Source organism: Calonectris borealis, chromosome 18, assembly GCF_964195595.1.
Source record: "Calonectris borealis chromosome 18, bCalBor7.hap1.2, whole genome shotgun sequence".
NCBI lineage: Eukaryota > Metazoa > Chordata > Aves > Procellariiformes > Procellariidae > Calonectris > Calonectris borealis.
The window spans coordinates 2442232-2730589 of record NC_134329.1 but is presented as its reverse complement, the minus strand read 5'-3'; the positions used below and the strand labels follow the sequence as shown (position 1 = coordinate 2730589).

Genomic DNA, 288358 nt, shown 5'->3' with positions numbered 1-288358 from the left:
AGTCCAGACTATTTTTCTCAAATCATTTGTAGCTGTCCTGTATCTGCTGGTTTCATTTGGGAACTGTAGGATGAAATGGAACTAAAAACCAGAAAATGGTATCTCTAAATTGACCAAGAGCCAGATATGCTGGACATCTCATTAAAATAATGTGTCACATATGATGTTCCAGAAAACGTTCTCAATCAAACATGTCTAGAGAAATACTCAAAACCATTCAAGTAGAATAGAGAAAAGGGTGAAGAGAGGGATGGATGCAGGTTTTTAAAGAAGTTTGGAGATGCTGAACAGAATAAATCTCCAGTGGGCAACAGAAAAAAAAAAAAAAGATCCAGGTTATTGTTTTTGCCTGCAGCACTAAATATTGCAGAAATACCCTGCTTTGGCTGATAATAGGAAAAGACAGGGAAACAGATTTTTGAATACTCAGCCATAAGGGTCATCTCTGCTCTCTTTTTAGGTTGTCCAGGCAATGGAGTGATTTGAAACCTCATCTGCTCTCTGATACAGCTGTATTCAGTCATATAGCCATGTATAGGCAACCTTTGGTCTACCTGCCAGGACATCCAGAGTGTAAGAGTGAGTAGTATAGGCTCATGTCACCTACCAGTCCTGTCTGTGTGTACAACAGGCACTGCAGGGTCATTTCTAGCGGAATGCCATCTTGTTTTCCCTGTTTAGGTACTCTGCAGTGTTACTGTAAAATTGTTTCAAGTGGTCATCCAATACTAGTAAGTGTTTTTCACAACATCGATCGATTCTAATGGAGCCTAGAGGGGAACCCATATTTTCTAGTGTTCGTTATGGCACTTCAGGAATGAAAACAGCTCTAGCCAGACTAAAAAAGGCTAAATTAAATGAACAAATATCCCTTCTATAGGACAAGTGTAATAACTTCTAGTTATAGGGCAGTGGAGGAGCTGACAGCATCGTTTCTTTTGGATGCAATGATGTCACAGTGCACAGCTTTGGTCTGTTGACTGAAGGACATTTTTTATTCCCATGTATCTTATCGTCAGCACTTTCAAATCAATTTTATCCTTTTGAGGAAGGGAAGTGAGAGTTGGAGGTTGGGTTTTTATTAGACACAGCTGGTCCGAGGGACGTCATTTGTTCCTAAAGCTAGGGCTGTCTTTCATATGAAACCATTAGCAATGGGGGTGGACGGCGGGCAGGGGGAATCACTTCAAGTAGTTTCAACAGCTGAGGGTCAAATTATAGAGAAAAGTGGAGAGAAGTGAAATTTATAATCTATAATTTGAAACCAAAATAAGAATGAGACAAGCTTATTTGAAGGACTGGAAGGAAAAGGATGTGATATATGGCCTGATACAGCCAAGCAAAATGAACACTGCCATTGCACTATTACTTTGCGGACAATCCAAAAAACCAAAAGGGCCTATTAAGGCTGTCTCTGTGGAAATCTAATTAGGTCATACAAACAATCCCTGTTGTTAATAGGACCCTTTAACCATACATGGACGCCCTTAAGAAGTCTGTGGCAGATATAGGAAAGATTCTGATCCATGAAGGGAATAAGAAGTGAACGAGAGAGGAGGAGTAACAGATGAAGAATAGGCATAGGGGAAATCTATAAAGAGAAGAATTAAAGAAATAGGAGAGAAACACATAAAAGCCAAATTCTTCCCGAGAGATGTTATCCTATTATGTGAGACGTAATCCGCTTTGTTTGCTTGAAGTTAAGGGAATGGAGAAGAGCAATTGGTAGGAAAAAATGCATTGGGGGGGTGGGGGGGGAAGAGGAGAGCTTCCAAAGGAAAGTGTGTGAAAGACCACATTAAGAGAATGTGCTTGCTTAGAGCAAGTGGCTGATACCAGTGACTGCCTGTAACATCCTAGTGAAAGAGAAATAAAGGAAAGATCGGTGTAAATTAAAATAGTATTATAAAAAGACCAGTGGGACCGCTTCTGGCTTCTGACTGACATCATGCAAGAAAGGCATCAAAAGTATGTGGGTCCCTACCCACACAGTGGAGACTGTGCTTGTTGAGACAACACTACCACAAAGTGACCTACTCACCCTTACTCTGAAAGTATGGTTCCTCTTTACACTTGTGATCTTCTTTCCTTCCCAAGCTCCCAGGTAGCAAATAACTATTTCACACCTATTGCTCCCATTATGTCCCAATAATATTCAGACCACCTCGCTAGCATTGAACCCCACTCCTGTACTTATTATAACTAAGTGTTGAGTAATATTTCTATGAACATATCCTAGAATTTTGAAAGAATTATGGACTTAATCATAGCGGGATACTCTGTAGGAAAGTGAATATTCAAGTTATATAGCACTATACCTACAGAGGGAGAATTTAATATCTGAATATTTGCAGAAAGCACACACTGAATGGTACAGTTGTTCATAACATACTTGGAATGTGCTGTTTGGTAACCAGTGAGGGTACGGTATTCACATCACGTGAGTCCTATAACTAACCCACTTTGGGTGAATTTGCAGATGGGATATTCACAGCAGGCTAGTTATGAGCTATTTGCAATGAGGAATATTGCACACCAACATTTACAAGTAATAATGCATAATTTGATATTTCAGGATGTCACAATCCACTTACTTACAAATAGCTCAGTACTATAAAGGACCTAATTCAGTACTCAGACAGAATCTTCCTATAGACTTTTAAGTGCCACTGAATCAGATGCCAAAAAAGTCAAACCATGAGGAAAAAATACTTCAGGCACCTTCAGTAATCATATGCATTTTAATCCAGCAATGCAAAGGTCCTACAGCATTTTACCAGCAGTATTTAAGTTACTCAATACCCATACGAGAGACAGAGGAATTATACTGCTTTGGTAATGCTGTGCTGAATAATTTCCTGAAGATTGTATAGGGAACCTGTAGTTCAGCCTGTAAAAACCACCCCACCCCACCCCAATCCTTGACTCCCCATCAAGAAAGACTGTAAGTATAGCTATCCTGGGGAAGGAGATGGATTAGATGACCTGTTAGGATTCCCTTCTGCCCCGTTTTCTATGATTCTATGCTGTGTTCCACAAAATAAGTCTGAGACTCTCCACTGTTTGGATGTTTAGCCTTCCCAGCAGCAAATTGTAACTAGACAAACCATAGTGAAGTGATTGTCTCTACTTGTTACCTTAGTTTTTACCAGTATATGTTGCCTCAGAACCAAGAGCAAAGTTTGAATACTGCTGGTCTCAGGAGGAAGCCATGAATTTTAGAAACAGCTCTGAAAAAGGCCTCAATAACGCTAGCTACCTGAAGCAGAATTTCTTCACACTCAACTACATCTGAATAGGAGTCTATTGAAAAATTTCCTCATTATAGATCACTTACTTTATTCACAAATCTGTCATTTGTTATTGTATATGCAAAGGAAGCAGTCAAAGAGCTGGCTGGGAGTTCAGCTTGCCATGACTGAGCTGCATTTCCACTTTAGATTGAGATGGAACTTGCTTATGATAGATCTTTGCCTATTGCAAATAAAACTGCAGAAGTTTACTAACAGGGGTTTAAAGAAGGCCAAAAATAAGAGGACAAAAGCTAATTTTAAGTATTTATAAAAATTAAGCAGTATGTATACCAATTATATTCAGGCACCCTGTATATCAGCAGCTGCCACCACATATAGGAAACTGCAGGCAGTGATTTGGTAGCAAACTAACTGAGTTGATACGGTATTTTGCTAGCTTCTATGACGTCATCATTGCTGGATGAGTCTTTGGAATAAATAACCTCTTCCACATGCCCCTAAGCACACACCTCCCGAAATAAATTTCAATTGCTCTAAGGCTCAAGGACATCCTAAATCACCTTGGGTTAACAAGCAGCAGAAATAGAGGAGGAGGGGGATCCAGGATTTGTTTTCATTATTCCACCAGAAATATTTCAGATGAAATAATTGTTAAATGCATTAGATACAATGCAGGGCAATCAGGAAATAAAAACATGAAAGCAGGAGAGATGTTTCTATCAGATTTACATACTGAAAACCTGGCAGGACACAGTGGTGTAATTTGTTTATTGCCAGGCTATACTTGAAATCATAGCAGCATTCAAGATAGGTTGAGATTCCGTAACCATTTAAAGAGCAGTGTCTTTGTCAGGCGTCTTTGCAGAGGTCTGTGTTAAGAGAAATTTTTCAGAATAGAGAGGAAGTTGAATGTGAAACTTCCCTGAGGAAAAAAAGCCATAGTAATGTTTGAAAAACATGACAGCACTTGCATTCTCACTCACAAACAATAAAATTAATTCCCGTGTAGATGATCAGTGCAGGACATGCAAATGTAACTCCCACTTAAACCTAATCTGTAATTCTGTATAAATGGTGCCTTTATCTCTTGCTGTCCCTCTGAACAGGGAAAATCTAAGAAGACCTGAATAGATGTGCTATGGCTGAGTAATAGAGAAATGCCAGTTTAATTAGGAGTGTCCAGAGTAGTTACTTGTTCTTCCAGGAACTAACAAGTGAAAATGAGTCCTTAGACCGTTTATGCTGGATCTCTTCTAAAAGAAGTTGGAATTAATTATTCCAGTGTTGTCTTTGCTTACCAGTGTGTAATACAGGGGAAGTTGTCTCTAGAGATTAACTTGTGAGTGGCACATTTGTATTTAGCATGACCTATCTCTGCAAAAAAAGGTAGGCTCTATCCTAGATACTCAGCTTGTGTTTCACTGAATTTTTGAGAGTTTTGGATGCAGCTTCTAGCCTTACACACCTATGTGATGCACCATAGAGAAAAGCAGGGTTGCATTCCCTGAGATTTTGTGAAGCTTGAATTATAATATGAATATTGGTTGGGTTCCAGTCTCTAAAGACATCCGAAGTCTCTTACTACTCTTCATAGCAGCACAAAATAGATCCCTGCCCCCTTAAATCCAGAACTTTTGGACAATAAATTACCTTAGTGGAAAAGGTAGAGTCTCCAGAAGAGTCTCTTATTGCTCACAGTTTCACCTGCACTTAAGGTACTGCTTTTGAATTGCAGAGTTGAATTGCAGTTTTCCTAAATGAGTTAAAGCCTTCTTGCTATACAAGGAGGGATGGAAAAGCATTTTTTTTATATTCAGACTCGCATATCCTTGTTGTATTTTAAATGTGATCACATACTACTGCAACGAAGGGCATGAAATAAAAACTGTTGGGTGGATACATGGCTGAATAGATGTTTCATTAACACTTAATGCATATGCTCCCATGTCATCCCGTAGGGTTTGAAGTCAGGCAGAACTCTCCAGAAGAGTTGGGAGTTCTGCAGAACATTCATGTGTTTCGTGTATCTCTCTGCTACCTTTCTAACAGATGATGATTTCCCTCTCTGTGTTGACCTCACACAGACATTCCACTTGATTTAGTATCATAAGCTTCCTGAATGCTACCCCGTCATCTGCAAAAGGAGTATCTTTGCATAAAGGCCATCTTGCCCTTTCCTCACTGTCTTTGAATCCAGATAGTGGAAGTCATAATGACCTCGGCCTGTCAGGCAGGTGATAACTGGACAGAAGCAAAGATTCACAAACCACTTGGCCAGTAAGAAGAAAAGGGGCCAGCATAAGTACACCCATTATGTTTCTTCTCCTTAGAATGGATAATAACAAAGTATAAAACACAAGAACCTGGCCTGAGTAGTGTTTTCCTTTCAAAACCCATAGGGAGACCATTTACAAGGAATTGCTACCTCTGTACAAAACAAAAAGAAAAAGAAAAGCTGAACTTGGAGCAATCTGTCTGCTTTCCCTGAGAAAAAAGAGGCTCAGCTTGCAAATGCAATGGGAGAAGTGACCAGTGTCCAGACACAGATTCTCCCTTCCTTTTTTATACGTTGCACACAGCAGTCCCTCATGCTGAGCTGAAACCAAGTTCTCCCTAAAAGTAATACATGTAATACTGCAAAACCCAAAATCCCCCAGAGAATGAAGTTCCAAGTCCTTTGTCTGGCTCCTAATAATACACTAAAGAGCACAACACCATTTTGGTTCATGATAGAAGATTAAAAAGGAAAAAAAAAAACACTTGCTAACCTAAATGTTGGGTGGTTCTTTGGTTGGTATCATTTGGCATGTCAGATGGTGTGCAGCTGAACTGGACTTAGAAGCTGTGACGTGCAATCTCTCAATCAGAGAAATGCAAGATTTGAAAGTCCCATTGCGCCGCTCATCTCTGCCATTGCTGAATTTTTCCCCACAGTACAGTATGTTCTCTTGTCCTTTGTTCAGCGCCGTCTTAAACAGTTCGAACATCATGGTTTCACAAATTCCTTGCAGAGTCCATTCCATCATGTCGTTTTCCATCCCATCACTACTCATTATACCCCCCCAGAGAAGCTGAGGCAATACCTTCCACTGCGTGGTGTTTGTATGCTGGTGTATTCACCCTACCCACCACAGCCAGGGCAGCTGTCAAAGGTGGAGGTGATCAGAAAGCAATGAATGAGAGACCAGAGGGTCTCTGGCACCATGAGGTCACACTAGTAAGAGCTGGTTTAAAATTTCTGTCAATGATAGGCAGTTGAGAGACACTTGACAGTTTTATCACAGGATAGTGGAGCATACTGTAATTTCACTGTTTACGTGGTGGCATGTGCTTGCATTTTACTGGTGTTTATCCATCTCCCCACTTATCTGCCACACTTATCTGAACGCGATGACTTGATTCACAAAGTTGCTTTGCACTCATTCTCTCTCAGCCCTATACCACATTACACTGGAAATCCAGTAGGGAAGAATTCCATTTATTTATCCCATCTCCCAGAAAATACTGGCAGAGACTGGATGTTTTAAAAACTGTGAACAGCACAGGAGTTTGAGGAATGTTGCACTGAGTCATCATCTCAGATAAAAATCTTTCTTTTAGGGATTGCCTTGGGTGAGCATTTCACCAAGTATTTGCTGTGTGGAAATGGTTCTCCCTGTCCCAACTCCTTCCCCATCTCCTCTCTCCTCCATCCCCTGCACCACCCTCCATATTTATAGAGCACGTCAAAATCACATTATGCTGTTGTTATGCCTATCATAAAGTAGATGCACCTAAATAGCAGCCTTTCAGGATTCTAGCTACCTCTTGCAGAAACAGCATTGCCTGAGAAAACTACAACTGCCATTTTTTCTAGCTACATATATTCACCTCAGATACCTTAAGGACTATGGAATGGGACAACCAGTGGCATGGTGGTGTTTTGGAGTTCCTCATCAGGACTAGCCAGATGTTTCATCTTCACATTCTAAAAGCTCTCAGTTTAGTTAGATCTATATTATAAAGACCCCAAGCCACATCATACTATCATACCATGCTTGAAGTCACGCATGTAGCAAGCCAAACCTTCACATTAAATCTGTTGAGGCAGAGACCTTGACAACCATTTCACAGAAGCAGAAGTACTGAAGATGCCTGCATTAAGCCAGATTTTTGTAAGCCTTAACTTGTTCCACAGTCCTTTCACAAACAGCGAGAGCCTTGTGTGGCAAATTCTAAGTATGCCATTCGAGATTGGTGTCAAGATGATTAGCATGTGAAAAAAAACTAAATGCTTTTCCATAACAGCATGGCGCAGTGCCTGGTACATTGAAGCAACTGAGTTGGTGGATGGCCGGTGTGTGCTCTCTGACCTCCCAAGAAGAGAACCCAAGTAGTCTTTGACAAGCCTCGTCCTTCACACCCTGAGACCTTGCTATAAGCACTATTCCTCCAGACCAGTCAGGGCAGCAAGAGGAGGGCTGGGACAGAGGACAGCAAGCCCAGGGAAGTTTAGTTTAGCAGGCTATAAATCCCCCTTCCCCTCCTCCCCTCTTTATTGCCTGTCTTTGGAAAACACAATCCGATATAAACCAGAGAGAGTGGAAGCAGGGCAATAAAACTGTACGGCAGGAGCGCCGAGTGTCGCAGGGGTGTTATATTACTGGCATTCCAAGTGGCTGATGTCAGGCAGTGAGCAGTAGGGCCCACAACCCACCAGGGCAAAGAAATTTCCCAACTGTCCCTTGCGGCCCTGTGACATCCCTTCTGCTCAGATCCATTGTCGGCTGTTATGCCATTCATCTCTTCTGCCCTTTGCTACTCCCAAGTCCTTGAACTATGACTTGAAGGGCTCTGCTTTCAAGTTGAGCACTCAGGCCTTTTGGCTGCAATATTTTGAGTCAAGAAGTTCTTGAGATGCAGAGTGTGTTGTCCGATCTGTCTGGTCAGCAGCGCCACACAGATAAAGATTGTTTCTTAATATTGGTGTGAATTAAAAAATATATATGTATAAACTTATTATTAAAAAAAATAATTTACGTGAATGTAACTCCTTTTAGATAGGGCCAAGAGTTTCAAAACTGATTAGCAGTTTTGAGTGCCCTACATGAGCGATGGTTTTCATAGGATGGGCTCCCAGCACTTTCAGAAAACCAGGCCCCTTTAAGGTACTATAAATTGGTCACTTAAAAGACAGTTTCCAACTGTTTTTGCCAATGCTTGCTGTGAAAAATTGAAGACAGACACTTAACCACAAGGAATGAGGTATAAATATTGCTCAGAAAGTGAGACCTACTTCCATTCATAGGGCCTTGCACAAGTATGATTTCTTGGGGCTAGGTTTCCTTCTCTTCAATTGTCTTAAGTTAGGTGTTGCTATAAACTAACTTGCAGAGCTCGTATAATTGGTAGAGTGAAAGAAATACCTCTGGAAAACAATTCATCCTGCTTTTTTAGGATATGGTTGCACAATCAAAATTAAGCCTGCCTAAGTCATGCAGTGACTCTTCTGTAACTAATCTTTTTCTCTCTCTTGTTGTTGTTGTTATTGTTCAGAGTTGGTTTTAGTTGGATCAGTTTCCCGACTCAATTTGTTACGCGGCTGTATGAATGCTTGCTGGCACAAGAGAGATGGCGAAACATGCCGCTAGGGACAAGAGAATATGAGGTGAACTTTTTTGGGGACAGCCTCCTCTTATGTTGACTTAAAGCAACCATATAACAGCAACCTCAGAGATGCGTCCCAGGATGTCTTTGTCATCTTCGAGGGTTGCATATCTTTCTGTTGAATTAGTATATGCAACAAACTTAGACTAGAGACCTATCTTTAGATAACCGAAGTTTGATGAAGTGAATCTCACCATTATTCATCATTGTGAGTATATTCCAGTTCTGAGGAGTACAAAGCAGTACCAGTAGGCTCACTGAAGTGGTAAATTCTGAATGTATATTTACAGAGCCCTGTGCTCTAAATTCTGCGCCATTTTATAAATTTGACACATGTACTTAGTGGTAGTTTCTGAGCATGTCAGGAAAAAATATCCAAATTAACTTTTGAAGTGGACCAATTAAAGCATAGTAAATCCCTGTGTAGACACTCTTCCTGAGTATCGAAGAGGCCTTAATGCAGGTCAACCTAATTTATTTCATACTGAAGTAAAACAAATCAAATAAAGGTCCCTTTAATCCTAGATGAGAGTGCCTGTGCAGGCGGGTGGAAGGGGCTTAACGCTATTCAGAATTTAATAGTATTTGATAGCAATTACTTAGAATAATCTCCTTTATGAGGTTTTTGGACACTCCTCTTGAATTCAGTAGTACTGTATAACCGTTTGTTAAATTATATGGAGTAGTTAAAGATGACACAGAAGAGTTAACATTGGAAATTGAATTCCAAAGGGTTTTCTGTATGTGAAACGTAGAGATTTTGAATGACCAAGGAAGCAGGGAAAGGACATTTGATTATCCCGCCATTATAGATACGCATTGCTCTCCATATCATTTATTTCTACAAATTTCTGCAAGTCTGCATAGCGCTTATTTTTAGAGCTAACTTTTTGGTTCAATTGAACACAGCACTTTCAAGAGAAGGCTTTGAGATGAATGATTGAGTTTCCTGGTGTACATGTGAAAGGAGGTTCTCTTCCATTCTTTTCTCCATCTGTATGGATATTTAGTGAACTGAATATCATACTATTTTGCATGAATATATAACACTTTCAATCCTGTGATCCTAAAGTGCCTTTTAAATGTCAATGAACAAAGCCTCCCCACGGCCCCCGAGAAAATTAGGTAAGTGCCATTATCCCAATTTTACAGATAGGAAAGACATGATCCCAAGAAGTGAATTGTCTTGCCTAAAGTCACACGCAAGGAGAGGATAACTGCATGGAATAAAACAAATTCTTGTAAATCCCCGTCTTGTGACTCAGTCACAAGACTGCCCTTCTCTATTGTTTTATAACAAGCCTTTATTCCACTATCTCCCTTTCCAGAAATTCTGCTGTCAATACAGGCCTTTCTGTGGTAGCCGCATTGTCTGGCACTATCTATTAAGAAAGATGGAGAAGTTACTGATCATATGGTTAGGGCTGCTGTGGCTCTTCAATATGGTGGGCTCTTTCTGCTCCTAATCCATTGTATTAGCTTCTGGCAATTCAGGCACCGTCTACTGAATTGCTAGGGGTGAAAGGTCAATGCATTAAGCATAGCAGATTAATACACTGCAGTAAATCCCAGAACCAGCACTTTAAGGAGCCAGTAATATTTCACACGTGATTGTTCTACCAATTGATTGCACCATCTTGTGAGTGCGTGTGTGTATGTGTGTTTCTTTTACTCCATTTACGAGCTTTCCCAAGCTCCCCTGTTTAGTGGAGATTGCTGTGTCCCACACTGGTTGCACTTTGATCAGGGAAATTCAATACCTGAGGTCTGGGCTTTATAGGAAAGCAAGGTCCAGATTAAGGGAATTAGCCACAGTATATCACAACTAATAAAAGAGTGATTGAGCCCCACCACAGTGCTGCCCCAGGGGACAGGAGGAAAAAGCGGGGGGGGGCAGTTAGCAGAGGAGGGGGAGGAAGACTTGCAGATAAAGCCATGTCCATAATTAGAAATGAATAAACCTGCTGTCACATCATGCCTCTTATGGTTCTAGTAACCAAAGCGAGATCTTTTAACAAAATGTTTCAGCTACGGCCTTTTCTTTCTTTTTTTTTCCTTATAGATGTAAAATTCTTTCCCGTTTCTTCTTTCTGTTAACCTTGTCCATCCCCAGGTTTTCAGTGCAACTAAATTACAAGTCCTTTTTAGGAATTCTGTGGAGAAATAAATCACATATTCTGCTGATTCTTATGTCCACCTCACACAGTGATTAAATAACTTCCAACAGTAGGAGCTGCAGTTTCAGACACTTGACAAAAGCAGGACTAGGAGCTATCAACACTGCCGTTGTATGGATGTTAGGGTTTCTCTCAAGATAAGCCTGAATAAAAAGTTTTGTGAAGACCTGCCTGTCTGTGATGAACCAAATCAAAATCATCAACCTTTCTTTCTCCATACTTTTTCAAAAATCAAACCAGATCTGCGTACGTAGTTTGCTCTTGAACTGTTGCTAGACTAATTTTGTCTGAAGGTTTTCCCAGTAATATGCCAAGACATAGTATAACATCTACATATCTAAACCAGGAGATAGTAGTATTTATTATTTTATAGACAGTGATTGAGGAAAGAGTAAAGATCATGCTATCAAAGAGAATCAGACTGCTGCATTATCACAATTATTCAGTTACAAAAATATTTTGTATAAATTATCTTAGGCTATGAGCTTCATTTTCTTCAAATTCCCATTTCCTGGCCTGCCTTTTTTTCTGAGTTCTTAATCCAGACCAAATTTGCCTTGGGTTTTTTCTTCATTTTTTAAGAGATTTGCTTGAACCAGGAGTGGCAAAAACAGTAGGAAAAAACAGCACACAATCCTTTGTCATAAATACGTCTGTGGCTGAGTACACTGTTATAGGTGCAGTTATACATGGGCAACCTTGATTTATTTCCCAAAGTCTGAGTACTTGACTTTTCAGTTTTGATGTTCTTCGTCCATGATATTTGTTTGGAAAACAAATAAAGAAAAATAACTAATTTTATGGTATCAGTTAGCATTTAGACATCTGTTTACGTAATAGATTTTGATGTTTTTTAATTTAAACCTGCCCCTGTACAGAAAAAGCATTTAAGCATACACCTAATTTGACTATAGCGTGCTTTAGGATCTTGCCTGGATTCAAATACAGGGTTAAGTGCTTCAGTGAATCAGATCCACAGTAATTTAAACTATACCCATAATGAAAGAAGGAATGTATTAATTATACTTAGTGCCTTGCAGATCTTTAGGATTTCTGCATGCTGAATAAATATCAACATCCTCTCCAGTGACAAATTCCTCTATCTTTATTACTAAAACTCGTAATTTCAATACTCTTTGCAACATGAACAATGATGAATACTGAAGCCAATGGAAAGAATATGTTGAACTAAATGCATATTTGATCAGGTTCCTAGAATCCATTTTCACATATTATTTACTATTACCATTTATTATTATAGTATAAAGCATATGGATACATAAATAGGTAGTCTGTCTAATTAAGCTAGTCTGCCCAAAATCCTTATTCATTTGCCAGATAATGCATTTTTCACTCAAATGGCACAACAGTATTGATTAATCACAGTAACGCTTTACAGTGTTTTTTAGAACTTCTGACCATGCACAGTATTTTGAAAGTATAAGCAAATATTTTTTGTCCCCTCATGCCTGACAGCTAATTCAAGTTGTCCCAAGTTTTCAGAAGTACCTAAATAAAGTATTTTTTCCAGGATCAGCATTTCCTGCTTTCTAACACTTTTGCTTTCTTTAAGAGCAGGAATCTTTGTGCCAAAGCAGACATTTGTGCTTGTCACATTTTCTCTTATGCAAACTAGGTTCCCAGCCGTCTCAGCTTTGATATAATTCCAAGAGGTGATAGAAGAAATGAAGAGGAAAGAGTGTTAAATTCAAGTTAGAATATGTTGTGAAAAGCTATCAATAATTCATGGACAAACGGTTGGTTGATGTGAGCAGAAAATTTTAGTTAAATATCCGCTCCTAGAAAGATTCTTTCCTGACACAATTGAGCCATCTCCTTGAACTGTCTGTCAAAAGTGGGCTAAACTTAAGAACAAAATATTATAAATGTTAGTTGAGAGAGAGAGAGATGGTAACAGCATGAAAATGTATTAAGCTTACCTGAGTACGAGCAAACCCACTTTACTGTGATACTTAAGTTAAAGCACACACAAGAATATTATTTTATTTAAAATGAAATTGGAAATAAGATAGATAAATTCTCAGTTTTGTGATCACTTGCTTTTAAGAACTTTAACCTAAATTTCATGTTGGGAAAATCTTATTAGGTGATTTTCTCTTATGTAGACTGTTACCTCGCAGTAACTAGAGACCAGTTCAAGCGACAGACACTGGCAACACAGCTATTCTACCTTATCTTACTGAAGATGGTCATTTTAGTAATAATGCTGAGCAGTTTTTCCCACACTAATCCCCCAGTATCACCTATTCTGTCATTAGTTATAGTATGTGCTGGTTTAGATTACCTGCTTTCATGATTTCGTTATTCACCTGCCAAATAACACAAAAAAAAAAAACACCAACCACCTTTCTTTAAAAAAGACAAAAGCCATAGTTGTCATATCAGATGATGCCTTTAAACACAATGTCCTATGCATGAATGGATCACAGATCTGGGTATCAGTGAGAGAAAGTTGTCAAGGGAAATCATGTCAATACACAAACATGGAAACTTGTTTAAGAAACCCATTTTAAATCATAAAAATTAGAGCGATCAACATACCTAATGCACTTGGACTTTTCTTAACATCCCTAGTCAAGTCCCTGGTTACTCTCCAAGCTACAACTAGCATAAGTTTACTTCACAGTTCTGAGACTTTAAAATTTTAATTAGGCAAAATTTTGCCCCCCGTTTTTGATAACCTAAACTCTAGGTTCAAAAATGTCTAGGCAAGAGGCAAATATTGAAAATCTTTATGTACATATTAATCTTTTTTCATACAATACTACCATAGAACTCAGAAATTTATCTCTTTCAGAATAAAACAAGAAAGCAGCACCCACTATTTCTTAGTTAAATGTTATTTGAAATTACTTAAATGCAGAATGCATGACATTCATTCAGTACAGGATTATGACGACAGCAGTTTTCCAACTGCTCTGATTTTTTTTTCCAATCCATGAACAATTTACACGCTGAGGGCTGAACTGCCACTTCATTAGGCTTTTATTCCTGCTTCTATTCAAGTGATTGGTAAAATTTTGATAGATTTGAACAATGTAGGATCAAGTCTGGAAGACCCGATATAATGTCTGCTGAAGATTCCCATCAATCCCCATAGAATTTGCAGCAGGATCCCAGATGAGTGTAAACTTGAAGCAGCTCAGTGGGATTATTTAGAAAAACCCAAAACAAGTCTGTGACTGTAACTTAACTCTGTTTTATAAAGTGGCAGGAAATGAAGACACTGTTGATGGGCAGAACTCAGGAAATTGATTAAAACCCTCAAAATCTCTCTTCCGAGATCCATCCCCACAAGCAGTGGATGAATGCTACAAGTGGTGATAAAATGCCAGTGAGCAGGGCCAGCCCACATCAACTGTTTAATAACTGCTTGCCAGATGAACAGATTGGTTGTCAGAGCAGCAGGATAGAAATACTTTGATTGCCAATAACCGTAAGTTGAAATTCTGGCAAGGTCAGTTCCTCCCTCAGATCCTAGGGCTCGGATATTGACTTGTGATCCCTGCTGAGAATGTGATACAATGCATATAAATTAAAACTGTTTTTAAAGTAGTTAGGTTAGTAGCTAGATGTTAAAATAGCTATGTAAAGATATCCTAAACTGTACTGAACAGTATGCATGTTGTTGTATAAAAGCCATCCAGGTAGGACATTAAAATTATGATGCTGTCATCTCCGCATAGTCATAAAAGATACTTTTATGAGACTTCCACATTCAACTCAGCAGATATTCCCACTTCTACCTAGACTGTACATTCCAGTAATGCTTTGTTAAGTCCAATCTCAGCTATCCAGTAACATTCATCTTTCATTTTAACACTTTTTATCCATTTATGTCAATATACGTCTTATAAAGGAAGCCCATTTGTCCTTATCATTTCATAGATAGGGACAAAGTGATTTACTCACAGTCTCAAAACACTTTAGTGGCAGAGCCAGCAATAAATGCAATCGGTTTCCTGACTCAGTGCCCTTCTGCTGAACCACACTCCACTAGTCTAATTTTCCCTAACATCTGCAATCACATACAGTAGTCTAGTTATCAAAACCCTAGTTATCTATTATTATATGCAAACCAGTAATGTAGTGCTTATAAAGTGTGTTCAGCTCTTCTGAGGAAAGAGACACTAACAAATATTAGATATAATTAATACCTACTTTTCTGATTTTGCTTACTGTTTACCTGACTGGATAGTATTGTAGTTACCATCTTCCCATCCCTCTGTTCCTACTAATCATGCATTATTAAACCATTTTGCTAAAGAAAAACTTCATTTTACTAAGGGGGCAGGGGAGATTTTGACGACCCATGCAGTGCTAATATTATTCTTCCCTTTTTATTTCAAAAAGGTCCCGTATTGAAGTGGGAGCATCTTCTCTTTCAGTCCTTTTCTCTATAGCAAATTGTCAGTCTGGGCTATATGTTCCTCTTACATGGACTCCAGGTATTTCTCTTTTCTGTATTTACAGAACACTATAAACAGTTGTCACTGTGAAACTCAGTGGAGACCTTTTATCCATATAAGTGATTTTGTTCATTCTGTACTTGAGCTGGTATCACTTATCCTCCTACAGTCAACATCTACCACAGCACAGGGGATACTAATCACGAGCTTGCTCTATATTAACAACTTATGACTAAGCCATTAGGCCTCCTGTTTTTCCTAGGGAAGGAGAGTAGAACATTCAGGTCTGTGGTTAATAGAAGGCAAGCAAAATGCTTCCCAGGTCAGCTTGAAATCAAATGTAACTGAGGAATATTTTCTATGAATTTGCTCTCACAAGATATTAAAAATGTTTTCAGTGCTTCCTTATATATTATATAATGATGACAGTGTGCAAGGAGCTTCCTTGGCAATCATGGAAAGGAAATCTTTGGTTTGGGAAGCTGACAGATCTTATACCATAGAGATGACTATCATTTTATTCTGGCAGCTTCTTGTTCTAGGCTGCCACATTTGGCATGGCTTCTGATCACCATTATGCACTGATAGACACTATGCATAACATTTTTTAGTCAGGCTGCTATGATGAAAAGCCTTCTACATACTGATTCTGGCTGATCTCCTTTTGCCCAGGGGTAATCCTAACAAATGAAGTGCTGCAGTCAGGAGCAAGTGTCGGTATACACACATTCAGAAGGGGTAAGTTTATTACTAAAGATAACATGGAAATAATACAGTAAAGTCAGTATCTAAGTACAGTGATGCCTCCAGTATGGACTCCTTCTGTAACTGCAAAAAGTTACATACCTAAAGCCTGCTCTAACCTTGTTTTAATTAGGTATTTTGTTTCCATCTGGTTTTGTAGCCAGTGTGCCAATAAGAATGCATATGAATAGCCACAGATAGGTTTAAGATTTCTTGTTTTTTCTACGATTCTGATGCCAGGCAGGGTAGTGGAGTTTAAGAGATCACAGAAGAGACATCACAAAGGGATGAAGGTTGTTCGTCCTGAGTATCTTTGGTCTTGTGGAAGGGAGGCTGGTTTGGACTGGAAACTAAGGTGCCAGTGACTATAAAAGGGCATTAGTAGGGGATAAAAAAAAGATCTGCTGCATGGGCTCCATGTACCTAGATTTGCCATGGTGCTATGTAATCAACTGGAGAAATCCAGACTTCTGTTGCACTGCATAAATGAAGACAGATTTTTCTGGGGAAATCTGGCCTGCCCTTCTGTAGGCATGGAATACCTTGAAGCAGCAGTAGAAGGACAATAGAAAAGTCCAGTGAATTAAATAAAAAGAACAGATGAGACGCCTAGCACCACATGAATTGTGTCTGTGATTGCACATGGGACATCATAGGATTTGGGCAAGCTTCAAAACTTGGCAAATTTGGGACAACTTGTATCTTGCCATTCTGTCCTCACAAGTGGCTGTGTCCTCCATGCTTACTCTGCTGTTGAGCTATGGCAGTCCCACACAGCATCTCCATGCCAAGTTGATTGCCTAAGAGGAAGATTCTTTCCGTGAGCCCTCAAGGCCTAGCTGAGATAAACTGAATGCTAACCCCTTTACTATGATTCTCTTGTCAAATTTTCCAGCAGGCACTCTAAAAAATACTCTCACCGCCCTAGAGGCAGGTTCTTAATTTACTTCCTGCCCTGCACGATGTCTCACTCTTGCTTGTGTTTTTCTCTTTATTTTGAGGGTAGGGGACTGGGTTTTTATGGTGACCATGTTAATCATATCCCTGGTGGTCACAAAGGAGTTTAATAAAAGGGGTGGGTGGCTGGTTTAATTATTTTTTCCATCTGTCTTAGGAGAAGAGTGTTTTAAATAAATACAGCTCTGTTGGAGCAGAGGGGTTGCAAGGGTAACGTTTTTTGTTTCCCTTCCTTTGTCACCCCACCACCCTCCTTCCCCACCCCCTAGTTTATTTCCTGCTGTGGAGACAAGTGACTTAATAAACTATTATTTATTTGTTAAAGATGTCTCTTTCCAGCACTAACTTTCCTGCTGGGGAGATGAGTGTTTATAAAATATTTCCAAAGGTACCTCCTTTAAAGGTTTAGTGGGTTTCCTGATATCGCACTCCAAGTCCTGCTGCTGTAAAAGTTGGTGGCTGTTTATTTTTCAACATGTGTAAGAGCCTGTGCGATGGAGCTAGAGGAAAGTTTTGTTCTTGACAATTTTTTTTTACCTGCTTCTACTTTGAGTCTCAGTTCTGTACAGCATGAGCAAACTTCCAAGCCAGCACTGAGCCTTATTTTGTTTAACAAGGCTCTGGTTTAGCTCAACTTTATACCATGGAGATTTGCTAAGCAGGATCAAGACCTTCATTTTAAACAACTTTGTGGAACAGTTGCTGAGCAGGGAGTCTTAAAGGTCAGCACTGGGCTTGAAGGCATTGGGCTACAGTTCTAAATATCAGATGGGCCAACTCAGGTTTTTAATGTTTCAAGGCAAGTTACCATTTTTTTACTACACTAACATCTTTGGAGGAGACTGTAAATAAAATAGGTTCCTGCTGCTCGGCATGGACTTTTTTCACCACTGACACATTGATTCATTTTTTTAAGAGCAGGCATTCATTTCCATTTTTTGCTCAAAATTCACTCTGCCATGCTAAGTGCTGAATCCAGCACCTTTCTGCTTTCCTCATAGAAGTTGATACAGTTTACTGGATAAATACTGCATACTAATAGTATATATCATTACAAATAGTATACGTTTTTTCCTTCTCCAATACTGTAGAATTAGGAATTACTGCTGTAGTAATAATTCAATGTATGTAACGCAACCTTCATTAAGAGAATACATGCATTACAGCCTGGTGGCCCAGACAAGCTTAACATTCCAACTTCAGAGCAAGGCATCTGTCCAGCATCATGCCATTTGCTTTTTATAACCTCACTGTATTGCATCAATCCCAAAGCCATATACAGCTACAGGTGAAACCTCACCTTTGGGTCCAATTCTTCCTTGGGAGAAACGATCAAGACTGATAGATTGGAGTTAAGAGGTTTAAACAGATTCAGAATTTGGTGTTTACATAGAAAAGTTGTTTATGGAGGAAGTGCACATAAACTCATAAGTTTATCAGTCTTCCCAAAGGTGATGCCAGTCCCAGTTGTTCTCAGGACAACGCAAACCAACACAGTGCCTCTTTTAGATGAGAACTCCTGCTCATAGCAGGTTTTAGGCCAAGTTCTGGTTGTTCAATGCTGGTGTTGGACCTGGCACAACTGTTAAGCCTGGAGTCCAATTATGCATATTTAGGAGCTAACTTCCTGCCTGAAGCAGAAGAGTACTCAGGAACCTTCCAAAAGTAAGGAGCTCTTTGTGGTTCTGTGCTTCCCCCAGGTGGAGGTATCTGTGCTAGCAATTGGCTCCTAAGACTGGCATGCCATTTGCAGAGGGCAGATAGGGCTAGAGTAAGGCTAGGGGCAGGGGCAGTTTTACAGAAACAGTGTTAGCTATGCTGCTGAGAGGTTTCCTTGGCAAAGAGGAGAATAAATCACTAGGGAGTCCCTGAAACGAATTGGAAGGAGTTAGCTCCTGAACAGAAGACAAGACTAGTGGTAGACACAAGGAAGAAGGAATTCCTAGGTTGGGCACTATGTAGAATAAGATTGGGATGACTGAGGTATGTGACCGACCACTAGCTGTCCGCTATTCTGGATGAGCTGTACTTGAGACTCTGCTTGAAGTCTTCATTGACCAAAAATACTATCTTCTCATCATAGGGTGAGCTCAGTATTCACTCAATGTATATACATTACTTCTGAAAGTGTTTTAAGAATACTTGTGTTCACCACTTAGATGAACTAAGAGGGAATAAGCTATCCAGGGAGGAGATAGAGGGAAGCACTAAGAGGATTTGTGGGAAGAGTTGAAACATCAGGAGAAAGAGGCAGACCCTGAGTTTAGGTGATCAGCTCTTTTCTTCTTTTGCATTTTTAAAGTTGGTTTAGTTCTTTAAGGCTGGCTTTACAGTGTTTGAGACAACAAGTAGGACTCCCATATTATCTCACATTGTAAGACAAGCCAACTGGATTGCCTTGGGCCACAGGCACTCATGTCCACACCAGGCAGGTCACTCAATGTAGCTGCTTGGGTGATGAATTCTTGCCAATTTGTGAAAAGATGGAGAGGTGTTGCTTCAGGAAAGAGCCTGGAGTCGGGGTAGAAGATACTTCAGAAGTGTAACTCTGAAAAGTTTCGGTGGTATCTGCTGGGGAGGTGCAGAGCATAGTCCCATATGACGATGCATTGGCCTTGTGATGAACAGAAAGAATGCAGAGAAAATAGAGAAGGCTTGGGAAATGGTTCTTTTTTGACAACTCGATTGTCTAATCACAGGAGGCCACTGAACAGAGATGAATTAATGCATGATAAGAAATCAAGAGAGCGAATGTTGGAACCAGATTGTTAGCCAGCAGCAACTGGCAGCGTATAAAAATCTGGAGATAGGTAATTGTATTCAGGATTCAGTCTCACCGAGAGAATTAGTTACGTGACTACAAATCAGAGAACAGGTAACCGAATGGAAAAGAAATTAAATACTTCATTTCTATGTAAGACTTTAAAAAGCTAGGAAAATATATGAAGAGACATCCTATGTACTGTAAATGAAATAATTTATTATATTACTTGAAACTTTCAAATTAAGCTGCTGACATAATTCAACATTATAGCTCTGTATTATAGTAAGACCAACGGACAATCCCAGTTTTGTCAATCTGCTTTAAAAAAAGTTGAATCACGTGAGCTAACTGACTTCAGACTAGCTGACGCAGGAGAACTTAAAACAGTAGTCCAAGAAACTATTAGTTCTTACTCATACACCATATTTCTCAAAAAAATCTACCTGATGAACTTTGTTCATTTTGACAGAAATGTTGAAGTTACGCCAAGACTGAATTTAAGAGATACTACAGCAACTGTCTTAATACTGGTGATCAAACTACATTGGAACTGGCATATTCAAAGTAGTTGAATTAATTCCAGTCCTGGCTTCCCTGTAGCTAAGGTGTGATGCTGTTGGTTAAGGACACCAGCTTATTGATAGATAGTAAATAGTGCTGCATGCTGTGACTTGGAAATCTAGATAAATATCTTGAACATACAGTTTATCAGTAGAGCTAGGGAGAAATTATCAGTCATTAGATGAAAAGTTACTCAGTCCACTTCAGACTGTTGCTTGTCGTAGAAGTTAGAAGTCAAGAAAAAATTGATAAGGCACCCACTGCCCTGAGTTCAGACACAGAATCTAAAAAGACCTTGGCTGTAAAATGAGCCACAAAATGACTTCCAGCATCCTCTCAGAATGGCCTTATCTACAAGGGTACCTTAGGGTTTCTGGTTTTATCATTGTCCCAGATTTCGGGTTTTTTGGTTACATAGAACTGTAAAATCAAATCCTGGGTCACAAATACACCAGTGTGAAATCAGAGTATTCTGAAACATCCATGGATTTAGAACAGTGGACTCTGAAATCAGCATCTTCCCTTAGCTTCAACCTTTCTTTCTCATTGAGGCCCTCATTGACTTCAAGGACAGTCTTGCATGTGTAATAAAGTAAACACTTTAAGATTTGGCCCATAGCAGTAGTCATAAATTATTTCTTTGTTTGATTTTGAAGAGCCTGATCCTTCATCCACTAATGTTAATAGAGGAATTCTTATTTGACGTCATTTGGGAGGAACAGATCCCAAGGCGGTTGTTCTCAGGCATATCAAAGCAACTATTTTGTATTGAAAGTAAATTAAAATGCAGTATTCTTGCATTTGCCAGGAGTGTAAATCTCAGCACCACAAATCAAATCTTAATTGTGCATCTATGTTAAATATTTCAAATGAAACCTGTGACAGTCAGACAAGTTGTTGGATAACTGATCTTTTTAAAACTTTTCGTCAGAAGCAAGATTATTCAGTCAAAGGATTACTTAAAATTGCTTTTTAGTGGCTGAAGCACAAAGTGATCTAGATTTAAAGCTTAGGTATATCGATGTTAATTTGGAGTTTCTCTGTATTTTCTCAAGGATGCTTGAGGACAGAATGTTGTCTGAATGAGCTACTCCCTACACTAACCAGAAGGTGACTGGACAATTTACATCAGCATCCTTATTGACGGGGAGGCTGAAGGATCATTTTTGTTGGGAGTCTTGCAGCAATGTTATTATGGGGAAAAACAAGCTCTTTAAGAAGAGAGAGAGAGAAGTATAAAAAAGAACAATCTTAAATTGTCTCTGATCATATGCAACTTCACAATAATGCCAGGATATTCAGAATAATTCTTACCGCACCACTTTTAGATCATTCCCTTTCTAGTTTAGCAGCGCATACTCCACCTCACTTTTGTTCTATTTAAAGTACAGAACATTTCCGACCCTATAAATTCAGTATGTAGTGCTTTACATCCTTATTTTAAGAAGGAATAATTCTTTTGCTTGTCATGCCAGTAGGTAATTTGGCTGTCTTAAAGTGGTTTACATATTTTACTTGTGGAAATCTTAGGGTGTATGTGTGTGTGTTTATATATACACATACTCTACATATACATGTAAGAGAAACAAGTTTCTTTTCTGTTTTTCTCCAAAGTTTCTTTCCAGGGAAGGCAACTATTTCTAGGTTTTTATAAGCTGATGGAACAGGCTTGTCAAATAGTCTTTATGAGAGAAGAAACAGGAAGATGGCTTGGTTTGCAGACAGAGGGTTATTGGGCAATTATGTTTTTTATAGAGCTGTTGTAGGACAAATCACGGGCCTGCTTTTGCCTTTGATGCTATGAGGCAGACGGCCCAATAAAGATCAGAACAAGGGAGGGCAAAGGGGGTCAGGGACAGAGCCTTCCCTTGGGGTCCCGCTTCTGCCTCTTGGCTCAGAAACCAGACACCCCTTCCAGATGCACCGTAGCCACTCATCATGAGGCTTCGTTGTGACCCTCCTGATGCGCTGTGCTATGAAAACTGGGGAGTGCTTCAGAAAGTTTTCACCCTGTACAGCTATTTAGAGGTTTACATGGATGTTGGTGAGAATGCAGCTCTCTATGGTGTCCTCTCAGAACCACGCATATTGTTCATTCCCATGTGTGTAAAAAGACATCATATAAACTCTGAAGAAACTTAGTCTGTGTGAAAAAAATTTAGCTTTATGCATAGTTGTATAACCAGCAAAACTCTCCCTGCATGCGACCTTTTTTTGATACCTATTTCCTTCTGTACTGTCTGAACTCATCTCTCAGCCATTCTCTAACTTTTCACAATGAGGAAGAATTCTTATTGGCAAGTTGTCCTATCAGTTTTTGTTTTATTTCACCTTCATCTGTAGCATTTGGTATTGGTCCCTGTAAGAGACAGAATCTTGGCTTACATAAACTACAAGTTTGTTTGTCTATGCCAATTCTTTTATATAAACAATGTTCAGTAGAATGGTATGTTTATTTTCATGATGGGGATTCATCATATGCCTACATGGGGGACACTGGGGAAATTGCGTCTCTGAAGATAATATTTCACACAGCGTTCCTAATCCACAAACTTTTCTGTTGGCATTTAGAGATAATTCAGTTGGGCAGTTCATTCTCAATATAGAATAGATAAATAAATTTGAAAAAAAGGAAGTGGTTGCACATTTAACATCATCCTTTCCTCACTATTCGTAGCAGCACATGGTATGAACCTGAGCTGCTTCTGGTTCTACTTTATTTTCCTTTGAGACACCTTGATGGCATTAGTGAGGTAGAGATCATGTGCACATAAATGTTATGACTAGCATACTAGAGTTATCTTTGAGAATATCCTGCTTTCCTGTCAGATAGGTGGTGATTGGGATAAGTGTCAGAGCCCAGAACTGCAAGGGAAGGAGGCCTGTATCTTTGACACTTGACTGGCCAAAGCAATAAAATAAATACATACACAACAACACAGGTATACCTAGGAAATGCTTTGGACAATAGATCTGTTAGAACAGAATTGTTTTGTAGCGTTAAAACTGTGGCTCAATTATTTAAGAGACAATTCCTGTACTGATACTTGGTGTAGGTTTCTAAATTAATCTATTTTGATCATTTTCACCACTTTTTTCCTCACAAGGAAAGTGTGTTTTATCATTGAGGTTGAAGAGACCAGGAAGAGGAGACTAAGGGTAGGACAACTAGAATCACACAAGTATATGCAGTGTATATTATGTCTGGGAAGATGGAAATACTCAGAGAGTGTGAGTAGTGCATTTTGACCCTTGACTTTCTCTGCAGAGTATTGACCTCCTTTCATCACTCACGCTATCACAAAATTATCTGTTTAGAATGAACTGGACTTAGCTTTCACACTGTCAGTCAATTTTGTATTTAATAAATCCTTTTCTTTACCTTCCTCCCCTCCCAAACAGTGTGCCACTGACCTACTTGAATACCAATGGAAGGGTGAGGAAAATGCATTATTTAATGAAGCTCACTGGCATTTGCTGTATAGTTTATTTGCTAAATGCTTGACCAATTACAGAGAAAGTAGAACACAGTCAAATTATTATTGGAATACCAGCGAGATTAGCTAGGGAATACATAAGCAGTGTATTGATTGATCAGTTCTACTTACTATACTTCTTGCTTTTAGTGTAACTAGTTTTCCTGCTTGATAAACCTATAACCTTTCTTTTTTGTCTACTATTGGTCATGGTTAGGCTTTTCCTGAGATGTCTGCTGCTTCTTTTTGAGGAGTCCTTCATATGATTGTTGGTCTGTGGCTGTTTCTAAGTTTCTACTATAAAAAAGGAACGCAACTAGCTGGTGTTCATTACTGGTATTCACAACTCAACACCAAAAATTAAGTCTCATTCTGCATTCTGACAGCTTAAGAGAGCTCTGAACTGCAGCACTGGAATTACCATCAGATTCAGAGCCTTGTATCAGGGCTCTGTAGAGGATATACAGGATTCATGTTTCCATGCTTATAAGATTCCCAACTACTTCAAAATACAAGACTTTATGGAAAAGTAAGTAAAGTTTCATGTATAAGAAAGTAAAGGTTTTGGGCTCATAAGACCCTATTTAACATGAATATTGTAAGTCTGAAAGTCCTGAAGATGGCTCAATACAGGGCTTAAATCTTCACCTCCTAGAGCCGAGAAATCCACATGTAGCTTGTTGGCTGAGCAGCAGGTCCCTGACAATCTGAAGAATTCCAAGAACTGTCCCTTAGGCCTCTTCCAGTACAGTTATGGGTGAGAGCCAGACAGAAGCACTGAGTACCATGCCTGAGATATCTTGAAGACTTAAAGAAATTATAACTGCATAGTCCCTGCCCTCCTCTCTGCCTCTGCCCCCAAGTCATGTTTGACTCTGTAATTCACCTACCTTTGGAAATCTGCAAAATTTCACCTGTGACAGCTCTGCTGACAAACAGGGAGATCAGAGCCTTGCATCTGGGTGATGAACTGCCAGCCTGTCAGAATGGTGGAGTATCTGTACTGTGCTGAGACAGGTCAGAGCTGCCGCAGGGGGTCTGCATTCAGACCTCAGAAAGGTTTGAAGAGGACTTTCAGCTCTACCTGTTCTTAACTCTCAGGGTCTACAGGATAGTAAGTGTATGTGTTGTTGTAAGAGACAGACGCATACTAATGTACAAAAAAGATACATCCCTGAGTGCATATATGGATTGAAGAATTTTAGAGAGATTGGGCTCCCCCACTGCCTACAATCGTACTTAATTTCTCAAATGAGGGCCTCCCACACTGGATGATTAATTGGCAGGTAGGTTCTAGAAACTGATAGTGAGGTAATTACATGTAAAATTAGGTCTTTTCTTTTGAATATCTGAGTACAAAGCCTAGAGAATGGCATTATTTACCCACAGTTGTTTTACTGCACAATTTGATCCACCTCTATTTCTATATGTTTTAAAAAGGATCAACAGTAGGAGCTTATGTTCTGCAGCCTGGAAGTTGTGCCTAAATTCCATTTTTCTAGGTGCAATACAGTGTTATTAAAACAAAAATCTCTTTTAGGTACTGACTCAGGATGAGGGGAAGTAAAAAAAAAGTTCTTGGCTTTTTCTTTCAAATAATGTAGTCTTTCTGCTTTCCTCTGCACTTGTCCTCACTGCAGTGACCAGGATGGCCATGCACTCAGTTCCAGATTGCAACCTGTTGATCTTTAACCATTTATTTGGGGCAAGCAGGAGATGGAGGAGGAAGAAAACATCATCAGTGTTAGAGGACAGAGTAGGAGCATGACATTGTGTTCTGTCATTGGATCATTACAGCATTTAATTTTTGATTGCATTGTGTTTTCAGTATTATAGTAACACTTCATTTGGTCCTTTACTCTGTCTAGATTTGGGCGGGGAGGAAGGTCATAGTCTGTCTTTAGCTCCATTCTTCTATTAAGCAGAGACATATTCTAGTTCAGAGTAAATTGTTAATGTTCAGAAGCTGAAGGTAGAATATAGAATAAGAAATTCCTAGACCAGATTTAGAAATGTAGAAGGTGCCTAGTACTCAGATTTGTTGACAAGGGCCTAATAAGACTTTCAGAAGCACCTCCCATTTGCAGTTTGAAGCATCTAGATATATTTAAAAATAACGTGGCTGAAGTTGGCTTTTTCTGAGTACCTTCAACCAAAAGGACATAATTTCCCTTGTTTTAAGCTTCCATTCCTTTGTAGTATGGTTGTACAGTTTGCAAAACAAAAGGACATGGTTGTAGCCTGCTGGAAATATGTACATATATTAAATACTGTACCCTTGATTATCAGAGGTCAAGAATTAACATTATAAAACTTTTTGTCATTATACATGGCTCCAACTATTTACTCAGCACCTTCTAAAGAAGGAGAAAACCAAACTTATTGGCCCAAAATTCTTTCAGTCAAAACAGAAGGAAGAGATTAGCTTTAATGAATGCAGCGATTCAGGATGGTCACATTACCTTTAAGCAAGCTACCTCTAAGAGTGAGGGTCTCTGGAATATGAACTCTGAAATACTGTTCTATATGACACCATATACATGAGAGCATCATGAAAATACTTAAGGAATTTCTCAATTCCAGCTTCACTGGATCTGATCTTTGAAAAGAGAAGGATCTGATCTGGACATTTCGCTATCTACTCATGAAAATGCATTCTGGACTGGGTTTTCTGCATGCTTGTGACCACTTGGATCAGTCCACTGAATAGCTCATTGCTGAGTATTAGAATAGAGAAACATGAACATGTTAACCACTCATCACTCTTAGTTGGAAACAGCTAAACTAGGAACTGAGAGATGTCCATGCCCTTCAGCTCCTGTTAGAAAATACAGTTTCTCCCACAAGTAAGCCTCTCAGTAATTAATTTAAGGGCGGGGGGAGGGTGTCTGACAGCCAAATCAAGACATAAAAAATCCAGGTTCAGATTACACTAAATTATTCATTTTGCTACCAAAATGAGGCAAGAAAGTTCTATATAGTATTAAAAAAGAAACATTCCAATGCAAAACAAAACAGACCTAGCCGTTTCTTGGAGGAAGAAGAGAGTGGGCATTTATAAGAAAAACAAAAAACCCCGGTGGTTATGTTCATAAAAGTACTTGCCATTGCTCCTTTACTTGTTAACGTCTTATTGAAAGCATCCACCAAAGGATGTAGAAGGCCCAGTTTCAGTACCCCTTTCTATCCGAAGTAATCTGAGCCCACATCTGTCTCTCTGAGTGGCCTGAACAGTGTACTACACTTAGTCTTCCTTGTGCCTAGGCTTAATATTTTATTTAAAAAATTAAAATAGAACTAAACCTGAGTGATCAAGAGCATCTCTCTATCCCCAAATATCCAACAGCCTTCTGTCAGTTCTTCCTTATGGAAGATGCAAGATACAGGCTTAAGTCAAGAAGTAAATGAGTGCTTTTAAGCCAGGTTATTAGTTATGAGGATGAAGACTTTGTCAAGCCCTCAACTTTGTTTAACCCCTTCCTTCAGTTGAAGTTCTTTTGTCATCTCAACATTAATTTTTGTCAACATGTGGGAATTCTGTTGAGAAAGTTTTGTATCTCAACTCATTACAGACACATTTTTCTGCATACATCTTGACTGTAAGGTTGCAGTTTCAAAGTAGAGATGGAGGAGGTAGGGCAGGTGGCTTTCATTCAGGTGAAAGCATGTTATGAGAGCATTAGTCATCTATTTGTAACATCCCTAATTCCTGGGGGGACTGAGTTGGTACAAGATTACTTTATACTTGCCTTGTTTCTTATAAGCTTTCCATTTGCATCCACTAATGATCATTGTAACAGACAGGATGCTGGGATAGATTTAGCCGTGATTAATCTAATTTGACTCCACTTGTGTGATTTGATAGTGGCTCCAAGACCCTGTTTCTCTAGTGAGAAGATTTACAAGGTTTACCCAATTTTAAATAGTCGTGATCAGTGAAATTATGGAACTGTGTTGCATGTAAGCGCTTGACAGAAGGACAGTGACTTTGTTCATCTAAAGTGGAACTGAGAGGCCTCTTGAGGCAAGTGCCTCAATGAAGAGCAAGTGCTATCATTGTTCTTTTCTCTCTCCCTAAATTTAAGACACTGAACTGTTAAGATCAGTTGCCTCAGGTTAGAATGTTTCTCAGTGATATAACAGGATATTCTTCTCCTGGGGAAAGTACCGTGTCTAACTAGTTAGTACCTCCTTGCTGTTGGTGATTTATTTATAATGGCAGAAGCCGGAATTCCCCTTTCAAGCTTTCCATAGTAGACAAGGAAGACAGTAGACTCTAGCTGTTTGGGTTTTTTTTTGTTGTTGTTTTGTTTGTTTTTTTTAATACTCTGTTTAATACTTTCTAAATGTATTTTTGCTCATTCTTAGCACAGTCTAGTGCTTCAGCACTTATATATGTTTTCTCCTTCCACATTCCCTTGTATACCAAGGAGGTTCAAAAGTAAATTGCATCTTAACATGTGAATGCCAAGTTAGCTAGACCAGTAGTAAAATGCAAAAAACAGGACACAGCAAGATGTTCTGGGCAAGTGTTAATCACAGAGAAACCTGCTATGACCAATGGAAGGTAAACCTCAAACAAAGAGGGGAGACAACCTCAGCATTGTTGTTTTCTACCTTTAGATATCACAGAATAACCTCAATGAGAAATGCATAACTGCTTAAAATTTCAGAAATACAATCTTCAATGCATTTTGAGCCTCTCTGCTGCTCTGTTGGCATAAAATACCCTTGCAGGACTGGCAGAAACAGCCCTGGGGCAAACTACTGCATGGGAAGGCTTTTTCTCATCACCTAGTCCTTATATATAGCTCACTGAAACATAAGAGGGATGGAACATAAGAGGAACACTGGAAAATAAGAGGAATATGAAAGAGTTGGGGTGGTTCTACACTAATGCTATGGAGCAGCCCCTGGAAAGCAGGTGTAGTTAAAATGGAATAGTGTGAAGGTTAGTATCTAGTATCAAGGGCAAAGTGTAGTCTTCCATATCTGTCCCTTCCGTTAGCAAAGGAACAAAAAATCTGCCTCAGCTTTTCTTTAACCTTTCCTTGTTATCTTCCTTTCTAATCACCTCTTTAATTCAGGTCTTTCAGATATCTCCCACAAACTCTGCAGAATAGTGAAATATTATACCTGCACGGTTTGAGGAATCGAGAGAAAAGTGCTTAAACTCTTCCATTAGCTGCATTTGCTCCGATCTCCCTCCTTCTTACCTCTAGGAGATGTAAATTACATCACGTTAAACTCCCTTTTGCTATGGGAGCTAAACTAAAGTGCATAAGGGTGAGAGTGGGAGGGAAAAAGGAAGGGAAAGAATGTGATAGTCACGCCACTATAAAGTAAGCAGGTTAAAAGAAGTGCCAGTTTTACAAGAAATGCACAATGTTATAGGTCACTCATATCCTGCTAGCTCGTACCAAATGCATGAAGGGCAATCTCTGAACATACTCGTTGTTGTATTTGACTGAGCTCACTTATCTTGCTCAAGTCTGACCAGCTCCTATGTACTTCATTTTCTTTCTCCAGGGCTTTTTAACGAGCATCCAGCTGTGTGATTTGCAAATACCTTCCACAGCCATACTTTGCTGCCATCAAACAAGTGGTGCTTGCTCAAGTTTGTTTCACAAAACTGGTAGATCTGCCTTGCTGCCCTGTCATTGAGGGTTCTGTCACTAGACCCAGGAGCTGATGGGAAGTAGACAAGGCATAGGTGGAATAATCTTAATCTTAAGGCAGCCCTCTTTTTGCCCAAAAAAAAGCATCACAGAGGGGCTTTCCTATACTCTTTGTAGAAAGAAAGAACTGAAATCCCATTTCACCCTCCTGTTCAGGACTGCCTGCCTGTACCTGCTCCTCCTGCCTCTGCTGGTCTGGTGTGTGTGTTTGGAATGAAAGATTTTCCCTGCAAGCCACCCTGAACCTCTTCCCTGGCCTGTCAGACTCTCTTTTATCAGCACAGGTTTCTTAGTGGGCCACAGTGATTTACTGTCCAAATAGTGCTGTTCTTTGTCAGAGATTGTGATCGAAAAGCCTTACTTTGCAGCTAATAAGAATCTCTTCCCTTTCCCTCATGTTCTTTTTTACCTTTCATCAAATATTGTTTTACGAGCCCATTGCTTGCTATCTGCCTGACACCGAAGCTGCACCTCAGGGCATCATTTTCTCACCTCTAAGCCAGAGGGTTGCTTCTTTGATGCTTGGTTTGAAGAGCTTGGAACAACTCCACGTAGGGTATCTACCCTGTCTCCCCAGGGCAATCTACTCAGGTGAGGAAAGTGTCCTGCATGGTTCAAATTGGCATTCTGAGAGTTGCTTTTTTGTTTTGTTTTTTCCCCGGAGACAAAAGGAGGAACAACTCTTATCTATCTGAACCGGGACATGAGCCTTTCAGTCTGGGATCAATACATAAGAATATTCAGGACCTACTCAAAGGAAGTCAATTTTTCTGGAAAGAGTAGACAAAATCCTGATTTTTTGAATGCAAAACAAAGGCAGTTGAGAATCTGCAGGATCCTTTAAAGTCAGAAAAGAGGTGTCTCTAAAAAGAGAGTTGTGATTCTGTATTTAAATTAAAAATGATAGCTGAAGTCATGCAACCAGAATTCCCATTTATGTGAAAGTCTAATATACACCTGAAGTACATCTCTGAAGGCTTGTTTCATTTTGGCTCTAGTTCAAGTTGAGTACCATCAGTACATTCAAATCCTTAACTGAATGTGACACTTATTTAACTTTTCTGATGGACTCAGTAACTCTCTGCAGCATGCATGTCATTAGGCTCTATATCCTTCTCATTGAAACTCAGCTAACTGGAAGATCCTACCACAAACTGCTCAGGTTATCTTGTTAACTAAGAAAGCCTGAAAAGTAAAGAATCAGTACAGGAAGTTTCCCTAGATTTTTCAGTACATCTCCAACAGTCTCAGAGTTCAATTATCTAGTTCTTTAAAGGGCTGGCACTCTATATTTGGTCTCCCATGCTATTTTTGGGAAATGTTCTGAATGCTTTTGTTGGGCACATAAAGATTAAAGAATGAAATAAGAACTGAACATCAAAACATTTTATAAAGGGAGAGGACTTAACATCTATCAGATGCTTGAAAATGGCAACATTAACAGGAATGGGAAAATGCCTATTATTCACTATATGTATCTAAGGTTAAACTCCAAATGCCTGGGCACTTTGTTCTTAAGAGGTCAACATAGCAATCAGGGAAGGGGATTCTGGACTGCGGTATACTTTCAAAAAAATAGAGAGAGACAACTATGCTTTCACTACCCCACAACTTGAATTACTACTTGTCAAGGTCCTACACAAATAAGAAAGGTGATGTTTTGGCATTGATCTCAAGCAAACCAGACATCCTACTGCTTCTTTTTTATTAACAGTTTCCCATTAATTGTGCTATTTTCAAAAAGATCCCATCCTGTTTCTGCCTAAAAGTTTGCATACTGAAACTGTAGCCATAACCTTTAAACAAAGTCCTGTCTTGAGATGCCTTCATCCTTGTGGAAAGGTTTTGATGTCAGCCGATAAACGGACACTGCAAATGCTTTATAACTTTAATTCAAGCACAAATACAGAAGATCAGACACATTCAGCTGATGATATTTCAAGCACAAGGCAATGGAGATGTCTAGACTACTCATAATTCCACTTTAAATGGATTTTTTTTTCTTTTTTTCTCTTACTTTACATTGAGGCACGCAAGTGTATATTTCACTATTTATCTTCATACTGTAAAAATGTGTATTTTATCTTATAATTTTTCTCAAATGCATGTTATTATCTTGGTGTACACCTGAATGGTGATTTGACAGCCTATCATTTTCACATGTTAGAACACATTTTAAAATGTCTATTAAAAGAGCCTGTTCTTAACACCAGCTACATCACCCTTCAACAGGGCTGCTTATTAATCATCATTCACATAAAAAGCTGTTTCCTTTGACAGTGCAACAAACACAAGAAAAAGAAAAGGGCAAAAAGGTAGAGATGCATAGATTCTTCGAGATTTAGTTAAGTGCAGTTGTAGCTTGCATGCCATCTCAAGATGCGATCTTGTCAAATTCTATACATTTTCAACAGAATTACAGAGCAATCAACAATAAGAACTCCCAAGTAAATGCAGCATTGCAGTTAGTGACGTAGATCATGTAATTCATTGGGTGGCATGGTTACTAAACATCCTGCGGCACTCTTTGCAAGTATAGAGGTGCTAATCCTGACATCCCATCCAAATTCCAACTGTAATTATATTCTCTCTGTTAATGTCTCATTGAATTTTCAATGGATACATGATTCTTTGCTTTCTGCCCTGAACTATTGTATAACATTATTCCATCATGTTAAATAGCTGCCAATTTCTGCCCCGAAGGTGGCTGCAATTAAGTGGTGGATTAATGCTACTTCTTGTTTGACCAAAAACAAGCTTGGGTCCTTGCTGAAGCAGAAACCTGCTACAACTATTCTATTGCATTGCTTGGCTCTTGGAAGGAAAAACAAACGTAGACTTCAGCTGATACAGATTGTGCTGGTACCAACAAAGTCAAGAGTACCTCTGTATTGTGTTTGCTGTTTGACCGAGGGTCCAGAGACTTCATGTAATCTGAAATGGGCAAATACATTACTGATATGCTGCGAAATGTAACAAAACAGATCAGATAAATAGCTCTCCATTTATTTTCTTTCTAAAGCCAGGAAACCTGATCCTGAAGTAATAGGAATGATGATAAAAACTCTTATACTGAACATTCTTTCAAAGTAATTTTGAAGCCTGTAAGATGCTTTTCAGTGGACTTCAGTGAACTTTGGCTTGTGCCACTTAACATCCAGCACAAATTTGTTTTTTCCTCATTTAGTTATGTCTTCAAGCTTTAGGATTGTTATGTGGTTGAAGTAGGAATGAACTTGAGAAACATACTATTGCTGTGTATAAGCAGAACAACCAGATACCTGCCAGTATGTAGGAATAAAATGCTACCTAAAATGCTTATAATATCTAAAATGCTATCAGCTATGACTTGGATGAGTGACTCTGTTTCCTGAGATTTGAGGGCAGGAATGAAGATGCTTTTTTTGAAGCACCTTGAAATGTGCAGGTGAATAATGTTAGGTAAATGTTACTATCAACCAAGCACAGGGAGGCCGGTGTAATAAACTCACATTCAAACTGAAGATTTAAACTTTTATGTAAGAGCTGGTGATATTCAAAAGGCAAGACTAACAGGGATTTTTCTGTATGACATTTGGGTAAGGTGCCTTGCTCATTAGGAAAAGTTTGTTTGATTTATGCTATAAATCACTCAGAAAAATACAGTTCTTGATTTAGTATCTGCAGCAAGGGAAATTTGATAAATCCTGAAATACCATGAAGCAGGATTAACCTTGCCGGATGTAGCAACAGTGGCACTGAATGATAGGTTTGGAGGACTACAAAGAGCACAATACTGTGACCATAAACAACAGTTTTCTTGTGTTCATCATATTGATTGACTCCTCCAGACACCAGTTTCCATCTTTTAAGGAAATGAACATTGGGAAAGAGATGGCTAGTCTAAGAATAAAAAAAAAGTGCACAATAGCAAAGGAAACTGCATTGGGCAAGTCTGAGCAGGAATGTTCTGTCCTATGTCTAGCAACCTGACTACCCTCTACATGTGTTTATTATGTAAAATTTATAAAAGTAGACTTAAAAGCAAGTTAGTTTGACTTCTTGCTTTGTGATTAATTCCTGCACAGAACTGCTCAGAACAAGATAAGCAGGACATTTTTTGGATTACATTTTCCCATTGGAGTTTAATGTTATAATGAACCCCAGCAGTAATACAGACAAATATTAAAAAAAAAAAACAAAACCAAGAATTGGACTTCATGTTCAACCACCTGCTTCAGCCACATGAGAAACATGGTTAATGAATATTCCAGGGGAAAAAACCCTAAAACCCAGCCATTAAAATATACAGGAGAGCAACAGTTAGTCAAATACCCAACTCCAACTGCTAAAACTGTAGAGTTTGAAGGTGCTCAGTGACAAGTAGATATCTGGGTTGTCATAGCAGGATGGGATTGAGCTTCTGAAGTTGTCCCTTTGTATTGAAAACTGCATACGGAGATAGAGGCAACACATTTTTCTTGATAAGATGGCTGAATAAGGAAAACTACTTCACTGTAGGAATTGCTGCCTTTTAATTGGTGACAATGCCAAGTCCTACTTTTTAAGAGTTTCTTAAAAACATCAACTAGCCAAGCCTTAGACAGGCCATGTGCATCTGCTAGAATGAACCTAGCAAAGGGCTTCTCCAGTATAGCATTTCAGTATTGGGTTGAACATCAGACTGAGGAAAAGAAAAGCTGAATACCACACAAAGTTTGCAGTCTTCTCCTCCTCTAATGCAAAGTCACTTTGCTACAAGTGTCTTGGAAAGAGACAGCTCTGATGTATGGAAGTCTTTTCAACTTTCATTAGATATATCTACACCCATGTGAGGGGTGACAATTTCAGCACTTATGTTTGCAGACTCACTCTCAGGCATCTGGACTATCAGTGAGAGGGTAGAACTTGTGATTTCTCCCGAACTTTTTTTGAGAAGAATCAGTACATTTTAGTTCTGTAGGAACAGTCTGCCACTTTCCTTCCCCAACACTGCACACCCATTTGAGAGCAGGGATCCTTCAAAAGGGTGCTGGAAGAGTATTTAATATATGAAGAGCTGGTTCTTATATTCTTCATGTAGCTTCTCAATTGAAGCAAGAACTTTTATTGTCAGTAGAGGTTTGTTTTTCCAAGTCAGATTTGAATTTGTTCTGTGTATGCCAGGTTTTTGTGTGATCTGCCTAGAAGTGTTCAGCATTAGTGATTTTCATTGTGAGATAGTACTGTTTTCATGGCCCTCATATGTAGCATTTCTCACCCTTTGCTGAATCTGAGCAGCATTTGAGAATGAAGACTTTAATTAACAATGGCATCTCAGCCAGCTGCTGGTGGCTGCCGTCTTGGTTCAAAGCAGCATCTCTGGTCACACTTGACAGCAGAGGGGAAAGAGAAAAAGAGAAAGAGGAGACCCATGTGTACAAAATTGCAAACCTAGGCTCCTTTTTTAAGATTGTGTTTTAGCAGTTAGAAGAACTGAACTGTTTAGGCTTTAGGACTGTGTCATTTTAGGCTCTTAATTGTTGAACCAGCAGTTCAGGGTTTCAGTCTCCTCTGCAGTTTTCACGTTGCTCGTGTCAGAAAGGATGTCACTGATCAGCCAAGTGCCCACTGGCACAGGCACTGAAAACATCCAAAATGCCAACTGTAATTAGGCATTTCTGTAACGAAGTCCCACAGTTTGTGCATGGTGAGAACAACTTCCCTCACTGTGCGAGCCTACCAATCTCAGCAGTAAGAAAAACAGGTGTCTTTCCCTCTGTTTCCAAGGAGGGTTTTGGTTTCAGGTATTCACACTATCAACAAATGGAGGCACACAATACAGAGTTTCAGCATGTCGATTTAAACAATATATGACCCTTTTGTGCGTCCATCCACCGCTTACAGAGATTATAGACAGAAATAACCTCATTTAGAGATTTCTCTCTAAAATAATGATCTACTATGCAAGAGAAGTTTATTTGACAGCTTTGCTCCCCCTCTGTTACCAGTCATATTCAACTTCAGGGACAGAATTTTTAATTTATTTTAAAAAACGATGATCACCCAGCAGAGCAAGTACAGTCAAGAAAAATAGTGCACTGGATCTTAGCGTCTCTTGCTAATGTCACAGAGCTGACATAGGTCTTTTGTCCATCACTATTGTACACAGATAATCTGCAACTGGTGTAGTTTAGCACAAGGTTTGGCCTATAAACTCTAAACTGGTAAGGGATTGAGGCAACTGGCCCTCCCATTTAAGCGTAAACTACTGCTCATATGCATTTATCTTGAGTTTGCAGAGCCAGCAGTTAAAGTTGTGATCATTTTTACTTGCAAAGTAAGCACATGTGATCTGAAGTCTTTGTAACGCAATACAAAACAATGCTTCTTTCACAGTTGCTTTTGCTGTAGAATGGCCCAAGAGGCCCTTGCTCTAGTCCTCGGGGTTTATAGGGGACTCAGAGTTACCACCTCAGGTGGCTTAACTTATCTGGTTGTGACATTCAGCTAACACAGTACTTCATCCTACGCAAACAGAAGGTTTTTCCCCTTGCTGCCAAGCAAACAGGTTTAGATACTGCAGATTTGCTTCCTTCGGGGATGAAGGAGACAGAAGGCTGGAGCAATAAAATCCATTATATATATCTTTTTGTATCTCCTTGTCATGAACTTCTAAGAAAAGGAACTAAGAGGATCACTACTGAGAAGAGCACTATAATTGTAGCTCCTGAGCACCGCATGTAGAAGATTGCCAAGGCAACCAATCATTCCACAGCAAGGGCAGAGGTAGTTGAGTTAAGATGAGGTTTTTACAAAGCCCTGCTGTGCATAATCATATAGTAAGCAACATTTTTAAAAGGCTCTTATAAAAAATAGGACAGAGGGAAAAGGAACGAGAGAAATTAATTTCCTCTATTTTTCTGCTTGCTCATTGATTGAGGTACAAGAGCAAATTATATGCATGTCCTGCACCTGAGGACAGTGGGGGCTGGCAGGGAAAAGCTAGCTGCTTTCTTCACAAATATAAAGCAGATCCAATGGCAGGCAGGGCAATGGGCTAGTGTTATCTGGAAAAGATAGAGCTTAGTTCGTAATGTGTTTTTAAATATGAAGTCTGTGGACAAAAGTGCTCTTCTAATGCAGAAGCTTAAGTCTTTGCTGTTTTTGTTACAAATTGCGTTATTGGGGGATTGTTTGAAGTCAACAAGATCTTTTTGTGAGTAGGATTTACTCATGAAGTATGAGATTTGCAGATTAAATCCCTAAAAATTAAAAGTGTATGTCCACGAGATCCTTCCATCAGCAGCAGACTCTTCTGAAGTAGTTCTTTCCCTAGCTTCCCCCATCCCATTACTCCTAACTACTTATCTGAGCTGCTAGAAATTGGCTGTTACAGCAGTACAATGATTCATAGGGCTGGATACTCAGCTGAAGCGGATAAATTTTTCTCTTTCAAAGTAACCTTTACAGGCAGCTATTTCAGTCTATACTGCTGCCCCACAGTTAACCAGCATAACTGAAAGCAGCACCCAAGGCCATGACTAGGTACTCCCCTAAGTCAGATTCACTGCCAAAAAAATCTGCCATAGTACTTCACTGAACAGAACTTGTCACTTTTCAAATTCTAGACACTGCTTTCCTCCAGTGATCTTCCACTTAAACAAGGAATAATTATTGCTTCAGAAATGGCTGTTTCCATTGGGTTTGCTTCTTTCCTGTTTTGCATCATGTTCAGTTGCTGGCTCCTTTGCTAAATTGTTTGCAAACCGGACTGGTAGCATTCTAGACTCACTTGTGCAGATTCCAACTTCTACAAGTTTAAATGACCCCTATTTTCTGTAGCTAGATCTGCATCCATCAGATTTTCCACTCTCAGCAAGAAAGAAATCGCCACCCAAACAAATTTCAACTCCTACTGATGCAACACACAAGTTATTCAGTGGTACTTATTGCTTATTTCCTCTACATAGGACATAAAGCATCAGCACCACAGCTTAATATGAAAGACACTGTACTCAGCAGCACCGAAGGGAGGAGGATCAGAGTGGAATTGTGTTTCTCATCCTGGCAGCGACGTGTGATACATTGGACAAATCAATTTTCCATCCATTTCCCTGCCCATCTCTTGCTTACTCGGTGGTGTCTAAACAGTGACTTTATTGGGGGAGGGGTCACATGCACAGATAACCTCCCACCAGCCCCACAAGAATGCTCCCATATTAAGGGGTTTGGCATGTACGGAAAAGTCCTTTTCCTTTACATTTCCAGAAAGTGGAATTGCCACGTGCATTCCCTTACCACTAGACAACTGTATTTTGCACACATGTCCTTCTCACACAACCCATTTCCTTGGTGTACAGCCCCGCCTGTTAAAGTCAAGACAAAATTATCCCCATGAAACCAAACACATGTGAGCATCGCAGGCATCAGAAGCAAGATTCACCTATGATTATCCTACAGTGGTGGTGTTTGTGTTGCATAATTCAGCAGCAGCCATAGCAGTGACTGATTTAAAGAAAAACCTAAACATTCTCCAGGGATGGCATTTTCAGACTAATACACCTCGCCATCATATATGACCAGAAAGTTTGCTCATGGCATCTCATCAAGTGTTCTCGCCTGTCACCTGAAGCATGTATGTTAGTATTATTTTAACTGAACATGGGAATGTACTAAAATCTTCAAAGACAGTGAGAGTTTGATATGCACTCAAGATCCTGAAAGTTTCTTTCCCTGTTTTGTTAAGGGATAGTGTCAATCTTTCTGCCACTGCATGAAGTTTTCCTGATGGCTTTTCAGTCCACCGAGTTACAGCAAGAAGGAAAGAATCCAATTATGATACAGCATGCAACACTGCATTAAGCACGCTTATTTCAGGCATTTCTCCCCTGGGCCTCTGCCAACATCTATGGCATGGCATTTGACAAATGCTTAATCAGACAAAAATAATAGTTTTGTAATCTGCAACTTTTATCCCACTTAAATGTAACAGACAGGTCTAGTATTTCCTCCAAAACAGATCAACAACCTTGATTTTTAAATAGTCCTTGGGAAACCTCAGTTTATACAGGATAGTCAGCCTCTCAGGGCCTTTGGTGTTGCCCTTTTCTGTGGGCTTAACTCCATCTCTTTGCAGAGAAACAGGGGGGACTTTCTGCTGCTTCTAAAAGGTCTTCCCTGTGATGTTAAGATTATTGTTCTTTCTTCAGCATTAAGGTTCCTCCTTGATGCTGTAGTAAAGCTAAGCAGGGTATAGGACAGTAGCTTACTTTGTTGGAACACCAGTCAAGTTTTCTTCTAGACAAAATATGCTGAGAAGAGCCAAAACAAGAGAAAAATCTTACTTGATGCTACTGTGTTGAAAGGGACAAAAGGCTATGAAACAGATCAGACTATGGCTCATTTAAGTAGATGTACAGACTAGTACAAAGCACAGAGAGGTATAGCTATTTTTGAACTCATTATCCCACTATATATCTTTATTTGTATAACCTGAAACGAAACAAGTACAATTAGTATACTCTGAAAATTGAACATAAAATCTTGTGGAGGAACAGATGCTAGCTGAAAAACCACACTTGGTAGAAAAACTGAAGCACTCAGCCTATGACTTTTCTGAAATTTTGCCTTAGAATAGTCTTGAAATGTCACATGTAATAAATGTGATACAAATCTTTGCTTTATTGGTAATTAGCAGAGCTGATTAGTATTCATATAGGTATCTAGTGTCAGGCTAACGGCAAAGCTTTCCTGCATTGTTGTCTGATTTAGTGAAATTCCAGCTAAACGCTGTGTCCACTTGGCTGGACATTTCTTTTATTAAAATTAGACTTCAGCTCATTCTTAAACTTGTAAGTTTCAACTATCTGTATGTTTGCCCTTCCATAGCCCCCCAAATGAAAACTGTCATTCAAGGAACTGAAAAACAAGTTCTTTAGTTAGTTACAGGGCCCTTGTGGAAATTGCTTCTTCCATACATGTGAGATGACCAAAGATATGGAGAGTTCTCTTATGCGCTATTCTGAACCTATGGAAGGATGTTTGGTTGTCCTGCGGTTCAAGTTCCACTTTAATATAGATATTTTAAGCCCCCCCTGCCTTTTATGATCCTTAAAGTAAACTGCCTGTCTTTTCATTGACATATTCTATTCAGCTTTTCTTTTCCCTACCTTCATTTTAGTAGACAAATGGATCCCAGTTTCACTGTTATCCCACTCTTCCTTTTAAAATATCTTTCCTGTTTTATACATCCCCTTTAGCCTGCAATACCACATCTTTTCCATAAAGAATTTAGGTGTGGGTTTTGTTTGGTTTTGGTGAGGAAGGATGCTTTTATGTTGAGGCAGACAACTGCAGTTCAGGGTATTTAGGTTCTGCCCACAGGGCTTTTCACAAAGTTAGCAGTATATGTAACAAGTCAGTACTTGACTTCTGTGGCATTGCTAAAAAAGATAGGGATAATACTTCACTATTTCAAGGCGTTGCAAAACTAGAGTAGTGCTTTTGAAATCGTGCTGAAACAGCCTCTTTTCCCTCAAATAGAAATGGAGGCAGTGGTTTGTTATTGTTATCTATTTACCCAATCTCATCTGGATTTTACATGTTTTTGCCCTGTGGTTGTTTATGTTGAATAGGTAGGAATACTAGAAATATGATTATATGCTGTGAAGTAAATTGCTCTTATTTGCTGGTTTGTCCATAAAAGCTTCCTGGAGGAGCTCAAAGGTAATTTTAGCTATATAAGAGAGGGTTTTACGCACCAATGAAGATTTTATCCTCTTTGCTGTCCTCATTGCTACCCCAAAGTGACATGTGTGTCCACCTCTTCTTCTCAACCAGGTTAGTGAGGAGGCCATCTGGGGTGACATGGCTAACTCATCTAGTTATGGCTAGTTTTGTTTATGAGTTGCACTTCCAAATTCATCTGTGCAAGCATAAGCTCAGAGCTTGGCAAGATCCGTCTTTGAGACAGGATGGTTCTCCCTTCACTTGAAGCTGACTGCAGCCAAGTTCCCTTCTGGTATGACTTGGAGACAGGACACAGAATTACTGTGTTTGACAGGGCTTTTTCCCAGAACAGAAATAATATAAACAGTATTTGTGTAACAGCTCTATGCCCACCTTATCTTTTCTGGGACCACAAGAAAAGAATGGCACAGCACTAAGGTCATCCAGTTGGTGCTGTTTGGGCTCTTCTGAATCTTAGCCATAGATCAGTTGACTGCTTTCTGGCAGACTTTTGCCTTTAAAAAAAAAAGGGTAGGCCACCTCTACTTTATTCACTATGCTTTACTCAAATTTCAACACAAATTGTGCCTAAGTATGCAGGAGAAGTGAGAACTGTCTTCAACAAAGCTATAAAAGTCTTGCCTAGTTTTACAGGCTTTACAATCCCAATCATGCACACATGCTTCTGTAAGCCTGTAGTGCATACTAATGGCTTGGACTAAGAGGACAAGACTCTTCTGAACATCTGGTATTACGGCTTTGATTTGGCTCAGAGAAGTCAGGAGCAGTCCTCCTCCTGAGGCTGAATACAGCATTCCCAGTCCAGGGAGCAAGGAGTGGGAGACAAACTAAGGTGTTCTACACATCGGCACAATGCACTTTATCCAGCTTATTCCAGAGGGAGAGTCTTATGTTTATGCCAGTGAAATTTCACCATGAAATGAGAACCTATTTCCCTTCCCTTAAATTTGAAACAATGCAGATGGGGCTTCATCTTATCAGGCCCAAGATGTTACAAACCTGTCTCTTATTTCTCACCTGAAAGCTGTGCATTCTAATGTCTCTAAGGTCAACCTTTATCTCCCCAAGTATGTTGTAGGAGCAAAAAAAGTTATTAAACTCCAGGGAGAAACTCGTTCCTTTTCTGAGAGATTTTGTTCCTTTCCCATTCCCTATGAATGTCATTGTATCTGCTGTTTGCTGAGCAGGAAATGCATTATTAAAGCAGTTTCTCCTCCATAAACTGCTTTGCATCTGACTGTTTCATTGTAAATCCGTAGCCACAAAGTCAGGCCACCTTGGGATAACCCAACGTGAAATCTGACCTGATGAAAATGGTTCATGCCTCCCGGCCTGCATTGCAACCTGTGAGAAGGGCTTTTATTATTTATTCAAAACCTGTTTAAATCCCCCTTTTTCTGAAACAACCATTTTAAAAATATTAAAACGCCACAGCTAAGCTGGGAGATTAAACAAGTTTAAACCTTATCATCGCAGGTGGGATATTAGTTCCAATAAAATGAGGAGAGATGGCAGGCTGCATGGTAACTGGAGCCCCTTCTACTCAGTAACTAATCACTGAGAAAGCATTTGGTGAAGGAGGGGGAGAGCGGATGAGGGAGTGAGACAAACAATGCATCCAAGCTCCTGGCAACCCTAACTGTTTACCATGGTGATACACAAAAGGAAGAATGCCATGCAGAGTAGCAGACCTGGATCTGTCCCCATAACACTTGCCCTAGATTCAAGTGCTCTGGGAAGCTGAAAATATGACCTTCAGATATTTTTTCTGTTGGGTGATGCTGCAGCTGGACAACACTGTTCCAAAGCTGCCAGAAGGCTGCAGAATATTTACCTACATGTCTTCCATTACACATTTTTCTTTTAAGTGTTTAACTATCAACACCCCTCTACCAGATCTCCACTCTTGTACTTACACTTTTTAAAGGGAGCCACAGTCTTTCTGTGGGTCTTATTAACCCGGAATTATAGCTTCATTAAAAATAATTGAATTAAAAACCATCAAGCTCCAAAGTTTGCAGGGGGAGGGATGACTTTTTAAAATATTTTTTTCCTCTCTCATGGGAGTAAGATTTGCTAATGGGCCATTGCTGTTCTAAGGCACCATACCTTCAGTTTTCGAGTCAGGAATAGCCTATGAGAACAACTTCAATGTCCCACAGCTGGATCAACCCTTACTTTCTTTCCCCAGGGTTCCCCACAGACACAGGCTCCTACCTAGTCCTATGATGCAGGAGGACCACATGTAGAACTACAGAAGACAGCATGGTGAGCCCCAGCAAGCAGATTGGGCACTTTTAAGTCTGAGGTACATACATACTTGTGCTGGTTTTGGCTGGGATAGAGTTAATGTTCTTCACAGTAGCTAGTATGGGGCTGTGGTTTGGGTTTGGGCTGGAGACAGTGGTGATAACACAGGGATGTTTTAGTTCTGCTGAGCAGGGCTGACACACAGTCAAGGCCTTTTCTGCTCCTCATCTCACCGCACCAGCGAGGAGGCTGGGGGTGCACAAGGAGTTGGGAGGGGACACGGCTGGGACAGCTGACCCCAACTGACCAAAGGGATATCCCACACCATATGACATCACGCTCAGCACATAAAGCTGGGGGAAGAAGGAGGAAGAGGGGGGACATTCGGAGTGATGGCGTTTGTCTTCCCAAGTCACCATTATGCGTGATGGAGCCCTGCTTTCCTAGAGATGGCTGAACACCTGCCTGCCGGTGGAAAGCAGTGAATGAATTCCCTGTTTTGCTTTGCTTCTGTGTGCGGCTTTTGCTTTACCTATTAAACTGTCTTTATCTCAACCCATGAGTTTTCTCACTTTTACCCTTCTAATTCTCTCTCCCCCATCCCACCAGGGGGGAGTGAGCAAGCGGCTGTGTGATGCTTAGTTGCCGACTGGGGTTAAACCACAACAATGCTAAAGAGAAGAATCCTGCAATGCCTAACAATATAGTAAAAACAGAGGCTTTTATCGTACAGGTACTTGACCATCTGAGTGGCAAGAGAATCATTTAATGCCAAGAGAAATTACATTGGTTGCTTGCAAATATTAACCTCCTTTTGTCACCAGCATTGAAACCTATATACTTGGTCAATTTCTAGGGCATCTTCCCCCCCACACACTTATAATGGAGAGGATACAATATAAAAAAAAAGTGCAAGCAAGGTTTTGAAGGGCGACGTAACTGTCCTGAGTAAGGGGCAGTAATCAGTACTATTTCAGGAATTCAATTACTCCAGTCATGAGAAGCTTTAGTAGGAAAATTCTAATATGTAAAAAAACCCACTATGATCTAAAGTAGCTGAAAACAAAAGAGCTTGGAACCACAACACTACTCCTGTCCCTCACTGTTGATTCTGGAAAAAAAAAAGTTAAACCAGAAACTAACACCCTCCACACTCCACCCCCCCATCCCCCACACACTCTGTCTGGACAATTGTCCAAAGGAGAAGGAAAGTTTTGACAGTTGGGAACTGGCTGGACAGCTTTCATCTGGCCATCGTTGAGGAAAGTTCTTGGTCTACATTAGTTTGTTTAAACACAAACCTGTTTCTAACAGAAGAATCTGTGCTTTTACCATGTATCACAGGTACTTAGTTCCTTAGGCAGGCAGGCAGTGTGATTTGTATAAACTCAAATCACTAAATAGCCCTTGGCCACTGCTTAAAGTGAGGCAAGTACCTGCCTGAGCTATGTACTTAAATTCTTCAAGGAGGAAACAAGGGGGGCAAAGTTAATAGAAATCTCAGAAAGCTAAAATGCAAGTTCTCCTAGGAGGAGAACTCCTGAATGTTGCATCCAGAAATACTTAGGAGAACAAATCTGAAAACAGTAAACAAGGTGCTTTGATGTCTCAGTGAGGCCACCAGTGGGTGTCCAGGACTGAAATGCATTGTTAGAGATCGATGGGAAATACCATATATAACCTTGCTGGGTTGCTTGAGACAAGAACAAGGGAGAGAATAGCATAACAGTGCTGTAGATCAGGAATGGGCATGGTGCAGGAACAGCTATCAGGGTATATATATGAGCATACCTCTTGTATAGCTGCTGCCCATGTTGCCCAGCCCTTGATGATGCCATCTGCCTCTCCTTTTCATTAACATGCATTTTTTGTGGGAATTGTTAAGAAACCTTTGGTCCCGATTGAAGGAACACTCCACCAAGCAGTGGGAGAAGGTTGATTTCATTGAATTAGAGATTACCATGAGATTCTAATGAGTAGTGCATAAGTGAATACACAGGGAGGATCCACGTGGGCCACAAAGCATCCCCATCTGTTTTCTCTTGGAGGATGGACTTTCTACTCACGTGTGTTTCCAATTATCAGCTCCAAAGGATTAGAGTGATTGCCCCATGTTTTAGTTTTTTGGTGGGTTTTTGGATTGTGGTATGGTTGTGTTTTTTTTTTTTTAAATCTCCCTTCCTCCAAATATAGTCTTTGCAGTCTGGGATGTTTCCTTTTTCTGAAAGTGACACAGGCAGTTCATCCACATTCAGTATTCCTATATACAGTTTACTTTATGCAGGGGATGATCATCACTTCCTATCTCAGCTACATTTGTCTCTTCCTGCATACCGGCAGTATATAATTACTGTTTGGGATGTAAAACATGTTTAAAGCTTGATGCTAAAATATTCATTGTCTGCTTCACCATTGTGATGCCTGCATCAGAGGCGTACAGAAAACCTCTCGATCTGAAGTGCACAGTTGTAAATCACCACCCTAGATTATCCACTGTTACCCAGTTTGTACTTTGAAAATGCCACAAGACCAGCCAGTCCTGAGAATCTGTTTTACTGGGTGCTGTATTTTTGAGTACAACAAAATGATAGCATTGATAGCAACAAATAAAAGTGCTAGATAAATTTTTTATTAAAGTCTAATGGCACTCATGACACCTGAAAATTAAGGAGTTACTGACATAGTCCACAAGATGCCCAATACTGCCTTCCACTCTCATGATGCGGTCCCATGATTCCAAGACAACTATGTCCTCAGTGAAAGCATTCTCTAATTTTGTGTCTGCTTTAATACGAATAAAATAGATCTTTATCAGAGCTCTTCCATATGCAAAATTCCAATCTTTTGTCAGACTGAGTCCAAAAATCCCTCTGTATTTGATCATTTATTACGCTTTAATATGAAGGATGCCACACAGAAGGCATCCCATCTGGCACCAGGTTCAGCTGTCGGCAGGCAGAGACCCACACCTTCAGCCCCGGCCTACAGGCTTGCAGGTAAAATCCTGCGTGCACATCGGAAGCGCTAAGAACTTTGAACATGCACATGAAAGATTTGCACGGGGAACTTCAACCTGCTGCTGTCAGAGAGCATCATAGAGGAGGCGCCGCCGTAGTCTAGCTCTAGCATTTGAAATTCAGTCGTCCCGTAGGCCGCTTTTTGGAAGCTAGTTTCTCCAGCGTGGGCCAAAGACTCCCGCCGGGGTGGGTGCAGAGGCCCGTGTCGCGGCGCGGCTGGCCGGCCCTCGGCTCCCCGCGCTCGCCAGCCTTGGGCTGCGGCGACACCTCCCGGGGGCTGCCGGGAGCGACCCCAGGCCAGCGGCTGTCGCAGGGCTGCTGTGCCTGAGGGGTGGCACAAGCTTCCCTTTCTCTGTTGCAACTGTCTTTGCCCGATACTCAAATATCCTTTTGATTTTAGATATTAATATGGGCTCCAGGGACTTTGTTCCTACTTGACATTTGGTTTATTCAGCCTTCAGAGAAGCAGACTAGGCAATCCTTTGTTTTGCTATCAGGAAAACTTTCTGATCTTGCATACAACACCAATATTAATTTTGTAGGAGACAAGATTGTAAGCTCTTTTCTGTACAAGACAGCTGGAATCTAACTGCTAAGATAGTGGGCAAAGATGCTTGAACAGTGGTAATGAAGAGCCCTATTGCTTCTTGCCCAGTGCAGAATTGTCAAAGGCCCCAAATATATGCCTGTATAGATGAATGCAGGCAGTTCCTGCGAGTTGATCATAGGTATAAATGAGTACATGCACACACTAGGAAAGTTGTTAAGTCCCAGTTCAGCCCAAAGACTTTCCCAAATTATGCTAAGTCTTTGTTCTGGTTATGACCTTTGAAAGGTGATGTATGAGAATGTAAGATGCTGTTGGGGGATCCTTGAAAATTCTCTTTTGGTGTGACTGGGTAAGTCATTTCCATATCAGCCCCTGTGTACACATTCCCATTACTGGTATCTGTTACACTAATGGGGACCGAGAACTTAAGATCCCTGTCAAAGGCAGAACCTTCCAAAGTCTGAGCAGCGAGGAAGAGCACAGTGTCCTTATCTTCCTAGTGATGACTTGGCTTCACTTGCCTTCCAGAGCTCCCCTGAGTCACATACCATCAATGGACTAGAATTCTCTATACAAGTCCACCAGGTGGAATAGCCTGGTGACTACAGTGGCTCAGAAGCCTCACAGTCCTAGCTGACTCTTTGGGGGAACTTCAGTATTTGTACACCAGTATAGGTCTAAGGATGCACAAGTATCCTGTTAAGCTTCCTCTGTAAACAAGACCTGGGATTTCATGCAGGCTTCAACTCTCAAGTGGGGAAACTGAATGCTGACAACAGGAAACAAAATCGACTTCTTCATGCCACTGCAGAGACCCCTCCTGTAAGCTCAGTCATATCCTCTCACATCTCCTCAGCACCACATTTCATCCAGGAGTAGTTCTTGCTACTCTTCAGAAACAAACATGTAGCAGTATCGTTACCTTCAGACATACAAAAAGCAGGCTAAAGCTTCTTAATTCAAGCTGAAGTGGGATTCTAAAGTGTTTTGTTAAATTGGGCACATGCTGTCACATGCTGTTGCTACATAGCGAACAGCACAGGAACACTGACTGCAGGACAGCATTTAGCTACTCTTGTTACCTTTTTCCCCAGAAATGAGTGTTAGAGTTGTAACTGCAAGAGTGTTCCTAGATGCTTGGTTTTTAGTCCCAGCCCTTCTCTATAAGGGTTTTTTTCCCCCTCCTTAACAGAATGGTGCAGATGACTTAACAGAAGAACAATATTACAGTTTCTCTGAGGCCTCTTTGCAATTCTACAGGCTTTTGACACATTCCTGAGGAAGCACAAGGCCTCATCTAGTGGATTATTCAGATAAATATCAGCCTGGCAGCTAAAGATGGAGCAAGAGTTGAATATAGAATTGGCTCGAGCTTTCTGGAACCTCTTCGCAGTCTTCAGCCTCCTCCCCTGGTTCCCATCTTCTTTGGAAAATAAACAGCTCTGATTGTTGTGCACTTGAGATTATGAAAACATCAAGTCCATTAGTATTTGGCAAAGTGCTCTCTCATTTCCTTCTGATGTAATAATTGAGAGAGAGGGAGCGGAGACTGCAAAGATAGCACAAGGCACGAGTTAATGACCTTCTCGCATGTATGTGTGGGCTCTTTTATAGGGAGCCTTTTCCAATCCCCATCTCGCCTCCACTCATACTGTTTCAGCTGAAACACTGCTTCAATGTGGCTTTTATTATTTGATCTGATGTCCCTTGGCCAGCCTTCAGAGGCAGCTAAATGGCAGGCAGGTGTGGGGGGTCTAAGACAAAAAGCAAATGGAGCTAATGCTTCAACAGGCCTACTGCACACAGTCATTCAAGCTTCAGTCTCAACAGGCAAGCACCACTGTTGCCAAATTCTTGTTGCCTGCTTTGGTTTCTGTTACACGTTTAAGTTAAGGGGGGAATGTGTCCTATTTCCCTTTTTTGGGGGAGATTCTTTGGAAGACTGAAGGCCTCATAAGATCAAGACATGGGTGGAATGACTAAGTGTAGAAAGGGATCAAATGTTGAAAGAAAATTAACTGAGGTCAGTGGTTGCTACTCTATAAAGTATTGGACTGGCCACCCACTTATTTGGTTGCCAAATTTGTGGCTTTACTTTTGGTACCTAAAGCCAGATTAAAGTGGGAAAAATTTCACAGAAGGGTATAGTGTTCCCTACTGGCTTTCTAGAGGCTTTACTTTTGTCTTTTGAATTGCTTCTGGAAGCCTCTAGAGATGTGTAGCTTTCCACATTAGCTTAACTGGAACCTAAGCCAAAACCATCATCATTTAAGAAAAAAAAAAGAAAAAACCTTAATTTGACAGCTCAAGTTTTGGGAGAACAAAATTCACATTAGTCAGCACCCTGGAAAGAGGACGCATGTGTGGGATCACAAGTAGATTTCAGTGAGGTACCTCCCTCCTGTAGGTAAGGGATTCTATCAAGATTGACAGTAGTGCTAGAAGGAAAGTTACATATTCCTTGGTGCCTAGAGGAGTCCTTCCCCTTTCCACCAAGTAAGGGTGTGCATACACCTCTTCCATTTGTATCTGACAGTGTTTTGGTATGAGAGTTAGGCACATCAGTTTGATTATTCCAAGTCTCAGCAGGGTTTGGAGTGTTCCTTTTTTGCCAACAAGGCGCTTTGGGCTTACATAGAATCATAGAATTATTAAGGTTGGAAAAGACCTCTAAGATCATCGAGTCCAACCATCAACCCAACACCACCATACCCATGTTCCAGGGCAAACCACATATCCTCTGTGCAGCAGCATTAGAAGACTGGCAGCGGGGGATCAGTTTTACCCTCTTTTCACCTCCAATTCCTAAAAGGAGCTGACAAATGGATTACAGGATTGATCTGTCCCAGAAGACACATGAATTTTGAAAGGCCCTTTAGAAGGGCCCCCAACTGATTTCAGGGCTGTGTAACAGTACTTTCTTGCCAATCTAATATACCCTTATATTTAATAATGAAAGAATTCATATCATGGAATAATGATCTTTTTCCAGACCTAGCTGCATGTATAGCTGTTTTCTTCTTCCCTGCACATTTTCTCCTCCCTTATTTTATACATGCAGAGGCACATACATTCTTACTCCTTTTTGCCATACTTATGTGGCTTCAGTTTTGATTTCATTGATTGCACTCACCAGTGTCTGCAAAGCTGCCTTAGGTAAGTTGAATCAGTTGGGAATTCAAGGTGATTACATTCTTCTCCTTCAGATACATTGTTTTAGTTAAAAGCCACTCTGGCTGCTCCATAACAAAACCAGACACAGTGGGCCCCATTGTCCGACTCTTGGCCAAGGTAGCATGTGTGGATTAAGTGATGAATTGCAAAAAGGGCCTAAAAGCCAAGTTGTAACTTCACAAAAAGGCCATTAAAGGTGAGCACTGTCAGTAAAGTGCCCATTTAGAATGGCTTTTATGACCCTTGGTCTTCTAAAGAAGTACATGAGCCACAAATTGTTCAGTCTCCCACTCTTGCTGCCCAAGAGACAGGAGAGGCCTTTTGCAAAGTGACAGATTCTCATCTGAACATGGCAGGGAGAGCTGCTTGCTGCAGGGATGGTGGTTGTAACACTATGAGTATCTACTCCCAGCTGGTGAGGAAAAGCAAAACCTTGGTTCTGGTCAGAAACAAGTCATGAGTCTAACACCACTGAAACTTTAAGATGGAAAAATTGGGAAAAAAGAAGAAAATGAAAGCACACACTTTTCCAGCTTTTTTCCCCCCCTAACCCTCATGCCCATCAATTCTGCATAAGATTTATTTATGTCTCCTTTTATACATCCCTTTATATGGTTTTCAGTGCATCTATAAAGCATTTCAGAATGCCAAGTGCTTCACAGATTTCTGGTTATTAGAGGGGAGGTACTTGGCACTTGAAAACAAGTTAGGACTACAGAATAGATGTCAAATAGGACAGAAGGCTTTCTGTCATGGAACTTATGGTTGGCCTCTCTCACTCCTGTCTCCCTGCCATCCAGGTAGCACTGCTGTCATTAAGAGCATCACCAGTTCTTTAGCAAGTACTTCTTGGCAGCAAGTTTTTTATTGGACTGAAATTTCAATCCATGGAAGATGAAGAATAAATATTTATCCCCAGAGCCGATTTTCTTACAGTTGAAGGTAAGAAAAAGAAAAGGCGGGGAAGGGTATAGGCCTGTGAATCAAAGTTTAGGTCACCACTACAGATTGGGCTTTCCAGACTTCCTAGGCAACTTTTGACAACTCAGTTCCATTTTCTGTGCCTCAGTTTCTCTTTTAGAGAGAGATTAAGATTATTGCTATATTAGAGAATGATGACCATGCACTTCAGTTCTGATCTTAGATTGCTTTCAGGACCCTGACTAGAAGAGGCTATAAAGGACTGTGAAATGCTTGTCATTTAGAGGGTAGATGCCCATTATATGATCCAAGACATTTCCCATTCTTAAGGAGTCCAATCAGGGGACCTGATTATTTTTCCATATGGAAATTAGAGTAATATCTGCTGTTGATTGTAAGAGCAGAGTATAGGCAATATAGAATATTTTTCAAGTTCCTTCTGGAAGAATATAAGCAGCTACTACAGCCTGTTATAAAAATCCAGCTTGAAACCTGACCACATTTGCAGTCAAATTCAAACCTAACCTATATAGTCAAAGAATTGCAACCCAGCTAGAACAAGTGTGTGTCCTAGAAACAGGCCACACGAGGCAAAAAAACATTGGCTTGCCAGGAGACAGCCCAAACATTCTTCTTTGGGTAGTTCCGGTGACCAGCTTCCACCAGCCCTTGTTTTCCACCTGAGGTGGAAAAGCAGAAAGAGCTTGCAAGTGTAAGCTTGCACTCACCATGAGCTGTGGCATAGCCTGTACATTCTGCCTACTGTTCCTGTAACCTTTCCTTTTGTACTTTGGACAAACATGTAGGAGCAACAATCACAATCCCAGGCAGAAAGCCTGAAAAAACTTTTAAGTAATAGCATTGAAGTACAAGGGTAGGCAGCTAGTAAACGTAAGGGCTTTTTGTCAGTTTGAGGAAGGAGAAGCAGGGCATTTATGGCAGCTAAGCAGAAGATAGGGGGATTCACTGCTAATAGAGAGAAAATACACAGGAAGAGCAAAGCATGTCAAGGATATGCAAGATGTCTCTTAGGCAGGGATCTAGACAAAAAGACCAGTCAGCAAATCAGATTACTTAGTATAGGGTAATATAGTGCTCTAGCTTAGGTTTTATTCTCAATTCTTCCATCAGAATTCAGGGAGAGATTTCCAAGACTATTCTATTTATCAACCCATGAGATTCTCATAACACCTTTGTAGGCAAAGTAATATGGAGGGCACAGGAACTGTTTACTTCCACACATTCATGAGCAAAGACTATTTCTATAAGCCCACAGGAGCTTAAGGCTTGCCCTTCAGACATGGTTTTACATCAGAAAAAGAGTCTTAGGCTGAGAAGTACACCGTAGTGATCCAAACCAAACCAGTCTCCTAACCAGGAAACAAGCAGCTATTAGCAACCAGGTATAGTTTTGCAATTCGTATACAGCTCCCTGTGAGAAAGCAAGACTGCCTCATCCTTGTCTGGCACATGTCCTTCCAAATAATAATAAAAAAAACCCAACAAACAAAAAACCCCCACAAAACCCAAAAACCAAATCACCATGTAGAACAGCAGAAAAAATACCAACATAGCAACACATACATGAAAAGTTTATCAGCACAAGAGAATTCTTCTTACCTTGCAGGCTACTGTAGCTAGAAACTTACTCCAGAGATTAGTAATATCTCCTTAAACATCGACTGCTTAGAAACCCCAAACAGCTTTTTGAAAAACAAACGAAGATACCCCACAGTCCAAACATGAAGGCCTCATATAAGGCTTATATAGCTGGGGGAGGCTGGGGGCAGCTGTATGCATATATATCTATCTATGTATACCTGAAAGGCTGAACGGGATTGGTCAGCAAGAGAGACAGATGGTAATTTAGGATTGGCTGACAGCAGAGACAGGTGAAAATAGTGAATGAATCAAGTCCTCTAACAAGAAGATAATTGAAGTGGGTTGAGCCTTGCCCGGATAGGGATGTTTTACTATAGCAACATATCTACATGTTGTCAACAGTACAGTATTTCTTGGGAAAGCCCAGACTGGATGCTGTTTGTGCTCCAGTAGGCATGCTGGATATTTCCAGATTTTGTTGCTGGGAGGGAGGCTGTTCCAAGAAGTATAATCACTTAATTCAAAGGCATTTCATCTCTACCTGCTGCTTCTGCCCATTTGAGGGTAATGGGTCTTTCTACAGCTGTCTGTTATAGATGATAAAGGGTTCAGGATGCAGCTGTTTTTATTCTTCCATATAAGTTTATTTTCTAATTGCTAGAAGGGAAACTCAGTTTACGCTGCAGTCTTCGTACTTGAGTCATTCCTGGCTGCATGTATCTCATCTAGGGTTTGGTGATTACATTTGCATAGTGATAGATATTTCTCTGAAATTCCATGGCTTTTTCAGTTTAGGATGTTTCACTAAAATTTTATTCTGCAATAAAATTGGAGTTATGGGAAGACTTCTAAGAGCACCAAAAATACCTTTTTGCTTGTCAGTATAAATGCAAAATTCTTAAAAGCTGATACTAAAACATTTTGAATATCCCAAAACAATACGGGACTTCTAAGTTTCCTTCGCTGAAAGTTTCCAAATAGACCGGAGGAGGAAGCAAGTTTGTTCCTATTCAGAACAATCCCGGAGCTTTGAAAGCCTCTTACATAATGGCACTTCTACCTCTTGTATGGCTTTATATGTAGCCCAACATAATTTAAATTATGGACACCTTTAGGCATCTCTTAGAATTTTGTATAGAGTGGGGGGGTCTACATAGTTTATGTGAAAGATAAAGAATAGCTTAAAGTGTTGTTTCAAAACAGCCTTCTCTTTCGTGTCTCCATTTTGCCTCTGCCTCAAGTAGTCAAATTTGATTATCCATTCTTCATCTTGAGCAGCAGAAGAGATCACGTTTACTGTAATACTACACTGTACCACTAGTCCAAGCCCTTCTTTTTCTCTTCTGTGGAAAATTAAAGGTTTTGCTTTCAATAATCAAAGCACCTTCCAAGAATATATTCCATCTGCAGCAATCTGAAACTGCAGTACTTGATATGGCATGCAAATAAGGGCTGGTCTGTATTATTGTCCATGTTTGGTATTATGTAGATATACTGAGCTATCTTCAGCTAGATAGCACAGATTCTAAAAGATGTCATGGCAGTGATGTAGGCTGTAGATACAGCGTGATTACCTGGAATTGAAGACAAGCTTGTACAATGCACACAAAAGGCTGAGCTGGCAATATACAGTTAGCTTGAGTAGGTTTTTCTCGATCTGTAAACTCACCTTTGGACTGCAATGTACATGTACTTTAATGGCTTAGACTTTCTAGAGGCTAAATTGTGCCTGAGTTTCCTTACATGCTGGATTAAAAACTATAGAAAGATGAAGGACCTAAACCTAATCCTGACTGTTTCTATCAAGCTTTAAAAAAACAGTTCATAGAGCAGCAGATTCATTATACGCATCTTTTTTCTTCATAGGGGAACTGAAAGGAGCAGTTTGTTGACTTCTCTATGATGCTTTGAAATCTGTGATTTGGTGGACTTGTGAAATGTTAGATGATGGTGGTCTGAAATATAGAGGGTTCTGAAACCCAAAGCAAGTAAGTCTACCCAGAGACTGGAGCATTAGATACCTCATATAGCTTAAGTGAACAGTCATTTCTCACTTTGGGATCAGTAGCTGAGAAGTATTTCTTGGGCAGCTGCATTTTAGCTTGAACTATATGCCCTGCTTTCTCCAGCTGTTGGCTGAATTTATTGGTGCAGACATCAAGGAAGACAACAGTTCTGAGGGCATTTCTTTCTCCACAGCACCAGATCCTCTTCTAGCACTGCCTTTCTGCCCCAGCTGGCTTTGCTGAGATCCCCTTATTTTGACCTGCATTGACCCTTAAAATTTAAATTCCTGCTTTGCTCAAGGTGTAATTCTGAGCTGTAGATAAACCTCTCTCATTTCACTTTTGACTGAGAAGAATAGCCAAGGCTGTGTGCTGTAACCGGCTAGGGGAAATCCTATGAATTTGATTGCAGTTACTTGCTCTGATGCAGTTGTTTCTACATAAGCAACTCGCTCCCCACCACCCACCCGGACATACATGCTCTCCTCAGCCCTAACGAAACCAGTTCTTTTGGCACAGTGCCTGTGTTTGGGGCTTCACTTTGACATGTCATAGCCTCACACATTGCTATGAAGGTGTTGGAAAGGCACCGCAGCCTCTCTTAGAGCGGTGCTCTTTAAACTTTCCACTGATTAGGGGCCTTTTAGCACTCAGCTGGCTTTTCCTAATGGATTTTTCCTTTTCATTGAGACTATTTTTTTTTTTGCAGACGTTGCCAAAGTAAACAGTCGTGGATGGCTATTTGGAAAGCAGGGGAGAGAAGAAAGGGGCAGAGAATCAGAACTGGTCCAAATGTGTCCAGACAGCACTTTACATCAATTGATATGTGTTGAGGGCCAAGTACTGCCAGAGTGAAAATCTCTGGGAAAAAGAGGCCATTTGTTGAGGGACAGGCACAACACAGACAACTACAAGGTCTTCTTTTGGACCAAAGATGCCATGCCTGCATCCTTGAGCCTTTAAGGGGAGCAGGGTGTGAGCTTGGCATTAGTCAGCCCCCTTCTGATTTATTTCCAAAGTCTTGAAGTCAGAGGAGGCGTTTGAGTAATTCAAACCTTACAGAGTTCAAGCACATCAGTCCTTCACTGCTCTGAAGCAGATAATTTAAACTTCAGCCAGCTTGCTGTGTGGGAACCTATCAGGCGCTATCTCAAAAGAAACTCCCTTCCTCTGCTGCTCTGGTCAGTGGAAACCCCACATCTGTCTTTGGAGATGTTCAGAATTTGGTCCAGGCCAATAAGGAAAACTGTGCACAGTGGCTATGTTCCCAGCTGGATGAGTGTTCACTTTTGTGTAGGCCGTGAATGCACTGCAGATGTCTATTATGAATGTAATACATTTATGGCCTGAATTTTTTTCTATCAGTCAAGCAGGGCATGGGGCTCTGAAAAAAATTGTCGTAGATTTTACTGTTCCTTCTCTGATTCCTTGACACGAAGTATGAGAGGAACAAAGCAGACCTTTGGTATATGAAGATCTTCTTTCCTTGTCCCATCTCTGTACTGATTTGGTCCTTAGTTTGGTCAGCTGCTGAATGCCTGCTCTTCTGCTCAGATTAATTGCAAGAGATCAGACTTTTCCTTTTCAGCTGGTACTTGCTCCTTGCTGGAAGCTTCAGGTTTGTGTCATCATGCAAAGCAGTGAGGGTTCACCTGGCTCATTCTTGTCAAAGATGAGCAAGCAACACGATATTCTTCTCTACGTCCCCTCTGCCAGCCAGAGCATAATTCATGGGCAGAGAGTTTGGGCTACTGGCAGCTAGACCTGATCAGAAGTCTCAAATGCTCAGGACTACCACAGGCCTCCTCTCCCCGCAGCAGGGTCTCCCAAACCTGGGTACAGGTTCTCGTGTGACTTTGATCCATGCCCAGGGATGGATTCCAGATGGACACTTCTCCAGTGTTGGCCTACAAGCATGTTTCACACAGCGTTGATGGGGTGTTAATGATGCTAAAATTTCAGCCAAGCTTCTTAGACATGCTGGGTAGGGAATGGGGAGAGTAGTTCTTTAATAAAAACCTGATGTAAAACAAGCATTTTTACCTGCAGCGCAGCCAGAGGAGTTATCAGTACACCTGAAAGAAGAAAGTGAAGGTGCAGTACCTGCCCGTTAACAACCTGCTGAAGCAACAGTGGATCTCTGTATTTCACTAGACTCTAGCTTGAATCAGGGCCCAGGATGAAGCCATTTTTGGCAGGAAAGGGCCCACCGTCTCAAATGGCTGAGCTTCCCATTCGTCATGCTGCCCTGCACGGCGGAGGAGCCGTGCCGAACCAGGCCGCACCCCACGTGACTCCCCCAACGGCCGCCTCGCACCTCCAACAGCCGCAGCATGCGCCCTGATCGTGCTGGGCCACGGAGCTCTCCAGGGTGCGGTGAGGCGGCGCTGCGTGGCCTGGGCCAGGCGGTGTGCGAGCGGTGGCTTGTTCCCGTGGGTTCTGGAGGGGATTTGTCATCAGGAGCTGCGAAGCGGTCCAGAGCAGAGGGGAGCTGAGGGAAAGGATGCAGACGGATCCCCACCAGAGGCGTGGCTGGCTGCATTCCTGCCGCCACCTCCTCCAGCGAGGCCTGAGGCGCTTTGGGACGCACACCTCTTCAGGTCAATCCTGCATGTGAAGGGGTGTCAGAGTCCGCTTTGCCCTGCCCTGAAGGCCTGCCTGTTTCCTGGTGTGTGATGCCATGCTACAAGCAGAATGGAGCAGAGCCATTGGGCTAAGCTTGTGGTGGTTGAGTTGCATCACCAGCACTTCTGCTGTGGTCATTTTTGGCTGGGGCAATCTAGTGCAAGGGACTGATCGGTCTTGGCTCTGTTTCAGGTTAGGGGAGAAACCCAGTTTAGGAGAGTGATATATCCTTGGTGGGTGTACTCAGCTGTTCTGGCCTGTTGTTGTGGTTTAACCCCAGCCGGCAACTAAGCACCACACAGATGCTCGTTCACTCCCTTCCGGGGGGAGGAAGGAGAGAACCAGAAGCTTCTTCGTCCCTTACTAACGAGTGGACTTCCACTTCCATTGTTTCTTTTTAGTTATAGGGGTGACTGATATAGGTTTTGGTTTAGCCAGTATGTTTTCCCTCTCTTCTCCTTAGCCATAGTGTCTGTTGGTATGTTTTCCCTCTCTTCTCCTTGAGGTGCTGCATAATATTGAGCAGTGTTTGTAGGTGCTGGCCAGGGCCCAGCACAGTGTGGTAAGTTGTGCCTCTTTGGAAGAGCCACGGCATTTTTTTTATTCCAAACATTCTATCACTTCATCAGAATCCTGCAGTTGTTCGGGAATGAAGTTCCAGACCATTGGTGCAGGACTCTTAGGTGTTGCTATAACGCAAATGCTGATGCGTTTTGATAGCACCAGAGTATCACAACTACCTTTCTCCTGCCTGAAGAATCCCAGGCCAGTCCCAATCTGCAGGGGCAGCAGAGTTCAGCCAACATAAGGCAGGAGCCTTGGCATCCTGATGCTGACAAACACGCAAGCAAAGCCCCCTGCAATAAGTGGTAAATGAGAGAAGGGGATGGCACAGATTCAAATTATTATGATCCAGTGTAGCTTATAAGGCAGTTCTGGGGCTTGAGAAACCAACTGTGAAGGGCTCTGGCCTGAAGTCAGGAATGTAGGGCTGGAAAGCACCATTTGGATGAGAGGCACCAATCCACTGGCAGTTCTGAGTAGCCGAAAAAGGGATATTTTGGACTATCCGTCCAGTTCAGAGGCCACCTAGTCTGCAAACACATCCCAACCCTCTCTACAAGATCAAGGTACATAAGTCATAAACCAAATGTAAATCCCACTTTGAAAGCCACAGTGGCCCTGCCTCGTGCCGTGCTGTGTTTCTCCTACGTAACACCCAGAAACCAAGGTGTAATCGCATCGTTTTGGGTACAAAGGTTAGGAAGACCATCTTCTCCAGCTGAAGTTTCCTCTAGTGGGAAGATGCATCCAGGGAACAGCGCTGGGATGGGCAGTTGTAGCTCTTGGATGGAGATGATGTATTCTAGGGCTGGAGCAGCGTGGATCTGATCCATCCCTAGGACTGCCAAAATTGCAATAGGTTCTTGCTGTTCCCTGTCTGGCCAGGACTGGGAGAGGCTGAGCACCGAGCCTGTAAGCAGTGCCCTGCGCAAAGCACTCGGGGTTTGGGATGGATTGGTAGCTGCTGTGATTTAAGATGTCGTGTGGCTTCACACATACACTTGGTAAAGCTCCCTTTCATTTTCCCAAATGTGAATCACATCCAGGGCTCTATTGCTGTCCACCTGAGAAATCAGCAACGCATCCTTCCACTAATGAAGTGCAATGGTGGCAGCATCTTCATAGCGCTCACCCTCTTTGCCCTCCGCCCTACTTGATCCATCACAGGTCAAACCCAGTGCTGCCTGGATGAAATACATGGCCTGCTCCTGCTGGAGATAAGGGTCCAAGGATGATGCTGTGAACAACTCGCATCCTTGGTAGATGAGGTGTGAAACGGCTCCCTGAACAGATGACGTAGCTTTAGCGCTGGGAAAGCATCGCACCATGTCCGTGCAGTGGCTTGGCCAGGTAGGGCCAACAGCGTGGAAAGACTTTTCCTCTCTGCAGGCCGTGCTGCGGGAAGCCCTGCGAGGAGCTGGGTACAGGATCGCTCTGGCTCCATCCCCCCGCAGCGGTTTTACAGGTCCCGGCAGGACCCGTATTCAGTGTAAGCATGTGAATTTAGGGGAAGGGGCAGAGAGAGAATAACTCCCTGCGAGTGGCCAAAGGTAATAAACACGGTCACTAACCACTTTTCAGAATACACACATAATAATATGTGGTATTTATATTTTTACCACCCTAGTGGGACTTGGGCAAGTAAATCGGATTTTCCCGCCCTGACCCAAATAAATGTTCAGGAGTGGAAATAACAGATTGCCTTTGCCTGAAATAACCATGTGCTCATTCCAGGGGGATGTCAGCTGAGAGATCCTCGCTTCTCTGGACCAGTCAGACTTTGCAAAGTTTCCCCCTCTTCTCCCCGAGCTCTGTAAGGACCCATGCGCATTGGGCCCGACCCAAATTCCACCAAACTCGGTGGAAAGTCTCCATCTGGCTCACGGAGATTTTTAACAATCCCTTGGCCATTAAAACGCCAAAATGGATGGGTGGGTAGAGTCCGAACAATTCTGGCCCTCCTCAGAAAAGTCTTTGCCCACGTTTCAGACCCGATCCCTGAAACGTCCCTCCGTTAGGAACGGACACAGGGGAGCGACCTGCAGGAAAGGGGCCCTCCGCCCCCCCGACCCTCCTCTTCCTCCACAGTAGGGTACCTTTAAGGCCACAGGCCCCCCAACTGCCAGAATAGCCATATATGGTTATTTGCATAGCCATCACAGCGGCCTCCTGATGTCACGAGCTACCTCACCGCGTTCCGTTCCGGACCCTATAAATAGCGGGCCCCCAGCAGTTGCCCCCCATTCGCTGAGCTTCCGGGCCCTCGAGCGCCACAATGGCTGGCAGAAAGAGGACCCACAGCAGCGAAGCGAGCAGGTGCCCACTTCTGCGTGGGCAACCAGAAAAGAGATTGCGGAAGGCGCGGAGGAAGAGGCGGCGTCGGCGGGGAGGCACCGTCCGCTACACGAGAGCGACGGCCATCGCTCGTGTCGCTGGCGGTGTGCAGCCCATGGAGGTGGATCCGCCCGAAGAGGAGGAGGAGCCGATGGAGGTGGATCCACCTCCAGGATGGCTCCCCTGGCACCACTACATCGTGCCAGGGCCCCCCTCCGCAACACCATCGACGCGGTGCCGCAGGAGCGCCTGGCCAGCGCCCTACCGTCGGCCCGGCCGCCGCAGCTGGCACTAGCTGGGCGGCCTGCCCTCCGCGCCTGGCCAGCCCGCAGGCTCACGTCTTCCCTCTCCCCGGCACCAACAAGCGTTTTGTTGGTGGCCGCGGGTCTTGTGAGCCCTCCCCTCCCTCCCCACCCTCTCCCCTACCCCCACCCCTCCGAAGGGGTGCCATCTCCTCTGCTCTGAGCCCCAAGAGAGGGGGACGAGACAACTTGGCTTCCGCCGGGCTGCTGCGCCGGGAGAAGTCCCTCAGAGGGCCACCGAGGTCCCTGGGGCCTGGAGCTGGGGTTTCTTCGGCCTGAGGACGAGGAGGTGCCCGACGGGAGGTTGGAGATGAAGCCGGAGCCTGCGCGGCGGCGCACGAAGAACAGCCACAGATCAAGAGGAGACGTTAGCGAGACAGCCGTTCCTCCAGAGAAGCAGAAGACCGCAGGTCTGCCAGGAAGCAGTGCTGCCCTTCAGCATCAAGGCCCTTCTCGCTGCTGCGTTCGCTCTTTTCAAGACCGGGCGTTAAAAAAACCCCACAATAAACCAAGAAAGTAACAGTAAAAATGCTTTCCTCCCTCTTATTTGGTACTTTGGCAGCTGCGTCTGGACTCCCCTGTCCCCTCCCGGCCCCCCCAGCCCAGGAACGGCACTGGTGGGGCGCGGGCCCAGCCCGGGGCCTGCGGGGCGGCGAGGGGCCGGCAGACGCGGGCAGGCCGAGGGACCTGCCCCTGCTCCGGGGGGTTGTGGATGCCCCGTCCCCGCAGGTGCTCAAGGCTGGCGTGGCCGGGGCTTTGAGCACCCGGACCTATGAAAGGTGTCCCTGCCCACGGCAGGGCGGTGGGCTGGGTGATCTCGGAACGTGCCTTCCAACCCCAGCCATGCCACGCATCTGTGGTCCTGAGGCCATCTTCTCCAGAGGGCCTGAAAAAGTCACCGGGGGAACTGTGCTTCCTTCCTCCCCTTCCTTTCTTTTAAAATACCGAAACCAAACCACTCTGCTCCCTCAGCCCTTCATACAGAGCAAAGGTTGAGAATTAAAGCAACATTAGGATCTTTATACACCCAAGGATATAAGGATCTATTTGCTTTAGGGGTAAAGGGATCTATTTGCTTTAGGTTAAAAGGATCTGTTAGGATTTTTAGATACCAAACCGCTCTACTCCTCCCTCAGCTGCTTCATATACGTCATGGTTTAGCCCCAGTCGGCAACTGAGCCCCACGCAGCCGCTTGCTCACTCCCCCCTGGTGGGATGAGGGAGAGAATCAGAAGGTAAAAGTGAGAAAACTCGTGGATTGAGATAAAGACAGTTTAATAGGAAAAACAAAAGCCGCACACGCAAAGCAAACCAAGGAATTCATTCACTCCTTCCCACCGGCAGGCAGGTGTTCAGCCATCTCCAGGAAAGCAGGGCTCCATCACGCGTAACGGTGACTTGGGAAGACAAACGCCATCACTCCCAATGTCCCCCCTTCCTCCTTCCCCCAGCTTTATGTGCTGAGCATGACGTCATATGGTGTGGGACATCCCTTGGGTGAGTTGGGGTCAGCTGTCCCAGCCGCGTCCCCTCCCAACTCCTTGTGCCCCCCCAGCCTCCTCGCTGGTGCGGTGGGGTGAGGAGGAGAAAAGGCCTTGACTGTGTGTCAGCCCTGCTCAGCAGGAACGGAAACATCCCTGGGTTATCACCACTGTCTCCAGCCCAAACCCAAACCACAGCCCCATGCCAGCTACTGGGGGGAAAATTAACTCTACCCCAGCCAAAACCGGCACACCTGTGCAGATTTTAGAGGATGTCTTCTACGTCTCATGTGGTGAGAACAATCCATTCCCTGTTGGTGTCTGCTTAACCTCAGACATCCCTCTTCTTTTTTACTGAAGTGAATGATCCTGGTCTGTTTAGTCTTTTTTTTTTATTATGGCATTCTGTGTCTTTGATCATATTTGAAATCCTTCTCTGTACCTTTGCAGCTCTATTATATCCTTTCTGTGACTGGATGGCCCCAGGGATGTGCAGAGTTGAAGGCATAGGCAAGCTGTGTATATACAGTGGCTTAACTGCGATTTCTGTACTACTCTCTTTCTCTCACTTCAAGTCCTAACAGTTCATTTGATTTTTTAAAGGCATTGTGCTACTTTTATTCATGGAAATACCTACAGTGACTATGAGATCTTTTGAATGTTACATCCTAATTTGTCTTATATCCTAAGGTTGTATCCTAGTTTAGAGGCAATTCTGCATCCATGTGTTTGGCATTATTTTTTTGAAATTTTTTTGTGTCTTACTATGAATTCCTTCTGACATTTTATGTTGCTCAACATTCTGGGATCTTTCTGTAAGTCTTTGCAGGAAGTTTTAGTTTCCATTGTCCTGCATAATTTTATATCATCTTACTATATTGACTAAAGTTTGCAGACTAATGGTCTGCGTTCTTCTCTCTGAAGGTCTTTCACTTATAATGAACCAGAGATCCAGACAGGCGTATCGGTATCATTATGATTGTTATGCAGGCAAGGAGTAACAACGCCAACAATTTTCCCAGTATCACAGTCAATTTTGGCAGGTTTAGAATTAGAGCTTAGATCTTTCCTCTCCGCCCAATCCTTTTAGCACGCCTCCCGTATTTGCTTATTAAATCTAGAGCTGTTCTTCTGTATGACTGTAGACTTAATAACTGGAAATACATTGTTTAGGAGGCTGAGCTGGTGGATAGGAGTTGCACAGAAGCTTGGAACAGCAGTTCCATTCCATAACTGCTTGGCCTCAGGCATACTGAGATTATGCATTAATGCTTAGTGCCAGTGCCCCTCACCTCCATAGGTACCGTGGGCGGCCGTCTGCTTGCCCTGTAAGCTGATTTGGTGGTAACGCCTAAGAAACTGAGACGCATAATTCTCCCCTGCTGTTTGCTAAATGTCAACGTGAAGGAGGGAGGCGGGAGCGGGCAGAGGTCTAACTGGGACGGCAGGGCAGGAGGCAAGGTGTCTCCTGCAGAACCGTGAGGGGAGGGAAGGGTGGAAGCGTAGCCTGGTGCTCTGTGCAGGGCTTTGCCTGATAGCTGCGGAGAACGGGGTGCGACTTGGCTTGGCAACTTGGCTGCTTGTGGGCATTTGTGCACAGCTGTTGGGTTCAGCAGAGGCAACAAGACCATCTGTCCAGCCCTCTGCCTGCATGGGTACACGTGTGTACTGTGACGGGTGTGCAGGTTCCTGTATGATCCCCAGTCTGAACTGAACCACTGCATTTTCAAGCTGTATAAAAGCAGAAAAAACTGGTTTCCGAGTTTCTCATTTGCACTGAGATGTTGCTTTCAGGTTTTCCTTTGGAATTACTTTGGCTAGAGACTTTTTTCCATTCTTATTTTTTAAGCAAAAAGGAGTGCAAACTCTTAAGTTGGGCCTTGGTTCTTACACTGTGGTATTTAGAAAGAACATAAACCAACAAGTGTCAAAAGTAAGAACAAAGTAATTGCAGTGGAGGACCCTACAGGTGAGAATCTTGCAAATGTAATGGAGGTCACCCTAAGTCCCACTCCCTGATCAAGAATCTGTAGACTACAACAAAGGGTTTGTGTTGCCTTTATGGACAGAAGACTGAGCGATCTAAGTTGCCTTAATAACTGAATAAAAGCAGAGCTATTCTGGGAGAATGAAGCCTAGCTCCCACACTTGGTGGAATGGAGCCACTTTCTACGCATAGGTGTCCTCAGGTTAGTTGTTGAAACATTTTAATTCACGCTTCTTCCTTTTGTAATTCACCCTTCTCTCTTACTTGTTTTTTCCCCCTCTACATTATCTCTGCTTCTCACTAAAATTGTTTAGGGAGGGAAGGTTTTGCCACCTCCGTGCAAAAATCCGCTTGTGGAAAGTGGTGTATGTTCACTTGAGTATGCTACAAGAGGAATGATTCTTTTAAATAGAAGCAACATTTCACTAGCTAAAAAGGCCCAACATCAAAAACAAGTCAGCAACATGAAGTGCTAAGAGAAGGGCAAACAAATGGTGGGGGGAAAATCTCCAATTCTGCGGCTAGCAGCAAAGGAGGGGTGTCCTATCTCCCTCTGTCATTCTGCTGCAATAGAGAACAACATGGATCGTGATGAGACAGGCCTGCTCTGAAGCATGAGTTGTTTTCCACTTGGACTCCCTGTTATTTATGTCTAAAGTCACCCTGAGACCAGGCCTGAATGCTGCCTATTCCGCGTTCCCATTCAGGTTTCTTTTCTCTCTCCTGTCCGTTGCTTGACAATCCAGTTGTGCACTAGCGTGTGTCGTTGCAGCGGAACGCCTTCTCCACACGCTCCCGACTCTTGAACGGGGAAAGAAATACAAGGGCCATTACTTTTAACTCTAAAACGCTGCTTAACCCAGCAGCTAGGAGAGTTGCTCACAGCACCTTTCTTTTAGCACTTCTACGGACCATTACCCTGCTGGGATTAACAGCCTCTCTTTCCCTGCCATACGCACCTTACCCCATCACCTGCTTCTCTTGTACTTGTCTTTTCCCCAGGCACTAATGAAATTACCGCTGAAACTGATTACAAGTAGGGGTGGAGGACTTTGACCAATGAACCCACACCTGTTCGCGTGGTTGACCTTTAATGATCGAGCTCTGTAGATGTGTGTAGTTTAATTTGGTTTTTTAAAGCCCGTTCTATGAGGAACCTGTAGTTTCATTTGCCATCAAAACGTGACCCCTGCTGGAAGACGAGGGACATGACTTTGACTTAACACGGTAGACAGCCCCGGCACAGAGAATATAATAGAGGTGATTGACGTGACAGGTCACAGCTGTCACTGACTGCAGGAAATCACTAAACCAACTAAAAAATGGTTGGCTTAAAAGGAGTTTTTAATGTATTTGCCCAACTGCAAAGTTAAAAAAAAAAGATTTATTTTTCCCCTCATCTGTGAGATTAGCTTTTACAGAATTGCAGGAACCTATGAGCTTTTTGTGCAGGGGGGCGTGTTCCTTTTTGAATTGGAATTCTGGATATTGGAATCTGTTGGCAGGAAGTTCTCAAAAAACTCCAGGTAGCAGCAATGCATTTCAGAATGTAGTTTGTTCCTAGATTTATACCACAGTTTGACATTTTCAAAATGGCATAATATTTAAATAAAAACAAAGAGAGTGTCAGGCTAGTAGGACTTTTTTAAACATATGTCTAATTTACTGTGTAAGGAAAACAAATTCCATTTGTGAAGGACCTAGGCCTGCTATAGCTGCCACGTGGGCTGAATCCGTTTTCTGCTGGCACGTCTGTGTCCCTTAAAATGAACCAGCTGGAGTGGGTATCACTGCCTGTGAAGTTAGATGACGTTGCTGTGTAGATGACAAATACCTTGCAGAAGCAGGTATTTCTGAAATGAAACGTCTGTCAAACAGAAAAAGGTGCGTGTGGTGGGACAGAAACCACGTTCCTGGACGCAAAGGTAGAGGAGGTGGCTAGGTACCAGGAGGTTGGTCAAGAACTGAAAAATGAGACACGGCTGTTGGGAGCGGAGGCGGCGTTAACAGCAGAGGCTGTTGCGGCGTCCTCAAGTCCACGCTGGAGCCTGGTAATGCCCTCTGTAACGGAACCGTCTCCGGGCCTTGTGGGCACGCTCTCTGTGGAGCAAGCGGAGGCAGCCAGCGAGTTCTGGCAGGCGTGGCCCTTGGTTCTTGTTGCAGGACTGCGAAAGATATTCTTGTGGAAAGAGTCTGTAGTAAGTTCTAGCAATTACAGTGTCCATGCCAGCTTTCTGGAAGGGGCCTTGATGCTAAGCATTTTTTTGTTTGGTTTTGTTTTTTTAATGGTATCATAATTCTGAAAGGCCTTAATAAGCAGTTCCTATAGGCAAAAAAGCTAAGGCTTATACAGATAAGTGAGCATATATTGTATGTTTATACCTTATATAGGCTATATTATGTATGCTTATAGCATGGTTAGACTGCCAGTTGGCTGACAAGTCCCAGTCTAGAACCAGAGCGAGAGCTGACGGGTGCTGAATGGTCTCAGAACCGGAGCCTGAACGCTGACTTGAGCGGAGTTGGATCTCGGTCAGTGGCAGCTGAGGGCAGTCTGCATTCAGAGCTGGCCTCTCACAGAAGTTGGTGTCATCTTGTTTCAGGTTTTTGACGCGTATTTCAGGTTTCATTAAAATAGCACTGAGGTTTATGTATCCCCTGGAAGCCCTGTGGGACTGCTGCTTTGATACCTGGTAGAGAAACAGCCAGTTAAGCATAAAACAGGGTCTGCCCACATAAACATTTGTTAGCGTTACGGTTCGGTTTCAAAATAGGGAAGTGGAAGCAGCGTAATTTTATAAATACTGCTTTGTTGCTAAAGACCAAAGACTTCCTCTTTTGGAGATCTCGGGGCTGTTTCTGTTTCCACTATAAATGGTGAGAGACTGACCATAAACCTAATGTTTACTTTCATGACTTCTGATGCTTTCTACATGTGCTTAAACTGTTTCCTGGTGGCCATGATGTTTTGCCAAAAATAGAAATGGCAGTTGGAAAGAGAAAAGTAGTTTAATGTCAGCCTAATCTTTAAAAACGTTTTCTTCATTGGTATTAAAGAGACCATCACCACAGTACTGTACCCATTTGTCATAAATATTACATTATTGTTACAAATCAACTGAGATTTTAGTGTTTTCATTCAATTCTTCATTATTTAATTGGTAGTTTTGTTTTTGAAGCCAATGAATTAGCCACAAAGTAATCTCCATTTAAAAAGTGTCGCTCTGCAGTAATTCCATCTACTTAGAGCACTCGCAATGGAAGGCTGAAGCGTAACTATTCTGTAAGAACCCGTACAAGTTAATTGTACAATGTCATTTATTAAGAATTTAGCAATAGTAAAGTGAAGTAAAAGATAGAAGCTTGAAAGTTTAAAAATAAAAAAAGGCAAAATCTTAGGGACTATTTTTGTAACTATATAACTGTAAATTTATAAATGAGATGCACCAAAATTAAAGTGGGCTAGAAATGACGACGACTGAGGAAATCCCATTAAAACAGCCATGAAACTGAGTGGCAATTCCTTGACCCAGTCACAGGAGCTGTGACTGGATGCAAATGTGGGCTCCATCTCTTCATGCAAAATGAGTTCGTTTAGTATACTTTGCAAGAGAGCGAGCTACAAAGATCGGTTCTGAAAGCATTTTGGGTTTCAGAAACCCTCTCATCTGATTTTGACAGTCACCACTGCTGATGGCTCCCACCAGCCGCAGAGGCTACCCATAGCTGCTGTAGTTACAGCTGGGAAGAAAGGAAGGGGCAGGTTGTAGTTTGCTTTCATTTTTTCTTGTTTAAGAGTAAAGCAAGGGATATGGTATTTAAAATATACTTAGGGAGGTCACAGTTTTATCACTTCTTTAAGTACAGAAAATTATATGTTATCTGAAGATTCCGTTTTAAGTTTCTCAAGAACTATTCTTATGGGAGATGAATGCAAAATAAACCTCTGGTCTTGTTACGGTGTAGCCCTGTGAAAGAGCTTGGGGTCCAGTTGGTAGTTTATCTTTTTATTTGCACGCCTGTGTTCAGAAATGAACCTGCTAAATACAGAATGTCTCGGTTTGAAGGGACCTCCCGAAGTCTAACAGTGCCCCTGGGCAAAGCAGGCATCATTCCATCAGGCTGCGCAAGGACGTCTCCGGCTGAGTCTTCAGCTCGTCCAGGATGGAGATTCTGCGGCTGCTCCGAGCAACCCGAAGCGGCAGATCTGGTTTCGTGTTCCTCTTTAACCCGGGGCTGACTGCACTTATCTGTAAGTTATCTTACCTGTAATCCTGCTGCAGGGGGGGAGGAGGTTACAAGACTTTGATACGCCATGGAAATCTCCTATTAAATGCTTACCTGGTGTATACAGAGAAGTTTTGTCTGTAACTGATGAAGCTCTTGTGATTAGAGTCGCTAACGTAGAGCAGCTGCTGCTCCTGTGTCACCAGATCATCCCAGGCTGCTTCCGCCCACCCCACGTGGCAGAATTTTACATCTGTTCATCTCGGCATTTACATTAGTGGCACCGAATTCCCTCTCACAACAGACATGATTTTAAATAGAAAGACTATTCTATTTTGCTTTGATTTCAATTCTGAAGAACAGTACTGCTGCAGTGTGAACCTTTACACATTTTAACGAGCCTTATTACTCTGAAGGGGAGTCTGACAAAGCTACAGCTTTACCAGCAGGCAGCACACCGAAAAGGCAGGCAGGCACTGGGTTAGTTCAGGGAAGGCAGCAGCGGCTGTCTCTGAAGTAAATAAATATTGAAGAGCCTTTGAATAAATTTCAGTTCCATTCATATCACATGGAATCTACACCTTGTAATGCAAGCCCTCCTTCACTAGGAATGCTAAAACTTAAGAGTTAAAGACAATACTCACAAGAATAAACTCCACCAACAGTTTCAGTAATTCAATAATTTATTCATCTAAAAAAGTGTGTAAAAGTATATAGCTCTCATCCACAAGGTATATATGAATGACATTTAAAATGGAGGTCTTTATTATTATTGTTTCTTTTTATCAAAGTCTTTTTTTAGTGTATTGTACCAGCGATATACTGTAGATTTAAAATGAACTTCACATTTTTTTTTTGTTTTCTTTCAAATTGTCGGCTATATATAAAAGAAGCTCACTGCAAAATACTCAGAGGAAAAAAAAAAAACAAAACCAAAAAGAAATTCAGAACTCCCCAGAAATGTACAGCTTTTACATTTAAAAAAGGTTCTGAAATATACATACAAGCATGCTGGACATTCCCCACCCCCTCCCTCTCCCTTTAGCTCAAACAACTGTAATAATAATTCTGATTTAGGCATGAATTTCCAAAGTTAGAAATAAAAAAAAAAATAAAATAACTTTCTTCACTCTGTAGGAAAGCCAGGGCTTGTACATTTCAGATTAATTCAGTAAAAAACTCACAAGTAAAATAATGCATATTTAAGGGAAATATTATACAGAACTTTTCACACTGAAGTACATAAGATTTTTCTTTAAAATCTATTGCCATTCATTTATTTTGCACAAAAACGTATAAATATGTCACCAGCTTCTCTTAACTTAAAAAAATTAAATAAAAGACACCAGATGAAAACTACTCCTTGCTGCCCTTTTTTTATTTTTAATTTTTGCTTAGAACCAGGTTTCTGGGGAAGAAACGCCCCTGGATAAAAACGGCCCATTTAAAAAGAACAAACAAAATAATAATCCAAAGTTCAGATGAATCCTGGGAACAAATAACCCCCAAATGGTAAAAGATTACAAACGTCTACTTTACATTTTTTCCTCCCCAAGTTAAATTTTTTTATACAAGTTTACAATCTTCATCTTTTTATGCTCTTCAAAAGGCCTTGAGAATTTTCTTTTCTGATTAAGAAAAAATAGTACTGCAATATTTTTAAAGTCAATTTTACACTGTACACATTAGATACAAATGGTTTGATATCAGATTTTTTTTTTTTAACCTATACATTGCAAAGAGGATACCCACATGGGAGGTTTGGTGCAGAGAATGAAATAATCCATTTACAGGTTACTTCTCTGACTTCACCTTCTCATTACACAAGCAATTCTTTTTTTTTTTTATTTTATATAATTTGTTTTAAATGTTACATTATCTCAAGAAAAATACTTTTTAAAATCATAGAATTTCATTTTTTTTAACCAGAACATGAAAGTCTTTTGGAAGAACTTTAAAATTTGTAGTTTTTTCTCCACAGATAGATAGCTAGGTCACACAGCCTGATCAAAGTGCCCGACCCCTCACATAAGGCAGTCCATGCCTGCTGCACAGTGCAACAACAAACATTAGAAAATGGAGTTTAAATATAAACCCCTTGAAGCCTGGAATGAAGGAGTCATAAAAATACTTCAATTAGCCATTAACCTTTAAAATGGCAATCATTTTACTAAACAAAGTAACTTTTCCACCACAGTGGTATAACTTCAAGTACTAATTTAATGATATAATTTTTAAAAATTATTTCTTTGAAATAATATTCCTATAGTCAGAAAAAATACACCAGATTTGTAACTGATTTAGTGTAAACAAAAACCATATTTTTGGATATGTACATGGACGAGTCTGCCCAGAATTAAAGGGCGACTTGGGTTTCAGTAAATAGTTTTCTACCATCACTAAATTTACTGGAAATATATTTCAATCATAGCTCTACAATAGATTAATTTACCACTTTCCATTTGCCCTTACATTGGGCTTTAAAGTATTTTTCCTCCCTACCTCTCACTCACTCTTCTTCCGCTAGGTAGTGTTATCCTTCATTAACGACTGGCCATTTCTTGCTTTAACCAGGCTAAATGCAGGTGAGAATTCCTTGAAACACAAGTATATCCTTACCAGAATACGCTTCCCTTCCCAGCTTGGGCTTTGATTGTTATTAGCTTCACTTTCGGTTTCTAGGTCAGAAGAGTGAGAGGTATGTAGATAAATAACCCTACAGTGGAACGGAGCTGGATTTTTAAGATATTCTACTGTTCCTGGTCCTTTATAATTTAACCCCTCCCCAAACCTAAAATAAATAAAGTATCTCCAGACCATTCATATCTACATGGACAGGTAACAAATGCATGCATTCATCCCAATCCACTCTGACAGGAACTCCAGGTAGACGGAAAACTCCAATATTTAGACGAGACTACAACTGCGTGGGGGTTTTTTTTTTTTCTCCTGCAAAGCACAAGTTTATGATGATCAAACAACAAAATAAGTTTTGGACAACCCAAACTGGTCACTACAAGGTATTTTTACTTGCAGGGCTGAAACTGCTCTTGGTTGTTTAATCAGAGTTCCTAATGCAAAAAGATACTGTAGACTTCCTTAAAAAAATAAAATATTAAAAAAAAATAATCACACTGACCAGTAGTTACTGGGCCACCAAACTAACACTGGCTTGAGGTTACTCTGTGTTCACTGTTCTTGGATGTTCCCAGATGTTGGACTGAAGCTGCCAGAGATGTTAATGGGTAGTTCAGTTTTGAACACTGCAGAATTCACATGTGCTTTTGGAGGAACTGAAGCACAGCACAGGACTGGTCTGAAGAGAAGCAAAATTGTGATCTTTGCAGACTGTGGCACGTTTCTCAGGTTGAGGGGAGAATAAGCCAGAAGAACAAGTGCTTTTCTATCTATTAAAGTATATTCATGATGGCGTTGTACAACTGAGTGAGCACCACGAAGTGGACAGGAAGGCAGGAGCTGCGATCCTGAGTGGCAGGGTTACACGTAAGCCAGGACAGTGCGTTGTACTGCTCCAAAACGAACCTGCAGAAGAGAAATGCAGAGAGAAATGAAACCGGAACTGTTTACTCCTTTCCTTCTTATCTTTTCTACAAGATTTACTTAAATTTATCTCTGGTTTCTACCGGAGATACGATGTCATGAGGACTGCCTGGCTGTAGTAACGCTGGTGGTGTTGGCAAAGTAGGAAACTCACTGAAAAGGGAGGAAAGCACAAATTTTGGTTTTAATATGTTTGAACTTGAACCAAGCCATCTGAATGTAGGCCCTCCCCAGCACATAGTAGAGATTACGGAACCATAATTTAGGTTGGAAGGCACCTCTGGAGGTTTAGTCCACCACTGTATTCAAAGCCTTGAGTCTTGAACACCTTCAAAGGATGGAGGTCTCACAGCCTCTCTGGGCAACCTGTGCCAGTACTTGATCACTTGGTCCTGTATCTGATTAGAATTTCTCATGTTGTAACTTGTCTCTGTTGTATCTCATTCTTTCCCTCTGCACTGCATCACCCTTGTACTCAAAACACAGACAGTAGTACCTCAGGACAGCTGCGATAGCTCAGTACTCTAAAAGGATGCAAATTCAGATCTTCTAGAATAATACAAACACCGCCGATTTTCTTAGATCAGATTATTCTTCATGTTTCCTGCTGATACTCTCTACTTGGTGAAATGTACATGTTTGTTCACTGGTGCGTTCCACCCTGTATGCTGTCTCACAAAAGAGCAGTCCCCAGCAGGTGGGATGGAGGCAAACAGTCCTCTTAGTTACCTTGGACAATAAGAGGAAGAATGTCTCCTTTATATCCCAGTTCCTAAGATACTGGTACCAGGAGAGTACTTCTATCTCCGTCTACAAATCAGTTTGGTTTGGTGAGTAAACATCATTATCGACACGGTCCAGATTAGACAACCAGCTAAACAGAACAGTCTTTGGGAGGCAAAACTTGGTAAGGCAAAGCTGTTTGTAAGTTTTCTTTACATAGTTTTGTATAGTAGTATGGAAAACTGATGAAGTAACCTCAAAGTCCTGCTCTTTGGTGGTGGAGATAGTAGCTGTAGTAAGAGTTGCCCACTGCTCTGAAACACACACGTAGGGCATAGTAGAGTTATAAGCTGTTGATAAAGCTAAGAAATAATTTTGCCAGGTTGAAAAGAAAAGGTTCCTCTGAAATTTCAGAGCTCAGTCAGCCCCCGTAGCCTCAGGGAGGAAATGCAAAACCTAAAAGGCGTTACCTCAAGACATCTGATGTAGTTTTAGAGTCAAGGGGGTGAGGGACTCGCTGAGAGTTTCTGGCAGGTAGAAGCTCATCTGTCTGCGCTACAGAGATATGGTGATGTAATGAGGCCTGTGTAAGGAAAAAAGCACAAGTTAACTCTTCACAAAGCAAGTACTTCTAAAGATTCAGAGTGAACAAATACATTCTGAATTGTCTCAGGACAGCATGGGAAGTTGGCAGTTCTTTGTTTAACGCACCATGACCATGTGTATTTCCAAGTTCCATAATGATTACAGTTTTTAATAAACTGACTTCTCTTTTTGACTGGAATCAGTGGTTATTTGGTATTTGGGTAACAAATCATTCTGGTTCTTCAAACTCTCCCAGCAGGAGACCCATCACAGAGTCCCACACCGAGGTACACTTAGTGCAGCCTTTGTCCTGCTCTCTGCTGTTAGGCCTTCTCGACCTGTCTCATCCTTCTTCTGGAGCAGGGCTTGTGCGTTAGTTTATACAGGAGTAGGAAAGGGATTTCATATTGGTCATGTGCTGGGGCTAGAGCAACCATGTAAGCCTTTCAAGCGGGTAGCCTTACACGCCACACAGCCTGCCGAGGCAAAACCTCTAATTTATACTCCTCCAATTATGGCACGCACATTAGAGGTGAAATACTTTAGCTCAAAAATACTTAATCCAAATCAGACAAAGATGACTTGAATCCGTATGCCTCACATGCCGTACAAGTTTCCTAATTGCAGCGCTGTGCAGCATAAAGGAGACAGCACCACCTGCTCACTGAATGGTGAACAAGTTACTGCATGAATTCAGCCCCTTGCTTTTATTAAAAATTGTCCAAACCAAAACAGTGTGTTCCAAGTCAAATTAAACATTTAATTCAGCCTAGATCTGAGAGAGCAGTTGTGTTGGGCTGGGGGGTGGCGGTGTAGGGAAGGGTGGTGGCTCCTTCTCTCTAGTACAAATCTGGTATGAGCTTACGGAAGGAATTCATAAAGTTGCCTGGAGCTCTGCTGACTGTGTTTTACTGCTGGAACTGAAACATAATCTTTGGATTACTCATTCACAAAAAAAAGGTAGTTTTAAGTTTAGCATAAAACTTCATCTCTAGCTCCTAAAACATGGTGGTTCATTTTTCATATTATTTTGAGATCTATTATTTTCTTTTTCTGTAGGTTTAAAGAAAAGCACGTACTTCAGGGAAATCTATCCATGAAAAGTGCAGAGCATAAGGAATAAGGTTCAGTACGTTGCTGGTGGAGGTGCTGTACTGAATATAAAGCCTGCCATGCTGACTGCAAGTCATTGTTAACATCAGTCCTAAAATTGCTTTTTTTGCATGAGGGAAGAATTGAGAAATACTGAACACCTTTACTCTGATAATTGCCTGATAGACATGGATGAGAGAATTCAGTTGAGAGACTTGCAAAAATGTTTAGTATTCGTTAATTAAGCTGGGAATGGATAAAGTAAGTGGTACTATCTTTATTTTTCTATAAGTTGTTTGCTCAAATAGTTATGTGATGCTATTCAAGGCAGATTTTTCACCTTCTTTCCATGCTCATTAGTTCACATTTTTTTGATTCATTCAAATAAGAAGCTGCATGGCACTCTACAGGGATCAGTGAATCTCTAGTAGTTGAACCAATTCTGTTGTACCCGTCTCGCAAGCACTTGTGATTCTGGAGTGGAAAGTATCAGGTTCACTCTGACACTACAGACTCCACTGTGCAACTTTTACGACCAGGTAAATAGAAATGGATAGTAAATGCTCTATCGGGAGGTGCTACTGTCCTTCTTAACTTAATGTACGTGTCGTGACTGGATTACGGCAGAACAGAAGGTACGTCCCTTCTGTTTTAGGCTGACTGAAAATGAAAACTGGGACACTTCCGTAATACCGGATACAGCTTTGATGATTCTGTATTTAGGAGCTGCCAAACTATTCCATTTTCAGGTAAGGGCTTTAGGAACAGAGAATTAAAGTTTTAATAGCCAGCTATCTTAAGTAAATTTAAACCTAATATTGCATTTCCGTTTCCAGTACTGTCACAGTTGTGGTAACATGCAAAGCCAACATTTTCAAAGAAAATTCATAGGCTATAGAGTTGTTCTTCTCCTTCCCCATGAAAGGATGCCACGACAGACCTTCAGGAAGAGGGGACACTGGTTTTGTGCCTGAGGACAGGATGACCAGAACCACTGCGGAAGATTCTCCGCTTTGGCAGTTGATACGAAGTATCCGAGAGCAAGAGGTTGCTGCTTCAGTTCTTCAGGGGCTTCTCTGGAAAGGAGACGTTCCCCTTGGCTCTGAAAGAAGAGTTGAAAAGGCAAGTTTGTTGTTTTATGTCATTACATCCCACTCCAATGACATTAGTTTAGTTTAGCAATTACTCAGTATTTAATCCAGTTCTATCTTGTTATTAATGAGCTATCCTTCAGTCATTCATGAATCTTAGTCAAAGTTCTCTGATCCCTGCCTTTTTCCCCTGTAGCGGGGTCCTCCAGGCTTATGTTCCAGAATCACTTTAGATTCCCAAACTAATCTAAACTGAACCGAGTACATGTGGAATTTGATGGTGCAGAGTAACTTAGAGGTACAGGGCTCTGGCTATGAATCTGAACAGCTTCGTGTGTGCATGCAGAGAGTAGACCAGTGTTCAATTTAAGTTTATAAAGCCTCATACGCTTTTCCTATAATATCAACAACAGCAGTTTGCACTGCAGATCTTCCTGACTTCAGCTAGCAGAAGGATGCGTTACACACTCAAATACGGAAGAACAGAGAATATTTGCATCTTTGTAAGCTTGGTTGTGCTTGATTTTTCAGTTAGTTACACTGATAGCTTAGAAAAAAATGCTACACTTGCTATTCCTGGCTATGGGCACTTGGAACGAAGATATTGTGCTTTGTTTATATTTGTACTACCAAGCAGAGGTGAAGTGTGGGGAAAAAGAAACAGCTGTCGTGCTTTTCAATTTATATCAGTTATTCATTTATTTATATACTGTATTTCTGCAGTATTAGTTACTCATATTCTTGTATATGGACCAAAGAGTTATGTGGAGAGGAGAGAGTTAAACAACGAGAAACCGTCTGTAAAACTAATTTCATCAGACTTTGAGTCGCTGCTTGGCAGCACGTATGTTTGTGATTTTATTTCTGTAGAGTAAAACCTAGATGAACCTTCCATACCCAATGCTGTTGGATAGGAACGCTTGGTGTGAGCTTGCTTACCTCATCCTGTGTGTGTGTAGATATACATATCCTTATCTGTCATGAACCACATTACCAAACCCACAAGGGTCTCCTTAGGTATCAGAAAGGGTGACTGTCATTCCATTCTAGAGTACATTCCTATTTTAAATGCATTTGGAGTTTTTTTGGAAACACCCTTTATTATTTTGCTTTTATTTTATTTCACAGAGGAAAAACCCACAGATGCCTGTGAAGTGTTTCAGCTTGAAACTTACCCCAGAAGAACTGGGATAGCAGGTTCATTTAATCCATAAACATCTTTTAAGTCAATAGGTAAAAAAAGGAGGGGGGGGAAAAAAAGATTCTACTGAACAGAAACCAGCTTAATCACAAAGCCTTCACTGCTAGTCCTTCAAGCAGGTCTTTCTCCAACAGTAGTATCTTGATCGCGAATCAAAGAAAGTTGAACACTCCATAAAGCCTGGAGAAGGCTGCAGCTCAGCTGGCTGTGGGCGCTCAGCCTAACAGCAAACCTTGAAACTGGCTGCTGAGCAATCAGGACGTACACTGAACTGCAGCAATCAATTATGGGTTACATGGACGAAGGCTTGACCTTCCCCGACCCACAAGGTAATGATCACACGCTGTTGCTTTTTTAAAACCAAAAATTACACATCAATTACTAGGCCCTTGTTAATGGTTAAACTGAATTACTACGACAGGTTCATCTAGAAATGGCTTGTCCAGGTCTCTAAGCTCTTTGGTCATTAACCTTTCAGTGCTGTTCTTAAGCTGCTTGGATGGAGTTCCATTGAGAATAAGTTTTGTAAACGCATTTCTAGAAGTGGTACGGAATAGAGACTGTGGAATGAGCTAAATAAGAGAGAGTAATTGTAATGAGGGATGAGTTGTGATTTATGGCTGGAGGGTTTAGTAACAGAATTTAAAACTTCTAATTTGCCCGCATACCAGTTTAAAATAACCAAGTGACAGTAATGTGCAATTATTTAGCCTTTGAAAAGTGGGTTGAAGTATTAACATAAGGTAAGGTGGTCGTGTACTGAGATCACAAAATACAATATTAGCATTTTTGTGGCTGATGCACAAGTACTTTTGCACTCACAGACTGTAGTAAGCTGACCACTGAAGCACTTTGGCAGAGGTTGCAAGGAAAATAGAGACAGGACTTCTCCCTTCCGGGTGGTGAAACTAACACCAGTTAGTCAGTCGTTTTCAGGGAGTGAGAATTCTTTTCTCAAGGTACCTTACTCACATGTAGAGCAAGGCCGTGCTTTGTTACAGAGGCTGAATGAGTAGCATCATTCACGGGCAAATATCCTAGCTGTACGTATACGTCCTCCAAGTATCTATTCTGTTCTTCCTTTCATACCAGATTTACAGTTTCTCTTGAGACTGTTTAAAGCCACCAGATCCAGATCCAGTTACTTAAATTATTACAGATAACTAAACCAGAACTTTTAAATGCAGGAGGCGTTTCTTGTATAAAAGTTAGCCTGTTTCTTTAATAAAATACTGTACTATTTAGTGAAGAATTAATATGCTACTGCTTTAAATGTACTGTTTCTAGAATAAAAATTCTCCACAGGAAATTATGAAATGTCAAACTTCTACGTACTTGTGATGGAAACCATTTTAAGAGTACAGCTAAGTCTCTTACAGAATTAGATGTACGAGTAAAAGAGTTCCACCAAACATGATCGAACTTATGCTAAAAAAATACCTTGAATTACCAAAAATAATTTGCATTTTAACTAATCACTGGTGTTGGAACCAACCTTATAAAAGCCACTTCAAACAAAAATAACTTACAAACACTATGTGCTCTGGGCTAATTTTTACTAAGAAAACAACATTTGCATAAACATCCAGCACCTGCGGAGTTTCTATGGGTAGGGTTTTATTATGAGGAGAATTATCTCCCTTCTTGCCTCCTCTAGAAATTCACGTGAACAGAGCTGTCGTGTCTTCCTTTCTCTCAGAGGCTTGTCACTTTATGCCAGGGATATTCCAAATGATTTTCCAGAAAAAAATGGATGAGTACAGACTAAATTTATACAGGGTCATTAGATACGGCTCTGTCACGCAAAAATAAAGCTTCTCTTTCCTCCTTCTCTCTTCCTTTCAATTATCTTGTATGCTAACAATTAACTTCAGAGATGTAAATAGTCAAGGCAGAGGCATCTTCTACAATAGTATTTAACCAGCACCTTCAATTTTAATGTTAATTTCTGCTTGCTGTTGACCTAATTATGTTTGAGAATCTACAGGAAAAAAAGATTTTGTTGGAGGCTTTGTGTCTTTTTTGTGTTTCATTTTAAGCAGCATATGCCCTGACGTGCTACAGCCTTACCCTACTATGCTGGAAGTGAGATCCCACTCCAATGCCAGATGGTGATCCAGGGGAAGGAACTGGGGAGGAATTCGGTGAAGAGTGAAGATTCCCTGTTATTAAAATTCTAATGTCATTGTCCATGTCATCTGGGAATGGGAGGTCAAACATGTCATCTGAAAAGGAAAAGAAAGAAAAATAATTTCCAATGCGCTGTACTCATTTTTGTCAAGAAATTTTTATAATTTATTACCATTCCCTTTAATTTATCATCGTTCCTTTTTTTTTTTTTTTACATACTCTTGAGACAGATGAAAGCAGAGGTAAACACCTTACTGTTAATCTTTCTTAGTACCTTTGACTGCAACTGCACAGACTTGAAAGGAAAAGTTGGCACACATCTATTAAAATAATGAATTTTAACAATGGTCATAGAGTGAACAAAAATCCCAACTGAACTTTGTAACAGAAAAAGTGACACCTCTCTGCAGTTGGTCACAGAAATCCATTAACAGAATACTTGAAATACATTAAACAAGCCTACGTATGTTGCTCTCAGCAGGTGCTGCTCTTCAGGCTTCTAGTGCTACACACCAGCTTCGGTACGTCTGCTCACAACCTTCTGGGAGCAGCCCTGGCAGCTTCAAGGAACTGGCTCACAGACTCCGTAAGGGCAGCAAGGCCTGCTCCAGGCTCACACGCAGCGTACTTTCATGATTATTTCAAATACTGCACCGGGATTTCCTACTACGCAGCTTTTATTTTCATCTCAGAAATTAAATACAGTTGTATTATCATAACTTGCTATTTTAATTTGTTTTATGTAACATGTGGGAAGGGGGTAAAGATACAGTGAAAACGCGTTTGAGAAGTACATTCCATTACTCGGTCATTTGAAACACAGGTTATGATACCATGAGTAATTTACGTGATGGAAAGCTAAGACATCATAAATACAGAGCAAAAACTCACAAGCATCACAATATGGTTTATAGGGTTTTTTTCCTTATCCAGACTTCTCAGCAGGCAAAGACATTTAAACAGCATAATGACATTTAAAGTACATTTTAGGGGACAGAAAGGGACAGGGGGATCTGTCTGAATTAACTGGATTAATTGGAATTGCAGCCAAATTTATACTAAAACACACGGAGCCCTAAACAAGAGTCATGCATTTCTACATATTACAATAAATAATTTATCTTGAAAAAGAAGAATTTACTCTGCATGAAGATGGAAAAGAATGTGTGTGTCTTGAACTAATTTCACCTGAAGTCCTAGTGTTGAAATAGGCAGGTGGTTGTTTTTCTTCATCTTCTGAAGAGAAATACTGGATTGTAAGAGCAATGAATTTACTTAGTTTATTAACTTCTGTCCTACAACCTCAGTAAACCAAACAGAACTAATGTCATGCTCTGCTTAGCCTCCAAAGCATAAATGAGATGGCTAATAGCATAGGAAGCCGTTTAATCATTAAGTAGAACAGAGTTAAGAAAATTAAATTTAACACCATTTTGGAAAACGCCAGTTCTTGTACCTGATTCTAATTAGCATCTGAAGCACTAAAGGGCAGGTTAATGCAGGTTAAATATTTGTCAGCACAGCATTCAGTCAGGATTCTGGGGCCTTGAAAGGACAGCTGCTTAAGTATTAAGAGGGGTAACTTCCCTTCTGTGAGGCCCACTGAAATTCCAGGAGGAACAGATCAAAGCAGACTCTTTCATTAAAAATAGTGGGCCTTTCCTCCTCTCTGTACTGTAACTTTTCATAAAATACTTCTGTTGTTAATGTTTGTAGTTACTCTTGGTTTAAATTATTTTGCAATCATTTTTAAGGATTTATGGCAAAACAGTTAGGAAAATACTTATTTGATATAAAGTATTAACCAGAGACTTGCTGACACAAACTATAGGGTTAAATATGCTTGAAAAAGCACACTGCCAACATAAAGAATTCTCAGGTTGGTCTGTTTTGCCTACTTTACAGGAAGATTAAAATTCTAAAACAAGTACCTCCTTCCTCACGAGTTTTGTACACAACAGGGCATGAAGCGAACCACTACCATAAAAAACAAGTTGGCCTGATCAAGTCGCAACAACAAGAAAAGGCATTTTATAGTCTGTGCCATTTCGCATATTGGTTGGTCAGTATCACTTCTGGAATAGGTCAGTATGATTATCTGAAAACAGATTCAGGAGAGCATAGTATATTATCCCGTGACTATAAAGTACAGTGTTGTTCTCTTTCAATTAAATTAGGGCGGTATGGGGTCCGTGGGGGAACATTGGTCCACTCAGTTTTATTCATGACTGGTTCAGCCCTGCTGATGTTCTGAACAGGCCACTGAGCGTTCGCAAGGATTTCACCTCTCACGTAGGCACGTGCTTACTCACCGTTAGTAGGGCTGAATCCATCCTCATTGGGGTAATTTGCTGGTGCTACCTGGATAGTAGCAGAGGTTGGGAAAACCAGGATGTGTGTACAGGAGGCATCCTGCGGGGTATTCAGCTGAGATGACTGCAGATTCAGCGCAGTACTCCGGCCAAACACTGATCCCATAGTGACAGCATCTTCCAGAACAGAGGCAACGGCAGAGACATTAATTTGCATCATCTTCAAAACATATGTTCTGTGTTCAATTAATTGCTAATCTGGGTTTGCAAGCTAATACAAGTGTTTAAAGTTCTTATCTTAAAAAGAATAAATTACTAGAAGAGCGTGAAATTAAGATCACAATTTGTAGATAATGTTTAGCTATGTGAATTCCCATACAATGCCCCACCTTTCCTTTCATTCTGCTGCCCCTTAATCAAAGATTTACTTGTTAAATGAGCAAGTTAAATTTATTTTTGACACACACATCTGTATAATTATGCAATATACGCTACTTTGGTTGACATGAAAAAAGCATAACTTGCCACCTATTTTCTGACGTTACAAAAACTCCACTTTGAAAATTCTTCAGCTTGATGAGTAATTTTCAAGCTCGTTTAATTCTGTTCCGTGTAGTAATCTTTTATTTCTAAACTAAAAAACCAGAGTAGTTTGTAAGGATATGTTACCACGTACATTAAAAAGTACGTGCTTACATAATACAACAAATAACTGCAGGGAACCTCAAAATTTAATTTTACTTCAACTTAACTCTGTGGACTGCTGCTTGTAATAGAACTCTCTAAATAACTTAGGCGTATGAAAAGGCGAGTAGGTTTATCCTTACTCCCATTCACAACGACTCCTGCTCCTTCACACTGTTGACTCTTACAGTGTCTGCAGTCCTCCCTGCATGAGGGCGTCTGCAACATCACATCTCAGCTGATGAGAACTGGTCTACCTGAAAACGTGACCTCCCCAAGGAAAAGGTCATCACTTGGACAGTGGCATGCAGTAATCCTTCCCCCGAGGAGCCTACACTCCCAGCGTAGCATCTCTTCATGGTATTTTTGGGAATTCTGCTGGCTCAACCTATTTTCTACCACATTTAGCCATGCTAGTCAAGGTCTTCTTGTTGGACTCAAAAGTCTCCCAAAACTAACGTGCTTATGTGATAAGTACGATAAAAGAAGAGAAGTTTCACTGGCATTTAAATAGTTGGATAAAATTTACCTGGCATCACAACAAATGACCCCTGTGGCTCCATGGCAACTAAGCAGGCACTGAGGATAGAAGGAGAGTCTGCTGATGAGATGCCACACATGCGGCACACCTCCTTTAGTTGTTTGCTGATTGTCTGCAGGGAACATTCCCCAAGGAGGATACTCCAGTCTGAAATGAATACACAATATGATAGAACAGAATGGAGTTCTGAAATAGCCAGCACTGGCTTGAAAATAGCAAAATATTAATAACACTTTGCATTTCTTTAACGCTGTACGATTCTGGACTGCCTCCCCATGTAAATAAGGCACATGGCTCTGCAAACTGGGTATTCAAGCAGTTATTGCAGAGTATTTTGTGGTAGTTTGTTGGTTTTCCCATGAGCTAACTGCATTACTCTGAACAAATCACATGTGTTTCTTTAAGAATGAGCCTTTCATTCCACCTGTAAGGTAGAGGAGGTACTTATCTGATGTGAAACAGGGCAACAGATAAGGATTCTTTTTTAAAGATTTTTTAATGTTTTTTATTTACATACAAATCTTTTCCTGAATTCCTGCACTGATTCTTTTTTCAAAAAGGACATCTATTTTCCTCCAACTTGCTGCATAATTGGAATACTTGAAAAGTAAGCAAAGACATATGAATTCACACACTCAAGATCAGAGAAATTTTGTTAAACTTTGTTATGAATAAAATACACTAAATAAAGCAAATTTCAGTGGAGGTGCAGATATACATTCAAGAAACTACTTTTAGCCATTTAAATGACATTATGTGTCCCAACAGAGGAAGGGAGGTGTTGATTAAATTCTTAATCTGTTTTCCTGCCTTCGTTCCGTTTAACTCCTGTGTGTGATGGATACCAAATTCCCCTACCGGGGCAGGCAACAGCTCCTCTTCCCTGCATGTACTATATGGGAGAAGGCATTTAATTACTGCTTCCCTCCCCCCCCCCCCCGAGTATTTCTTTGTGCTTTCAGACTGAATTGTTATTTATTGTGCACTGTTTTTCATTTTTTTTTCCCATCTCATGAAATACAGGATGTCTTACTATCCAGAGGAGTTCACATCTCCTTCAGTTATTAACGTAAAAGGACAAACACTCATGCAATATCTTTATCCTCCTGTCTAATTTATCTTCATGTTCCACCTCAGGAGATGGGAGAAGACTGAGAGCACCCTCTCAGAATCCCATTTTCTTCCAATCAGTTACCAAACAAAACCTGAATAGTGGCCACGGCCATTAGAAAGGGAAGAAAAGATGATGAATGCATTATTTAAATTAGCGAGAGGCGTCACTGTTGAAGTGAAGCGAGGCAGTCCCTACCCTTGTTGGATTAAGGCGCCTATACCTAAAACACTCCAGAGCTCCCTTTAAGTTCCCACAGAGCTGTTAGGAATGCTAAATCTTGGGAACTCTTTGCAGCAGGAATGCTAAATCTTGGGAACTCTTTGCAGGCTGCAGAGAGTACCTTATTGCTGGTTAACACTGATTATCAGTTAGTTTGGTATACCACAGAAAAAAAAAATTATTTTTTGTTCAGTAACTTTTTTTGCAAGAATTTTTTGTTTGTTTAGTTTATGTTTAAGTTTAGGAATCAGAATTGAATCCTGTTTCTATTTCTGTGACAGGATAACTTGTTCAGATCTTTTTCTAACGTGACAAAACCCATGACTTCCACTGGGAAGTACACCGTGCAAATACTAGCTAATCTACAAACACCTCCAAGACATAAGGGAGTAACGTCAAACCCAGTGTACAAGCAAGCAAATTGTTTATGCAAACCAATACAAAAATTCAGTGCCAGGGTAGGATTATCACTCTCGATTTTCTGGGTTTAAAGGCTCGTGATGAATTCTGTAAGTCATTCTGCCTTGCACACTAAGGCCACGTCTTCATTCCAAAACCGCAGGGAGTGACAGCGCTGACATTTCATACCTTTTAACTCCCCGTGGCCCAGGCGGCCGAGCCGCCCGATTACAACTCTCCAAGGCAGTGATGTCATCTGTACAATACCAACACACCATTCCCATAGCTTCTGCAGACCAATTTTACGTGCAGACAACTTGCTCCTCCTTGACCTGGAGGTTAAGGAAGAAAAAAAAACCCGACAGTAAGAAGAGAATCAAGGACAATATTCAGATTTCCATTCTATGTAACTATTTCACTGCTTACCCTCTACAGGAGTTCTTGCAGTTCTGTGGAGTGCCGAGCTTACCTCTTACTAACAAGAAGCAGAACAAGTATGTGTCTGCTTTCAGTACTATTATTGCGAGAGGTGTCAATACGCTGAGCAACATAGCAGTTGTTGAAGGTAAGATCGTAGGTAGCGTTTGTAAAACAAGTGTAACACAGTCATTTTTTTCCTCTGCAGTTTGTAAGTTATAAAAGTGCCAACTGAAATGTTATCACTGTAACTTTATCATAATCCCCTCAGCAGGAAATGTGATTAGAAGGAACGTGCAAGAAACTAATGAGAGTGACGGATGACAACTATAGAGCTAGATATAATGTAAAAAATAAAGGTTTCTACCTGTTTGGTAAATCAATATTAACGATGCAGGTTTCCAGCAATTCACCGTGAAGGTCAGTGCAGGATGCCAGAAGCCAACGCTGGTCGTGAGACAAACAATATCCAACGAAAAGCACATTGTATTTCTGACTGGCCTCTCCAAATGTTTCTCCCAGCTCTGTCTGTTTGTCTTTGATGGGTGCCAATATGAAAGGAGGAGAGTAGAGCTGGATTGGGCTGGGCCTCTGCAATAAAGTCAACACAATCATCAGCAGACATGTCAAAAACTATTTAATGCAAGAAACACACAAACACAGATTGGCAGTGAGTACAGAAAAGTGCGAGTTTGAAACAAGAAATGAATTCAAAATTCAAGGCATTCATAGTCAAGAGAGATATTGGGCAAAGGGTGGTTACAGACAATTCATTTCTGCTAGTTAAAACTGATGCACTTCAAACCTTATCTAAAGATTTCTTTTTATGTACAGGGAAACAAAGGTATGAAAACAGTCTTTGGACAGGGCGATACCAATCTCTGAAACAGTCAGGAGTTTAAACCTGTTATTCTGTATATCCTTTTGCTACAATTGAGGCATCTGCTCAGCTCCGTCCGCTCACACACTACCTACAGAAGAACGGACAGCACGATCTGATGTGAGGTACCAAGGACTCGGGTAGAGCTCAAACTTCATGTACGGTTTTCTATCTAAGCATTAGGTAACACTTTCATGAACATCAGGCATGCTGTCAGAAATTCTTAAGTCTTATAGCTCACAGTTTAATTTCAGAAATACTTTGGTTTTCGAATCAGAACTGAGTATCAGTTGGACTCAATGATCTTAAGGGTCTTTTCCAACCTAAATGATTCTATGATTCTATAATTCATCAGATCTGCTGTCCCTGTGACAGTGCTTCTCTTTAAGAAACAAACTACCCCTCACCCCTCAGAAAACCGACCTGTAAAAGGTTGTAAGAAATCAAGGCCATTCAACACCATTTAACGATAAGCAGAAGCAAATTAGTATTTTAAATAATATATGTGCAGTCCTCCTGCAGAGTCTGGCAGTAATATGTTATTAAATCCATCTGTTATTAACCAAAAAAAAAAAACCAATCCCAAAAAAACCCAGTCATAAAATCACAGAAGGCTGAGACTGGAAGGGACCTCTGATCATCTAGTCCAATTCTCCTGCTCAAAGCGTGGTCAAATAGAGCAGGATGCGCAGGACTCTGAATACCTCCATCATTGGACATACAGGTATCAGAGGTCATCTCCGATGATGGAGATGTTCCGCCTGCCTGGGCAACTGGTTCCAGTGATCAGTCACTCCTACGGTAAAAAAGTTTTCTTGTATTTTTTCATTTAAACGGCGTATCTTGTATATCAATTTGTGCCCACTGCCTCTCGTCCCATCACTGGATACCACTGAGAAGAGCCTGGCTCCATCTTCTTTACTCCCTCCCATCAGGTATTTACACACGTTTGCAGAGCCCTCCTGGCTAGACAACTGCAGCGCTCTCGGCGTCTCCTCAGTCGTCAGGTGCTCCCGTCCCTTATCACCTTTGTGGCCCTTTGCTGGATTTGCTCCGGTACGTCTGTGTCCCTTGTTCTGAGGAGCCCAGGACCCGACACGGTGCATTCCCGGTGAGCCTCACCAGTGCTGAGGAGAGGGGAATAACCCCCGCCCGGGCCCTCCTGTCAGCACCCTGCCTGATGCCGCCCTCTCTGCTGTGGCTTTCTCTGCTGCCAGGGCTCACTGCTGGCTCACGTTCATCTTGTCCAACAGGACTCCAGTCATCTTCTGCAAAGCTGCTTTCCAGATGGTCGGCCCCAAACCATCTTTGCTTTATAACTCCTCTCTGAAGAAAAAACATTATGGGCCTCACCAGACATGCTCAATAGTTTAGAAATGGTCAGGGTATTTTCTTAATTTTTCAGGCAAAGTTTGGAAGTCTGCAGTGCAGACTGATAGCAAACTCATGTAAAATGGAAAAAGTAGACATCTGATTAATTAACTATGCTAAATGCAAGCTGCTCATGAAAACGTGTGCCCCTTTTTTGGTGTCTTTTGTATCTTCAAGAAATTAAACATGAAATACAAAGTGCAAGTTAATCAGCTTAGAGGAAAAGTAAGTTACGGTGTTTTCTTAGAGACATTAAGGGGTATCGTATTTCTGCTTGTGTCATTTCTAGAAGTATACCACCCTGGCAGGAGCATTAATTAAAAGGAGGGAGATGCTTGCAGGGGTCTTGCAAGTTTATTGCTCTTCCCCTTACACCTAAATAGCTTGAAGTGTGACTGTTGTAACTTGCTGCAAAATCCGTCCTGCTGAACAGATACCTTTTTGAGGGAAGCATGAGAAGAGAATGTGAAGAGGAGATGCCTGGGGTGATACTGCTTTTAGAAATTTTCAGTGAGAGCTTATGGTTTTACGTGAGTAATGAAATGTGCTGATAGATTGGTCTGATGATGATTTTGAAACTAGGTTTTTAAACCCTAACAAGCATGTCTTTATCCCAAGGTAAGTGTTTAAGTGTTTAGTTGGTCCATTAAATCTAAATAAAACAGTCATCGTTATCTTTCAAAGAATGAAAAACATTCATGGAAAGTAGGATGGATTATTCTTCTTTTGAAATCCCTGAAATTCCAGAAACAGGGCTTGAATATTTACAGTTTCAAAAACAGATGAAAGATAAGTCCACTGAAATAGGGGGATTTCTCCATTACCTCAGGGAATTAATATAATATCTGTAATTAGGCACAGAAACTGATTTCATATATATGCATATATATGTATATAAATAAAGGCTGGACATAAACATTTTCTTCTTGCAGCAGTACCATAGACTAAAACTACAAAATGTCTCAGAATCCCCAGTAACAGCATACATTTTCTCTTCTTTCACACTGAACTTTAACTTTTTACTTTATGACTCAAAACCAGAAGCTTAAGACGTTTTGAAAGCAAGTAGTCTGACATTTTCTTACTATTTTCTGTTTAGTACTAGCTTACCTTTTCCCTTTATATTGTCTTCTATACCTTGAAAAAATACTCCTAAAAGTATTTTCTCTACTCTTTTTTTGATATTTGAGAAAAGCGGGTACAGTTTATGAGCAGGCTTTCATTTTTTGACACCAATACTAACCTCAGGATTTTTGAGGGTCATCTCAATGCTGGCAGCTGGCCCAAAGCCTGTGAGAGACTTGATGTGAATCTGTGTGGGCAACGGCCTCCTGCATTGGCAGTACACGGAAAATGCCAAGGACTTCAAGTGCTGAATGTAGAAAACCTGTTCATCCTTCATTGTCTGCAGCATGTACTGGCAAGGCACAATCTATATAATTCATATGAACAATAAAACACGATTGAAAGTCTTCAAAGAGCTGTTCATTAATATCGAACCAGATTCACACATTCATAGTCATTTACCAACCATGACGCTCTGTATGTGGTATTCAAGTATTTGCATTACAGTATCTGTAGCTTCCCATCAGGGCTACAGCCCTTTTGCATGAATGGCTGCAACATTCAGCAACGATATTCCCTGACACAAAACTGCTGTGTCCATTACGATGATATATTTAAGGTTGCGAAATCTCTCAGAAAGCTAAGACTCCCTCTGTCCTGCCCAATGTAACGGAAGAGTCTTCTTAGAGGGCAACAACAACTGAATAGTACTATAATGCAGCTGTAACAGCTGACAAACACAGCTTACTAGAAACTCTAAATGAATTTTGTTTTCTGTGATATAAACATCACTGAATGAGAAACTCAATCAACTCCACAAAAAGAAGAGATTATTTTGCCCCGTTGAGTCTTATTTTTCTGAAGTCCACTTTCTCAATCATACTGTGATTTGGGAAGGGCACATAATTAATTACATGTATAACATTTATCAAAGTATACCACAAGCAGTAGCTACTAGTGGCTTTTAAAAGCAATACCCTAAAACTTGGGGGTATTTAATTTTGATTTTTTTAATCCTCAGTCCAAAACCAAACACTGATATTCAAAAACACCTTTAATTTTTTTAAAACTGTTTTTCTGATCAAGATCTTCATTTGCAGGTAGCCTTTACTATATTATCTCAGTATTCTGAACTTTGTGTTTAGGCACGTTTGGTTCCATAGTTGGTGGTTAGAATTAGTGTGTGTTTGCTGTTCATGTGGGAGTCAGCACTACGGTGTCATTCTTAAAGAAGATTGTAGAAAGCAGAATTAAGATTCTATTATAATGATTTATGTGGTTGTTTCTCCTTTTCAATTTAGTAAACAGCGGAACCTCACTCGGCAATCTTGTGCTGCTGTTCAGTTTTATTTGTTTCAGAAAGTAATGTGAAGCAAGACACTTGAATTTATGTGTTCAACCAGCAAGAAACAGAACTACAGCAAGATTTGCCTATGAGGTTTGAGTTTGGTGGTTAAGACCCATCTGCACAACAAGAACAGGAAAGAGAAATGGCACAACATTCCTTCAGAAGTAAACAAAGCATAACAAAAATAATCTTTTCTGTTTAAATCCCTTTTAAAATCAGAATTAAATCCCTGTAAACTCATTTTTTTTAATGTACTGTTGAGAAATACAATGTCTACACATGGCTGTGGAAACATACTTTCTTTTGACCAGATCTCTGGAGCAGAAACTGTCAATACAAAATATTTATGTTGTATCTAACACTATGAGACCCAAGCAGATTCTTTTAACAAATATTTTCAGTAGTAATAAAACTTAAGTATCACAAAACTTTTACTACTCTATGGTTCTTGGTTGAACCATTGTTACTTTGGTAGCATATTCTACTTACTAAATGCGACTGTGTTTTTAAAAAGACAACTTCTTTATCCAAGAATTTCAGGAGCTGGGCTTTTCCGTTCTATATATGAATTGTAATAAATCTGTAAACATTTGGGTTTGATTTACTTTGAAATAACTGTGTATTTGTGTATACTATGGTACAGCTGTGAGAATATTGTGCTGGTAACTATATCCTGTTACCCTTTTTGTAGAGAAAATTGTCTACTATTTTTACTTAAACTGGCAAAATGCCACATATTTTGAGAAACAAATGGTAAGTGCCCAGAAAATAAACAGTACTTACCAAGAGTTGGTAAGCCCGTTAGTTGCCTCATACAGACTAAGATACAATTTCAGAATATAGAGTTTACATGTGCTTGTATTTCAGATGTTGCGATGACAGTGGCTATTTTATTTTTAGTATCTTCAGGTCTGAATCAATTAAATTGCCTGCAGTCTACCACAATATGAAGTTGTGAATCTGGATTTTCAGTTCATCCCCAAGCCTAAAATATTTTGGTGACGGTTTCCCCCATCATTTCAGGGAATGATGACGTCAGGATTACCAAAAATGACAAATGTTTTCCGTGCCCACTTTGAGACACTATAATAACTTCTAATTCTTTTTTTTTTATCATTTGCATTAAAATACTTTTAAGCCAAGTTGAGCATGAATAAGGTGTACAGAAATCATTCACACGCTGCTTCTTGCTGCACACGTACGTGCATAGCCTGTCTTCTCTGGCCTCCCAGTCTCCCCCATTTACTTAGACTGAGCCACTGTGAAAGAGGAGGCATGGCAAAATGCAGGCAGTCTGGGCAATAGGCCAAGCTCTGCTTCTGACTACGCAAATTCAATTCTTAAGTAATTCCATAGTAAGTAACTAACATTATATGCCAAGTTACATGGTAAATTATTTTTAAGAAGCAGATAATAACAATACAATAGTTAAATTATGCATTAAATGTCTGGTTTCACATACTTCTTTTGGATTAAACAGTATAAATCAAGAGAATATACAAAGCAAACAACTCAACATGCAAAGTAATCAAAGGACCAACTGGACATTTTTGGCAGTGGCAACCCAAGTTGCAACTTAAATATTTGAAATCCCTCTTCAGGAAGCATCTAGCATATGATTGGTAGAACCATGCAACAGATCTGATGCAAGGATACTCTGGCTGCCTTAAATTAATTTCCTCATCAAAACAAAAGCAAATGGTTTTTTAATATATAGCCTTGTACTGTCAACAAAATAATTCGTAAACGTCACCCAAATTTTATATATTATCTTTCATTTTGTATCTTTTAGGATAGCATACGTATCAAAAGTATGCTGTGGTAGAATGACCCTCCAGTGTGAAGATACAGAGGACGGTAGAATTACCTGGAGAATGAAAGAATTCCTCATATTCTCAGGCAAGTTATCCAACATTTCTGTGTAGCATCTCATCAAACTTAACAGCCAAAAGTTGGTTGAGGCAGATTCTTCATCTGCAGTGTAGGTAAAAGGATCCACCATGTAGATGACAACTGCTGGAGGGTAGGCGTTGCTGTCCGCAGACTCTGGTTCAGTGGGAATCCCTATTCTCTCCCTCTCTGTAACACTAGAGACATACATGGTGTTAAATTCAAAGGCAAGTTACAATTGTTAATTACTGTTTTTCCGTAAAGGTGTGCAAGGCTGAAGCAGAGGAGGAAAAAGGGGAGTACTAAGTGATTCTTATATTCAGAAGCAAAACTAAAAACCCTGACACCAGTGACTGAGGAGAGGTGACTTTTATTCACAGCAGTTCTTAATCCAAAATACCTGTTATTAATTATGCATTAACGATACTAACCATAAAGTCTAACATAATCTCATTTAATGCAATCAGAGTGTATTACATCTGAAGAACATGGAAAAGTTGAGTAATATTAGCTCTGAGTTTTCTTTTTATGTTTGTGCATACCTGGTTTTTGGTGCAGTTTAGGGTTTTCTTTTGGGAGAGGTGGGAGAGAAGGAACTGAGAACTGAGGAAAAGTGCCAAAGTAATATTCGTGGAGACTGAAGTTCTCTGTTTAATTACAGAAAAGGTTCCATTGGTAATGGAAGGAGCAACGGAACATTTTTTACTTGGTAAAACACTCCTCCATGCCTCAACCATGAATGGGAGGCTCAACATCTGTAAGTGATAAAAAGCAGCTCAGACTTACTTGGTCAGAAACCATGCTGCAGTTGATAAAATGGTATTTTGCACAGATCCGGTGAACAGATGTCTTAAGGATAACCCGAACTACAACAGGATGTGGGCTTTTCACTTAAGATACAGGAACTCCATAACATATATCACGACTATTAGTAATATGCATTATTATGAGAGTAATGAAAAACATATTCACTCAGGAAGTTACTTACATAAGATGTTAAAAAACCTTTTCCTAATTTTTATGTTTGATGGATGACTATTTATAATGAAGTCTTTAAAAAAGTTGTGCTGCTAAAATTTATTCTAAAGTAACAGCAATACAATCCTGTTTCCCGACCTCACAGTATACCTGCTTGCAAAACAATACTTGCAAAGCAAGAAAATTAGGGAAAAATCCCTGGATTGCGTTTTGTATCTGTTAACATTACAGGCATGATGGAGTTGCCTGCGTTAAGAGGCATTCAGTGCCACATGAGGTATCCTGCAGTACCTGACACACGTGAGACCGAGCTAGCAGATATGGCACAGAACCTATGAGACACCTTTTGTTTTTCTTGTACTGCAAATGCAGGCCAGGTGGGGTATCCTAAGGCACCTCAAACGGCTCTACAACACCCACGTTCACGCAGTTGAATCAAGCTTTGTTTCTTGTAACGAAAAAGGGGAGCTTTGTTTTTTCCCACTCCCCTTTATCAGTAACTACTATGAACAAATAAAAATGGGCCCTGCTCCATTTACAATTGGTCAGTAGTACTGCACGTGTCAGAGGGTCCTCTCCTTTCAAGGATTTACATAAGGCTTAAAGGTTATGAGTTGTATGAAAATGGGAGAACAGTGGATTTCATTAGAAGTACTCTGAGTAGAAGTACATTTAAGCACTTAAGTAACTTACCCTTCCTGTCCTTCTTGTTGCTGTTGTGGTAAGTTTTGACCTGATTCTGTGTCTCCTCCAGGACCTGTGCTTCCTTGCGAGCGGTCTGCTGTGTTTCCCCCAGTGCTGGTGTTTTGCCCTGAACCAATGTTCCCACTAAACCCTGGAGTAGAGGTAGTGGTCATCTGGTTAACGCCGGGTGTTGCAGAAGATGCTGACAGCTGTGGCACAGAGGATCCAGAGGACGAACTGCTTCCTGCTGGAAGGCTAGTGGTCCCACCGCTGGGTGTGGAGTTAAAAGAATTGCCTGTTGGTGGTGCCCCAGCAGCGGAAAGACATGTTGAATTTGAGGGTACAGGTCCAGTGTTCCCAGGTACTGTTTGTGTCTGGCTTGCTGGCGCTGGGGTTTGGTACTTAGGTGGTAGCAACAGGCTGCTGTCAAGCTGCAGAGTGGCTAAGTAAGGTGCTGAAATAGCATATAAAGAGGAAAGGAGATTAATGACAGTCTGTTAGATCAAAGTGAACTACATTAACCATAAAGTCATACAATATTTTCTGCACTTTTAGAATATTCTAAGAGTATACAAATGCTAAGTGAATATAATCTCCATTATAAGTATTTACTTTACAATCCATTCTTCAGGATTTGAGTTCTAACTGATATGAATCAAATGTCTTTAAAAACAGGACTGACTTTGCGGAGCTTTCTGAATCAAAATTGGTACTACCACGTCATTATCTCTGGCTAGATTGGTTACGATAACAGCTTTATATAATAGCCTTCAGCTTTACAATCTACTACACGTTATCTTTGTCAGACTGAAAATCTAAAAGTCCTGTTTACCTAAGCTACAATCATGGCAAACTTTAATATAGTTATTTCTGCTCCTCAGTATCAGAAAAAGAGATATCACAGTGATTATTTTTAAGTAATAAATTAATAAAAAAATAAGTAAATGAAAATTTATTATTTATTTACTGTCAGAGGTGGTAAATCACCAGCGGGGAAGCTTCCAACACTGCCCCTGCCAGATGCCTCAGGTGTGAATTGAGCAGCCCGATTTCCCAACGGCTGTGCGCATGCTACATATTTTGTGCATGTAAGCCTGGGGTACTTATGTTAAGTAGTGTTGTAATAATTCCTCTCTCCCAGTTACGTGGTAGATTAAAGCTAAAACCGGACTGAATGAGGCCACAGGGTCATTTGAGATAGATGAGTCCTAGCCTGTCCTGCCAAACTGTCCTCAAAGGATGGGGCGAGCATTCAGTAGTCTGTAGAACTGCCCAGCTAACTCCGATATGTTTGCTTCAACTTTCTTCCAAAACCACATCACTAGTCCTCAAAGTAAGCAGACTTCAGAATTGTCATGCCTTTTTCAGAGCAAAGGGAGTAAGCACTTTTCAAGAAACCACTTAAAAGTTCCTGGCTATTTTTAAACAAAAAAATAGTTTGCACATTTCAGCTCAAGCATGAAACATTTTCATGGCTGGTGTTCTATGATCACTGCCTGTCTTGCTGACCAGCACTGTCCCAGCAAATGTACTTCCAGTGACCTTTCGGATGGGTCTCTGTCTTGTGCCAAGACCCCATTTCTCAGTCATAGACACAATACATGTTATGTTGCCTCTGGATCCATTCTGGAATGGAACAACCATGTCTCTCCCCAGATGAAATCTGGGAGCAATGTTAGATGAGTCCAGGGACTTACCCAGGACCAGTCTTCTGACAGTACCCCAGCAAACTTTATACCCTCCCACACTCTCAGATTCTACACTCCTTCATGAAACAAGCACACCTGACATTATGGTATAAAAGAACAAATACGGCAGGTTGGCATAACAAAAACCAAACCAAACCAAACCAAAAGAAGACTAATTTTTTAAAATGTGTCACTGTTTCAGGATGGAAATAAGCCTACACGAGGTCCAGAGGAGACCATGCCTTCAGGTTAATGTGGTTCCAAGTATCCACACCCAGTAGATTGAGGCCCCAGTCATCAAGGATACTGTTACTTCCTCTTTTTCACCGGTCTTAACTCATTCTTCCTTTGCAGAGTTTTAGTGAACTCGCCTCTTACATAAATAAATGTTATGCTTGAAGGCACCATGCACATGATCCTGTCACGCTGGGGTGATGATACGTATCAGTAGCATATAAACCAGATCAATTTATACATTCAGTCTTGTGTGGAACATCTTTGGGACATACAAACATCTTATAGCAAACTGACTTCTCTAGAAAGATAAGAACTAGCTTTTGAATCTCTGACATGATCACCAGACTGATAAACAACAACAAAACCTCCTAAGTAGGCAAATTTAACATGGAAGGATTAAGAAATTAAGGTAAAGCCTCAGAATACCTTTTTTATTTTTAAACAGATCATAATCCATACCTTAAGAAAAAGCCCCCTGTTGCCACCTACTGCAAATAACCTCTAAAATATCTACAGAAAACGAAACGGCCTTACTAGCGCCACGGTAGACTTACCTAGGTGATGCCGGCAAACTTGCGCATAAAGTTTGAGTCTGGAATGATTGTCGCACTCCTCAGTGCCCCAAGGCTGGTTAAACCATTCGCTCACGAGCTCATCCGTTAGCTTTTGTGCCACGGTCTTTCCCACCCGCATAATCCCATCACGTAACACTTTGCAGATTGGTTTGTGCTGGCCAAGTCTACACATCTGGTGAGAAAAGAAGAAATGCTTGTAACTGGATGCCAAGCACCTGAATAAGGTATGCAGACTGGTTTGTAGCGTAAACCCTTTATTACCAGCACACATCTGGTGGCTTCTTAATAAATATAAAACCAAAAGGCTACGCTTATCTGTTGACTTGAATTGCACTTACAGCAAAACTAAGGTTACAAAGTAATCTTACATATTCAGTAGTACACAATGTGCATACTAAAAAAAGGAAATGGTTTTATCTCCAGCCTAGCAATTACAAGAAAGCAACAGTTTCTTTAATCTACTCCTTGCTCTTTAGGTTTGGTTGGGCCTTCACGTGTTAGGTTGCAACTGTATTAATACCAGTGTTATATCCTCTGTAAAATATAAGAACGTGTACTGGAGAGTACATGGCAACAAATACCCCGAGATGCACAGAGAATCACAGTATAACTCAATTAGATAGTATTCTTGGACTCTGCAAGTGCAGGAAGTCCTAAAAATGGAAGATATCCATATTCAAATAATTGTAACTTTAAAAACCACAGATTTCTCCCAGTGAACATGCAGTAGAGCAGAAGTGACACTTAATAAGAAATAATTCAGTGTGGTTCCTCTTTCCAACCTCGTATACAGCACTCAAGTCCCTGAAGAAAGTTTTGGCTCCATCGAGCAAGGCCTCATTTTCTGGACACACCACGATATAGGCGACATCCCGATGGCCCCCGTATGGGTCTAGCAACAGCCTCTCCCAGAATGGCAGGGAGAATGGAGAGATTGTCAGGAAGTCCTTGTCGTAACCCACTAGTAATGTCGGGATCGGAAGAGGCTCAGGAGATTCCTCAGAGCCTTCAAAGAGAAAAAGAGAAAGAAAAAAATGTTAAAATAACTGGTTTAACTGCAGTGGGTTCTCTGATGTAGTAGGAAGTGGGTTCTTTTACAGGAATATTGGAAATAACTCATCCCTTGCCATGCTGAGTTTCCTAGAAGTTTGAGCATAGAGTGAAAACATATACCAAGGCTGTATCATGCCTCATAAACCATGTTCTCCCACGGTCTTTTTCCTTGGGAAAAAATATTCACCATTTAAACTTCCCTGGAAAGTTGCAATAAAACATCTTTCCGTATACTGTAAATACATGTATTGACCTTCCTGAGGCTTAATCTCGTGGTTTTACTTTGTCATAACCATAACCACATCTCATGAGTTCCTATTTAACCAAAAGTAGTAACATGAATACATAAAATCTGATTTTACAGTTCTTCATCTACCTCGACCTGGTTGTGCAAAATTACTAAGTAAAATGCTTAGGCAAACTTATTCCCAGGCATATAATACTAAGCAAAGTTATCATAATTCTAAAAACTGCCTCCTGCTCCTCTCCATAGGACGTGCCCCAGAGCACTTGCTCTCACCGCTGAGAGGATTACCGTCCAGTTTAACATGGTACCTCCCAGACACTGTGCTCACTAGAAGAAATATTGTTGAAAATTTCAAGCTAAAATATACCAGTAGTTTCTGAAGAATATAATCCAACTTTAGTAAAAAGTCAACATTCAGTAAAAATTATTGAATCTCTATCAAAGGCTCTGCCACCTACTATATGGTAATTTCGGTTTTATTCTCTGGTAACAATTGGCAAATCCCAACTCAAAGTTACAAATGCTGGAAAAATTGTTGGATTAGAAGTACTCCTCATGAAGCACAATAGCTTTAGACAGGAACTGTAGTTACCACAAGTTGTCCTAGCCCCAAAGAAAAGCAGCAACATATTAAATACCAACAGAGAGAAAATAAAGCAAAGCACGATGGAACTGTAGGAAAAAAATTAAGCAAGACTGCATCGGTTAAGACTGAAATAAACTGCAGGCCAGAAATACATATTTAAAGGTCAGTCATTATTTTGCAAATGTGCACGTACAAAATCTATTTTGTAATTTGTATTTTCCAGAAGTGTCACTTATAACCAGGAGATACTTAAACTGAAACTTCTTATTAAGACTATGGGAAACCTTAGAACAAGCAAACCTCTTAGTGGAGAAAGCATACCCACTTTTTTGTATATTTGTATAGCTCAGAAAGCCCCTCTTCCCCATTATGATTTGGTACAATTTTAACAGCTTTCTCTCTTCATGTTATTTATATACCAGCTAGTTTTGGTACAAGCCAAAATACAGATTCACACAGGGAGTTTGATTCTCACCCAGCATTCTTGCACTTTGTAAATATTCATCAGTCTGGAAGGGTAAAACCTCCACTACGGTATTCAAGCTTGAATGTGCTGGAATGCCTTTTAAGGCATTTGAAAAAAAAGCTACGTGAAGAGCCCAAAAGAAAAAAAAAAAAAGCAGCTATCTAAAGAGCCCATTTGTTCTAATGTATTTCCAGAAGAAAGTGCACATTTCTAGAAAACTATGCTTTCATTTTAACTATTGGCATATAACACAATATATGTACCATAGGTTCCCCGTCCTGCCATCTTGTGGAATTGCTGCCAGGTGAGCGGTCCCTGCACATGCTGGATGTTCTCCCAGGTCCTTCCTGTTCGCTTCTTCTGGATAGCATCCTGGAGAAAGGGCTGCAGCGAGAGCAGCATGCGCACCACATCCTGGGATGAGAGCATGCTGATATCCAATACTGCAAACAACAAAGAGCATCCATCATTTTCAGTGAAGAACAGGAAGAATTATTTTGAGGTGGCAACGTTTTTTGGTTTATTGTTCCTTCGCATTGCTCTTCACAATGCCCATTACATTTGTACAACTCTAATTCGCTTAATGGCTTTTAATGTGGTACTTTATGAAAACATTACTGAAATAAAGCTGTATCATAGTCCTTTTCACATACCTTTCAATGTTACTGTTGTCCAGCTCAGTTCATAAGAAGTCAGAGCATCTTCAGCATATAAACAGGTAATATTTGATTATATAAAATCTTTTTTTTTTTTCTTGGTGACACTTTCATACAGAGCAGGTCTTTTCTGCTGACTGCTTATACCCTTCTCCAGAAAAAAGGGCCCATAATTCTGCCCTCCCCTCAATACTTGAATTTGTTTTGCATCTCTGCTTCAGATTTGTGAACTTCCAAGATTCTTACACAATTTAGACCACAAAGTCTAAGGACAACTGGATTATTGATACTTTATATGTCATTTATAAAGCTTTCAGAAATCTACTTTATTTCTAGAATATTTTTATGCATATCACTTCCCAGATAAAGATTAAGTGGCTCACAATTGGCAAGTTTCAAACAATCTTACAGAGGTCACACAAAAATTCAAAGGGAAAAAAAAATCTGTTCTGACCCGTACCATTGCTGTGAGGCCAAGAATGTACAGTGGCACTTCTTACTAGGGCTTCATCCACTTTTCCACCAGTGGGGTTGTCCACATACTGCCTGCCTTGCTCCAGGGCATTGAAGCATTCTATCCAGGAGTCGTTACTGTCTGCCTGCAGTCTGTCGTAACTCCAGTTCATACATGGGAGCGTCTGACGGTTGTTGGAGGACATATAATCCAAGCAGCTCAGAGATGTGAAAGGCTGTGTGTGCTGATTCTGGAGGAGGAGGAGGAGGCTCATTGGAGGTTCCTGGGTCCTTCTAGCTCCCTCTCCCATCTGAGAGATCAAGTTGCTTTGACATATCATCAGTCGTCTTTCTGCAGCTTGGCCAATGTCTGAGGTCTTGCCAAAAATATCCAGCTCATCCTCAATGAAGAGCCCAGAGTTGTAACCTAATTTGCGATTCATAATAGCACTAAAGCCACAGGTGCAACGGTACTGATCCTCATTAGATGAATCTGGGATGTATAATCCAACATCTGCACCTTTAATATTCATATTACAGGCGCATATACAACAACTATCGAAGTTACGGTCTTTGAAGATGTTCAACACGGAGTCTGAAAGAATCAAGGTGACGTACAGGCTGTGGGCTTCTGGGATCGGCTGGACAGTGGCTGGCTCCACAGAATTAAGCGGTCGTGTTGTAGAAGGGGTAGAAGCAGGTGAACCTTGATCTGTGCTGTCATATTTTACAGATCCTTGACCGCTGGCCGTACCCCCACCTCTAGGAGTCCTTGGGGTCCTGGGAGTGCGTGGGGTAGGGACAGAGAAGCGGGGAGTTGCTGGTGACGGCAGAACTCCTGCTCCACTGTTGCTGGCCGGAGCAGTACTATTTAGCGTCACTGGTGTATTCATCTGAGGAGTGTTCATCTGAAGATAGTCTTGGTCGGCCAAACTCCCAACACTAGGCACATTGCTACAAGAAATACACGAACAGAGTCAAATGCCATCACAAACTGCTTGACTGAGAAGAGTGATTTTGTCAAAACTTGTTTTTAAATACAAGGAGATGGTGAAAACTGAAAGGAGTCATTGTAACTGCAGTAAAGAAAGAACACCTTCAGACACTCTGCTCATAACCTTTTACTCATGTCTCTCAACTAAAATTGTAATTCTCATCATGAATACCGTTGTTTCTTATCAGTATAATAAAAAGGTATCATCTCAGGCACTTAGCCCTCTTAAAGATTATTCCCATGGCCTAAAACTCAAATGAGAGAAGAAAACTCCTGAGAAGAATCTCTAGATAAATTATCAAGTTAAGATTTTAGGATATGTGTAATTGTTTTAGGGAAAAGAGAAAGAATTGTAGTTGTTTCAAACACAATTATCTGTAAAGAGATACACATTAGTGGAAATGAAGAAAATATTTCAGAGGCATAGAAATCTTACTTTATTTTAGAAATTATCACTTTAAATAGCTGTCAGAAGTCATGCATCTGGCACTTACATATGATATTGCCTCATGGTGGTATGCAACTGATAACAGTATTTGAGATACTATAAATGCTAATACTCATTTAGGATTACACAGTCTACAGCACAATATGACACATTCCATTACAAACTCTTAATCCAGTAAAGCTAAGAATCATATTTTTGGGTCATCTCCTGTCATGACTGGTTTTTATTACTTTGTTTTTATCATTTTCTGCCAAATTTAAGTGACCAAAGAACAGTTTGTACATTCCCGTGAGATCTATCTCCTCTCTGGAATGACTCATTATATCAAGAAACAGGTAATACGGGGGCAATAAAAGAATAAGATCTTTACTTAACTTTTCTCTTTCCAAGTTGCTAATAAGCTGCTCACTTTTCTTGAAATGTGTTCATTACGTATTAGGGCAAGGAAAAAGTGTAAGAACTCAGTGAGTTTCTTGATAAAGGAGGGGAAACAGTTTTTTTTCCGGTTGTCTGTTCTTACTATGTATTTTGTGTTATTTAAAAGGAGTACTATTTTAATGCTCACATATCATTAGCAACTTGAAAAGGAAAATAATGAAGACCTATTCCTAAGAATCATTTTATTACCTTGAACTGATGTATGTCCAACTCAAAGCAAGAGAGGAAAAAAAAAAGAGCAAAGGTTTGAAGGAGTTCTGAATCTGAAGCATACTGAATGCCTCAGACTAATAAGAAAAGGTGACCTAGAAACCTTGATTGGCAATCACCACTCTGTTGGAAGCCTGCAGTAATAATCTTCACTCTAATTGGATTGTATTGAAAATGAAAGGGTTTTTTCCCCAACAAATACCTGAAATTAATAACCAGCTCAGGTCTGGTGAATCAGTTACTAGTATGAAAAAACCTGAGAATTAAATTGCTCCCTGGGCACTATCAAGGGTTTACAATTTCTTTTTTGCAATTCTTTTGAGAACACTGAAGGATCCTTTCGAGCTAGAAAAGCACAGATTTAAAGGATTTACAGACTGATTTAAAGATACAGCCTACTTCCTCTAGAAATGCATGCAGTGCAGCAGGAGACCTTTGTACTATTACTATGCCTTCTAAGAGGTTTTATGAATTTAATGGTGCAAATTCTTGATAGCTTTCAAAATCTCCTGCAATGAATTTCTTCCATAAACATTGCTAATTTCTGAGAACTGAGTAAGGAATACAAGATTTTAAATTTAATAGCAGTCTTTGCTTATAGGTCACAGGACTCTCACGCTCAAGAAAGACTTGGCATCTTTTCTATTAGTATTTAGAAAGGGGAGGACAGCATCCATCCGATCAGCACCTGTCTGATCAGCAGCTCTATATGTGACCCACTCAGGTTAAATCACAAGAACTCAGAAGAGCTAACATGAGAACACAGAGAGAGCTGTCACGGGCCTACTCAAAATTTTAAGAGCCCTCCGAAGGCAAAGTGGTATCATCAGGACCAGGTATCATCAGGCTGAAGCTCAAACTGAATACACAATACAAAGAGGGGCACCTAGCTGTAGGCTAGAGAACTGGACACTGAAATGGGAGGAGAGAAACGTGAGAGGTTAAGTGCATTAATTTTATTCCCTTACACTTCTGTTTTATGTTGACCTACAATATTTTCCTGTATCAGAAATGGCAATTAATTCAAGTACCACATGTTCCTGTTCTTTTAAAAGCGCTAAGAGTGTGGCAGACACATACTGCAACAACACCAATTTCCAAAAGCTGTTTTTAATTCAAATGTTCCTACTACCAGAACTTTTTTGATCCGAGACTGACAAATTGAAAAGGTTTAAAATACATTTGCAGGATATTTTATGTTTCTGATGCGTAGTAAAGCACTGTTAATATATGCAAAATTTTAATTAGCGAGCCATATTAGGTATGGGCATGATAAACTGATTTCCTACAAGACTGTACTTACTTGTAGCCATCTCTAATGAAAGTGGCAGCAGGTGGCAAAGGAAGTTGTTCAATTTTAGGAGGAACAGCCCAAGAAGGCCTGAAAATGCAGGCATCTGGTATCTTCAGAGGTAGGAGGCACTGACTTGGCAGTATCTTCAATGGAGCAAATACGGAGGAGCCCACAAAAGGTTGAAATGATGGAACTTTGTGCACGTACGAAAAATCCTGCAACATCCAAGTGACATTGTTTACAACAGTATGGTAAGGTTGCTCTTGATATTTAGATATTTGTTTTTAATTAAAACTATTGTACTGTTTGAACCCTCTACAGCTGCATTTATTCCAAAATTAAGTATATTTATTCATTCTACAACACATTCAAGAGCAGTTCCTTCAAGGAAACTCAGCTGAGGCTCCTTGTTACACTGAGATGCTAAACAACTTTAATGTCAGTAGATTTCACAATTAGATCAGACTCATTTAAGGCAAGCTATGTCTGAAAAGTGAGTAGTGTACTATGAAATTTTCATACTACCTAACTTTAAGCACCTAATTTAGGCACTTAAAAGATTGATCTTTGCAAGACTTCTATACTGACAATGGAGAGAGAGGCTGAGTCAGTGTGAAGAAACCTTAGGTGCCTTAAGTCAGCCTCTCTGAATAACCCCCATGTTGGGGATTAATATAATCCAAGTAATAACAGTGGACAGTTCACGCATTCCAAATATTAAATATAAATATAGTATTAAATATAAATACATAAACAATCTAGTAAACATAATATTAATATAAATATAAATGAAGTCCAGACAAACTGGACTTTCATTGACTGTCATATTTGTTGGCAGAGAATGATGACAAGAACTTCAGCCAGAGTTTCTTGAGCTATCCCAAGTTTCTCTCAGAAGAAAAGAGCTAGTCCTTTTGAGGCACTACTGCAAAGTAAAAATCATTATTAAAATAGTAACAGTAGTCTCTCTCAGAATTTCAGTATTTAACATCTCATTAGATCTTTGCATGTTTTCCCTTGCACCTTGCAAAGCATTGAGAGATGAGAAATGCGTGGATTACTATCTTCAACTGCTGAATACTCAGCGCAAGAAATCTACTTACATGTTCTCAAAATGATTAGCAATGGGTTTAGGTGCTTGTTTCCCCCACTGGTGTATATGAGCAGGTGTGACACACTTAAAAGCAAGTAAACTGTGCTGTTGGAAATGTTATCAGGCAGAATTAAAATATGTATTTTAATACTCCTAAAATGGTTGTGAGGGAGATTAAAATATCTTCAGTATCAATGATGCCCTAAAATCTGTTCCCACTCAAAAACTTTCAGCTCAAATTCCAATACAGATTTTCTTTCCAGGCCCAAATTATCCTAGTCCTAAGCAAATAGTTTACTGCACAAATGGAAGAAAAAAACCAGGCAAAGTCTTACAAACCTTATAAAAAACTTATTTCAAATGTCTATAATGGTATAAAAATTGGTAGATACACAAACTATACAAGGCAAATGGACAGCTGTACTTCAGCAAAGCCTCTAAGAAGATTCCTTTTCTCATCATGCCTTCAAGTTACGAAGCTAGGGATAGAAGGAAGAAGAGATCTTGCAATAACAAAGCAGACTTGCTACACATGCCCAGCTTTCCAGGTGGTTAACTGTCTTCACGAGGGGCACACTGATAACTAACTCCCTTACACTTTTGCAAAGTCTATCTTTCTCAACAGAATTGTTTGTGAAAGCTCTTCGCCGGCTCAGCCCCTTCACAGGTGTCAGCTTAATTTGCAGCCCTGTGAGCTGGTAACTCCTGGGTCTGTCTAGGCACACTTTATCACAACATGGAGACACAATCCCTGAACGCAACAAGTGTCTTACTTCCTCCCAGGGACAGGGGCTTCCTCCTGTACCAGGGACAAAACTCAATGCTCTTATGGAGAAAGTCACCCTGTGGCTTGCCTGTGCTTTACTTTCAGTCTGCCTAAGGTATACTATTTACTGCCACGCAGGAAAATTTACTAATTCATAGCCAACTAAATCATTTATACTAAGATGAATTTATATATCAGTATTATTATATTGATATATAGCCACTTCTTGTCCATGCAACTGCAAGTGCTGTATCTTTCCGGGTATAGCGCTCTCAGCAATGCAGATGCTTAAAAATAAGCCTTCAGTTAATTCCAACATTCACAGGAGCACAAAATGAGAGGGAAGGAGGTGTGCTGGGGAGAGAAATGGCTGCTGAAATAGAAGGAACAGGCTGTGGCAGATTAGGGACAGGGTGGGCCTGAAGGAGAAGAATTAGGCTATAAGATCAAGGGTTGGGGACTACCAGGAAGACAGAGTTATAGTGTGTATCTCCCTTTTTATTACCCGCGTACAAATGAGCTTGCTGCAGAACAAGGTGATGTGTATTTCTACGCAGAAATGTGCATTTTTAAATAAAAAAAACCCTCAGGCTATATGTATGGACATATGATAACGATAACTTCTGACAAAAGTGACAAAAATTGGCCCAAAAAGTTAAGTAATGCAGAAAGCACACAAGCAGGCAGAATGATTTTTTCCTACCTCTTAACCTGTGCTAAAGATGGAACGATGAAATACAAATCAATGTACACTAGGTGCTTATGTTAAGTCCTTTTATGTGATGCTATGGAAAAATGGATACATCTTGATATGTAAAGTCGGGGAGGTGAGTACTAGTACCCAGCAGCAGAGTCCCCATTTAAAAATACTTCTTTACTCAGATACACTATAGGACTCAATATAGGAGTAACTATGTGACATTACCTGACCTGTGTTATACAGAAAGTCAGATAAGAATGGTCCCATCTGGCCTTAAAACTTGTGAAGTAACATCAGCTGAAGAAGAAACAGAGCAAGTTCAACCCCTGGGCTTTCTCAGAGACTTTCAACCCTAACCAAAAAAGGCAACATTTCAGAGAGAAAAAGGCAGCCTTTCTACATGCATGATTTTATCCTAGCTGCATCCCCAGAGACTGGCAGCAAGGAGTGGCTATACATAAAAGGTGCTACAGAAAAAATAAATCATTTAACAGCTACTTAGTCACAAGTATGATGTTTTTTCATATATGTACATTCTTTCTGTTAGGCATAGGACTCATTTCACATACAATATTGTTTGTTTCCTGAGAACACCCAGAAACATTACAAACATAAAATTAAGAGAAGAAAAATACCTATAGTTAAAATCAGGGAAACAATTAAAAAGCTCTTTTACTAGAGAAGAATATTTCTTCCAACTAAAGACTGATATCTACTTTATATGGACACAATTCACGTTTGTTAAAGTAGTCTGCTGCACACACTACAATACATGTGACTTTTTTATAAAAATCAAAACATACATAGATGAGATTATAAAAATACCGCATCTTTGGCATGTTACCTTAATTTCTTCAGGTTTAGGGCTACCTAATCCATCTTCCACCTCCATTTTAAACTCAGCAAGCTGTGTTGGAACCATATTGACCATAGGACTTTCCATCATTCCCAAGGTAGTCACAGTCTCTGAACTTATTCCATCTTTATAACTCATTACTGGGGAGAAGGCAGGGTGTTGTTCTAAAGAAGGTGGTGTTGGGAACATCCTTTGGAGATCTGCCACAGCTAAATATGAAGAAATAACGCACTGTTAATCATTAAAATACAAATTCTCAAGGAAATCCAATAAAACAGAAGAGACTGACTCAACACGAGCTCTTATTTCATCAGTTAAAACCTAGCAAAGATTCTACAGACTTACAGGAGTTCTGACACCAGTATAAATCTAGACGAAAAGTTAACTCCTAAGGATAAATTCCAAAAATTCCTAGGGATACTTTGCAGGCTTATTGTTCAGGAGAAACAACAAACTGGTAAATACACAAATTCTATGTGCAATTTTAACAGCAACAAAAAAATATTTCATAATAGAAGAGATTAATTGACAATAATGCAAAGTTCACCCCAGCAACTGTTACTAAGGAGATACAGAGCAGTTTCTTCCCTTTTTTAGGACTGATACCGAGCCCTAAAACGGGAGGCTTTTGGAATTAGCGTGCGCTTCGCTGCATTTTTCCACTGACGTGCAGTCATTGTAGTCTCATTTGGTCCATAGCGACATAATGCCTGAAGATAAGTCTGGCTACTGTTGCTAACACAAACATAGGCAATTTTGCTTAAGAATCAGACTGCCAGGCATCCAAAAGTGACAAGTGTCAGAGGAAGCCACAAAATTATAATTTTGAATCACAAGACATTAAGCCAGGAAAATCCCTAAATTACTTCTCAGTAAATGAACATAATGTAATCATCCATCGTATATTTTTCTTCTTTAAGCAAAACAAACAAACAAAAAAACCCCAACAGAAATGCTTTATAAAGTGTAATGCAATCAAACGAAAATCAGAATAAAGTCTTCTATTTTCTCCCCAGCTACATTCTTTTTCCTTCCAGCTACCAGCTTCCATATTTATTTTGCTTAAAATTCAGAATATATGCTATCTTCTCCTGACTTGAATTAGGACAGGTATTCTCTGGACATAACCATCACTCTGGTGAATTCACTATTAAAATACTCAAATTAGAGAAGGGTAAATTCCCATGCACGTCTCTTCTTAAATACTTTTCCTGACAGACTACATTCCCAATTCCGTTTCCAATCCTATACATACATCTGACCCAAGTTGATAGGACGCAAGGACATACTTGCATTCAATAACTTCTGCAGCCTAAAGATTATGGAAAATTCACAAATAAATACAGATGAATTTCTGACTGGTAAACACTGCGTTGTGGAAATCCAAACTGGTGAAACAGTACTACTCTCAAAAACTAATTGAAAAAGACAGAAATAAGTGATGGAATTAAAATTATATATAGTATATGAATACATACACTAACAGTACATTTTTGTAGGATGCTGGAACCTCAAGATGTGTCTCCACTCTGCCTTAACAGAGCCAAAACCTGAATTTCATTCTTTTGTGCACAGAGATGAGACAGCCAGTCTATTTAATTCTTTAGACAAAGTGAAACAACTCCAATAGGTGAAGCCCTCTCAAAATGGAGTTCTGTTGGTAATAACAGTCAAAGCTGAACACAAAATCTTTCACAACCTGGAGTAGTAGAGTAAATAATGGGCTATGAATTATTCCCACTCAGTTCTTTTTTTTTCTTCTTTCCTTTCTCAATCTTTGAATTTAAAAAACTTAGTCTTGTCCTGATATAGGATAAATTAATGTTAAAAACAGGTTCAGTAGAATGGAAAAAACTATTTTCCACCCAATGCTAGTATGAAATACAATCTTCAGGATGACAGCTGGATTAGCTACTGCCTCTGCTTTTTAACAGAGAGAAGTGTGCTTTAGAAAGTGGAGAAAAGGGGACAAGAAGGAAGGTTAAAATGAAATGTGGTCAGTAGGACTTTAATATGATGTGCAAGGCATTTCAGTTCCCTGCAGATACTGTTATGCCTCGACAGCTGGTGTCAAGGGGACAGCTACAAACCAGAAGTGGAGTGTATCTATTTAACTTACTTCATACAGCTCTATAGTATATCATGTTCTCACACTCAAGCTCACTCCAGTTAGCAAAATTCTGCAGTGCAGATTCATAAAAAAGTTTAATTACAAAAAATTCCCCAACCCTACAGCAACAGGCTAACTATCATTATTCATTTTCATGTGTGTCATGCTTGAAAAAGCTTTGCATATTTTAAAAAGCTATGGATCAACTAAACCTGTCAAAATGCAACCTCTGTATACTTCAGACTTCTACATTTGAGTAAATCAGCACAGCTTTTATGGGTCCATAAAACTCTGACTCATCTCTTTCAGACTGTTTTTTTCCTTCTCCTCAATTTGTTCTCATTACCAGCTGAAGTTAATGAGAAGGCATTAAAGAATGATTTGCAGAGAGATCTGATTTCTGCTTATAGCGGCCACAAAAATCACACATTCTTCTTCCTCACCACTAAGTAATTTGTAATTCATAATTTGATTGGTTAGTATTATATCAAAAATTCTCACCTTCCTCCTCTCACACATACATATACACATTTCTCTTTCATCTCAAAAGAAATGCCACCTATATAAATAGAATCATAGAATCATTTAGGTCGGAAAAGACCTTTAAGATCATCGAGTCCAACCGTAAACCTAACACTGCTAAGTCCACCACTAAACCATGTCCCTAAGCACCATATCTACAGTCTTTTAAATACCTCCAGGGATGGTGACTCAACCGCTTCCCTGGGCAGCCTGTTCCAACGCTTGATAACCTTTCAGTGAAGAAATTTTTCCTAATATCCAGCCTAAACCTCCCCTGGCGCAACTTGAGGCCATTTCCTCTCTCCCTACTTGGGAAAAGAGACCGACATCCACCTCACTGCAACCTCCTTTCAGGTGCAAGAAATGCAAGAAAGCCCATATATCTCAGAGAGTAAAAGTTATCATTCCCAATAGTTGTTGGCACAGTCCTTACAAAAAGCCCTATTGTTTTAATCTGCATTTCATACATTTTCAGCATACTAAATTTCATTTCTAAGTTTCCTGCACTCCTATAGCCTTCCTTGTACGTGTAGTGCCTGCACAAGCATCACTTCCACCACAACCATCTGTAAAAGGTCTACAATGTGTCTTCAGTTAGAACCTAGTTCTTCAATTTTAATCATGCACTTCCACATCTAGATTAAACCCTGAAGGTGATTTTAGTCTGAATTTGTTGAATGCTGAATGCAATTTTCTTCCAAGACAGGTTGCACCATAATGGCCAATTGGTAAGTCACAGCTTTAAATTCTTTGAAGTCTTTAAAAAGAAGAATGATTTATAGTTAAAGAGGGATATGGTAATGATGTAAGTGACTAACTGAGATTAAATACTGAATTGAGAACAGAGGGGATGGCTTCTAAATGAAGATTTGTAACAAATCCCTCCCATACTTCCAATCTAAGACAATAAAGTCAAAAGAAGAGCACCTCAAATCTCAGCAGGCACATTAAAAAGGTATGTCTATATTACCATCCATTGTTTTCATTAAAATCTTCCTAGCCTCTTTTAATATTGGCACCTGATAATTACAGAACAAAATACGCACGTTACCTCTTAGTCCTGAAAAAGTGACATTATAAGCCTCCTACAAAAAGGCAGTATTGTAGCTATAAGGAGATTTTAACTGTCAACAAAGTGGTAATCAGTTGTTGCTACTTACTTGGTGGGTAAGGTACCGCTGTTCTACCATCCTTCCCTACAGGGCGTTCCTCAGACCCTACTGTGGGCATTTTTGATGACCGAAGAGCTGGTGATACAGCCTAAAAGCAGAATAATCACATACCATATTAAAAAATATGCAACATATTAGAATTCATAAGCTATTAGAAATTCTGAAAACTCTCTGAATGAGATTTCACAAGAAAGAAAAAAGTGTGCTTTCCTACTCTCCCACCTGCTCCCCCCACAAGGAATCTGGATTGCTTTTTCCTCTTTTTCAACACTAAAACAAAACAAAAAAAAAGCCTCTGAAATATGTGCCTGTCTATACATCCCCCGCATATAGATACATACATACATACATACAAGCATATGTATCTATATACACACAAATTATATTGAAAATTTTATCATAAACACTTGAAATTAATGTGACTTGAAACTAATGTGACTACTCTACCTGCTTCCATGTTTGGACTACTCTAAGATAATAATGAGAATATGACACTGAGAGTAAAATGGCATAAACAGACTAGCACAGGGGACAGCTCAACACATGCAAGTTTTAAGACAGGAAGAACATTAGGTCTGTCCAGGCCACCTTCACAGAAAAAGATATTTTTTTATTTTGACAGAACAGTCCTCTAGTAGATTTGCATATTAACCGCCACATCTTAAGTGCAGTTTGTGTGGAACCACAGAAGAGGGAGAAGTGGTAAATAAATCGGTGTACTTGAAAAGTACTGCCAAGAACCAGACATTAGACTTTTAAACACTATTATCTACTATCAGTTTAGGATCACCTTCTGTATCACTATGCCTACGTTAGATTAAGCTTAAATACAGTAATTATTCAAATCTTTGCCTTTCTACGTGTCTTATTTTCTTTTCCTGGTAATTGATGTAAATCTGCTTTTTCTTTTGTATTTCCTAATATTCAGCAACTATTCCTCTCTGCACTGAAATAAACTGCTTGTAGGAATAGAAAGAAACATGCTTCAGAGAATTACTGAAATTCAGTGAGGTTAAATGTATTTTCCTTTGAGTAGCTTCTCAGACAAGGTAAAAGAACAAATAACCAGTTAATGAAACTAGGATCTTTTCATTACCTCTCAAACAAACACACAATACTAACAAAAGCTAAGGACACGAAACTAGATGTAATGCATTTATAAAGCAACTACGTTGCTTCACCTATGGAAGTATTCCTATAGCCTGTCTATGCAAGGACTGAGTCAGCAAGGTAGCTGAATACAGGTTCCCTTCATGACTGAAAAACTGTCAGACAACACAAGCTTTGATGTTACCTAAGTGATCTCCTAATATTCCTGAATTATACACAGTGATGATTTCTCTCTTTGATGGATCTCCTGAAAGGATATCTCTCCGTGCTAGCAATTCTTCCTAGTTAAAATCCAAGCCTGCCTACCTGGAAACACTCTCTCCTATCTGTTAGGGATAATCGTTCCCCACTAGGATTCCATCCTCCTCCTCCTTTTTTTTTGGCTAAGGTTTAAATCTACAGAACACTCAGTCCTACAAAGACTTACACCAAGCTCATCTTCATCTGAATTATCAAAGATGTTATCTAGATCATGAAGTGATGGAGCCAGATCTGTCACCTGTGTGAGGCTACCAGAGCCTACTCGGCCTGCAGCATTGTCTTGCCGGGTATCTATCAAAAAGAAAGGGGAAAACACATGAAAAATGGGAGCAAAGTTAAGAAACACAAAATCGCCTTTTTTCAGTTTTACTTTTCACTCTAAACAGGGGACAAGCAAGAATCACTGAGGCCCCTTTTCTATGATGTAGCCTAGAAATAGCCTTGCAGTCAAGTTTTAAGCAAGCACTGAATGTCATTCGGGAAAGAAAGAAAGGACAAGCAGAATCAAGTTTTTTCCATCCAAGCTGTCTATAGCTCTCACATTACAGTAAGATGTTCAGTATGTGGTTTTTGCTTTCAGATTTCATTGCATAGCTTTGAGTATTTTTGCTTTGCAGAGCTTTTACTCACCAGTCTTAGGAGCAGAACTGAAAATAGACATGGCATCTTTTCCATCAGGAACTGGTGTAGAATGACCCGTTGTGGGGATTTCCTTGGTACCAATTCCATCTTCTGACTATACAAAAAAATCGAAGAGTTTGTAATGGATATTAATTTAAGTTATGCAAGAACAACTGTTTTCCTATGTCAAGCCAAACTCAGGGCTCGGGATTAAATACTTGAGAAGCAAAAACAAATTTAAGAAGGGAAAAGAACACAGTTGTCTCCTGTTTACCTATGTATCAGGAAAAACATGAAGTAACGTTGTGTATGATTTACACAGGAAAGGATTCCATATACATCAGTTAACTTTGATAGCCAGTACAGATAATTAGCAACCTCAATTTCTCCAGAAAACACATCTCCCAGAATTTTAAGCACGGTGGCTACCCACACAAGAACAAGAGTGAGTGGCCAGACAATGAAACAGCTCCATAATGGATAAGATACATAAGTATCATGCATACAGGGCAGGTGATGACCAAAGAACGGTGATCAAACAGTTTTCTTTCACATACAGAACACCACCTCTAAGGAAATGTTCAAACCAGTATAGCGTCCCTGCCACAAATCGTCTCAGCAGAAAGCTACACTATTTTGCACAAGAGAAGAAAAATGAAATTGGGCTGGAGAGATCTGAGCTTTGCACTGAGGTGATATGTCAAGCTGAAGCGAGCAAGAAAAAAAAAGCCCAGCAAATTCTTTCATCTCTATAAGGCTCAAAATATTTTATTTCTTAGCTTAAATCTGCAACCTGCTGCTGGTCAAGCTGAATATATATAAAGAGGAAGTATTCCTTGCAACAGCAGTGTTTGCATATACAAACAGGTTCAGAGGCATGCCAGCAAATGCCAGTTCAAAAATATAATAGTGAAATGAAGTTTTTTCCTGCAAGCTGGTACAGGAAAGAAATATATAATCTCTCTGATTTTGATCTGTGGAACAGGCTTGTGTCTTCCTGAGAGCTGTAGAGCAAATACTGTGCTACAGTACTGTAAGTCCAATAAGAACGTTAATGATAAAGACTCTGGATTCACATGTTACCTTCATCTTTTTCAAAGGATCTTTCTCAGCCCCCAGTTTGCATTTTTTGTTGCCAGTGAAGCTGTACTTTATATCACCATCCTCAAAAGTGTAAGGATCACTAGCGTCTCCCAAGCCTTCTCCAGGTTGCTGTATTAGTGGCAAGGGGTCAAGATAGTTCAGTGTCTGCACTGGTTTCTGCTCTTCCAAAATTTTAAACCGTTTATTAGGTTGTGCTAAGAGCCTGAAAGTAAAAATAAACAAGCAAACAAAGCCATCATGAAACAAAACAAACATACCTTTTACAGCAAAAAAAAATAACAGCTCTTAAGATCTGTAGCTGTCACCTACAAATACAGCCCATGTCTTACTCCATCCTCCTTAATCTAGCAGAAATATGTTTTTTCCTCAAATAAAGGATGCATTTGCCTACATTCAGTATTAAACATCTTACTGTATTAAGAAGTATTTTGGGACAATGAAAAAAGAATGAATCTTGTCACTATATAAATCAAAACACTTTGAAGTACACATAACCTTTTCAGCCTACCAAAAATTACCAAAATCAATGTTGTCATAACTCAAACATTCTTCCTGAATTAATTTTAGCTTATACGTTTTCCTTAACTACTCTCTTTGGTACATTTTTTCTATGCATTGTCAGAATGCAAAAGTAATTTTTAGGCTGGCATAAAATTAATTCAAATTCTCATGCAAAGTTAAAAATAAATAAATAAACAAACAAATAAATAAATATCTTTGCATAAAAGAAAACCCATGTTTAAAAAAAATTAAAAAAGAAAGAGACAGCTAAAAATTCCTTAAAATTTAGGTAGTTCATGTTCTTTACTGAGGAAGACACTGTACGTTAGCCGGAGTTCTTCTAAAGTAACATTTACAAGAGATTAACATTTGCTCTTTTCTGTGTACAGACCAGAGAGACTGTTAGGGTTTTCAGTTTCAATCCTACAAAGACTGAAGTTAATAGTAAAGCTTCTATCAGTTTCAGAGATCCAACAGTGGGTTTACAAAAAAGCAGTATTATTCCATCATATAGTATCAGCTACTACTTCCAGACAGTGTGGTACAGTGCAATTTTAAACCCACACAATTGGACAAACCACACTGAAGTGCCTCTACAGTGCCATAAACAGAATTTCACCCAAACCCAAGCATTTATGTAGCTGGAAGGCTGCATAACTAAACATGGATTTCCTTTTTTAAAATCATCAAAAGACATGAGCTTAATAAAACTCTTACATTTGCTCAAATTACTATGATATAGGTTACAGAAAGATTTATCAGTTCTTATAATGTCCAACAGAAAGCCAGATAGGAAAAAAATAAGGCATACTACAATAGCACATTTCTGTTTAAGGATTTAACGTTATCTCCAGCATGCATCATCTTTGATGTCACAGTGAAGCCTTCTACTTGTTTCAGTTTCAACTGAAAACAGACTTTGGTCCTGCTTCTAATTTTATAAAACCTCCACTGGGATCAACTTGCACTCTTACCTTTTCAGTGCAGTGCTGTCCGAGTTTATTTCCATCTTGGCATCATACCTCTCACACGGAAGATCTGGCGGCCTGAACTCTGGATCGTCACTCGATGGGACACTATAGGTCCTCCACATATCCAGTGACTCATTGTTCTGCATTATCCCACAGTACAACGCTGTCTCACTGACCTCTGCCATCAGAGGTAACCTCTGTCCAACAAGGACTGTCCTCTCCTCTAAGCTGGGCAAGGGCTGAAGCTCCAGCCCGCTGCCATAGAGTGCTGGGTTTACAGGTACGGAAGGTGGGTCCAGATTCTCTGCTTCCTGACCTCTTGGCTGGGGGCTGAGTGTGGGAGGCAGAGGGGAAGTAGGGGAATGGGGTGAATCCATAGGATTCATATTAATTTGCTTGCTCGGATTTCTAGCAGGTATAGAGAGCGGCTTCTCGTATTTTCTGGAATTAGGGACTTCTAAAGAGGGCTCCATTCCTGCTAATCCCAGTTTCTGCCCTGATGTGTCCTGCTCCATGCATAGCTCTTCAGTCACAGAGGGCCGATGGTGAAATGGCATCATAGGCCTTTTTTGCAGTTTATCTCCTTTCTCCTGTCTCTCTGTTGCTTTGTGCTTTGAAGAGGCGGAAGGTGGCAATGATGAAGATGATGATGTTCCCACGCTGAATCCTGGCTGATTTATCATCGGGGGACGGCTGGAGCCCGCAGCACAACGCTGTTTGAAAACCTTGTGCCTGAAAGCAGAGGCAGAAACAAGTCACTGCATGGTTTATACGGTTATCTGATCTATGGGGGGAAAAAGAACAAACAAAACCAAAGAACAGCATTGAGAAATCTTATGTCTATTCCTGGGCTTTCAACAGATTCTGGAATGGTCACATGATATGGACCAGGTCGTTCAAGCCAACTCAGCTGCCGTTTCTCTGACCTATAAAATGGAAAATGACAGTCTCCAGAAAATAGCATTCAAAGGAAAGATTTAATGTTTATAAAAGCTTAGTACGGCTCAGATGGAAGGTAATATAACAAAAAAATCCAACTACTGTTGTTCTCATTACCCTGAAGAAAGATAGCCTTTCAAACAAAATGACTGCTGTGGAACTACACCACCATGCTTGCACACTCTCGAGCATCTGCTACAAAAGATACGGATCGGAATTGTTTTACTTATGTCCACAGCCACAATACATGGCAGCGATGCTTTCATGGCAGTTTCCTCCTCCGTATCAGGTAAGGAAAAATACGTACAACTCTAGTCCAAAAACAAAACAAAAAAAAGGAAAAAGAAAAAAAAAAATAGCAACTACCAACTGATGAAGAAAGCATGAATAAATATTTAATAATATTCAAAACAAAAAAATGCAGTAGCATACAAACTTATTACTGGCTTCATATTTTAATATGGCTTTTTTCAATTTGTATCCAGTACCTTTGAGACTGGGAAGCACAGGACTGAATTTCAGTATTTCAGGTACTGCTAAACAGTATTGTCATCACATAGCTGATGGTCCCCAAGGATGTTACAACAGGCACATCTCACTGTCCATATTTTTACTGGCCTTTTTTGTTGTTTGGGTTTTTTTGTTTAGTTGTTTGTTTGGTTTATTTAAGCTAAGCACAAACTGAAAGACCTATTGTGCTTCATATTTACACCTGTTTAAAGTTAAATACCATTTCAAAATAAGTCACTCCATCCCTATTTTTGTTTATAAACAACAATATGTAGGGCAGCAACAAAACATTTCAAAACATATAATATGGTTTTACTCACAAAGATAAACTACATCATCGCAAGTAAAGTGGACTACTAGATTGAAGAAAACCAATTCTGCTTTTATGACTTAGCTATGAAAACATCCAAGTTTTATAGTACACAGCAGCTGTCAAATGGTACAAATACAACTTCTTGTACTTGCTACATCTTTTTCCTGTAACCATCCCTGTTGTGTGGTATTGTCCTGGCTTTCCTTGTGGGCTTTGCTGTTATCAGGACACGTTGCAAATTCTCTGCCGCAGCAGATGGTGTTTAGCTGCAATCACCCATAATGTGGAGCTAATGCCCTAGTAACTGAAGATTTGCCTTAAGCATGTTCTTGTAACATTTCATTGACTTAATTCTCCATCATCCACCGTATTTTAACTGACCGCAGAAAATTATTTTAGACAGTCTGTTGTTCAACACACAAAGTTGGGTCTATAAAAGACTGAATTTGATGCTGAGTACCCTTTAAGACTCCATATTTAAGATCATATCTTGACATTTATACTCTCATTTATACAATACATTGAATGGGCGCAGTAATGACTAAAACAGTATCTACATGACAGTAGCTGTCCAGTTTCTGCAGTTACACATAGAAAATTTTTATTGCTGTTTGAAATCAGGTACCGCCTTCATTTTAAGGATAATGTTTTAATTTCTTAATTGCTGTGTTTACTAACTCCAGCATGATGTAACTATCACTGGAGCTATTAAAACACAGTGTGAAATTGCAAATGCAGCTGAACCTATCCATAGATTCAGGTTTCCATTGTCCACTATTGATTCCTCACGCTTTCCAGGCGAGGCTGGATCTCAGTTTTCCATAGGAAACACTTGGCATCCTGACAAAACATTTATCTGTTCTGCGCTCTTCAGTATATACATACAAGCAACAAATAATCAGGGGTAAAGCGCAAGGCTGCAGAAGAGCAACACTTTCACTTCAGATACAGCACAGAGTCTCTAGGTTGAACGCTCTGCCCTCTGTATGATGCACAATTTCTCTGCATCCCTTTATCTCTTCTTCTAAATACACAAAGAAGAACTGGCTTCATGAGAAGTCAAACACAAAAGGTACAAGGGCAGAATCTTGCTTCATTCAGTTTTGGACAATGGAAATCTCTAATCAACAACTCTTCAGAGATTGTGAGAATGCCGCATTCCTAAATTTCGCTGTACAGCCAAATCCATACAGAAAGCTCTGCAGAGACTGCTGTGGCAGGTAACACATTTAAGGATTTGGTTAGAAAATATATTAATTTTACTATTATTAACAACAGCATTATTCTTGAGTTTGCCTCACTGTTAAAAGAAAAATAAAGAAGAAAAAAGAAAAGCATCTATGCCTCCAACAGACGAAAAGCAGAGAATCATTTTGGCCGCATCACTGGCTGTTGTGTTGACTATTATTTTGGCAAAGACCCTTATTGCAGCTGGGGAGTGGCAGGGGGTGGGGGACATGCGACAGAAAAAAAAAAAACACCCAAATGGATTAGCATAGCACGATCGCCATTTCTGTTTGATTGTACGAATGACATTTACTATGTGCATACTTAAGGAATACCTCCTTTATGTCATAAAAACATCTTTACCAATCTTATAAGTAGATGGTGACCTTAGGAATTAAAAATTTCAGCAGAAGCCGTTTCACAGGACTATTTCACTAGAAACTTTTTTTTTCTAGCCTTGTAACATCTCTCTGATAATTTTAAGAATGTTAAGCAGAATTGGTGGTGCTGGTTTGCCGTTCCTGCGTGAGTAGTACTGGAACTTAAAGCATTCATCAAAAATGACAGATAATTTAATAAACTCTTAAAGTGTTTGTGTAAGTGAGCTGTGATTTCTTTTTGATCAGTTGACAGTGGATGACCATGCTGCAAAGGTTTTATTTTCTTTTGGGTGTTTTTTGGTGTCCAATGAGTCATAGCGAATTGACTAGAAGTATATGGAATAAACTGTTTCTCAGGGATATTCTTCCTATTCCTCCAAACAGAGACAGTAGCACTATCCCTCAAATAAGGATGCTCTGAAACTTAGGCAGCTTCTGTCCCTCTTCATCATGAGTCTTACCCCTCCAAACTTTAAAGCTCACATCTCTGAAAAGCTTGAAGGATGAGTTCATTACGAACGGGAACTGTTTGAGTGATTCTAGCCCCCATTCTCTAGTCTAGGATCATTTTTCCACTCAAGTTGACTACTGCAAGTGAGAATGATACGAGATGCATATTAATCACTTGAACATGAGTGATGATCACAGTTTTGATATTAGAGTTTCCTCTTCTCTCAGCTAAAACATAACTCCCTTTTGCAAGTGTACCTCTGTCTGAATTAAACAGGGCTCTTCCAATACGATAAATGCTTACTCTCTTCAAAGCTCACCTGGAACAAGAACAACTGACTCTTTGGACTGGATCCACAAAATCCCAAGAAACAGTATTGTTAGGAACTTCCTCTTCCAAATTTGCAGTTGTAATTTGATTCCTCCTGAAGAAGATAAAATTATTTTAGTAGTTATCACCTTTTGAAAAACAAAATTTAAAAAATGCATATGCATAAATTCACACATGTTCCCCTCAAATAAATTCCTTCCTTCTACTTCACCTTTGAAATAGAATTCTGTATTTATCAGTAGTTCCCTCTACTACTCCTTAAAACTTACAGTTTGATTTATGTGGAAGGATGGTACCAGCTCTATATCAGATAGCTCTGTCTGGAGTTTGAGCACAAGAAGCAAGGGGCAAGCAATTTAAATTGAATCTGGAAATTCTTCTGACATATCCAATGAGGAAATTGAATGGAAATAGTGAAAAATAAAGATTTCAGGCACCATGCCATGTGAATATACTTTAAATCTCCAGTAATAAAGGCCTATGATACTAACAAGACTTTACTATAACCTTGTCGATTGGAATTTTAGTCCAACACACATACTGCAATGCTTTACAAATACCACCTTTAGAGTTCTAAATATCAAATAGATACTATTTGTTCTTCAGCCACCCAATTTTCAGTCTAGTAACTGCAACTGGAGCTAGAAACTGCAATCAATAAATCTAAAAGCATCTAGTTGAAGGCACATAATTATAGATTTGTAACCTTAAAGACTGTCACAATTAAGATACACAACTGCAAATACAATGCTAAGCGTTAGAAGTTTTCAGTTGAACACAGTAACAAATTTTCTTTGATAATGCTGTTCTGCATCATTAGCTTTGATTAGTGGCAAAAGAATTCTGTGAGGAATAACATTATCTAAGGCAAAACTATTACAATTTTAACTATATATTGTATGTTATTAATTAACAAAACCATCAGGACTACTGCCTTACTTGGACTGTGACCTGTTGAGAATGCATTCCTTCCAGACACGGTGAACCATATGATTGTGAAATTTTGGAGTGATCTTGCCTGATTTCTTTGGACTGTGTACACTGACTGTCCCCTCCTGTACAGCTGAGTGGCTGATATTGCTCTGAGAGCATCCACTTTCTCCTGCAACACAAATTAAGCATTAATGTTATAGCTGTTCTTAATATTCACATTTGATACTTTTTCCTGAAAAGGCTTTCCCTCTTATAAGGCTGCTGACTACACAGATGTTCACATTCACTAGAAAATGCTTAAAGCATCATTACAAAAGACTGACTAATCTACATTTCAAAACAATACTTGCCTTTGGCGTAACAAAGATGGCACTAGGTTATACCAGGTACACGTGCAACACAGTCGTGCGAGTACTGCACCTCACGTGAGATAATACACTCTGCCGCTCAAATGGAGGTAGTTTAGATAGCGCCCTACAGCCTTCTATTGAATCACTAAGAAATAGTGCAGGTAGAGTTTTTGCCCAATTATCCTGGATGTTAAACTTGAATTTATATAGTCTTTGGTGAGTTGCTTTAAAGACTAAATTTATTATAATATGGATGGTTCTAAAAGCATCTATTAAGAAAACCAATAATTTATGTAGACTATTTCAAAGCAAGAGTCAGTTCTTTATACTCAAGATAAAACCTCACTGAAGAAATGAATGGATTAGTGTGATGCTCTTTCTTTATAATATGCTTGAATTGAAATACCAGAATCAAAACTTGCTTCGGTAAAATATTACAGTTGAGATGTATACTACTACAGAAATTGTTCAACAGTTGATCATTAGTCTATGCTATTAATATGTGAGGTTCTCAGTAATACTGTATAGTTATCAAAGTGATAACAAATGAAGATTTACTTCAACATTAATAGCCTGAAAACTCTGATTTACATTCTGCACTTCATTTCTTTTTGTCTGCAGAAACTTTACCAGCTATTGTATAAGCAGATGTTTCTTTTTCTACTATGAAATGTGTTTTTGTTTTAGATTAATTGAAATCTACCACAGTCATCTTTACAAACACAAACTACAACAGCAGAGGGAGCTTTAGGTTCAATTTGGCGACTGAGTAACACTGCTCTGTGCTCTGGATGGAAAAGTAAGTAAGGATATGCCGCATTTTAACAAGGTCAAATCAGTGTACAGAGCACTTCGTCCTTCTGCCTGACGCGATTTAAGACGCCTTACGAATGAAACGCTGAAAGGATTCACTGCTATACATCACTGCATCTAACAAGGTAATTCTGCTGATTTCTATTAGGTGACTTTCAAAATACAACTTTTAAAATTGTGCACAAGCTGCCTAATCCTGTATCTTCTTTGATTCTTCATGCTTACAGATTTTTTCTCCAGTTAGACCTTCCCTGATTCTCTTTTTGTAAAGAATTCTAATTGAAAAAAAAGAGGCAGTCAAAACCAAAAGTCCCTAGACATACTGAGGCTTGTGGCTCTCAACAATTTATTTCACTGGCTTTCCAATGTTCTACAACACTCTGAACTTGACAGATGATCAAAAAACATGTCAAAACTTCAGAATTAGCAAATATGTCCTCCTTTTGGGGATGGGGGGGCAGGAAGGAATGTGTGTATATAAACAAACATAATGTGCACACATATATATCGCATACATTAATAGCAGGACAGTTACAACTGCAAGGAAAAAAAAGAAGTGTGATGGAAAGGGAAAGATACAAGGTATGAGAGGATAACCAAGGAGCTACCGGAGCTTTCAAGTTACATTTGAGTGCATTAATTAATGTTTTCCAAAATTCTGTAATATTTTTGTACTATACAGTACAGCAATACATGGCATAACATGAAACGGAACTTTGCAGCAAGCAAAAACATTTTGTTCTCATACACCGACACTGAATTTTATCCATGAAAATCATTGACAAAATACTGGAACACACACAAATAACTGTGTCATATAATGGTATAAATACTGGAGGACACAACCAGCCGCTCACCAGAGGTCACTTCACAATCCCTATGGTGCAATCTGTTTCTACACATGAAAAATGCCATTCCCTATTTTCAGTAGCAATATGTTTCATTACATACGTTAGATGCAATCATGGAAAATATGGTTGAAAGAGACCCGAAGAGATCATCTAGGGCATCCTCTGCTTCAAAGCTGGAACAACATATTTGACAAACACCCCCCCCCACAACAAACCCCCCAAAAATCCCAGCAACCCACCCACTTCTCTGCTAATGGAAATTCTGTAGCTTCCCACTAGCCAATTTATTCTAACACTTCATTATCCTTCCTCAGAGAAAGTTTTTCCTCATGTTTAACGTAGTTTTGCTTTGCTCTAGTTTAGGTTCATCACATACTGGTTGCAGAGGAAAGATTATTCTTTTCTCCTTTTATGTCTCTGAAGACTGTTACACTGTCTCTCCTTCAAATTTCTCTTCTCTAGACTAAACAACCTCAATTCTTTCCATCTTTTCCTGTAGGTCCTGTTTGCAGAATCTATAATCATTCTCACTGCACTTTTCTGGACTCCATCCAATTTGTCCACATCTTTAAGTGTTCAAAACTGGACATAGTACTACAACCACATTTTTACTAGTATGGGGTAGAACGGAAGTATTATTCATGTGCCTCAGACTAATCCAGTTTATGTATCCATTTACTGATTCTGAACTACATGACATGTTTTTCTAATCCATTTCTCCAATTTTTCAAGGTCTTTTAAAATGGTCTATGATATAAAGGAATCCTTTCATTGTTCGCTGGAGAGGCACCCCTCTGATACAATTTCATATTGCCCTCAAACAATAGCAGAAATCAAACAGAAACTGTGACTGCCAGACTGGACAATATGAACACTTTCTAGATATTAATAGTTTATAAATATTCTAAAATAGAATCCCCTTGTGATATTGTACAAGTTTAATAGGGATCCAAAAAATTTAAAAATACAACAGCACATTAAAATATGCATCAATATTTCAATAGAGATTGTTATTTAGAAGTTGATTGTCTTGCTTCAGTTAGTTAAAATAAGCAAAAAGCTTATTAGTAACTATCAGTTGCCTTGAAAAACACTATTCAAAGTGACTTTAAATCTCACATTCTGTATTATTAGCAGTAAATACTAAATACTTTGATTGTCTTCATATACAGGCACTGTTCACGGACAAGTGAATCCAGACATGTACTTCCATGGCAATGAAGCTGATGATGATTAGTTTTCTTTGCATCAAGATTGATCCTCTAGATGTGACAGAACTATCTAATAAAGGCTAAGCTAGCTTGGTAGCTCCTTGCTGCCTCAGTGAGGGTGTAACAAGGATTCTTTATCCCCATCTGCCTGCACAGTTTCACAGAAACTTGTAGGAACTTCAAGTCTTCGACACTTCTATTGCTCTGTGAAAGTTGGTAAGCATTAATCAACAAGTTCAAAAAAAGTACAAGTTTAAGCAGAAGAAGGTTGCCCAGTGGTGAGTGGTCTCTAACGATTTTGCTAATGTGACTCAAGTCACAAAATCTTCTGTGAACTGAGAACTCAATTCCAAATAATAGTCATTTGCAAAGCATAAAACATGCCAGTACTTGTCAAATTATTATTAATAAAGTTTACAAGGAGACGCTGAGAAAGCTGGGGGAGGAATCTTATCAATGTATACAAATACTTGTCAGGGAGAATAGAGAGGATATAACCAGCAGTATCCAGTGAAAGGATAAGAGGCGATGGGCATAAACTGAAATACCGTAAATTCCATCTAAACGTAAGAAAGAACTTTTTACTGTGAAGGTGGTCAGCCATTGGAACAGGTTGCCCAGAGACGTTGTGGAGTCTCTGTCCCTGGAGATATTCAAAACCTGATGGGACAATGTCCTGAGCAACCTGCTCTACCTGACCCTGCTTTGAGCAGAAGGGTTGGATAAGACAATCTCCGGAGGTCCCTTCCAACCTCAACTATCTTGTAATTCTGTTAGGAACTGGCAAGTCTGTAAAGAGCAAGTTCAGAAGACAATCTCCACAGAAAAAAAATAACTAGTTATAAACATGCCTTCAAAACATTTTTTGAGGGGGGGCGGGAAATCACTGAATTTCTTTTTTCTATATCAGATACTTCTTTTTTTTTTTTTTTTCTTTATTGTCTTAGAAGTTTGCACTCAAACAGACGTTTGACTCCTCTGTTCCTTAGTTCTCATTTGAAATTGCAGTCCTGAATCTGTTACAGCGTAACCACACTGACAGCAACTAATCTTAAGGTCTTGTCTGTATTCCAGATGATGACAGGTTATAGATAATTTATTTTCATTTCTGAGGAGCAACAGGATATACATATTCATTTCAACGAAGCAAGATATTAAGGATCTAGTACCCCACATACCAAGTATTTGGATGGCTTCTGAGATTAGAACTACTATGGATGCAAATACTTGAAAGGGGCATACTCTACCCAGACGTAATGCACTTGCAAATATTACGCAGCACTCCATTTGCCATCTGCATATGATGCAAGCTTACGTCAGACCTCATCTGGGAAGCCCAGCTCCTTCTTACAGTTCCAGAGACTTACGCATTTCTTTTGAATGGCCCTTAATTAAAACCCAACTGTGTTGGGCAAAAAGAGTAGCTAGCATTTGCAAATTTTTATTATACCAACATGAATGCTTAGTTAAGTGCTGTATTTCTAGCTCTTTACAAAAAGAGGTACATATTCTTGTATGTTCACTGTACTCTTGCACCGCAATGAATCCTCCCAACACAAGAAAACCAACACTTCATAAACACTGGCAAAATCTAAAACACTGTCAGAATCTAGTCTGTCAGGCACTACTGCACAAAGATAATGCAGTTATAGAAAATGGAGTTTAACTGAATTCACAAAGTTTTGTTTAAAGATGTGTCCTCTTCCAGGGCGTTTAAAGCGTTGGCTTTCATTTACCACAGACCTACAGAGAAAGTCCTCTCCTAACTTTCAGTCTATTGCCTGTCTTTAATCTGCTACTGTTCACATACTTATCCTCGCTTATCATGAGCTATGCAAAAATGAAAGCCTGACGCCAGCCTCCTAAGTTTATTCCTTACCCATAACGGCCTGCTCTGGAGAAGTGGGTGGAGTGAGTGGCATCCCACAGGTACTAGCAGGATCTTTCATGCTTCCAAGCCCCTGCTGTCCCACATTTATATGGCCTCCAGTATTGGCAGCGTTTTGTGACATGGGGATGTCACTCTGGGAGATGAGAACAAAGGCAGAAGGATATACCATCCTTACACCACCTACAAAGAAATGGAAAAACAGAAGTCTTAAATATACCTGATAATCTCCAGCAGCCCTAGCTACTTCAACTTGTTTTCAATGTCAATTAGACAAAACTTATTATCTGAAATATAAAGAGCTAAGGAATTTCACATACTAGTGTACATCTAACCCTCTGTAACCAGTACAGAGCTGAAACAAGTAGCTTGATACTGTGATAATAGCATGTGGGATACAGGGAGTACAGAAGCTTGAGGCAAGATAACTAGTCAGATGTTCCAGTGTCAAGAGAGCTACAAGAGAAGATAGGAAAATTATAATGGCTGTTTCTGATTAATTAGATTTTTTTTTTTTTAAATCACGTGGAGGAAAATAATCCTTTAGGCAGAATACTGAAACTTACCAACAATGACTTCAACTGCCACAGGGAAATCGTTGTCATATCCCAACTCTTCTTCCTCTTTCATGCCTTCTTTTTTCTTCAGCACCATAGGGTAAAAATACTGCCATTCCTCCATCAATTTACGAGTTGCTGGGTCTGACATCTTGTATGACTGGCCCGTGAGTGTACCATTTAAACCATAAGGACTCACCAAAACTGCAAAGTAAGAAACAACAGTCCCTACAGCATGAATATTTCAGCTATGCATCAGCCAGTCTCTGCCTCTCTAGCTTGAGTCACTGTTCCATTCGCATGCTGATTTAAGGTTCTGTCTTCAGGGGAAAGCTACTGCAAAATCAGGTAAGGGTGTGAATTTAAAGCTATATTACGCTGCACTAGCTTCCTGTACAGCCATCCTTATTGAGCTAAAAATGGACCTTTTTCCAGTTTAATTTAATCATTTCCACAACAAACTAATCTAAGCGTACTGAAACAGCACTCGCTATGGCAAAGGGATGACCATACATGGAAGTAATAGAGGATAGATATTCAACAATAGGGCTTTTACCAGGAACATATGGTACTGGAGATTTCTCAGCATTAAAAAGTATAGAGATAACAACATATGAAGACGACTACAGTCATGACAAATAAGGAGATCTAGTTGCTCAACAACAGGTATTTCCATTCAGACTCAATTTTGCTTTTAGTCATATTTGATTTGAGAGAGTAATGAATTTAGCTCACTCAAATAAAACCTTCTATGCTTTAAGTGTCTGAGCCTCTGTCAAAACTTTACATTTAGAAATAAAATGTTTTTCAATAAAGCTTCTATAAATTAACGTCTCTATAAATGCTCATTTTATAAGTCTCTGGGTGTTTCTTTACTGTATGTTTAATTTTATAAAGACTTCTTGCTTTAATTGCTTTGAAGTTATAATTTCAGACTGTAGTAAAGACCGTATTGCTCAATGACTCAAATACTCTTAAATTTTTTTTGATGCATTGCACCACAATTGCATCATGAATTTAATAAGCCATTAACTTAATTCTGTAAAACCCTAATTTCTCACACCGGCAAATAAATAGTGACAGATACTTCAAGTTTCTCCTTGTTTCTGATACATTTTCACACACATCCCCTTTTTTTTTAAAAAAAAACCAACAAAACAGAACAAAATAGTTGACAATCGATGAATGAAAAGTACTCCTGAATTAGATAAGCTTAGTATTTGTATTCACGTAGCATTGAAGTTACAGATTTGAGCCCACTGACCTAGATACCATGCAAGAAAATTGAATCAGTGCACTCACTTTCTTAAACAACAAGTCTTTTCAAACAAAAATGATTAATTTCTTTGTTTTATTTACTATATGCATGTACCTTTAAAAACAATGTTAATGAATAGAAAGCTCTGGAAAATTCCCATACCACTTATGGCCAGCTATAGTGCTGAAGTCCTAGCAACATTTTCCCTTATGCCCACAACTCCCTGAATAGAAATTGAACCCATTTGAAGAGTTACTTAATCTTACTTTATTCACCTCTGAAGAGAACATCACCAGGAGCGAAGTCCCTGCCACAGAGAAGTGAGGTTAAGCACACAAAGTTCCAAATCCATCTCACTTACCTTGGAACGGTGACGGTGAGGACTGGGCCATATGGATATGCTCTTCGTTGATCAGGTAGATTGGCTGGTGCTGAGCAATCTCCACACTTGTGCACACATTGCTTTCCCCATGAAGAAAGAATGTGAAGGCACACGACAAATGTTCACTGGAAGAGGGGGAAGACAAACGAGAAACAGATTTATTAGCATGTTAATGAACTCATAGGAGGTAGTGATTCCATAGCCTTAGAGGCCAAACCTATATTCTTCTGTTTTGTCACTTGTTGCTACTGAGTACAGGTTCATTGACTGATGAATAACCCTATATGACAGAATGACCTGTCACTAGACAGCTATCTGACAACGTTGGCACCTATCTCAAGGATTTGTTTTCCTACTTGTTTCAATTAATAAGATCATTCCAAACAAATGGGATTTTAACCAGGATTCAAGTAGTAAAAATAAGGGTCTTCAGAAAGAAAAAGGAATTCTTCAAAATTCACTCTGCAATGGGTTCTAGCTGAAAAGGAATAAAAAAGGAATAGGAAAGATGTTTGTTTAACACCTCAAGAGAACCTCCATTAAAGAAAATAAAAGCACATGAATATTACAAAAAGTTGAAAATGGTCTAAGATGAACCATGGATTTGCCACTGACGATTAAACTTAATTTGAAATGAATGGTATTTAAAATGTTCCCACTTTATTCTAGCCATAGAATGGCCTCCCATCATAGCTAACTATTTGCTTAAATATTCCTTGCCACAAAGCCACAAGAAAAAGAAAACAAAACACATTTCATGCTTTTTATCATCATTTTAATCAACTAAAAATTTACAGAGCTGAAGTGGTAATTATGCAGTAATTTTTCTGTCCAATACAATAGCTGCACAACAGCTTTATAGCTGTTGGCTTTGGCACTGGGCCAGCCATAATGTAACCAGTATTTTAAAGACAGCTTTTAACTACCTTCACCAAAAAGAAATAACACAGGCAACTACAGCAATTTCACTTTAAGTCAACCAACTGCTCTACTACTGTCAGCTACTTTTAAACAAAGGCACTGATGGTCTAAAATAGGAAGCTGTTTTAATCTCACTAAATCTCTGAACGATCCTACACATCATGTAGAACAACTTTTCATCCTGTACTACAAGCTACTCTTCTGTGAGCCTCAAATACTACCACAAAAATCCTGAAGAAAATGGTCAGCTGAGAAAAATCTGGAGAGAAAAGGTTACTTAAATGACAGATAACAACTAAACTTCCTTGGTGCTATCATCCTGTATTCAGTAGTACTTTGTAGCAATGATTTAATTCCATGAAATAAAAGGTTTCATTAGATTTCCATTTCACAGAAGAAAGAAATTTCACTATCATCAGTGTTGCAGAGGTAAATTGATCATTAATTTACATGGGGGGGGGGATGGAAGAAACAGGATATGGGACAAAATGGGTCATAAATTCCCGCTATTTCTATCCAGCTATCTTGCCCCAAGAAGGGAAAAAAAATCAATTCATGTAAAAAAAAATTGAACAACAGATTTCTGCACATACAAGAAATACAAAAATAAAAGCAAAGCCCAATTATTTAATCAAAACCCATTAGTCTCCTTACATAGGATGATAGCCCTTTGTATAATAAAGGTCTTAATAAATAAAAAAAGATGAGAAATCTGGTCTAAGATCAAGTGGAGACAATCTTTGCAAAGAGTTCAGCCTGCAGCAGGTCAGCCTTTCTAAAGCAGAGAGCAAAGCTATCTGTAAAGTGGTCATTTTCAACTCCTGTCTTTAGGATATTACACAGAAATCCTCCTCATTCTGCAAGCTTCCTACAGTGTTTGACTGTGAAAGTCTTGCTTGTCTTCTATTGAACTGAAGACAAAAATAGCCTTCGGGGACCACACAGGGACTCTTTCAAGTCTCTTGCAAAGTGGTCTGGCATGAACAAATCACGTGCAATCTTATGCAACATTCACAACTACCCATAAACACGGTGAGAATAAGAAATAGACAAAATCAGCATTTAAAAGACAAAAGATTCATTTGTTTTTGCAGGGAAGGGAATGCGTGCCAGTAACTTTTTCAACTGCGAATAAGCTAACACCAAAATTAATCATTAAGTTAAAAAAATTAAATAGCCTTGGACTAAAAGTGTGTACAACTAATTACAGGAAAAAAGAGATACAAATACAGTATTAGCCCATTTTACTTTCCTGCAAATATGACAGATTAAAGAATAATAGTAATGACTATTACTACTCATGATCAGCAATAAATACTTCATTAGTGAAAGATGGACCACCGTTAGTGAAAGATTTCTACCACTGGATCCAAAGTAAATCACGCTCAGCGATAGAAAGAGAACCAACAAATCTCATCCACTCAAGTATTCCTTTTCTTCAGACCACAGCTAACAACTCCTTACGGTGCCAAGCAGCTCTGCCGAGCAAGCAGGCCTGCAGCCGCCTGCGCAGGCCCAGCATGCAGCTTTCCTGCTCCCCTCCCCAGGCCTTACGGTGCGTTGCAGGAGAAGAACCGGTTGCATAAATCTTCTGCTCCCTCTGCTGCCAGAGTCATTGCTATAAGCTCAGCTTTCAAGACCAAAAATAATAAAGATCAAGGCCTGGGGACTTCCTACATTCCCAATAAGCTTCTGGCAGATTCCGAGTAAAATGTTTACTTTAGTAACAAATATGAATTTTATTTCAAGAAAATAGCGTCAGCGCCCTCTGTGATGTATTCCGCTCAGGCCCGTACATCCCAGCCTCCTGACATTCCTGTCTTTATACATTTCACACAATTCCTTAAATACCAAGCTGCAGAAGTCACTCTCGCTACAAATGTGGGACAGATCTCCAAACAAAATCCAAGTAGAAGACAACTTACCAAGCCAAAAACAGTCAGCCTTCAGAAGCAGACTGAGCACTGAGGCTTTACTTTTAATAACGATTTAGCTATAGCTCTACAGCGTACATCAAGACCTACATACTTCAAACCAAAGCTCTAAAATACATAAATTGTTCAGGTCCTCACTAGAGTCTTCCAACAGTGTTTTATCAACATCCACTTTTCTTAACAGACCTACTACTCTTTGTGCTAACAAAGGCACCGTAAAAAAGCTAAACACAAAATGCAGAGCAGACTAGAGTTTCTAAAAACGTTCAGCACCATGTTCAGACTGATTTTTTTAATTTTATTTAAATTTATTTCAATCTAGTTAGAAAACTGAAGCTGACAGGCTTTTGAGAATCCCCTCTACTATCTCGCCAGGTTTTTAAACTTACTCATTTCTGTACTCTTTCTTATCTCCCTGACATTCAAAATATCAGAAACCACCAGAGGCATGTGAAATGGCTTCCAAACTATTTCCCCTACTCTACAAAGTCTGTTGGAATACCTTGAGCTGTCAATTTACACCTGTTCAGAACAAGTACAATAATAAAAATACTACCCATTTTGGATAGCTGCATTATACATTTACTTTGCACGTATTAATGAATTACACAAGGAACAAAACTAGCTTCAGAATCATGGTTTTGAGCCTATACTGCTACCCAGAGGAAAGGAAGAAGGGACAAAGTCTCTGTAGGTGAAAGTGTGAAAGCAAGGTGACCGTCCTGAGCAAGCCACCAGACATTCCTCACCCTTACCAGGGGAGTACAACGTGCCACGTATTCCCCAGAAGAGGTTCCAAATCAGAAACCTGAATCAGACTGAAGCATCAAACGCATTAAAAAAAAAATAGGTGGGGGCATTTAAAATTATTTATGCCTTGCGTGTAGTATAAAGTGAAAATGCTTAGCCGTGTATCCATGAACGTAGTATGAAATATACTTCAGATGGATTAATTCAGCTACCTACCATTTAGGGTTTGAGGTTTTTAATTTCTTCCTTTCCTTGGTTTTTTTCAGGCATACAAACAGTGCCACAGAGACAGTGGTAGCTGCAGCAGTTTTCCATCAGAAAATTTCAACACAAACTTAAGTAAGACCTATTCTTTTCATCCTATTTTGTAAAAATTGGAAACATTTTAAAAGAATGCAAATCTGTAACGGTACTCTCGTCACACTACACAGGAATTGTTGTCTCCTTTTTACAGGTACCTTTTCAGAAACCTTTCATTCCTTTACAGGTGACTGATGGCTGCCTCAGTTAGGATGTCATCTTCCCAAACAGAATATACAGAACATATATAGAATATATGTTATTTCCAACTATAGCTGCAGTAAGGCCGAGGGCTGAAAAAAGCTGAGCACTGTGGTCTTGAGCCAGCAGAACACTTGAGCATAGACTTTCAAGAACATTTCCACTATATTCACTGAGAGAGACTTATGTGCTAAAATTAAAATAATTGTTTAAATAAAAGGCTTCTATTAATAGAAATACAAAGAAAACAAAAAAATAATCACTCTCCAATTACACAGTGACCAATATTCTGTGCTACTTCCCTTAATTTTATTTTGAATCTGTTCTTGGTGTTTAGATCCCTACCTTTTACAAGCAAGGAAATTGATAAGGAAAAACCCAAAAAAAGAAATAGCAATGTCATATAATCTTTTGTAACAAAAGAAGAAAAATCTATGTCCTTCTCCTAAGTATTGCAGGTATTTTTTTTCCCCATAACACAGAAAAAACTTCAAATAAAGAGTCTTTACATTAATCAAACCTTCAATTTGGCACCTAATCATCTGCAACTGATAACAGCTGTCTTTCAGATGATTCCTCTGGAATTTTCATTATCTTAAATAACCTTTGAGATGCCTAAAAATCTAGCTGAATACCTTGCCAATGTAATATTTAGGACCTCCAATAATCTTTATGAATGCCAATCCTCAGTCACTATAAATGACTTAAAGAAAATAACATTACGTTAAATTTACTTATATATAAAAATCAGATGAGGATTATGAAAACATGACTATGTTTAAACTACACAACGTTGGCAGAGAAAGGAGAACATCTCATGGATTTACGTATTTTTTCCATTTGTTAGTAAGTTTATATAAATACCCAATGGGAACTGCGCTAGTCTGCATTCAAACTTTAAAGAGATTATTTCCATACAAATAATCTCAATGAAAAAAATGCCAAGGTATTGCAATTCCAAATTGACTTTTGAACGTATGTACTAAATGTACGTCTGCGTGCAAAGTCAAACTGTACCTCATAACAGATTTCAAAATTTGGATTTGGATTGTCATTTTGGATGACAAATGTGGAAATAAATTACTTCAGGAAAATAATAATAATAAAATGCCAATAACAATTACTTTGGGATTTGAGGGGGCACCAAGAAGAATGTACAAAAAAACTTAAAAGAACATCACACATTTTTTTCCTTATTAGAGGGATATTCCAAAAATAGTTGTATGATATGAATTTAATCATTATTATTTTAATGATTTGAAATCATTCACTGAAAAGCGCTTTTATATTTTGAAAAACACTTGCTGCTGTGCAGCGTACAGTTTCTAAGCTAGGTTTCGTCCCAAATACTGCAACCTACTTACGCGCTCAGAAAGTGCAATGGGAAACAGATGACAATACTGACACTAAAGGTCACTTAGAAGAACATGATGAAAATTTGAGAATCCTGTATTTGTCCTGTTTTTAGAATAATTTCAAGGATGAGAATTTTTTAAATACTTATTTCTCTTTCGCTTTCCCTGCCACCAGGCAGCAATTGTCCATAAAGCCACTGACTCTGTACAATTAATTATATTTTATGACCAATAAACCGTATTGCTGTTCTAATTCCCCTCAAAATTAAGGTTGGGATCTGAAAGCCCTCAACTCACAGTTACCCCAAAATAGCTTTATCTAATCTCAGAAAAGAGGCAGCAGTAAGCCACATGCAGTAGGAAAACTGACAGTCATACCAATGAGACTAATCACTTGTTTGATGCGGACTATAAAGAAAGAGGGCATGAAAACGCTCTGCACAGATCTGGAACATAAGAGTAATAAATAAATCCCTTGAAATTTGTCTGAAGCAACAGGACAGTTATTGCAGGTCACAGTGGTGGTCTGGACAGGAGATGGCAGCACCTGGACACACCTGCAGTCAATAACACTCGAACAGGTGAGAGTAAATTAATAGTGCAGTATGAAAAGTACCTCTCTTAAATAATCTGGAAATAAATACCCTCAGTGAAGTCTGAATTTGAACAAGCTCCCACAACAGCCACAGACTGAATGTAATGGGAAGAGAGAAGAAAGGCCTCCTGCTTTGATTTTAGGGAAGTCAGACCTTCTGTTCCAATGCATAGTGGCCTATGCATTCTCCTTAAATGAGAGAAATGATGCACTCTCATAGCGCCCAGATCTCCAGTACGTTTCCCTAGGACATATGATAGTCCAGTTTAGGAACTACAGGGACCTGCTAAGCAGCTGTGTTAATAGACAAAGCTTCTTCACATATACGAAGAGAGCAAAAGAGGACCTGGAACTGACACTGCATCAATAGCAGCAAATAAAAAAGGCCAGGACACATTTTCTGACCCTTAAGGAAAATAGTATGTTCATATGGTAAAACCTCTTCATCCCCAAAGGGAGGCATTGTCCACGCTGATTTACTGGAAATGGTCCTTGGCTGTGCTACCCCCAGAACCTCTCCTGGGCATTGCTTTGGAAGAGTGCTAGCTGCCACTCCTCAAAGCCAAGTAGGGAGCGCGCAACAGTAAAGCAGTCTGGATAACAGCATGCCAGTTCTTGAGATCATGACCTGTCTGGTCTAATAAGTAGTGTATCTACAGTCTGAGAAGCAAAACATTTATGTGGCATTTCTCATGCTTGCAAGTAACCCCTCACATACTCTCTGCCTACCAGATGGACTTCGAACGTTGCCCAGGCTGAAATAAGACAAAGTTAGTTATTCAGAAGGCCAACTTCAGTAGTTCGCAATATATATTCAAGAAACGTGGCATAATTAGTAACAGTTTTTGCAGAAACCACAACTAAACCAGAAAAGAAAGCATTTCCAGACATGAGACAATTCCAGAGTTTTCTGGATACAGCAGCCTTCCAACAAATGGTAGGCAGCACAAAGCTGACCACATTTCTCTGCCAGGCACGAAACTCACATGGTTGGTTTCTCTACACCATGGCCTCAGATGCAGGCCCATACTCAAATATGTGAAACAGCAACCTAGAGCCTATTTCATGCTCTATAACTCCATATATTAACCACTGGTAATTGAGGACTGGCTGCCCAGCTGCATCCAACATATGCTGTGCGTTAGAGCTGGAGGGAGGGTTGCGGCACTGAACTGCAGCAGTACCTTCAGCAGGAGTTGTTTGAAGGCCAAGGAGGACCCAGCTGAAACCATGTGTTGCAGCCATTTCGCTATGTCACAGGACTTGAAACACCTCTTCTTCATGTGACACACGCTGTTGTCTCATGAACAAGGGATAACTGATACCGGGAGAAACCTGGTTACGCGGGGAAAACAATCTGGGCAGAAACGGTGACAGAAACAAAGTCACAAATTTTTGTACGGCAGAGAATAAGAATACAGGAGACCAAGTTGCAGATTAAATCATACTGCTTTGGCAATTACTCCTTTTCTCTTTCTTTTGTTGTCTCTTTTTCTCTCTCCCTCCCCCCGCCTCCTCCCTCCCAAAAAAAAGTGGGGGGAAGAGAATATTAGTTCCCAGAACTACCCAGGTCTTTTAATGATTGTATTTTATAAGCCAATACGTTGTCTCACATGTTCTGCTGGATTTTTTTTTTTAAATGTATGAGATGCACGCACAGAAACTTGGTATAAATATTAATTACCTTTAGTGTTTTTCCAGTGGTGGAGTATAGTACTAAGATAACAGTTTCACAATGCAGCAAGCATTTAGATAACATTATCTAAACACTTTCTGTGTTACAGACTTATTATCTCAACACTTCCTCAGTTGTCACCAACAAAACCTCTTGCCAAGGCTAATATATGCCTCACGATCGAGATTCTCTCCCTGATCCCATCTCTAATAACCTTCTATTCTTTTCTCGGTATAAACGTATGCACAAGATGACCTGCTAGCCTAGAGGGATACTGGAGTTTATACTTCAAATGGATACATCAATCTGCAGCATGACAGGGCCAACAGCAGTATGAACACCTCCAAGAAGTCAAGGGGAAACTGCTGCACATCACATTAGCTAACATTTTGAGGAGTAATTATATTGTAGTCTCTCTATGTACAAGACCTACTTCAAGTCTTTGCTGGAGGAAAGGTCACGTACAACGTACGTAACCTTTAATATGAACACAGTACAAACTGCTCTGCATTTTCTGCACTGGCTGTTTACGATGTCTTAGATTAAGATGGTTCCATGCTTGGTTTTTTTAATGACCTTAATAAAGATGGACTGGACTATATACAGAACAACGTAACAGGGCTTACACCCTCTAAGTAAATTATACTGTGCCAGTGCTCAAGCTTAGGAGAGAAGTTTTCACTTAGAAGATCACCGAGCTTTTGCCACACGGCTTCTGCAAGGAGGAACATGTTCTACAGCAATAGCAATCTCATTCTTTCCCTGAATCCTGTACCTATATAGAAATAAGCGTATTTTTACAATACATTAAAGCAGTGTTTAATATTTAGTTTGTTTTTTATTAATGGATTATTTAAAATGTTTAAGTAGCTCCTCCAGCATACTAGCATTGTGAGATTTTCTTCCATGTACAACTGAAGTAGCAGTTTTATTCCTGTGATCCTCAATGAAACACTATCCCATAGCAGGTGAAAATCTCCCATAAATATTCACAACAAAAACCTTACTTTGCTGTAGTAAATAAGTGTTGCATGTTGAACATGGAAATTTATTGATTTATTACTAGCTGCACATGTGTATATAATGTGGCTTGTCAAAATATGCTGTTCTAATCTAAAATTTGCTTCTCATTATTTTTAAGATGAACTGAAGTAATTCCTAGACTACTGATGGTTACTAAAGAAATAATCCAAAATAACACAACATCCCTGGATAATTAAATTAGGCAGCAGGCTGCCATGACCACTGCTACATATTTTTTTTTCTCTACATCCAGGGACAAATCCTGCTCTTCATATCAGTTAATACCAAAGGCAACATGGAGTAAGAAGGAAGGCTGAAAGTCTTCAAGTCTGGATCAAGGATAACGTTTATCCTGGTACCATATATGCGGAAATATGGGACAATGACACATGACACGAAAAGGTTGGTCAATACATCTCCTAATACAAAAATTAACCAGTTAAAATCAGAGTATGGCAATGCAGGTTTTTTTAGTTAACACGTCATGACTAGAAGCACAACCCATTCAAAACAACTTCCCATGATGCCTGCTCTGCAAATGGGACACGATTCATCTCTGTCACAGGATGCCACCTGCAGATCAAACTACAGGAATCAAACAGTACTACTAAATAGGTGAAGATTATGTGCGTCTTCCTACTAATACCTAGAACTTATGAGCACTTATGGCACTTCAGGTTAGAAAATATACTGTCTGCAGACAAGATTAGATAAACAGAGAAATAGTTTCCCTCTAACAGAAATTCAGATCACTTAAAAATTTTATGTGCTAAATTATGATTTTTTAATAAAATCCAGTTTTTACTAAATCTAATCATTACGAGACAAAATTGACAAAAAAAAAAAAAGGTCTTGTGGATCTATGAAATAAAACTTCTGCAATAAAATCACAACCAACATTCTTCCCTTAGCAGCAGGTAAGTGATGTACTCAGCACTATACCACAATGTATAGCTCCAGGCACTAATGATTACTGAATGCATTTTTTCTTTTTACATTTGTGTTACACTTCAGAATAGTGCTGATTTAGAACTACAACTATTTTGAATTATTTAAAATGTCAGTACGAAAAAATGATTCTGCAAGTTTGTCATATTCGTTATGAATATAAATTCACTGTGATAAGACACTGGATCCTGCCCTATTTAGGAAACACAGAAGTAGTTGTGACCATATTTCTATTGTAATACAGGATATAGGCTTTACAATAAAATAGAAAAGCATACCAAAAAAAGCAGCATGAAGGTTATTAAATGTACATTCAAGGTTAATGCTGAAATAAACACACATTTATCACTGGAAGTTCTGAGCTTCTTCAGATATACGTCCTTAAAAAAAATCAGGAACTTGCTCCCATCTGTATCAGTATTACCAGTTATTCTAAAAACAATAGTACCAGCTGGTAATAACTACAAAATTAATTATAATTAACTAAAAAAATGTCAGAATGGATGCAACCTTTCTTGCTTTAGCATACTCAAAATACTAACATCTGGAAAAACTGCATATAAAACTTCTAAAATCACTGCTGTTATCACCCTTCTGACATCTCTCTCTCCTTGTCTGAATCACTGCGTTTTCACACAGTGTTTGAAATGGACTCCTTTGGAAAATTCATTTCCATAGAAGATCTAATACTCTTTAAAACAGGAATGCAGCCAGATAAGCACATATATGCAAAGTGACACATAACTTATTCATGGCAGATGAATAAGTTACATGTTAAGTTACATGTGGTATCTCCAAAATAGCCCTCTTTTTGTGCTGTTAGTCTTAGCATTTTATTAAATACCATACAGGCATAAAATCACCTCAGAACTGTCATGAGCAGTTGTGCTCTAGAGACCAGGACTGAAAAAAACCCTTTTGAATATTAATAACGTAAAACTCGAGAACAAACCTGACTAGCACTGATGGAGGTTCGCCAGCCAACTATTCCATTTTTTCAGCCTAAGGCATAAACTAACCTTTTCTTAACAGCTCAGTACTGCAAAGTTTAAACCCTGGGTCTCCTTAAATTTAAGCTTTCCTTGGTAATTTTATCACAGATAACACAGCTATCAATTACTTCGTCTCACAAAGTGAGCTGTATGAGAATCATTGACTGGCACAGTTGTACAATGATTCATCTGTGGGTCACAGACCCCCATATAGCTGAAGCTTTGGAAAAAGGAGGCTTCCCCTTACCCCCCATAAAGATCCTTTCAGCAGTCATAAAGTGGATAAAAAGATCATCCTTTCCACCAATATTTGTCTCATGCTGCTCTAGAATTAGCAGCTGTTGCATGCTGGCAATCGGTGGGCTACTGAAATGTCCAATACCAGGCACCTATTCAGCCGTGCCACCTAGGCTCTGCCGGACATCTTACCATGAAAGCAGAGTCCTCCTACCCCTCTGGAGAAAGGGGGAAAGAGTAAGGGAAACCTTGAGAGGTTTGACATCTGATACATGACAGGCACTAGCATGTATTGAACAAGTCAGTCTGTAGAGTCTGGATGATGAAAATAAGACAACTTTTTTCAAAGTAAGTTAGCGTAGTTTTCAATATTACGCCCTAATTGCACTAGTTGTATGTTAAGTCAAGTTAGTGATGTAATCATGTTCAGTTTATAAACAAAAAGAATATTTAACTCACAGGTAGGTAAGAGTATCAAACCATACTGACATTAGGAGCTTCATTTTCATAAATTAATACTACTCTAGGAATAAAGCCACAAGTCATTATCGGTCCCTTAGTAATCGTGTTAGACGATTCTTTTCTCCTCTGTGTCCTTGTCGCACAGGTTCACTCAAAGCCACAAATAAGTTTGTCTCCACATCTTTCCTCTGTATTCTACTAGATTCAAAACCGCACATTCTTGAACAGACTATTAACATGGGATAATACAGAATTTCCTTTATAACAAAGTATCAAAAATTACCTGAATTCTGTCTTGATGGTTACATCACAATTAGCTCTGAAAGCTAAAAATTTAAGATGTTTGATAATATGTTTTGCCTTAAAATGGCTTTGATCTCAATAGCAATTTGTTAGAAATGATTACTCTCAATACCCCCATAACTTGAAAGAATACTGTGAAGTAGATAAGCATTACTGTATGTATTTTTATAGGGCCACTGTATAATGATGTCTGCAAAGTCTGAAATACCACATTATTTGTTTATATAATACATGTAGCCCTCTTTGTACAAATAACACAGCTCTGAGTTTTTCAGTAACCGACAAAACACGTTGTCAGTGTGGGAACACCTAGTTGAAACAACTACCACAGTACTGTTCGAACAAGGCTGGAGAGACCTAAAAAATTAAAAAATACGAGAACAAAACCAGCTGTCAACTACTCTATAACAACCCTAAATAGAAGGTACAAAGTATAAGGGGAAATAATACGTGAACATAAGACGATTCTCAGATTGCTAACAGCATGAGGAAAGAAAGTGAAGCAGATAGTAAGACACTGCCACTTAAACACTCCTGCCTGCATCATGTCTTTACATACAGGGAGGGGTTGTGTGCAGTTTTAAAATTATTTTGTCCAAAATCTTCAAAGATTGTAAGATCATTGCACATAAATACTAAAAATGGGGCTCAAAAATAATGAAAACTGAGATCTCATAAAAGAAGAGACAAATGTTTCTTATAATAATAGAATCCAACTTTTTAAAAAGCAGTCGCCTTTTTCATTCCTTTTTGACTAATTTAAGCAGCACTGCCACGGCAATATCAAGCCATAGTAACTCACAAGTTAACAGACACTACAATTAATTTGCTGTGTCTCAATTTAAATTACTTTTTTGCTCAGTCACAGAGATGCTCTCCAGACACGCACACAGGCTCTTTATCTAACCACAGTTAAGATACCAGACCACAAATACATAGCATACTTTTGACGTTATAAAAACACAAACACAGGACAGCAAATGCCACTCCTCTTCTTAGCAAGGCCTCTGAACACACGCTTATTTTTCCTGTCTGCTAATCTAGGTTAATGCACCCTTCTTCCGTTCACCCCCATGAAAGCTGAATGCTATTATCCAGTGTAGCATTATATTAGATTAAGGCCATTCAAAAAGGATATTCTTGAAAAAATATAGCAAACTGGGAGGGAGAGAAGGGACATAAGCTCATACTTTGGTGTCATTAAGTTCACTGAAGATGAAATTACATTTATCAGTTTCATTCACGAAGCAAGTACATCAACAGGGGGAAATGTGGTTATTCAGTTTCTTCAACAAAAAAAATATTGTTCTCGAAATCTAAAAACTACTAAAGCAGTTTTGATTTGTGCTTTCAAACAGCTGCTTACCATGGGCACCTCAGGGGAAAAGTAGAAGTAAAAACATATCATGAGTTTTATGTCATAGATTCACACAACCTTAAAAAAATTCAGTGTCATCAGGTATTAAACCCACGTACCCATTTTCCAGTATCAGCCAGTTTTTAGTTTTTCTGGCAGGTAAACTTCAGCATTGGGAGCTCTCCAGTGAAGAAGCAGCCATGCTCTTAGAACATGTAAGCTAGGTAACTTCTAGATCAATTTAAAAATGACAACTGGAAACAGGATTTGCAAGTGCTGGAAGACTTGATTCCCCTCTATGTCCATTTCTCCCCCAGAACAAATCTTCTGATACCTTTACATGATTATAAACCTATGATAATAACCCATGAACATGAAGAGATATGAATCTTGATGGAGAGCTTTTAATATGCCTAGGACTTGCAGCTAAACTCTTAAATTTGGCGGGAGGACAGCACTACTGTAAAATGAATGCCTTTTTTGTCCCCTAAAAGAAAGAAACCTCAACTATACCTTGACTGAATCAAAAACAAAAGAAAACAAAACAACACACACAAAAACCCAAAACCAGAAAGCAAAGCAAAGTATCTAACTCTCTCTACATTTCTTTGTACTGCACACTTGCTCAAGTACCAAGGACTAAGTATTTGATGTCCTTCTATTAAAGAGCCCAAGGTTTAATGAGTTACAGAATGGACCCAAATTTTTAAGAGACCTGAACCCCATTCATTTTACAGTATGGTTTCAGAGAAAATTTGTTATTCTTTGCTGTACTGTCTGTAAAAAAGACTGCAAAAGATGTAAATACCTACTAATATACATTTAAATTCATGCTGTAAGCCTGTTACCAGCTGTCCTTTAGGAGGATGGTTGCACAAATTTCACGTGTCCATTATGTAGTATGATCACAATTAACGGAATAAATTTTATGATTCAAAACAATATTAAGCAACATGTAGAAAACACTAAAACCATGAAAAATGCATTAATTTATTCATTGCCATGCATTTGTGATCTTTCCACTTTCAGAGTACAGTTTAATTGACTAGTTTAGAGATCAATTAATCCCTTTACATTTAAGTCAATCACTGAATCCTCTCCAAATAATTTAGCTTCTACATGCTGACTCCCACTTGATGTCCCTGGAGAGTGAATGCACAGGTGGCACACAAATCACATTTAGTAATAGAGAAAGAACCGCATTAGCAGGGGTATGAAGTATTAAAAATAAAGAACTCACGATTCAGTCAACCATATTCACTCTCTGTTCTCTAGTGCTCCAGTCCCAATCATATCCTGAATGTTTTTTTTTTTTAAATGACAATTGCAGGTCCCAGATAATTATTTTAATTTTCATTAGTTTCTAGTCCTCATCTACCTACTGCTCCTCTCTTCTCTCAATATAGTTCTGCAGGCTTTTCTCTGTGTCACTTAGTCTTCTGCTCTTCTATCTTTTGTATTTGTAAGTTAATGCTAAATTGGCCTGAATTAATTCGGGAAGATAACGTCTTGTTTACCCTCTCATTTCTTGATTTGAAAGCCCAAAATTTCAGGTTCTGTAATAACCATCTTCTTTCTAGGATTACCCTTCTGTAATGAGGATTTCATTTCTTCTTGCCAAGCACACGTACATAGTTTAACTAATTTAGTCACACTATATCGCTTCATCTCACTTTATAAAGACCATAACTTCATTTCTGTATGAGGTACAGGAAAATAATTTGGTACCAAAGATAGGGAAAGCTGGATCTGTCAGCCAAGGAGATCATTACTCGGATGGGTAACAGAGGTATTGGGCATCATCCCAAACCAGGAAACTCCACCAACACAATCTTAAGAGGGGGAAAAAAAAAAAAAAAATAGAGTTTTTGGCCTATTAAAGCCACTCACAATCTCACCAATATTAGAACTGGATAGGACATTTTACCTTCCCACAAAATAACACATTGAAGGGTATCAGAATGAACATGGGATTTCTCTATTTAAACAAAAAGGTACATTTGACAATGAGTCAAGGAGCTCACCTTTTCTATAAGCTGCCCAATCAAGCAAAAAGTTTGAAAAGAAAAATTATTTCAAATAAACTGCAGTTAAAAACACCTCCTGAAACCACATGAAGCTCAAATGAATAGAAATTAAAGGAAAATACTATTTCCGTACATCAGTCCAAGATTTGTTGTATTTTAAACATTTACATAAACATATGAGAAACAAATTATCTGAAAACTCAAGAAAGTATGTTCCAAGAACACAATTCAAGAAAATCACATGAGAAGGAAAAATAATTATTCTGTCATCCTAAATGCAAGATTTCTTTTTTTTCAGTTTCACCAAGTAATCTTATAATATAAACTATTTCCTCCTTAGTTTTTCCCTTGAATTAAGAACACGTTTCTGTCTGAAACTGCTGCTAAAATGAAAAAAAAAACCACCACCACACACAAAAACATTTCTGCGGTGAGAAGTATTTTATATAAATGCCTGGCATACCAATTATGTGCCTTTGCAAGAATGAAACTACAAATACTGCTGCAGAGGACGCTTAACCAAACAGAGAGCTCTCATGAACAGCACCCATTCACGCTGGGACACTCTGAAACAAAACGACCACCAGAGAAAGGAAAACCAGCATCATTTATTCATCCTCAATCTTTAGCTGCCATAAGCAGTTACTGATTTCCCCATTCTGAAACACACGAGAACTTTGTGCAAACCCTAAGTAGGCTTAGTCTCTTTAAAACCAGCGCCTGTGCCTTGGCCTATATTGCCATCTATACTGCTGACTCAGGATCTCTGCCAGTTCAAACAATTCCTTAGGCAGGAATGTGCTGCAACCATCAATTTTGCCCTGAATTCTCACCCACGTAGAGAAATGAAATGGTTGAAACTTTAGGCTAGTTCTGTGATGCTAGCTATTGTGAGGGCACATATTTGTTTGCAAGTGAGAAACAACGCCGTTCAAAATGACGACAATCCAAAAATGGAAACAAAATTAAAGAAATTACTCCAAGAGCTGGCTTAGTCTATTAATTACCATGCAGAAAGAACACTACTCTTGCACGTGTATAGGCATTGTGTGCAGAGAGCTACATACATGTTATTCTGAGCTTCAGTGGACAATGCAAAGTATTGCTACACATAAGTAACACGCGGAAAAAAGACGTAGTTTGCCCTGATCTTCAAACCAGCCTCACCAGATGAAGTACTGAAAGAGAATCTAAATGAAAGGAAAAGCTGAACTCCATAAACTGTACGTGCAAGCTATTATAAGGTAAAGTAGCCATACTTACACATACCTCTGAAGTCTTTACATTGCACAAGGTTCACGAAACTTTTCTGAAAACCCCGAAGACTTCATTATTTCTAACAGGTCACTGAGATTTGGCAGGATTTTCCTCAAGGTCAGAAACATTCTCTTCATGCTTTCAATTAAACACTATTAAATTTTGACTGAATTATAGGGTGAAGAAAAAATAAATAACCACTTCCCAATTCTGGTTCCTCCTCCCCCCGCCCAGTAACTTGACAGCCTGCCAAAATTTCTGAACATTTAAACTCAAGTCCATGCTACAGCTATTACCATTACCATCCTATTCCTGAAGAATCCAGAAACAGAGAAAACACAGGTGTTACCAGTAAACGTGGGAGAAGGGAAATGAGTTAGACTGAAATCACACTGATATCCCTTAGTATAGTCTGCAGCTTCAGGATCCAAGTTTTTTCAGTCTAGCCTATAGAAAACGTCTCATACCATAATTAATAAAATGGAACCGAAAGAAAAGGAGTTGTACATCCATTTCCTCTACTCTCATTTTTTAAGCTTCTCACTCTTGCAAGTCATATTAAGCAGTGCCTCACCAGCTATAAAGCACACACAGAGTTTATTTATAAGCTATTTTGACAGATGAAAAAATCTTCACCCCCAAAGAATGAACTTCCACTGATCCACATTGTCCCTCTGAAAGAACCTATCATAACTTTGTCTAATGCAAGGTCGTTTGTTTAGATGTACATCCCCAGTCAATGGCCGACATGTTATGTTTTATACTACTGTGACTTGCTATTTCACTAGAGCTCAGAATGAGCAAGGCAGCCCGAGAATATTTTTGTTGGTAGTTCAGAATTCCTGGAATGGTTCAGGAATCACTCCTGCGAGTCTTCCCAGCACCTTTATTACCATGGAAAAGAGCAAGTGCTGTTGTAAAGAGCAGACAATTGGAAATAACCCAAGATACTGAAAGGAATGGTCGCACAACATCAGCAAGAGCCTCTGTTGTCTCTTCAAACTTTGGTCTCTATATTGGCACATCTTTCCCTCTGCGTGTGGACAATTATTTTATGCAATGCGCAGCCTCACCCAGTACTCAAACTGCTCTCTAGAGCTATCCATCAGCCCTGAGCTGTCTGGATCCACCACATCCCAGCGTATGTTCTATCCTGGTATCCCTCTGCTCCAAAGGAAAGAGAGCTAACAGCAGAAAATAGAAATTGCTCAGCAACACTGAACTGCTCTTTTTTCACCCCTGGCATCTGAAGACAGGCAGAGTCTTCACAATATTGTGTTTACATGCCCTATGAAGGGGGGGGGGGTCACTTCTTTTTGAAAATATTCTGGTAAATGGTGGGATTGTTCACCAGTCTGATTTCTATCAGGAAACACGAGAAGGTTTTTGAAGATGCGAGTACAATAGGCTGCATAATCTTAACACTGTTCCCACAGAGATGTCAGGCTTCCATCGCGCACTTAAATCGCTGTCTGCACATAGACCTTTATCAAGCTCCTTTGTTTTAGCATAATCCACTACTGCATGAGATACATTCAACTATTCTAGAAAAAAGGACACATAAATACACATGAGCAGAAGAGCAGCGAGGAAAGTCAGAGCGAAGGTTATAATGTGTGGTCTTTTGTGTGGAATAGGTTGGTAATACTAAGATTGCAAATGAATGAAAGGAGTAGAGAACATGCAAATTATTTCACTTTTTCCTTTAGGGCGTATGATTTCCTCAATACGCAGGCTACCCACCTAATTTAACTATCGGAAAAACACGTGCCTTCTTTGTTGATGCTTAGTGACCTATTAAAAAATTCCACTGTAAAATGAGACTGTTTTCAGGTGTTACAGAAGGTCTTGGGAACCAGAGATATCATTTTTTACAGATGGCAATAGATACATTGCACAAAATGTACTACTGAGTTCCTTTATTCTGTCTTAAAAACTTTTCTGACCTTACTGTCATGGAAATGACAGAACTAGCCTATGGAAAAGTCCTTATCAATAGAATGGCAAAAAGGTTAAACCCACACTTGCATTTTATTCCAGAATTTAAGTCTAAAAGGTAAGAGATAATTGTACAAAATCGGTACAGAATGGAGTCACACAATGTTATTTAAAAATATCCGTAAATTCACTCTATTCTCAACTTGAGGGGGAAAAGAGGCAATGCTGCCCTAGTGACACCACACCTGCATCTTTACTACTTAAACCTGTTACCATAGCAACCGCTACGGTCTCAGTGTCACTCTACACAATCACTAACTGGAAATGGAGTGTATCACCACCCAAACAACGATATACTTACGGGGGAGAGAGAATGAGAAAACTCTTATTTCACGAGGGTTAAAACAAAGGCTTTTGTTGCGTTCCCATGGACTTGCACGTACCTCCCAGTAAGCACAACTGACTGGCAGGGAATGTGCTAGTATTTGCGATCACATCCTACACCAGACGAAGAGCAAAATGGATGCAGCTGGATGTGGCTTTATTTTTAGGCAGGGTGTCTACTGTTCCTTTGAGAAAATCCGAAGCTTGGAAAGCAGTACTGCTGGTAAGACCTCACTGTGGTGAAATGCAGCGCAATTTTGGAAAAATCTAAAATCCTCCATGTGTAGAAAAGGCTTTGAGTTAGAATTTCTTGATAAATAAATTCTTCTATTTTGCCATTTTTTTCATGACAGGTGAAAAGTACACAAGAGTATGTTGAGTACATAGGTACACAACTCTGAGGAACATTTAGTCCAGAGATGTAACCAGTGAGTAGAAAATATTCAGCAAACTCTAGCTGTCTACAGTCTTTTATTTTCTCATGAAGTGACTCAGATATTAAATAAGAAATCTGTGTATGTGCTTTAATTCTAAAGCATGTCATTTTACGATTGACACATGAAGGAAAGGTATTAGGGATGATCCGAAAAAATTTTCATGACTGTCATTATCTTCTACAAGTGATTCTGAGTCGGATTCAAGGAATCATTTTCAGATTTACAAACTATTTGTATTAGGACAGTGGGCATTCTTACTGAGGCTAAAATTTTTGGAAATTCTTATGCTAGGTGTTTTTGAGAATCAGGCTGCAGGTATTTGTCTGCTGCACACAATTAAAAGACAATTAAGAGAGTCCTCTTTTTTGATGTTTTAGTTTTAACAATACATTAGTAATAATAGTATTTACTTCATAAAGATGTGGCTTTATTTTCCTTCAAAAAATAATTATTGGGAAGAAAGAGCAGATTTGACAGAACAGCAAACTTTACAATGGCCAAAATACAACAAGAATGCTTAAAAGCGCTACAAACATCACTCCAAAGGAGAGAGTATTTTCTTAGCACTGATTTTTTTTTTTTTTTTTTTAAAGGAACTAATCAGAAAGAGAAGATTCTCTTAATAGTCCAGCTGAGAACAAAATTCTGAATGCATGTGACTTTTTTGGGCAGGCAGAAAGTATGAACTGTAAAATAGGCTACCAAGTTAAGACGACACAGAGGAAAGGAAAATACTTAGCTTTAAAATATACTTCTTCCTTTTTTTCAGTGAGGGAAAATCAAGCTACTTATTTTGACAGTGGGTAGTTTTGTTTGTGGGGTACTGTTGAGTTTGGTTTTTGGGGAGTTTTCTTGTTTGTTTGTTTGTTTGGAGAGGCGGGTGGGTTGGGTTGTTGTTGTGGGTTTTTTTGAGACCTTGACTCTAAGCCTAGCCTGGCAGACCTTTGTAGAGTGTTACTGCCTGAAGCCCCAAACCTCTCTTCCCACTTGTCATCTTTATTCTTAACTCTGTCAGAACAAATCCAACAGATTCTACGTTTCTTAACATTTCTCTGTGCATACGAGAAATATAGAATTCCCTTGCACAGAAAAAAGACTAGAAAAAGCCCTAATCATTCAGTTGTATGGTCGAACAGGGAGCACAAGCTGGACTTACATTGTGCAGAGGTCCCGCAATCTTAAATTTCTAAAATAATCCTTTTTCTTCTTTAAAAAAAACAGAAAAGCAGAGCATAAATAGACACTATCAGGCTGAAATATCTTTAAATACCTTTAATCTCTGGATTAAAATGTATAATATCATTATTACATTTTCATTTCATAACACAGAAGACTCTTCCCACTGTCAGAATCACATACAATTACTGTTCATGCAGATCATCTTCCTATGTTCTTTCCCTACTCCCCACCTCAGTAATACTGGGTACAAAATAGGGAAAAATAAACTTTGAATGCTGCTTCATCTCAGATTGGGCCTTCTCTCCTCTTCATGGAAAATGAATGGGCTTTTCTAGTCTCCCTCACTTCTTCCCCCCATGACTCCAAGCTCCTCCACCTTACTGAAACAAGGGCTGGCAAAAGTGGTTGGTTGTGGGGTGTCACCCCTTTCTGGTGGACGAGGCAAACCCCCACCTCCATCTTCCCCAAGTCTCTGTCGTGCCAGTAAAGTAGCAATATGAGCACACAACAGCAAAGGTACGCAAAACAGATGCCAGATGAGGCCAGGGACACAGCGGATGCAGAAGTGTGGGGGAGCGTAAGTCTTCAAATCGATGTATGTATTTATCAAGTATGCACAATTTGACAGACAGCTGCAAAATGTGCACAGACAGATGAGTAAGCATATACCTACACGGTATCTGTATTTCAGGAATGGGCTGTAAGCCCTCTGCAATTAGACTAGCATTTTAATAGCTTCATGAATTTCTATGGCATTTTGTGATTAAAAATCTACTGTCTTTCATCACAGGATAATACTGGTAGGCATGTTTTTGGATAACAACTTTAGGTATGAATACTATGAATGTAAATTCAAAGTAAGTCTACTGTTTATTGGTAACGTATTTGCAAAGAAAATCACATGGGTACTTCATGTCCAAGAGCAGAAAACAGAAAACTGTCAGAAGCTATAAAAGATTTTGCTGCATTCCTGCTGAGAACTCTGCTTGTTAGACACAGCATTCATACATTTATGTCTTATTTTGTTACTCTCTAATAAGAATGGGCTAAAGTAAGCACATCCCTGGTAACAGCACCTTCCTCTGTGACAGAAGAGATGAATAAACAATCCCATTGCAGTACCTCTTACGTCACTAAGAAATTACCTTTCTGTACTTTAAGCAACATTGGAGTAAAACTGCTCTTAAAATAACATTGTACCCCCAGTAAGCCCATCATTAGTTTCAATAAAAGTTTCTGAATGCCCTAAATCAGTATTTAGCAGTAAAACACTCTTCACATACTTACACGAAGCAGAGAACAGCCCCTTCCAACTATTAGTACTTTGCAACTTCCTATACACTGTAATAAATCCACAGAATGGAAACATAAGGAAAATAACACAGATTAAGAGAAGCTAGAGGCCAATCAGTTTCAAGAAAGCACTTGAACAACTGGCTTAAGAAATATTTTCTAATAAACAATACATCCTGTTTCAGCAAAGAAAAAAAAAAAAGCCGCCTATGGCCATTATTCTACAGTTCAACACAATTACTACAGCTTAGGACTGAAAAAGGTAAAACAAATGCAAGGCTCTAAAATTGCTCATTAAGCTAAGACACTACAGTAAGTGATTAAGCAAAATATCCAAACTGAAGAAAATGTTTTCTTGCTTCTTCTTATACTCAGTTTGCTTCAAGAGCAAAATCGACAAGCAGATGTGAAAAAATCATTCTTCAGATACATCCATAAAGTTACATTCATTTAGTCTAACTGCACAAAGGCAAAAATAATGACATCAGTGTAGGAATTTCTTTAAGATATGGCAAACACTGCAGATAGGCATGCAGACAAGCAATAAACAACTTCAGGCAAGATTTTGCTTCAACTTCATTCCCATTGCAGTATTAGCTGCCAATACTGACGAGCTGAAAGACAAGTACGTCTCTTACCAGGTGCTCGTGCCCTTAGTACTTAAGGGAGACTTAAGTTTTGACCAAAAAAAAAAAAAAAAAAAATCTCCGTTTCCATGAGCGTTTGTCAAAATTAAGCAAATCTCTGGAATTTTATTCAGTTAAGATTTAATTTAAGGTCAGTATTTATTGGTATTCATAATAAAACTGTACTTGCTAGTACTCTACTGCTACACAACTCAAAAATGTTTTATCCGATTTTGTACACTGTTCCAGTTTCTGGAATAAATGGAAACAGAACTACTCGCCCCAGCCCCCCGCAGGTACCCGAGGCACAGCCGGACAGCTGGCAAACACCGAGACATCTCAGACCCACTGAGTGCAGGAAAGGCAAATCGGCTCTGTCCTGCATGCACACTGCACCACTGCAATTACTTGGCACTGCGCATTGCACCAACGTAATGACTCTTAGCATTCACTTTTAATTAGAGCAGGATTCCACAAGAATCAAACTTCTACCCATGAAAGAGAAAATACTGACTATATGAATGAATGAATTCAGAGAATTTCTGCAAAAACAGAGGATTGGCACTTTTATGAGAGCGCTGAAGGGCACGCTGGACGACAATACAATTCAAAGACTGGAGAGGGAAAGGAAATTGATTTATATTCTCATCTCGTCATTGTAACTTTTGGTCAAACCCAATCACTTAGACTTAAGTACACAGCTTAACCCAACTACATCTACATTTCTCAATGAAATGAAGTTTATTAAGCAACTTCATAAAGCCCATTCAGAAATCAAATGAAGAAAAAAAAAACCGAACCAAGGAGCAGAACATTTATGATCTTGAGGAGGCAAAATATCATACACGATGTCTTACACATCCTGACCAAAGCCCAAACTACCAGAAGCAGTAGTCCAGCAGTTTTAAGTTATTAAATGTTATTCTGCTCCATCCATCAGCAACATGTTTTGAGAGGAATCGCTCAAACTTAAAAAAAAAAAAGAAAAAAAAAAAGAAAAAAAAGAAAAAGCAAGCCACCTTCCCCCATCCCCAATACAAAAATCCCAGCTAAATTAACAAGAGGTATGAGTGATTTCATACTTTCTTGGTACTTCAATGGCCTATAAGGATCAAAGTCCCTACATATTCTTACGTATTCTGTGGACTATTTTTTCCCTCTTTAAGACACTGTTAGTAAGACAGGCTTTCAGAGAAAAAAATAAAAGCCTCCCTGGAATACAGAATTTTACACACTCCTTGTGTAAAAATTAAGTGTCAAATTAATGTTCAGAGTGTAAGGTTTTTTGTTACACTGGCCAATAATACATAAGTGACAGAGGTTGTGAACATTTTATGTTTAGACAGCCAGCAACTTGCAACAAATATCAGTAATGAGACAATTTGTTTCTGTCAGTGTGTATGCATGTCCTGGTTCCAGCTGGGACAGGGTTAACTTTCTTCCCAGTAGCTTGGGGGGTGTGCTGTGTTTTGGGTTCGGTGTGAAAGGAGCGTTGATGGCCCATTGATGCTCTGGCTGTTGCTGGGTGATGCTTGCACCGGGGAGGGGGAGCACAGCCGGGGTGGTGGACCCAGCTGGCCAATGGGGTATTCTATACCATGTGACGTCATGCTTAGTATAAAAACCAGGTGTGGGGGGGCTCGCCCCCGTTGGTGACATGCGGTCGGTGAGCGGTTGCGTTGTGCATTGCCTGCTTTGTGTATCCTGTTGTTGTTCTCATTGTTATTATTACTGTTCTACTTAGTTTTATTTAAATTATTAAACTGTTTTTATCTCAACCCGGGAGCTTTCCTACTTGTGCCCTCCCGATTATCTCCCCCATCCCACCGGGGGGGGGGTGATCGAGCGGCTGCGTGGAGTTTATTTTTGCTGGCTGGGGTTAAACCACGACAATGCCTTATACACAAATTTCTAACATTATGTAAAAAGCTACGCATTTGTATTTTACACAAATATAACTTTCAACAAGTATCTCCTGAGAGGCAGCAACATTTCAATGATAAAAATGAAATTACATGTTTGTGAAAATATATTTACATATTCATATGTTAAAGTTATTTTTGTCACACAAGTAGTCCGTTTCAAAGTGAGACCTGTATCAAAAATCCTGCACGAATCTACCGCTATTTTATCCCAGCAGAAGTACTGCGTAAGTTTGAGCGGTTGGCAGCTGTGGAATGGCTAGCAACCACCAACTAAATGTTGCATATATCCTTCTACAAGGAAGTTTTAGTATATAGTGGTGGAACATGATATTATTCTTATTTCAATCACACAACTAGTCCTCCACCAAGCTTAAGGGGAATCTGTTCTTTCTGGTACTCCTAAGAATAACTTGAAAAGAGTTAAGAGAATTAGAAACAGCTCATCTCATTCAAGACATCTAGTCAGTTCTCCTGACCCATTTCACTGATTTCTTCTTGGGAAAAAAAAAAACAACACAAACCACCAAGAGAACAAATACGATTACTTATCTTAAGCTGAAAAGAGCATGAACACTTAGAGATGGTTTTTCAGGTGTAAAAATCCTAAGGAAACATAGCCAGCACTTCAAAATGTTTGCTGGCATAAGGAGAAAAGCTCCCATCCCCTCCACTCCTCACAGACATAACTATGCTGGCAAAAGCCCTACTGGAGATGAATCTGTATGACCAAAGAGTTACCTTTTGCTCATACGATTTCTTGAGAACTGCTTTAAACCATTTGAATACAGTAATCCTTGCAAATTTAAGCTATACCAGCATTAGACAGGTTTGGTGGTTCATTTCTTCACAAACTCTAAGTAGAGAAAGATTTTTCAGTAGTCCTATTTGTTGAGTTGCTACAGTCAACATTTAGAGGTGGGAATGGTGAGGTACATGCATTGAAAATCCATCTTTTTCATTACACATTCATAGTGACTGCTGAAACAAGGCATCCATATTAATCTTTTAAAAAACTTGTCTGTAAAAGTATACATATAATGACCGTATGGACTACATATGAACTGTAAGAATAAAGTCACCTAAGTGAAAAAACAAACACGCAACTGGCTGTAAAATACTGTGTCTGTCTGGATTTCGGGAGGAGGGTAACATCTTTTTGCAGTACAAAATTACTCGAGTAAGACATATTTTAAAGTTTAAACAAATGACCAATACTGGGAAAACTGGCCATGACTATAACAACAGTGCCTCGCTGCAAGTAACAGCTAGTATTGTAGCTAACTACTGATGCCTACATATGAAGGAGTATACAGCCCCAGTTGGGTACATTATACACACTATAATTGTTGCCAAAGAATTAAACCATAGGAAACTAATACAGACTGGATTCCGTATGGCTTTATTTTTTCTTAAGCAAACAATACCAAGATTCTTAAAGTACCTGAAAACATGTGTCTCACGAGAACTTAGTCGTTAACTATGTTTTTATTCACAATTTGTTCTTCCATAACATAACAAAGGCTGATGGTAAGTAGTGCAATACCAATCCAAGCTCGCCCTAGAATTTCCATTTCTAAACCTCTCTTCATAAACCAGAAAGGATTTCAATTTTCCAGCAGCCACGGGAATTCAAAGGAGCAGAGGAAAAAAAAAATCACTTCAAATGGATGCCAAATTTTTTTACATGTGGAAGTTCGAAAGAAATCTAAATCGAGGAAAATTATTTAGAAACAAGACACAGTCTGGTTTTGTAAAAACTATGCACACATTTAATACCAAGGCAAGACACTGCCGTCAAATGGCTTTAGCAGGTTCTGTTTTCCTTGTGTTAGGATCAATTCATGAGTAGAGAAAGAGGGAAGACTTCCTTCGGGGTTGAAAGGGTAATTTAGTTTCTATGGTCCATTAATTTCTTGGCTTCCTTCCCCAGTCTGCTCATTAGTGTGAAGTGCGGTGATGAGTTTCAGAACATGGAAGTTGAAACAGCATCTACAAAATTCCTTCACACAATGATTGCAAAACATCTATCAGAACTAACATAGCTTTGAAATTTTTTGACCTAGAATTCATACTGGTGACCTGCATCAATAACCATTTTTACCTTTAAAAATGATACAAAGTCAGTTAATTACATTATTCATGGCTTCTCAGAGTTATTCATCAGCATTTAAGCCAACAGCCTCCAAACAGACAAACTAGTTTTACTTCAGCTGAATTAGTAACAGATGGAGAAGATACATTACCCTCAATCACAAGGTTAAACAGATAATTATGAAAAAGACCACAAGTCTTCGATATTATCTGATCCTATTAATGTTGCATGCACAAAGAGTAACACATAGCTGAGTTTAGGAATAAGGAGAATTATTTAGGTCACTTGAAGAAACAGATTTCTCTACGATTTCTTTCCTTCTAGAAACACAGACTGCAACCATTGAGCTGAAGAAACCAAATTTGGCACCACGGAGGCACATATAAGCCATAAGCCTGCGTGCGAGTTCTAGACTCCTAGAAAGAGTTACTGCTTTGCAGCAGTATTAGCTTGGTTTAAACACTAACATGATTCGATCCTTTTCTTCCAGAGGGCAGGATGAAAAAAAGGCTTACATGTAGTTCTGTTAGCCTATGTAAGACAGCTTTGTACTACATCTTTGTGTTCTCTACCTGTAACACACAAATAAGAGCCAACCCTTCTCATATGGAATTAAGTGGCCTGGGTTAAAAAAGGATAACAACATAAAAGCGTTAGGAGTAGTCAGAAAAAGATTTAGGATTACCCTTCATGCACTCCCACCCTGTACCTCGGGGCAGGGTCATTCATTTTCTTTTTTAAACCAACAGTAAAAAATAGTATAAACCTGAGGAACGAGTAATTCTTTTGTTAGTGTCCACCTTCGATCTCAATATTTTAAGTAGATTCTCAGCAGAATAAAGGAAAAATTTAAGTAAAAACAGACATACATTTTAGAAAAGTTGAATTCAACCACTTCCCGGAATTTGGCTGGCTTCATTGACAACACTTGACAAGAGAATATAAACTTCACTAATTCCTGCAATCCAAGATGACTATACTAGAACTCCCTGCGAAAAGTACCATTTCTAATTGAAGATACTTGGGTGGGTTGCAAAGCCTGCCACCCCACTCCAGAGGAAAGTTTCTATTCCCTGCAGTGGAACAGAATTGAGACTGCTATTTTCTTTCAGGTGAGTTTTCTATAGCAAGCTCCTCTTGACAGAGGGGGTAAAAAATTCTATCAACAAATAGACCTTGCCAGAATCCAGCACTAGATCTTTTCATCACTAACTGAACCAACCAGCTCCAGCTATTGAGTATGGCAGTATTTCACAGTGCTGGCTTCTACACAGGGTGAGCTGTCGAATGTGTCAAAAGTGAGCTAGTAAAGGCTAGAGAGTGTGCTACAGAGTAAGAGAAGAGAATAGAGTCCATGTTAATTCTGCCTTGTCCTTGTTAATTTTGCCTGCCTATGTTAGTCTTTCAGTTCGCAGCTTAACACCTATGGGCAAATTATTACCCAGATGGTCCTCCGAGTGTTATGCTGCTGCTTGGAGGTGGTCAAATTGGCATCTATTATGGAGGTCAATCCTGTACCACAGTTTCTTACGTTGCTTCAGCTCTTTCCTCTTGTGTCACTTTAGACTTTGATGGTAAGGTGGTTGCTGTGTTTTAATTGATGAACCTAGCACAATGGGACTTTGACAAATGATAAAATAATACAATAGTATACCTGCTTTTGAAGATAGCAGATATAAAACATGAACTCTGCATTAGAACAATTTATTTCCTTGGAAAAGCATCAGGCTATCTACATTCCTGTCTTATTTCCAACAACAAACACTCTCCCAATATTAAAATGATCTGGGTGGAACAGCTCAGCTAACATTTTTCAACTGTTAGCAAATGTTTTCATAATGCTACTGTTGAAAGGCAAAATTTTAATCAAAAAAATTTTGTTAAGATTCTTAAAATGCTAGTATCTACTATGAAGATGATAGATAGAGCAAGTGGCAAACAAGAAAAATCTAAATATTGACTTAAATTATAAGTTACCTGGCCACAAAATTCACATCTAAAATTAAGCTCCTAAAAATATGATTACATTTTTGAAGTGCTTCTTGAAGTGCAAGCTATATTGTGTGCATTCTGCCAAAAAAATAACCCCACAAAATAAAATTTTAATTAGAAAAAAGAAATAACACAACAGTGATGAGGAGATCATGGTATTTTTAAACACACATACAGAGATCTATATACACCCATATATTACCAATCTCAAATAATCACCTGTACAAGATCTAAAGGTCATATAGGGAGGAGGGAGGAAGAAGCTAACCCCCTTCACTCTGTGAGTAAATATAGCCAAACATACAGTGTACTTTGGAACCTAATGTCACGTTGGGAAAGTTTTAAGATTGTACAGGTACATGACTGGTATACGATTAATGAATGAATCACAAAAAGATGTGAATAATAAGTATCCAGCATAAGATAATATAACATGAATATGTAACATGAACGCACAATTCCTGGTTTTAAATGTGTTAGTACATATAGATGGGTTTTATTAATACACGTTCAGGACTGCTGAACTGCTTTGCAAGTGGAAATCCAGAAGTGAATTAGGCAGCCTATATGTTAGTTAAGCCTTCACAGTGTATCACACAATCTTATATTCCAAACATAGCTAATACCTACTTCAGGAAACAGTCCAAAAAGTTGCTCAATTTAAAATGGAGATTTCGATTCCACATTCAGATCAGAACGCTGAAGTATCACTGGCAGGCTATTTGGCTGGGAAAAGAATCTCTTTGAAGCTGCTCAAGAGTTTGGAATGTATAAACGAAGACTGTATCCTAATTCAGCCAGACAAGGAAGTAAGGACATAACTTTAAATAATCATGTGGTTACAATGGCTTCAATGGAATGTGATATTCTGAAATTATGTACGGCTCAAGTGTTTTTTAGATAAGAACTTGAAGTAATCAAACTGCAGATGAAGGAGTCAGGGTACTATTAAAACCAGCATGCATCATATACAATACTTTTTACATGATGTTGTAACTGAAACATTCAAAATGCATTTCTCATCTCATTATTTACCCTAGTTCAGAACACACTGCACTTTTGCCTTCTACAGTACAGATGTGTATTGAGTTTACGCTCACTGTGAGAAATTCCCCCACAAAACCTGTTTCCTGCCCATTACTCTCATTAGTTTATTTCACTTGTCATTACGAGGCCTGCCTCACGGTAAGTCCAATCTGTATTAACATTTTTTTTATTTGCAAGTAACTCATTCGAAAGAAAAATAACTAAACAGTGGTTAAGTATTCCTTTGCTCTATGATTTTTAATTTTTTAGGACAGTTTTTTTGTTGTGTTTGGGTTTTGTTTGTTTGGGTTTTTTTAAATAACATCAAGTTATAGGGCATACTAGTACAGCAGGTCCATGGTTGGGGTTTTCCAGCACCACATACATAAACATAATTTAATTCTTCAAACATACCTTTATAAGGTTTTGTAAGTAATCCTGATGGAACTGTTCACATGCAAAATTAACTAATAGTGAAGTGTTTACCACATCTTGATCTTTAAGCAATAGCATTTGGCTTAGGAAATTTAAATTAATTCTAACTGCTGTTATTTAGGTTTTTATAGAAAAATTTCTATAGAAAAAGCATACATTTCTTCAACTACACAATAGAAGAGCAGCTCTGTATATACATTTCAGTTTTTCACTAAAAATATCTGAAAATTATTTTCCTTACTAAAAAATCTAGTTAAAAATAACAGCAGCAACTCATATCTATCTGTAGATATGTACAGAAGATGTAATGTGTGTGCACATGCCGTAATGGTCCTACAGGCAGAGTCTAGGGATCTGTAGGCATTGTACTTTTGTACCATTTTTACAGTTTATTTCAATATAAGGGGCCTCTAAACTATTAATAAACAAACAAAGCAAAAACCAAGGGGCTGTTAAAAAGATAATCACATACAGATGTGTCATCTGTATTAAGGCAGAACTTTAATATAATTTGATCAGTGCCACTCTTCGGTACATAGAAGGGGCCATCTAGTAGCTAGAAAAGCCATTATCATAGGAAATCCCTTCCCAGATAGGGTCAGGTTTGCATGGTCAGCAAAAAAAGAAAGTAGAAACAGCTTTCCACTCCCACTTCTCCAGGGAAGGCGGAATATTAGGCTATTAGGTAGTCAGATACATTATTTTATAGCTAGCAAAGCCCTTGGGTAATAAAGAATGAGTGCAACTGCCACAGGCAGCTTTACAGGAAATTGTGTGAAACAATGACAGATGCTCCAGAATTGTTTCAAAACAAAGGAAGCTAGGAAGAGCAGTGTCAGCTGAGGGTTTTTTGCTCGTGAACTATATTCTCTAGCATGCTGACAGAAACTACGTGCATAAAAACAGTATTTTGAGATTATGTGCACATACGCACACACACAACCATATTAAAAAGTTAAATAATTCTATCCATAACTAAAAAATTTAACACGTGTGTATTTCTATTGCCATTCTCAAAAACAGTTGGAAATTGCTTGAGAAACTGACTGTGAAAGAAAGCTAACAGGAGTAAGTGACAAAATTAAAGATGTCATATAAAACTTTCCAAAAAAGTTTAAGTCCTTTTTCAAAAAACACTCAGGCATTTAAAATACTGAATCTCACAAACCTCAGTTGGATTTAATATTCTTTATTCACTTCTGAACACCGGACTTAAATCACCAACTAACTTTGGAGCTAGATTTTAAAAGCAATTGGTTGCTTTAAGAAGGAAAAAGACAGCAAGCAGGATCTTAAAGAAACAAATAATGCCCAACTCCAACTGAAACAAACATGAAGTAGGTGCCTAAACATGTCTGAAAACCCTACAAGTAGCTACCTGCGTATTAAATCACGTACATGCTATTAACTGCCCCCCAAAACAAGTTTCTCAAGATTTTTAACTACAATGAAAAATTATCTTACAGATTTAGGGATAGCAGAAGAGAGATGAGTTCGGCTGGCGATCTGCTTGCTTTTGGCAGAATGACATTGATCTTACTATTTTGCAGTGCCATCTCGCTGTTTAATAAATAAGGCTGACTCTCTCTGATCTTCTAGTTGTTTTGTGTGTGTTACTAACCGCATCTTTTTCTTGCTTAATAGATGTTTACATTTCCAGTGTACTTTTTGCTATAAACTGCTTTAATCTATTTATTTGCTTTAACATGGTACCAATGCAGTATGTAAAAATTCATTTGACTGGCTTTTATAGAGACCTTTATAAAAAGTAATAATATTTAAAAGCTTAACAGTAAAATCACATCAATAAAGTCAGCTTAGTACTTTTCAAAACAAAGTAGTGGAAATTCAGTAAAGAATGCATCTGCAAAGTGTAAAGACAGGTGAAATTACTGTAACATTGCCAACTGCATAAGCACTTGATTTCAATTGTGATTCTAATTGTTTACTAACATTTATAGAAAACATTGTTATTTTAAAAAGACCTTGGTCTAGATTATTTCTCCAAATTACAAAATTCATCATTTAAAAAGTAACGTTTAACCCTCTTAGAAGAACACTGAAATTTTTGAAGTGTGAAACAACTGTGTCCTTTCTTCACTGTAACACTGAAGAAAGAACAATATCCCCCTGGCTCCAAAGGTGGAAGCCAAGTATTCTTAGTTTAATCTCTCAAGTTTTGCATCAAGGAAATTGTATGCTTAGCTTTATTAAAGCAGTCCACAACAAAACAGGGAGTGGAAAAAAAAAAGCACACCTCCAAGTAGTAGACAGGTCATACAAGCGCGTACGTACTATAAAGCATGCTGTCAGAAAGCAGAAAGGCATTATGACAGTCTAAAATAATGCGATGCTATTTTTAATTTTTTGTTGCTGTTGCTTGCACTGTACCAGAAATAGATTCTAAAATAAGTATGGATGTTTGCTAAAGAGTTTATTGGTCCATCTGTTCACCAGGAGAGTTGGATTTTTTCTGTAATACCACACAAATGACAAAGCTGCAGTATATGAAGCTGTTCTTAAAAATAAATATATAATCAAAGGAACTTTCACAAAAAATACGCCATAAAACAAAGTCAGTCCAGTCTCAAAACAGTGGCTTACAGTTTTCAACTTGAACAAAACAAAAAAAATCACTGAACTAACACTCTTATTCCCAGATCTCTGTTATGACAGTATATTGTAAAAGGATTGACTGGTTTATTTTTCAACTCAAAGTAAATCATCTCCACTCACACAAAATAGTCATTCAAATTTGGAACATTAAATAGATTTTTCTTTTTATACTCTTGAACTAGTCAATTACATCCAAAATGAATCTTCAAAGATCCTAAATGCTACATAAAGGGAAAATGAGAATACAGCTGAAATAACCAATGTATGTGTGACACGATTGTGAACATTCACGTTTTTCCAAGAATAATTAAGAAAAATGAAGTACAACACAAAATCCTGCTATACTGCACGCTTTATTACATATTAAGAAAACATTCACTATAATACAAGAAGAGAGATTTAGTCCCATTAACAGTATTAGTGTTATGTCCCGTAAATAAAATTAAAATGTGATGCATGGGGTGGGGAAATGGATAATTAAACCAATTAGCTAGTAGAATTTCTCAATCAACTGTTTTACAATATTTAATTTCTTCATTTCAATAGCTTTTTCTATGGTAACTTCCATCAGTAAGATATTTATTTCTCTATTGATTTTTATGATTAATACAATAAAGGTCCTGCAGGTTTGGATTAAACTGTATTAAACAGGTCTGTACAGGTAGTTTATACATTGCTCCAGCTTATTTTAATTAGTTCTTTTAGTTCTCTCATTTATACAAACACTACAGCTACTTAAGTACCTCTCCTGAGATCACTTAGCCTCCTTTGATTTCTTCACAGTATTAAGACACAGTCCTTGACTAACTTTGCATTTAAAAGAAATGTCACAATTATTAAGGCTAAATAATGAGAATTTGAAGAAGAGAGTGAACAGCACAGTAACAAATTCTGCTACTACTATGATACTGAAAAAATATGAAAAACAGAACTCAAGGCAAAGAACTGTGGTACAACTTCACAAGAGTTACTGACTGGATGAGGAAAAAGAAAAACCACAAATGAAATTCAATATAGATAAACATACAGAAAAGGTGCAGGAGGAAAAAAATATATAATTCCTTCTTAGGGATTCTGACTTTGAACAAGATATTACTGGCCAGGAAAGAATTCTTGAATCTATAGTAAGCATTTCTACAGAGATACCTCAGTTCAGAATGTTCAGAATCTGGAAAGGGATGCGGAACAAACAGAAGATACCATTGCAACAGCCCAGAAAACCATGAAGTATTTATATAAAAACAGGTACCGTTCCGAATCTCCTCAATCTAAAGGAATGACAGTCGAAATAAGAGATGCACAAGGAGGTAACAAGAAAGGTAAGAAATATGGAATGGTTTCCATACAGAGAACAGCTAAATACATGCGGAGTCTTCATTGTGAAGGAGATTAACTGAACAGGGAGAGAGCAGACATACCAAAATCAAAAGGATTGAGACAAAAAAGGATATTGATAGTTACATTCTCTCCTTCATGCAGGAAGTAGAAGACCTAACACTGCACTAATGAATGAAAAAATTAAAACAAAAACCCCAGACTTTTTTCCACCCATTGCATAGATGGGCTATGGTATTAATTACCAACAAGTATTTGTGCATGCTGAAATTCTGTGTGGGTTCAAACTCAATTAAACTCACAAAAGAAAAATTCATCAACAGTTGTTAAACACAAAAATATGTCAAGTTGTATTGCCAAAACCAGCAGGAAGCTGACCGAGTGTACAGAAAAATAACTGTATTCTTGGCATGACCTTAGAATCTTCTCTAAGCTGTTCCACTTTTGACCACTGCTGGAGACAATTTTTACATTAAGGGATTATTTAGGAAGAGTATCTGGATATATTTCTTTTTAAGAAACTAGAAGCACATAATAGCAGACAGCTTCCTGAAACACCCAGAGCGACTATATTATACTGCTTTTATCTTACTTGGTTAAATGCCACATCTGTCTCATGGCTGTGTCCAAAGTAGACAGGATCTGAAACTCTTCAGGCAACATTTCCGCTCCTTCCTAAATTAAATCTTTTTCTGGGAATGGGGTGGGACAGTAAATAATTTCACTATATGTCCCTGTGTTAGGGAACTGTTCTTCAAAACATCAGATCACAAATGTGGTTTAAGCAACATTGTGTGTGCACACAGACATGTTTCTACATAGTCTGAAGACTAGTAAAAAGAGGATTCCGTACATTAGACATCCAATTCCATAAATTAGACTGTTGGATCCTTCAACAAGAAGAAAAAAAAAAAAGAAAATATTTTAATGTTCTTCCTTCAGATCTTCTCCATCAGCTTTCCAGTCAACAGATGGAAATTATATATTAAATGTATTGGTATCATAATCCAAAAAACGCTTGCAGTTCCCTGTGTCTTTAACAGCTGGTAACATAAGAGATTAAAAAGAGATAAGATTCCTCAAAGTAATTTTTGCAGCTTGCTTTCCTCAAAGATGACAGAAAATTCCCTTCTCTGGTGGGAAATTCAGTCCACCCCTGAATTACCATCTTGTTCTTCTAAGATTCTTCTCCCAACATTCCTGTCATGACTGCAGTCAGAGTGGCCATTAGGATTAGTCTCTCACTCTCCCGTGTCATGTCATGAATCATGAGACCATATTTTGGAAGTCCTTGAATGATTCACATAGCTACCTACAAGGTGGTGGCTCCCATTTCTCATGGAATACCTTCCCCCCCGCCCCGGGGAGGAAATTCCACAAGAAGAATTGTCACCATGACATTCAGACTGATAAAAAAAGAAAATCAGGGGAGGGCAATTGTTCTCCACGCAAGTTTCAGTTTTTCCAAATATTCTGGTATTTAGTAATGCACTGCTGAACTTAAAGATGGCAATCATTACACAATATACCTTAAGAGAAATGGTTTTTAGTCCAAATCTGAACGGGTTCTCAGAAATCCACAGAAAACTTGAATGACAAGCCAAGAAGAAAGAGTGGAGAGAAAAGGGGGAAGTCTACTCATGTAGGAAGAAAATATCTTGAAAGTCACACACAGAAGAGGTTCAGATAGACATTGCTAAATCCAATGATGCATGAGGAATGATTGGGTTGTGTCTTACGAGGATCAAAAGGCATTGCCAAACGAGTGATTTGAGATCAGAGTAATACTTCATCTGCAATTCCCTGGACAGATGAACCCTGACCAAAATATTGACTGAAGTAATTCTACACAAATACAGTTTCAGGATTTAGAGTGCCTTTTTCCTATGTAATGTAAACTCTTTGTAACGGACATAAGCCAATCCAAAAGTAGTACTTTAAATCCTGAGGAACGGTATGCACATCCAAGCTTTATAATGGCAAACCTGCAGAGGTATAATTATAACAAAGCAGTTTGGACCACATGTTTTACCACAGAGGCAAGCCATGATTTGATCCCCTGCTGCAATGACAAAACGTGATGTCAGTAGATGGCAGTATGAAGCATATTACTGGTAAAGAAGATCAGTTTGTCGATACTCGAAAAGATGAGCTCTTTGCTGGGCACCTGGAAAAAAGGTCTGCTCCTTAGTAATTACTCAGTCTTAGCTTTATTATCAGGGTGAAGTCTAGAGAGACTAAATGCAGTCTGATTACAGGCATTTTTTATGTTTACTGATTTTTCAGAAAGAAAACTTAACATAAATATAATGTCTGCGATGACTGACAGCGTGAAAAAGAGGACTGCCTATGTTGTAAGTCACAAGCAAGAGAGCCATACAAGTGGATATGTCCAACCTAAAGTCAATCTAGTCAGCTCAGACCCAAACACAGCAAGTGGCTCCAGTTTTCTTTTTCAAAATTTTATCAAGTGTTTCCTCACTTGTCCAGGATTTCTCAACTTCGTAAGTGCATACACTCAAAACATATAAAGTCACTTCTCTGTCAAACTGAGAGCACTTGAAAGTTGCCCAGCATTTGTGATTGAGAAATGACCTGCTCCACACATGCTCTTCACCCTGCCTCACGCTTAGACCACGTATAACTTGTCTGAAGTTCAGACTGGCAGAACGAAGTGTACTGTGCAACTCCGAGCAGGAGGACAGGAGGCTTTTTCCTGAGGTTTTGCCCTCAAAGGGCAAAATCCCTCAACAATTCACCCCAAGATCTCAGTTTGAGGGAGGTATGCAGGCAACTGATCACACATCTGTTGCCAGAACCTCCTCCTCCCTACCCATCCTGCCTCACCCTTTTCAATGAAAAAGCTAGACTTTTTCCAATATGAGATTTTTCAAAGACAAAAAGTAAAAGCCTAATCGCCAGCCAATACTTCTTGCTACAATGCGCTCAGAGAAAGCATCCAAGAATAACAACCAGTGGCTTCTTAATACACTTTACTAATCAAACTTTATCCAGTTTGTACCACCAAACATAACTGCTCTAACTGCAGCTCCTCCCATTCTAGTCAGGTTTAAAAATAAACATTACTGAGCTCAGAACAGAGTTCAGTTACAGTGATTACGTAGGAGAAAAGAACAAACCCTCAGAAGCAAACAGAAGGGAGAAAGGTGGGAAGAAGTAACTCGAAAACCTCAGCAAGCATTACTTCTGTGCTTTCAACAATGGACTAGAGCCATACTTCAGAACTTTTTGCTTTACTCAGTTGCCAAATAAATTGAAGGTAACAGAGTTCATTAATGATGATATATTTTAAGATGTATCCACTCTGTAATTACTGTACATCAGCAGATTGGTCCCTTTGCAATGTTCATTTTACTCATGAAAAGGATGGCCTACAGCTCACTGGTTCATTACTGAAAGGATGAACATAGGTTTATTTATATTACTAGTCCTACACAAAAAAATTGATTTATATAGCCTTATTTAGATTATATACAATATACCAAGTGTTCATTCAAGTTTGCTATCTTCTAAACTAGCAGTAAATTAATACCAAAGACAAGCTACTTTGAAAAACTGTGTTATTATCCTGAATCTGAAAATTTAATACACCAAAACACTAAAAGCATTCAGGAGACTAATTCAGCTTTCTCTTCAACTTTATAAATGGTTCCAGCCAATTATCTTTTAAAAATCAGCATTTCCATAACTTTTTTTGATATATCAGTCACAGAATAGTCCATTTATATCACATCATCTCATGATTTCTTAAACAAGCAACCTGATTGCACAATGCCTAACGGATAGCGTGGTATTGCCACAAAGACAACATTATTTTGCAATATTTTAGAATACTTGTTCTACAGACTAATGAGATGCACAGAACAGCGTGCTAGCATACTACCTGCTACAGCTCACATTCAAGAGAACTCACCAAAGGTATATGCAACCAAACCTGATTAAGAGGAAGACAAAGACTGGGAAAGAAAGATTTGGGGGTCGGAAAGCAGAAAAGAGAGTCTGAAATCATGGTTTCAACCAGTTAAAATGAACAAGATCACAAAAACGGCATTAATGCTTGAAGGTGTGCTGGCAGACAGATGAACCAAGAATGAAATGGTTCCATACTGGCTAAAAGGGAAAAAAAGCAATCAATCAAACATACTGCAGTACAAGTCCATTTTAGTCTGAGACTTCAGAAAATAACGGTTAGCAAAAATTTTTTAAGTGAACATAAGTCTCAGAAAACAGACTTTCAGAATAAATAACCTAGAAAACTCCGTTCTGAAACAAAGCTGTATTTCAAGATTAAGTTATTTTAAAGAGGTATAAAAGTGTCAGAAAAATAAATGAAAAAGGTATTATTGTTGACTGAAATAATTCAATGGAATTGCTTTCACTTGAAGCTTACTTTTCTATTTTTGGAGAGAGACTGAAGAATTTTTTGGCTTTAGGCATCAATTTTATTTGGGAATATGAGGAAGAGTATTTACTTCTGAACTGGACTGAAACCAAATCCTATAGTGCCACTGTTTCTGCAGAACTCAAAAGACGACATACTGCCTGCAAGGATTTTAAATCAGTTTAAGCACAAAATCCAGCTTGATTTTCAGAAATTCAAGAAAATTCTTGTTTGTGGAGGTTCTTGCAGTACAGTAAGCAGAGCTATAGCTGTAACTACAATTATAGCTGCAACAGATTTAAGTATTCAAAACTAAGGCCCTCTAAATATCTACAAAAGCTCTTAAGTCAATTCATTACTGATACAGTAAGTGACAACACTTGTGTTTGGCAGACAGTGCAACTGGGAGTCCTGACAAATCTAATTAACAGCACATCAGGGGCACTTAGTTTATCCTTTATATACAGTGCCAATAGTGAGCATATAATGAGAAAAGGAGCTTAAACATTAGTGGGACTTCACTAATTGGTCACCAAGTCCTGATTAAGCCAGGCTTCATACATAATTATTAAAGTTCAGGTGTCTGACACGAGTGTATCCAAAAGCACTTAATGACGATACTAAGTCACTTCTAAAACACATAAATAAAATAAGGCACAAAAAAGAAAAGAAACAGACAACAGAAATACACAGCTGATTTTCTTGAACTACTTGCCATTTGTACACCCCTAGTCCGAAGTATTTCAACCATTTAAATAACTATCTTTTTAAAAAGTTACAAAAGTGTGAAAAATAATGTAGTGTCTCAATTACATTAAACAATGCAAATATTTGGAACATATGTAGGCATTCCAGTAACCCTATACATATATTTGTATATACAATAAATGTTGCCAGCAAATAACTACAAGAGAATGTTTTACAAAATCCAGAAGTTAAAGATGACAAGAGCAGCCTTATATATTTGTTCATTTACATTAATCAAATGAGTAAAAAGATCCTTAACTTCAAAATTCTAGAGATAACTGATCTGCATTATAAACTGGAATCCACAAAAGTATATGCCACCATATCTCCCAAAATGGTGAAAGAGGTGACCTGAATTGTGTAACTGGCTGCACACGGAAACACACATATCCCAACACACGTATCCTGTATATCTTGGCTTCCTCAAAATCCTACAGGGAAATGGTAGTTATAAACATATGCTGCAAATAGGTGGATTCAGAGTATTTCAGAAGGAAAAAGGCAATCCAAAGTCTCAGGCACCTCACCAAAATCAAACTTGTGAAAGCTCCATGATACTCTGTGATGGCACCTTGAATATTGCTACTGGGTCAAGTACAGCACAGGAAGACAGGCCACCTTTAAAGGCAGTGGGCCAGACGGTATTTTTCTTTCTCAAGACAGAAAGGGATAAGAATTCTGCTAGCAATTCATTTCAAACTGGTAGATGTTGGTCAGTAGTATCTTGCTTCTGTTTTGGAAGCTCACTAGGAGCCAAACAACTGGAGCTTACAAATCTTTTACAAGATTCTGCCATGCCAGATCACCAACCTTTGCCAATTCTGCTGCACTCCCTCCTGCCTCATACCATCCTGCCTGCGTTTTGGAATTTCTGTATGAGCTGAGGAACCCACAATCTACATTGTGGCTGCCAGAGACACACAGGCACTCCAAAACACACAGTGCAAATACCACAATAAATTTCATTAGCAGCAGTCCCGTTTTGAGATAATGCTGCATCCATACAAAGAGGTCACTGCAATATTATAACCCTCATTATCAAGACAAGGATATACTTGCAAAGAAGGAATTTCAAACTCATGTCTATCAACAAAACACAAAACATCACAGGACTGAACAACCAATGGCACACCTATCAACATCCCTTATGTTTTATCTTAGCTGTCTGGCTCAGTTCCATGCACTCAGCAAACCGCTGTGTAAGATACCCTACAGCATCATTTGAATCAGCTGAAGTGGGCATATGCAGCGTACTAGAAGCACTGCTCCAGTGACCCCGTGGAGGGAGTCCTCCTACTGCTCCCAGGACTTTATCTTGATTGGCAAGGGTCAAGGAACCTGAAGAATCGGTGCCTGGGGTTGCTTTGCCACTGTCTTTTTAATGCTTTTACCCCAGGAAAGGAAAATGAAAAGGTTGGGTCGTTATCAGGAAGAAAGTAGTCCTCAGTGGTAGCTGCTACAAGTATACCAATCTAGATTCCTGTTTCATTTATTGAAGGACATTCATAAAAGATAACGGCTGTAGCCTCACACCATAAAGTATAACTGTGCAGAGGTAATGCAAACTGGGTCATGTATTTAATATATTCAATGAAAATTTTACGGTATGCTCTGTGAAAGTTCTTACCATCTCTTATAAAATACTGTTTTATTATTTTCATTATTAAATGCAAAACATCAGACAATTGAATACACTCCTTAATTTATAGCTTATCTAGAAAGTTACTTTGGTAATAAAGCACATGAACATTAAGACCTTCAGTCCAAAATGCTTTTTTCCTGCACAGTGTGCTATCATTTTCAGTGAAGAATTTTACATACAAGATTCCTGGAATATGACACAAACAAAATAACCCAAGACTACCAGTAGCACACGTCTGGAATAGATAATAGTAATTAAAATGGTGGTGCTTGAATAGCATTTTCCCAAACCATCCTAATAGTATCCTTAAGTAACCCTAAGCTGTTAATAATGTTTTACTGTCTTCTGTCTACAAAACATAAAAATACATTATATTTATTAATGGTATTAGATTAGTATACTTGAATATAATTATATTAAATTACTTTAAAACATATTTATAAATATAAGCATACTGGTATCAATGACACCAGTTTTTGCTGAAAAATGCATGTGAAAACATTTATTTTATAATCTGTATTTTATATCTACTCCTTCTGCTAAAATATGAATGCAGATCGTATTCCATTGGGTACACTACCCAATATTTCAGAGTAGGTATGAATTAAGTCAGCTTTAGCACACACAAGATTACCAATTTAAAACAAAACAAAATAAAACCAACCAACCACAGATATAATACACTAGCTTGGTGTATGATTTTACTGAAACTATAAGAAAGACTGAGAAGAAACTCAGCAAAGATGAACAAAACATTTCAGACTTTAAACCTCAAAAATATGAAAATATTTGTCTGGGAATTAAGCCTCTTAAATGGAACTAGAAAAGCCTATTTTTACAGGCGTAGGAAGAATTATTGAAAAATAGGCAGTATTTCTTATTAGTCAGTATTTCTATCACATTTATTTTGACAAGTTAGGAATAAGCACACATTATTTAAAATTAAATCAGAATGATTTTTATTATTTTCCTTCTTAGTCTTTCCTTATTTATGATGGTGTTAGTTGGCAACACTGTACATATATATTACTATAGTACCACTATACACTGTTTTCAAGAAACACACATGATCGCATTACTGAATTTTTTAAAACATGGTTAAAATACAAGTACACAAACTTGCAGAATTAAAATAATTTATATGGCTTACTTTTCTCAAATTCAAGAAAATAAAACCCTCCAATTTTAAACTGAGACATTTTCCCTGCATTGCAGTGAACTGTACATGCACAATCAATCAGTTACCATTTCTCAGCTGAGGAATTCAAATCTCATTAAAAATTTAAATAGATCACTTAAACTTGTTTTATCATGCTTTTACTGAATTATGTCATCATTTAATGAAACACCTTAATGACATTTGCCAAAAGGCATTATCTGTGCAACGTCGTGTGCCAGGACCAAACCTCCGTATCAGATTCAGACACGGTGCTCCAGCCTTAGATAGGCACTAGTTCCACTAGTTTCCAGTTCCTCCTGGCACGGCACAGCACTGCAGTTCTTCTCTAGGGCTCACTACATCCGATGTTTTCATATGAAGGAACTCCTGTCAGTCAGTACCTATCAGCATGGCAGAAAGCGAATGCAGCTTGCAACAGTGGCTTGCAACAATGCTGAATGTCAATTTTGGTATCACTGATCTGGATATCCCTTGGATAAGTCCTACCACTACTCCCAGGGAAGTGCAGGAAAATGATAATTTCCAGGATCTCAAAGAGGAAGCAATGCTTAAAGTGTCTGCAGTCTTCAGGTTTTGATGGCTCTGATTAATGTCCGATTTTGATACTTCCAAAGAAATGAAAACACTATTGAGCAAAACTGGATATGGATGTACTGACTGAACTCTGTTACAGTGGTAAAAATTCATGGATTAGATCTAAGGGGGGAGAGTTGACATGTGAATGCTTAGGACACCGTATTTATTAAGATACAGCCCATGCATGCGTAACCCAGGAATTTCTATATTCTATCAGCATCACATGAAGTTGTCATATTAGCTGTCTTATGGCACAGTAACAAACAGAAATCTGTTTGGAAACCGAAATTAAAGAACTATTTCACTGCAGCCTAAGTGTAATTCCACTCTTCCACCCGCACTGTTTCAAGCGCACAGAGGGTAACGTGGCTATCTAGATACCATTCCTATCTTTCAGTCTTCTCACCTAGTAACAAAAAAAGAAACAAACTCTACTTCAAAATATTTCACCAATGGAACTTCTTTTCTTCTTAAGGCTAAAAAAACCTAACAGACTTTTGGAAGAGGGGATGACCCATCACTTATTTAAGCTACAAAAAGCAACGATTTTTTTCACATGTTCTAAAGAACATTCAAGCAAATTAAAAACAGCTTAACCACTTCACATAAGTTGCTCATACAGTTCAAAACAAACTGATCTTTTTCCCCCAATTTCCTACTACACACCAAGAAAACGATCACTGAAATAATTAGCAAAGATCCTTGCATAAGATAGTAATAAATTTTTTTGTCAATAAGATTTTTAACATTTTGTGGTGGTGCTTTCCGAAATCAAAAAACCCTGTACAAAACTTGGAAAGTGATTCTGAATAGACTGTGAAGATGAATTTTCACCACACAGTGGAAGGCACTACCAATGCCTTGTATCAGACAAGTTCTGTAAACTCCAAACATACAGATCTCCTTCAGGAAGTTGTGTAGATAAATAAGTTTGCCATTTTCCAGCAGTAGTGTGGAAACACATTTTAGACATGCACTGCTGTAGAACAGACAACAAAACATGAAGAATTATTTAGTAAGTGACAGACAATATTAAAGATACTCGGGAAAGAAAACCCACAAGTTCTGCACTAAATTTCCTGTCAAAAGCATCTGGTTCACACTGTAAGCAAAACAAAACCGTATACAGATCTGTCTGTACCTCCCTCTGCTGTTCCCTCACTCCTCCTGAAAAGACCAGAAAAGCTCATCTTGCATATTGTTTCTAATACGGCTTCGGAAGGTCATCTATTGTTCTTAGACCTCCTTTTCACATCTCAGGACTAACTAGGTCACGGCCACTGCCATGCTCCGCTTCATCTCTGACTTCATTCTAAAATCACAGACCTCCCTGCCCTTCTCCTTTAATGCCATTCACAAAAATCACAGGCCCTGAATGAATTTACTCCTTAAAAGCCAGCCGCATGAGTTTTAACTCCTTCCCTGTTTATTTACACCCAGTCCAAGACTTTTCAGTATATTCCTGAAATGAAGTTAGTTACTCAGGATGTTGGGAATTTGAGATGACTAACTATGCCACACGCAGAACTATAAAAGCAGACTTTGGAACCATTTGGAACAAACTCTGCCTGAATGACACCTGCTCAGTTTTTCTCCATTCAAGGAAGGTATATATCTATATAGATCGATTGGTAGATCGATCGATCGATCGATCTCTTTCCCTATTCAAGGAGAATAGTGCATGCATTTTCAACAGGGATTACCTGTTCCCAGACCTTAATCTGATCACTGTACATACTTGCAACTTATTTCTAGTGTTTTATATATTAACATGGGTTTAGCTACTATTTTTTTAAAATACCACTTTTTCGGTTTTGAAAGCATTACCCACAGTGCTAAAATACCCACAGAAAGTTGGCCTCTTCTTCCTGCAACTGCTCCTTATTGCTTTATCTACAGCAAGCAGCTGCTTAGAGCAAGAGTTCCACAAAGAATTTATATGGAATTAATGTGAATCACTTAATTTGTGTAAAGATAGTTTTTTGTACTATACTAAGAAAGAAAGCTTAAAAGATTAAATAAAAAATATCTGGACAAATTAGTCCCCAAAGCCTCCTGCTATTTGCTGCTACTGTCCACAGTTGACTCTACTGCCAACTTCTGCAGTCTTTACTACCGTCTTTCAGTAAGATTAGTTAACTCCAATGATATATTTATAGCAGAAAAATTAACAACCTGAAACAACATAAAACCTATCTCAAATGAGACCATTATCACTAAATAAATGCGTTTAAAATAGTATATGTCCATAGGATCTATAGTGCCAAGTACTTTATAAAAAATGAAACAAACCAACAACCCACACAAACCAACAACAAACATTATTGTCTTCAAATGAAAAGTCTACCCTTCAGTCCTAAAATTCTCTATAAAAATGTCAGTTTTATATACAGGAATACTTCAAATACTATTTAAGTTGAACATGAATTCATTTTTTGTAACATGTTCCAGACCAGTTATTTATGTGCATACCGTACATATATTTACAAATGTAATTATCCTCTACAGACCACCTCACTGTACATGATTCGGTGTTACACACATGTAAATAAGACATGGGACCTACTAATCTGCCAGAATTCTAAAGTAACGATACCTTCCACAGCAGGGCTGCTGCTGGTTTTGACAGACAGTGTTTACTGTATCAGATGCTTCAGTTCTTAAATTGATACACACCAGGAACAGACATGAGACTTACAAATACATTTAATCTGAGCACTAAGGCTGGCAGTAAAGTTGATAAAACAAATCGCTTTTGCTGAAAGGAGCTGTCTCCCTTTTCCAGAAGCTGGAAAAGACGCCACTTCTTATGTCACTTTAGGGAATTAATCTTCCAGAAAATTAAACTAGATCTTGGTGTGATCAGAAAAGCAGCAGAGAAAACATGAGGGACAAAGGTGGTTACATACAGCCAGGACAGAGAAAGGTATGGAAAAACCTGGATCTTTCAATGGCTTCTTGCCATTAGATTGATGTGAAATCAAAGGTTACACATACACAGTGTAAGTTTACTTAGCCAGAAAGAGGAAATAGCAAAAAAAAAAAAAAAAAAGATATCCCCATGCTAAGTTAATGGTTTCTGTTTTTAGAAAGGAGACAAATTCATGTTTAATTACTGCATTATATCTTAAAAACAACTGCTGTTTGGAACCGATTAACACAAAGTCTGTTACAGAATAAAGCCAACCGTTTGTAGTATTACACTGTAACAGAGGTAAGACATTTCTGTTGTAAGACAATGCAGTGAGATAAAGAGATGAGAGGGAGAAGGTATGTATGATCTACAGAATGACTGCCACCTGTACCTACAGCTGCCATCAGACATGCTGTTGTGTGTGTAGCTACGCTGGATGAAGGAGTTGCCACCCCACTTCATCTCCACTTGCTCATTACCTTCAAATCTTCCAGCATAACTGCATGTTTAGTCACTTCCTAACCCAGTTCTGTCAAAATGATTCCCGTTAGAAAATCTGTGTTTCAGCTTAACTCAGATTATTTTTGACAGAACTTGTTTAGCGGATGACTATAAATGCGAGTACCAGAAGATCTGAGAACATTGTAACCTTTAGAGCTAGAAAAGGAAATAGCAGTGAGCAAGTGGAGACAGCTAGCCCTTTTCCATGGTTATGCTGCTGCAAGAGAAGCGCATTAATCAGACATATAGGTCTGATTTGTCAGCCTGCCTAATCAGTGAAAGCTGTTCATCAAGGCTTTAAAGAAAATGGATAAGTAATTCTATATACTACTTATTTTACTGCTTAAAATGTCAGGTTGGGGCTAAGTGTCCAGAAATCCAAATAATTTGTTATAACTACCTGGAATTCTACTGTATAATGAGAGAAACAGGCAGATGCTATTCAAAAGATATAAAAAAATGCGATATTTCTGTGGAGTTAAGGGATAAATACCAACCTCACCTTCTTATCTTAAATTATCATAACAAGACCTGAAAAATTACTTAATTGCTTTCTATGTATTACTGACATGAACAAATAGCGTCTGTGTTTTTACTTGTTAAATGGTAAAAGTAGTACAAAAACTACCTCCAAAATTACTATCATGTAATATACAATATTGACAGGAACTGTACTTGATATATAGATCACCTTACCTTTTATTAACAGGCTTCTCATCCTTGTCATAGGGTCTTATGAACCATTTTCCAATTCTTACGAAGTTTTTATCCATCAAGCACCTAGAAAATAATTACAGCAACAATTACTAGTTCCATCTGAAAGATGTAATTAAAAGCAGTCTTTGAAGACAGTAAATCTAAGGGATCAAGCAGCTGAATTTCCATCATATTGAAACCAACTTTGGAGCTTTTGGGTTCCATGTAACTTTGCCACTTTCTATTTACCCACAGTAGTCATAAAGAATCACTGTCCAATCTCATGATGCTGTCACTGATGCTGATCTTCACATATGCATTTTCCCCTCATCTCTGACAGGATCTTTTCTGCCCCATGCTACTCTTTTTGCTGAATGATCTATCATCCTATTTTTCAAACTCCTCTTCTTGAACGAAGACAATTCATAGCACCGATTCTTTTCTATACAGTGTTTCTCTCAGACTTCATGATAAAGAACATGCATTCCTGTATTTGTGGCACGTGAATGGCATGGTATAGTACATGAATGACAGGAAATTGTATTAACCAAATATTAACAATGAACCATTTTTCCTTTACATGATCCACAGCATGATTTCAGGTATTGAAACTTCCATGATTACTGTTTCCTCTCTCAGAAAACCTCACTCCAACAAACATACTCCCACGTTACTAAATTTAGAGCAATAAGTTACCTATTTTCTGTGGTCCCTTTACTTTAGAAGTGCACAATTTCTTTACAGAAACTGTATATTCTGTGGCTTTAAAAAAAAAAAACAAACAACCAGCAAACAAACAGTGAGGATGCAAAGTGATCAATAACCAATTTAGGTTGACAAGTTAAGGAGCGCTTGATGCCTTTCTAAGTTCACCTGTACAGATGAATCACACTAGCAATATGCCAACACAATTTAAGTATGCTTCATACATTAAACATGCAGTTGAACGTACTGCCCAAGGGTTCACATATAGAAATCTGTTATGAAGGAATATTTTTCAGTAAGGTAAATATCTTTGTTTCAAAAACTCCAAAAAAGTGGTCCTTTGTTGCTAGTGGTTTATTTACGATCATGAGCAAAGTAAGAGCTTTCCCTACACATTTCAGGCCTAATCAGTATTTCTTTATTTAGATGGCAGAACTATACTTCTCCATGCTTCAAAGTTTTCCAATACTTTATTTCTATAACAGTTGCTAGAGATTAGCCAAAACAAAACAAAATTAAAAATCACATGAAACCTTCTGGCAAAGTACATTCTGTAAGGTTTAGAAAAACTGCATGATCTATACTTCAAAAGCATACCTAGATGACATAGATAGGAAATGTACAATGTAGATACTAATATGCTCCTAATTCTTCTGTATAAACTTGGCAGGGTTTTCCAAAGTTAAAGCTAGGCTGAAGAAAATTCTAACAGCACTTTCTCAATTAAAGCAAAAAGAATCCAGTTCCATTGAATATATCAATATCTTAAACTGAATATGAAAGCTAAACCAGCAGAGATCTAAAGACACTGCTCTTGTGCTGGTGGGAAAAAAAGTATGCTTCAGCAACTGTTTCCCTAGGAAATATTTGCTATCTGAGAAAGTCTGGCAGTGTCAGCGTACTTTATACAAACAAAAGGAAGTCTGTGAAGTTTACATCAGCTCCCTAAAGAAAATAATCTGTACTAGCAAAAAATATAATAAACTCTCCCCCATCACACACACTTTAATGCCACATCATCATGTCTCAGGAAGGCAGGTTTAACTGCCTCAAACTAATGCTACTTTCCTAGAAAAAAGTCCTCACGGGTAGACTTGGCCTTAAAAATCAGCCAACCCCCACATGCTAAACCAAATCACAGGTTATTTAAGGTATAATCCCATAGGAAATGGGAAACATGACTGCAGAAGCATGGATCTCGGATTCGGACGAAAGAACAATTAATGACAGAACGGCATTATTTTTGCTGTATATACACTCAGTGGTAACTAGTCTTTAAGAGTAAGCTGTAACAATGAACTTGTGTAAAAGAAAAAAAAAAAAAAAAGCCGGTCATAAAATCCCAAGAGAGTATACACTTAAGAGCAGTTATTTAATCATACGAAATAAGGACATAAAACACTCTGAACTCCTTGGCTCACTTCTCTAGCTAAGGCCGAGTGGTATTTTCTTCCTAAGCGGTACAGCTGTTAGAGCGTTTCACTGCCACTTGACCTCTCATATTTCTGATTTTTCTATGAAAAAATCGACCTGACAAGGGCACGCTAATGATTATGAAATAATACCATAATATTTGGAGTATTATTTCCGCAGATGATCTAACGCTTTCTAAATTGCCAATTAATATAAACTTCAGATCACTAATTTGGGTACTGAGAAAAAAAAACCCGTACACAGTTGCGCAAATACCCTTTCTTGCCCTTGCCAGGCTTAACTTAAACACCTCTCCTCCCTTCCTCCGAGTCACGACTTCCCGTATATTTTCACTCCTCGGTGAGGCGACGGGTGGAGGAGGAGGTGGGGGTCACCTACACCACGGTTCTTCCTGCCGCCATTTGCTTCCCGCCGCCAGCTTCTCCTGCCACAACGGTTTTCCATGCCCCCTCTCCAGCAGCTGCCGCGTTCTTCTCGAGCGTGGCTGAGCCGCGGTGCTGCGGGCTGCGCCGCTGGCGGGAGGGTCGCTCTCTGACAGAGCCGGCTGGAACCGGTTCTGAGCGGCACGCGGCAGCTGGTGCCGCCTGCCACCCGTCCCGCAGAGACCAGCGCTCCTTGTAGGAGCTGAATCACCGCAGCTGCAGCTGGTCAGAAAGACCAAACTGCCCTGCTAGGAAGATTACATCTTGGTGGGACACAAGCGGCTTCCGAGAGAAGAAAGCCTGTCCTTCGCTAACTGCAAAGTGCACCAAAAAAACTCCTCGGAACTTCAAGCACAGGCAACAGCCCTGTCACTTTCTGGTAAGATCAAAAAGAAATTCAAGACTTCTTTTTTATTAATCAAGCTTTTTCTAAACACGGGATAAAATGGGTCTTCAAAAATTAAAGCATTATTTCTCTTCTTAATAAAGCCTACACTCTTATTGCTATTATTTTAAATGAAATAATTATGATGTTAACTTAAGATTTGGTAGGACAAACAAAAAAACCCCAAAAAGCATATAACTTAAAATAAACTCAGCTATAATACTGTAAAAATGAGGTAGCTAATTGGATAGGTGTTTGGTAAACCATCCTCCTGAGTCACCTCGACCACTACTTCGTTAGAAGACTTCTGAAACGAGGGTGTTCCTGAAGGCGTGCCCCCACAGCAGCTCCAGCCGAGGAGCAGGCGACAGTTTCCCAGCCCCGCAGCGAGGCCCCGCTTGCAGCCGGCCCCGCCGCCTCGGAGCTGCTGGCGGCACGCGGCAAGAGAGCGGTGGGACTCTCATCTCCAAGAGCAAGAGGCCGAGACCGCGGCAGGAGTCAGATCAGCTTATGGGGACATGAAATGAGGCTTTCAGCAAACATTTGATGTGTGTTGACCAACTGCGTTTCAAAGACTGAAAGAAAAAGAGCTCTGAAGACTTTCCCGTCACAGCTGGACAGAAGAATTCTGCTAACTCTGCCAACTGATTTCAATTAAGCTATTTTAAAAAAAAAAAAAAAATTTTAAAATTCACTTCACAAGCTTAAAAAGGTTCAATGAATAAAAATATCTACTAGGAGTCATACTTAAAAGTCAGTGGGCTGGGTACCACAGATTAATAAATAAGCATAAAATTATTTTTTCCTTTTACACTGCAAAGCTACAAAAGAACTAGGGAACATTCTAAACTGGGAATCTCATTTTTATACTTTTATTCACTCTGAGTAGTTGTCCTGGTTTCAGCTGGGACAGAGTTAATTTTCTTCCTAGTGGCTGGTATAGTGCTGTATTTTGGATTTATTGCAAGAATAATGTTGACGACACACAGATGTTTTAGTCGTTGCTAAGTAGTGCTTACACTAAGTCAAGGACTTTCCAGTTTCTCATGCTCTACCGACTGAGAAAGCTGGAGCTGCACAAGAAGCTGGGAGGTGGCACAGCCGGGACTGACTTGCGGAAACCGGACTCCACAATCTATGAGATTGTAAAGTAGGTATGTTTATTCAGCGCTGGGCGGCACGGGGGGTAGTCCCACCAAAATCGTGCGCGCCTCAATGCGGCACTCACCATAAATATATACAGTAAAATATTACATATTCATAAAGTTTTGTAATATGCCTATACATATGCATGACCTGTCCCCGCTTTGTATTAAAATGAGTTCCAAGAAGTCATTTCCATAGACCCCTCCCATCTGCGCTTGCGCATTGCCTCCTAGTGGTGGTCGTCAGGGGTCGTGGGGATGAAGGCTGATAGTTCCTCTTCGTCACCGCTAGTAACCTTTTGTTCTTGCGCAGGCTCAGTTGTCTTCTTACTTTTGTCCATACCGCAGGGTCAGTTTTAGCTGGCTTCTTGAGACAAGTTTCGAGTCTTTATCGGGAGCTGTCCTTGTGAGGCGCCTCAGTTAATTTACACCATAGCTAAGTCGGCCTTATCAGGCTGAGCCGGCCTTGTGAGGAACAAAGTATCTAGCCCCTACCTACTGATTCAATCTTCTAACTACTATTAATCATTCAACTACTAAAATTCCTTAATCCCTTGTCTCAGGACAGTTGACCCAAACTGGCCAAAGGGATATTCCATACTATATGACGTTATGCTCGGTATATAACCTAGTGGAAAGCTGGCCAGGGGGGCCGCTGCTCAGGGACAGGCTGGGCATCGGTCAGCGGGTGGTGAGCAACTGCATCATGCATTACTTGCATTGTATATTCTTTTATGATTATCATTATTATTATTATTACTATTACTATTTTATTTTATTTCAATTATTAAACTGTTCTTATCTCAACCCACGAGTTTGGGTTTTTTTTTCCACTTTTACCTTCCCGATTCTCTCCCCCACCCCACCAGGGGGGGAGTGAGCGAGCAGCTGTGTGGGACTCAATTGCCGGCTGGGATTAAACCACGAGAGTCCTTTTTGGTGCCCAATGTGGGGCTTCAGGGGTTCAAGATAGCGACAGATTTGATTGGAATGTGCTCGATCGAATTGATAGCTGTTATTGCTGTTTAGCTATTAATTGTCAGGCTTCTGTGCTTGCAATGGGGCTTGCTTGCCTTATTGTATACTAGCGTCTAGCGCTCGTTAGTGGCTGCTTTTTGCTTTCGCTGTTTCTGTGCTGCCGATCACCTTACTGTGCCGTGCCTGGGAACATTCTGGTAAGAGCAGTGGGGATGCGCCTGGGCTGGGGGTGGCCAGGGCATCGCTGCTGTTTCTGTGCTGCTGTACTGGACAGGCTGCAACTCCAGTCTGAACTCGAGTCGAAGGGACGGTGACCTGTGGGTGAGTCCATGCGGGAGCAGGACACCCCGAAGTGTCTGTGGCCGTGGATAAGCCCACACGGGAGCAGGTACATCTCGAAGCATCTGTGGCCGTGGTTATGTCTGTGATACAGCAGGTGTACCTCTGAAGGGATCGTGGCCCAAGGATAAGTCCACGCTGGAGAAGGTACACCTCAAAGCGTCTGTGGCTGTGGCTAAGTCCATGCTGCAGCAGGTACACCTTGAAGCGTCAGTGGCTGTGCATGAGGCCATGCTGGAGCACCTCAAAGCGTGTGGCCATGGATAAGCCCACGACAGAGCAGGGACACCCCTGGAGGGACTGCAGCCATAGGTGAGACCATGTTGGAGCAGGTTTACTTCTGAAGGGACTGTGGCTGGGGTTCAGCCACGGCAGTAGTCTATTACTTACAGTCAAGGCGACAGTTACTACACTCATGGAAACACAACCTCAGGAACATAATGCAGACCTGATTACTAGTAAATCTACATCAAAGCAAACAGGATACTTAAACAAGACAAGACAAAAATATTTTCAATTAGCTTATTTTCTGAAAGAAAAAATACTCAATGCTGCATTCTGCAAAATTACTGTAAGACAAAGCTACAGGAGAGGAGCATTATATTTTGTTGTTGTTATTATTATTATAAATTCAGAAGAAGTGGGACCAGCCTAATGACACTTAATTCGGAGAAGATCTCCAAATCTGCAAAAAGAAGAACTGAAATATAATACAGGAAGGTGATGATGACCTGAAGAACTGCAGTAACAGAGAAGGAATAAAATGCAGTAGTCCAAGATGCAATGTCATACACTGAAGGCCTAATAACAAGATAATCTTCAGTAAGCTTAAGAGTTGATAGCTGGATTAAGAAGAAAAAGCCGTAAGTGTATTAACTAATCACAGAACAACTTTGCATTCAAGTCATAGATATATATCTGTATATATGATCAAGACAAAAGAAAGCAATGCTAGGATACATTAGGCCTGTCAGAGTCAGGAACTGTTAAACTTCACCCTGAATACTGTGCACAAATTTAGTCAACTTGTAACATGAACGTAACTAGGATGATTGGAAGAACAGAGTTAAGATATTTTAATGTTATCTGTTAAGATATGTACTATTTAACCTCATCAAAGGGGTTGGAGGTCAGACACAATTATTCTCTGTAAGCACCTCAAGAAGGTAAAAACTTCTTTTTTTGCCTTTGAAACAGCTCCCCAACAAGAATGCAAGTAGAAATATATGTCAACATTATTCTTTGTATGAGCATTTAATTAGTCTGCACAGCATTTTATGATACATTACCAGAGTCAACGACTTAAGAGATCCATCTCTATCCTGCATCTCTTGCACTAAAGTTCTACCTCTAAAAAAATGTGATTTAAGATCAATAATAATATAAATGGTCTGAGGTATCCTGCATTATTTTAAACATCAAAATGAAATATTTGAGTGCCATAGACTTTTTCTTACCTTTCCAGAAGATTATGAATTGCTTTGAAGAGCAGGGTCCTACACTCATAGGAAAGTCCATTCTCCCACAATCCTTCTTCCACCACTACAAAAACATAAAATGTCAACATGCTCAGAATAGGGAAATACAAACATTTATACAAAACATAACTCCAACAGCTTTAGTTTTCAACAGTAGCATGTTTCATGAAACTTTTTCAACTATTATCTGTATTGCCAAAGTAGCTTTAATCTTTACTTGCTGAAAACACCAACTTTGAATTTTAAAAAAAAAACAAAACACAAAAGCATAAAAGCAAACACATTTGTTCGTAGCATTCAATATTAATGGGGGGTGAGGAATTCATGATCATTCTTCGCCATGACTGCTGAGAGATCCTTTAAAACTTAACCGCAGATGCAGACAATCAAGAAACAAAATGAATCACTAAAGGTGTAAAATCAATTTACAGAACGTAAACAACATTAAACAACTATCCTGAACTTCTCACTGTCACACTCAAGTGAAATTCCTCCATTGTACTGACTTAAACTATTGAAGTTTAAGCAATACACAGCAAATATACAGCAGTTTTTTATTCCAAAATAAAAACTGTAAACTCAGTTCCAAACTGCAGAGATTTTTAGAGAGTTAAAAAAACCCCAAAAACCTATTAATCTCTCACAGTGGACTGCAGCATGAACTAATTACCTGAATGAGTACCTGAAGGATATACAAACCTCAAAAATATCTGCTGTCCTTACTCCATTGCTTTTGGATGCTAAAACTACCAGGAGTAAAACTATTGTTGGTATGCCTGTACCAGATTCTAAATCTTATTCAGCCAGGAGATGCAATCTGAGCTGCAGAGTAAAAACAGATGATTAAATAACTTCGTCATGGATTAAGAATTTGTTAATTGTCTGAGTTCTGTCATTTCAATTTTACAGCAATACTCTGCAGATCTTTAGAAATGCAAACATAAAATTCTACAGCATGTTAAGAACTGAATAGCTAACACCCCTCCTTGGCTAATTTAAAGGATGAAACCTTCCAACAGCATGTCTATCATGCAGAGATTATTATCTAAGTATAGTTTACTCCACAATCATGTTTAAAGTAAAGCTTCTAAGGCGTTTCTGCTGTATGAAAAATACTAATATTGCCAGCAGTCTTCAACTACAGCTTCAAAGCCTCAAAACCCAGCATTGTTCATTATTCTGCTGCTTCTCCCAGTAACCATAAGTCATATAACCTCAAACAAGAAGAGGCACATTTTTTGAATGTGTAATGTTGTGATATGCTAATATTGCTAACAGAGTCTCTCTCCTTTTACAGAATGAAAAAGCCAGGACTTTAGTACCTAAATCACCTTATCAAATAGCACAGTTATTTCCTCAGAAGAATGAAAAGGCACACTTGGGCTTTTGGGCACAAGCATGAGCCAAATATCTTTCCCTGTAAAACCATTAAAGGCCCCTTTAACGCTTGCAGAACCTTACTGACACCGAGTATGTAATGCGCCATAGCCATTTACTAGATAGAACTTCACATGGCCTCAGATTTCATATCTGAATACTGTTTAAAACAGTATTCTTAAGAAACTTCAGAATCTCTGTGCATTTTCAGAACTATTGATGTATAAATTCTATACAGTTGAGAACAACTGAAGCTTAACAAACTGCAAAACTGGTACAGTCTTGCACTTAGAAACTACACAATTCTCAAATACGTAAACAGTTATATATTACAGTATGAGAGAGATGACACCTGAGTTCACTCCTATGAAAACTACATAAATAAAAATCCAAATTTTTAGACAGTATCATGAAGTTGACAGAATTTGTAAAAGTCAAAAGCAATTCACTGTTACACAGCACTGAGCTCTTCCTGAGTTTCACACTAATCCCATCAGAGCATCCGTGCCAGAAGCCAGTATTGTCCCTGCATTAAGAACTTCATGCAAAATGGGAGAGACAAGAATCTATTCCATGATTTTACAGGAAACTTCTCACAGCCAGTTCTGATGTTCTCAATCATAACTCACTATCTACTCCCAAGTATGCACGACAAACTAATGGGAGCCAATTAAAGAACAGCTCTCAAAACTATTTTCTGCAAGTGTAATTTTGCCACTGACTCCAGAAGAAACAAGATTAGATCATACTGCCTTACACTGTTTATACCTTACCTGTATTCCTTTGCCCTGCTTAGCTATGACTGGCACAGCTCCCCTTTGGGCTATACTGTCCTGCTACTCTTCCACAACCAGAGACCCCTCTCGCCAGGACTGGTGTGGCATGAAAGGCCTGCGTATCCCAGCAGAAGGGTCTGGAAATGAGGGAATGGAAACTGGCAGCAATTCCTCTCTACGCAACAACACAGCTGTATTCATGGTTATCCTGCACTCAGGAGAAGGAACGGCTATGCAAGGCAATGTGTCCCAAAGCCTAGGAAAAGCAGGGAAAAGCAACGTTAACCTCGTGGTGGAGGTCCTTGTAGGTAAGTCCCTAGGGTCAAGTCTGCCAATGAGATCAGACTGGCTGAGGAGCAGCAACCGAGTGGGACAGGGAAAAGGGGAAAGTCTGAAGTGGTATCATCCCTCAACATTCTAATTTTCCAAATTGGCTTTTTTATTACTCAGCATTCACATAAATTATGTATGAAATGGAAACAAAATTATTTCCCTATTAAATTTAACTCTAAGCATATCATAAGGCATCTTCATAACCATTTTCCTATAATAAATAATGCCTTTCATTCCCAGATATATTAATGCACTATACTTACTATAATTACCTCTAATACTTCTTTATCCTACTAAAAATGTTCATCTCACAATTGAGAGTATGTACATATGCCTGCTGCAGTATAAATGGGGAGAAAAAAATTACAACTGCAGCATTTCACTTCCTCTTGGCTCTTTGGCTTCCTGATCCAGTCTCCAAAAGAAAAGGGCTTAAATAACTGGAGCAAGTTACAACTTCAAGATGCAAATGGTGACCAGTAACAAAACTTGGCAAAACACTCGAGATTAGACTATCCTTGTAAATTGCTAAGTTCCTCACACTGTAACAATGTAACTAGATTTTAGATTTTGAAGAATATTTTAAATTACTTATAGATAAGATTGAAGACTAGGAAATAATTGTTGGTCTCTGTCTGTCTACACAATGATTTGTAATGCTTTTAACACTCAACGCTTTCAACTCAAGCCCTCATCAGCCTTTCAGTGCTGCCTGACAGCATTTCCAGGCACACAGCTAACAGAAAGCAGGTGCTGCACAGGTTCAGAAACATACTTATGCCAAGCACCTATATCCTGTCCCGAAGGTATTTTCTGTTACTCTAGTTGAAATATTTCTTTTTAGAGGCAACAAATTTGACACTATGCAACAGCTGTGAAAGCCATCTTCAAAAAAAGAAAACTTTTAGGGGAAGAATCAAGTAAAGATTGAATTTTAGTAAGAGAAAGAGTACAACAGAGCAGGTAACTACTTTTTCCTCCATGGAAGTCAGAGAGGAGACAAGAGTTTTGGAGAGGCAGCAAAGCAGATTGGGACATAACTGTGGGTCACCACCTCCCAGGACCTGGGTAGACAAAGCCATCACTCATCTGATCCGTTGTTTGTGGCAATCCCATTTTGAGTAGGACGTCAGACTGGATGACCTCCAGGAGTGCAAGCTCCTTCCCACCCGTGTGATATGTCAGATCTACTGATCCTCTACTGTGATAGATTTAGATAGATAGATATATCTCTCTCTTATCTGTGTGTGTGTGTGTGTGTATATATATATTTTTATCTGTATATGCTAACTACTTTATCCATGCATGTGTACATTTCAGAGTAGTCAAGGATGACAACTGGGAGTAGCATTTACTTTCTTGTAAAACAGGCAGTTCATCCCCTTCTCACTGTTTGTCCTGCAATAGAGGGATAACTTTAGCACTACATTCCTCACCAAAATAAGCAACTACTATGTGTGTTTTGTTGTGGGGTTTTTTTTGTTGTTGTTTTTTTTTTTTTTAAATAAAATCACCTCTCAAAATAAATAAGTCTATTAATACTCGGTCTCTAAAAATCTGGATTCTCGGAAAAAATCAAGAAAATAAGGTCGCATCATCTCTGCCATTAACTATAATTCTATAAACTGCTTAATTAGATAGTCAGTCTAACTGCCCTTACTATATCATTCTCGGATTACACTCTTTAAATCTAGCAGAGCTAGAGAGCACCAAAGAAGCATATAGATTAAAAAAAAAAAGTGTGAAATTTTGAGTATCTTTTAAAACGGGAAGGGGGGGGGAGGGGGAGGAAGCAAAAGAAAAAAATGACTTGAGATAGCCAGTTTGTACAAGAATATTCTATTCATGTATCTGAAGAGGCATCATTGTTCCAGTCTATAAGGGTTAAAAAGGTGAAAATATAAATATTCATTGAAATTTTCAGGGGAAGTTAATAAAACACCAAAGCAATGTTTTAACAGATAGATACAATAGCAAAAAAGAATTCTCTGTAAGCTGACAGGGCACTGTGTAGTAAAAGTAAAAGTTACAGTTACAGCTGTAACATACAGTTACCATTATCCAACGTACAAGTGTGTACAGGAAAAAGGTAAAAAACTTTTTGGTTATAACACCTGAAGAAGAATACAATGCAGTGTTTTTCAATTGCCAACAAATCTTCCACAGAGAAAATACTTTTTATTTTCTCATTGCCAAGATATTATTAGCAGAAAACCCAAAAAGAAAAAAGATGTATTTGACACTTATCATAATGAATTATGACCAAGGTGCTAAATCTCACTGCTAGTCTCCATACAGAACAGGAATTAATCGATAGCTTTCACATACAAAGTTTTTAAATGTTCGTTATCATTTTGTTTTCATCGGTTGAAAAAATGAATAGAACATTTGTGCTGATTAAGTTTATCCTTGCAGACTGGATGTTAGAAGAATTAAAGGCAGCTAGAATAATTTAGACATACACTGGAAATTTATAATTTAAACATACATTAATGAGCAGCTTAGTTGGCTTGGGGTCTTTTTTTATTTTCAAGTCAGAGATATTAAGGTCTTCAAAGCGTCCAACGATTTTTAAAAAGCCAGCCATGTTCTCAAAAAAAAGAACCATTATAAAAATTTCAAGGAGAGAAGTCACAGCAAAATATCAAAGCAAATACTTCAATAATTTTAAGTCTCCCAGCAGAGATACTGGAAAGATAATAAGATCTCTGTTCTGCTTCAGTGACCAAACTGACATATTTTACTTAAAAGAAATATAGGAAGGAAGGAGAGAAAGCAAGTTGAGACTGCATTGGCATTGCAGAGATAGTTATACCTTTAAGAAATTCAGCCACCCACATTTTAATAATTCAGGTCACACTGCCTTATGCAGTTTAAAAGTAGAATTAGTTTCAAAGAATACATATTTCCTCAGAGCTATGTTACATATTTCCTTTTAATGTATCATATTGCAGCAACAGCTGAAATGAACGTCTAGACATCAAAAACAGTCTTTATTCCCACCTACTGCTTTTTTACCTCAGGCATCAAAACTAATGAAACCTATTATCCAGAACACTGACTTCAGTTACCACATTGGCCACTGCAAATATGAAAAAACACTCTGGGACAGGACCAGTTATTCAGCCATTAAAATTACTGAAAATCAATTTCTTGCTGCACACTGCAAAAATACTGATAGATTAAAGCAGGACACATGGGACAAGGAGATTACTTCGAGGGAAGATTACTATGTCAAACTGCTGAGGAAGGGGAGTTACTCATCTACTCAGGATTCATATTCAGAGCAGTGTATGTTCCTTCTTACTCTTTGATATTTTGTCTCCTTGTTACCATGAAATACGAAGAATGTGGGGTTTTTTCCCTGTGTAGATACAGTTTTTAAAAACACACAGCCAAATAACTCGAACAAAATCAGAAATTCTATTACTAAAAGCAAGCATTTAATTTTTCATTTTAATTTTTATTAACGTGCCCTTAAAACAGTATTTCAAAGGCCAGCTAGCATTTTGAAGCATCATTTCTTCTAAAAAATTGAGTTAAAAGAGTAACAAAGCAATGCAATGGTACATTAATTCTGAAAAACTATATTATACTCATAAAAATCCAATTAAATGCAATGCTATTGATCGATCATTGTTATACTGCCATTGATCACCTTGTAAAAACCTGCGTTTGAAGTCATTAGTGATTAAATTGACTTATTACTAAATCAGATTCAACCCACTTAGAGATCTAATTTCCTTGCACTGGTTATGATTGTAGGGAAATTGTACTGCTTACTCTTACAGTACTGAGAATTCATCTTGGCTCTCCGTCTCCCAAGTCAACTCATCAGCCAAAAAAGAACCAGTACAGAAGAAACACTCACTAGAATGCTCCATTCGTGTTAATCTATTGGCACACAGAGCTTATCTGAAGCGCTGAGAACATGCACTGTACATGTACAGAAGCATTTACAATCAATGCCCTACCAAGGTATCCTTAACAGCACGAGTTCTGCACCATGCTTCCAGGGAAATCAGAATATTAATGAAGACTATCGCTGAAGATGCTGTTCAGACATGACCCAAGTTTGCATTTCAATGGACCACAATTTTCTATATAAAAACTAACACTTTCAAGCAGAGTTGACTATGAAACTGGAATTGTTGCACTTCAGAAAGATAAATAAAACCTTCAAAGGCAACAGCTGTTGAATATCACAGGAATACTACGACGCTTTAATTGTTGCGCATTGAAACAGAAATTAGCATAATAGCTATTTATTGAAAAACAGATGGTAGGTAACTATCTGCACTTACATTATGTTAGCACTACTTAAAGTATTACTTTTATCGCTTCCTCACTCCGAGTAAGTAAAAAATTGTTTTATATAAAATATACATCAAATGTTCCGTTCTCTCCCTCTTCCTGTCCCATACTCTCACATTCCTCTACTCCCGCATGGTCTCTTTTGCCTTTCCATTGTCACACACCACAATGCAGATCTTTCCAGTGACATTTTCTCAGTATCATGGTTAACTATGCAACATTTCAAAGGGCACTAGGAACAAACTGGTCATGCAAAATATGTAATCACTTCTGGTTCTTTAGAAGTTCACTTCAAAATATTCCAAAAATCCAGGGGTAATATTTAACTTCTCCAAAACCAAAATTATTATCTATGAAATCAGTATAAACATTTCTGTGTAATTATAGCTCAAGTCTGCTTTCTATGTAGGAATGCAAAACTAGCTATGCCAGAGACCTGAGCAGCTCGCTTCAGAGATGTAAGAGATTCCAAATAAAACAGTTAAGTTTGCTGTGTGGTTTTTGCTTTGAATGCTTTTTACGAGCACCAGCTCCGCCCCAAGAAAGAGTGAAATGAATCTAAATATGGCACAATTTTTATGCGGTTTACACTGCTTCCTGAAGTAAAGCGGGAAGTTGTTTGCAGTGTGAAACCTGCTCTCGCACGCCATTAAATTCCCCCCAAATCCCTGATTTACACTGTTTCATTTGTCCCACCATGTATTTGTGTTAAGCATTTTTATTTTCAAGCTACTTTATATTTCTTTGCAGAGGTATTTCCTATAGATGACAAGCATTAACCTGACCATAGTGAAAATGGACTAAAAGTTTGGAGAGATTCTCACCATCTTCCTCTAAAGTGTTCAGGGGTAAGGATGCCACTAAGAAAGAAGTACTTTTTTAAGTTTACTCCTGGGAGTTTCTAGCATTTCCTCCCACATTTCTAAACTTTTCACTTTGTGTTATATCTCGTTTCCCTCTTCAACTCTTTGGTATAAAGGTATTAAAAACCAGTTTCTCAGAAGAATGTAAAAGTAACCCCAAAAACTTGAAGGAAAATAAATTTTTTAAAAGTATTACTATGCTTTCCTAATCCCAGGAAACAGTCTCTGCTCTCCAAACTTGATTTGCTCTCTTCTTCCCCCTTTCAAATCTCCAAGTTTTCTTCACTGACCACCTTGGACTTACAGGCAGTGCAAGCCTCATTCCGCACATCAGCTGCAAACCCCTCACTTCTGCCTTTTGATCTTTCCAGGTTCAAAGAAAATAAAACTACTGAATTACATCTGCATCAGTAAGATCTTCCTCTCTGCACTGATAATGCAATGAGAATGTGGACTTCTATATTTCTTCGCTAAACGTAAATGTTGTTTTTCATCGATAGCACATTGAGTGTAGCTCCCCATCCGCTACAGTCGAGGAGCTCTGTTGGAGGTAACAGAATGTACGAGGGCAGCGAGTCTCTTTAAAGAGAAATTAGAGCAAGTTCAGCCATCGCCAGAGGAACACAAGGCTTGTTCTTAGGAAAGATACAGTTCGTATTAATCCATACTTGGAAAGCGAAAGGAACCAAAAGTCTTTTCTCATTTATAAAGTATGCAAGACGTCATTCTTGAAATACAGATAGATCATTTTGGAAAGCGGTACCGGGATGCTTTCTGCCCTCTTCTTGAACACAGGTTTGCCTAAAAAACAACTGCATAGCTGAAGACAGACGATTCCATTTTAAACTGCAATTCTGATGAGCCAAGTCCCTGAAAAGCCTTCCACTCGCCACTCAAACAGTTGGCCGTCACTCCTGCGCCAGCCCTGGTGAGTAATCCCTGCAGCTGCAGGGGAGAGCAGGGCGCTCAGCAGCATTCCCTCCCGCCCCCCCGCAGCCGGCATTTCTGCGCCTGCTACAATCATCCTAAAGAGCATTTACAGGAGGCTTAGCCCTGGCTAAGGGCACTCTGCAGCGTGACCAAGAGAACATGGAAACACGATTCATTAGACATGCCTGGAGTGATAACAATGGAACCGCTTCTTGCTGCCTTTCGTTTCTTACATTTCGTGGAGGCGAATGCATTCGTGTTACACAATGAGCACATTTACAGACAGGAAAAAATATAATCATCTTTAAGAAAGCCAGCTTCTTTTTATTATTATTTGCTGCTTTACAACATGCTTGCAGGCTGCCACAGTTTTTAATTGATATGTTAAGATTATAAATGTAAGAAAGACAAGATCTCCAACCCATCCACAGATACATTTATAGAGAATTCAAGGGTGTGATGTTGCCCAGTCTCTCCGTGATCACGGCTATCTTCCTTCCACCCAGCTAGGGTGTACGTTGTGGAACAAAAAACTATAACATTTCCATCTCAGTTGTATGCTTATTTAACCAAGTAAATATTTGGCTTTCCATTAGCTAAAATTTGAGTTTACTCTTCTGCATAAAAATTAGGAATTGTACTCATTTTTTCCTCAGTTCACACTTCCTCTTGGTACCACATCATTACTTGCAGCCTCCAGACTACTGTTTTCTTCTTTTATTTTTTTCAGCCTAATGGTTATTAGAAATAACAATTTTCTTTAGAAAGTCTTCTTTTCCTTAACTTACTTGTAACACTATATTGTGAGAAAACAAGATTTTGATTTGACTAAGGAATACTGGAAAATATTTTTATAGCAGCCCCCCATTTTAAACATACATCATGTACCACAAACACATAACAGCTAAAGGTTGTAAGTGTGAACTACACCACTAATCCCATTATAAGTGGAACATATTAGATAAGTCCTCTTCATATTACTTTTTGAAAACTAGAAAAAGAGTTGAGCAAACACGTTTGCTTCTAGTTTATACATCACTTGAAAATAATGTTTTAAAGCTTATTTTACTACTTGTTTTCCTACCTCCCTACTGGAATTCATTATAGTATTTCACACAGGAGTGAACTACAAAATTGACTTTGCAATTTGTTTACTTAAAAACTTGCTGAAGCAAAAGTTGAAGCAATTTCAAAAAAGCCTGAACCGCACCCATCAATCACCAGCTATACAAATAGAAAGTAATAGTTAGCAATAGGCAAACCCAAATTTAATATTGCTGGCAGATTTTTTGAGTAGCAAAGTTAAGCAATAAATTTCAGCTTATAATGTTTATACATTAGAAGCAGAGGGTCAGGCTTCAGCAATAACCTAACATCACTGCAAAAATGTTTACGGTCAGACTTGATGCTTGTAAATGAAGTACTGTATTTTCAAAAGAAAAGGTAAGTTTCCAGACTCTCAGTTTTGATACTACTTTTTGAAAAAAATTGAAAAGGCATCTCAAGTTTAGGTATCAAGAACAGCAGAAGTGGTTGAAATGAAGTCTCTTTTTAAAAACGTGGCAGTGCAAACCGTTTCCCTCATATACACGTCTGGTTTTGAGAGAACAGTAGACCTTCAAAACCACAGGCACAGAATAAACAGCTAGAAGAGGCTTCAGAGACAAGACAACCACATTTTTGTTATTTTGTTTGTTCTTTACTGGATTTTAGTGCTCCCCAAGAAGCATGCCAAAATACTTTGAGCTCTTCTGTGAGCAAATGTTTACTGTAGTTCGCCACTATTTAAACTGAAATAAACGTGAAGCAACAGCTTTTGTGCAACACCAGCACGTATTGAGTTCTACCAACGACGTGGTCTGATATTTAGGCAGCAGAATGTCAAGCAGGTTTTTAAATCTATTTTTGTCATCTTCTGACAGAAAGCCAGCAGAGGGAGCTGCATGTAACCAGTTCCTGGACTCTTCACGTAGGATCTGTTTTTCAGATTAAGAAAAGGATACAAGATCATACATGCTAAAAATAAAACTTCTGAAAAAAAAACCTACATCCAATAATAAACATATTAGAAGAGGGCAGATTTTGAGCAGGAACAGTTTTATATGTTTTAAAAGTAGCAATTAAACAGGTTTAAAAGCAGAATACTTCCTTGAAAAATAATCTAGTCAAAGGGCCCAGTATCAAATCTGTGTAAGATCCCTTGAGAAAGGCTAAATAAGATCTTTGAAAATGCGTACATCCATTACTTCCATTCATTGAACAGATACTTACACATTTTCAGGTATCTTGGATTTTTAACGAATATTGTTTCACACATTTGGTCTTTCCTGGAAAGTTTCAAAATTTCTGAGTTTTTAAGTTCACACGTAACCAGGCTGCCGCAATGATTAGGGACTGTGCTACACCGAGGTAGCTTTTTTATAATGCTGAGCTTCACTAACGCTACCTATTACTACAATTGCTATGTTGGCAGCACCGTTCATCACAGGAAACTTCAACTATAAAATTAATTAATGCAGATGTGCCCAGATTCTTCCTCCCCCTTCACAGAAACATCAAAATGGCAATCAGACAAGCACAATACACGGCACAATAACAATCTAAGCATCAAGATTTTAGACTACCCGAGACCATCAAATATGCACCTTCGCTCATAATCATTAAGGCTGAAAATATATATAAATTACTAATTTAAAGCCAGTCCTTTTCTATAAAGATCTCTTCCGTAAAGATCTCTTCTACGAGAGTTCCTGCAAACAGAAGACACAACTGAGAACGATTCCCCTGATAAGCCGGCACTGAGAAGAACGGCCTGGGAAGAAATGACGACTTTCTATTTGACCAAAAAAGTGACGCAACTTCTGACTCTTTTGTACTTGGAACTCCGTTTAAAGACCAGTTTTATAAAATTTGAGAAAACACATCTACAAAAACAAAATTCCCCTTCACAGGCAACTCCTGTATTCACTGTTGGAGTTATTTCACACATCCATGTTTCAACAGGAGCCATCTCCCTCACCGCTGATTCTGCAATGCAAATGTAATATGTTGTTCACTTAACAGTCTGTTGCCATGGATATTAATGTGATGTCATAAATTGTTACATCTTCATTGCAGAAACAAAATGAAAGGGCTTGTAAGCAGGAGAAGAGTAAGAACTCATCTAAGAAAGCATATTTAAGAATAAGCAACTGTTGTAACAAATCACAAACAGAAAAAAGACACATAAATTCTTATTTTAATTTAGCATTGTTGAATGTTTCTCTATATAAGAACTACCTAAAAGATTACAAATTACTTATCTAATTTTACTCTTTAATTTTATTGGACTATTACCTGCACAGCGGGACCTCCTCAGCAACAAATACAACAGCACTTCTGTAATTTAGCTTTTCACCATGGTTGAAAACATCTTAGTTGTTTCTGAACTCTCACCTTAAATATCAGGCAGTGGCTAACAATCCCCGCAATGCCTATGTGACTCTGTCTCTCCTCCTTTTCCTTTTATTCCAGCTACTTTTGGACTAACAAATTACATTTACTGCATGTGAGCCATGGCAGAAGCATGGCAATTGCAAGTACTTAATTTCTGAAAAATCAGGGTTGCAGATTGCCATTAAAAATTATTACCTACACATATTTCTGAAGTTTTGCTCTCCAAGGACTCCAGGAATAAAGAGTAACAAAATTTGCCTTTGCCTTATTAGAACAGAAGTTAAGATTGTAAGTTAATCTACTTTATCTGTAGATACACACAGAGAGAAGGAAAGAATAATCTAGCTTAGAGAAAAGTATAATACAATATAAAGCACACCCAATGTTCACAGTCAATTTACATCTTGTAGAATGAAGAGAATCCAGGATTTCTCTCATTTTCAATTAGGCAAACTGTCTTGTTTAATCTTTTTCCCAAACAGTTTAGCTTTTCTGAAAGTGGATTTAATTAAGTCGAAAGACACACAGCAACTGGGGAATGAATGGGCATTTCTGCCTACTCAGACCTGCTGACCTGCCAAGTAATAAACTACATATGAAGCAGACCATTCACACGATGCAGGGATCAACGTATACCCGTTTCCTGCCATCACAGCCACTCACACACCAGAGATCCACCCAAAGGTGGAGGCAGCACTTTTGTAAGGAGAATTCTTGCGCTGTCTAACCCACTCGCTACTGTGATGCTCCCCACCTTGCTAGGAAAGCGATTCCCTCCTCCTCAATTTCTGAGTGCTTCCTTTGTCAGCTCAAATAGGGAAAAAACCCCTCAAAACTGGCCTACGTTTCTGAGGTCTTGTGGCACTTTTACCCAAGTCTACTAGCTCAATGATGAGTAACTCCTCTACTTACAATGGTATGCAAAGTATTCTTCCCCTTTTCAAATTTACTTGAATTGCACATGCAATGGAAAAAATCCAAGCCCTTCCATTCAAATCGGCCATCCAACATTTACAAAATTCAGACAACAGAAAAGATCTCATCTTTCACAATCTAAGATTATTTTCTCGGTCTTATCTGTGGCTTCTGCTTCCCCATTCAATCTAATGAGGAGTCTTAGTCTTTTCCTCAAAGTCTCTCACTAGGTAGCTCTCCATCATAATTCATTAAATACCTTTCTGTTCCTATGCCCCCACCCATTTGGGGGGAAGGAGCATGCAGAAAGAGGAGAAGTATACATAAAAAGAAGTGCTTGCCATTCCAAACTCTCCAAAACTCAAATGGCTACTGAATAACTGAATAAATAGAAAATAAAGATAAGTTTCTTGATGTCTTTTTAAACGAGAGGTATTCTGCAACTGCAGCTTTACTAGTCTTTGGAAGATGTTCTAACTCCTTGTCTTAACCTGTTTAATTCACTTGCTTATGAGATCTGCTACTACTAATAAAATACACAACGAACAGTAACCCTCCCAATTAAACAGAAAGCAGCGTCCCTCACAGCAAGCTGTATTTCTTTGCGATGTTACCATGTGCATCAGGGGTTCTGGAATAATCTGAACAACTCTGTTAAAGGGTCACCTATACACTGTGTTTCTGCTCCTATTTTTAATTCAGTACTTGAAGGCCAAAACAGCCACAAAGCAAATCACCCTGGCTGATGTTGTCTTCTTCTGGATACTGGAAACAAGACACAGAAAAAGCGTCATATGCAAGAAGCTAATTGGGGGAAAAGTGGGCAGGCCATGGCACGTTACCCTCCGTCTGCCAGCCTTCAGCTCTCAAAGGATGGACAATTTTGCCACACAGATGGATTTGTTTCCAAAGTATAACCCAGAAGAAACAAGGAGGAGTGCCACCCATTACTTGTCTTGACTTTCTTTTCTTTGTACTGGTATTTTACTTGTTACCTGTTCCCATTTAGAGAAACCAAGGTTGTAGATCCACATTAATTGCTCACTTTTAAAACATTTCTTGATTGGGACTGTTTAATTCGATTCCAGGCCCTGTAGATCTCTATTCTAGAAATAACAGATCTCCACTGCAGGGGCCGGGAGGCCACCAACACAGGCACGCCAGCAGAAACTCAGCCATGTAGACAAGCTCTCAATAGTTACGCAATAGCTACTGTATGAGGAATAATATTAAGACTTTATCTTCCTTCAAGGATATTCCTCCTATAACTCTACATACTTAAGAAAGTCCAGGGTCAAAGGGCAATAAAAAGTAGACAAGCCTACAAGACAGCCTTGAGCATGCAGTATAGCACCGTGCTGAAATATCAAAACTATCAAATGGAACCAAGCATGAGCAAGAGCAGCACAGGCGTTTGAGGAATGTCTGCAGGATGCAATATGAAGTGCGGAGATCCCCACGCTGGCAGAAATTTGCTCTCGTCAATCCACACAGAGTAGTACCGCACACTCACGAGCTGGCATCTAGCAGCTATTTAGACAAACTCACTTAAGGACAGTGCTGTGCACACACAGCCGTGCAGCTTCTTTCTAGACTCAAAATGTTTCTGTGCATCTAGCCCTGGGGGTCGCTGCACATGAGAACACAAAATGCTATTTCTAAAAAAAAAACTAAAAAAAAATTAAAAATTGAGGTTTTATTTTATTAAAAAAGTGTAATCCTGTTTAAAAACACAGCTATTTAGAAGATTATAGTTCAGTCTACTTAGTTTTTTCCTAATACTTCAGTAAATAACAACCATATATTTATGCATCCTAAAAGAAAGACCTTAGCTGTCAAGCAGAAGGACCTACGCACAGAACTCTTTGCAAAGACTTAATTGAAATCAGAGCTGACACTGTGATCCCAGCAATCTTCGTATGCCCTAAGCCGAAACTCTGTTCTGGCTGACCATGCAGCCCACGTCACCACGCATTAGCTTCAGATAACACTTGCACAGCAGTGAAGTGTTTCGTCCTTTTGTGCTTGCCTTCGGCCACAGCCTCCTCTCACATACATCAAACCAACTCCACCGGACACTCCAGAAATTTAACAAGCAAATTCAGGGTGCTGACTGAATATGACAGGGAATCTGTGGGATCATTATCAAATACGGGGGGGGGGGAGAAGAAAAGAAGGAAAAAAAAGAAAAAGAAAAAAAAAAAGAAGAAATCTGTTGTCAGGCTGTTTTAACTGACATTTAGATACTGTAATGGACATTGTAATTTTCCCTTTCTGCCAACAATTTTAATGTCAAAAAGCAAGTACGCATATAACTATATACCCAAAAGACTGCCTGCAAGAACTGTGGCTGTCCTTCATGTAAGCAAAAATAAGCTGTTTTTACATATATGATAAATCTTTCACTTCAGAACGCCTACAACCATACACAAATTCTCACCTACTTACAGCAGAAGCAGAAAAGAAATACTTAATTGACTTTGTCATGCTATGGATGTAAAAAGCAACTCTTAACTACTGCAAACCACATACACACTCCTACGTTTCTAAATAAAAATCACAGCGTTTGAGTTTAAACTGCAAATTAACAATGAAAAAATCCCCATCTGAAATATCACATCAAGTTGGCAGCCCTGCTCAGCTTGATCTCTCTTGGCCAAAGAATTTCACTAGCTTGTAACATTTAAACATAATCTGACAGCAAATGAGGCTTCCAACTGAAAATTACTACAAGGCTGGGTTTTGCTTACTTTTCCCCCCCAAGTAGAATATAAAACAACTGGAGACGTAACCTGTTCGAAATTTACTAAATTACATGTTCTTTATCCTGATAAAAAGCAATTATCAAACATAACCAACAGATCAATGATTGACACTGCTGACAATTTTGTTTATTTTCTTTTATTCCTTCCCTCCTTGTTTATTCAATACTCACAGAGCCCTAAGAGGCCTTTGCCTTTAAGCACAAAACATCACCATTACTACAGATATTACTTTGCTAGCATAAGAATCCAGACGCAACACCTTTGAATTTCTACAAAACATATCTAGGTTGTTTAAAGAAGGTAGCAAATAGGGAGATAATCCCAGTTTAATAACTCTAGATGTAATTGCTCTGAGCTACCATCTTAAGCTGTCTTACATAAAAATCATCCCCTGTATCAATCTTTATGCTCCTTACCTTCTGATCACGGCTTTCTATCCAGCTGTATCTCCTGACCCAACTTTCTTGACTAGTCAATCCACCATCATCAGTACTACACTGGTCATGCACCTCCTTGAATTAGCTTTTAATATAATGGCAGCGATTGTTTCCCATAAACTTAGTTCTACAGACACATGAAGATTGCCCGAGTATTTTGCAGAAAGTATCACGAGAAGCAAAATATATCTTGATTTCACAAATAATAACCAATATTTATGTTCTGTGATGCTTTTTTTTCCCTTATTTATTACACTGAAGCATTAGCACATTCAAATTGTCAATATGCAGCTTCTTTCTAATAACTATTATGAGAGACGATTTAATGTCTAAAGTAATTGCACCACCTCTGTTTTAATTGAAAATAAAAAAGTAAAGGTCACTACTGCTAGCATTTAACTCTATCTCCAAAACTTACTTTCAGCCATAGAGGTGGTGGGCTTTACCTGTGACTTCAGCAAGGAATAAAAATTAGGTCAGTGGGGGTAATTCTGGAAAACTATTGATATTTTTCATTTATTTAAACCAATCAAGTTACGAAAAACTACCAGAACCTTGGTGGAAAAGGCATAAAGTTCCTACCTTTAAGCATGAAAAATAATTTCACCACAAATGACGATCTTTTTCAAGACAGAACAGTAAGAGACAGACAAATTATTTAACAAGTAGTTCATTTCCACTAGGATATCTTTCAGCATAAAGCAAGAGATTCGTACCGCAATGGGAAAACAAATTTGATAAAGCAGTGTTTTATACCTAAAATTCTTCTCATTCCCAACAAATTCCCAATGAATTGTCAGCAAATCTGTAAGGCAATATATACTCGATGTTCTCACTACTGTCATTTTTTGCATTTCACAAGAACTGTTTTGAATGTCTTTTCTTTTGACAAGATGTCACCATTGGAATGCTATATTTATTCTGCATTTCAAAAAAAAAAAAATCTACCCCACTCAACTTCCTCTTGGTCTCTATACGTTTTAAAATGCCTTTTAACATGACATCAGACACAAATTAGTCCAAAAGACTTAAAAGTTCCTGCATCATTTCCTCTTGTTCACTGCATACTGCCAGCATTAGCACAAAATGTCTATCACAGACTCAGTACCGCTGCATCCATTGGTGCCAACAGCGGCGTCCAAGACAAGGTTAAGGACAATATTTAGCACTTACACATACACAGCAACCTTGTAAGCTGTCCTCATACTCAGACTTCATTACGCTGGAAAACTAAGATCCTAATTACAGTATTAACTGACAGCTTCTCCTTACTCCAACCATTACCCAAGCACAGAACTATTGAGATGACTACGCCCTCTCCCTGTCCTGTATCCCCAGCCAAGGATACCTTGAACCAACATTAATGTACAAATATTAATTTACATCAGAGAGGTTCAGGAAAAAATCATACAGTAGATGAACATTAATATTAAAAAGATTATACTGGAGGCAGATCTTCACGAAATACAAATAGATTAAATCAGCATGTGGGTCTTTCAAGACAGACACAGACAGCCCCTCCGTGCCGTTTCTGTGTGTCAGGAGTCCAGGTCCATGCTTTACGGCTGAGGTTTCCCTCAGAACAGCACGTGGTGTCACTGTGTCTGTTAGCAGGAGACACTGCTCTCCAATACCAAACCGGGTAAGTAAGTAAGATGACAAAATTAAAGTCCTGGCAGGATTAAGGAAAGTTTCTTTGAACTTACTGCTTGCTTAATTCTCAGCAACTCTTATTTACAAGAAGTGACCATTTCACAACCACAGTGACTCCTTCCTGCAACAGCCACAGCCCAATACTGTCTACAGGGCAACAGAAGTATTGTTGAGATGACTGGCCCCTTACAAACCATCATGAAATGATCTAGGAAATGAGAAAAGGATTAAAGTACGCGCTTAGGTGACATGCCGAAGAACAGGATTCCTTACGTGCTTTGCTGAATGTACTAGAAGAATATTTTGGAAGTAGAGATTACAGAAACAGGAGATGCTATAGTGTGCAAACAAGTATTTGTAAATGAGTTAATTTCGGTAAAAGTTACAGAATCAAATAAACACAAGCTTAACCAAGAGGAAAAAAGTGAATTAACTTTTCATTTGCCTTATTTTTAAACTACAAATTAAGAAAGAGAAGTGGGAGTGACAGGCATCATCCCATACCTGTTTAATAAACTCTTACTTCTGTGTATCAAAGGAAGATGTGCGTGTGTATAATTTTTTTTTTTAAAAATAGAAAGGGTCTTATACTCTTCACCACCCTTTAAAAACATTAGATCAATTTTCAAATAAATTCATTATTCAAGAAAATATTACAGAAAGCTCCACAGACACTTTTAAAGACAAAATTAAAAAAAAAAAAAAAAAAAAAGAACACAATGTATTGTGTACTCATAATGCTTAGGAATTGTACCTTCCAAACTCTGAGATATTCATGTCAAACAAGTGCACACTAAAACCTTGGAACACATAAAGGCTTTTCAGTGGAAGCTGTTAATTTAGTACTGGCTGGCTGCCCAGTGGATACCAGAATACATTTTAATCCAAACAACAGAACGGGAGGGAGGAAGCTCAAAAGCAATTTCAAATCTATCAAGATTGAAATATTACCTCAATACAATAACAACATTTTCACTTTGGGAGTTCTGCCAAAAAAGAATAGTTACCCTACAGTAACTACTGCTCTTTGGTATGTTATTTTTAAGCAAGAAGCCCCTGTAGGAGCACACCTACCTTATCTACACTAGCCATCTTTTCAACAGCTACAAACACACCGCAGCACCCAATCTCTGCAAGAACCACAGACGTATGTCAGAAGGATCCCACTGCAGCTTGCTGACAAGAAGCATCCTTCCATGATGTTACTGGTAAAGAACTACAGATTCACCAGTCAAAAAGGTACTGGAATACTCTTCTCTTGACCTTGGCATATGACCCAAGAATTACCATCAAAGAACACAGTCCTACTTGCTATTTCAGACTTTTAGATTCCTGAAACAAGCTGAGTAAATTTTGACACCAAGTTGTGAAGTCTCAGTGTGTGTAATAGTTCGGTATGCTAGTCAGCTAGAGACAGAAGAAATTTCAACCCCTCTGTGATATTCCTTAAAATCTACCATTGGCTATACAAACTTGGCACCAGAAGCTAAACAGTAAATTGGACAGAGACAGTCAATCAAAAAAAAAATGATGGGAGCCAAGAGAATCAAGATTGCTGCCACTCTACTCTTCATGCCTCAGAAGACCAGGCAGCACAGGTTGGGAGCACACCCCAACAGGCACGAGCATTAAGTGTTTTGTCACGCAAGATCACCCGAAGTGTGAATAGCAAAACATACAGTGAGAAGAGATTCACGTAACAATGAAACGAAAGGCACCTGCAATTATATTTGCAAGGTACAACTCTTATTTGCATCTCCCAGTTTAATTCAGTTTAACTGACTGCCGTTTTTTATAGCTAAATTAGTCAGCCAAAAAAAACCAAGAAAAACCCAAAACTGAGAGAAAAGGTTTAGGATGAGTATGCTGTTGTAGGGGTGAACATTTATCTTTTCATGACTATTAGAGAGGTTTTGCTGTTCATGGATCAGTTATTTATAGCTCATCTGGGCAGCATCCACATCTTTAATTCCATAACAGCTTCCCTTGCCTTTTGAATTAAAAATTGAACTTTACTCCAACTGATTCTCAAGGGGAAAGCATTAAATGTGCCACATCCTGTTCTTTGTTTCAAAGCAGCAGTGTGAAATAATGTAAAGAGCTAACACAGCCCTGATGATTACTGCATATTTCATTAAGACTCCAACACTCTCTGTCCCACTTAAAGGCTGACTACATGCCTTTGGCCATATGGAGTTAGTTAAGTAGGCCCTGTGATTACTACTTAGAAAAATCTACAACATACAGATTCTCAGACAATTCTCAGTATTATGATTATTAAACTTCCATTTTTTAAAACCTTAAAAAGTAATCGACCATATGTAGGATGTCAATAAGCTTTGATTTTTCAAAATTTCTTAAAAGACGCAACTGATTATAGAAGTAGGACTCACAAGAAGTAACCGAACAGAGGTGCAATGTGCTGTATTTATTTTTGCACATAATTTTTAGTTGGTTTGGGGAAATGTACTACTTCAAAGTCAGAAACTAGCCATCTTTTATAGGGCCAAAATACATGGCTGATAGGTATACACATGTTTGTGACGGGTCACCTTAACCATGAGCTGCTGTAAACTTAGTTACTTTTGTTGTCTGTCTTCTGCCTAGACTTTTCAAACAATTCAGTTTCACTGGATCACTTTTTGGCTCTGTAACATGGACAAATGTTAAGTCACAGATGAATTCGTGACCAAAAAAATTTCATCTGGAGCCTTACAAGAAACTGTCTGACGACTCCTTCCTGCAGCCGAGAAGCATCCCCGAGCCCGTCCCAGTGACATACCACCAGTGTGACTATCCACTCCACAGACAATGACCTCATTTTCTCCTGCTCTCTACAGACATGCATCACTGCAAGACTGTTTATTTTGACTGTCCAGATATATTTGATTAATTAGATAACATTTGTACAGCATCTGGGAAAGACACCGTTAATAATGTAACCCCTGTGACAATTATGTTTAAGTTTACAATGGCCCTTTTAAAAGCAATCATTTTGTTTTGCTCATGCCATCCAGTCTCAGAAGCAGCTATGCACAGAAAGCTGCCCCGGAGGAGAGGCTTTCGGTGCTGCATGCCCCACTTGCACAGACTTTTGCCGAGAGAGAACAGATGACGTCTATAGGCAGTTGTCAACAGAAAGAGGATGTGCTGAACCAAGGTAATCTTTCTGAAGTCTTCGGCATGGCTAATTTCGTAAATTAATCCTGATCATTTCTCAGGACACGCTGAAACCACTCATCCTCTCGCCTTCCAAAAAACAGATACAACTACTATTTCCTGCTGAACTTTGTAGTCAAGAGTTTGCTAGTCCAAGGATACAAAGCAAACTATAGTCTAGACAACAAAAAAAGAGTTAATAGATAAAAGGTCTGGAAATCCCAAAGACTACCTTCACCAAAATTTTTCACTTATCCAGAATTTCTTCTTTTCTTCTAGAACCACGTCTCTGCCTTTAGCTTGTCTCACGTACTGACATACCTACCAGCTAACGGTTTACAAAAAACTCCAGTCAACCTCCTATTCCCTATCCTTTAATATCAAGCGCTCAAGTCTAATACATTTTTTGCATTTATGCTCATAGTAAGGGGTCTTATTCCCAACAGCCCAAAGTAATGTTACATTTGGCTGCATAAGAGAAAGTAAGTTTTAAGGTGATGGAAAGAGGAGATGAGGAACGAGGCACAAATGCAGAACGCAATCTTCACAGGGCTCCGTCACCCCCTCCCTTCTCCCCCGTAGGACATCCCGACGCCGTCCCACAGGTATGCCATGCTCAAACCTTCCCGGGTTCTGCAGTAACCCTCCTTGTGACTCAGGGGAGTCAGGGGAGGAGAAAGAAAAAAATCTCCCACTTCCTCAAGAACCCGAACAAGGAAAGCTCCAGAACAGAACAGTATCTAACAGAAGAAAAACACCATCTATAATTGCCCGTATACAAGGAGTTGAAATAAATAGGTTTTTTAATCTCATTAATTTCAATGTAAATTACAACACTTGAAAAATTAACGTTATAACGTCCCAACAGAGTACTACCACATACATTAATCAGCGTGCACAACACAACATCATAATCCAGTAACCGTGATTTAGGAACAGCCCATTTTCAAAAGTTGAAACGAGAATCTGATTATTTAACCACGGAGGATTCCTGCACTGTTCTCACTCTGGCAGGTTGTTGATAATATTAATAGAGGATAATTAAAAACCCTGGGTTTAGAGTTGAAGATGTTTTTATTAGGTATTACAACATGATAGCTTTCTATCCAGCAAATCTTGTATTTCTTCTATCTTGTTTATTCAGGCCAGAAGACCTATAAAAGCAAGAAATCTGAAGGTTTCATTTTAAAAGACAGATTTTTATTTTCTTTTTAAATTTAATGCGCATCATGTCCAGTACAATGGATTTTGTGCTAACTACCTGCAGAACTTCCCTTTAAAGATGGGTTACAAAGAATAGAATTTACATTTTTCAAAATGCAGTTCAACTGATGTCATTTTCAGAGAAGCAGGTGGGACTTTATTTATTTCACTCTGTTCAGCCTATCCAAAATGTCTAAAGAGGAGAAAGTTCTCAAAAATTATTCAACAAAATCAAATTAATCATGAATTATATTGACATATGTCAGGTGTTTTAATACCATCTAATTTATATCAGCATATATTCTCCTTTAAATCATTTCCCTGAAAGAGGTTCAGTGACGTTCTATTACTTCATGGCTTATTATAGTCCCAGTATTATAATGGGTATTTAAAAGCAAAAGTAAAGATTTTTATGCAGAAAAACAACACTTACAGCATATGCAAAAGCTAGTTTAAGAGCAGGCACAGAATTAGCTATACAGATATTTTTTCAAGTTTGACAGTTAAGCCTTCTGTGCTTGTCATGCATATGCCACATTAGAAAAAATAATATTCTTATGTAGTAGTGAACACATGTTTATTTAATGGCATCTGCCCAGAGGGATGATATATTTTCTAGTTAGCATTCACAGAACTGGTTCTCTCAAACCAAATCACGTTTGAAATATCTAGGTTAAAACTGATCTGGAATGGTTTGATTTTTGAAAAACAAGACCTTTTTAACTTCTTAGTATTCAAACCCCATATTTTTTTTTATACATAGTTGCATTTACTATGCGGCAAAATACCCACATCTGAAAAGAGGGCGAGTAAATTAAATAAAAATATTTTTTAAATATTATAACATTTATGAACAGAAAATCAAAGTATTTTCAGAGAAAATACTGGGAAATTGTATTCTGTCGGTTCCCCAAAACCACATTGGCACCCTGATCTATCTATGTCTTTAAGGTAGAGCCACAAGGAAATAGAAACTAATGCTTCAAATAAAAACAGTTTTGCTTTGTTTTGCCTTGCATTTGTGGGACTTTTTTCTGAGGGTTTGGTTTTGGGGGTTTTTCTTTAGGTAGGGTTTTTGTTTGTTTTGTGTGGGGTTTTGTTTGTTTGTTTTTAAATAAAGCAATAGAATATTTACTACTTAGGGTATTTGTTAAAGGAAATAGTCAAAATGGAGAAACAAAGCTTGTTGTACGAGACATTCCTTTAAAAGATAAAAAAATGATAGGAAGCAATGGAACAGGCTCTAAAAATAAATGAGAAATCCTGTCTTTTATTCCTTTTCCTCTTGTTCACAAAGTGATGACTTTAACGAAGTAACTCAATATTTGTGCTTCAGCACCGTTATCCACAAAGACCAAACAGTATGAATTCATTCATCTTAAAAAGAAAAAAAAGACACCCCCCTCAGCCCTTCACATCTATGACTAACACACACCTGTAAGAGAGTATAGGTATTAAAAATGTGACGGGATCATCCAAAAAGTTAGAAACAAACTAAAGGATTTGTGTCATTAAATAACAGATTCCCATTTGACTGAAATAAGTTATAGGAGCCTGAAGCACTGTCAACTTCTGCGCTCTCCACCGATGGTCATCTTTCACTCTGTCCCATTAGTAGTACTGAGCAGCACATGAAACGGCATCAATCTGCGTGAGCTGCTAGGCTGGACAGCTATTAACTTTACGCTTAAGATTTCTGCACCAATTTTCAGCCAGCTCAAAACCAAGTGTACATGAGTAGCTACTGGTGGAGCAGAGGAGCTTTCTGTTAAGCAAAACACCAGTCCTCATTCAATGAAACACAAAGGTGTCTGAAAATTCAGTTTAGAGCAATTCAGAAGACCTGTGGTAAGGAACATTTCTGCACAAACCACCACCAATTATTTCAAACTTTGAATGGAATGAAAATTAAAATAAACCTTAAAAAAAAAATTAGAAGATTTAGGTCTCGTTCCCTTTCTAATTTTTTTTTTAAAAATCTGCTTATGTCAGAGAAAAGAAAATAGTTACTCTCTTATGAAAATACCCTAAAACATGTCCTATCATCAGGCAAAGTGATTTACATTTACCGTACTAAATTCCTTACATGGATTTCAGACACACCCTAAATCGAGCCACACTCTAGCTATACCATCTGACACATCAGACAGAAAACCAACGTTCAACAGTATGACCAGAGACTCAAATGCCGGCCATTCCTGTTCTGGCTCTCTTCCAGAGGCAGTAAAAAAAGCAACTACAGATAGCTTCTGGATCAGGAGCAATACAAAAAATTCTTAGTGAGCAGAAATCATCTACGTATTTATGTGCGCACACGCAATCTAATAATGGCTGCTATGCATGCCGCCCTGGCAAGCGTGAGTGGAATTACATACCTTGCCAGAGGTGTGGACTATAATTTGCTGTTGATTTAATCTGCATGCAGGTCTGCTAAAATTATGACTGCAAATTTCAGAGACATGCATAAGCTTCGCACACAAGGAAATGTGACCAAGTCATGCTTACTCAACACTTAAGGCAAGAGCCCAGACACCCTCACCTGCCAGGACTCACTGCTCTGCTCAGTGCAGCTGTACAGCATCCAGCTCTCCGGGAGCACAGGTACTGCTCCCGTGCTGGTACCTAAAGAAGCCACATAGATTTATCCCAAGAGTCACATATGACAGCTTAGACCCCTACTTACACTTAAACCCAGGTATTTTTTTCAGGACCTCCCAGAATTTCACATTATATATTTTTAACGATTCACATGTAAGATAAGTTTTCCTCAGAGAGCACAGAAAACTTTGATTCAATAGTAATAAAGGTACTGAAACACATTTCAGGCATAGCATTAGGAAAACCACCTTGAAGAGTTTCTGTCTGAACTTTGTATAAGCACTTGAGTCTCCATTCTTCTTAGTTTAGAGGCTGCTACGCTGAAGGCCCTCAGGGTATTTCAAGGTCTACAACTTTACAGCTTAATATCCATGTCACAGCACAGGCTGAATATGTATTCTATCACTGCGTGTGACATTTGCTCCCTGGCTTCTGCAGCCTGACCCCTCTCTCTATCATTTTTTCCTCCCCCTATTTCTCTTCCATTCTGTCATCCCCACTTCTTCCTCCAACTATTTTTCAGCTTCTATCAGAATTTGCAAGCACGCAGACCTCTTGTGACTTGCAATCACTAACAGTGACAAAGGTGGGGGCAGAAAAGCACATCTGGAGGCAAGGGGGAAGGAATTAGCTGTTTCTTTTGGAAGTAGATCAGATTCAAATTAAGATAATCCTGAAAACACAGCTGGAAGCATCTCCTTCTAGAGGCAAGAGCACCTAAGATTTCCAGTATCACTCAGAATATAGGCTTAAGGGGAAATAATCTTCTGGAAACAGAAAAGAAATTGCATAACTATTGTTTAAACGGAATTTCTGCAATATACATGACTGTACATTAGGGTTCACATGCCGTAAACAACGTGTCCCTGTCAAACGTCTAAACAAGCTACACATGTAACACATATAGTAATTACAAATACAAGGTCGTGTTTCTGTATAGCCTAAAGGGCTTAAAAACAACTGCATGAATATCTAAAACATTGTAATCCTGTTTTGGTGGATTGCTGCAATGCATATATAACTTTTCTTCATAGTATCCACAGAGGCCTAAAAAGGGCATTTTATGTTATGACATTTTCTAGTTCTTTGTAAGAACAAACTTCATATTTCTACTGTTACAAGGAGAACAAAACTAAGCAACAAGCCAGTCTCCCCCTCGCTTGTTTGCTCTGCATTCCTCCTGGAAAATACAGCACATTGCGCAGAGGTTGCTTCGATGACAGTGATTAAGAGCTAAACGCTCTTGATGGGTTAAGGAATATCACAACTTTGGAACAATTCCTTGCCCCTGTATCAATATTAGGCTGGAGAATTTGGGATTTCTGTCAATTTTGCATTATTTCATATGTTTTTACTGCTAATGCAATAATAAATTTATTATGAGCTATGAGATACATCATGTATTTCAGGTGGATATCTGAAGCTGAGATGTTTGTCATCCATAAATTAATCTTTCAGAGGTTTTCAGGGATGAAATAGAGAAACAATAAGCCACTGAATAAATGGGGATTTAATTCCGTTACCCTCTCATCTTCCATTACTCAGAGAACACTCAGAATGAGAAAGTCTATTTGACAAGAATTATCAACATATTAAACACACACAAAAGCCATCTATCCTAGAAGTGATTCTCCAGAAGCGACCACTAACTGTGATTAATTTACACTAATTTGTAGTTTAAAGAAAGAAGATACTGATAAAATAATGGTTCTCTCACTACTAAAAATATGAAAATGGAGAAACATACATAGAAGGCAGACAGCAACAGAGATATTACTTCACAGTTGTGTGCAAATCAAAAGCTAAACTGATAAAAACACAAAGTTGTAGTCTTTGTAATTCTCCTATTCCACCTGAGAACTGCTAGCATTCCAGTTACTGTCAGTGATATTTTTAAAATGTAACTACATTCTACATCTTCACCTCTTCACCCACGCTTTTTGTTTTCTGAACCTTAAGAGAATACTGATTGCTTAAAATGAAGGAGGACAGTCTACCTCTTCCAACGTGCATGCAAATATGACAATTTATGAAAATTACAGATTTGTCTGTTTAATTTTTTAACCGAATACAGTATCAACTTGGTAGGTAGTGCTTATTTTTTGCAGCTGCTCAAATTTATTTCACCTAATGAGGAAAAAGACCTTAAATGTTTTATTAGGTTAGTCTTTGTATTTTTTTCATATGCATGTCGTATTTGCTGAAAAACAAAACATAATTTCTAATTATTTATTAACCTTCTGAAACAGTCTTCCATCCCAAGGGCTAACCTGATTTTGATACTAAAGATCATTCAGAACCACTCCACACATCCAAGGGCTTAAAAGAGTTGACAGCCATTAGCTGGTGTATACTTTCTTTCCTGGAGAGCAAAAAGTAATTGTCTAATTTAATTGTGGCTTCCCTGCATTTTGTTATAGGAATAAATGCATTATTAGTAAGATCTGAAACATGTCTTAAGTTGTCATTTAATCTACATCTGCACCACTAAAAAGTGGAATACTTATAAGCTCAGAAGCAATTCATAGATTCCACATAAACTTAATTCTTGAACTCCACAGTGACTTAGAAGTGTCTTATCCTTCCACCTAAACAATAGATTTATTTATTAAATTATTTTTGGTTATTAAATTCATTTTGGTGGTTGTTAGGCAAAAGTGCAACAATTCCACCTACAATCACACCAAAAGACTGCTTACCTCTTGCAGCCAGCTATACAACCAGGTGCCATTAAGCAAAGAGTTTTAGGCAAGTTTCAGGTGATGTTAAATTAGAGCAAGAAAATAATGGCTCAAGTGTTTATATCTTTACCCTTTCACTAGTGCTGCAATTCAAACCTATCATTTATGTAGGCACATACTATTCAAATTAGTTTAAATTTATAGGTTGTATTCATGTATTATTTTGAGGTTTTGCCATCTTATTTCCTTTGTGTTTTTCTACTTCTTAACTCATGAAATTCTTTACAGCCTTTTCTGTAATCAAAAGAAAATATATTGTAGACACCACCCATGAGTCATAAAACAAGTGCAACAATTGTCTCAATCTATAGAAGAAACATTCCCTACATATCTCATCTAAAGCTCACCTACAGAAAAGAGATAAATAAACAAACAGTAAATCATCACCACTATCTCATGCCACTGTGTTCATCCAAAATTCTTTTAAGTGTGAGATTGAGAGGCATCATTACCCTAACTTAAATTTTCAGCTTTGCCCTACCTTAGGTTCCAACAAAACAGGCACATCGCTCGCCTTTTACTATATTTCAGTGGAGTTTCACAATGCTACATTACAGCTATAATGAAAAACTGATTTCAGGAAACAAAATTGGTAAAGAAAGCTGAAACAGAGGGAGAAAGAGAAATGGTCTAAGCCCTCGTATAAATATTATGTGTGCTGACTGTGTTCTATGCTTTTGGAATGGAAACCCTGCTTTAAACACTATTCACAGTACCACCTCTAAGTGCTTTTTGGAAGACAACCACACATTCATAAAAGTAAAGGGATTTTAAATCAGTATATAATAATTCTGAATGTTTCAGAACTCTTTGGAGCTGTTCTGTGGGTCACACCAACAAGGTAAAATATCTTTTTTTTTTATTTTGTTACCCTTACATAATTATAAAGTAACCTAAATTTGAAGTTGAATGCACTATACCTATATAAAGTATACTGATCTAACTTTTTTAAAAAATAGTTTACATGCACATTATTAGTAATTTGAATTTGAAACACAGCCCTCCTGTAAGAGAGGGAGTATCTTGTCTTTTTTTATTTTTTTAATTGTGAGGAGGAACATGCACAAAAAGAAGAACGAGACACGCCACAGCTCCTTCTGGAAGCTGGCTAACAATGAAATCCAACGTTTCTTTAGTTTTAAGTCTTGTGCTTTACCCAACAAACCATTCCAACTTCCTCCAAGGCACAAAAGGATATACAAGTAACCACAGACTTCAGCAAAAGCTTTCCTAAGCTGTTTTATCTATTTAGCATAGCAATGTGGATCCAAACTTGAGTCCAGCTTGATTTGCACGTTTTGCCCCTAGAAAGCACACTGCCTACCAGAATCAAATCTAGGCATGCCACCTTCAGAAGATTTTAATCACAGAAGAAGAGATTAAGGCTTCATCCTTAGTTCTTTCCAGTTACCTCAACAGAGCTGAAATCAAACAGCAAGAAATAGCAATTCTGGCAACAGCTCCAAGTTTCCCTCTACACAACAAATGATCTAAACTGTTTCTGAGGTTTTCTTACGGTTTATTCCAATCATGGCTCCAGCTTTCCTGACCCAACTTCTCTAATAGTTTTTACTGCTTCTCTAAAATAAACACACAATTCACTAATCAGTACTCTTGCTTTTGCAATTGCAATGTTACTTCATGGGAAACCTTTCACCTTGCCTGGTGCAGCCTTTGCTCTGCCTTTCCAAAATCTTTATGTTTTGGGTAGCTGCAGATCCAGTTTTATTAATACATAAATACGGTTTTATTTAATCTTGCCTTCACTTAAACTCTGGGGCTGCCATTACATAAACCCAGCCCCACTCCTTACCAATTTCAGTAACTTTTCAACACAAAGACATGTGCCAAGTAATCATACTGTAGCTAGCAAACCATTTTTCCTCAGATACTCAATAATCCGTCTGAAAGCAAGGAACAACAAGTTCTGGCCCATAGAAATTGGTGAAAAAGTTGTTCAACACAACAAAGCCAGGACTTGACTTTGTGTATTAAAAAGATACTATGCTTATGCTTTCATGACTGAATGTAGATATGACAGGATGAACTGGCCTTTAAAGATAAGACAGGTTAAATCCCATTTCTGCCTAATTAGCAACTTCCCCAACAGCAGGCTTTGGTTTCAGAGTACAAAATCGCACGATGGACCTTTATATGATGATAGTTTGGAGGAAATATTTTCCTAAAAGAGGAAGCAGATAACATGCTAAAAAAAAAATAGCTTGATTATATCTCACAAATTATTCACTCCCTCTTACCAACTTCCTCTAATTTTCTAAAACATAATTTCTAGGTGGAGAATGGATTACTCGGCATGTCAGGCACCCAGGATCTCACACAGGCAAACACCTCACCACCACCAAAACAGCACACCTTCATTAAGAATAAGGTCCCCTCAAAATATCTTTCTTATTAAAAAGGTTCCATTAGAAAGTCACAGAACATTCTGATGTTCAAGTTGCAATACAGAAGAGGAAGGTAGCAGGTAGCTAAAAGCAGCTGCAGCATACATTCTCACAGAGAAAAAGACAATCTAACAAAGCACATACATCCCTGTCAGGCAGATGACCAAGTAAAATCTGTAAGACAGCCTAGGACTGGCTCATGCATTTAGTTACAGAGGTTTGTCAATGCCTCGAGTCTTTTAATTTTGATGCCTTTTGTACAACTCGGCATAAAATACTTTCTGTTCAATTTACATCATCTCGAGCCTTGACTGCTATATTTCAGGAAATTACGATTCTAAATTCAAACAGAAAGCAACTCTGGCCCATTAAAAAGGAAGAAAACGAGTATGAAAGGATAGAGAGATGGCAAATGCTGCCTTCTTCTTTTAAGGCTGTATTACAGAATGGTAACTAAATGCTTTTCAGACGTATTGGGTTTGTGTGGCAAGGTTTTGGTAGCGGGAGGGCTATAGGGGTGGCTTCTGTGAGTAGCTGCCAGAAGCTTCCCCTATGTCTGACAGAGCCAATGCCAGCCGGCTCCAAGATGGACCCACTGCTGGCCATGGCCGAGCCCATCAGCGACGGTGGTAGCCCCTCTGTGATAACATATTTAGGAAGGGGAAAAAAAAAAACCTGCGCAATTGCAGCCAGAGAGAGGAGTGAGAATATGTGAGAGAGACAGCCCTGCAGACACCAAGATCAGTGAAGAAGGAGGGGGAGGAGGTGCTCCAGGTGCCGGAGCAGAGATTCCCCTGCAGCCCATGGTGAGGCAGGCTGTCCCCCTGAAGCCCGTGGAAGTCCACAGTGGAGCAGATATCCACCTGCAGCCTGTGCAGGTGCTGGGGGGATGCCCAAAGGAGGAGGGGGATGCCCGAAGGAGGCTGTGACCCCATGGCTCCTGGCAGGACCTGCGGACCCATGGAGAGAGGGGCCCAGGCTGGAGCAGGTTTGCTGGCAGGACTTGTGATCCTGTGGGGACCCACACCGGAGCAGTCTGTTCCTGAAGGACTGCACCCCGTGGAAGGGACCCACGCTGGAGCAGTTCGTGAAGAACTGCAGCCCGTGGGAAGGACTCATGTTGGAGAAGTTTGTGGAGGACTGTCTCCCATGGGAAGGACCCCATGCTGGAGCAGGGGAGGAGTGTGAGGACTCCTCCCCCTGAGGAGGAAGGAGCGGCAGAGGCAGCATGTGATGAACGGACCACAACCCCCATTCCTCGTCCCCCTGCACCGCTGCGGGGGAGGAGGTAGAAAAAAAAAATCGAGAGTGAAGTTGAGCCCGGGAAAAAGGGAGGGCTCGGGGGCAAGGTGTTTTTAAGATTTGGTTTTATTTCTCATTACCCTTCTCCAATTTTATTGGTAATAAATTAGACTAATTTCCCCAAGTCGAGTTTATTTTGCCTGTGGTGGCAACTGCTGAGTGATCTCCCTGTCCTTGTCTCGACCCATGAGCCTTTCGCTATATTTTCTCTCCCCTGTCCAGCTGAGGAGGGGAGTGATAGAGCGGCTTTGGTGGGCACCTGGTGCCCAGCCAGGGTCAACCCACCACACCACGATATAAAAAGGGGTCAGAGCACAATGCATCATCACCGACGAATGTTCAAACTGCTCTAAATAGCAAACCGGATGTTTCCGTTCAGAGAACTTTAATTTCTTTAAGACTCAAATACTGGAAGAAAAATGTTTCTACCTTAGACAAGAAACTGAAATAAAAGGGGGAAATTTTCACAAAACAGCTGCTGTGTGGCACAGAGAGCACTACATAGAGAAATTCTATTCATAATATTAATTTGCTTATTACATCCAATCTCAGAAGATCAACCTTGTATTAAACCAGAAAAAGGCAGCTTCTTCCTGCAGACAAGGTCTACATCTACATCTGTTCTGGGCCACGTAAGTCCTCAAGTGACATGTTGGCTTCCAAAAATACTTTAAGCAAAGGAATCACAGAATAATTTAGACTGAAAACCTTGAGGCCAACCTCTGTAACCTCCCTGGTCATAAGAGAACCAAATCATAAGTTAGGTAACGCTGCTCCCAGACAAGTCTGGAGTATCTCCAGTAATGAAGATTCTACCACAACTTGTTCCAGTGTTTGAACATCCTTGTCGGAAAAAAAATTTCTGATACCTAATTGAAATTTCCACCCATTTGTGGTAACTTGTTTCTGTTGCCTTTCATTTTTCTTGGGCATATAAAGAATCTGCTTCCTCCTCCTCCCATAGAGCCAGAAACAGCGATCAGGTCCTCCTTTCACCTTCTCTTCTTCAGACTGTACAGCCCCAGCAGCCTCCCACTGTGGCATGTGCTCTGGCCACCTCCTGCTGGACTCACCCCAGTCTGCCCATCTGAGGAGCTCAAAACCGAACCCAGTACTCCAGATGCTGTCTCACCAGTGCCTAATAGGAAGGAATAGTCAATTCCCAGAGCAGTAGGCAATTATCTATAGGGCATTGCTACTGATTCATATTCAACTTGTAACCCACCAGCACCCCAGATCATTTTCTACAAAGCTGCTTTGTTGTCCCCAGGCTGTAATGGTCAGTGCATGACTTTATTCCATCTCAGGTGCAACATTTTGTATCAAATCCAATATTAACTCTCGAGAAACAGCGTTGCTAACACAGAATGCCAATTGGACCTCGAACCACTAACCATTTCTCTCGGAGCCTAGCAGCTCTGCCAGTTCTCCACTACAGAGATTAAAAATATTCAAATAGCAGGCATAAGTTTGTCCAAGTAGAGTCCAGAAGATGGCACTGAAACCAGAAAATTCAAAATTCTCTAAATCCTGTTGCCCCTTCAGAAGGCTCACTCCATGGTCTTTCCAGCTTTTTAAACCGGCCCAGGCTAGAAATGTCCAGTAAGAATATAATATTCCTTTCATATGATGCTACTGCAACAAACAAATCTCCTTCCACCACACAAAAAGTTATATATGCTAATATATGCTAACAGTTCAGTAACCTAACCCTCAGAGCTGAAAACCTGTTTCAAGAAGAGGTAAACTTCAAAACATTTATCAAAAAAAACTTTCCATTGAAATACGTATTCGTTACCTTCCCAGACATGAATGTAGCACAGCATAGTACACTGCAAATGGGCTCAACAGAAAACTCAACCAAGTGCATCCATTTGTCCGTAACTGATGCACAAGATGGACTTGTTAAGGAGAAATCCTCTTCTCCTTAGAGAAGATAAAGAAAACAGACAGACTGTACCAAACATATTATACACTGCCAGTCTTCCTGGTTCTAGAATGAATGAAAGCTGTGTATTTCAATTCTTCCAACGATTATTTTCAAAACCAACACTTAAGAATTTTAAAGTATTTGTACTATAATTTTATTAATAGGTGGCAAATACAAATTATGTTAGACTGTGAGTGACACAATAGTTATCGTACCACTGTAGATTCTACTTAGTAAGAAAACAGCCAGTGTGAAATCTATCTCCATACACATTTTTGAACATTTTGTGCTCAAAGAAAAGCAGAGAGAATGCTATGGTAATCTAAAGAATGTCACATTTTGTGTTTGTGTGTGTATATACTCACAATGCCTATGATTAGGGCAAATTCCTATATTTACATATGCATATGCATGTAGCTACACATGCATATTTCAGAGAATTTGTTCTAATCGCACAGGGTGTGTAGAAATGAGTAACTGTCATATAAAATCTGGAATCTGTTACCGATCCAACTGTTCCACTTAATCAAAAGCAAAGAGACTCCTAAGAGCTCTCTTGCTACTTCTGACAGCCAATTTCCCAAAGAAAGAGCAACTGTGCTAACAGATCTTAATAATTCACAGGGCCTGGAGAGCTTTTGCTTAAAAAAAAGGGAAGGAGGGAGGGAGGCTTTTCTTTTTGACAAAAACCAGCAAATGGCCTCTTGAAAACAGCACGAAAAAAGTCTGCCCTGCCTACATGCGAGTCTGCAGAACAGGAGAGTGCCAACAACAGCACCACATTTCTTATTCATTCCATGTATTTAATAGCTTTTTCATGCCTAGAATGATGTACGACACTCCTGTCTCCAGTGTCTTCCCTTTCACACAAAATGCTTACCTTACAGAAGTACACCATCTCAGAAGGCTACTGCAACCTTTTATAGATGTTATTGTTCAATATATGACCTTGTTAGAAATCACTGAAAGAACAACTAGTAACACAGCCAATTAATCTAAATTTAAACAACAACAACAAAAAGGTCTGGTAAGAGATTTATTTTCTCTGAATTGCAGTAAAAGTACATACTATAATTTTTGTAGGTTAGGAAAAAACCTCCCATAACAAGTAATAACCATTGCCTAATTCCTGAAAGAATAACCAATAAAAATAGCTCGAATAGAAAATGACTGAATACCATGACTGTCAGATAAAGCTTTCAGGATTTGATTAAATGAAACCTGCAGACGAATTTTTCTATAAAACGAAACAAAATTTTTCTTACGGAACAGTAGAAAATTTTTTAAGGTATTTGTAATAGAGTATAGTTCTGAAGAAGTGTTCAACTTTATTCTTCATTATATTAAAAACACATGTTAATGCAGAAGAAAGGAAAGCCTAAACTGGAAGAGAAAAAGATCTGCAGGCTCCATTAAAAAAATATAAGTATGGAAGTGGTGTTCAATACTGAAGGTAACACAGCTGTGCAAAGCAATTTGAAAATTTTCCAAGTACTTTGATAATAAGATAATTTCATATGAAAGGTATTTTTCTATTCCAGCTGCTTTAGAAAAAACCGCCTCGTATTTCTCACTGTCGCTGTGGATATACATCCACGCAGTTGTGCCAGAGGTCACTGTCCTCAGCTGCTTCTCACAATTACAAGCAGCATGAGAATGAAGACTGGCTCAGACCTGCCGGTGGAGCTCCCACGTACGTGCCTCCTACGCGCCGTGCCAGATTACCAAAGCCCATTAAAACTTTTTAATACTTAAATTGTACACATATAAATACTACAAATTCAATACCTGAAGTGAACTACACCTAGGGTCGTAACCAGGCTTTCTGAATTTGTGCTTTCCCAGTTCTGTTACCTCCACAATCTGCCCCTTTTTCCCGGTGATGAGGTCATTCACCTGTCTTGTAGCGCAAGCTCAAGGTTGCACGAGGGTGGCTCTTAATGCGAGGTGGAAGTACTACTTCTAAACAAATCCACGAACCAGATCATTTACTCCATGTTACCTGCCATGCGGATTCTGGCAATAGTCCTCATTCACCCTAATTCCCGAGCTACCCGGGGAGGAAAGAGCTCATGGATCAGGCCTCCCGACAGGAAACGGTTACAAAACAGCAGATGCAGGCTGGCTGAGAGGAGGCACATTCTCTGCCAGAAATAACTCTTCCGAGCTGAAACACTTCAAACAATAACATTTTTCTTTTTTAAGCACTGCCTAAAGAAAAATAAGTACAAAGAGGACTGGAAAGGCTGGTGTATTTATGTCACAAAATAAGCTAAAACACAAGCAAACCAACAACAGTTAAGAACGTCTCTTTCTTCAAAAAGTAATTGTAAACTTTTGGAAGCAAAATTAAAAATAGGTTAAAAAAGCTTAATCAAAAAATCCACACAGAGAAAATAATTTTTCAGCTGTTTTATGGAGCATAATAAATGAGGAATAATAAGCTTAATAATAAAAATAATAATAACAGAAGCATAATAAATCTAAGAATGGCTGAGACTCCATTTTCTAGATTAGTGTTAAATGTTTTGTTTTCCCGATTTGTAACTTGATTTAAAACCAGAAATATGCTACTGTTTATTTTCTGGCACTTCTGTTCATTTTATTTTCTTTTACTTTTGGAGAAAGATAAGACCTTTGTTTCCAAGCCTATAAATCATGAATGAATAAATGAATGCCTTCAGGGTTTTATACTGTTTGTATGGCACTCCAAGCATCTCCCTTGTCATTCTCATTTGTAAGGACACAAACAAACAAAGGTGGAAGTGAGGTTACAGAAGACCAGTTCGCTGGAAGGAATCATGCTTATACTGAATAACGGCCCACTACAGCTTTCCCCTGAAGAACAGCACAGTATGACAGCTAAAGCATTAGAAATAATTTTCATCAGTCCTACATGACAGTTGAGGCAAAGTAGTTTGATGTACATATTAAAACCTCATCAGTTAAGCTCAGAATCTGTAGAAGTCGATGGAATTGACAAAGGACATCTCAAAATGGCAAAGCCCATAGCTTCAGAAGTTTCATTAGCACCGTGCTATTAACCGACTGAATTTCACAGATGTCGTTTTACTTAACATGAAGTTTTAAGCTTTCAAGGAAGAAATATTTAAACCAATCATTACAGAACCAGGACTGCACAGTATGCTATACTGTACAGTCTCTGCTACTTGAAAAATGAATTAAATTCTGGGGCTCGCTGGAGAAGAAACTCACCCTTGACTGATCCAAACACACATTCCCTAAAACTGTCAGCCACTGCCTAAGAGAGGTAGATGAACTTTGATCAACAAGCACTGTGAAACCTACCTCTCTGCCAAGATCTCTACAAGGGAATACAAGTTGCTTTTTCCGTGAGTTCAGCCTCTGGACCCCACAACTGGTAGCAGCGAACGGGAAAGCTGACCTGGCAACTAACTCCTCAGAAGGCTCTGCTGCAGACGTCTGAAAAGGAAGCATTTTGTGCACAGAAGCACAAAGCCAGAAGAATGACTACATTTTGTACAATTCATGAACTACTTTATCTTCCATTTTCTATGCCATGGATTCAAATCGTACACAAACCACCCCTGGTAGGAAATGCAGAGTTTCAAATACTTCCAAATAGTCTTCCCTGCAAACAAAAGAGGCATTTAATATTTTCATACTCGTTTGCAGTTCATATTCCTATTTTTTAAAATCGAAAATGCAAATACTCATGTCTTGATTATTTTGTCAGGGAGACAAAAAACAGTTCTGAAACTTTGAAACATGAAAGTATGAGCTAAAGCAGAAGTGAAACAGCCTCCAAAAAAAGGTGGAAAAAAGGTGTGGAAACGGCCTACCTATTCCCACTCATCCAATCCACAACAAACAGCAAGTGCATCCAGTCTCAAAGCGGATATAACCCAAGAGCAAAGAGTTTGGTTGATGCACCTATAAAAAGGCTCTTTATCAGGAGAATATTAAAGCTAAAGAAAATTATTACTATGTAGCAACTAATCTTGTGCATTAAGCAACACCTGCTATACAAAATTGAAATAAAAATGAAATAATTATACTGTACTTTAACATTATTATTATATTATTATTACAGCCTGGAAGAGATTTTTAGGTTAATTTCTCAAAACAATTCATGGAATTCAGATACTTTTTCCATTAAATTGCAATTCACAGGCAGATGCTTGCTCTGGACACTATTAATATTCTAATTTTAACTTATTCCTCAATTGTTCCATGTGGAGTTCTGTCAAAAACATACTACACAATGCAATTATGGTGTTTGTTCAACATACACCATTATTTCCAAACACATTGTGGAAGATATAAACTTTGATAAGTTAACTTGCAACAGAAGCAGCCAAGGATGCCTAAATTAATGCAACTAACATTGTACAGCAGTGCAGAAGATCGATCCGGTTTTGGCAAGGAAGTCTTTGAAATGCTGTGACTATTCTAACAAAATACATTTTTAAAAGAACCAAATAAAGAGTCTCTCTAAACAGAGGTTCATAAACAGAAACAGCAACACAGGTGACCATTAACTTCTGACATTCACAGAAATTAGGACTATTTTCCACAAAAAAAATAGAATCCTTATAATAACAAAAGGTCACAAATTAAAATTCACTTTCAGCCACTCAAGTAAGAGCCTGTAAAACCCTTGAAAAGTAACAACTGTATACCTCTTCTAAGACAAAGCACTGAAAAGCATAGTTGTTTCAACTCCATATAAAGCAATCAGGTCACATAATTTGGTATATTAGCACACAAACATACACCTCCTAAGAACACTCAAGTCTCCTTGTAATAGTTAATACTACAATAAACATATTTGGTTTATTGCTCAGCACAACACATACAGGATTTTCAAGAGTACTTGAATGTCAAGCTTACTATACCTTACTATTTCTTACCCAACCAATGATACTGTTCCTAAAACTACTAAAAGCAGTAGGTTTTATCCTTAGTTTTACCTCATTCCCCTCTTCTAAAGCACTAAGCACAACTACTTTGAAACAAGCAAATTTCATTTAAAAGCGCCAACTGACATGTAATGTCATTAATAATGACAGTCAGCCAAATAAAATACTTAATGCCTTAAAACTCTCACATTTTGAGCCCGTAAAGGCAGGGGAAAGATAATTAAGCAGCTTTATTATAAAATGCAAGCCCCACCTGGCTGCAGTTCCGTTTCCTAACCATGGGATCATCAAGCACAATACTTGACTTTTCATAAGGATAAATTGAATGGAAAACTGTTTTTGTTCCCTCTCAGCCTTTAAAAAAAGATTTGCTATCCATATGGATACCTGTGCTGGATTACAACTACAGGTGTGCAATATTAAAAGCTACAGGAGGGGGAGGTTCAGAAGTGAGTAGATATTACTTTTTTGTTGCTTATCAAAAACTATCCATAAAGAAGGAATTCTTGCTTCTTATGTTTCACAAATCCCTGCCTGCATTATTTGATCACAAACAAATCCAACAAAACCTACTCACAGTATGCTTTTAACAGCTCATTTTATCCTGATTTGCATTTTAAAGAGTCCACCTACACATGACCAATATCTGCTAACTCTGAAAGATGATCCAACTGTTTTAACCAAGTCCATGCCTGTTCAAACTCATCTTTTCAATTTTAACACTGAGCAACACTTAAAAAATTCCAAGTAAATTATATCACTGTATTTATTACAGGTAACCCACTCCAATTTTTTCCATAAACATTATTCAATCAACAGCTCGAGAATACACAAGCACCTTTGAGACAAATGATGTTTCTACATACACTTTCCTCTTGTTAACCCTAAACCCACACCAGTTTAGATTAAGCTGTGATGTCCCAATGGATGGTAAAAAAATAAATGTTACTGATGCATTTCCACTGTTTGAAGTACAGTGGATACCCTACTCCTCTTCTATGTGTTCTTCCATTTTATCACGTATTAGTTTTTACACTATTATCCAATACTCTCCACCTAAACACATCGCTGTCAGAAAACTTTCTCTAGACCAGCTTTTATGAAGGAATTTCCACCTCTGTGTGCTCTTCAATCAATTACCCAATCTAGAACTGATTTATGCTCCTACCTCCAAACGTCAAGTTCAACAGCTTCCGACAGGATTAAGAAGTATTTTACTGCCATCTTTGTCCTAGTGCTAAGAATCATCTTTAAAACCAGACATACCAAAACCACTCTATAGGTCCAGGTCATTCAGAGCTATTTCTGACCATCTGAAGCAGGTGACCCAACAGCGTGAAGTTAACTGTTGGATGCTGTGATTTGATTCATACCATCTCAAATGTGTACACGTGCTTTATTTTTCAACCGTTGTTTTATATGAATAATACCTACCAGAATTTTAACTTCTATAAGAAGAACATATTGAAAAGTGATTAGGGACTTCGCTTCAGAGCCATGAAGCATTCCGTTTATGGAAGCTAAGGGGAGGGTCAAATCCAACAGTGATACTACCACTTCTGCACTCATTTCACAAATCCTGAGCAGTGTAAAACAGAAATAATACAATGGTTTAGTATGTGGCCTCTCCTGAAAACCTATAGTGAAACTAACACTGTACTCATCTTCATCTCCAGGATTTTTTTTTGCAGCTAAATAATGGCAGCAGAATTTCTGATTTTCAAGAAATAATGACAGGGATCTCTGTAACAGCCACAGACACTGCTCTCAGAGCCAGCAAAGCAATGTACCATGCTTAAAATCCTTAAGAAATGCTTACCAGACAACATTAGTTCAATGCACTAAAAATAAAGAAACAGCTCCCAAAGAATAGTATTTGCCAAGACTGCATTAAAGAGGTTATTCTATGTAACACTAAGGGTAGTTTACCTAATGAATTTGTACCTTAGCCAGCAGTGTTTAATCCCGTCAAATTCTTCCACTGAAGCCCTGGATTGCCATTCCAGTAGTGCAAAACTGAATTTCCTCTACAGGGAAAGCCTCCATTTTGTTCTTAAAATGCAGGTTCCTGGCAGCAACAAATTAAAAGTGGAAGGACAACCTGGCAGAGGAGAGCCTTATCGATGTAAGATTTCTGTTACAAGAAGTTGCAGAAATTCTAGAGGACTTCAGACTAATTGAAGACTGAAATGAAAATGGTATGATCAACATGAAATGAAAGAGCACAGGGGGGTGGGGGGGGAATAAAATTAGTACATTGAAAACAAAAAGCAAAATAATTTGCTTTAACTTTCAATCACCTTCAGAACAGAAAACAAAGAAGGTATTTACTGAGTTACCTAGTGAAGCTACAGCAGGAAAGCAGTGCATTTCCTAAGTGGTTTCCCCAATGATGGGATTCACCCCTCCTTAACACTGACACAACACAGGTTAGCTGAAACCTTGCACTATTCTGAAACCAGTCCGTATTCAGGAACTCCAAAGGCTTTCAAATCAAATGACCAGTTAAAAAAAAAAAAAAAAAAAAAAAAAAGAGTATATCTGCCTAGATCTCTTACCTGCCTAGAAAGCCTGCTGGCATTCTCCAGCCTTGTGATGACAAGTCTTTCTGGCACGGAGGCCAAATGCAGATCATTGCCTCTAATGCCAGCCCAAACACAGGTTAATATTAAGCTCAGCGTTAGTATTACTACTGCCAACATCAATATATAAAAAGCTTCATTAAGTATGATTTCAGTTGAAATGTCTCTACAAGAATAGCAAACTTACTAGCACAGCATCCTTCAAACTAAGACAGACAGCGATACGACGTCCATAGCGAAGAAGCTGCAAAGTTTGAAAGGGTTTTAGGAATGGAAAACTGGCAGGAGCTCTGATTTAGTACCCTAAATGTGACTGCATATCTTTAATTTGTTTAAGCTTTTCCAAATTCTTGAAAGGGGACAAGGGGGAAAACACACAAGTGTCTTTTGTTTTCACAACCAAATCAGATTTTTATTTCAGGAAATCAAAAATATAAAGATAATCTCGGGGGTTATTTATGATCTCAGATACCTGGAATGAAGAAATCTATCATTCCTTAAAAATATTCTGGTTTCTTGACTGTTAAGCTGTCGTATTAAAAAAAACAAACAAACAAAAACTCTTTCACCAACACCTACTCTGTCTCCACAAAGAGTGATTTTTGAGAAAGGTCAAAGGTTTTTTTGCATCAAAAATATTTGACTCATGACGGCCTCTTGTTGTGAATGAAAATATCATTAGACTATACCATCCCATAAGAGGAAAAGAACACTTCTGTAATTAATTTGAAAATATATAATTCTGCTTTTTTTAATGTATCTTCCTAAACTATGCAGATATTTATAAACTAGTATATCAAGTGTAATACTGGGCCTTAGGCCTGCGTGGAAGTATGTGCAGCACCACTGAACTGTAAGAAAAGCAGCACGTTTCAAGTAATCAACCAGGAGTCAGCATTATGGCCTTTCAGGACTTTCAGTAATCTAAAAATGTTCCACACAACTTTGATACACATCTTTTATTGAGCTATCCAAGCCCACATCTGGCTCAGAATAAGAAAAGAAAAGAAAAAGAAAAAGAAGAAAAAAAGAAGCAAAAGCAAAGTCACAGCACTGGTTACAATGCAAGTGATTCAAAACCTACGCGCAGCTCATTATGTATACAAATAAAGCTGGCATGGCCTGTCAAGGGAATAAGTTCCATATGTTTGCACTTACTGTTCTCTCTACTAAAGAGATGCCATTAAATCGAACAATTGCTTACTGTCTGCAAGATAAGTCCTTGAACAGGTGTGGTGATCAAATCTTGTTTTCACCTTTATTGCCCTTGGACAAAACACTCCAGACTTCAGTAATTTCATTTAAAATTATAAGCCAAGTTCATCCCATGTAAGACAACATTACTCAGTCTGAGCTAATAAAGGGATTCCTTGGAGGTACTTAAACCATGACTTTTTCTGCATCTTATTTTTGTAATAGTTTGAAAGCAATAACACTTAGAATACTTATTGAAAAGCAGGTAATAAATATTTATTCAATAAATACAGTTTCATAAAACAATAACATAATAATTCGCTGACCATTTTAGTAATACCCTTTACATTCAGGACATCCTTTGAACTCAATTTCAAATGAGTGCATTTATGTCAAGAAATGGTTATTTACTTTGATGGTCTTGTCTTAGTTTTACCTAGCAGTGTCTTTCAGACGAGATGCATTTCAGAACTTAAAAGTTTACAGCATCAGCAACCCACAAGTCTGTGTCTTCTTAGAGGGGAAAAAGACAACTCCCAAGTCTGCCATCAGAAGTCACCCAAAAGGGACAGCTCCCGTTCCATACAGGTGCTGTCCTCGTTCCTCGCAGGGGCTGCTCTGCTGTCACAGAGGGCCTCTGAAAGTGTTCGGTGGAAATCAGGTAAGTTAATAAAGCTCTGAGCTGCATTTTTATGTGACACAAAAAAAAAGGGATTTAAAAGGGATTATTTTTTCCCCTTACTCCTTCTTCCTCACATGTCCTAAATGCATGGTCATCTATTTCTGCCAGTGGTGAGAATGCTTGCAAATCACAATGCTTCCCTATTACCACTACTATCAGGTATCTATTACATTAAGTGAATGCCTTTAAACCACTTTCGTTAATTCTTTTTACAAAATTAATTGTTAGATTTAACGCAAGAATTATGTAGATTACAGAAGTAACTCTTTAATGTAATTCTAGAAACTATTATTCATTACAAAGATTGTTTTAATTCTTTTTCGGTACAGTGCCTTACACCATCCATGAGGCTTTATTTCAGGAGTAGAACTGGCAAGTGTTATTAGAATGTAAGTAACAACATGTTTTTCCCATTTTAAGTAACAAGTTCTCATACAAAGTTTTCCCTTACATAGTATCTCTGGATTTATACATCTGAGCTGTAACTAGGAGTAACCTCAAACAATGAATACGATTAAACATTTCTACTCCTGGCATCTAGTGGATTTCTTATTTATTACTTTTTTTTTTTTTTTAAACACAGATTTGTATAAACCTCTGCCTGTTGGCATTTTAAGCACATCAGACATTTCACCCAGGTCACTCGGACTTCATTATGTAATGAAGGACAGCTATATATTTATATACAGACAGTACTGGTTAACGGAAAATTGATAGATAAAATCCAGGAGCCCTAAGAGACTAGCAAGTGCCAGCTACAGTAGGAAACCTGTGAAGAATGACATTATGTATGGAATCAGTTATATTACTTTTCTCCTTGAAAGTGGGAGAGGGAATGGAGATAAGGGAGTAAGGAATCCCTAACACCCAACAGATTCAGGGTTTTAATTACTCACCAGAAGTTACCAACTAGTAGATAAATACTGAAAGCTGAGGGCACTTCAGACAAATATAGTGATCACATAATCCAGAGATTACTAAAAATTACTAAAATTGCAAATAATGCTACTATTTCAGTTTTGGTCCACTTCAAGAGGAGTGTCAACTCCTCCCTGGAAGACATTACAGAGGATGTGGAATCTCCATCCACAGTACAGGATCCAGTAGAGAATGGCAGCAGTTCAGTGAGTTTGGGTTAAACAAAGGCCAATTACACACTCAAAAAATCCCCAACGTCCCTCCATCCAGAACTCATACCTGCAATTATACAAACATGTCAATACACAGGCACACACCTCGAGTACATTGCAGCAGTTTCACTTCAGCTCCATCCACGGAAAGCCAGAAGTCTCATTGCTGCCAGAAATGAAATCTATTTCACATGGTTCTGTAGCCAGGGGATTCAGAATAAAAGTTAAGCAATTTCACAGGACAGAGGGGACCCCAAAAAACCCACAAATCTTTTTTATTTTTCTGCTCAAAACAAAGAAACAAATCTCAGCCTCCTTGCAATAAATGTTATCCTACAACTTACCCAACTTAGACTAGACAGTTATTTAAATACATTTATCTTATTATCAACACTAACATGCTAACTTGTTTCCAAATTAAAGGGCTGAAATAAAGCAGTTCCTTTAACAGGATCTACAAACTACATAAGCTACATAATTCAAAATTTTGGTCTCACCTACCACAAATAAAGTCCTCTAATGTGACTAATCACCACAATGTATCACTCATGCCCATCATCTTCCACTCAATTTTTTTCTAGTCACAGTATTTCTTAGCTTCCAAATAAACATATTCTCAAAGTATAGTAAAATATTTTTACAGCTGACAGAGTTCTTTCCTCACTCAACACAAGAACTGAAGTGGACAGGGAGAACAAATAAGCAAACAGTTAAAAAATAGACAGAAAAAAGCATCAACTGTTACTTGACTTAGGTAAGTAGCGCCAATTGCCACAGAATCCTGACACAGAGTAAACTTAATCTACACAAACAAATCTACAAAAGCAATCCATGTTTAAGCATTATATGCTCAAATTCCTGAAATAACAAATAGAAGTTTAGCTTTGGAGTGTATGTCCTGTTACTGAAGGGAAAACCTGAAAACTCTGGTTAAGCAAAACAAAAAGTCACCAGGGCTGCTTTTCTAACTCTACAACCTAGCTTCATCAGTACTTGAAAATAAAGACCAATCTAACAGCAGGGTTAGAGCTGTGAAGATATATACTGTCCAGTACTTTACTCTCATAGAAAAGCAAATAGGGAACAATAGCCTGACAAAATACAGATTTAAGAAAAAGACATTCAAAGCAATAAAAGAACTGGGAAGACGCTTTCTAAAGAAGCTCAGAGGGTTGATAAAATTTATTGAAGGAAAAAACCACTCATCAGGATAGGGAACACTGCCAGCGCATTCTTTGAGACCACAGTACCATCAGACAGTACTGATATAATATTTATTAGCAACCCAGATCCAAACAGCAGCAGTCTCTGACTACTCCCTCTACAGCAACAGATTTGGCTGCAGCACAGCAGCACAGTGGCTGCAGATGAGGATAAAGAGTTGCTCACGCGCCAGGATGTCTACCATAAGCGTTGTATGGATCAGTTGGAAAACCAATTTACGTAACAGTATTTTATCCTGAGAGAGGTCAATATTTATGCTGCCCTAGGAATTTCTTTTCATTTCTGAAGTGTCAAGAAAGCCGAACAATGTTGAAACACACAAACACAAATTAAAAAGACCAGTGGGAATGCATCAGGGTATTTATTGCTACCAGCTTCTCACTGTAAATAATCTCCTGCCAGGCTCAATACTTGAAACCATCATCTCTCTTTTGGTGTGGGATGAGGAAACATCCATTAGTCTACTCCCTAAAAGTGGAAATATTTTAATGCTCACATTCTGGCTGTTGACTGAAACAAGTTTCTAGTGAGCTCTGAAAGAGGCATTCAGGGGTGGCCAATAATTTTATTATGGAAAAAAAAGTTCCACTATGAACACTGAAGTCCCAAACACCTCCTCTATCAGCTTAATCCTCACATGTGAGCACGGAATACAATTTACCTACAATACTTTAAATAACAGAGAACACAGAATAACACAGCAGGAAAACTTGGGCTGAACCAAAGACTTTCATCTAATGGAACCGAAGGTAAAGGAAATTGGTTTTCACTATTATAGCTTTTTGAAAAATCCACTTCTTAAAAAGATAACTTCTGGGCTTCAACACGATTTTTTTTTTCCTTAAATAAAATTTTTTTTGCTCTTTCTCTGAAGAGAAAATTACTTGCGCTGCCCTAGGCAACAAGAAGATCTTAAATAATAAGCTCACTAGGAGATAGGACTTTTCTGACTGCAAAGTATATTTTGAAAGTCTAATGCCATTTTGGCAATTCAGAATTTTAAGCAGCTCAATCTATGTTTTAGATTTATTTATGAATGCTTCATACACATTTTCATTAAAGAAAGTATAAGTTTAGGAAAAATAATAAGGTAAAAAATATCATAAATGCACTTGTTTTTGATAATTTTCATAAATTGTTCAGCTCTATTTGTTCAAATAAATTCAGCAAGCAACAGTAAAGCTAATTAGATTAAGATGTAAAACCAATTAAAACATGATGGATTCACAAAAATCTAAAAAACAACAGAAAACCAAAAGGGTAGTTTATCATTATTATTACAAAAGGCAGCATACATTAAATTCAATGCAAAATGCAGGAAGTGCTAATGAGGTAAAGCCAAGGGTTCAGATATATGGTAAATGGAGATGTTTATCTTAAATCAGGCTGTGCCTCTTGCAGATGAGACTGTTACTGAGAAGAAAGAAGTACTTCTATTATGTTTTAAAGCAGAAATACAAAACCTGATGAGGTTCCAGAAGTGTACATTAAACAGACTTTTCTATGAAAAGTATTTTACCTAAAAATGCTAAAAACGGAACTTTTGAAAATTCTTAGGTAACACGTAAACCCAACCTTTTTATTTTTGTAATAAATGCTCAAGAAGTCATACTGCAGAATTTCAGCCATAGAGTAAACAGGAGGAAAGAGCACTAGTAATTTTGCTTTTTAATTTATATTCTGATACTGAAGTGATTTTCTAGTACTTAGCAGATGAACATGAAAAGTCATCAGAAAAGTACACCTAGTATTATTCATTTTCTAATCTGAAAAAAATTTAAACATAAAAAAAAAAGAGATGACTCCATAAAATCCTTTTTTCAAATAGACACTCCAAAAATCATAGGTAATGACAGCCTCCTAATCACCTCAATCCCTTATCAATTTTAAACTTCCTCTGAAATGGTAAGCAAAATAGCTTTTAAAGTTATTTCATTTTTTCAATCACAGATCTTTAAAGAGTAGACCTAGGAAAAGAGCGCAACATTAACGTCACGCATTGCTTGTTGTACGGTTTTCCTTACTAAATTGCAGCAGTAGATATTGGGAATAATTAGGTATGCTGGAGAATTTTTCCTCCAGCAAGTTATTTTCATATCATGGTCCATCTATATTTTCATTACTTATTAAAAGACAAATATACATACTGTACAGTGCCTTGCAATTACTCCCTCTCATTTTTATAAACATCAAAGTCTTCCAGGCTTTAACATAGGAAAACCCCTGTGTCACCCATTAAGAGATTAAGATGTTTAGGGTTTGGACATATCCACTGCATAACTGAGTAGGAATAAAGCTGAAGCTCCTACAGATCTTAGACTTTTCCTTAATAATGTTTTTCCTTCTGGGTATCAGGGATATCATGATATTGAACAAAACAGTGTTATTGAATCTAGTTAATTTTCTGTTCCCTTTTTTACTTTTTTACAAAAAAAAAAAAAACAAAAACAAAAAAACCCTAAAAAACAACAACAAACACACAGCGATGTTGCACGAAAAAGTTAACTGTAGAAATCAAAAGAAAGCTGGCCAATTAGTGGTTGAACTGCTAGATCTGCTTCATGAAGAATTTTTATTTGACCCCAGGAACGCTCGTTGCTCAAGCAGACTAAACAAATTTGATTCATTTCTGTGTATTAGGATTGGGGTGTACAGATCTAAGCCAGGCTGGCAAGGTTTAATAATAGCTCACATACGGCATTACACAGCCATAGTCACATTAGCCTTCCCTGCTCCACCCTACCCCAGTCTGCCAGGAATAAAGTCTGAACATCTCTAAAGGAAGAGAACAAATTCTGAATATCAACGACTTACAATTCCTTTAAAAGAAGGGTTGTTGCTAAAGCACAATTATTGAGGTCTATTATTCAAAAGCCGAATCATAAATTTTCATCTGGGATAAAGCATTATGTTGTTATTTTGTGTTATTAACAGGCTTCTTGACTCTGTTCCAACTTTCTTTGATAGTTATCATAATGCGTGAACCCGTCTGATACCAGTGTCTACAGAAACGCACAGTCACAGATAAAAGTCAGCAACAATCTCTTTGCCTAGAGACAAAACTTATTTTCTTCTACTGACTGAAGTTACTTTTATGTCACCTGGTTTCGATAAGCTGCTAAAGTTTTGCCTGTTCTGATTTGAACAGCTGCTCCTTGAAGATGAAGGAACGAGGCCAGAAATAGTTAATAACTTTCTTAAATGGAAACACTGTTGAATCATTCATTTTCCTCACAACAGATTGCGCAAAGCCTTCTCAGTGTTTAAGGCTAACCAACCTTTTAACTAGAAATAGTAATCCTCGTTGAGATTCTCCTGTCCTGGCACTTTCTCTTAGAAGTGTCCATCTGGCTTCTAGCCAAAGCTGTAAGAGGCATTTATTAAAACCAAATTTTGAGATATAGGGGAAGGGGTGGGTGGAAAATTCAAGACAACAACCAAAATCTCTGTAGGTTTTTACCTAGAATGCACCAGGGTCTTCTCCTTTACCTAATTCAGAAACATCGTTTGTTCCCCCCACATCTTCTTTCCACACCAGTCACTAAAGAACAACCTTAAACAAGATTTAAAAGCAAGATTTCCTATTAGCTTGTTTAATTTCCAATTAGAAGTGGTAGTTTCCATCTTGTATGGAATCCATTCACCTCTCTAGGCCTTCCTCAGTTTTGCCTTCTGTATGATCTGCCTTTACAAAATTCAAGTCCACAACTTACAAGTTGCATCATTCAAATCATACATTAAGCAAGAAGATAAAATATAGCATCTCTTCCCAAAAACTGGTCCCCAACCAGTTTTTCAGTTCCTCTCCTCCCATTTTAACCCAGCCGGTTCCTCAGTCCAGTTCAACAGATGACTACAAAATATTTTCACAAGCACAAAGCAACAAGCACCTTAGGGGCAGAACCTTCTCTTCCCTACAGAATTATCTGTGTCTTAGACTACCTTGGAGTACGGGGACCCCAGCAAAATCTACAGGTGGTATGCTCAAAGAGAAGTTGGTTTCATGAGCGACTTCAAATGGGGAACGCCTCACAACAGGATACTGTTAATGTCAGCAATTAATGGTGTTTCAAGAAGTAGGTCTGACAAATTTTGGGGGGGCAGAACAAGCGAGGACTTGAAATATAAAGAAACAGCCTCTGGCTAAGAAATATCATTAAGTTGGAGGTTGCTGGGCCTTTGGAGATGAACTGGAGGACATTTCACTGTATTCTTCCTCTCCCATTCAACCTTTCCCTAGACATTTGCTGGGACATTATCAGTTGCAGGACACTAAATGGATCTATTGATCCTACCTAATTCTGCCAGATCCCTGAACAAATCCTCCCACTCCTGGGGGCTCAAATACTTGGGCTCAGGCCAACTTTGATGGTGCAGCCATCTAAGCATGAAACCAAGAGCTGTAAGAAGCCTCAGCAGAGGCTTGTCCCCCTTCTGCTGCTTGTAGCTTAGGCAGAGCCTAAGGGTGGGAGCCTAAGCTTAAGCTACAGGTAGGTCTGTGCCTACCTGTGCCTGGTGTTGTACCTCTCTGACTCTGATCCTGAGCCACCGATGTGGCTTTCTGGCTTGACATCAGACCTGCTTCATCACTGTGGACTTGTCTGGTTGTCTGGACTGTTGGCTGGTCACCACGTCATGGACAGTCTGTTCTTCTTGATCAGGTACTGTGATACTATGACCTTGTTGGTGAGGCCACTGCCTCTGCCTGTCTTGCTGTGATTCTCTGCTCCCAGCTTGCATTTTCTTACGGAGCAGCAACCTTTCCTGTGTTTATTACTGTTCTAGTAGCTTAATCTTTCCTTATTGAGCAAGAAAATAAAAAAACCCAAGGTGGATCAACGCTAAATTATGCAGGCATTTTACAGAGTGCATGAAAGACAACAAAACTGATAATTCTCTAAAGCAAAAACACTACTAACAGTCACAATAATACCTGTCAAGGAAAAATCTATTCCTTAAAATTAAGGGATAAATTTAATATAAAAAACCATCAGCTCAAGATGGTATCAATAAATCAAAAGAATGCACTTGCAGATTCTTCACATTCACTTTTTTTTAAATGGTAATTATTTTCTTACTTGCTATTCCAACGCTGGCATAAAGGAAGTTTAAGCTGAATTTCATCCAATCTTAAAAAACAAATGTTAACTGTAGTTTAAAATAGTTGGGATTGTTTACTCCTCCTCGGTTCTACATGCCAATTCAAATACTGAAAAAATTATGAAAACCGTAATGCTGCCAAAATGAGCACCTCACAAATTCCAAAGTCACGATGCACAATACACAGAAATACTAAGATCACTACTTTATAATGTAGTAGGAATAGGGTGCAACTCGCAAACTCCAAGTATGCTCTGGATTTACATGCCCACCCCCCCGCCATGTGTGCACCCTAATAAAATTAAATACTCATTAAATGTGAACAGTTCTGTGTATCTTTATGAAGATGTTAAGTTGCTAATTGAATTTGAAGCACAAAAGATGCTTAGTATTCCGTTCAAATACCGTTTTTCATATATATGAAGTATATATATTTGTGTATACACATACACACACTCTTCAGTTATCCAAAGTAACTAAAAAAGATCAGCCAGAGGGCTTCTGGTTCCCCAAATGTAAGTATTTAAGCCATGAGCTAAAAATCTCAGCAATTCCAGTGAGGAAACATTTCACTGATCCCATAGTAAACAGCATTTCTGATTAAAACACCTGAATTTATAATGAAAGCTTTTTTAAAGTTGAGAAATATTTTTGAGTACAGCTTCTGCACAGAAGTCCTCTTTCACAAGAGCCTGCCAACTACTACAAAGCTATACAGAGTATAAAATGTTACACTACCTTTCGACTTACAGAATATGCTGTGGGCTAGCAGGCCAGGGGTCGGAAAGCTCTATCGCAAATTCTTTAGTAAGAGGGGAGCTATCAGGCAATGAGAAGATAAGAGTCTGGGAAAAGAAAAAAGAAAACAAACAAAAAACCCCCCAAAACCCCACACCACCATACAGACTACTACTACCCACATCTTCAGAGAAGTCAGAAACTTTGTAAAATGTCGTCTTTGTTTATCCCTTGATGCCAAACTCCTGAAAAGAGGTTTAGAAAAAGGCACAGGGTATGCAGAAGAATGACATCTACAAAGTCCAATTTATGGAAGTAAAATTTAACAAACCTAAACCACAAAACTTTTCTTGTACTTTGTTTTCAGAAAGTCATGCCTGTTTCATGAAACTTTCATGGAATTTAAATAAAAAAAAAATATCACCACAATGGAAGCTATAATTTTTAATAGTCTTTCTCCACACTAGTAAATGTACTTGCATGCATGCACTTACCTACAATGCATTCTAAAATAGGTAATTTCTGTCAAACTCTGCTCAACAACAACAGAAATTAGAACAAAGCATGTCCACATGCATCTAACAATAACAATATGCACAGACCCACCTGGGGATGCTTCTGTTAACTCTTAAACTCTCCTCTGAAAAAAGTTTTTCTACCTATTTCAATCTCCAATGTCAACTACCGAGCAAAAAAATGTTCTTGATATTGCAAAGCCTATATATTGCAATTTCTGTTCGGCAGAAGTTTGTAAAAGTTCTTCATTCCGGGGGGTGTGGTGGTGCCATCAGGCTATTGCTGAATAATTTTTCCTCCTGAACTCATTAAGCAGCAGAAATTTCATTTGGGATCACAGCTAACATTCAGCTACTGAATCGGCTGTCACAGACCTGACAAGGTATTTGGGCAGTACAGAGCAAGTTTTACACAAAAGACATTAAGGTCTCACAACAGAAGAAACCACATATGAACAAGGAGGTAGTCTTGTTTCATGCAATTTACGAAGAAAATTCAGATTTAACCACTCTAACATCAGCTTTAAAATAAAAAGGCTTTCCACAGGGCAGATGCTCATTTTATAAAATAACAGCAAACAGAATCCCTTTCATATTTTGAAGTGTCTATTTTATCATAACACAGGTTCATGCATAACATCTACCAACATCATCTATTAGATGACCGCAGACAGAAATACAGACACTGCAGATTCATAAAAATGTCATCTAATCACTTCCTCTGCAGTTCTAATTATTATGATTTCCCATACCGCAACCTCAACTCGGTACGTGGAAGCTATGGCTACTTCTTTGTTTTCTGAGGTTCAGGTGAATAAAATTCTGCCTGAAGTTATAGCTGTCTTTTATCCAATGGGGGAGGTATTTACTTTAAGAGGACTGTGACTGACATAGCGTAGCGGAACTGGTTCTGCTATTCAAAAGAACTGAAGGCAGTTATGAGTAAACCATAGTGGCAATAAAACCGTTAGCATAAGGATGTACTTAAAAACATCAGAGATAGTACTTCTGCGTGTATAGGTAAAAAAGATCAAATGATATATGAAAACAGTCGGTACTTCAATGCATTTATAAAAGCCTTTCATGAATGTCAGGCAAGATGACAGAAATTAGAAAATACCTTCAGCCAAGTAAAACTGTGCCTTCATTCACTGAAACTATAGTAACCATCTGCTTTTTGTTGCCTCTATACTTTTACAATACTATCCAGAATTACGATGTTCAGAGAAAGTGAATATGGAGGGGAAAAAAGGATTATTTACAACAGTTCTACAGTCCTCCTTTTATTTAGATGCTCTATTTAAATATTCTGGCCGCTTCAACAGCCTAGTAAAACTGGCTTTTGTAGGCTGAACACAAAAAGCAAACAGGAGAAAAATTCAGCATTTTTTCCTCCTCAGCCAGAACTAAAAAGAATGCAGTGTTTAAGCAAAGGCAGAGAGTAAGCTAATTATCAAGTACACAGCTGCTCATACCTGGCATACAGCAAAGGAAAAAAAAAAAAATACTATGAGTCATCAAATGCAGTTCCTAAATCTGGAAAACCCTTACAAAAATAAACTTCTACGAATAAGGGACTAGCTGTAGAGAAAAATACAATGCAGATAAAAAGATCGCTATTTCAGAACGAAAAACTATTTACAGTTTGAGAGGAAGAAGTTTTTTTGGCAAGGCAACTACTAAATATGTCATCTAGTTTAAACAATTTCTCTTCTTGTGGTTTGCTGTGGCAGAATGAATGAAGAGACCTTCTACCATATTCTTTTTATATATCAAATACTGAAAGGGGGTGGGAGGGAGGTCATTTCTAACTGAATTAAGAAAATCTTTATTCCTCTCCATTATCATCAGTACTTCTTATCGTACGCCTTCACCGATGTACACAGAACTCCAGATACTCAGGTGAGAATTCAGCCGATACTCAAGGCTGCATCGCAGCTTCCCGCATTGCATTGTGCCACTTGCACCAAGAATGATCCACCAGTTTTCCCAGTAGTCTAAGTTTTGTGTCCTACTTTAAATAGGAATAATAATCCTCACTTCCCAATTTTGCGGACACACAGGCATACAAATACACAATTGTTTGTTTTGGCAGAATAGCACATTTATTTTGCCAAGTCCTTACTTGTGTCATTTCTCATCCATTTTAGAAAACAGCAAATGAGACTCCCAATTATTAGTAGCAAAACAAGAGAATTTGTAGTAAAAATACCCACATTTTTGCTTCTTCACAGAACACATTGCTTGAAATTTTTATTTTTTCACCTTCGTTATTAACTTTAATTTCCCTTAGTTCTTTTGGGAGTCATTTCTTACAGTTATACATAGAATCACAGTTCATGTTGAAATTATATTACGGTGGCTTAAATTTGAAGATACTTAAATTAAAAAAGATAGGAGATGAAAACTTAAACCCAGGTATGACTTGGGGTGGGAGGGGGGAAAAAGGGTGTTTTCTTTTGGTTTTGTGAGCTTTTTGTGTTTTGTTTTGTTTTGTTTAACTAGGTGTCATAAGAGGTAACTAAGTTCTAAAACACCTATACTCACACAACTAAATAACCACTTACATACAAGAGCTACTGCTGCCAACACGTTCACTTACTAAGACTCAGTAATACAAAATTGAATTTCCTTCAATTCTCCTAACAGATATTTTTATCCAAAGTTCAAGCCTTGAAATTGAAACTATTTCTGAGGAGAAATGCTCGACTGCAAAACCTGATCCCGTGCAGCAGTTCCATTATAAGCTGCAAAATATCCCCAAAATGTATTAGAAATGCCAGTGGAAAGTCCCCTTTATCGCGCAAACTGCCAGATCCCCTTTAAACCATTGCAAGCTTCATCTAGTTTATACTCCCACATTTCCTTCCTCCTAGTAACAGTTACTAGAATTTGCTTCAGGTTCATTTTAAAAGGAAGTCATTAGATTTACAATTAACATTCCAAAGTATTTCTTGTTTAACATTCTCCCATTGCTAATCATTTACCCAACGACAAAGCAAGTTCAGCTGTTTTATAAGCGTTCGAATCTACGCATGATAAGTATGCAAGGAAAAACAAGCAAGATTCATAGGCTCACAAAATTTAGAATGCAAAGAGAAAAAGGCCATATTTTACAGGAAGGTTGTCAAGTTTCCAACTTCCTACCAAATTGGCCTTGTATTTCCAAAACTTGCATTTCCAATCAAAATTTGTTCAGCTCAAAAAAGCTTCCTTTTGATACTTTCTTCCCTTGATGTCTGGACAGATTATCAGCAAGAAACAAATTCCTTCTTTCCCTTACTCTAAAAGTGTTTGGCTGCACAGCATCCCGCTACAACAGAATTCCCCGAACAGACAGCAGGAGACTGACACAGAAGAAGGGGAAAAAAAAAACAAACCAAAACAACAAAACAAGCAAACAAAGAAGAAAAGAAAAAAGAAAATAAAAGAAATCCACATACACCATTAGTGAGCACTCCTATAGATACCATCAGATTGATAAAAATAATTATTTACGCTCAATTGCAGTATAATTCTTACTTCATCTCTGCTGCATATCACAATGTTTTCTTAGTAGGTTTAATCAAATTTTCCAGAATCTCATTAGATATTTAAATAATAACATGCACACTTGATTTGTTAAAAAGAAACAGACTGGATTAAGGTTTGCTTTGGCTCGTTTGTTAAGCATTAAGTAATTAGATTTTCCTTGTTGTTAAAAAGGGGATAAACAGGTTGCTCATTTATGATCCAAACCCAAATCTGCCCCCCTCCACCGTTTACCCACGAAAATGTTTCTTCTGAGAGGACACTAGGAGATGACTGATATAAAAAAATGGATTACTTGTTACTTTCTTTCATGCTCGGCAATGGTGTGAACACAAGCTCCTTCTCTCCTGCTGACTGAAGAGGGCCTGTCCCCACCACGTGTTCCCTACACAGCTTTGACTGGCACCAGACTCATCTTTAAAGACCAGAAGAGGGATAGAGGTACCTACTGTCCCCCAAGAATTTTCAAGCTTAGATTAAGAAAAACACAGTTTAAAAAAAAAAAAAAAAAAAAAGCATCACTTCCCCCAGCTGAGTTCACAGAGACAGCTGTGGAAAAAAGAAAGGTATACACTACAGGATCAAGTAAGGAACAGTGACATAAAGCCTAGAATTCAGAATATACAAATCACACTGTATAATAAAAAGGCCAGTTGATCCTGGTTATAAATTAATACTCCCCAGATCATTCACAAAATACGGTGCCTAGTGACACTTTGCATGCCATATGTTCATAGCATTTAATATTAAAAAAGAGAGCCAGAGAAAATAAATCTACAAGCCAGTCATTCACAGGGCAGAACCCTACATAACGTTTTCACAGAGTTTAAGCTCGGAAAGGTTTACACATTCACACTGCTTTATACTTCCTGAAAATGTTTACTTAAGTTGATATTTTCCATTACTGTTGCGATTCCTGTCACTTGCAACGCTACAATAACAGACACACTGAAGTGTCAGTACAAAGCCAGAAAGAAAACAAGACAAAGCTTAGAAAGAACATAGCCCATTTTGAAATCAGATGACATCTGTACAAATACTTTTTTTTGAAGAAAAAAATCCAAAACTTTTTCAAGTGAAGAATAACCTCCCCAAAACATATAAATTAAACAGGCTAGATAAAAACAAGGAAGTTCAAATGCACTTATATTGCATAATAAAAGGATTGGTTTATTTGTTATCTACAGTGATTTTTCCTAAGACAACATTCACCAAAAGACAAATATTTAATATTACTCAAAAGCAACAGTCACTGTTTAAAGCTGTTCTGTAAGACCAACAACTCTGTTAACCAGCCAGTGTTTATAACAAAAACGTGCTTTTTATATCAGACAGTTTGTGCTAACTCTGCAACATTTACAGTTCAGTACACTCTGTACCGATGGTACTTGCCAGGAATTCAGCACTCCAAAAGCATTTTCCTATTTGTTAACTATTTCTTTCAAAATAAAAGAACTAATCAGAGTATTTCGAAATTCTCTTCACAAATATTTTACAAGAAATTAATTTGCCTAAAAAAATACAAGGAAAGACTAATGTAAATATAGTAAGTGCAAAATAATTTAAACAATGTAAATCATATCATCTGATGTTTCAGTTTTAATCCAGAACAACATGAATCCAACCATTACCACATTACTTATAAGACTAAATCCAAGAGAAATCCAAGAGTCAGTAGTAAAGGCTTCTTGTCTCCTCCCAACTCTATTTCAATTGGCCAGATAACATCCAAAAGCCCCTTTACATTTTAATTCAGCAGTGGTGCCCATTTTTTTTAATGTTGAGTAAATATTGATTAAATGTTAAAACATTTCGTAACTTTAAAAGAGAAGGGTAGTTGTTCTTACAGTTTAACGGAAGGGCCAGGAACATAGGCACTCCCTCACATACAAGCACAATACTGATGTTTAGAGTAGAAAAGCACACGTGGCATCACGAAGGAAACATACATCCACAATAACAATCTATACACCTTCAGTGGCTACATTCTCGCTTCATACCTAGAGACTCTGCCTGAAACACGAGGACTTTCCACATTTGTGTGTAATTTCCAGACATTTGGCAGTCTACATAAATGACCACCATAAGCCAACCCAGCAGCAGACCAGCAGAGTAACACATATACAATCCAGTCAACGCATCCTGGGTTCATCAGGTTTATTGTACACATGTTGAACAGACTTCCTTTACTTGCACACAAAGTCCAAGATGCAGCAAATCTCTTACACAAACCAAGGTATGCGCCACAAATACATGTCGAAGACAAATGGTGTCTCTCAAGGGGAAAAGTCACCAGGAACTGATGCCATCCATGCAATACACCCACTGTAGACGAATAACAAACCAAATTATCAAGGCACTATTTAAGAAGCATAAATACTGGGCAACTCTGATCACCTATTATCTTATCACTCCGCCAGTTCTGGTATATGCAAAACATTCCTTTTGGCAGCAACGAAGCCAGGATCTCTGTTCCACGTAGATGCTGAAATACACCCCAACCCCAAAAGGGGACAAAAGGGTCTGAACTGAAGGTTCACTGTTTAAACTAATTCAAAGCCATACACGGTGAGTTGAAACAAATGCCTGAATTTCATAGTGTGGACTACAGGACCTTCAACCCAACTGCTTTGATCTACAGAACTGCTTTTATTTCACTGAATTACTTACTAACACAGATATCACCTCTGAAAGACTTAATCTACTTTCACAAAAATCTGATAAGGTCATTTCTGCTTAAGATGACTATGCCCTAGCACTTCTTCTGTGCCTTACCCTCTTAACTTGGACACTGCATACGGCAGTCAAATTCTTTGCAAAGCTTCCATTAAATAAACTATCATTACATAAACATAGCTACATTTTCACAGTACATACATTTCTGAAAACTCCCTTTGTACATTGGCCAGCTGCAACACTGAACAGAAGCTACAAGCAAAGTTATGGTAAATGGCATGAAGTTTTGTGAATAGAAAGTTTCTGTATGTTTTTATTTGGTTGCAAAATTTTGTATTTCTGACATACGATAGAGATTTACAACTGCAAATGCTCAACATGTTACAGTGACAGACTGAGGCAATACTTACCAAGTGTTTTGCTACATATTGGCAACAACCATGGCAAATAAAACTTGAGTCTTTGTACTCTGCACGCTCTATTCTTTTCTAATATATTTATACAAAACATCTCAACTCCTTCAATTTTCTTCAAGCTCTATATATTCAAAGGCTTTTTAAAAAAGTTACAGTTCACGGGATTTCAGAGTTGTATTTTCTTCTTCTTCTTTTTTTTTTTTTTTTTTTTTGAATTTATCATCTCATCCCAGATGTGGCATCAAATGCACACAGCGGATACCTTCCTTAAGCATTACTTTGTAGAGGTCTTTATGTCATCACCCAACATTCTTAATCACATGACGATTAGCATGAAGACTTAGCTGCGAGTTGTGTGAGCAACAAAAAAGGATACTGGATATCTGCTATTTTGAACAATTCCACACCACCTCTCCTTTTCCCAATTTGCCGCTGTTACCAGAACACAGAAAGACAAGGTGAAGTGATAAGCAAGCAAGCTTTAATTTTCATTTATCATTTGCACTGCCTGCTTGTTTATCATAGCACATAAAAGCGATCATGGAGCAGAACTCCCTCCTCCTCAGTCTCACATCCTGGATAACTTTAACATGTTAAAGTGCTGAGGAAACTTAGATTGGGTGGCCGGGGGGAAAATGCTAAACACAAAAGCAGGCACCTTGGCTTGGCTAAGGTACCTTCCAGTTCCTGGTTACAGTCAGGTCGGCAGCTAAAAATCCCAAATCAAGGATAGGCACTAGTATCGTTTAGTCTTACAGCAATCTACTGGAGAGTTTACAAACCACTGCAAATAGCCAGATGAGAGCTAGTATAAGGATATGAGAGACTCAGCATTCAGGTGGAACTCATCCATTCCATTAGCAAACCAGGATACAAACAATTCCATTTGTAAGACATGCAAACAAGCAAACAAGGTGGCCTGAACTGGTTTATTTTCTTCCATAGACCTCAAAAGACAGGTATTGGGAAAGTTGTCCATTTCTATCACAGGTCCTACAAGTTACTGTTCTTAAATCAAGACTGCTTAATATGTGCAATGCTGATACAGACAATCACAGAAAGCCTTTAGAAATTGTACAGATAACAAGAAAAATAATTTTTAGGATACAGTCATTCATTATTCATCATAACAGGTTAATTTAAATGGCTACCTGTGATTAAGTAGTCACAATTCCACAAAATTCAGAAACTGTATTGTCAAGTGTAATATGCAAACTCCAGAAAAGAAGAAATGGATCTGCTGACAACATAACTTCAAGCCAGAAGAGGAATGAAAAACTACAGCTCTGACACATACGGACTAGCACTAATGCCAATTAACAGAAGTTTGTTCTAGCATGAAATTATGAGACAGCATAATAGTACAAAAATCTTCTCATATGTGGATCACTTAAAAATGAATTAAACAGAGGACTATTGCATAGTTACTACTAGTTATCATTTTGAATACATTAAAATCTTTACTTCCCCAGACCAATATTTAAAATAAACAAGAAGCAGCAAGCAAACACAACCACTTCATTAAAGTGATTACATAAACTCTCAAAACAAGACTTAATTTGAATTAATAGTAAAGATAAAATTGAATGTATAAACATGCCATACAGAAAGTATAAAGTTATAAAAAGAATTAAGTGGGTTGATGAATCACATGCCAAATGCCTGATGATTTCATTAACCACAAATGCTCCCCTTTTCATACGACATGATACATGATAGATATTAAGCTAACAAAAAACTAGTAAAAGTCTTAACAGTTGCAGGACAAAGGAAGAGATTTTGCAAAGCAGCAACAAAATCTGTATTTGAAACTACTACTGATATAGCCAAAGTATAAATGTCAATACTAAATATGATTAGTTCCAATGAAGAGTTATTCCACTGTTTGGGAGAACAGCTGAAGAGTCACTTATGACACTGCCTTAGGTTACATATTATTTCTGCTTTAGAATGCTGTGGATTGTTCTCTTACAATTTCTGTACTGTAGGCTGAGATCTGCTTTCCCCTAGCCACATTCCCAAAGGGAGACCCTCAGCCCATTAGATACATAAACTACTTCTGTAGTCTTACTCACCTCAGTAGGTCATCTAAATATATGCACCAAGATTTAAAAACCGCAGTGCAATCAAAGCACTTTTTCTAGAACAGAAGAGCTGACAATTTATAGGCTATTCAGTTTTGCATGCTTTTATCAGGCTAGTTAGTTGAAAGAAAATGCACACATAATTACTTAATCCCATTAAAACAAAGACAAATGACAGTATGAAACTACAGAGCTCAGCACTTTGAGCAATGAAAGATTCTGAACTAACATAATAATGAATCATGCAGCCTTATCAGTGTGCAGCTCCTTCCACATCCCTCTGTTATTTCAGCTAAATCAGCATCATGTTTCTTGTATATACCATTCAGCTACATAAAATGGTATCTTTAATAATGAATAGCTACCACAGATTTTCCAATGTATAAGTAATCCAAGGTCTCTCCTTTTCCAGTGAAATGATTACATGTCAATTAAGCTAAGCAATTAAATTCAGATGAAAATACTAAAAAGTCAGTTGCTTCTTCCAATATTTGGGGAGGACAGGGGAGCATAAGCAGGAGGCCTATAGAGATAGCAAGTGGTAATTTGGGTTTGGTTTTTTCTTTTAATATATCTACCATTGTCCTCCTACAGATTTTGTATTTTGGCCAGTTTTGAGTTCAGAAACTTATTTTTAACTCCTATTCAGTGCATTATGTTAACAGACAAAATGTAAACTGTACTCAATTACTGAAGAGGGAAAGAAAAGCAAACAAACATCTTTCCTAGAGGATATATAACATAGGTTTGCTGGTAAGTTTACTACTGGGGAATAAATAAATAAAAATGTAAAATAATTATAAAACCACAGAGAGAACTGAAAACTGAACTTATGTAGATTCCCATTCAATTCAAAAGTTACTTCCTCAAAGATAGTACCGGGTTTTTTTATACATATATATTTAATGTATCTACAAGCATTATGATCTTTTGGTTAGATTGTTAACACATAGTAATCTGAGCACTTTAATTTGAGAAGTTGCTAAGGCACAGGATCAGCCATACTAAAAGCGGAACATCTCTTTGTGGCACAAAGTTTAGACAGCTGTCTAGGACAGGACATGCAAGTAAACAATGAAGAGTGTGTATGTGTAATGTTCGCTCACCAATTATACACATTTTGTGGGCTTACTGAGAAACTTAGAGGACAAGGCTAGGCAGGAACCCATATATCAAAAAGGGAGGCGTTAGGAATTTGAGTACCATAGTGTATTTCTTTTGAAACAAAGCAGTAACAGTCTCACAGGCAAAACATTTTTCTACCCACTTTCCATGCTGTGGTTCACAGCAAAAAGAAATAATAATAAAAAAAATAACGCTTACTACAATCTGGTTTAGTTTAGGAAAAAGGTGGGGGGGCACGGAGGACTGAGCAATAATTCTACATACATCTGGGACAGTGGATATCTGTCTAGAAGTTATACTTTTCAATGGATAGCTTCTCCAGGTACAAAGTCTCTCTAGGGAGATCTCTAAAACACATTGCTGTTTTTCGCTCTCAGCTTTACCTCATCTGCTTATTAGCTCCTGAGCAAATCAATTCCCGAAGAATGGGAACGGGAACAGATGAGTGGGAACTTCTCCATTCGGACTGTAAAACTCTTCTGGGTATAAACTCTAGCTCTGAGTTTGTGCAGAGTCTAAGACAGAGGATCAGAGGACCTTACTTAAGCTGGAAGCACCAACAAGCCAGCGGAAAAGAAGAAGCAACAATATTGACATCACTTCAGGATACCACTTCACATTTTTAGTGTGTCCTATTAAACAGCCCAGCATTTCACTTATCTCAATCCTTTCTCACATTACATTCACCCCCAAATATATAGTTTCTGTACATATGACGTAATACTTCAATATACTGCAATCTACATAAAAAGATACGGTTCCCCACATGAACCTTATGGTGATGTTCAATGCAATACATAGCACAAAGGTGAAATGGCAAAAAGGTTTAAACGGCTTGTCAGGATTAAAATTGAACTACACTCCTTTTCCCAGGAGGCAGAAGTGTATCAGACTCTTCCAGTTTTTAAATTTGTTCTGAAGTGACTTACCATGAAAAGGAGATAACTGTCCACATTAAGAGTTAAAAAGTTGCAGCATATATATTCTTTCCACTTATTACTGAAACAAACAAGGAAAGAAGAACAACCTTTGCTTTCCAGGTGTTAGCTGCATCTATTGCTCTTGCATCAATGAAAAACAATGTCTTGTTTCCATAATTGCTCTCTTTGTGTTGCAGCAATGAAAAACCTTACTTTGCTTTTAAAAGAAAATCAGAATTGGACTACCAATTGAGGGCTGCTAAGGACAGCAACAGAATCCAAAAGTCATTTTTAAGTTATTCAAAATACAATGCTAGTACAAACTAAAAATAAAATGTTATCTTTCAATAAGCCAATTGTATGTTAAAGTAAACCTACAAAACTTTTGTCAGAAATACATATTTCTCTTGATAGCAGCCTTTTAAAGTGGCAGAATTCCCAGGCACATTCAGGAATATCACTGGAAAGAGTAGGATTTTCAGTTGAGCCTTTCATCATTCTATCCCAATCCAACATAGTCCACTATGATATCCATTGCTTAACCAGAGCAGAGAACATCAGTCAAATACAGAAGCCATACTTGCTTTATAATCACCGCTTATAACCATATTATCAGATATAGCATCCTTTTAATGCAGGGGAGACAAAAAAAAAAAAGACAGGGAAGACAAAAAACCACACACTTCCCCCTCATTTGCCTTAGAGAACAGATTCCAGTGAATTTTGTTGACATATGTTGCAAAATATTGCATATAATAAATTTTATTGAACTCAGAAGGGGCCAAGAGATTTAACTTCCATTCCCCAATTGGTTAACCAACTCTCCAGAACCATAAACACATAAGACTATAAGCCCTCCTGTTCCCCCTGTAGACACAGTAATGATTTTCATACTTCCCATCTCTTTAGAGAGCATTAAAGAATACATACGAAATTCTTAAAGCCATTCAAGTAGAAAAAACACTGTACAATGATACTTTCATCACCTATGATTTGAAGTTTCCCTTGGCTGTAAAAAAGGTATTACTTACGTTTCAGAAAAGACAGAGCAACTAGAATGTCATGGAACAAGTTGAATTATAAAAATTAAATGTTTTTTTGAAAACATAAAATGAGGTATTTATTTCTTTGAGTTCTGCTTAGAAACTGCCATACCTGCCACCTTCTACTGTTCCTTCAGAGACCAAGTTTATCAATATACACTCCTTAATATAGGAACTTCAAACTTAAATTTCTCTAGAAATTTGAAGTGCTAACTTTGCCTGGTTATTTGTTACCACTCACGCATCAATTTTTTTATACAAATTTGTAGCATTCCCATTTGAACCCTTTGTCCCACTGACTATTCCAAAGCAAAAAATGCCCCAAGATTTTGTGCAAATCCAGGAAAAGACTGGCCGATACTGTACCAGTAGAAAAAAGAAGTACGGACTGCAAAGGTCTTTTAGCAAGAATGGCTATTTTCAGGCCACCTGCCTATAAAAAGGCAGGTACTTCAAACTGTAGCAACGGGCCACTAAGGGGAACACCTGAGTTTAACTGTACTAGATCACAGAAGCAGCAGTGGTCTCATTCCAAGTCAAAATTTTGGGTGGTAAAAGGCAGAAGCAAACTAAGCGAGCTGAGGGCTGTGATGCTCCAAACCTTGTCATCAGCTGTAACAGAAACTGAAACAGTGACTTGTCTCACACCAGCCTGTACCTGAACTAAGAGAATACAAAGACAATTGAAGTGCATTTTTATGAACAAAAGGGAACACAATAGTCAGTTTTCTGATATTGGACAAACTGGGCACCGGTAGCTTCGTTACAAGTTACTCTTACACTGCTCAGTTGAAAGTGAAAAAGTTTAAAGTGTGGTTTAGATCAACAAGAATACAAAAACATTTCAGTAGTCTGCGTTTCCTCTAGCATACACTTTTCCTTCAAACTACTTAAATGTAAGTATTGAAAAATCCATTTAACACTGTTTCACTGGAAGTTCAGGTTCTAGTTGTCATTACATGAGTGCCTGCAACACACAGGCACTCATATTGTTCGGTTTTTTAAAGAAAGAACTAACAGTAAAACTCCATCCTTTTCTTTTCCTATTGAAACCCACAACTCCCATGGGCAAAGAGCAAAGGTAAGAATTCAACCTCATTCTTAAGCTATTCTATCTACTACAGCTCAATTGTTTTGCACTTGCTCCTCCTCTTAATTCTATGCAAGAATATTTTTTTGTTTCCATATTCATGGCATGCTGTTTTGGAAATAAGATATTACAACCTCAGCATGCCCTGTAGTTTCAAATAAACATTAGGAAACAGACTTCATGTTTCAAAACCTTCATTCTCAGTGTACCACATTGCTTCTCAAATTTCATGGCCGATCACTGACACACTGAACCATACATCAAATCTTATTCTAAATTGCCATATGTACACGTTTCTAGGTATCCAATCTACTTGTAATACAGATTACTGTCAAATCCTTGGGTAAATAAGTGCACATGTATAATTAAGTCCACTTAAAATGAAACTAGTCTCAGAATTGGGGTATAAGAATTTTGTATCAAGATTTATAACATTTAATAGGAGCATTAAAATAAAGAAAGTAACTTTTATGTAATGGAAAACATACCTCTCTAAAGAGAAACTACAGGTTAACTTTAGAAGAGTCATGTTTCCATGTTTTCTATTTGCAATCCATTAGCATGTGCATGTCACTAGAAGTTCATTAATTAATCTGTACATGACATTACCAAAATGCAATTGCATGCAAATTTTTTTTAATTATTATTTTTTGAAGGTGGCATTTCATCTATTTTTAAAGATGAAATTTACCACTAGAGCTTACCCTGTGTTCTTAGGATTACTCAGTACATGAAAATACAAACATCTGTAATGAGCTCTATTAATGCAGATTTCACTTCAAGCTAACTTAGATTTACTTCACACAGTTAAGTGAGTTCATTTCACTGGAAAAAAAGATTCCCTGAAGCAAAAAACATCAACTACTGTGGATGATATTGCCCAACACATTGCTGAAAAATAAATTCTACTGATTGGATTTTTTCATTTTCCCCCCTCAAGCAGCACTTTTAAAAATACAATCTTTTAATGATTGTTTAATTTTCATATAACTAGAATATAAATTCTTTACATACTGCTTTGCTGCAGCTGCAGTATAATGTCTCATTTTTCATGGAAAAAACCTAATTACGTGGTTCACTGAGTTGCCTGTGGTAACACATCAATTTTATTTACATTCAAAAGTTGGACTTCAGTTTGGTCTCAACACTCTAGTTAATTCCAAGCACATCTTATACAATAGTTCTCTCCAATTCATTAGTAATACCTCACTCTAGCTTCTATTTGAAAAGGATTCTGAGCTATTATAATCTTGTTTCGGATTTCCAGCACTTTCTGTGCAGCACCACATTTGTAGCAACAACTCTATTCTGCCTTTAAATGTACATGGGTTGCTAGGAAGTCTAGGCTTACTGAAACAGTTCTGCAAAAGAATCATTAAACGGTCACTACAGAATGCAGCTATTAATGTGTCACAATGAATGCCAATTCATTTTTCCACAAAAACACAACAGAAAAACAATAACTATTGTGTGGCCAATAAAACTTAAAGATTAATTACTCAACAATTCAACTATTTCAATTGAACTAAGCTTGTATTTTGAAAGCAGGAAGATTAAAAGGAAAAAGTATGGTATTCAGTAGAGAATTTCTTGGCTTTACCTTCCACCAGTGTCTTTCCTTCAAACTATTTTCAGAAGGTAATTTGTTGTATTTAACAGTAAAACCTCCAAATTCCAAATATGAAAAGATGTAAAATGTTAATTCTTGGGAGATAAAAAAAAAAAATTAAAATAGAAAGCGTTAGGCTATCTTACATGTGACCCTTAGATAGATTTCATATTTTTTTGTTACCTTTTAGACTTAGATATTGCAGACTGTAAAAAGGGAAAAAATGCAGTATATTAGAATGGTACATCATTGACTAGAATTGAGAATGAATTCACGAATGCCATATGTATTCATTTGATACTACTCTGAACACTGAGATACACTGTTAATGTTGAGAGAAAAAGCACTGAAGAAAAGAAGAATTAAGGAAAAGGTACGCGCAATCTGACTTCTAAATTGAAGACTCAGATATGATTTTTTTTTTTTTTAAAAAAAAAAACTTATACCCTTGTTATCTATAACCATAAATCAATTTTAAAGTAAAAAGAGGGAAGAAGCTGGCGTGGTGGGAAGAATATTTATTTTAAAAAGAAAACAAAATAAAATGAAGACATCTTACCCAGACACAATAAGGCTCTTGTCAACTGCATGTGTATAAAAGGAGTTGGCATTTTCCCATGAAGCAATTCCTTAATCCCAAATGATGGCATAATAACCTCATTTAATATGCCTCCTTAAAAGAAAAAGTTTATTTTGTCTAAACTAAACTTCAACTGGCAATCACCGGACACCAATTAACAATGTCAAATATAAGGGTCACAGAACAATTCTGCAAGCTGAGAAAGTATGAATTCACTTTTAAATCCTATCTTCTTTCCAAAAGAATGTGAAAGTTTAACTTTGTTTTCATGTCTTTGGAAATAATCTGTGCTAGGCAATTAAGAAAATGCAAATGACTTATCTTATTGAAAGTAATCAACCCAGAAACAGACTTTTCAGTAACTTAATATTCCAATAAAAAGTCTTCTGTCATAGGAACCTACTTGCTAATTCCACTCTTAACTCAAGAACCAGCAATTAACCATTTTCAGATTTCACTTCAAATTATTAATAAGTGGTACTCAGCTGCTTGATATTCATAGCTTCTTTTTAAATTGAAAGCCTTCAAAAATACTTCCATTTCAGCTCCTGTGAGATTCCTTTTATTCCTTGTTCGTAAACTGGTTTTCCATGTATTAGCTGGTCTCATTCTAAATAATACTGAGCACGACAATAGTTATGGGTTTTATGTAGTTCTAGAGTACATAAAACAAATTCTTGTAATACACATTCCATGCTTGTACACCCTTCAGCTAAGCCTATCAGAGCAGGAAACAAGGAGATAACCTTTTGGTAATTTCCAGAAAGTATCAAAGGTAGCCATAATGCAATTTCAGCAGCAAAACACTCCCTTCTTTCCCACTTTCATAATCTTATAATAGAATGAAAGATTTAAGAGCACTTTCATTAAAAGCAATACTATTAATTTGTATACCCATTTCACCGGAAGGGGTGCTTATTCTTGATTTTATGCATTGCTTCACACGCTTAAAATACGTTTTGACAGACAGGAACATCTTCTCATTCAATAATTAACATACCTCGCGATAGAGCAGCTAAGAACATATTTCGTATCTCCCGAAAGAGTTGCCAATTCCTTACAACTACAGTAAATCAAACACAGTACCTTGAAAGAACCTTAAATAGACTATTTTAAATTGAAATGGAAAGTAAAGGAGACTTTTCACTCCTTCTTTATCCTCTTTTACGTTAGCAATTTTTTTCTTTTTTTTTTTTTTTTTAAAAATTCAAGTTTTCCATTATTTTTCTTTAAATCCCTAGTAAATACCGAAAAACACCATCTACTTAACATTTATTTAATTTAGAAGACTTAACTGATAAACTAAACGTCAAAATCTGGATGTTAATAAGTGAGCATCAAGAACCTTACTTAGCTGTAACAAAAACACCTAAATTGAGCTCTGGCAAGTTATTCTTCTCAGGAAACATGCTTGAAAACATCGCTGGCATGCTCTGTTTTCCTGTACATGAAAATCTACCCATCAGCAATTTACAGGTAGAGAAACAAGAGCAGAAATTAAATCTGGGCCACAACTGTATGCTCTAACGTGGATGCCTTGCAAAAAGTCCTTCCTACAGCTAACATTTTTTCCTCTCAACATTTATCAGCACATGGGGATTACAACTGCATCAGCCCAATATGCCAAGAATTCATAAACAAGAATGAACTGAAGCGCCATGTTTTTCCTGTCACAGATCAAATTTTAATTACATTTTTAAACTTACCAAGCTGTGAATATCCTGAACAACAATCTTTTAGGAAAGATTTACCCAATTAATACAAGATAATCTATTCTTCATAAGAGTTTCCATCAAAACTGATGTTCTACATCCAGTATAGTACAAAGGTTACTAGTATCTATTTTGGGGGAAGCACCTCCAGCAAGTAATGGATCAAGTGCAAGATACCAGACAATACATAAAACCAAAGGCTTTAGCTCAAAAGAATTCAACCCACAAAAAAATATTAACATTATATATACCACCTTTCCTTCACAAGTCCTTCCCCCTATAACAAAGAGATTGCATGGGAAGAACTGTCAATCTGACCTATTTAAGGGGAAAACGTCTTTAATTGAATTTTAAGTGAAAGTGAGTCAAGAGTTAACTGCAACTTCACCAACACTTCAAGGATTATTGTCCCAAGAGTAGCAAAATGCTAAAGTTGTATTTATTTTCTCTCAACAAGCTCTGTACTGTTAAGCTTCTATTTTGAAACTATACGATGAAGCACCTGTCACAATACAGGGTTTTCACTTCCGTGCCATGCATTGCTTAGGCCAACAATAACGGCTGGAGGGTACAGATGGGTGTCTGGGGTTTCTCACTCATGCCCTAAGTTCCTCACATTCGTTTGTCTTGTCTCCATAGATTCACAGAGGAACACATGTGATAGCAATCCCAAATACCTACCAGAATCAGTAATTTTAAGCAAACAAGTCAATAGTTCTTTAAATGAAACTGCATGCTCCTATCAAACACCCAGAATCTTAGTTACTCATTTTCAAGATGCTCTCTAACATTTTGACAGTCTTCCAGAGTCCACCTCCAGGGCCAAGACTGTATTCTCCGTAGCAATGCATACCATAATGGCTGCATTATTCCTGGTAATTCAAGTATTCTGTACCACCGATGCAACAGACAAAGCTGAATATATCCATAAACTCAGTATGCAGATTACAAGTTTACAGACAAAACTGTCAGACAAAAAGGTTGTTCAAAATGTCAGACATAAGTATTCTTTGGAAAAGCAAAGAAGGCAACTAAGGAACAGATATCACCTGCCTATAATCTACGTGGAATGCATAGGGTACAAGGTGGGGGTGGGGGGCGGAGAAAAGAAAAAAAACTCGAGAGTCAAGTATAAATTCTCTATGGTGCTCCAGATGGTATTTGGTCACCAAATGCAAATGAAATCACTGCAACTTGCAAATCTACAACTTTCCTGTCAAAAAACATGCCAACAGTAAGATACTACCTCCTCTCCATTCCGCTGCTTCTGCAGAATTTACAAAAAAATATTTTTATGGGAAAAGGTACAGCAGCTGTAACACTTGTCAAACCTCTTCAGGCAGTAATATTAAAGAGCATTTATCCTTGAGAAAATGAAACTTCCACAAACTAAAACACTCCCAACTTTTTCAAACTTGTAAAATCACTCGATGTTTTCTCCCACTCAGTGAGCCCATACCAATTAGCTTCCTTCACCTGGGACAGAATAAAGATCTTCCGTCTGTCTTCAAATTTAAAATCCAATCGTAATAAAAACCAGAACACAACAGCTGAGGCTGGCAGGAAAAAGAAATGTAGGAGTATGTGCAAGAGACATACCTATGAAATTCACAGCTGCCTAGCTAATCTAACTACTTAACTGATCTGTAGCTGTTCTGCAAATAATTGTTTTTACTTAATCTCCCATGACAGCATTTAATTATCTACACGGTTTTGGAAAGCTACTACATAAACTGTTCCTAGTACCTCCTGTTTATAACTACTAAGTTGTTTTCCCTATGACTATTTGAAATTCTCTTATTAAAGGCAGATTGTTGTTTCCAAAATCATCTATCTTGAATGTTATAAAGATAACGCAACCCACACAGTTCATATGCAAAACTTTAAAACGTGTTTCTGAAAGAAAAGGCTCAGTTTGGACTTCTCATTTGTTTAACAAAAGTTCTAAATGTCATACAATGTTACTTGAGTGACTCTGTTATTCAGAAAAATCAATAATTCTAATTCAGACTTGAATGAATAAAAGATAAAGACTTAAATTTAAGTTGCCACTACATTTTTATTACCCTAAAGAAAATTTCGCTTTTAAAGCACAAGTCCTAGGCAGGAAAAGAGAAATCCAAAACATTGTGAGCAACTTCTTACTTGGTAAGAACTCATGATCTTATCAACAGCCATTATTTCCTACAGTTCATACATCTCAAAAGATAGGATTTGTGAAGCTGAAAATGTTTCAGATAAACTCTAGTCTTCCACTTGCATTTGCAGCATCAGATTTCTGGGACTTGCGCTCCTAAACGTGTGAGTACAAACACAAAAACAAAGCTCTGGTCATTGAACTATAAGTTACTGACCACAGTTACAATCCAACCTGTACGAGCAAGATTTTAAGCCAATGCAGCTTATTTCATGACTAGGTTGTACCAAACAAACAGCATGCTACGGGGGCTCAGCTGACAGGCAAGTAAATTACTATGCTTCAGTAACTTACTTATTTTCTGTTTGTACGCCCACATGCAAACTCCTTTATATTTTCAAGAACATGTAAACTCAGGAAACTAATTTCAACTACCAAATATTTCAGTACTGTGGTCTGCTTATACAATAAAAAGCAAAATAACCTTGTTTATTCTGCCTTGCTGCTGCATGAAACATTGAACACAAACAGTGTCCTTTGTCATATTTCAAGGAATCAATGTACATAAATGCCTCATTCTGGCAGAATTTGATGTTCGATATTTTGTCAATACTGATATTTGAACTCTAAAAAAATCTACTGAAGAGAGCAAGACAGACCTATTGGCAGTAAAATTTATAACACTTACAATTTACATCACTTTGAACTATTATCTAATAAGTCACTACAAGCGTTTCAATGTGCTTTTAATATAGAACAAGTAAACTTATTGTTATATGATTTACACACATTACAAACAATTCCAAAACCTGCAGTAGAAGGGAGCAGAAAAGGAGATTACTTCCCAAATTCTTGTAGGTCCTGACAGTTAGCAGGAGCATATTCCTTCTTCTTTCAATTACCACGTACTTCATTCCCCTAAATGAGTTACACATAGTCGTCCTTTCTCCATCTACAAACTCAACTTCGCATCTCTTCACAATCTTTTTCTTTCAGACATTTTTACTTTAACTTGAAAGAGCATTGCCAATAAGGATCACTCAATCATAGTGCTGTTGTACCAAGATAGACGTATCTTTTCAGTACAGCTGGTAGCAGTGTTGTGAAACACACTACGCTCAGACTGTTTTATCAGTGTGATACTGCTGCTGTTGACACTTAAAAAAACATTGCTCTTGCAGACATTTTCAGATTTAATTCCAATTAAAAGTTATTGTACTGAAGGCTCCAGCCCAGATGCTTCATAAAACTTCGGACCAGGCAAAAAAAAGTGTCAAAGTGATGCTATTCTCTGTTTGCTACACTCTGTCCCATACTATACTCGAGCAGGTTCAGCTATTCATATATTTAAATGCTTCACCATACTATTATCACTGGAAGCAGCATTATATTGTTGTAACCAAGATGTTAGATATAAACAAGCTACATCAATTTACCACAGAAAGAGAAGCTATCATCTGCAACTCCCCTCAAATAAAAAGACACTTAAGTCCCATATACTGCATTTGAAATATTAAATAAACTATATTTCACAAAAAGAAAAACATATATTATTAAAGCTTTGCTGGGTAAGTAGAAATATTACCCATGCCTTCATTCAAAACAGGTGCCTCATAAAAAATTAATGTGAGTGGAAAGGCTTGGTGCAGCACTTCTGAGCCATCTCGTTAATTATACATGATCACGTAGCTACCTGCATGAAATACGCCTAAAGATACACAGTGTTTCATATCTGTGATTTCACAAGCTATATTACCAAATAAACAATCTAGTATTCAAAGTATGAAGTTTATAACAGTCTGAAGATAGGTGGTTAGAACAGGAAAACGAGTAAGAAAATGAACATACCATAACCCAGGACCAAACAGTGTGGGGTAGAGGTGGAGGGAAAAAGGACAACTAAAGCGTCCTTGACAAATAGAATATTCTATATATTTGAACTGGCATACACATTTTATCACCAAGGAACTAGTAGGTCTAAAGGCTACCAGGATGAAAATTTATTGCAAAAAACAAGGAACCGATCCTTATTATTGGGGTTTTCTTTAATTACTATTATTACTCCAGGATTGGTGAACTTTAGTTATTTTCATCCAAGACACAAAAGGTAAAATAGAGGTAAAGTTCATGCAGTCTAATAAAACACCTTTTAAAAGTTAATGTTTTCAGGCAAACTAGGTCTATAGTAGACTTCTTTCTATTGAAGAGAAATTAATATATAGTGAATATAGTCAAAACCAAAAAGGATCACAGCAGATAAAGTTAGTTTTTGTTCTATCCTTTTAAGGCTACACATTCTGGAGACCCTGAGGACAATCCAAGTTGCATAAAACTTACAATCACATAAACTTATCATTGTCACCTGTGTCCTATCTTCCCCTTCCTTCCTTTTATTACATTCACTTGTTGCAACTTGCCTCCATTTACACTCAAATCCTGTAGCATGATCAACGTGGCAAGTTCTGACCTTACAGATTTACCTGTGGTGCCACGGAGTTTACCTGACTCTATAGCATAGTCGTTTTATTCCATCAACTATTATGCCAGAGTTTATTTTTTTTACTACTATCTTTTGAACTAGAATGTACTCTAATTTTAGTGCATCTGAGATTTCACAAACATCTAAGTAGTGATTTGGATATAGGTCTCCTAAGTTCATTTCAAGTTTCATATTGCACTTTATCTGCGGATCACTTGCAGCAGAAAAGTCAAACTTACAAGCTTTTTTTTTCCTTTAGGTCTTAAAACCAAATTGCGACAAAATCATGTAGGATAGCAAGTTAAAGCCTTTAATGACAAAGTTCCTTTTTCACTGGAAAAAATACAAATAAATCAAGAAAAAAAAGAGAGAGTGTAACTTACTGTGCAGTTCACGATGTATCACATCTACAAGATTTGGTTCATCTCCCCACCAGAATATCCATAGCTCCTTACAATCCGGTTTGACGTCACGGCGCCACACACAAAGCAAATTGGCCTGCAAGCAGCGGATGAAGCTGAGCAGAATTGGATCATCCTGCGCTGGGGCTGAAATGATAGGGCCACAGTCCCCATGACCTTCGAAATTGTACCTACGCCATTTGATGCCTGTGAGTTCAGCCTATGGGAGGGGAAAAAAAAAAGCCATTAAGTCACTCTATTTCAAAATTTAGTTATATTCATAGTACTGGTTTGTTTCATTTTCATTGTTTAATTCCTAGAATTTAGCTCTAAGCAGCCGAAGTTAATAACTCCTCCTATTCCCATATTTTTCTCTCTTCCCTCTCAAGGAAAAAAAATTTAGAAACAGTACTGAATAAACCTGGCTTACCCCTGCATTTAGGTTTTTCACCACAACTTGACTCATTTCCAGCAGATTCATTCATTTCTAACCTTATTGTTATCTTATTATAATCTTACAAATTAGAAGGAAAACACACAAACAAACAAGGAGAGGGAATAAGGCCCATTCCCTACACGCTGCTTGGTGGTCAAGTGGGTTCAGTGTCAGCCCAAAAGTTGACCACTTGAAAGTCACAAACAGAAAGTACTACAGGACATAAGAAAACAAGTGACTTATGGAAAATGGTGAAATACGGTTTCATATTGTGATGTTACAGGTTTACCACACATGCTTTTTATTTTTATTTTGCTCAAACGAACAAAAACACAGTGATGTAAGTTGCCATTTACTGTCTCTTGACGAGACAGAATTCTCTTATTAACCGTCAAGGAAGAATAAAAAGAATGGGAAAATGGCTACCCAGACTTTTGGGAAAGGTTTTCTTCTACACAGCTTGAAAAATCTGAACAAATGTAGGTGTCCCACTGCATAGCAGTGTGAATAAATGATTACCAGGGAAGAAGCCACCGAAGTACTCAAACCATGAAAGAGTTGGCAGCTAGCACCAGGTCAGCAGAGCAAAGGTTCTAATTTTCTTTTTTTTTTCACCTTTAACAGCAGATACTCACAGCTGTCACATTCAGTTTCCCTTCTTCTCTGAAATGTCCAGATTGCTACCTTTCTATCTACTTCTATCACCCCGCCCATCACACCCCTCCTCTCCCCTCCCCAGCCTGCTGCCTGGCTCCCCCTCCCGCTTCTCCTCCACTCCCAGTTTGTCCCTATGACTGTCGGTGCGTTCTTCCTCTCCACCCTCCACTACCTCTGGGAGCCTGCCCAGGACACAAGGGGGAATACTCGTGTGACTGTCAGTCTAGCTAGCGTGAGTATCATTATTAAAAAAAAAGTAGCACGTATATACTCTGTGTTCACAGTGGGCTTGTACTCTAGCTTCTAACCCATGTTACTATATTCTCACTGCTGTTATTCCCTCTACCGCTTCACTTACAGTATTCACACCTTCACTTTGCTGCGCAGAAATAGCTGGTGTGCTCAGCTTTAGAGTGGTCCTACCAGAAAAGCCAGCTGGTCTACAGCAACAAGCTGCAAAAACTCAAATACAGCATCTACACCTTTGACAAGAAAAGTCATTGCCAGGGAGAAGAGGAAAGACACAGCAGTGGAAACACTAGCTGTAGGAATGCCCACCCCCTATACCCCCGCCAAGTAATAAATTGAGCTGTATCTAAACAGTAAACATTCCTTTCCTTTCCCTGGACAGTACATATAGAAAATATCAACAAGAAAAAGGGTAAATTTTTACTCCTAGAGAAAACAAAAGTCTTGCAGATCATATAGTCCTGCCATTTTCATCATCTGCACAAGGACATTTAACCTATTGGCCTACACTGCTCCTCCAAAACCCATACTACGTGTCACATACGTAGAAGGATCTCCCTTTTCAAGTCCACAAACTTAGTTCACCTAGAAGTTTAAACTCTAAAATTTACTCTCCTTCACCACGATAACTGTAAGTAGGCTGTTCCTTGTTCCAAGAGCTAGCTCGTTAAGGAGGAGCTGAGGAGCTAAAGGCGATGCTCATCATACCAACAGCACAAGCAAAAAATACTTGTATTTCTTTGATCTCATAAATACATCCTCTAAAACAGTTTCACCTCATTCTGCCTATATATTGCCGAGCACAGCAGGCTTCTGGCCCATGACTAAAGTTCCCGCGGCTATGCCTCAAGGACTATTTCCCCAAACACTGAATTACCCAGATGCAGTTTACTCTTGCCTATTTAATTTTCCTCTGAAGAGGCCTCACCGGGCAGACAGGAATACAGTAGCTGACCTCCACTGGGAAGAGGAAAAATCTGACAAAACAGTGAACAGTAGTGAAATTGCTTCTATTTTTTTGCATGCCCCTAAACCACCAGTCATCTTCAGCTCCACATCGCGGAAACGATGCTACCATCCTGTATCATGTCAACAGGATACAAATGGCAGCGAAATTGCAGGCAGCACTGGATTACCGCTGCTGAAGACTTTCTACAGCCAGCACTACTGCTATTGCACTCAGACAGAAATGCTGATCACCCATTCAAAGTGTTGGGGAACTACGGAAAAGCAAATCAGAAAAGATAGTCAAGACTTGCCGAGACGCACAGAATATATGCCGTGTTCCTGGCACAAAAGAGGGCATGGGAGCGCAGGAGGAAGAGGCAAAAGGGAAGGACAAAAATTATTTTTTTCCACAGTAGGCTGCTGTGTAGCACTGGAATACCTCACACATTACACAATATTCTAAAAGAAAGTACTTACACATGCTCCTCCAAAACATCTGCATCTGTTCTACATGGATCTCTATCTATAGCTTGGAAAAGCAACGTGCAGAGTTTCTGAAATAGTATAATGAATATGACTACAAATCACAAAACACCAAAGATTAGTGCCAGCATAGGCAACCTAGGAAAAAAAACATGTTAAATGCTTATGTCATAATCAGCTAGGAACACATGGTAAGTCTCAAAGAACATGGAATGGAAGGATGACAAAAACAAAAAACCCCAACCAAACAAAAAAGGTTACTCAACAGCACCACTCACTTGATCAACACAGCAATAACTAGAGATCAGCTGTTTGAAACAGCAGACAAGCTCTTGCAGCTTTCTGGCAGCTCAGAGATATCAACCCATAACATCCCATCTGACGAAATATAGCCAAGAAAAGCATACAAAAACCAGCAGAGCTGCATCCAATTTAATTCTACACTAACAAACTTCTGGAGTATCTAATTCTACAGACTGTGAGGAATGACAACCTATTAGAGCTACCCAGGATCATTAGTGACCACCCACACAGAAAGTGATGCCCAAGAAAAGGAAGAGACAAGTACTGGGGTTTTGGACTTAGTAGCAGCATAAAATGACATCTCACACATCGTTTCCCGGTCAAAGTTGCAGAGATGCGGTTCAGTGCATTTATTTGGATATGTCTGTTTCTGTTTAAATTTTTAATAGGTAAGCACCAATACTAATCCCTCAGAACTTCTAGATTTTGTCCTCATGATAATTAAAACCGAATTCAAAAGAAGACCTGAATCCAGAAGTAGTACACAAGAGAATATTGCACTAGAAACACTCACATGTATTCTATGCCTCTACAGATGCTTTGTGTAAAGTATTTAACACACTATAGGGAGAAGATCTGCATCCACCTGCAGTTTTTTAAAATTAATTTATTTAAACAAAAAAACATTACTAGTTTTAGAAGTCCTCAATCTGCAGCAGGGTTTTTACAAACGAGACAGCTAATGGCCTGTGGTTCTGGTGATTGTGTTAAAGAACTAAACATGGTTTCGTTTATGCTTAACCAGCAGTGAACACAGGCTGCTACCAAAATGGCAGCCTCTTCCTCATCCCCAGCCATGCATTTCCATCTCCCAATCTGACATTAGATCTAGTGATCACGCAATCATTGGGTGAATGGAATCATTCACCAATTTAAAGATGAGAAACAAAAAGAAAGAAAAACATTTATCAGATCAGCACACTGACAGCTTACCCTGCAGCCACATAATCACTAGAGCAGACAGAAGAGCAGGAGTGAGAACGCACAGCTGAGAGCAGCGGTTGAGTGGGATCTCCCCTTTCAGTGACAGCTCCAATCAGATAAAACAGAACATTAAACTGCACACAGAGGCTGTTGTTAATGTACACCTTAAACCAACACAAGCAAGCACTGTGCCAAAAGCAGTCCTGGACTGGCCTGCCTTCCCTGCATCAGTCATCTGCTCCTGACTTTACCACCACTTCCGCTCTCCGGCAGTGAACTGTTTGCATAGATTCATACTGAGGTGAACTGACTGAAAATCGGAAGTATTATATTAAACGTGTTTTTCCTCTACTCAGATCTGTCCCCATACCTGATTTCATTAAGTAGCCACAGAGATGCTTGGTACCAGTAAGACAGAGGACAGCAAAGCAGGTCAGGGAGGGTAGAGCTTTTAGTAAGACTGCTGATTTTAAAGCAGCCTCAAGCACTCTCTGAGATAGAAACGAAGATTGCCAACCTGAAGACAAAGCTGTGAACATGCTGTTTTACTCACAACTGGTTAGAAATGAATGCAGAACAAAGCAAGAGTCTTGCCAGGTGATGTAATCTATTGTGTTTCTTGCATCTTTTCCCATATGCATAGTCTTGGGTTATTATGGTTGCTACAATGTTCTTAACACTAAAAAGCCTCACATAAAAGAAACTTACAAATACTTACTATTAACCAACATTGTTAGTAAATCATGCATTATGCAAGAGACTTTTTGCTTTGGTTTATAAAGGAACATACGTTTTGGAGGACTGTGCTGTGAAGGGTTCAACTTCCTAGATAAGAGGGGCTTTTTTCTAAATTGTTTTTTTCTAAATTCAGTTAACGGCAATTGGACACAGAATGAAGTGTTTGTAAGACGCCTGTTCTAAGCGCACTGCACCAACCCTGTAAGGAAACAGAGAAATCAGATCTCTGTGTCTAACAGTAATATCCAAAATCTTTACCAACATTCAACTTTTTACAGTAAAATTCCCAAGACGCAAAAAGACCTGTTTCTGACGTATCCAAAAGCAGCTATCAGGGTAGAAGAGTGCAATCAAACTCAAAATGTCATTAGGCATCCAAACACACCCAAAACATACCCAAGAAATAGTCATTAATTACCACACAGCCATGCCAATTTCAGAAACGTGGCCATAGAAAGGATGTCATACATAGTCCTTTGAAAAGGAATGCAAACACATTCCTTCCTTCTAGGTGACAGTCTTAACCGTTACTACAGAGTGAAACGGCTTCAAAAAAATGAACTAAGAGTATTCAAAGCTCTGATAACAATATATACACACAAGCAAGCAGAAGAGACAGAGAAAGCAAATTAGCACTTTCTCTTACAACCATTAGTCTGCTGCCCTACATACAGACACCTTCGCATCTATCCGCAACAGCTGAGGGCTGTAGCCATTTTAACTCTACGACAGCATCCAGAACTGTAAATTCCTAGCAGAGATAAAACCTAAGCTTTGATTCTTTTTCCCCTCCTCAGGCTTAAATCAGAATAATAGACAGGCAGAAAAGGTCGTCTGCTGATCTCACAGCACTCCATTCAGATTGGCAGAGTTTAGGCTGCTAAAAATCACAATTCCCCAGCAACATTTCACACTGCACAACTTGATTCTGGCACGCTACCAGCAACCCTAAAGATTTAATTAGTGCTGTGTAGCCACTGTGACTATTTTCCTCTTCTGCAGTCCTCACAGATGGAACACAAACAAAACACATCTTCCACCTCCTCTTTTTTTTCCTCATCTCCATCAAATGCTTTTTGGACTATGTGTGTTGTACGGGAAATGGACAGACCAATTCTAAATTAACTTCTCCAGAAGACTTGAGTAATTCCACCCATTTTAATACACAAAGCTCCCTTGGAGAGATTATACAAGAATAAAGACACAGCAGAACCAGAAAAAGGCAGAGCATCAACAGTTTGAGAAATTCTTGTATTTGGCCACACCAAGCATAAAGCAGAGTTATTTCTGTATTATTGCACTTTTCTACATTAAAAACAATGGCTAAAATTACATAATCACATGTATTTTTCCTGGTTCATATAGTACAGAAAGGTGAGAAAAGCTAAGACAGATTCAGGCCTCAGAGTGTAGAAAATCAGTACCCCAGTATTTCCAAAATGGGAAGGATATACATGAAAAGGGGGCAAAGATCTACAGAAAAAGCTTTAAGGGTCTTATGAGCAAAAGGACGAGATATCCATCACACAGGCCCTCAGCTCGAACCCAACTTTCTCAAAGACTTTCAACATAGCATTGTTCAGGTCATTTTATTTTTCTCAGTTCTATCTGAAACAACAAAACCAAAACAATAACCAGGTATAAAAATACTTTCCAATTGCCTGTCCGAAAGGTGCTACTCAGACAAATTCAGGTCTGCACAGTGCTTCAAACATAAGTTTCTCTAATTCTCTTTAAGAAAAGAAGCAGTAATGTAAAAAACCAAACCACACCACACCGCTTAAGTCAGGTACTTCTACAAATAGATTTCAGTTAACCAAAGGGAATACAAAAACAAAAAAGCTTTCATCATATGCCCTTCTAACCAAGGGGAAGATGTTAAGTTGTCCAGGGTACCTTAAAATGCTGTATTTACCAGCCTCTGAAGTTAGGCACAATCTAAACAATTTCTCTAATCTAGATTTTTGTTTGCTTCTATGCAGTTGCTACGTGTCTTTAGTCCACAATTTATGCTTCAAATTGGAACATAAAAAATGTAAATGCCATATATATATTTGCCAGTTTTATTAGAGTCTCATCTTAGAAAGCTTCATTCAAGTAAGTAGCTATTCTGAAGCCACTAGAGACTTATACTAAGGACTACTCACATGAGTAAAAATCTGCGTAAGGAAGCCCTTAGTTCATAGTCCAAGAATTGAAACTGTAGTTAAAGGTGTCATGGGAATTACACCACCATTTTAATTAAATGCTATAAGATCTTGCAGACAGATTCAAGATTAGCACCATCTGTTTTGGTTACAGTGTTTCATTTCACTACATCATCCTCACACAGCAACAAAACAGCATTTCACACTCTACTCAAGCCATTTAAATACCAGATGAAGTGTACATCATCCTGATACACCTCACTAGGAAGGGAGGACAAAAAGAGGGAGACTGAAAAACACTCTGTAACAACGTGGGCTTATGGGAGAGGCGAACACACAGGCTGACAAGAACTCTTGTCCCCCACTCCCACTGAAATAAAATATTTAGTAACATCTGCCTAAGTCCCCGTCAAGCAAATTGAAAGAACAGAGGCAAGAAAAAAAAAGAAAAACACATCAAGGAACAGAGGAGACTGCTTAACTAAAAGAATAGTTTTCTTTATAGCTATATATTATTTCTACACTCTGAGAAAGATTCCTGTTTGGATAGCACAACTTTCTACAGCGAGACTGAAGAAGCAGCAGCAAGCACCTGTACACAGACTCTCATCTTTTACTCCCAGGTCTGTAACTCTCGTAGCTTAAAAAACCAAAACAAACTAACCAACTCAACCCTGTGTAGTCTCCTGAAATCAGATCATTTATTAAACTACATATTAACATTCCCGTCTTCATCCTATCCATTTAAAAAAAAGGGGGGAATGGTTTGTGTTCCCTTCCCTTGGGGCTTATCCCTTCTGCCCCTTAAAAAGGGAGGAACCATATGGCAGTGAAGAGAGGCCTCATCGTGCACTGAACGAGCCGTGGCTCAGCTTCAAAATGACGTTTCTGCTAGGCAAAGCAACTGGCAGACAAGCATTGCAACAACTGCATAAACATAGTTCTCCAAACTTTTTCATACTTTGAATTCAAGAATGGAAAAAACCAACACGTTAAAAAAAAAAAAATCTAATTCTGAAATGGGCCTCACATGGCCAACAGAAAAACTGTGCCATGTTTAGTGCTTCAAAGAGCTGAATGATCAGCCGAGTTGAGCATCATTCTTCTTAATATGCAACCGATCAACAGCAGAATGACAGGTTTGACTTTAATCCTTTCCCTGTATAAACACACAGTCAAGTGGCTGGAAAAAAAGGATAAAGGGCAGCCACTAACAATCTTTTAAAAATGAAGGATGAGAAAAATTATCTTTGTTGTTGTTGTTGTTCATTTGCTCTTAAAACCAGCAAGAAACTGAGCACACCACTGCACATGCAGCACGTGTGCCCGAAATGGCTTTCTGCTGGATAGATCTCTTCATCCATACCATGCTGCCGTCCTCCTTCATACCCCCTGGAACAGATTATCTAAATGCTACTACTTCAGAGCTGTTTGCAACAAGCAACAGTGTCAGGGCATTTGTATGTCATCTTTTACCTTTGCCAAGTCTCAGTGAAGGATTTAGCTATAACCAAAATCCTATTATCAGATATCTTCCTGATGGACTTCTGTATCTAGGGATATCTGAGATACTGTAACATAGTATCGAGGACCAGAAAACCAAGATACTTCTAAAATAATAGAGTCCACATACACCATTATTAAAAGCCACAAGCTAATAGCATGAGCTGTTATGCCTAAAAAGTAAACAGTACTGACAGAAATGAGGTATTTTTTCCTCTCTCTCCTAGATGTCAGCGTGATTCTGCCTATGTGGGACAGGAGGCAGCCAGGAAGATTAATAGATTGTTTTAAAGAAACAAAAGTCAGACTAGTCTCAAAAGAAATTTGAGGTGGCAACTAAGTACCATCTTTCCCAGTAGAAAATATAAGAGAACTCCAATATTAATGCTCGAATATCAGCAGTTCTGGCAGATGCAGAAGCTGCCAACAAAGAAGTTTTGAGTAGCAAGCGTAAAAAAAAAGAGTAATCTGATAGAAGGGCCCAAATTGCTGATATGTATCCCAACCACCACAGAAATTCAAGGTTAAATACTAAAGTAAAAGACTAAAATAAAACACTGCAGAAGAAAGGAAAATGAGTGAATGCTGACATACTGAAAGAGAAACAGTATCTTCCTAGAGTCTACTGCAAAAACAGGTTGGCAAAACAAAACCAAATGTTACAAATTCTTATGAAAGAAACAGAAGGTGACACAGAAATTGTTAGGCCATCACAATTCACGTGTAGCTCTGCACCTTTATCGCTAACTGCATCTGTTTCGCCACATCGAAAAGTAGAGAAAACAGAAAAATTACACGAATGGTCAAAAAGTATATATTCCATACAACAAAAAGCATTCAAGGATTAAGACTGTTCGGTCTAAAAGAGGGAAACTATGAGGGTCTCTAGAGAACAACTGCTGGTTGTGTCTTCCAGGTATCAAATTAAATTAGCAGAATGCAGACTCAAACCAAAACGAGATGGCTAAACTTTTTTTTTTTTTTACTGTACTGGCATCTTTGGATTCTTCATCAGCACATGAGGACCAGTGTCAATGATCACCCTCAAAATAGCTCTCAGACCTGCCATCCTCGAGTCAGTACCAAACGTCCACCAATAAAACAGTAATAGTCATTCAGGACCAAGTCTGAATGACTCTTAAAAAAATTCATTATAAAACAACAACAACAACAACAACAACAAAAGAACAAAAGAAGGAATTTTTGAGAGAAGACCTTTGAGTTACACCAACTTCTTTCACCTTCAGTGAATGGCTTTGGTTAGCAAATCTCCAGTCCCTTAATCGATTCAGCAAATCTCAGTACATGGTTCCGAACTGGTGCCTGGCTCGTCAGCTCTCTTCCACTATAAAGGCTGTTACTAAGTTCATCAGACAGAGATGTAAAAGGATAACATGATAAGCATGGCTGGAAGCCAAAGGGCTGAGATTTAGCCATTACTTGAAAAGATGCTTTCGAGTCAAAAATATTCAAAGACAAAAATATAAGGAAACTGAAAGATGGCAGCAACATCTTCTCAGGTGATTGAAACTCACATTGGCATGCACTTCCACACACTCGTACTTACTGGCTTTTGCACCGATACAGACACATGAAATGGGAAGTTGTCACGCTAGAGTCTCACCACCAAGCATGAGAAAGGGAAACAGAAAAGCCAATCTGAACAACAAAACAGGTACTGAATAGGTAGGAATCTAGGTTTCAGAGGATGCTACTACGCAAGACCTACCCAAGTACTTGGAGAACATACCTACCCAATAAAGCCAAGACAGACAAAAGCATTTAAAAACAAGACATGGTGGGTTTTGATTTGTTTTGGGTGTTTTTATGGGGAAGAGGGGAAGAAGTGGAATGAAGTTTACCCATGTCAGAACTGAATGTATACCAGTGTAGGCTGTATGCAATGGAAGCATACAATGCCTGGAAGCAAAATGCTATCTCCAAGACAAAAGACAGAAGGAATTGAATACATTCTTTTCATTTTAACAAACCCTAGGTTTAGGTAATGAACTACCCTGCAGGTCAGGTTACAGACACTATTTTACAGAGCACGCTAAAAAGTACCTCTGAGTTCTATAACACTTCAGCCAGTTTCTTTACAAAAGGGAATCAATTATTTTTTAACTTCTGAGTAGATGGTTGAGATAGATAATAGAATGAAAACTGCCACTGCACACTTCAGAGAGCACACAAAAGAAAGCAAACAAATGCGCAGCTTGCTAGCCAAAGAAACCCTCCCTCGTTCTAAGACAGGGTGAAAGATTAGGTTTGCAAGTCCGCTTCAAAAAGACAGAATTGGAACTAAGTAACTGCCCATTTCCCAAATTAAAAAAAAATCCTCTCTTACAGAAAAGTAGTCCAACACATGAAAAAAGATGACAAAAGCAAATCTACAAGTAAACAAAGGAATCTCCTCTCTTCCCCCAACTGTAACTTTTTTTGTTTTTTTTTAACTGAAGGAGGAAGGAAATGTCAAACATCAGAGTCATACAATGGACTATCAGATGTTTCCCAAACCAAGTAATCTGACATATGGGCAGAAAAAAAAAAGGGGGCGGGCTGGAGGAAGTAACAACCCGAGTAGAGTAAACTTTGGCATACTGAGTTAAAGAATGCAATTCCTTTTCTTCCCTTATACAAAAAACTGTATTTAAGAGCTCAGAACTAGAACATTTTTGTATACCACATCTAAGCAGAATTGCTTAGTGAATACCAAGAGCAGTTCACATAGTCGGTTTACGCATGTGTCCATCACTGACCTGCAAAGCAAACTACGCTGCCTGCCCAAATGGGCCCTGGCCCAGATTCCTGGCTCCAGGCTAGGAAGGTAGTAACAGTGCAGAAATACAATCAGAGAGCCCTGGTTCTTTATCATCAACACTGTCTTGACCAGTGACATAAAATAAAGCTCAAATTGTTAGGCAGTCTGCCAAAATCCCTTAGCCCTTTAAAAAAAACACCACCTCAAGAATTCTTTCGTATGAATCTTCCTTGATATAGAAAGAAGTAAATAAATCCACTACATGACTGGTCATGCAGATTCACTTTGCCAGCTTTCTTACTGTCATTCCTGCAAAGACAAGAATCCAGAAACTCCTGCCAGAAGGAAATTCTGGAAATTCACAGAGAACTCAACTCAAAATTTTATTAAAGTACACATGCGAAATTAAATAACCAGAAATACTGGGCTAAAAATGAAACCAGCAAATTCAGAATAAAGTAATTTAACCAATTAACCTATTCTGTCAGCAAAGAAATTTTTTTTTAATAAAAATACTTGAGACACAGTCACTACAAGATGTTCCTGGAATGGATTTTATAACTCACCCAGAACTGCCTACAAATTCAGTAATATTGTGGACATACATGAACTGAGAGTCATAAAAACCTGACACTAAGAGATTGCAGATACACTAGACTAGATCTGAAAACTTCCTAGCAAACCAGAGACTCCAATACCAAAAAAAGTCATTGTTTTATACTGTAACAAAACCAATACATTTTGAAACTTCTGTCTCATAGCTGTTAGCTATGAATGCATCTTTACCAGAAAACAGAAGGTTGCCAATGCCTGCTTAGTAGGTACAGAACAGTTTTCCTCTAAATTTTGTTTTCAATCCTCTGTTGTCACAAAATATTGTATTTTATGGGCAAATATGGAGCTATAAGAATAGTCAACAACAAGGCGCTGACCACAGCATAGCTCTTTAAAACTAAAAGATGAATTAAATAAAGTTTTACTGAACAAGCTTTAAATTCCCTTCTCTAAGACATAGATTGTGGTTACTCAGCCACTTTGATCTCACTTCAATCCATGCTGTCGCCAAAACTTGGTGGGGGGAGAGAGGAATAAGATGTACACAGAGCTGGCTAGGGAGTGAGAAGGGGAAAAAGTTTTTCGTTAGGTCAGTTCCATGATCCAGACTTAAATGTGAGCTCACGAATCCTTTTGGGGTCACCAAGGCATGGAAGAAGAGTGAAGGGGGAGGGACAGAAATGAGAGAAAGAAAACACCTTTTATTCTGTAATTAGTATTATTTTCTTTTCATAAACAAGAATAGTACACTACACTGCAACACCGGCTGACTAAAGAAAGCAGAGGTAAGTGCTTAATGAGAAGTGATACAGAAATAAGCATGTCATATCTTATACTAAAAATTAATTTTAGAAGACTGTCCATTTTCCTCCATTTTCATAAGCTGATTAAATATGTTTCTTACTATAGGGACAAGGTCTTTTTGTATGTTTGAGCTCATCTGTGTTAGTCACATAAACATAAATATTGCCTAGGGGCACATTATACAACAGCAACACACAATAAAATGTCCTGTCTCAAAGAAACAAAAGAGAATGCCACTAAAGCTCAAGTCACATTTCCATATGCACTACTGCAATTCTGCTCAGGAAAATGAATTAAGCCACACATGACAGAAATAACATTTTTTTAACAGATGGAGGTAGGAAATGAGAGTCAGGATTTATCAAAATTAATCAAAATTCCCAGCAAAAGCCAAAGGAAAGACTGCTTAAACCTTTTAGATTTGTGAGATACTAGAAAACAGGCATCATCTTACTAAGTAAAATGCTAAGAACCCTCCCGATCTGAAAAGTTAAACTTACTATATAGTATCAAAGTGGTTTATGTTCAGATGTCATTCATTTTACAGTATAGCGATCGTACTAATGCAAGGCTGCGTAACGAGCTGAAGCCACAGCAGGAAACGATGCAAGCTGTCATTCTTAGTATCACAGGCCTGTTATCCTGTGGTATATACTTAACAACCGCGTGCAGAGGGAATTTAGCACAATGTTTTAGTAATATTTTGAGGTCTGTTAGAGCAGAATATTTTTATTAGCTGGTTTCTCTTTGAAACTACCAGTTGATGTCAAGGATCTCAGGGAAAAAGGACCTATTTTTAAAGCAATACTTAGAGCTTAAAATGAAAGGAGTATGAAAGCTTGGTCTGAGGAAGAAGGATGCCCCCATGCAAATACATATTCCGTATAAACAAATCTTCTGGATTTGATTTGGGATCTTCTGTTGAAAACACTTGTGCACTTTTAAAACTGGCAAGATAATACTAAAATGAGCTTGCTTCTAGTCAGAGCAGGTGTTTTTTTCATATTATTTGTGTTACCATGGCACCAACAAGTCACAAATCCCACTGTGCTAGGCTCTACACAAAAAAGTGCACTACTCACCCACAGAACAGTAAACAAATACACACAGACTTGAAAGAAAATAAAACTATACTTGCCAGCCTTAAAGGCAACAGTCTGGAAAGACCGACTACCTATTCAGTGTTATTAGGTTGTCTGTAGGATCCCACAAACAAGTTTAGGAAAAGGGTTTGTAGGACAGCAATGTAGTAAGTCTGTGGACATCAACTGGTAACCTTCCACAGATACAAAGGAACAACTAGAAAAAAACCCAAAAGATAGTAATTTATAATTTGATGATCCTGGTGTATATTTGAGTCAGGAGTCAGTCAGTACTGCATGAAAAATAAAAGGCAGAGAAGGAATAGGGCTCAAGGCTTTGGAAGTGAAAGCACAGTAACTTTGAGGAGATGTAACAGCAAGGCAAGACAATGAAAGAATGGAAGAAGGTGCAACATGGTCCCATCACAGGATGCGAGAGAAAATTTGTACCAGCATTCTTGATACGAGCAGGGATGTTTTAGTCAAACCCCGATAGAAGGATGCTGCCATAACTAAGGATGTAAAAGGGAAGACCGGGCTTCCCTATAGTAATTCCCTACAGTGATCTAGGAAAAGTGGAGACAACAGGTTAAGCCTTCTCATCCAGTAAACAGAAAGCTTCAAACACACATAGATGTTCAACTTAATACAAAGTATAACATTCCGGTAACATTGATATTTTTTAGGTATTTAAAAAGCAGTGCATCTGCACACACACAACATTTTTGAACAGAGATTAAAAAATGAAAACAAAATCAATAAAAATTCCTTCTTCATCAGGTGACCAAAGTTAATCAAGTTAACACATTCAGCAGATATATCTCATAGGCACCACAATTTTTTTTCCACTGAAGTTCAAAAATTCCAGTTTCTTTAGATTTTTTCAAAGGAATTGCGTTGTCAAGAAGGAAAATAATAGAAGAAAGGTCTACATATAGGATTAAAGAGTTCCTTCTTTACTCTCTTTCGCCTGAGGAAATGCTCTCAGAAGCAGAAGGGGAAAAATTCACGTTCAAATGAATCTGGGAGGTTTTGAGAACTGCGGTTATAATGTCAATACTGCACTAATTATGTACAAAAATCCAGAAATACCTATTTTCAGACAGTATTACAGCAAGTGAAAGTTATGATTCTTAAGATGTAGTTACCTAGGATTTTTCTTTTTTTTTTAATACATTGGCCTAATATTTGAGTATTTTCTTAATCATGTTGATGTTGGCAATAGCCGTCTCACCAAAGGACTCACGTTGTCACCAAAATCAGAACACAGTCATTGGAGAAGGGTTCACAGCCCCAGTGTATGTGTACGCTTAGAAGATAATAAGGATTTCAAAAAAGCCTCACTCAAATATTTCTTAGTGGCTAACTTGGGATTCTTCAGCACGCTTTGTCCCAAACTGCATACTCCTACGCACCCGATTTTCTTTGTGCAATATTCAGAAGAGGTTAGTTACCTAACACAGGTTCATTAACTCCACTCCCAAAGCTGGGCAAGCTAACTGAACGTCGCTCCATCCCAATCTCTTTGCCAATCTGGGTCTATTTTCTTCAGACTCACACCCTAGTAGATACCACTAAACCGTCGAATACTCTGACAGGACGTAATAAAAGCCTACCACTGAAGTGATTTAAAACCTGAAATAATCTTTTATTAGCAGGAAGTGAGTAAGCTTTCTAATGTATTTTTTTTTACTTCTATCTTGTTACCTAATAAAATTCAGGATAAAGATAACTAAAGAATCAAATACTTTTGAAAAACTTCAGAGGTTAATTCCATTTCTTAAATACATATACACATGGAAATTCACACCTATATAAAATTTCAAACAAGGAAGATATCTACCATGTAGCGATGTAACATCCCGCATGCCAAAATAACAGCCTACTGCTTGGAGCACTGCATATATGATAATACAGTAAGCAAGAATGACTACTGGTTAATTTACTACTACTTATGGATTTGGTTGGGCAATGAACCATTCACTATGAAGCCCTTTACTGACAATTATGCAACACCAAAAAGAGCACCTCACCAGCAGTCTCTGCGTTCCTAATCTTCACTTTCTGATGCCATGAAAAACCTTTAATTCAAATGCCATCTCAGATTTCCTTGACTCCTTTCAGTTTCATTATGAAAACGGCAACAAAACTCACTGATCGAAGGCAACAACTTCTATTCCTGTTTGCGAACTGAAAAAAGCAACAGCAGCAATGACCTTTACAGTTTGTAAATTTGCCTTTGAACATTAACTGGAACAAAGACACAACGCCTACTAACCGGACCTTTCTGGCAGCAGGTTTCCTGTAAGAATGCATTTAAACAAGTACTCTTCACATCTTCCAAACCAGTTTCTATAATGTCCTCTGTAAATAGGTCTCACTTTCCAGGAACACAATCATGTCTTTTCCAGGCTGAAGACTCCTACTCCTACACTATCTAATCTTTCACCACATGAAAGCTACTCCAAATTTTAGGTCATTCCTGACACCCTTTGCTGTACTTTTCTTCCAGCTCCAGCATATGAAATGTTATGCAACTTCATCCCAATTTTCAGAGACTGACTTGTGTCTTTGGATCCACCATGGCAACTACGCCAGACAGTTGAGGAAACATCTTCATACCTCATGCAAGCCCTCACCGTCATATGATTAACCCTTACTCACAGGAAAAAATCAAATTCATTTCAGTAAGACTACCTTTATGATTAAGGATTATTCATAGGAAGACTGTTTGCCAGCTAGGTCTGAAGTTTTAATACAAAGCACATTACCTCAGAACATTTTGTCTCTAAATAGTTATTAGACATCTCTTAATTAGTATTTAAATAAACTGGCCCTTAACAATTGCTTGTTAAATACTGTTTTGATAAACAGACATTCTTTTTCAAAAGCAGCAGCAGACATTTTGACTACTGCAAAAACAGAGTTAGGATAAATATAATTTCTTCTACTGCTGTGCTAGAAACATGGCATTTTCAGACAGTAAGTGTATTTTTCATGAGCAAGCCTATTAATCTGCTGCATATGCCAGTATAAATAAGTTTATATCCGAAGCATATTCTGATGACAAATATGCAAACTGGCCCTTATATCATCTTACTAAGAAATGCTTTACATTTAGAGTAAAATTCTAGATTTCTTTATGTAGGTTGTTTGTGGGATTTTTTTGCCTGACAGAGCATATACAAACATTACCCCATTTTCTAGAACAGCACTGGATTCCTGCTTCATTATAGAGCCATACACAATACAGGCAACAGCCCTTTGCGTCACTACGTCCAGAGGGACACTTCATGAAACCCAACTATGCAAGCCTGAGATCACACTCAGCATCTGGGTATTCAAAGCTAACTTTAAAACCTTAACTTAAGACTGTGTCTTCCCCTTCAGTGAAATATTTTGAGCTAAGAACACTAAAGACCTCTACACTTTCTGGACATCACTGATAAAAGAGAATCAGTTACTAGAAAGCTTTTAGAAAATATTTTCCTTAAAAAGATTCAGAAGAAACAGTGGTACCTAACCTCCCTCTAAAGACTGTCTACAGTCAACAGAAAAATAAGCTAGATATCATGAACTGTTAAACCAACCCAAATCCACTACAGCAACCAGACAGACTCACCACAGAGCTCTGGCTTCTCTGGGGTGGGGAGAAAGCGTTCCTTCTTTAACAAAATAAATGTTTGTGGGAAGAAATATTATTCAAACATAAACAAACAGAATCACAGTAGATTATAACTATTTCAGAACTGTAATTCTCCAGTCAAGAACGTTTCTTTTTGATTCACACCCAAAACAAAGCCTGCGATAAAAAAATTTGTCAACTTCTAATAGCAGAATCAGTTCAAAAAGAGATTTGTAATCTACCTCAGTCCTAAAGACTGAATGAATTCTCATCAACAGTTGATTTAGTTTGTGCATGTTTTTGTGCTGTTGCACTGAAAAAGTAAATGATTAGCAAAAGTTCCTCTAATTAGTAATCCAGACTACTGTAGCTTTAACACTTCATAAATTTTGAAATGAATACGACAATTTGAGGTTAAAGGGTCAATGGTGTTGGCCACATATTTCCAGTCAGTATTTCCTTTCTCAGTATCTTTCACTGTACATAAATCCTAACAAATACTAGTGTAATTTCAAATAAATCACCCTAATAGTTACTGTGTGTTTGTATATATGCTATATTAAAAAAATACTACTTTATTAGAGGTTTTTTTGCGATTGGAGCCAGAAAACAATAAAGACATTACCGTTTCATACATAACACCACATTACAGGTATGGATAGCTCCCACAAAATTACACGGGAGATTAAAGGGTTGCACATTAAACACATTATTATTATTAAACACACTTGCAATAGAATTTCGCTAAACTTATTTCAATGATATCACACACCCATTTAAAATTTAACATTTCCCTAGTCTAGTGGGGGGGGGGGAGGGGAGGAGTCCAAACCACAATAACTGTAAAATAACTTCGCTTTATAATTTATGCTAATTGCATGCCAACAATTATTTTTACCAGTGACAGATTTGCAGATTGCAACTACATGAAAAGTTACGCTTCTCAAAAACACGCTATTCAATTCTCCATTAATAAATGGGGACTTCACAACTCTCTTTTTGTAAAGGACAAACCATTCACTTGCTCTTACAATCAGATACAACTGTCTCCCTCATGCTTACTGTTTTATTTTTCTTACTGAGTAACAGCAGTATATTCAAAATCACCATAACAATTCCTGCATCTATAAATATATAGCACTGTTATATATTTATAAATATCAAAAAATGTTATCAAACAAAAGCATAGATACAAACTTATATAACGTACCAGTTCAATAAAAAGCCAAAGAATTGCATTTATTCTCACAGAAGAATCCCTGGGCCATTTTCCTCGCAGCATAAGTGACTACAGCTCTTGTCCCAGATTCTTAATAAGTATGAGCAAAATAAAAACCAAACATACATACATAAAAAAAAGAGGCAAAAATAACAAACGTACAGCAATAAAAGGTAAAAAACATAAAACAAAGAGCTTGTTCATTTGCATTTTTAATTAATTTTCTTTTTTCCCTTAACTCCTATAAGAGAGGTAACAATCTCTTCCTAACAACATATGCACTCACCTCCAATTCTGGCAGAGCTCTGATGCAGGGAGGGGGTATCTACCATAAATGTTTCACACATGCTATCCCCAAACTTGCATTACAAGTTTTTGTTTTAACTATACCATACCATGCACTAAAAAAGTCCCTCCTTCCCTCTGACATTATCCCTGGTAGCACTAGAAGGCTCTTGATGATCAAATAGTCCTCTCACTCGCTCAGCCAGAAGGGATAATGTTCCTATATGTGCCAGGTAAAATAAAGCAAGGTACTTCCAATGACTTTGCCCTTATGCAGAATCAAATTGCTTTCTTGTTTTATATTCAAATTACAAATCTGTAGCTAGCCAAAACTGATACTATAATTTCTGCAACATTAAACCACGCAATACGAGTAGGAAGTTGTCAATTACCAGTAAGATGGATAGACAGCATCTATGGAAAGCTATCCAGCATACTACGTTTTCAGCTACTGTTTCTTTTCAGAGAAGAAAAAATTGAAAGGTTTGGGGTTTTTTTTTTTACCTCTTGCCCCCAAGCACGAGCTATGCAAAGAAGAGACCACGCTGTAACAACAGCTGACATGTAGTCACAAGAGCCCAGAGCGTAAGTCCAACAGACAATCACACTACATGACTGTTTGCTGCTGCTGAAATGGCGTTTGTCATTGTGAAAGGAGAGAAAACCCCCCAGTTTGGTAGGCACAAAGCACACAGGGCACGCAGTGCCAAGGGAGGCGGGGAGAAAAGACTGTTTACCAGAGAAGATGGTCGCACATGCAGGCAGCACAGGCAGAGGACACACACTCCGTTGCCTCTACGCTCTCCTACTCGGAGGAGCGCAGCTGTGAGAGCAATACACACACTCGCGGCAAACCACGTTAAAGAGCAAAATAAACACGGGGAGCCGGGCCGGGGGAGGGGCCAGCGGAGGAGCAGCCCCACGGGCCCCGACTATAAAGCCCCTGGCAGCTGCACCCAACCGGCAAACTCGCTGCGCAGCGGAGTGTCCGTTTAAGCCGCGGCCGGAGCCGCCGTTCCCCACCCCCGGGCACTCACCAGCGAGAAGAGGTTCGAGTGACAGTCCTCCAGGCTGGCCCCGTTCGCCACCCAGTTCGCCGCCGCAGTCATGATCCTCGGCGAGCCCGGCCGCCAGAGCGGGGCATGTCTGAGGAGACGGGCCCGGCGCAGGGGCTGAAGCAGCAGGCACTCCTCGGTGCGGCCCGCGCCTCCGCTGTCCGGGGCGGCAGCCGCGGCCCGGCCCCTCGCCGCGGGCGGCCCGCGCGGAGCGGGGGAGCGCGGCCGGCAGGGGGCGCGCCGCGGGCGGGGGGGGGTGGCCCGGCCGCCGGGCGGGCGCCGAGGCCGGGGCGGGCGCGATCCTCTCTACCCGTCCCCGGCCGGGTGATCCTCACGCCGCGCGGCCCGGTCCGGCGGGGGCCCTCTCCGGCGGGGCGCGGGGGCGTCTCGGTCCAAGCGCTTCAGCACGCAGCGGGGAGGGGGGGAAGCCTCCTCCGGTCCTCCAGGCCGCCTCAGCACCGCCGGGGCGAAGAGAAGAAGCGGGGGGGGGCCCGGGGCCCTCCTTCCGCGTCCAGGTCTGGCCCCCCCCCGGCCAGGGCACACGTTGCGGCGAACGGCGGAGGGGAAGGAGAGGGCAGGGTCTCCTCCCGCGGCCCGGCGGCGGCCCCTGCGGGACACGGGCGGGGCGGGGCGGGGGAGGGTCCCGGCCCCGGGCAGTGGCGGCGGCGGCGGGCGGGGGGCGCTGTCTCGCGTGCCGGCGGAGGCCGTGTCCCCTCCCCTCCCCGCCCGGCCGCCCCTCGCTGCTGCCGCCGCTGGCTGTGGGTGGATGGTGTTTTCCTCCTCCTGCTGTTGCTGCCGCTGCTGCCGCCGCCTTGTTTACGCTCCGTGCGGGGCTCCCGGTGCTGCGGGCGGCGGGCGGCAGCCCCGGCCCACAGAGGGAGCACTGTCCCTGCCCGTCCTCGTCCCCCTCCGCCTGGCGCTGCCCGCCCAGCGGCCCCGCTCACCCGCTCCTCCTCACACACTCGCCTCTGCCTCTCTCCACTCTGACAGCAATGGCGGCCGCCAGGCGCAGCTCGCCTCGCCATTGGCCGCCGCCGCCCCACGTGACGCGCGCCGGAGGGCGGGGGCCCGGCGCTGGGGCTCCCCCCGGCCCCTCCCTCCGCCGCGGCCGCTGGGGGCGCGCGGGAGCGGGGCGAGGGCGGGCGCTGCGGCGGCGCCGGGGGAGGCCGCGTCGGGGCCGGGCCGGGCCGGGCCGGGCTGCCCACGCCGGGGGCTGCGCCGCTCCCGGGTGCCGCCGCAGACGGCGCTGCCGGGGAGCGCGTCCCGCCCTCCGCCTCTTGGGACGGGACAAACTTTCTCGTTGCTGGCGCTGCCGGTGCGGCGGCCCGGGGGCTCTGCCGCGCCTGCCCTCGGCGCTCTCCTGCCGTCCCCGCCCCGACACTCGCCGCCAGAAAACGTTATCGCGCAGAAGTTGTGCGGGGCGGGGTGGGGGCGGCGGAGCCGTCGGCCGCGCCCGCCCCCGCTCCCGTCTGTCGATCCGCTGCAGTTCGCCACCGCGAAACGTCCGAGGGGTTTTTCAACAGCACCTGCGAATTTTCAAAGTAGTTTAAAACTGGCTTCAAAACGTATTCATTCCAATTTTTAAATTGGGGCATCCCCCCAGAGCTGCCCTTTACAGGTCAAGTTCAGCCCCAAGTTCTGCAGAGCACATGAAACACGAGTTCGCCAAAATCCGGACCAGTCCCACACCCGTTCCACTAGAAACAGCTTTTAAGGCATTGTGCGTAGTTATTTTCTTATAAAAGGAACGGGAAAATACCTGAGTTAAACAAACAAATGAAATTAATTCCTGTGATAGTCGTGGTCCGGAGAAGAAGAAAGGATAGACACAAAATAAACAATAAATATTAAATACTTTGTTTAAAATATATAATTCAAAACAAATCATTTTTTCGCTGTTGGTAATGACCCTTTGATTCTAACCAGTGAGAGCCTGAGCTGCTTGGGTAGATTAAAGCTCACCTGCCTGAGATTCTCACTGACAGGAGTGTTCCACAGGTGATACAACGCAAATATTGCTGCTTAAAAGATGAAGATTATTTAGCAATTCAGCTTAAGGTTTAATACAGAAATGTAGCACGTTTTCAATGATCTGACTCAGTGGAAAAAGTTCTCCCTCTGTGCTCAATGGCAGCTTTCCTTATCATGATTTTAATCTTATTTAGCCATCTTTTTTGCAATTTACTTTTCTTCGTAATAAATTAAGATTAGCATCTATTCTAATGACTGAATGGAGTTTGTTTGGACTTACCTCATAGTAACACAAACAAGCATCACAGCCATTTAGCTAAATTACGTACACAGAGCGATAGGCAGAATTTAGGCCAAAAGCAAACTTCCACCAAGACCAGTGTTCTTACCACGTGCATTCTTCATCTGACAAATCCAATCCATCATGCCCTGTTCCCTTCACCGTCACACCGAACAGGAATTCTGTCTTGCAAAGACTGGGCCTGTATTAGTGAGAGGAAAAGTGTTTTCAAACAGAAATTAAATATCCACATTCAGTTACAATTGCAATTTATTTATTTTTTTACACCTATTAGTCAGCCAAACAAAGCCTAGACTCACCCTAGGGAGAAACTTTTCTCCTCCTTCAGTTCATCTAGGAGAATCAAAGCAGCACAAAGATGCTGTAAAAGCCCCAAACTGGTAAGGAGCAAAGCTGACAAAGTAGCCAAACTGCCATCTTCTAGAAATTGCTTGCTACAGCCTGGCAATCCGGAACCAGGGGAGTACTTTGGACCATACTACTCCCCTCCCTTTTGGCAACAAGTCTTATAAACAGAGAACACAAGCTGACACTTGTAAATATGTCAAGCAAATGTATTAACCAACCAAAAACCACATCCTTCCGCGTTAAAATAGTACTTGTAAATACACTGCAGCATCATTTACCCATCCTATCACTAAATGATGCCTAGAGTACAACAAAGCCTTTGATGAAGTATCCGTTCTATTTCTGGAATAAAAGAACATCCCTTATCATGAAAAAATGATTTTCTTATTATAGAAATATTTTGAAATTGAGAATCACATTATTACTTATCCCACAGAAAGCTAACAATACTGTGCAGAATGAGAAACTGCAGAATTCATGTTTCTTCCATATGCTGCTTACCCTCCAAATGGTATTTCCACTTGTCAGCATTCCTTTTCTGGATCTTCCAAGTAGAGATGACTTAATATGCTTGATTTTCTCATGAAAATGTGGGGTCTAACACATGATTCAGATCCATTTTCACGGGGAGAAATGTTAATATACTCACACTGTACTGCTTTGGCCATTTTTCAGGATTCTTATGAACGTTAACAACCCTTTAAATTAAAAATCTTTTAGCATAATTAAATTGCCTGTAATGGGTCAATGTTCTGAAGTTGAAGCGTTGCTGCTCACATTTGTAAAAGGCTACCGGTCAAACATTTTGACCACATCCCTGCATTGCAAAGTTCATTTTGTTTTTAAACTGAAAAAAGATAGCATCTCTTTAAGTAGTTTGCCAGTTACTTGACTTTATATTGTGTTCATAGACAAGAGAAATCATTACAGTCTTATCGTTCACTTCACGGTACCAAATTAGGGAAGTTCCCCTGCTGTCTTCTGACAATAGTGTTACTTAAAACAGAAATTGTTCCACATACAGATATGACATGTCAGATATGACACTTGCTCATGCATAATTATCCTAGATGGTATGTGGCGGAATGTGTTTCCCAACTCAGGATATTCAAGTTTTATCCCCTGTTTTCTTTTACTTCTTTTTAAAAATTGATCAATGAACATGAATAATAACATTGGGTTTTCTACTTTAACCATTTTTCCATAGTAGCACAATACAGGAACTTCTTAATTAATTCTGCCAATGTATTAACTTGCAAGCTGCAATTCCAAAACTCAGATGCCAGAAAGGAGTTTCCAGGCTCCTGGAGATCAGCCGGGTCACACTTAGCCTTCACCATACAGAGCTGATAAGCACTCTGGGAAGGAGCCAGTTACCTATCCTTACAAAATCAGTCCAAATAGCGATAGGCAAGCTCATTCTATTATAGAACAACTTACCCAGAGCTTACAGTAACGATCAAACCTGTTCTTCCAGGAGGATGGCTCAGCAGTTTCGTAGACTTTGTTTTCACCAGCAGGTGTTGCTTATGCTTCAAACTAAACATGGAGGAAGAAACAAAGATGTCAGGAGGCTAAAGCAAAGCTAGAATGTCAAGCAGTTGCTTGGTTTTATTTTGTCTTAGAGTATGTCCACTTTGCTGTACCTTCAAGTACCTCCGGTTTATGAAGAGTATTACTTGAGGAATACAGCTGGCTTGAGCACTAGATTCAGACAGGGCTCTCCCAACCCCGGGTATGGAGACTTTGGCCTGTCTTACACCAGTAGCAGAAATGGAGTCCAGCCAAGTTTTGTCAGTGTCAAAAAGAAGCAGTGTTTGACATTTCATTTCTAGGTAAAACATATTTTTCCACGTATTTGAGTTAGACATTATGATTATTCACTAGCACAAATTCCAGCTTTTGCAGTATAAGTAATGATTGTCTTGTGTCTAATTTTACTGTTTTCTAAATTTTCCTCTCCTACAATACCCAGTTGCCTACAATACCCAATAATGGAAAGGATAAGGTGGGGGAGAATGATGTGAGACCCGAATTATGAGTATCAATCAAGCAAATGGTCTTTAACTATTCTACATATCAAAAAGCAACAAAGAAAGTAATTTTGTTTCCCTCCTGCTCTTGAGTTGCTCTTAAATAAATTCTACTCAAGTTAGTAATTTCGTTGATTACTAAGACTCAAAGAGTTTTAGAAGTTCTTTGTCCATGATCTATGTAGTTTGTTATTGCATGTTCTTGTAATATAGTGCAGATGAACAGCCTAATTTCAGGTATGTCTCCAGTGGTCTCATTGCCTATTTTTTATGAGGTTGCATTAATTTCTTAAGTGTTTTTTAATTCATCCAGTAATTACATTTTTTTGTTCAAGTGTTTATAAATAAGAACTTGTAATGATTTCGGTTTTAAACCAAAAACCTTTACATCCACCAATTGAAGACTTAAAAGGAAAAAAAAACCAAAACAACCAAACTAGTTCGCTGGCATGAAGAAATTAACAGCATCTAATTTTAACATAAAAAATAATAAAAAATTTTCACACATTAAATCCATACTAAATAGTTCTTTTTTTTTTTTTAACACTGATAATCTACAGATTGCCTGTAAACTAACATTTTAATTTTCATTTTATTAAGATACAGGAATGGCTACATTAGTAAGTTTATTTATTCCTAGTAAAGATTAAAAATTACCTGAGTTTTAAAACAAGACATTGATTTTCTGAAGGGATGGGTACTTCTATCTAAGAGGAAAATAAATACATAAATAAAAGATTTGTTTGTAGAGAAGTTGTTCATGAGGCCCATAGTTTAAGTCCTGCTAGTGATTAGACTGTGGTCTTTGAATTAGTCACCCTTGCTTACCATCATTATCAATAAATACTGCAAGATAGACCCATGTAGTCTGTTCACAACCACCCCTAGCTATAGAAAATAGCTATAGAAACTAAGCATATTTTTAATCGAAATTAATTACACGGACTATTTTACAGTGCACAAAAGCAAGTCAAACACATTCCATATGAGTCCAAACCTTCCCAACTGATGCTATCTGAGATTTTTATAGTGCTATCATTCACCAGTATCTAAGCATTGTCCTTCGACAATCAACGGCAGCAGGCATAATCTGCCGGGACTTCACAGAGTTTCTGTTTCTTTTCCTTTTGCAGGATGAAGAAAAGACCAAATGTAGGCGACCGCCAGATGTGATGCTAGACCCCACAGTAGTTATACTGCAGGGATTTTGCAAATGCCTTTCGCAAATAAATAGCTTCAGTTGACTACATCTGTTGATGTCACTGGGACTACTTTCATGAACAAGCTTCTCACAAGGCACAACTGTTTCAGGGTCAGGATTGTGTGGAGGTTCAGAAAAGCACACACATGGCAGAGGTCAGTGTTTCAACATACCTCTTGAGAGTTATACACATGAAAATTCCCTGAAAATTATTTTATTTGCTCATATGAATACTATACTAACAGTACCTATTAAGGAGCAGTTTGAGGAAAGATAAATGACCTGGAAAGCCAATTTTGGGAAGTTTTTCACACCTACAAGATAATGTTGAAAGAAATCTGCAAACTGTTGTAGAGGACTTAGATTAACTGAAGGTCATATCATCAGGAAAGTGAAAAGAGAAAAAGTTCAAGTTAACAGGTGAGTCATAATGACAAGAATGAGACATTTAAGCTTACTCTGGTGAAGCAGACATAAAGCTGTACATGTTAAAAGAAAGTGCTCCTATATTTTTATAAAAAAGCAGACAAATTATCGTAGTAGCTCCTTCTTCTCTGGATTGTAAAAGATAGAAAAAAGGCAGGAAAGGAATCTGTGGCAGGCAAGAGGAGCCTAGACAAGGTCTTTTACTGTCTAGGAAAAGAAAAGGTCATCTCTTACCGTTATGGATGAAGTAGCAGCAGGAGTTGAGTGAGAGCGGTGAAGAGTGGTACAAACAGAGGGGTGAACAGTGAAAGGAAGGAAGGCGCCAAAGGTGCCTGACTAGTTACAAAGAGTAATACTAGTAGCATGGTGCCTTTACTAGTGATGGAAGCGTGAGGGAGTCGGGAAAAAAGGATGGCTAAATTTGGCCGTGTGAAGTTTAAATTGTCAGCAACCAATTCAAGAAAAGACAAGGAAGGTCTCTAGAAATGTGGCTTTGGATGGAAGGATAAAAACACTTCAGAAGCAGAGAAGTAGATTGATTTCTTTCCCACATGATGGTGATATTTAGATGACATTTCAGGTATAACTGGTAGGGATGAAGCAAATAGCAAAATGCAAACCGTTACTTTCAAGAATATGTAATGCTAAAAATAAAAGTTGTTGAAAATAGTAATAGATAATATTCAAAACTAAAGCTTTAGGCAGTCCCATATATTATGTCCCATTTGACAGTCAAAACGCTGTTGCTGTGGTAGCAAGTTTTCACTTGTTTTTTTAAAAAAAGAATTGGAACGCTCTGAGTGTAAGTGGTATAAGGTGTAAGAGGTATAAGTTTCAGTATAGAGTGAACTGGCCAGCAAGATCTTGCAAAGGCAACTACCAAAGGAAGACAAAGGAACGTGTTTATTTTTAGTTGGAGGTAAGGAACAGTTTTGTGCATCAGCATGCCCTGTTGGTTTCTGTGAGACACGATTGTAAATTCTCATTTAAATATTCTGTAGAACCAAAGCAAATGAGCTATTTAGAAAAACAGAAAGAAGCAAATGACAACTGAAACTATTCAGGAATAAAAGGGGAGCATGATTTAGGCAGAGCAAAATGGCAAATACTTTTTAATTGTAAATTATTTTTGCACTCAAAAGAGGAAAGAATTGTGATGTTGGCTAGATACCTTGCATTATGAATAAACATACCTGGGTTTCTAAAGGATTTAATAATCTAACATGAAGCTCCGACTAGCCCTCTAGGCAGAGGATGGGCCTGTTGGGTCATGGTTTCATACCATCAAAGAGATAGATTTCATCTTTCAGATGTTGTTGTGCTCGCTTGGTAAGAATTCAGATTATTAAAAGGTGTTAAATAAGATACAGGATAAAAATACTACAAGAGAAAAAACTGAAAAGATTTAAGGCTAAAAGGCAACGTAAATATGAAAATAACATTTGGCAAACACATTCTGAGAACAAAACTCCAAGTTTATTTATTGGAATAGATTTTAGGGTAACTCTGGATGGGCGATGTAGTTTGATGCGCTATGACCTTGGAAGCAGCCAGTCAGGCAACACCCCATGCTGCACATGTGGAATGTGCAGCTTTTGGCATGGGAGCTCAAATATTAAAATTGGCCCATAAATCTGAATACAGTTTTCAGTGTTTAAGAATCTTATTTTATCTGGATTAAAGTCCTCTTCCCCTTTGGCATTAGAAGGTGTTTATGGCTGTAAAAACAAGAATTGCAAAATATTGCCCTGAAATATATATGGACTTCTCCTGCCAAGCTTACAAGGTTTACTTTGCAGCTTAAAATTAAAACAGAAAAAAAATCTGGGACAGTATGGCCTTTCTAGACAAAATGTAGTAAAAGTATGGACAAATGGCAAATTAAGTATATCACTCCACAAATTCTTTTTTAATTCTAAAAATTGTTTTCCTTTACTGTGGCAGGAAAAGATAAGATAAAGATTTTGTTGTAAGCCCTAGGAAATCTTTACTTTTTTTAAAGTCATGCTCAAGTTCTGTTACAAAAAAGATGAATAAAAACTATGGCTTATGGTCTGTAATCACTGACCACATTAGAGCCTGGACTAATGTAGTGCTCTCTCTTTGTCTTCCGTTATCTTCCAACTCTTCCCCCTTCAAATATTCATTCTTTCTTTCCTAGAGTTATTGTTCCTCTTGTTGCAAACTGTGCAATTTCCCAGCTGTAGTTTTAAGTTCATCTAATGGATACCTCAATCCTTCTGCAAAGTGAAGCACTATGAAGAAACTAAAAAAAAAAACCCAAAGAGATTTGAATTTAAAATGTTATGCTACCGTTACGATCTGGAAAAAGAGCTGATAATTCTCAGTTACAGGTTATTTTGCTTTTATACTGATGACATGGAATTATACTTGGGTCCTGATCCTGCAGTTATAACTGAATAAAAGCTCTTCTTGCTTTTGAGTTTGACACATCCTTATAATTGTTTGGCTTTTTTGATTGTACTCTGGTGTAAACACTTTCACACAGTGTTGGAAGAAAGAAAAACAGGATCCTATAGAAGACAGAAGAACAGAGTATCCACGCTATCAAAGCCTTGGCTACAGCATTTCTATATGGATATATGGACACAGTTACCACAATCTGAAAAGGTATGATAAACTCTTTCTACACCACAGCTCTAGAACTTCAGGCCTTTAGCAACCAGTGTGCAGATTCTTTGTCAGTAAGAGATAATTTTTAGTATTTCATTGTACATACACCCGTCATTCACATTCAAGTCCTTATAGGTACTATTACATTTGAATTGCCAATTTTTCCTCTCCTCTTTCCTCTAGATTTATTTTTCTTATAATTCAAAGTATACTTATTGTTGCACTCCCACATTTTGTACTTCTAGATTTCTGAGGCTAAAAAGTTATGTTGCAAACTGATAGGAGAACAAAATATCAAACAAATTTTGGCTCTGAAGAGGGGTGTGCAGCTATCCCTGCTCTATCCTGAACAAAACAAGCAGTCACTTGAGCATTTATGAGATGACCAGAAACCAGTTTGAAGTAGACACCATTGTCGTGGACTTCACCATGAGAGATTAAGGTTCAGACTCATATCCCTGAAAATAACTATTCTAAAAACTAAACAAGCTAGTCAGTCACAGGTGTCCTGACAAAAATGCAAAGGCTATGTCCATGCATTTCACTATAAGCAGGCACACACATTTCAATATTTGTAATAATTTCTAGTTCATTCGCAGTTTATGCCTGTTCTCTCTTCCATCTTTCCTTCCTCCACCCCATTCCAAACTGGGAGTCTGAACAACTAGTGAGGACCCACTGGAGGCTCATCAGTAATACTGAGACTGAATAAGAAATGTTCTGTTTTACATTCTGTTACCACTCTGACCTCATTAAGGCCCTTTTGTTCTGGAACCTTAGTATCAGGACTTCCCTTTGGCCACAAAGCTGTCAAGTTCACTTACAGCTCAGTTAGAAGAAATGTAAATCAAAGCAAATAGTAAGCTATAGCTAAATTCTGTCTTTAAAACATACATAAACTGCATTTTTATACAAAACAAAACATACGAAAGGTGAAGCTTGCTCTGTGAAAGATCCAGCCATTAAAATAATTCACTGGATATCTTTGATGCTCATTTTCTTAGTTGTAAGCATTCAGCGATCCATCAACTGCAGATAAATGTTACGCTGAAAGCTTTTGCTGAAATTATGAGAAGGAATAAAATAATTAGAGACGTAAGACTTCCGTAAGTGCCCTGTGTTGACATCCCTGTTTCCAAGCCCTATTAAATGAAACAACTAATTTCTCTGATATTTTAAGGTTTCACAAGCCCTAATTTAAAAAGGAATTACGGAGCAAATCCTATTTATTTTACTACCACTCCTACTACCAAAAATTTAAAAATATTAGCCTTATAAGAAATTATACTCATATATAATAAAATATTTCAACTGCTTTTATTTTTGTCAACTGCTTTCTTGATTACTCAAGAAACTAGCCACGGCTTGAAATGTTTGTTTAAAGGGAACTTATCTTTCAGACTGCGAGGCAAGCTTAGGGATATCTGTTCATCCTTCTGTTTTTCTGCATTCCAGTGAATATTGCTTTTTTGGATTTTTCTGACACTCATTTCAGGAAGAAACTGAAATGGTCGTCTTTGCTTGACAAATAATGAAATTAATTACACAGTGATATTTACTGTTTTTCTACATGGAGACTGAAGCCTCTTGGCCTCATGTAACACATACAACATAACTAATACCTACGTATCAACTCAATTGATAATTTTAGCTGAAAATCCTTTGACTGAGATCTTATGCAGAAGAGCAATTAAAAATTTGAATGGATTTGCAAAGCCAGATGGAAAGAGTAACAATGACCTGGTCACAACAGGAGCATGCTTTCTGGTCCTGAACAAGTAGCTGTCCTTGCCTTCTCGTGGTTTACCTCCCACTGCCCGCTTTGACAAAGAGGCAGTAGTTCATATTAGAAACTGTATTTTCTGAAGCCGCAGCTGATCCTGTTTTAGTCTAATCAGGGATGACCTTCAGCTTTCTGGCACATGGACCTAACTTGGGCAAAGATCAACTCTGCTGATTTAAACAAACCCTTCTACTCATATTAGGAAACAAGTAATGTTTGTACTTGCTGATTATTTCACATTTGTTGGGGCTTTACAGATACAAACTTATTCTGAAATGTGGGGTTTTTTTAAGTTAGAAGTATAGTGAATGTTGCTAACAGAGATTTTTTAAAATGATTGACAAAACTACAAGTCGCGGCACACTGCGGTGTCCAAATTCTGTTCTGGAACTCCAAGCTAATACAGTATTTGACAAAATACAGTTGGTGTTCCAAATTCATATTTGGAAGAAATATTTTGTGTAAAATTAACTAAAATTATAGCTGTATAGTTTGAGCAAAACGAGAAACTTAGGTGTAATAATTCTACTGAATTTCTAGTTTGGTCTCTTAACATTAAGCCAGTATGATGGACTGTATGAATGCATGTAAATCATTATTTTTTGTTGTTCACCATTGTAAATACACTAAATCTTTACTAAGATTCAACGGGAGGCAGACCACTGAGTTGCAGGCTGAGCGCATTCCTAGTCTACAGTTTGGCCTTGTAATTATTTGCAACTGAAGAGTTAGGCACACCACTCACCTATACTTGTGATACCTGCCAAAAGGGGAGCTTCCCCATCCTATTTCTTGGTGTGCAATAGTATGATCACTTATCAGAGTATTAAAAACTTGAAAGATATCAAAACTGAAGAAAGCAATTGGGAGCATGAGAGCTGGATAACATTTCTATGATTATCCTCAGTTCACTTTGTGGTTTTAGGCAAGCCAATTGGCTTCTGGATGACTGTAATATAGGTCAAATATTTTAGGTAATATTCACAGATTTTAAGTGAAGGATTACATTATTACCTTATTATATTACCTTATTTTTGAGGTAATGATACCCTGTGAGCATTCAAGCATGCATTCAGAGGTATCAAATAGAGTTCCTTTAAATCCAGTTTTCAAATATAATATAAGCTGTGGTGCTTGAACCTGCACACAAACTTTACGGCTGAACAGTTAGAAAGTCACTTTGGTGTTATGTGTGTCTATCAACTGCAAAAATTCAGAGATACATTCCATAATGACTCTGATGTTCCACCTCACTTAAAGAGAACTCACTCTTAATAAATTACGTGTAACATCACTGCAGAGTTTTAACGTTCTATTTAAACAAAGCACAACAGCCCAAGTCAAAAGTATTGTATGTATCAAACCTAGTATTTGGTTAACGACATTCTTTCAGATCAATTTCTGTGAGCAGTGGTCAGTTAGTTGGGCAGTGCAGAAATAACTCTTGAACTGTGCTATCTGGACCGTTCCTGTCTCTTGTAATTACTTCTACTCAGAGACGTCTGCCAAATTCTTCCCAGTGGACATATGGTCTCAGCAGGTAGGAACAGGCCGAAAGTGCTTTTCTTGCACTGACGTCAGTGGGGGAAGTATGACTGAATTCAGCTCCCATGAAAATTAAACATTACCTGACTACTGGCTTTTTTTCAAGAGAACAGTAGCTTGGCCTAGTTATTTCTACAGCTTCTTGAGAAATCTTCATACTTTTTCTTCCAAATAGAAAGTGTCTTTACAGTTAATTAGAAGATAATACCAGTCAGCTTCTGCTAATTATTTGTATTTTTGCTTAACGCTTATAAATCTACTTGTTCAGGTATTATTACAAGCTAATATTTGTCTTGTAAGACGCATTAGTCATTACAATTAGCAAGTAGAAATAGATTAGTCATGCGCAAACAATCTCATAAATGAAGTATTTATGCCCCCTTTGGGGATGGAAAGGAAGGTAATTTGAGCCCTTTATGATTGTCAAGGGAAACCTGACTTGTCTCTTCTATTCACATCATTGTTTCAGGATTTCTTTTTGGGCAAACTAACTGGCTGTGGGCTTCCTTTAAAGTCCAGTAGCACCACTAGAAGCTATGTTAGTGATTTAATGAAAACCATCAAGTATTACCTTTTCCTAATACTGCTAGTCTGCATTGCTCAAATAAGTGTCACTTTTTTCTTTCAAAAATATTTTCAGTTAATACATCTGCTTTTCCTGCGGCTGGAAGAAACCTTCCTTTCACATGTGTGAATGTAGATGTTTTGTTTGCGCAGTGAACAAGAACATTTATCCACAGGCTTAGGGCTTCTACAACCTCTCACCGAGACAGGAAGACTGAAGATTACAAAATTGGATTGAAGATAGGGATGTCACCATAATCTGTGTGAATGTGTCACCAGTGGCATGCAGGAGATCAAGCAGCTCCCTGCAAGACTACACTCAAAGCAAATCCAAGCTATAATCACAAACTTCCAGATGTATTTTCCAAGAAAAAAGTTATGCAATGAGCTGATCAAAAATGTTGGTCCCCAAGTTTGCTTAAAGGAATTGCAAAAGGAAAGGGTCTGCAGAAGTCCATGATAATGCAGCCTATTGCTTTTTATTCCATTTTCCAGTGGCTTCTCTTTACGTCGCTTCTACATAAAATTTCTTCCTGTTCCTTTCCAATTTGGTGAGCCACTCAAAAAACCTCACTCTGTGTGTGTGTATAAAATCTCCTAACAAGTCACTTTTAAAATAATTAGACTAAGTCAATACAAAAGGTCCTTTTAAAATTAAAACCCTAAGTCATTTCATGTAAGTAAATTTAACAACTGCATTAGTGCAATACTTTCTTCACTGCTTAGTCGCATGAAGCACAGGTAAGTGCACTATTACCGACTGTAACAAGTCACTCCATTCCCATCCATGCTTTCTTTTTTCTCTTTGCTGTCCTTCATTTGCTCTAATATTTGCAATGAAAAACCAAAGAACTCACAGCTCTTCCTCAAGGAAACATCTTCTCCAACTAAAGAAGTTGTCAAGCTTCCTGAAGGAAGCTGGGAAAAAAGGAGTATTTGTTGCTGTGTTTAGCATGATTACAGAAATAGGTCACATATTGTTTCTGAAAGAAATGGATCACCAGCATACAGCCCCCCACAACTCATCCTGGTCTCCCTCCCTCCACCCCCATACACAGTGCTTGAAGCATTCCAATATCCTTGCCAAATTCCCTCACAAATACTTTAATTCTTTACGTGCATGTCTCATTCCATCTGTTCCACATGCTCTTTATGCCATTTACATTCATTGGCAGAGCCTGTGAGATGACACCACACATTATAAATTTGCCATGTTTTAAAGCAGCTTAGGTATCGCATAAGGGAAATGCGGAGTAGCTCAAGGTCTGTGGTTTTCTCCTAGAGACCTGGGTTAATTCAGCTACAGGGCAAACTGCATGTGAGTGTCACCAGCAGGTTTTCAGAACAGTAAGGCCGTGGCTGTGAAATGCGACATTGTGCCTTCAGGTTCAAGAGGGAAAAAAGGCTATCCTCTGCAGGGTTCATGAAGTGACTGCATGTATAAGAGACTTTGCGCCCAAATAAACAACACAGAAAAGGCAAATGTGATGTAAAGGAGGAGTAAAGGAAAGTAGTGCTCCATGGGAAAGGTGGTGCTTAGGCATGTGCATTGGTATCACTTGTGAAGCAAATGCTATCTGTCTGATCCTTCACCACAGGAGCACGCCACAAAAATGGGCCCACAAACTGAGTCTTCGGGCTTTGCCTTTGGGAAATATGCAGCTGGTTTTGGGGTTTTGCAGTATGGTCATCCCAGCCCACAACCAGCTGTAAGTCTGTCTCTGAATACATAGAGGGGCCATTGCAAAAGTCTGTTTGACACAGATTTAAGAGTAGTTTCCAGGATAAGAATAGGGAAAAAAAAACCTCTTCAGGTTTCAATACAGGGACATTTGTACAACCAAAACATAGAACAGCTGTGTTTGGCCACATGCCTTAAAGTCCTTGAACAAATTATATGAAAGCCTCAAGCCACGAAATTTCAATTATGTTCTAAGTGCTGGACATCAAACCTTTTCTTTCACCTCCATGAGTGTACGTCAGGTAAAAGAAATAGGCACTTAAAGGACACATATGATTCCAACGGAGATTCAGCTAAAAAGCACCACAAAATCTGAAGTTCGGGCATGGCCTGCCCCATGGAAGACAAAGGTATGGCACCTGCAGTACCCCTGCAAGACAGGGTATCAGTGTATCCTATTACAAGGAGTAAGGTATCCTGGCAGGTACAGTAGCAAGTAAGAGTGCTAGAAATCAATGTTAGAAGTATCCATTTCTCAGATCATTATGCAATATAATTACTTTACTACTATTATTAAAATGTTGTGAAAATACATACTATATTTCATCAGAGGTCAGTCAACATTTCTAACCTTCCCTTTTCCCAAAGTGAGACACCACAGCTTGCTTACCTCGCAAGATAGATTTCTCAATCTTTACCACCCCATTTTTTCACATTCCTTTCCTCATCTAATTTTTCCTGTTTGGCTTGTGTGCTCTACCCAATACCCTGTTATCTTCTACCCCATCTCTCTCTTTCTTCCCTGTCTGTTATTACCACATTGTCTTTAATGTTTTCCCGCTCCCCTTTGTTGCCAAGCTATAGTTTTCAACTGCTGTGAAAACGTTTGATTCATACAGTTCATTGTCTCTCCTGCAAAGGAATCATCATCTAAAATAACCTGCATGTGCCTGAGCAAAAGCACCAAAGGAAAGACTGCCATTCCCTGCTCGCTCTCTCAGTTTGAAGCCGTGTAGGCTATTGCATAGCAAATGAGAAATAAGAAAGATAAACAACTGCCACTGTCTTGAATGGGAAGGAAACTTGAGATGGGCTTTGCAGCATGGCATTGGATTTTTGATCCAGACTTTTTCACGCTGAGGAAAAATAAGAGCTAGGTTCTCCATTATCCAAACACTCTGTCCTTTATACATGTGTCAAGTCAACCTAGAATTATATGCCTTTGACTCCTGACCCCTTCATACCTTCCTGTTAAAAAGCAGAGAAGGATCAAGAGCTTGAGGTGATGGCATGAGTTGAACAATATGATTTACATCATATTTAGTTGGTTTGGTCTAAACCCGAGAGCTGCCAGAGGTGTTAATCTGACAGGAAAAGAATTGAGGAATAGATTTACAATGGACTTAGGCTGATGCATCATCCTGTCCAAAGGAAGGCACTGTTCTCCCAGAACGGTGTTCAGCACATACGTTCATGAAGAAAGTTTGGTTCCTCAGCAAGACAGTCACAGAAGACAATGTGCTGCTCCTAGCCCAGCCAGTGGAAAACACTGAAGCGAGGCATATGTATGAAGTCTCTTCCTTCAGCAAGGCTGTATACTTCTTGGTTCTCAAACTGCTGACCTTCATGGCCACCTTTGCTCACCTCTGACAGAACTGGATCCCCAGCCATGCACATTCTCCTCAAGTTTAGGTACCTAAGGTCATCCTTTTAGAAAATGTTCTCTTAAGATGCTGGGGTAATGTCCCCTTTTAATACAGTAACAAGGAAGTGGGAGACATCTGCCTAAGGAGGTTCAAACCCACATCTCCCATGAAAATGACCTAACTACTAAATTACAGGGTGTTCTAGGTGGAGTGTTCTCCACCCATCCTTTGATGATAGTCCAGTGTGTAGCAGAGTGAAAGATACATTGGGCAAAGGAGAATGAGAATTATTAAAGTCTAACGATTAAGGCCCAGACTTATTTTGCCTTGTTTTACCACTTACTGCTTTACCTAATGACACCATGTAAGGCACTTTGCAAAAGCACTGTCTTTGATCCACAGAACCACTAAAACTTCAGTGAATTTGCTCATCTCATGAATTTCACTTACCTACAAGTTAATTTCCCTTCTAAAGTTGTTATTTCACCTTTTAGACTTTCTTCTCTTTTTTAGGTGCCTATTGTCTTTGCTAATTACTGCATTATCTTTACATTTGAACATTTCATCCTTAGGATGCGCTGCTTGCATAATGGTGGAGGGAAAGAAATCATGTCATCAGTTCATTTAGTGTGCCCTTGGGGGGAAGAAAACCAGGAGGATGGGATACAATAAATGATCAAACTCAGTAAAACCATCCAGGTAAGTATGTCCTACTAGCTCCATTTCATCAAATTTGAACTATTCTACATTACAAGAGATTCACTCATTTTACATTTTGCCTTCTTTCTAGGCAGATTTGAAATTTTCACTTCTTCACATCATAAAGTATCACAGAACCACGTGTTATACATGACATATATAATTTATTGTTTCTTATACTATTTTGTTGACCTTATATTTTGGAGTCAGTACCACTTAAGAATGACAACTATGAGAAATATTTCCTATTCTCCATCTAGGTTGCCAAGCATATATACTAACAGAGAAAAATAGGTGAGAAAAGTTCTTAATACAAATGTGTCCACAAAATCACAGTC

General features: G+C 38.9%; 1 protein-coding gene across 2 annotated transcripts; it reads right to left on the bottom strand.

Annotated features, from left to right (window-relative positions):
* Positions 1-68102: 68102 nt before the first annotated feature.
* On the bottom strand, positions 68103-271388 carry MED13L (mediator complex subunit 13L). Of its 2 annotated transcripts, XM_075167253.1 has the most exons (31): positions 271171-271388; positions 251397-251634; positions 178386-178470; positions 171521-171604; positions 125227-125372; positions 123617-123811; positions 123042-123233; positions 117944-118106; positions 116994-117098; positions 112858-113586; positions 111362-111584; positions 110288-110393; positions 109824-109948; positions 108275-108374; positions 104471-104691; positions 101077-101282; positions 97691-98637; positions 96838-97017; positions 95005-95228; positions 94202-94394; positions 91732-92176; positions 90038-90257; positions 87001-87189; positions 83874-84097; positions 83279-83421; positions 81346-81504; positions 80133-80309; positions 77761-77915; positions 74339-74500; positions 72192-72304; positions 68103-70980 (listed from the first exon to the last, which is right to left on the bottom strand). In XM_075167253.1, the coding sequence occupies exons 1-31, from the start codon at positions 271240-271242 to the stop codon at positions 70848-70850; spliced, it is 6654 nt and encodes a 2217-aa protein (XP_075023354.1). In that variant the 5' UTR covers positions 271243-271388; the 3' UTR covers positions 68103-70847. The 2 variants fall into 2 exon arrangements, with proteins under 2 accessions (XP_075023354.1, XP_075023355.1); XM_075167254.1 differs by lacking the exons at positions 178386-178470; positions 271171-271388 and having other exon boundaries at positions 251397-251466.
* Positions 271389-288358: the final 16970 nt, after the last annotated feature.

Coding starts and splice junctions, on each gene's coding strand:
- MED13L (XM_075167253.1), bottom strand. CDS start 271,242: ATGACTGCGGCGGCGAACTGGGTGGCGAACGGGGCCAGCCTGGAGGAC. Junction 90,258..91,731: donor CAACAAGAAGGACAGGAAGG/GTAAGTTACTTA, acceptor GTATGTCTCTAG/TGTTACAGAGAGGGAGAGAA. Junction 70,981..72,191: donor ACTACATCAGATGTCTTGAG/GTAACGCCTTTT, acceptor TCTCTTCTGCAG/GTTCGTTTTGGAGCAGTACA.